At 37.3% G+C, this 246,312-nt stretch overlaps 1 protein-coding gene across 1 annotated transcript; it reads left to right on the plus strand.

Moving 5' to 3' along the window:
- The first annotated feature begins 34,017 nt into the window (after positions 1–34,017).
- Positions 34,018–236,048, plus strand: STAB2 (stabilin 2). The gene is made up of 70 exons (XM_051962503.1): positions 34,018–34,098; positions 84,523–84,656; positions 85,473–85,588; positions 93,197–93,282; positions 95,705–95,774; positions 96,964–97,059; positions 98,680–98,805; positions 99,017–99,213; positions 103,095–103,228; positions 111,303–111,436; positions 113,502–113,584; positions 114,878–115,027; positions 117,886–118,029; positions 119,949–120,005; positions 120,101–120,226; positions 126,781–126,834; positions 127,654–127,734; positions 129,260–129,412; positions 134,271–134,333; positions 135,852–135,947; positions 136,214–136,300; positions 137,171–137,282; positions 139,851–140,031; positions 142,872–142,965; positions 143,366–143,524; positions 146,417–146,512; positions 148,315–148,410; positions 155,060–155,107; positions 155,980–156,116; positions 157,399–157,513; positions 159,033–159,110; positions 160,867–160,965; positions 161,071–161,178; positions 162,479–162,610; positions 163,734–163,862; positions 164,601–164,653; positions 167,821–167,872; positions 168,353–168,481; positions 170,404–170,599; positions 171,673–171,768; positions 174,971–175,016; positions 176,965–177,041; positions 179,767–179,892; positions 181,544–181,617; positions 185,464–185,535; positions 190,357–190,476; positions 192,990–193,037; positions 193,522–193,605; positions 195,291–195,443; positions 197,036–197,176; positions 197,903–197,962; positions 201,400–201,573; positions 203,562–203,651; positions 204,912–205,058; positions 206,816–206,872; positions 208,587–208,713; positions 209,667–209,816; positions 210,804–210,908; positions 212,655–212,762; positions 213,636–213,829; positions 215,366–215,507; positions 215,864–215,997; positions 221,365–221,530; positions 221,730–221,836; positions 224,779–224,898; positions 226,500–226,640; positions 226,976–227,086; positions 228,024–228,152; positions 231,460–231,576; positions 235,300–236,048. The coding sequence occupies exons 1-70, from the start codon at positions 34,018–34,020 to the stop codon at positions 235,345–235,347; spliced, it is 7,746 nt and encodes a 2,581-aa protein (XP_051818463.1). The 3' UTR covers positions 235,348–236,048.
- Positions 236,049–246,312: the final 10,264 nt, after the last annotated feature.

Genomic DNA, 246,312 nt, shown 5'->3' on the forward strand with positions numbered 1-246,312 from the left:
GGACAATATATATTTTTTCATATATTCTCTGTTACCAAGGGAGCTCATGCTTTAGTCATCTTTCTCTGATTTTAATGAAAAAGTCTGGTGAATGGTGAATTGACCACAGAAGGTATTTTCCTGAGAAGCCCACTGAATCCAAGAAGAGACTTGGGCAGGAAAAATGCTTTGTTTCCTTTAGGAAATGTTGTCTCTTCTCTATTATTGGACACTAAGGGCTGCTAGCTTGTCACCTTATCTGTGGCTTAGGGGGTCTAGAAGAGCAGCCCCCTCCAGAGCTGATGCTAATAGAATGTTACCATTGGATTAGCAGGGGCTGCTGGAAGCTTCCTCCGGCTGACAGTCTCACTGAACATGACGGCCCCCATAATGAGTCCCGTTCTCCCTGCCCAAGTTCTTGTGTCTTAAGTACATTCCTTTACACATTGATCCCAGTTGTCCCAGCAATGTCCGGCTGCTATGTCAACTAGGTCAGCTGAATGGGTGTCTATAAGGATATGTGTTGAAAATATTTTTGAGTTCCCATACTTTTGAAAACATCTCGTTAAATAGGCTAAATAGCTCGGTCTTTTCAGGAGGGGAGGGGATGGAAATAAGTTGCCATGGTAACATGCTCCCTAGACAGAGGTCAATGATTTTTTTATTAAAGTATGTTTTTCCCAAACATGTCTCATATTTAGTTTGACTAGCCTTTGAGATAAGATTTATAGAAATTAAATTCAATACTTCTCCCTACCCCCACCCTGTTTGCAGTAGAACTGATATTTTTTAAAGCCATGTGTTCACCCAGCTTCACTGCCAGGGATATGACCATGTCCAAAGGTTATTTTCTTTTGCTATATGAGTTCAAGAACACAAATGAAATTGCTCGAACAGTGGTTATATTTATTATTGAATATCTCTGTGCTTGCTTATATAAATCCTAAAACACCATATAAATGCCAGTTTTATCATTATTGTTGTAATAATGTTGGTTACCGCTTATATTTCTGTTCTCAAAAGCAACTTCAAGTTCTTTATTCAAAGCCCATGAATCTTGACATTTCAGCCAGATGTAGTTAAATCATTTAACTAAATCTTTAAAATTTAAGAAAAAATAGTTTTGTATGTATGTATATATTATATTACATTATTTGTATGTATATACACATATATAATATATAATTATATACATAAATGCATAATATATCTAATACATTAATAATAATAATATTATTATATTAAATCTCTATGTATTAACATTCATATATTCTACTCAATCATATATATGCATGTATAATATTACATGACATTGTTATATAACATAATCCATTATATTTTACATTATTATGTGCTATAAAATAATATATAATATATATGTGCATATCACAGAAAGAAAGTGTGGCAAATTGGATAGAAAGCTGGCCTAAAAGGCAGGAAGAACTGAGTTCAAGTCCCACTTAAGACACTCACTGACTATGGGGCTCTAAGTAAATCATTGGTTCCAGACAAGGTTCTAAGACTAATAGTTGCAGAATAATTTTTGGTCCATATTTGAAAAGGAAATTTATTTGCTGTGAGTTATTATACAAACAAAATTAGAGATTTGAGATGGAGGTGTAGAAACACATTTGTATTACGATTATATGTTTTTAATTCTAAAATAGTATAAAATGTTGTACTACATTGTAATAAAATTCAACTTGTATTACAAATTATATGTAATATATATTAACACTACAGAACAGTCACTGAAAATTTGTCTGCCTGGCCTCAGTTTTCTCTTCCATAAGGTAAGATTAATATTACTTGTTCTGTCTACTCTATGGCTGCAAATAAATCAAACTCAATCCCTTCATTTTACAGTTAAGGGAAACTAAGGTCTCAAAAGGTAAAGTCATTTGCTAAAGGTCACACAAGTAGGAAGTGAAATGGTCAAGTTTGGAACCTGTCTCTTCCAATTCAGTGCAGAACTCTTTTGAATGGATCTATGGTGCCTTAAATTTCCTGGATTTAATGAGTTATAATGATTGGGGTAAATATGTTTGTCCCATAGAGATGACATCCTTGGAGGGGAGTGTGGAGGCTTATTTCCTCCCGATTCTCCTCTCAGGCATGATTTCAGCACTCCATCACCACTGGCATTGGACATCACACAATGCAACTGCTCTTCAGTCATTTCACTTGGGTCTTTCCATCAAGGTAACCATCTCTTGGGTCCTATTTTTTCTCCAGAGGGAGAAAAGACTAATTTCTCAGGGACCAACTATCTTCTCTATCAGCATAACCCATCCTGTAGTTAGATTATCTTCTGAGAAGCCATCACCACTCCACTCTTAAAATCTACTTCTAATTTTGCTCCAGGTGACAGATTCCCTAACTACAGGTCTAGCAGAGAGAAATCATATTCTAATAGAATAATGACTAATAAGAAATGTTGTTAACTAAGAACCAGTCCAAGATTCATCCATTCATCTTCATTCTAGACTTCAAGTGACATGAGAGGCAGAACTTTTGCATAACAAAAGTTGTTCTAATGCAGATATCTCTTCATGTTTTGGGAAATAATTTCTATCAAATGAACACAAAATATAGTAAATTTCAGCTGCCAACATACTTGCCAAAAATATATGACAGTTTAAAAAATAGCACCGTTAAGTCCATGATCCCAATTCCTATCATCTTTGTTACAGTACTGGTTCATTTTGGAGAGCCCATGAGTTCTAAACAAAAACAAAAACAAAAACAAAAAAAAATGAATCCTCTGTCTTGTGATAGTGAACAATAAATACCTCAAGACCAACTCTCTTACTCAACGTCCTTAGGGTTATTTCCATGTCCACCAGAAGCCAAAGGCTTTTCTGTAGATTACAGTACATCTCAGCCTTTGTGTGGCCTTATTCTTCCTCTGTGTTTTCTAGGGTGCACCTTGGCATGTCAAATGCTCCCTTCTCAGTGGAACCATGTCAATTCAGGAAAAGCCATCTTCCATTGAGAAGACAATTGTCTTCTATAGAGCTGAGAAACAAATACCCATGACCTGGGTCACCTTACCCCAGCAGGCTTTTGCTGCGGCTTCCTCTGAGCAAATACAGCAGGGACCAGCAGCAGTGAAGCCTGCCATCCCACACTGAGTCGCTCCAGTCCTGCAGGGCTATTTACCCTTCCTATTAATCTGTCAATGCTCTGGTCAAACAGGCAGAACAATATGGTGCCCGCGTGGTCTGATTGGCCATTGCCAAGGAACCTAGGCAAAATGGAGTAATTGGAACGCCCACAGTACAAAAAAGAGAGAGGGGACAAGTAGGGGGAGGGAAGCAGAGGAGAAAAGAGAAAGAAGGAAGGAAGAAGAGGGGGGAGAGACACAGAATGACACAGAAAGAGACTGAGAAGCACAGACAGAAGAGAAAAAAAAACAGAATTCCATTAAAAGCTGACAGCCATTCCACCATGCTGTTAAATGGCAGTTATCAGGATGGCTCTACTTTCAAAAGTCCTCTATTGGCAGTCTTGTGAGCACCTAGAATCATATATTTAAAACAAGAAAGGATCTTAGAGGTCATCAGAGTCTGACCCCCTCATTTTACAGATAAAAAATCTAAGGCTACAATCACATATTTAAAATTGGGAGGAACTTTAGAAAATGAGAAAATTTCATTATACATGAGGAGACTAAGGTTCGAGTAAGTGAAAGTCACGCAGCCGGTTAGAGGCAGTTCTAGATTTCAAACCTTTGTCTTCTGATTCCAAATTCATCCTTTACATGTACATGTGCTGAATCTAAATCCTAGTCATGTCACCATTCCAAAATTGTGGGATGATATTGGACCAAATGAACTCTTAAGATCTCTCCCAGCTTTAAGCCAATGATTCTACAAACACTTAATGTTAAACAGTGTTAAATCAAGAAATCTCAAAAATAGCTCTAGTTATTAAGATGATACATTCTAATAGTATCTTGAGTGAATAGTCACAGCTTCCACTCAACTGACCTTTTGGTAGTTCCCTCAGGACAACTCTGTGAGACAGATAAAGTAACTGTTACTGCTCCCATTTTACAGAGGGGGGAAACTGAAGTTCAAAGATGTGAAATGACTTCCTGAGATCATATTAGTAACAGATCCTTCAACCCAGCTCTCCTGATTGCAAATTCACTGTTACTTTAATCAGTTCTTCCTGAGAAAATGTGATTCACTTTTTTTTCTTTTTCTCATTGCTATATGACTCATAAAAAAATTGTACAAGTTGTATATCAAAGAAATATCAGATGATAAAAGCAAGTGAAACAGAGTGAGAACAAAGGACAAACAAGGGACAGTTTCCATGTTTGATCAGAAACCAGCCAAACAATGTCACTAAAGCTAGTGGAAAGTCACCAACAGATTAGGAAGAACCTATATGGAGGCTTTACAAAGGAAATACAGCTCTACAATTTGGAACTATACTCAAAAAGTTATCAAATTGTGCATACTCTTTGACCCAGCAGTGTTACTACTGGGTTTATATCCCAAAGAGATCTTAAAGGAGGGAAAGGGACATACACGTGCAAAAATGTTTGTGGCAGCCCTTTTTGCAGTGTCAAGAAACTAGAACCTGAGTGGATGCCCATCAATTGGAGAATGGCTGAATAAGTTATAGTATATGAATGTAATGGAGTATTATTGTTCTGTAAGAAATTGTTGGCAGGATGATTTTAGAGAGTCCTGGAGAGACTTACATGAACTGATGCTAAGTGAAATGAACAGAACCAGGAGATCATTGTGCACGGCAACAGCAAGATTATAGGATGGTCAATTCTGATGGATGTTGCTCTTCTCAACAATGAGATGATTCAAACCAGGTCCACTTGTTCAGTGATAAAGAAAACCATATACACCCAGAGAGAGAGTCCTGTGGGAACTATTTGATAGTAGTAGCCAAGCTACTTCTCCATTATCATTTCCCATCCCTATGCCTTTGCTTTGTCTACTGTCCTCCATGCTTACAATGTCCTTCCTCTTATCTCTCCCTCTAAGAATCCCTAGTCTCCTTTAAGACTCAACTCATGAAGCTTTTCTTGACACACACACATGCCCAACTGCTAATAACTTCTTTGTAAGAAATGTTTCATTTGGACCTCTGCTCTATTCCAATCAGTATTAGTCTGTCTGATGTTTTACTGAAATCATATAAGTAGATAAGTTCTTATAGAAAACCTTTATGGTAGAGCGTCAAAATTTAATGTAATGTTTGCCACTCATTTACTAGATATGAAGTTCATTTGTACTACTATAAGAATGCTAATAAACAGGGCAGCTAGGTGGCTCAGTGGATAGAGCACCAGTCCTGAAGTTAGGAGGACCTGAGTTCAAATGTGACCTCAGACACTTAACACTTCCTAGCTGTGTGATCTAGGCAAGTCATTTAACCCCAATTGCCTCAGGAAAAAAAAAGAATGCTAATAAAGATATTTGCATCATTTTTTTTTTGCTCCAATGTCCAAGACAAGTGGTGTGGTATGGAAAATCCCCAATTTGTTTTTGTTATATCTCTATTATCTCTATCATATATTCTTGCCCAATATGAGAAGGAACCCATCCATCTTATGATCAATTAATCAATGGAGATATTATGTACTTTATCCAACCCATGAGTCCCCTGCAGATATAACTTTTTTTTGGCTGATTCATCATTTTTGGTTCTCAAAATAAAGACCATCAACCAATGGGATTTTGTATTTTTCTTTAGCCTCTCTTGATTGTCCAGATATCAAATTCTATAAAAACAAGTTTTGGAGACCAGAGATATTTCAGCTCATGAGACAGAGATATTTCAGCTCATGAGTTAGAGTTGAGATCTACATTATTAAAAGGAGCCATGAACTCTTTAATAAAGTGCTATTGACTTGAAGTTCTGTCTCTGTGGTTTTTCCTGAATTTCTTCCCAAATACCTTGTCTTTATTCTGTATATATCACATACATGATCTCCTGTGATAGGATAAAAGTTTTTTGAGGGTAGTGATTGGGTATTCTCAACAACTGGCACAGTGCTTGGCACATAGTAAGTTTATAATAAATGCTGTTTGACTGTTGATTTCCAAAATAAGAAAGCATGGCTGAATTTCATTATGACAAGGAAGGGGCAGGAGGTGAGAGGGAATAATACAGAACAATGAAATCCCAATTCAAAGTATAAAAGTCATAACAATTCATTCAGTTACCCAAGCTATTAAAGAGAGATTGTGTCCATAATTTCCATCCTAGGGAATTACTTTGTGTTTCATTTTCTTTAAAAAAATGGATTAAAGGAAAGAAGAAATGTTTGAAAGCTAATAACCCCATGCTTAATGAAAGCTTCTCCTCCATTAAAATCCTCCTCCATTGCCTCATAGGAATGGGAAAATACAGAGTGAAGTAAATGTAGTTAATACTGCTCTCCTCCACTAAAATCCTCCTCCATTGCCTCATAGGGATGGGAAAGTATAGAGGTAAGAGGAATGTGGTACAGTGGAAAGAGCATTTTCCCTACAGTAAGATGACCTGGGTTCAAATCTCATTCTCGATATTTAGTACCTATATGGCTTTGATCAAGTCATACCCTTCCTGGGCCACCATTTCCCCATTTATAAAATGTGAAGTGTTAGACTAGATAACCTTTGAAATTCTTTCTAGCTTTCAATCCATGATCCTTTCATCACCCTGGGCCTAAATCTCATCTCTAAATGAGACAAATGGACTACATAGCATCTGAAGTCCCTTTGAGCTCTCATCTCTGGGCCTCAGTTCCCTTAACTGTAACATGGTGGGGGAATAAGACCAGATGGCTTCTGAGGTGCCTTCCCAGACTAGATTTGAGATGCTATGATCCCTTAACTCTAAATCCAGTGTCATTTAAATTGCATCACAAGAGGAATGAAAGAATTAGTTTTTTCCAGTTGAACTCACTCAGTAGGACTTAAAGTGAGGTTCAATCACAAAGCATCAATATTATCCAAGAAATAAAGAGGCTAAATTAGCATCTGGCTTTGGGGAAACAGGTCAAAGAGAAGATATTCAGAATGCCATGGATCAAAGGCAGCAAATAACTTTAACTGAAGGCTTGGTCCAAGATCACAAGTCAGTCAGGAGAAGATAAGCAGAATTTGGGATCAAAGGCTAGGATTAGTGAGCATCAACAGTCATGGACAAGAGCAATATGTTATGCTCAGTTTAATGGTGTGTGGCCCTAGCCTTTGGATCTAGAGGGCTCAGCACTAGTCAAACCTTCCCATTTAAATGGTTGAGACTAGCTATGATTTCTGGCAGCTACGTGGTACCATGGATAGAGCACTGGACTTGGAATAAATCTAAAGACAAAGCAAATCCTACTTTCTAGCTGTGACATCCTAGGCAAGTCACAATCTCTATCTGCCTCAATTTCCTCATCTATAAAGTGAGGATAATGGTGGCACCTACTTCTTGGTATTGTTATAAGGGTAAAACAAAATAATATTTATAAATTTGTAAAATGCTTTACAATTTTTTTTCTTTTTTAATAGTAGCTTTATATTTCTCAAGATACAAGCAAAGATAGTTTTAACATTCACCCATGCAAAATCTTATGCTCTAAATTTTTCTCTCTCCCTCCCCACCTCCCCCACTCCTAGACAACAAGTAATCCAATATAAGTTAAATATGTGCAATTTTTAAAAACATATTTGCACATTTATCATGTTACACAAGAAAAACCAGATTAAAAAAGGGAAAAAATGAGAGAAAAAAGAAACAAGCAAGAAAACAACAACAACAAAAGTGAAAATATTATGCTGTGATCCATATTCAGTCCCCATAGTCCTGCCTCTGGATGCAGATGGCTCACTCCATCACAAGTGTATTGGAATTGGCCTGAATTACCTCATTGTTGAAAAGAGCCAAGTTCATCACAGTTGATCACCACATAATATTGTGGTTGCTGTGTACAATGTTCTTTTGGTTCTACTTACTTCATCTAGCATCAGTTCATGTAAGTCTCCAGGTTTTTCTGAAATCATCTTGCTCATCATTTCTTATAGAACAATAATATTTTTTATTTATTTATATTTTAAAGAATTTTTTATTATAGCTTTTTATATACAAAACTCATGCATGGGTAATTTTTCAACCTTGACCCTTGCAAAAACTTCTATTTCAACTTTTTCCTCCTTTCCTCCAGCCCCTCCCCTAGATGGCAGGTAATCCCATACATGTTAAATATGTTAAAGTATATGTTAAATACAATATATGCATATATATTTATACAGTTATCTTGTTGTACAAGAAAGATCGGATTTAGAAAGAAGGTAAAAATAACCTGAGAAGAAGATACAAAAATGCAAGCAAACAATAATAGAAAGAGTGGAAATGCTATGTTGTGGTCCATACTCATTTCCCAGTGTTCTTTCTCTGAGTGTAGCCAGTGCTGTTCATTACAGATCAGTTGGAACTGATTTGGATCCTCTCATTGAAGAGAGCCACTTCCATCAGAATTGATCGTCATATAGTATTGTTGAAGTGTATAATGATCTCCTGGTTCTGCTCATTTCACTTAGCTTCAGTTCATATAAGTCTCTCCAAGCTCTCTGTATTCATCCTGTTGGTCATTTCTTATAGAACAATAATATTCCATAGCATTCATGTACCACAATTTATTCAGCCATTCTCCAATTGATGGGTATCCATTCAATTTCTAGTTTCTAGCCACTATGAAAAGGACTGCCACAAACATTTTTGCACATGTGGGTCCCTTTCCCTTCTTTAAGATCTCTTTGGGATACAAGTCCAGTAATAACACTGCTGGATCAAAAGGTATGCACAGTTTAATAACTTCTTGAGTATAGTTCCAAATTGCTCTCCAGAATGGTTGGATCCATTCACAACTCCACCAACAATGCATCAGTGTCCCAGTTTTCCCACATCCTTTCCAATATCCGTCATTATCTTTTCCTGTCATCTTAGCCAATCTGACAGGTGTATATGGTATCTCAGAGTTGTCTTAATTTGCATTTCTCTGATCAACAATGATTTGGAACATATTTTCATATGACTATAAATAGTTTCATTTTCTTCATCAGAAAATTGTCTGTTCATATCCTTTGACCATTTATCAATTGGAGAATGGCTTGATTTCTTATAAACTAGAGTCAATTTTCTAGATATTTTGGAGATGAGGTCTTTATCAGAACCTTTAGCTATAAAAATGTTTTCCCAGTTTATTGTTTCCGTTCTGATCCTGTCCACATTAGTTTTATTTATACAAAAGCTTTTTAACTTAATATAATCAAATTTTTCTATTTTATGATCAATAATGACCTCTAGTTCTTCTTTGGTCACAAATTCCTTCCTCCTCCACAAATCTGAGAGATAAATGATCCTATGTACTTCTAATTTATTTATAATCTCGTTCTTTATGCCTAAATCATGAACCCATTTTGACCTTATCTTGGTGCATGGTGTTAAGTGTAGGTCCATGCCTAATTTCTACCATACTAATTTCCAGTTTTCCCAGCAGTTTTTGTCAAATAATGAATTCTTATCCCAAAAGTTGGGATCTTTGAGTTTGTCAAACACTAGATTGCTAGAGTTATTGACTATTTTATCCTGTGAACCTAATCTATTCCACTGATCAACTAATCTATTTCTTAGCCAATACCAAATGGTTTTGGTGACTGCTGCTTTATAATATAGTTTTAAATCAGGTACAGCTAGGCCACCTTCATTTGATTTTTTTCATTAGTTCCCTTGAAATTCCTGACCTTTTGTTCTTCCACATGAATTTTATTGTTATTTTTTCTAGGTCATTAAAATAGTTTCTTGGGAGTCTGATTTGTATAAGTGCTTTACGAATATTAATACACTATATAATTTTCAGCAACTATCTGTCCTACCCTAATACTTGCAATCTTCCATTACTACTTTGTCACTTGTATTAAACTGCAAAATGGCAAACATTATAGGAGTGAAAATCTACAAGGGAATGAGTTACCTGTGTAGGTTTCCCAACAAGGACTAGAGACAAAATCAGAGAAGGAATTCAAGAATCACAAAAAGTTGGGTCCTCAAAGAGACTCTAGTGCTCCTTAAATTTTTTTGAGCCATGATAACAAAATTGAAATGATCCTATGGCTACTCATTCATGTGGGAAAAATAGGGAGCATTATTCCCCTTGGCCCTGGAGAACAGAACTAGAATCAATAGGTAGAACTTATTATGAATGAGAATTTGAGTTTCTTGGACAAGAACAAGAAACCTTATTAGGTTCCCTAATCTAATCTGTAAGAAAATGGAAACTTCCTATCCTATAGAGTCCCCTATCATCCATACTCCTCTGAAAGCTTTCTGATAGGGAAGAATCCACTATATCCAAAAGAAATTCATTTCAATTTTGGATAGCTTAAATGATATGGATATTTTTTTCCATTACATACAGACTAAATAATGAATGATTGAATAAAACATTTAATAAGCATTTGCTGTGTGCAAAATACTATGCTAAGTGCTGGAGTTACAAACAAAACAAAACAAAAAAGACAGTCCATATCTTTAAGGAGCTCACATTCTAATGGGGGAGTTGATGCATACAAAAGGATCAACTTCAAACTAGATAGAAAAGTTGGCTTTTAGTTCAAATTTTTCCTTACTCTTACTAGCTGTGTGACCTTGGGCAAGTCATTAATCCAGAGAGGAAGAGGGAAAGAGAGAGAGAGAGAGAGAGAGAGAGAGAGAGAGAGAGAGAGAGAGAGAGAGAGAGAGAGAGAGAAGAGGAAGCAGAAAAAGGAGAGGGAGAAGGGTCACAAGATTATATCTCAGAACTAGAAAGAAATTGAGGATCACAGGAGTAAAGTGACTTAGTCAACAGGACTCAAGTAGCAGGTACTATAAACAGCATTTGAACTCTTAAGTACAAAACAGGGTTCCTTCTAATATACTGATTAGATCAGAATATTTTGAAATTCTCTCACAGTTCTAATTCTCTGACCTCATGCTATTATTTTTAAAATCATTTAACACCATTCCCTGAAAGCTCTTTTCAGGGAATAATGAAGTAAGTTGTTTGGGATAGTCAAGAAAATGAAAACTAGACTAGAAGGACAAGAACAAAGGTCAAAATCAATGGAAAAGGCACAAAAAAAATTAGTAGGGAAAAAAGGAAAGATTAGGAAAAGAAGCAAATCTGGCAAAGGGGAATAGGGGAATATAGCTAGCAAGCTACCTGTGAAACCAAAGTGGAAGGAAGTGAGATTTGCTGGAAGAGTGGAAAATAGAAGAATGAGCAATAGAAGAGAAGAAACCAGAGTAAAGTAATCAAGTTTTTAAAAGACCAACCACCATTTTTAAAAATTAATTCGAGATTTTCTAGTTTCATGGATGAATAAGCTAAAATTCTAACTTCACCTCAACCCCTGAGTCTGTGTGTATGTGTCTGTGTATGTGTGTGTTTCTAACTTGTCTTCCCTCTACACTTAGTGGTTTTTTCCTCCCCTCTTTTCCTTGAGGACCAAGCAGGGCCCAGCCAGCACTATCTCATTTAAGGAGCCGATCTAAATGAATACTCCAAATGGGTTAGGGCCCTTTGAGAAACTCATTATTAGACACTAGACGAGGCTAATGCTTCTTTTCTCATTGTAAGTTTGCACAGCGAGGACCTGAAACAAGTTTTAAAAATACAACGGCCCACTATTATAAGCAGCCGGGTACATGCGGCATAACTTCTACACAATGGCTCGGCCCCCTCGCCTTTCTTTGTCCCTCCAAGCTCCCCTTTTGTAACTCACAGGTGTTTGCGGCCGAAAGCCTACCGGGGAAGAGTTTATTGTGAAGAGTTCTTTCTTAGCCACTTGTCCTAAACCTGTTCGGAAAGTGCTACATGCGTTAGACCCAGCTCTCTAAGAAGCAAGGAACAAGCAGCCTTCTGTAAGCTTGGCCCTGCAGCTACGCTATGACATCAGTTTCGACAGCTCTGTGACCCTGTATTGTCTGGGCTGCATTCACAAGTCCTCCTCTCACCCCCCCCACCTCCACTTCTCTCTCTTTCCCTTAAAAGAAGGCATTTTTATCTACTGTAAAATAAAAAGGTTGGGGGGGGGAGAGAAAGAGAAGCTTTTTTTTTTTTTAAAGCACTATGGGGCAGCTATCAGTATATGCAGTTACTGTAGCATGGACTTCCCAAACCACCTGCAAAATCAAATGCAGTTACCATAACCAAATGGGGGTCTTGGAGATCTTTTTTCTCCCCTCCTTTTCCATTTTAAAGAGCTCTCTTGCCATAATACGGCAAGGAGGCCCATGAATTTATGTGACAGCTATGAAGTTAGTATTAAAATCGTGAATAGTGGCTAACAGTTTTTTTGTGCCCTCCCGAGAAGCATCCCACCCCCACCTCCCCATTTGCCACACAACCGTGAATAGGGTAAAGAAGGGCTTAGGCTGGGTGGGGAAAGGGGGAGGCCGCTGGGGAGAGAAAGGGGAAAGGGAGGAGGAGATGAATGAGAGGAGTGTGTGTGTGAATGGGAGGGGGGCAGGGTAGGCAACAGGGAAGAGTGATTTATTTTTGAAATTCCAGGAGAGAAAGACTGAGAGAAGCCCCCTAAAAGATGCTAAAGCAAAGGGGCCACAAGATAAATAATATGTCTGAATACATTTATCCTGCGTCAATGCGAGCTCCAGAAGAGAAGACTGGAAAGGCTGGGGGAGGATAGAGGGGTGGCAAGGGGGCAGGGGGGAGGTGAATCTATTTCTCTGGCCTGGGAGTGATTGAATACTTATTGCCAACAGGGAACAGAGTGGGGTGGGGGGGGAGGTGGGGGCTAGGCCTAGTTGGACATTTATCCCAGCTTTCCCAGTAGAAATAAATCATTTGGCTGGAATAGGGTCGAAGTTTGAAAAGGGGGCCTCCCTCCCCCTGTATCTGGGGAGGGGGCGGTTTATTAACACCAAGATAAGCGTTATTGGAGTCAAGAAAAGTAGATGAGGCTGCCAAAATTCCAGAAGAAATTTGTCAGTCGCCCCCAACATGGACGTCTTCTGGCCCCCCCAAATTGTCTCTGGCTGCAAGAGGGGAAGGCCGAGGTGCCGGCTCGGGGGGAGGGCCGTTCTGAGATCGATCTGGGGGTCTCATTGTCGCAGCCGCGCTCGCCTCCGCGGGGGACCATCTGCTCCCTGTCAATGCATCACCTGCTCGTCTGGCCCGTTGCCCCGGCAACCGGGGGGGGGGGAATTGGAGGGGGAGGGATTAAGGAGCGTGTGTCTCAGTGGGAAGAAGGAGATGGACTGAAGGGCAGGGGGCTTCCCGAGCAGGCAGTCCCCCTTCCAGTGGTCCTAGAAGGAGTTAGAGCATGGAGCCAGAAGGGGAGAGGACCCTGGAGGAGTTGGTAGGCCAGCTAGGAGTGGGATGTGGAAGTTGGGGTGGACGTCCCCCCATCTGCAGTAGCCTCAAGTTTTTCAGTGACTTTTAAGCATCTCTTCTTCATAGCCAATTTATTCGAAATTAAGGTGCAAGACCTCGAGGGGTGGAAAGGGATTGACTCAAACCAGCAGAAGTGGAGCATCAGTCGGACTGGAGAAGAAGCACAGAAAGAACTGGGGACAGTTGGGTGAGGGGGAACTCTAGTACCACGAAGTGGACAGCTCCCTCGTGCCTTAATCCAAGCGCTCCTTAGGGCCACTGAACAGCAGCCAAACTGATTCTAGGCAAATCTTGGGGTCGCAAGGTGAATCAAATGACCTTAAAGTCGAATTTAAAATGCTCCTGATCTGTGCGCTCCACTCAAAAAGTAACAAATCATTTAAAAGCTAACAAGAATCACGGCTTTCCTTTCCATTCTTTTTGGCTGTTTTATCTTCATTACCAAACAATTTGCTTTGCACCATCTGAGCACAGATTTAGATCTGGAAAGAACTTTAGATGCTATTTATTTAGCTCAAGCTTTTCTTTTTTTGCATTTTATATTTCCTTTATAATATATGTGATTTATATTTATATTTTACATACAGGAAAATGGAGAACGGAGACCTAGGAAAACTAAATGACAAAGAGAAGGGACAAGATTCAAACCCAGATCCCTTTCTTTCCACCACCTCACACTGCCTTTCTACACAGTAGATATGGGCTACAGATGAAACTAGGTCCGTGATAGTAAAGGAAACAGTTGTTGAAGAAACTCCCTCAGTCACTGCACATTAGCCATTTCTGTGCAACTCCAGAGAGTTGCCTGGAAAGCACTTATGCTTTCAAAAGGATAAACGAATTAGGTTTTTCTAAATAGTATTTTATTTTTCCAAATATATGCAAAAATAATTTTCAACACTCACTTTTGCAAAACCTTGTGTTCCAAACTTTTTTCTCTCCCCTCCCTTTCCTCTCTCCCCCAAACAGCAAGCAATCCAATATAGACTAAACATGTGCAATCCTTCTAATCATATTAAATATTAAATTAAGTCTCAAAACCCAGACTGAGTGCTTCCCGAAGCTCCTTACTGCAAATTTTTGGGACCCTCTTGAGATCTTGATGTTTTTCAATGTCCAAAGTTCCAGGGACATTTTAAGACTCTGATTCCTGCCACCTACCCAAGTTCTTGAACACTGAGAGAACTAGAGATGGGAGGCAAAGAGAGGGAAAGTTTTGCATTGGAAAATAATATCAACCCTCAACGGACTTAGGAACACCCTTTTGGGCTGGAAAAGAATATAATAAAAACTGATTTTCTGGGTGAAAACTTCAGGGAAGAGGGAAAAAGCATGCTCTCTTGATCTGAATCTTTCATTTAGCATCAGTAACAAATAATGTATCAGTAGTTTTTTGTAGATGTAGACCAAGAGGGCAACAGTCTTCTATATGGCTCTACCCACCATGAGATTTATATCCATGACTCCCATGTAGGCAGCACCAGTGATGAGGAAAATGGGAACAATCTCTCCTTAGATCAAAACTGGGGAATTTGTAGCTAGTTTTCTTTCTGTAGATGGATGGGAATTCCTGTGGGGATCACTCAATGAAAAAGTCCCTTAAGAGTGTATCTAGGGCCCTAGGCTCATCACACTATGAAGCTGGCCCACAATGAAACTGTTCCTAGGCAGATGAGAATCTAGCTTCTTTTAAAGAGCTCCATCATAAGAAAGTTGAAAGTCTTCATCTGAACCATACTCTAAACCCAGTGAGTATAAAATCCTTCTTTGAACCCTTAACTAGCTGTCTTTGGCCTTGATCAAGTCACTTAATCTCTCAGCCTTAGTTTCTTTATCTGTAAAATGGGGATAGTAATAACACCCACCTCACAGAATTGTTTTATATTAAATGAGAGCTCTTCTTATTATCTGATGCCCAATAACTCTCAAATTGTCTTTCCCTTTAACTCTTGGCAGCTTAAGCCTGTTTCTTGTATTCTTCCCCCAAAAGAAAAGGAAAACATAATGGAAAGAGCAGAGAAATGGAGAAAGTCATAGTGCTCTGCAACATAGCCTTTCTTTCTGCAAATTGCCCTTGGCTTTTTCTTCTCTGTATATATCTTCCTAGGATGTCACTCTTTCGTAGGACCAAGGATTTAGAGCTAGAAGAGACCTCAGTGACTTCAAATAAAATTCTCTCATTCTGTAGAGGAGGAGTGTAAGAACTTTCCCACAATTGTTAGAGTGGGAAAAACACTGAATCTTGAGTTTAAAAAAATCTGTTTAAGTTGTCATCCTACTATTTAGAACCTATGTGATATAGGGCAAGCTGCCCCTCTTATTCAGGTAACAGTTTTCTCCTTTATAAATGAGGGACTAAATGACTCTTACAACTCTGAATTTATGATCATCCTGGGATTAGGAATATGTTTAGCATATGGGATTAGGATACAGTTCTGCTACAGGGATGCTGAGGCCAGCAAATTATTCATTTGTAAATATGATGATGAATGAAAATGATTATGATAATCATATGATGATAAATGCTAATCATAATGAGCAAATAATAGCATTGTTATTAGCACATTCTCATTAGCATTTATATAGTGCTTTAAGGTCTGTAAACCTCTTTATAAATATTACTTCATTTTATTCTCACAACAACTTTGGAAGAAAGGGACTATTATTATCCCCATTTTGCAGCTAAGAAACTGAGGCAGCAAGAGGTTAAGTGTCTTGTCCAGGGTCACATAGCTATTAAGTGATTGAGGAAAGATTTGAATTCAGGTCTTCCTAATTTAAGGTCCAGCACAATCTACTGTGTCACTTAGTTTGGCAGTTTCAAACTGCAATAGGCTGGTGTCCATCAGCTGTCAACATCAGTTTGGTGAGCAATTAGCAGCAGAAGCCCAGCAGGCTGCATAAATGGAGGGTTAACTGTCCGAAACAGAATAGATCAAAGCTCTCTTGTGATGACCAGCAATAGGGTTGGGCCCTTGAGTGTTTGGAGCCAAGGGAGATAAAGGAGACCCAACCTCAAAAAAAAAAAAAAAAAAAAAAAAAAAAAACAAGGAGAAATTATGATCATGAGGGGTAATCATCACCACTCCACAACACTTTGAACATCATCATTTAATGTTCCATCACATTTATGATAAATTCCTTGTGTGCACAGCTCTGGCAAAAGCGATTTCACCTCTCCTCTAATTCAGAGAAATGGAAATGATGAAACAGCTACATTTTCTGACTTGAAGGCAACTAAAAATGATGGAATCACTTGGCAATGAATAATGATTCTTACTGACTTGTAAGTTGATTCCTAAAGGAAAAAATAATAAAGAAAAAATTAACATTCAAAATTAAATTAATTCAATATGTATTTATGAGTGGCTGCTATGTGTCAGGCACTATCCCAAGTGCCAGGGACAAAAACAGCTTCTGCTTTCAAGAAGCATCTATTCTAGGATCTTGGATTTAGAATTGGAAAGGACCTCAGACACCATCTAGTCCAATTTCCTCATTTAAAGATGAGGTACAGACAGCAGAATCAAAAGACTTCAAAAATGGTACTTCTGATATCGCTCATGCAGTAAGTACAATGGTATCCATCTCAAACTGAGTCTTGACAAAATGCTGGAGGACCATTTGTCAGATATATCGTCATGTTCAGATGTGAGTCAGATTATCTGATGAGTGAAGTATCTTCCATGTTGCATGGAGTATTGGTGCTATATTCAGAGGACTTTGATTCAGATCACTATCTTTGTGAGCTTGGAGAAGTCACAGTCCTATTAACTGAAACAAGCATCGATGCTGACATGATTTCATTCTGTGAAAGCAATAGTCAAGTGAATGTGTTTCGACTATCATAAGGCTGCCTCTGAACATCTGATTGTGACCAGTTGAAAGCTGATTAAACTCATTTTCCCCCTGCCAGTTGAATGATAAATTTCAAGATATATACAAGTGTTTTATTGCCCTTTTTCTTTTGTTGTGTTTTTAATTCTGTGATTTTTGAGAATGAATATTATTCCAAGGAAACATGCAAAAGTCGTAACTGTGCAAACGTTGAGCGTTTTTAAGAGTCCTCTTCAGGGACTGTTAGAGAGATTGCAATGACTATTGGTGTGGGGAAGTCAAACATTTTGTAGATCAAGCCTGCAAAGATCAACCACATCAAATAGTAGAACATAATAATGAAAAATAGAAAGGAGTGACAGTGATTGACAAACTATTGCACCACATTCCACTTTGTAGTATGTTTATCTAACAAAGGACTCATGCTGTAGCAAAAAGAGTACTGAATTAGCAAGTATAGGAGTCAGCTTTGAATCCCGGAGAAATTGTTTAGCACCTGTGTGATCTTGGACAAGTCTTTTAACTTCTACAAGCCTGGGTTTCACTGTTGTGAAAAAGCCCAAGTAATTCTCAGAAAACAAGCAAAGAGCTTCAGGGGAACTCGAAGAAACTTGTTTTTCATTAAGGTTGTACCAAAATCATTGCCAGAAGTCTAGGTAAACCTGTAAGAACTGGGTGTTGATAACAGACTGTAAAACATTTACTTTTGCTTTCATGGGGCATGGGAAGAGAAGCTGACAACAGAACCTCTAAGGACATATTTGGGACCTCGGGCAACTGGCAACACTTGACCTCTCTAGATCTCAGTTTCCTCACTAGGAAAAATGAGGGGGGTAGAATAGATGACCTCCAAGATCTCCTCCACTTTTGATCCAAAGTAAATATCCACATAGCATCACAGAATCTCAGAAAGACAATGGACTATAGGATACATCTACCACAATGAATACCCCCCAAAAGAATCCTCTCTATAAATACTGAACAAGTGGCCCTCTAGCCTCTGTTTGAAGTCTTCTAGCAAGGGGAAGTCACAGCTTTTTGAGATGACCCATTATACTTTTGTTTCTCTTTTATAATTAGGAAGTTTTCCCTGACATGAAGTTTTAAAAAAATGATTCGGTTGCTTATTTAAGATATTAATTTAAAAAATCATCATCAACGGGACTAGGTTGGTTTAAAGCAATCTCTGTCAGTGCTAGGTTTGGGGCCAGTGAGGCAGGGGGATGAGGGATGGAGAGAAAGACACATCTATGAAAATAACTCCTAGAACTGAGGAAGCAGAGCAGAGAAGGGAAGGAAAAACAACTCACATTATGAGGATATCTGGCATAAAGCCCAAAGTGAAAACTATAAATATTAATCAGACAAGAATCAGTGTCACTTTATTTCAAAAAGCCTTAGCAATTAAAAGGCTGGGTATTGCATGGAGTGTGTTAACACCACTCCCACCAATAATGCAGGCATGCCAGCAATCCCCTGGGTGCCAAGGAGAGACAGTGGGCATAGATACAGACTGTCACAATGGTTGTTGTTGGAAAGTTCACAACACAAAAATGTCACGCATTTGAAATCGGTTCAAATGACGCCTTTATGTAGAAGAACTAAGGAAAATCAAAACTTCTAAATTTTTGTGGATATTTTGAAAGTAACATGAAAGTCAAGTTTCAAGAAAAATGTAAATGTCCTGATTGTTCTTTAGTTATTTCAGTCATACCTGAATCTTTAGGATCCTATTTGGGATTTTTGTGACAAAGACACTGGAGGGATTTGTCATTTCCCTCTCTGATTCATTTGCCAGATGAGGAAACTGAGGCAGACTGGCTGAAGTGACTTACCCATGATCACATGGTTAATAAGTGTCTGAGACCAGATTTGAATTCCTAGCCTGGCACTCTATCCACTATGGCGCCACCTAGCTGCCTAATGTTCTGATTAGGGTCTGTAATTATATAGCCATTATATATCCTATGAGATTGTAAACTCAGTGGACTAAGAAGGAAGTAAAAGCATGATGAAGGGAAAGAATGCAACCCTTGCAATCAATGGGCTCAGGTTTCAATCCTTTTGCTTCTCTCAGTAAATGAGAGGCAGATTGGACTGGATGGTCTCCGTGCTCCCCATGAGCACTCCATCTCTGCTTCTGCCTATATGATCTTAAGCAAGTCACTTCATCTGCCTGCTCCTTAGTGCCCTTATTCATGAAATGAGAGGATTGACCTCTGACATTCCTTCCAGTTCTCCATTTGTACATCCTTGCTCTTAGAACTATGACCTTAAACTTGTTTAAACAACAAATAAACAACTTTATTAAGCTTTTTACATTTTGAGGTTCTTTTATTTAAATAAGAGGGTCAAGGAACTCTATACTGCCAGTTAATTCTATATGTATGATTCTTTCCAATTATCTAATCATTGTATACTGTAAAATTTGAAGAAAAGGCTCAGGTCCCAAAACAGAAGTAATGTGTATATCTGCTTAATAGGAAAAATGTTTCTTGTTGGTTTTCAATGAGATCGGCCAGAATACTTGAATAAATTTGCCCAGTTCAGAATAAAATACCAGGCCTGATTATCTTCCTGAGTTCTAATCTAGCTTCAAACATTTACTAGATATGTCATCCTAGATAAGTCACTTTACCATGTTTGTCTCAGTTTCCTCATCTGGAAAATGAAATCGAGAAGGAAATGTCAAACTATTCTAGTATCTCTATCAAGAAAATCCCAGAGGAGCTCATGAAGAATCAGACATGACTGAAAAATGACTGAATAACAATAACAAAAGCTTGGATATAGTGGGTACTTAATTTATCTTTATTGATTTCTTTATTAAAAGAGAAATCAAGACAAGCAGATGAATATGATTTCACAAATATTGATCATTTATCCTCATTTCTGAGCAATTCAAATTCAGAAGCCCTTACTAAGCAAATGCTAAGCACTGTGGCAGGGGCTGATTCTTTTGTTTCTTTGGGGAGAGCATGGGGAAGGGGGACTAGACATATGATTTCATTGATATAGAGTACTCATAGAATAGAAATTCACTCTACTAAGGCAGATTTCCAACTGCTCTGCAGTGTGCAGTCCTGAAGAGTTGCTTGGGGACATTTAAGAGGATGATTGCCCACAGTCACTGAGGCAATGTATCTCATAAGAAATTGTGTCGAAATCTTCACTTTTCAATCCCTTTATATTCACCCTCATTATACATTACTTCCCTTTCTGCATTCTGCAACCAAACTTCATTTATTTTTTTTCTTGTTGTTTAGATGCTATAATCAATTTCCCATCTTTAAGCCTTTGCATCAGTTACCCTCCATATCTGTGATGCACTTCCTCTTCCTCTCTGTCAGATACAATCTCTCTCTCCCAAGGACCATCTTCCACCTGAAACTTTTCCTGATATAGCTAATGTTTTCCCTCCCTCTAATATTAGTGTATTATTATTGATGTAATTACTATATATCAGACACTATGCTAAGCACTTTTTTAATAATATCTCATTTAATAATAATATTCACAACAACCTTGGGAAGTAGATACTATTATTATCCACATCTTACAGGTGAGAAAACTGAGGCAAACAGATTAAGTGGCTTGCCTTGAGTCACATAGCTAGGAAGTGGCTAAGATTGGATTTATACACAGGACTCCTTGAATCCAAGTCCAGTGATCACTACACTGTATCACCTAGCTGCCCCAGTAGTATTAAACTAACTTGGATTTATTCTCTTTGTATTTATGTGATATATACTTATATAGGACTTGTTTTCTTACCTATTAGAATATAAGCTCCTTGAGAATAAGGTCTGTTATACTTGTATCTCCAATGCCTAGCATATAGTAGGTGCTTAATAACTGATAATCGATCGATTAATTTTTGTGATTGTAAATCTAGATCTATATTCACGCTGTTGTGCCATCTTTCATAGCATGGGGAAAATGAAATATTCCCTGCCCTAGAGTAATTTACTTTCTATTTGGGGATAAGTAAATATGAAATAGATGTAAAATATAAGTAAATTTATTCAAGTATGCACTAACAACTAGAAAAATATGCAGTCATCTTATATGATATAACTTTAAGTGAGCCTTGAAAGAAACTGAGTTTCTAAGAGGAAGAAGTGAAGAGGGAGCATATTTTCAAGCATAAGGGATAACCACAAAGAAAGGAAAGGAGAGAGGGATGGAGGAAGTGGGGAAGAAGGGATGGAAGGAAGGACAAAAGAAAAGAAGGAAGGAAGGAAGGGAGGAAGAGAGGAAAGAAGGAAGGAAGGAAGGAAGGAAGGAAGGAAGGAAGGAAGGAAGGAAGGAAGGAAGGAAGGAAGGAAGGAAGGAAGGAAGGAAGGAGGAAGAAGGAAGAAGGAAGGAAGGAGAAGGAAGGAAGGAAGAAGGAAGGAAGGAAGGAAGAAAGGAAGAAGGAAGGAAGGAAGAAGGAAGGAAGGAAGAAGGAAGGAAGGAAGGAAGAAAGAAGGAAGGAAGGAAGGAAGGAAGGAAGGAAGAAAGAAAGAAGGAAGGAAGGAAGGAAGGAAGGAAGGAAGGGAGGGAGGGAGGGAGGGAAGAGAGAAAGAGTGAAGAACTAACTTATCAAGTACTTTTTATGTGCTTATTGTACTAAACCCTGAAGATACAGATACAAGCAAAAAGAAAACCAATCCCTGTCCTCAAGAAGTTTATATTCTAATAGGGGAAAACAACACACTAAAGGGAATCCAAAAGTTGTGGGGAGAAAAGGAATAAATATACCTAAGCATGAAGACATAGTTTTGAAGTCCTAAGGAAGTCAAAAATACGATTAGAAGTCAGTTTCTTCATGTCCACAAAATGTAGGCTCCAGGAGGAATCACCTTGGTCAGTGGGAAAAGAGCTCCCCATGCAGAGGAATATTCCATGGTGCGTGCTGCCCTATGGAAGGCAAGCTGTTTCAGGGCAAGAGGCCTCAGGCACTGAGGGAAGTCCCAGGCCCATGAGCAGAGGGGGCAAGATGTTGAAATAGGAAGGAAGGCAGGGCCAGGAAGATAATGAAGGAACAGCAAACAGACAACATAGGTGATGGCAGATTCTGCTGTCCTAGATTCATTCCAGTTTGGCTTGAACCATGAATGCCCTTCTGCTCAATGCCATCAAGATGCCATGTGCACCTCAGCCCTTTGTACAGGACACAATAAACCTGAGCAGAGCTTTCTGACTCTGTTCCCTCCCACATACACACAAGAAGACTTTGCATCTCCCAATTTAATCTTGACTTTTAATCTTTCTAAACCCCTAGAGTTCAATGAGCAGAGATTCCAGGTGGAGTTGTTATTCTCCCAATCCTCTCCAAGCTGCCATTTCATTTGGACACAGGGATAAAATTACAGAACCATATGCCCCTATCTTGAGCTTCTTTGCTTTGTTCTTTAGGATCGAGAGAAGCAAGTGCATAAAACTAAAGAAAAGCCAATTTTAGTGCCAAACCAATGATCATATTTCAGTCCATGCTCCAAGAGTCAAAGTTTATTCTTCACTGATTTTCACTAACACACACGCAAATGTACACACATGTACATACACATATACATACACCTCTTTTTTTTCCTTTCTTGTAACCCAACCATAGGAATGGATTTCTGAGTTTCTTCTCCTAAATTTCTCTTTAGAACTAATATTTTAGCATCACAACTAGTCTAGTCTGACAGGCCAGTGAGACCAGCAACAGTATAAAAGTGCCCCAGCCTCAAGGGGACATACATCTCAATCTTTCAAGTTCCAGGCAATTATAGGTTTGGATTCAATGACTTCTAGGTTTCCTTCCATCTCTGGGTTTGTAACCCTATGATACTTTGGGCCTGCTTCATTAAAGTGGTGACTTCAAAGTGAGATCTTCTGACCTAGAATAATACAAGCACATTTGAGAAGTAGCACAGTATAAGAGTTAGAGAGCTGGTCTCAAAACCAAAAGAACCTTGGTCCAACGTCCTCACTCTTTGGATCCTTAGGCAAACGCAGTCTCTCGATGGTCTATTCAATTCCCTAAGATTAAAGTTATAAAGCAGATGCAGACCTTCATTAACAAAGGGAATTTCCTCATCAGGGAAATAATAGATCCAGTTACAATCCCCTATGATAGCTAATAATAATAACTAATATTATTTTGAGAATGCTTTACATATGTCATTGCATATGATCCTCTCAACAACTCTGTGAGGTCAGATCTTTTATTATCACTATTTTACAGATGGAGAAACTGAGGCTGGGAGAAGATAAGTCATAGAACTACAAGAGGAAGTATTTGAGCTCAGACCTTCCTGGCTTCACTCCCCATTTGGTCAATTATCTTACCTAGCAGTCTCATGGAAGCTGCATGGAGTGAACAGCTACAAAGATTTTTCACAAAAGAAGACAATATTCAGCAAAGAGAGGAAAGTATCTAAAATGATACCATAGTCCAAAAGATTCTCTCCCCAAGAAGGTTTGATACTCTCAGGGACTCACAACAGATATTTATTATAAACCCTTAAAGTAATGTCTTTTGTTTTCATGGTGATGATCAGAGGAGTTTGTTTTCCAATAGGAATATGCCCCCCAACTTAACATCCCTATCCCCATTACCATTCTCCCACTCATCCAACCTTCACAACCCAAGTCAAACCTGCCTCTTCCTTTTCATCACCCTCTCCCCACATCCACTCATTGGCCAAGTCTTGGCAATCTTTCCTCCACAGTATCTCTCCTATCTCTCCACCTCTCTCTAATCACATAGAATCTACTTAATTTAGATCATTATTATGTCTTGCCTGGACTACTGAATGCTCTCATAATTGATCTCTTTGCCTCAAGTCTCTTCTTTCTCTAGTCTATCCTTCACTCAAATGCCAAATTAATCTACCTAAAATAGATATCTGAACACATTACTCACCTCCTCAAGAAACTTCTGTATCTTCCTTTGACCTCTAAAATAAAATGCAAATACCTCTGATTGGGGTTTAATGCCATTCACAAGATTGCTCTCATTTATGTTTCCAGACTTCTTGCACACTATTCCCCTTCATGAATTCCATATTCTAGTCAAACTGGTCAGTGTACTTCTCCTGGGCCATGATATTCAGTCTCCCAACTCAGTGCCTTTATAACAGGTTATCTCCCATCCTTACAATACCTTCCATTCTTACCTATACATTTAAGATTTAGTTCAAGTGGGCTACATTCAGCTCAGATGAAATCTCCCCTGCTACTCACTCCCAACAATTCTATCTACCCTCCCTGAATGACTGAATATTTGAATTTACCTATTTATTTCCATGAGGCATTTTCCCAAAAGAATGTAAGCTCCTTGAGGGCAAGCAAGGTTTCATTTTTGTCTCTATATTTCAATCTAGCCCTGTCCCTGGAACATAGTAGCATGTACTAATTGCTTGTTGGATTGAATTAAATCAGGACTTTTCCCCTAAAGATCCTTTTCTTCATGTTGGGAATTCTAAAGTGACAAGAGAAAATTATATGTGAGTCATAGACTTTTCCCAATGGACCTAACCCAGAAATGTCCATCATAGGGTAGATATCTCACACAGGTTGTAAAGAGATTATATACGTTAATAGATATAAACATATAACATGTATATAATCTATGTGATAATATATGAAGCTCTTCAGAGTTTCACAAGCCATAAAGTACTATGTAAATATTAGTTATTACCACTATGGAATAACTCTTTCACCCCATTAACTTGATTGTTTAGCCTAACAATCTGTTCCTTATTTCTCATCTTAAGGGGTTCCACCATCCAAATGACAAGTACCTGGGACAGGGAAGCAGAGTGGACAGGGATGATATACTACATTTCATTATTCTCCCCCCCCCCTTTCAGAAAGAGACACAAGGGAAAAAGCAACTGCCTAACACATATGCGTTATTTTTAAAAAGTTCAAGGCCATCTTGTTCTCTCAAATCAAGGCATTAGATTATTAGTGGAAAATGACATGTGAATGCTTCCTAATTTGCAATAAGCAAAGGACTTGATTTTTTTAACTAAGAACATGTCATTTCAGGTAAATAAAAAGTCTTTGGCATAAATCTAGCTTCAGGGAAGGAAAATGTTTTTGAAAAGCTATCTTGCAGTATAATTAAGTGATAATGAATTCAGGGTCTCACTTGGTATTCCACTACAACACACTGGAGTTGTATCTTAGCTCCCACAGCCAGAGCCTTCCACTGCTCCTGCCCAACATGGGTGAAACTCAGAATTTGGCCTTTGGATAAACACAGCTGCAAGGGAATAGATGGTAAACATTTAGATGATGCTCCAAAACCTGCTATTTCCAAATTTCTTCATTTGAACATCACAGTGCACTACATAGACACTTGCCCTTGATGGAAGAGGGAATGTAGTTCATTAAGAACCAGAGGGCAAACTAATGAAGCAATAGACATGTGGATGACTTGGCTTCTGTTCTCTGATGTTCTATCTGGACATGATTTTGGCACGTTCAGGAAATCTATGATTCAATTTTCCTTAAAAGGTGTGTGTGTGTGTGTGTGTGTGTGTGTGTGTGTGTTTTGAGTGGGTAATGGGTGGATGTGTAAGGTTCATTGCTACTGAGAAAATTGCTCCACGATGGTTCTCTATACATATATTCTGACAATGTTGGGTGCTCTTAGTCAACAGAAATGCTGAAGGATTCAGGGAACCTGAGTTCTAATTATGTCTCTGATGCTTACTCCCTGTGTGACTTTGAGGGAATCAATCAAACTCCTTGAACTTCTATTTCCTCTTCTATAAAAGAAGAGGTATGGACTCAGAGTTGGCCTCTGAGGTCAAGTCTAGCTCTAGATCTAGGTTCCAATTACAATTTATTTGAAGGTAATTAAGTCCTCATGAAGGAGGGTAAAAAGAATGGTATCGCATATCAGAAGTCTTGGATTCAAATCTCAATTTCATCAATACATGGTGACATTGGACAGGTCACTTAATTTTCCTGAATTCTGGTGTTCTCATTTGTAAAATATTTTATCAGTAATGGAATAATCTGTAAATATTAAAATCTAATTTTCTTACTAAGATTTATTGAAATTCCTTATATGTCTCAGAATAATTTGAATGTGATATAAGTGTTAAGGGAAGTGGTGATTTGGGCAGATGAGAGGAATGAAAGAAAAAGTTTGACTGTTTAACCTTGCCTCTCTAGCATTACTCAGTGAAGTTTCAGAATCATTTGTAGAATCCTAATACTTAACAGTCAGGAACATAATTGAAGTTGAAAGCTACTTAATCACCACAATGGAAGGAGCAAGTAGATTTGGGAGAATTTTGATCAAGATGGAAATTAAATAGGGAAAAACGTAGATTAAATGAAGGACTTTTTGTTCTGCTGACTAGGTGTAAGTGTGAATCATATTCACAAAAGAGCATTAAACACTTCTTGTGGAGAATCAGAAGATGACAGCAACAACCCAATGGAGAAGTAACTTACCAGAATTCTCTTAGGAAGAAAAAACTTCCAATTAATATGATGCGATTTTGGTGAATTCAATTCAACAAGCACTTAGTAAACTTTCATTCATTAATTAATTCATTCATTCTTGGTAAGTGCTGGACTTTCCATTCTACTAGAAGAAAATAACATATTAACAGGAAATTAATATATACATGTATTATACATATATATACATGCATATAACAAATGCAAAGTCATTTTTGAGCAGGGGAAAGTACCAACAAATGGAGGGACCAGTAAAAGAAAGGAAAAGTACCTGAGCTAAAATGTAGTGAGAAATCCAAGAGATGAACATAAGAAAATTGGAGTTACATAACTGTATTTTGCTATATAATATCTCAAAATAAAGAATATTCTTTCATTTTTATTAATGTTCTTTTTTTTCTTTAATGTCAATGTCACTTTCTACTCTACTTTGCCCTCCATGCCCCCAAATCTATATTACATCCAATAGAATCCTCTTGTAACACACACATATATTTAATATGTTTATGTTATTTAATCATTATCTATGTGCATTTATACATTTAAGCAAAATAAATAAGCATTCATGTAATTGCTTATATATGTCTCATTCTGTACCTCTAGTCCACCATCTCTCTGATGAAAGGCAAGAGGAATGCTTTTATAATCACTTTTCTGAAGTCAGGATTGATCATTAAATTAATCAGTTTCCAGGTTTTCCCAATATTGTTTTCCTTTACATTATTGTGGAAAAAAAACAATCTTTCCATCATTTCCCAGTATATTTAATTCTTAAAAAAACAAAAAATCTTAATTTGGGTGATCTTTCCCAATGCAGAGTACAGCTTTTGAACCAGAAAACTCATCATTATTTTGATGCTTCATGAGGAGAGGGTGAAACTGGGGGTTGGGGAAAGGAAGAAATCCTCTGGAACAGTTCAAAGAGTCATAGAATCTAAGAGCTAATGGGAACCTTGGAAATAACATAGGTAATTTTTTTAATTGTCCCAAAGTACAAAGATAATATAATTCTGTGAATACTTGTTATATAATTATAACTTAAAAGCATACTCTTAATACTTGTCTTAGATTATAGTTCCTTGTAAGATTTAGTTACAGAGATAGATCTTGGCTCAGTTAAACCCAAAAAAAAAAATTTCCTAACAATTGGAGAGGAAATAGTAACTGATTTTTTTTTTTGGTCTTTTGAGATTTAGATCTATGATTTCATTGGTGGAAAGAATTGCTGGTGTGGAACTTCCCAACATTGCTGGAGATGGGCAGTACCTCTGAAGTTTCTTTTCTTAGGGAGTCATCTGCCTTGCTCAAAGTTACATAGGCAGTGTGTGTCAATGGTAGGATTAAAACTCAGGTCTTTCTGACTTTGCTTTCAAATATATACACACTAAATATCTTATCTATTGCACATTATTCTTCCTTAGGCCACCAAAAAGGCCTTCGTACATTTCCCCAGGATATTGCTCCCTTATTACTCTCCATGTTTCAGCACTGATTCTCCCTAATCCTAGAATATTCTCCCTTCTCTCTTCAACCTCTTCAGAATATCTGGTTTTCTTTCAAAGTTCAATTCAAGTTCCATATTCTACAAGTGACATTCAAGATGCCCCTTCCTAATATCTTTTCCCCTACAATTACCAAAAAATCACTTTCTATCTTGTACAGACTTATAAATGTATGGCTTATCTTATCATATTGTTCCTTAAGGGCTGGGACTATTTCATTTTTGTTAATTAGTTTAAACACATTGATCAACTGACTAGAAGTGTTCAAATAGAAGGATATTATAGATGGGATTTATGCATTTGATAACAGAATTTGAAATAGAAGGTTTCTGAAATTGCCTCCAATTCTGCAGTTCCGTGAGCCCAAATGGCATTCCATGACCTTCCCATGTCAGTGGGACATCATATGTAACTGAGGTTCAACCAGCCTTCTGTCAAACATTTAAGTTTGCAAAACCCATGAAGCCCTGATCTCTAGTAGCATCATTTGCAGCTCCTCAGCTCATCTCTCTCTGAGTCCCTCTCAATATTTACCTAACATTTCTTGGCCTTTTAGTGAGTTCTACAGTGTGTAACTGTCTTTGAACTCTGTGTTTACAAACAGTCCTATCGCTTGATGGATCTGGGAACATTACTTCTGTTAGTTCTGCTTGTTAGCAGTCATTCATCATGAGGCACCCTGACAGGAAGTGACCAGGGGCATTGTGACAGATAACGGGGAGGAAAGAAAGCGCAATGTACTTAGCGAATTACATGTTTCAAATACAGGAAAGTTCTTTGGGGGCCATCACTGTTCCTGCCACTCAGCTGACATTCATTTTGACAATTAACAGCGACAGACTGGGTCTGTTGCCTGGGTTTAAATTATCAATCACCAATGGTATTTTAAAGGGAGAGTTTGCCTGTGATTAGCTGTCTTCAGCAACTAGAATTTGGGACTGGGGCATTGAATGAAAGCAGGCCCATATTTTTCCTGATCCCTACCGTCATGGCACCTTTGAGGAAATATTCCTTTGAAAAGAAAAGGGTTACATCCCTGCTGCCTTCCCCACACACAAAAGGCTTACAGGTCTCTCTGACATGTAAGAAGCCAAGATTATAAGAGTGGAAAGAATAGAAAAACAAACTATTCTCCTTTCCCTGTTATTTACAATTGAGTTGAATACCATAGAAAGAAGAAAAAACTGTTGACAGGAAGAAGAAAAAAGACATAGTGGGGTAGGGAGCAATAAGAAAAAGGGAAGTTAAATAGAAAATAGACAATAGCTGAGAAGTCAGGATTGTACCAAATGTAGCTTTTTTTAAAAGTAGAGTGATTAATCCAAATTCACAGAGCTGTAAAGGAAATTAGAGGTCCAGAGCTTCTTAAACTTTTTTCCACTCATGACCCTTTTTTGCTCGAGAAATTTTTACCTGATCTTGGGTAGAAAGGTACATGAAATAAGTATCCAAATCAAACATCTACTGACATTATATTATAATTTCACAGCACTCACATTCAGTCTCAAACCATAGTTTAAGAAGGTGAGCTCTAGGTGGTATTCATCCTAAGTAATTTACTTCCAAGGACAGCTAGCACTCTCCTAAATCTCCCTATTTCTCTGAAGTGAATAAGTGGTTATGTCGTAATGAATGGTGAGCTCTACAGAAATCTCTAGCTTGCTATGGTAGCCAAACAAGTTAGGGATCCTTAGGAAAATAGCATTATTGTACTCCATCTTTTTCAGAGTACATCAGAAGTTTTAGATATGTGAAGTTTTAGATACCATCTTCTCATGAAGACATCAACAAATTAGAGCAGATCCAGAATGGAAATTCTCAAATAAGGATCTGTTAATGAATGCAGGAATTAGTTGCCTGGAGAAAAGAAGATAGAAGTAATAGGAATAGGGAGCAGAAGTATGATTAAATTGGCAGAAGTAATCCCCAAATGAGGAAATACCTTCTGCCAAGGCAAGCTGGCACTTCTCCACAAATTTTCCTCTCAGAAAGATTTCTGGAACACTGTTAGATTAAGACTTGCCCAGAGTTACACAGTCTTTATATATTAGAAAGACTTGAACTGGGCTTTTCTTATATTCAAGGTAATTTACCATTATCCCTCTTCAAATATTTGAAGGACAGTCAAGTAAAAGAAAGCCTGGCTTTATTCTGCTGGATCCTGCTAAATAGAATCAGGAGCAATATGGGGAAGGTGCAGATTTTGGTCTGATAGGACTTTAGTTTTTAGATCCTGACTTCATTGTCCAATATGTCAGTTATTCATCCTAGAGTTACATCATCTGTCACAGGTCTAGGCTTTTCTCAGAATAAAGTGGATGAATATGAAGAAGTCAGAGAAGTTTTGAGAGATTTGTATGAACTATTACAGAGTACGGGAATCAAAACCAGGTTACTATACACCAGATGTGTCAAATCCACAACCTGGAGGCTGCATTCTAGTCATAATATGCTCAAGTGTGCCCCAAGTCAGAATAATATGTAATTAGGAAATATTTAATAAAATAAAAAGGCAATGTTCAATAAAACTATTTCTGTATAATAATAAGTAAAAATACACTTAATAAAATATTTCTATACAATAATAAAATGTTTAATAAAATACATTGAATGCAATATTTGATAAAATAAAATAATAAAACTATTTCTGTATAATAATAAAGTGAAATACATTTCTATACAATAATAAAATATTGAATAAAATATAGCAACACAATATTTAATAATATAAAACAATAAGACTATTTCTGTATAATAATAAGTAAAAATACACTTAATAAAATATTTCTATACAAGAATAAAATATTTAATAAAATATAACATTTAATACAATATTTGATAAAATAAATAATAAAGCTATTTCTGTATAACAATAAAGTGAAAATACATTTAATAAACTTTCTATACAATAATAAAATAGTTAATAAAATATAACAGTTAATACAACAGTTAATAAAATAAAATAATGAAAATATTTCTGAATAATGATAAAATATTTAATAAAATAAAATAAGTTAATAAAATATTTCCTTATGATAATAAAATATTTAATAAACTTAGAATGTATCATTTAATATAATATTTACTAAAATAAAAATACAAAATTTAGCAGAATATTTACATATATAAAATAATAAAATATTTACTGAATAAAAATACAATGAAACATAGATATTAGTGCATTTTAAAACTAAATCAGAGTTATCCACAGGCTTCCTTATGCATGATTTAGTAGTCCCCATTTCTATTTGAATTTCATATCACCACAATATACAATGAATATAATATGTTAAATGAAAGGAATGAAAACTGACAGCCAAGCTCTGATTAGTTTTAATAACTAATCTCATTCTTGTAGAACAGATGATGAAATATATCTCCCTTTTTTTGGAAGAGTGGTTGGGGATTATCAGAGCTGGATGAAGTATATGCTGCCAAAACCAGTCTTTTCAGTCTTTTTCTCACTAGGTTTTACTTGACTATTTCTCTCTGTTCCAAGAGTAGAAAGCATATCAGGGACTGACTACTAAGTAAAAGCAAAGGCATTTATGGTTTTAAAAATAAGCAACCGAATATAAAAAGGCCACTAGGTGGTGCAAAGGATAGAGCACTGGCCATGGATTCTGGAAGACTTAATCTTCCTCAGTTCAAATCTAGCCTCAGACTCTTACTATATGGGATCCTTGGAAATCACTTCACTCTGTTTGCCTCAGTTTCTTCATCTATAAAAATGGGCTGGAGAAGGACATAACAAGCCACTTCAGTCTTTCTGCCAAGAAAATCACAAATGGGGTCATGGAGAGTTGGACAAGACTGAAATACCAAATAAGAAGTAAAAGTGTTAATCAGCATCAAAATATGTAAATGCTGAAAGAGACCAAAAAGATCCCATCATTGGATCTGTGTAAGTATTAACAAGTTGCTCAACTAAGTTGCACAGTGGTTAGAGCACCAAGCTTGTAGTTAGGATGACTCATCTTCATGAATTCAAATCTGACTCAGACATTTACTAGCTGTGAGACCCTGGGCAAATCACTTCACTCTGCCTCAGTTTCCTCATCTGTAAAATGGGTTGGAAAAGGAAATGGCAAACCACTCTAGTATCTCTGCCAAGAAAACCCCAACTGGGGTCACAAAGAGCCATTCAAAATTGAAAACAGCTGAATGACTGAAAGTCCAATCCCTTTCCAAAAGGTTAGAATATTAGTCATCTCAACCTTTATCAACTAAGAAAAATCAACCAATATTCAAAACTCATGAAAATATATATTTTCCTCTTCCTATCCAAATTTTATAAAATATTAGTATGGAATTTGTTTTTGTGTTTGTTTACTTACTTTGGCTCTAGCCCAGAATATTCCTTAAAATTTATGAGTCCATACAACTGAAAGTGCTCCAAATGAAATATTTGAAATGTAAGTACTATAGTTTACCTAGCCCTATAATAGTCATGGGTGTTTAAGGACTTGTTGCTAACTGGCTTTTTTGGTATTAAAAGGTAGGCCCTTTCTTTTTTTTTTTTTCTTTTTTTAGGGATTTATTTTTTTTATTATAGCTTTTTTTTTTTTACAAGATATATGCATGGGTAATTTTTCAGCATTGACAATTGCAAAATCTTTTGTTCCAATTTTCCCCCTCCTTCTCCCCACCCCCTCCCCCAGATGGCAGGTAGACCAATACTAACTGCTTTTTTGCTAATGAAACTAACCCAGCTGTGCGCCAGCCCTCAGTCAGCCCTGAAGATATCCACTGGCTTGGATAGGCTCCATGACATACAATGCCACGCACTGTAGGAATCATGCTGAACTAATAAAACAGTCTACAGATTAACTTCTGGCAACAGAAAACAGACATAGACAAGGAGGATGGAGGAGGATATTCATAAAATTCAATGCCATCTTAAATATTATATTTATATATATATTTAATATTTTATAATATATTACATATTTTATACATTAAATATTTATAGATGTATTATATAAATATGCCCATAAAAGTCACAGCAGCCCAAACCACTACATTGACTTTCATTATTACAACATGAAATTTCAAGGCATTTGGTATCTATTTAGAGTGTTTGACTATGCTTTTAATGGAATGGGACACACTCTACTCTTCAGCATGCAACTTCCATATTGTAGAAAAGTGAAATTTTTTCTACTTGGCCCTAGAATATAGAACCAGGGTATGGGTAGAGGTGGTAAAGAAGCCAATATAGGCTGGGTGTCAGGAAAAAAAAATGATGACAATTGGAGGTTCCCTAAAGTAGAATAGGCTGCCTGAAGAGATGATGGTTGTTTTGTCCTTGGAGATCATCAAGTAAAGGCTGAATGACTACTTGTCAAGGATATAACATGATATGAATCCTCTTTGTGTATAAGTTAGGCTAGTTAACTACTGAGGTCCCATTCTTAAATTCAGTTTCTTGAGGATAGAAACTATTCTGTATTTCTAAAGAAGGGGAAGAAGAAGAGAAAGAGAGAGAAGAGAAGAAAAAAGAGGAGAAAGAGGAGGAAGACAAAGAGGAGGAGGAGGAGGAAGAAGAGGAGGAGGAAGGAAAGAAAGAAGGGAAAGAGGGAAGAAGGGAGGGAGGCACACAGGTAATAAGTGGCCTTTGACCCATATTCTTTGGGTCTCTTTGACCTAGGTCTCTGACTCCAGAGTTTCCACCTATGTCTGTGTCTTCTGCTGCCTCCACAGAGGAAGAAAAGAAGACAAGAAGGGTAGAGGGAGAATAAACAGGAGATAAAAGCAAGGGAAGAGGAAAAGAAAACAAAGAAAAGAAAAGAGAATGCTAAGAAGAAACTTGACAGAAGATGTTCGGGGAGTTTTCCCGGAGGCATGTCGTTGGAATCCAACCTGTCAGCAGCACATGGAACCCAGTTGACTTATGAAGAGTTTGATGGGAGAGCATGTGGTATTGTATGAAGGAGGCAGAGGGTGGGCAGGCGGCCAATGTCGGGGGGCAGGTCTGCCATCCTTTCACTTTCCCTGGCCTGCCACTGCCTCCCAGCAGGAGCTGACCGAGCCTTTGCAGAGGTTAACTCGCTCAGCAGCCAGCATTTGTGCTGAGTGGGAAAGCCCATGTGCTGAGCCCCAGCTCTCCTTTTGGAGGCCTAGGGAGCGGGGGCGAGAGCAGGGGCAGGGGCAGCTCCTCTCTGCTGCCTTCACATTGGCACGGGGCAAGAACTCAATGTGTGTCTGCTTTCAGAATCCCAAGGATCTGTTTCCAGGCAGTTGCAGGAAATGAGGCCCAAGACATTAAAACCAGGTATTTTCTAAAACAATTCTGCTCATAAGCCTGTGGATGATGGTTAGAAAATAGCATCTTTATCCAGATGCCTTCCCCTGGATCTCAGGGTAGCAGATGATTCTTTGGGGGTGGGGAAGGTCTTGGAATGAAGGGATGTTCGAGGAGTAGCTCGCATGGCCATTGTGAGCCCATCATCTTGCCAATGTTTTCCCATCAGAGCTCTCATTATGAAGTATGTCAATGGAAAAATCTGAACTGTCAGGAAAATGCTAGCCTGGAAAGGGAGGAGGGAACAGGACCAGCCCAGGCTACAGACAAAGCAGGCGTCCAACCCCTACCATCATAAGCAGATACATTTGTCACAACATTTTCCCACATCTCCCAACAAGTCAAAAGGAACTGTTTCAGGAGGGGGTGAGACACAACATTGTCCAGTAGCTTCCCATAAGAAGATAAGATTCCACTAAGTGTGTCCCATTCATGGTGGAAGGTTCTGAATTAGATTGTGGGGGGGAAAGGTGAATTATAGATTTAGAGCTAAGAGGGATCTTGAAGACCATATAGTCTAACTCACTCAGTTTACAGATGAGAAAACAGTCCCTAAGAGCTGGCAAGATCATAATTTAGACTTGGAAGGGACCTCAGAAATCATGTAGTTGAATCCTCTCATTTTACATGTGAAGAAACTGAGGGTCAGAGATGGGAATTGATTTGCTTGAAGCTATCAAAGGATCAGAGAAATAAAGCTGGGAAGGACCACAGGCAAAGTCCATCTACTCCAATACCATTGTTTTAAGATGAGAAAACTGAGACCCAGATAGAGGAAGTAAGTTCACAGATTTAGACCAAGGAAATAACTTAAGTTTACAGATTTAGACAGAGGAAATAAGTTCACAGATTTAAACCAAGGAAATTAGTTTACAAATTTAAACAGAGGAAACATCAAGTTCACACACTTAGAAGAAATAATTTAAATCCACAGATTTAGACAGAGGAAATAACTTAAATTCATAGATTTAGACCAAGGAAATAATTTAAGCTTACAGATTTAGACAGAGGAAGAAATTTAAGTTCACAGATTTACATCAAAGAAATAACTTAAGTTTATAGATTTAGACAGAGGAAATAACTTAAGTTCACAGATTTAGGAAATAAATTTACAGATTTACACAGAGGAAATAACTTAAGTTCATAGATTTAGATAGAGGAAGTAACTTCAGTTCATAAATTTAGACATGGAAAGGGCCTCAGAGGCTATCTCATGAAACTTTCCTCATTTTACAGATCTTCACAGAGCTAGAATGAGCTCTATTCCAACATTCTCATTTTATAAATGCAAAAATTAAGATGTAGTGTTGTCTGCATCTTGACATTATTTTGTATAACTGTGTCTATATTGTGTATTTTTCCTTTTATATGGACATTTTGTATCCTCCCCTTACAGTCTAAACTTCTCATTGTTTGATTTTTGTCTTTGAAACCCCGACACACGGCCATACCGTCAAATGCAAAAACGTGTTTTACATGTATATTAATACACAGAGACACTTGGGCAGAATAGTTTTATAATTGTTTAATCATTTTTTTTAGTTGTGTCCAACTCTGTGATCCCATTTGGGATTATTGTAGAACCCATTTTACAGGTGAGGAAACTGAGGCAGAGTTAAGTGATTTGCTCAGTGTCACACAACTAGTGTCTGTGGCTGGGTTTAAACTCAGGAAGATGAGTCTTCCTGATTCTGGGTTCAGCAACTACCCAGTGCACCAACCACCTGTCTCAAAATAACTTTAATTTAGCATTAAGAATAGTCCATTTACTCTTTAACACTGAGGCTAGAAAGCAACATCAATAAGTTTAGCATTTCTATGATTTGAAGTTCTTGTTTTAATTCCTTGATCACCTCTTATCTAAATAACTATAAAAGCCTTTAATCAGATTCCCAGCTTCCTTTGTTACTTACTAGCTAGATGACCTTGGATGAATCACTGTAAATGTCTTGTCTTCAGTTTCCTTATCTATTGGACTGGTCCTGAAGTCCCTTCTAACTTTAGATTTATGATCCCCAGTCTTTGTCCTCTCTAATCTGTCCTCCACCCAGCTGCCAAAATAATTACCAACAGAAAATTCTGACCATGTCATTCCATTGACCAAAATGATTCACTGGGGTAGAGGAAGGGGGATATATTTGGAAATTAAGATTATATAAACACAAAAGAGTTTAATAAAAATAAGATTTTTTTAAGATTAGAATTTCAGAAAGCATATTCATGAAATAAACAGCTGGCTACAAGGATGGTATCTGATAATAGCATTTAGATTTCTCAACCTTGGGAAACATCTTCCTTGCAGATATCAAACTGATATTACTAAAACATGGATCTCTCCACATCACTCCACATCACTCCACATCATGTAATCAAAAATCTTCACTGGCTCCCTATTGCCCCTAGAATAAAATGCAAGCTCCTTATCTTGACCTTTACAACCTATTAGATTCTGATTCCTATCTACCTTGGTCTATTACAAGAACCTCTCTTACATATATTCTTGTTATTGTTTAATAGTGATCAACCCTTTGTGACCCCATTTGGGTTTTTGTTGGCAAAGATATTGGAACAGTGAGAACCATCTTACATTATATATTTTAAAGAAGAAAAAGAACACTACAGTTTGCCATTTCCTTCTTCAATGGATCCATTTTCAGGTTGAGTGACTTACCCCAGCCCACATTCAAGTAGGATATATCTAAGGCTGAATTTGAATTCAGGTCCTCTTGATCCTAGATCAAGGATTCTATCCACAGGATCTAATACATTTTTTTCCCAGGATGGAGGAGATTTGGAAATCTTTAAAGGCAATGGGAAAGGAATTAGTGAGATAATGAAGATTAGAGATGGAAAGAGGGGGATGATTGGATAGGGCAATGTGATAGAAAAGATAGAAGAGGCATATAAAAGGGGGCTGACATTGGTAAGGGGAAAAAAGATACTTTATTTTTATATATTGTTTAATTTTTCTGGTTATACATGTACATTCATTTTAAATGTATATATATATATATATGTATGTATATACATATATTTATATTTCTTTATGAATCATGTTGGGAGAGAAAAACCAGAACAAAAGAGAAAAACCACAAGAGAAAAAAAACAAAGAAAAAAAAATTAAGTGAATATAGCACATGTTGATTTACAATAAGTATCCATAATTCTCTCTCTGGATGAAGATGGTGTTTTCTATCCAAAATTTATTGGGATTGCCTTAGATCACTGAACCACTAAGAAGAACCATGTCATACAGCTGATCACCACACAGTCTTACTGTTATTGTGTACAATGTATTTCTGGTTCTGCTTTTTTTGGCTCAGCATCATCTCATGTAAATCTGGCCAGGTCTTTCTAAAAGCAGCTTGTTCATCATTTTACTAGAACAATAATGTTCCATTATTTTCATATACCATAACTTATTCTGCCATTCCCCAATTGATGGGCATCTACTCATTTTCTAATTCTTTGCCACCACAAAAAGAAGTTACAAACATTTTTGCACATGTGGGTCCTATTCCCCCCCCCCTTTAAAATTTCCTTGGGATATATTCCTTGGGATCCTGGTGGATCAAAGGGCATGCACCGTTTGCCAGCCTTTTGGGCATAGTGCCAAATTGCTCTCCAGAATGGTTGGATCATTTCACAACTCCACCAGCAATGCATTAGTGTCCCATTTTCCCCACATCCCTTGCAACACCTATCATTATCTTTTTCTGTCATCTTAGCCAATTTGAGAGATGTGAGGTGATACCTCAGAATTGTTTTAATTTGCATTTCTTTAATGAATAATAATCTAGAGCATTTTTTCATATAACTATAGGTGGCTTTAATTTCATCATCTGAAATCATCTGTCATATCCTTTGACCATTTAAAAGATATTTTACTTTCATAGACTAGAGAAAAAAACAAAAAGTGGAGGATAATTTCAAAGCATTTTGAGATGAAGAGAATGGGAGAAAAATTTCCTAGTGGATGGCTTAATTTTTTTCAGTAACTTAATGTAAGATTCTCAGTTCATGGGAAGAGACTTGGGTGTGAAAGGCTTGAATAGAAAAGAGAAGACTTCAAACATCTCTCCTTGTGGCAAGTTGAATAGAGTGTATTCTAGAACAGTAGAAGAGCCCAGCTGAAAATGGATAACATCAATTTCCAGTGGACACAGTTAACATGATGTTGTGACTTTCTTTAGCACTTCCAGGTGATTAAGATTTGAGGGGGCCAACGATGGAAATAATCTGTGCCTAGGGTTTGGTAAGGCATGAACAGTGGTGGGACAGAGGAGGGGGTGGGGTGGTTCAAAAGGGCATTGTGGAATAATTATGGAATTCAATTAGTTAACAATAGTTAACTTGGAAGGAAGGAAAGTGAAGTCAGAATAGACATGATAGCCTCAGAAAGTACAGAGGGGAAGTGCAGAGGACTAGAGGCCATGATGAGAGGTCAGTAGTTTCCCCTCATTGGAACTCTTCAGGTACAAGTTGCCCAGGATATAGCAAGCAAGGTATCTCTGAGATCCCTCCTGCCTCTGAGATTCTTGGGTACAATTCAGTGCAGTGGAGTTCAGCAAGCTTTTATTTATTAACTATCCTGAGGCAGCCATGACGATTAGCCCTGGGTTTACAAAAACAAAAATTACTCTCACTCTTTTGGGGGATATTGGAAACAACATACACACACATAACAACCCATTAAGAAATCAACAAGATCTTATTAAGAACTAATAAATCAATAAGAACTTATTAAGAACTAATTATGAGCTTAGCAATGTGCTAGGTAATGAGCCCCTTACATTCTATTGCAAAGAGAAAAAAAAAAAAACTTGTAACATAAAAATCCATTGATAAATCAATAAGAATTTATTGTGTTCACTATGAGCTGTTCATTGTGTTAGGTGATGAGGATACAAGTTACAAATTAATCAGTCTAACCTCAGGAAGGTTATCTTCTGCTGGAAATGCTAAGTATACAAATAGCAATCCATAGAAAATCGACAAGCATTTTAAAAGTACTTACCTTTATTAAGTACTTACAATGTATTTGCCTGGCTCTATGTTAAGTAATGAGGATACAAAGTTTAAAATGAACCAATCTCTGACCTCAGGAAGTTTACATTCTGATGGATATATTAAGTATACAAATAGCAATCCATGGAAAATCAACAAGCATTTATAAAATACTTACAATGTATTCACATTTATTATGTATTTACTTAGCTGGCTCTATGCTAAGTGATGAGGATACAAAGTTAAAAATGAACCAATCTCTGACCTCAGAGAGTTTACATTCTCTTGGAAACAGCATGGGCACACATAATAATCCATAAACATTTATTAAGTACCTACCCTGAGCCTAGCACGGTGCTAAGTAGCCTCCTGAAAATGTAAAATTAAATTTTAAATAATCCCTAGCATTTTGGGGAAGCTCACATTCTATTGGAACAATTTGATGGCTATTGATTAAGCATATTAGTAAATAAAAGATCATTTAGGAAAGGGGGAATTACTGGTCCCTCTGTGAGGAGCTGAGTTATAAAGTGAGTTTTGAGAAGATAAAAAATTCTGAGAGGCAGGGAGGAGATGGAAAGGGTTAGAATACCCCAGCTATGGGAAAGAGGAAAGTTATATGAGTGCACACAGACAAAAGATATAGAACAGTTTTTCTTTTATTAATCTATCATTGCTTGACAAATACTTGTGATGAAAAAAACAGAAGGACTTGGTAACTAGTCCATTTTGGTAGGAATACATTATACAAAAGGGAGACTCATGGGAAATAAGATGGGAATGGTAGATTGGAAATTGGACCTAGAGAGAGATAATAGATGAATAAGATATTTACCTTTTATCTTGAGATAAATGGTGAACCATTGAAGTTTCTTGACTATTTTCTATATATTGTAATAAGTTACCCACAGAAGGCCTAACTGCCATGTTGGATGGATTTTTAATATTTCACTGATACTAATGTGTCCAACACTCTTATACTTCTGTCTTGCTATATGACTGGTCAATGTCCCTTTTGACCAAACATGGCCTCAATGTTGCTTTTCAGCTAATGATGGTAAAACTGGCAAATTGCTACACATGGCTACTGAGTCAGAATATGAGGAGGCCAGAAAAATGACAGAGAATATTATGGTTGAAAACCACTTAGTGATGTTGTTTTGCCTTTCTTTGCCTTCATCTTTTTTAGTTTTTGCCTTTCTTTTTTTTAATACAAACAAATGCAAATTTTATTTAAAGCTATATTTTAAGTTTAAAGTTACTAAATAAATCACTATGAAAAAATTAAAAAAATAAAATGCAGCATGCCTCAAATCTAGGGAGGATCCTGTCTCCAAGATATGGCCTACCTAAGCAGAAGTGAGCATTATCTATTTTAATAGGCAGTGGGACAAAAATTAATCTACATTTTAAAACAGATGGAAATAAGTTTGTTTAGTGCCCATGGAAGATATGCCTTGGTGGAAGGGAAAGAACTTAATTCAAAGGGATGGCTAGGTGGTGCAGCGGATAGAATGCTGGGCTTTTCATCAGATATACTTATTTTCCTAAGTTTAAATCCAGCACAGACACTCACTCACTATGTGACCCTAGGCAAGTCATTTAACTCTTGCCTATTTCCTCATTTTTAAAATAATCTGGAGAAGGAAATGGCAAACCACTCCAATATCTTTGCCAAGAAAACCCCAAATGGGGTCATGAAGAGTCAAACATGATTGAAATGACCAAATAATAACAAAAAAAAGCATTTTGAAGATTAAAAATGCATTAAGGAGGAGAACAATCTTAGCATTTATGATACAAGCCAATAGATTGCCAAAAAATAAACTGTCACTTGCAAATAATATTTTAAAGAAAACCATGATGTGCTATACTTGTAACTAAGGTATGTTGTCACCAAGGGAGGGACTCATTAGGCTATTAACTTATAGAATGAGACACATGTGGTATCAATAATAGGATACCCTAAGGAAAAACTCTGGATTTGTCCTTGTAATTTATCTCCATGGTGTTTTTCTTTTGATTGCCACATCCACATGACTTAGTAATGCCCCTGGTATTTATCTGATCAACCTTTGTACAATATCTGAATTTTCATTGGTGCTTAAATGCTTTCCACGGCAATTATTATAATATTCCCCTGTGAAAAAAAAAATGGATGGGCCAGTTATTCAAATACAAACCACGTAAGATTTTAATTCTTTCCTATCATATTCACCGGCAGAGGATGTCTTCCTGCTTTGTCATCTTACCAAATATGAAAAAATGGTAGATTTTTCTTGTTATGTATTTTCAAGAAAAAATAAGGATAACGTATTTTTCTTGATCTCTTTAAGTAGAATTCCCTTTTCAATCAATAAATATTTATTAAGTACCTACTATGTGCCTGGCACTATGCTAAATGCTGGGAATTCAAAAAGAGGCAAAAAATAATAATCCCTGCCTTCAAAGAACTTACAATCTCATAAGAGAGATAACATACAAACAAATATCTACAAACAAGCTATGGATAGAGGATAAATAGAAAATAATTAACAGGGGGAAGGCCCTAGAATTAAGAGGAGTTAGGGAAGGCTTCCTTTAAAAGATGAAATTTAAGTTGGGTCTTAAAGGAAGCCAGGGAAGTCCATAGGCAGAAGTGGATGACTGTCCAGATTGCTGATTTCATTCTCCATCAAGGCCTTTCCTATTCTCCCAGTTCTCTGGGTACCAGCAAATCTTTTGCTCCTCCCTCCTATTGAGGTATAGCAGACAAAGCACACGACTTGAATTCTAGAAAAAGGAAATCTTGCCTGAGACAATTGTGTGTGTGTGTGTGTTTTTGTGTGTTTGTGTGTGTGTGTTTGAGAGACAGACAGACAGACAGAGACAGAGAGATAGAGAGAGAGAAGGAGAGACAGACAGACAGACAGACAGACAAGGTTCCTGCCTTGAGGTCCTGGACTTCTGCTTGGTGGTTAGTGACAGTTTTAATTTTTAACCCACGTAGACCCACCACACTGTTGGCACCTTCATGCCAAGAGGATGTACACATACATTTCTTCTCCCTGATCCCATCTTCATATTTAGTTCTAGAAAAAAAAGCGAATAATCAAATAAATACTACCATTTCTGTAAAAAATGTGTCCATTAATTGCCTGTGGTTCCACTCCATCCCTATGATTTTTTTGACCAAAGTATCCATGACTGGCTATCACTTTCTTTCTAGTCTTTTTTAGGACAAGAAGGGATTTTCTCATTTTTTACATTTTTATTGCCATCTTCCAGCACTGTGCCTGGCATATAGTAAGAATTTAATTTTTTTATTCATTCATTACTAGCTATGAAATCAGGGAGATCGCTTAATCTCTCAATCTTAGATTCCTCATCTTTAAAATGGAAAGCTAGAACGAGTTATAGTATATGAATGTAATAGAACTTTTTTTTCTATAAGAAACAATCAGCAGGCTGATTTCAAAAAAGCCTGGAGAGACTTGGATGAGCTGATGCTAAGTAAATTGTGTAGAACCATGAGCACATTGTATGTGGTAACAACAAGACTATGAGATGATCAACTCTGGTGGACTTGGCTTTCCAATAACGAGACAGTTCAGGCCAATTCCAATAGACTTGTGATGGAGAGAGCCATCTGTACCCAGAAAGAGGATGGTGGGTACTGAATGTGGATCACAACATAGTATTTTCACCTTTTTGGTTTTGTTTGCTTGCTTTTTCTTTCTCATTTTTTTTTCTTTTTGATCTGATTTTTCTCATGTAGCATGGAAATATGTTTAGAAGAATTGCACATGTTTAACCTATATTGGATTGCTTGCTCTCTAGGGGAAGGAGATAGAGATGAGGGAGAAAAAATTAGGACACTAGGTTTTGCAAGGATTAATGTTGAAAACTGTCTTTGCATGTGTTTTGAAAATAAAAAAGCTATTATAGAGAAAATTTAAAATAAATTTTAAAAATGAGAAGCTAAAAAAAAAAAATGACTTTAGAATTACCTCACAGGGTTATTGTGAGAATCAAATTTAATGAGGCATATAAATTATCGCACAAACCTTAAAGTACATTATAAATGTTAGTTATTATTTACTAGGACAAGTTAGTAAAGGAGTTCATCTGATGGACAGTATTATTGCATTAACTATACTTGGAACTTTCTACCTTGTCCTTCTGGCTTGTAGAGCTTCTACATGCTTAAGATCTCAGACACATAGGATTTTCTTTTTTTGCTGTCCTGGTGAATAGACAGCGTCCCCTATCATATTAACTTCCTGAGAAACCAAAGGGTCAGCTTCTACAGTACAAGAATTTATGAACCATACCATGTTTCCCCGATAATAAGACCTATCCCAAAAATAAGCCCTCCCCTTACTGTGAAAGATTCCTCTAAAATAAGCCCTCCCCCGAAAATAAGCCCTATTGAGATTGCTACTGTAGTGAAGGTGATCCCCTGCGCTACATGCTACATTACGGTACCCTCTGTATGCACCGTTCCCCTCCCACCCCGTGAAATGTACACCGTGCTCCGAGCTGCATCCAATCAGAGCTGCAGCAGTGAGCGTGTCATCCTGTTCTTCCCCAGTGATTTGCTTGCTGGTGCCATTGAGAGCATTAAAATAAGCCCTCCCCTGAAAATAAGCCCTCTGGTGTTTTTTCTGTCCAAAAAATAATAAGACAGTGTCTTATTATCGGGGAAACACAGTATAGAACATTTGTATATCTTCTCACTTTCCTCTGTATCTATTTATACAAGTAACTAAATATTTCTCCAAAAATCTCATGTTGAGAGAATTCTTGGCCCCCAAGGAGTTAGAGAAGAGAGCCACTGAAGTGTCTTTCAATTTTGAGATTCTGTGATAATAAGAAATGATTATGAAAGTAATGACATTAACAATAGCTGAAATTTGCACTGGAGAAGTACCTTACACAAATCACCTCATTTGGTTCATAAATTCTTGGATTTTGGAAGCTGACCCTTTGGTTCATCAGGAAGCTGAGAAGATAAAAGATATTGTCTGCTCACCAGCAAACAAAAATCCTACGTGTCTGAGGTCTTAAGCATGCAGAAGCTCCAGAAACTAGTAGCTGAAGAGAGAGGAAAAGTAAGGGGAAAAGTTTCACCATCTTCTTCACCCTCTTCTGGATGCTATTCCAGAACAGAATACATTGATTGGAGGGTGAAGAAAATCTTCTGGTTAAATAAAGATTCTTAGAACTTTGGGTTTTGATTATTTGAATTCTATAATTAATGTTGTTGGTTTTTTCTGAGGGGGAGGGGAAGCTTTCTATTCACCTGCCTATCAATAATTGAAAAAGGGTTGTACGGAGATTTGAATGGATAAACAAAGACTAAACAGTTATACTGATTATAAAGTGAGATAACAGAATGATGAATGTCATTTGCTTCATGCCAAAGATGAAAAGAAACATGGGACATTGGCATCTAAATAAGAAACAAGAAGTTGATGTTCAAAACTAATGTGAAGAAAGGATAATATAAAGCAAAACTTCTTAAACGGTGGTTTGAACCCTTATTGGGTCTTGTAACTAAATGTGGAGGAGTTGACAAAATATGATTTATTATCAGTAAATGATTTGTAAAACTATTTATATACCTATATTCGCAGTCATGTAAAAATTGCTTGGGAAAAAAAGGAGTGTGTTTACATGATTGGGAATAAGCTGATTAGGCTTGTTTTGAAATAATGTATTAGGGATTTTCCATAGCAACAATTAACCAAGTCTGGGAAGGGGGAGATAAGTGAGGAAGGGAGAAAAAATATAGAACATAAAATATTTTTTTAAATGTCAAAAACTATCTTTAAATGTGTTAGAAAAAATAAAATACTATTGAGAACAAAAGAAATGTAAAAATAAATAATAAAATGAACATACATAAATACATAAAACAATTAGCCAAGTCCATAAAGAATTTTTTTACTCTGTTCAAATAATAGGCACCTTTAATCAGAAGGAACCACAATGAATATTTCTCTTTTTTCTAATCTGTATCTAAATAAAAACAACATGCTACACAGATGTGAACGTAGCCTCAAAAAAATGATATTTTGTAGGCTACCCTTGAGAGCTGGGTGCCGTGTACTGGTAAAGAGTTGATTTGGAATTGGAGGAAATGGTTTTAAATATTAGTTCTGTTTTTTTTTATTATTATTATTTTAGGCAAGTCACTTGACTTCTCTGAGACCTAGTTTTCACATCTATAAAATGAGGAGAATGGTGACTTTGAGGATCCCTCTCAGCTAGAGATCTCGATTTGTTCAGTCTTAGTGTCTGAATTTCAATGTTCTTTTGTTTCTTCATCCATAAAATTAGAGGGCTGTAGTAGACAACCGCTAAGATAATTTCCAACTCTAAACATTTAATTTCAGGATCCTAAGCCTCATTACCTGAAACATCATCACATCTGACTTCATTTTGCACCTGGCTACTCCCCAAGACTTGATCATCTCCAGACACACAGCATTCTGCAAGGTGAAATCAACTCAGCAACTCACACATCCTCAGTACTCTCAGCCCATGGAGTACCTCCTTCCCTCTGGCTGGAGAAAGAGGTCTCTCTGACCTTCCATCATTTAAAGAAATGCCTGGAGAATTCATTCTACTCATTGTTTCCCATCTGGCTGCTCCCTGGGCTTCATGATCTCCAGAAATTCATTTTACAAGGTGAAATCAACTGGGAAGCTCTCATCAAGTGTGGGTCATTTGTCACCCTGGAAGCAGGATGCCATCATGTCCCAAGCTGGGTAACCTCTCCCTCACTTTTCAGCTCTCTTTATATGCTGTCTCCCTCCATTAAATTGTAAATTCCTTGAAGGCAAGGCCTGTCTTAAGCTTTTCTATGTATCTCCAGTACTGGTGCTTTTTAAAATGATCATTTTTTATTTATTTTGTGAATTATTTCTCAGCTAGGTGGTTCAGTAGATGGAATGCCAGTTCTGGAATCAGGAAGACTTATCTTCCCAAGTTCAAATCTGACCTCAGATACTTACTAGTTGTGTGACCCTGAGCAAGTCACTTAACTGTTTAACTCAGTTTCCTCATCTATAAAATGAGCTGGAGAAAAAAATGGCAAATCTCTCTAGTATCTTTGCCAAGAAAACCCCATATGGGTCACAAGGAATCCAACTGAATGACTAAACAACAGATTTGCAAAGCAATGTGCTAAGTACTGGAAATAAAATAGATAAAAAATATTAAAAGAAATTTTTTAGAAATAGTCCCTGCTGGGGCACTTAGGTGGCATAGAGGATAGAATACTAGCCCTGAAAGCAGGAGGACCTGAGTTCAAATCTGTCCTCAGACACTTAACACATCTTAACTGTGTGACCCTGGGCAAGTCACTTAAACCCAATTGCCTCAGGAAAAAAAAAAGAAAGAAAAAAAAAAGAAAAAAGAAAAAGAAATAAAAATAAAACAAAAATAATTTTAAAATTTCCTCAAGGAAGTCACAATCTAAACAAAAGAAAAATCAAACTACATTTAAGTATGGCTCTATAGGGTCTCCTTAGGGAGGCAAGCAAAGGAGTTGATGAAGTTGGCTTTCATCTAGCACCCAAAGGCAAGGAGAAACATCATTCCTTGGAGCATCCACTCACTTCATATTACATCATCCTGAACAAAAGATCACCTTGAACGTAACCACGGTTTATGAGGACAAAGGACAAGGACAAAGAGGGAAATAAATTAGATCAACATAACTTTCCATATTCATAATATTTAATATAATTGAGGGCATCATGGAGAACAGATGAATTATGTTGGGAATGAGGCTCAGATTTGAAAAACAAAATTATCAAGAAGCTTGTGGATGATTAAGGAGCCTCAAATATATGTGTCATGAATGCTTCATAAGAGTGTCAAGGCACTGAACATGTCATAGTAAAAGGACCAGAATGTACATATCATTTCAGTAAAAGTTGATTATTATAAACTATGGCTGTCAGAGAGCAACTGGTTGCCAGAATTTCTGTCAGTCAAGTGAGCTCTGAACACAATTTCTTACCTATGTCTAGTATAATATGAGCCATAAAAGTTGAGGTCAAATCTCACCTTTAGTGATGACTTCCTGTGTGTTTTGCAATGAATTTCTAAGGCCTTAATTTCCTGATCTGTGAAATGGAGTTTTAAAGTATTTCAGGCACTATTCTAAGCATTGGGGATTCAGAGAGGGATAAGATTTGGAATAAATGATCTCCATAGTCCTTTGTAACTCTAGACTGATGATCCTATGGGGCAAAAACAGAATGAGAATGGTGTCAAGAAGACAGCTCTCCTACTTGCCAGGAAACAGAAGGAACAAGCTTCTGGCTTCATTATCCACTAGAAAGAGGGAGAGACAGACAGAGTGGAAGAGAGAAAAAAGAAAGTGACCTCAGCGTACCTTTGTTTTTAAACCCTGTTTCCTCATCAAGCAAAATCATGAGCTAAGGTCTAGGACTGGTCAGTCTAGACCTGTGTGGCCAAGCGTATTGACACCTGCCTGTTGCTCCTGCCCCTGGGAAAGGCTGAAATAGAAGGATCAGCTGAGCTCAAGAGTTCTGAGCTGTAGTATAGTCAAATGAGTGACCATACTAACTAGCACCAATATAGTGGTCAGCTTCTGGCAGTATGTTGGGAAGCTTCAGGATAGGGGAAGTGAACAAGGCTGTCTGAGGAAGGGAAAATCCAGAAAGGTCAGAAACAGGGGCAGGTTAATGCTTCCATTTTCATCAGCAGGGGGATTGGGTCCAGTGACCTCTAAGGTCCATTCTTGCTCTACTTAATCAAATGATTCTATGATAACCCATTTAATCTCCCTGAGCCTCAGTTTTCCCCTCTGGAAAATGAAAATTTAGTCTAGGTGATCTCTGAGTTCCCTTCCTTCAAATCTATGAGTTTATGGACTTTCTTTAAATGTTCACAGAGACATCTTATATTTACTTCTTCAAAAACCAACCTTTTCCATCTTGAACTTGAACTTTTTTCCTTAATTAGTAACACAATGATGCCTTCCTTATTACTTCCCTAATGATATTTTCAGCTCTTACCAGGTCTCTGCCTATAACTAGGATCATGGTTTAGAGCAGAAGTAGAAAAGGAAAGAGGATCACAATGGAGATTTGGAGATCACATATATTTATAGTCTTGCCTAATATGTGGAAATTAGCTTCTGTCAGTGCTCTGAGCTTGAGAGATCAATCTTTATTTAAGATCTTACTGTGTAGATTTGAAAATTTTAGGGTTCTTTTCCCCCAGCAACAGCCAAAATTATCAATGTTAAAATAAGCTTCTAAGAAACTTTTCCATTAAATGTATAATAAAAGGAATAAAAATATAATAGATAAAACTTATTTTAAAAAATCCATATCACTCTAAAAAGAGCTATGATAAGAAAATATCAGCCCCCAGTTATTTCATTCTGATGCTTTATGGAAGCTTACTAGCATTTGTAGGAAAGACACACTAATATTTACATGCAGTGACATTATGGTATAATAAATAGAAGACTTGCTTTTTTTATTTTGTTTTTGGTTTTTTGAGTGACTAATATTTCTTTTTCTTTTTTTTCTTTTAAAGCTTTTTATTTTCAATATATATGCATAGCTAGTTCTCAAGATTCACCCTTGCAAAATTCTGTGTTCCAAATTTCCCCCTTCTTTGCTCTCCTAGACAGCAAGTAATCCAATTTATGTTAAAACATGTCCAATTCTTCTATACATATTTTTATAATTATTGTGCTGCCCAAGAAAAATCAGATCAAAAAGGAAAGAAAGCAAAAAGAAAAAGAAATCACAAGCAAACAACAAGAAATAAAGTGAAAATATTATGTTGTGATCTGTACTCAGTCCTTTCTCTAGGTACAGGTGGCTTTCTCCATCACAAGTCCATTGGAACTGGCCTGAATCATCTTGCTGTTGAAAAGAGCCACGGCCATCAGAAATGATCATTATATAATCTTGTCGTTGCCGTGTACAAAGTTTTCTTGGTTCTACTCACTTCACTTAGCATTAGTTCATTTAAGGAAGACTTGCTTTCAAATACCACCTCACACTACCTATGTAACTCTAGACAAATCACTTAATCTTGCTAAACCTTCGTTTCCTTATTCCTAAAATGGGAATAACGATAGCATCTACATCAAATAAGATAACATATATAAAGTGCTTTAAAAATCTTAGAATGCTCCATAAAAGCTACTATTGCTAAAGCATCTACCCCAAAGAACTATTTCTCACTAGCTTTTTAAAGTCTCTTTTTTTTTGCATCATGAAAATGATGGAGGTTTTTTACCTGAATTATTTTATTTCCCTTCATTGAGTTTGTAAAGGGAGACAGCAAGCAATAGAATGTGGCAAAAGCCTTGGATTTGAGTGTTTAGGAATCAAGGGACTTTAGAAATTAGTTAAAATAGTTTTCTTATTTTTAATTGGAAAAGAAAGCCCAAGAGATTCTATAACTTACTCAAATCCCTATAAATAGTAAGGAGCTGAGTTGAGAAGTGATGCACTCATTCTCTTACTCAATCTCATTTTCCTTCTTGTGAAATAGGAAAGTAGGATTGACTCAAATGACTTTTGAGGACTCATCTATAATCCTACAAATCCCAATATACTTTCTGATACATAATCAAAAGATTAGGGTTTGAATCTATTTCCTATCTGTGTGACTCTAGACAAGGCACTTTAACCTCTGTGAGACTTAGTTTCCTTCTCAGTAAATACATCAAAATGTTTTGAATTTTGGTGGTTTGGTTTGTGGTTTGTTTTTTTTTCCTTCATATTGCCTGGCAAACCTTTGATTCATCACAGTCAGATTGATATTATTTGACCGATCCATGCACCAGCTGCCATAAAATTTCTATTTATATGAGGAATTTTGAGCACCACTCTTTCTTTCCCTAGGCTATCAGCAGTTGGGAAGTTGGCAGCAAAGTAAAAAAATGAGACAAAATGAGTCCCAAAAATCTCTTTGGCCTTTGAGAGTCCAGCTCGAAATCAAGAGAATAGCTTATGTTTTGCTTCCATCTAGTGGCAAAAATGGTTGAAATAATGAGGAATTCTTTGTATCAATAATTAAGGAAGGAATCCAAGCAGTAGATGGAGAATGTTGGCTTTGGGAATTCAGTTTATTAGTAGATAAGATGAGAACACATTGAGAATGTTCACAATCTCAAGGGTATTAGAAGGAAGAGACCTCAGGGGTCAACTAGTTCAATCACAGCAGTCTCAGGATATAGAAATTGATGCTTTCTGGAGAAGAGATGCCATGTGTAATGGTTTAATCTGCTCCAGTTTGATCACAGATCACAGACTTTGGAACATTTAAAAATCATGTGTTTCAATCCCCTCATTTTACAAATGAGGAAACTAAGGGTTAGAAAGGTCAATTTAAATAGGGGTCCTCAAACTTTTTAAATAGGGGGCCAGTTCACTGTCCCTCAGACTGTTGGAGGCCCAGACTATAGTAAAAACAAAAACTTTGTTTTGTGGGTCTTTAAATAAAGAAACTTCATGGCCCTGGGTGAGGGGGATAAACATCCTCAGCTGTCCCATCTGGCCCACAGGCCTTAGTTTGAGGACCAACAATGGCGAAAGCTGAACACAAATCCTTTCTCTCAAGTCAGTTTCTTTCCATTATGCCCCAATTTTATCAATCAAACTAAATTTGTTGATGTATCAAGTCCCTTTGCCTCTCTAAATAACAGCTTTCTCCTCTATCAAGATTATTTCTAAGATTTATTCTAGCTCAAATGTTTCATAAAATTAGGATCATGAATTTTAATCTGAAATAGGCTTTGAACACCATATCTCATAATACAGTGGTGATAATTGAGATACAGAGAAGTTAAAAAAGAAAATTTCTGACAACCACACTTCAAATCTAAGAGTTCAATCCAAACATGTATTTCCAAATGACAAGCCTATGGATCATGAAATCCAAAACTTATGGAAGAACTAGACCTTCGAAGTATTGAATCTAAGCCATCACTCAGCCAATTAGAAAACAGACCCAAATGGGTTAACTCACTTTTAATATCTACTGTTTTAGGATACTAGGTCTTAACTGGAAAGGACTGGAAAGGACATTTAATCCAACCACCTTATTTTATATATGAGGAAAAATTGAATGATTTAAAAGATCACTTAGATAACAAAGTACAGAATCAAGATTTGGGACATTTAGGGAGACTTAAGTTCTGGAATTTTAAATTTCATGCTTTTTCCATTTTATCGTGTTGCTTCCCCTAAACACGAGTCCACTTCAACACTCCCTCCCCAATCCCAGGAAAAGTCTATCACAAGTTCTGTCTCACAGGAGAGGATTTGAGACTTCTGTAGTTTGTCTGGACTGTTAATAAAATGATAGCTTAACTATTAGCAATTATCTTATTACCTTCTAACTATTTAGAAGGCATCTTATTACCTTCTATTTAGAAAGGAATTGACTACCATAATGCCTGACTCTTTCTCTACTCGTCTCTGGCCACAATGGGTTTCATAAAAGTGGGTCCCAATAAACCAGAACAGAATCAGAAAGAAACTGTCTATTAATAACAGGGACAAAAGATCATAGATCCATAGCTGAAAAGGACCTCAGAGACCAATTAGTCCAATTTATTTTTCACATTTTATTTTGTTATTCCATTGTAACCAGCACCAAAAAAGGCAACATTTCCATATGCAAAGTAGAATACAAAAAAGTAATTTATAAGTAACACTGTTTCTTTTTTATTATAGCTTTTTATTTTCAAAATATATACATGGATAATTTTCGACATTCACCTCTACAAAATCCTTTGTTCTAATTTTTTCCTTCCCTTCCTCCCACCCCTCCCCAAGTTGGCAAGTGATCTAATATATGTTAAACATGTAACACTGTTTCTTAATTAACTGTATTTTTAAATATTAAAACCCACTCAAAAACTTTTCTCTCTAATTACAGATGTTTTATATTTATCTTTCTTTTTTAAATGATTTATCCTTTTCATTACCCCATCTATTGAGTCGATAATAATAATAATGTTGATGATGATGAAGAAAGAGGAGAAGGGGCAAGAGGAAGAGGATAAGGAGGAAGAAGAAGAGAAAGAAAAGAAAGAGAAGGAGCAAGAGAACAACAGCAACAACAACCCTGGATACCTCTGTTTCTCTGTCTCCGTCTCTGTCTCTATCTGTTTCTGTCTCTTTGTCTCTCTCTGTTTCTCTCTGTATCTCTGTTTCTCTCACTGTTTCTCTGTGTCTCTGTCTCTGTCTCTCCTCCTCTCTCCCCCCCCCCCTCTCTTTCTCCCTTTCTCTCTCTGTCTCTCTCTTTCTCTCTCTCCCTGTCTTTCTCTCCCTCTCTGTCTCCCCCTCTCTCTTTCTCCCTTTCTCTCTCCCTTCTTAGATTTAAGAAATCACTAAGTTCAACTCATTCATTTTACAAAGAAGTTTATGGCCAGAAGAATTAAGTGATTTCTCTGGAGTCAGGTATAGCTACTGATTGAGAAAGGATTAGATACTCAGATCTTCCTGACATTAATTCAAATCCTCTATCCTCTTTCAGCTCTAAATCTATGATTGTTTGATTTCATATCATATACATTCCCAGGTTTCTTCATTTTATTAGACCAATGCAAAATAGATATATAATTTATACATATACATATGTATCACATTTACTTATATAGAGACAAAAACCGAAAGAGAGAGAGAGAGAGAGAAGAGAGAGAGAGAGAGAGAGACTATGACACAGACACACAGAGAGACACAGAGAGACAGATAGATGCACACACAGAGAAACAGAGACAGAATGTGTATATGTGTATTTGGCATTTCATAAAGAAAATCAAACTAGGTATTCAGATGCAAATATAAATCCTGATTTAATCCATCAAGTAAGTGATTAAGTGTCACTATGTTTCAACCATTCCAATAGGTACTGAGAATACAAAGACATATGGGAAACAGTTGCAATCTGTATGACCTTGGATAATTCACTTAACTTTTGAGCTTTAGATTGAGCATCTATAAAATGATGACAATGGGGTTTGTTATATCCCAGACTCAGAGGAGTGGAAAATTATACTTAGAACTGGAAGCAACCTCAGGGATCATCTACTCCAACCTCATTAATTATATAGATGAAGGAACTGAGGCCCAGAGAAATTCAGATCCTCTAGGTAAGTATCAAAGGGAAGATTTGACCCCAAGATATCTGCCTTTTGAACTAGGATACTCTCCATTATACCACACTGCCTCTTTCAGCACCTGTGTTTATGACTGACCTCTCTAGATAAGCATGGAATTGTAGGAGGTATATATCTCCTCAGTGGGTCTAAAATTTATTCCTGCTTATTATTCTGTGTATTTCTCCATAATTTCTCGGTTTGGGATCAAAAAAAAAATCTGAGTTCGGATCCCATCTGTAAAGCTTACTATGTGTGAGACCTTGGCCAAATGACTTAATCTTTCTTAATTACCTTGATTTAATTAACTTGGCATGGTATAGACCAGGATTTCTTAAATTTTTTCTACTAGCAACCCCTTTTCGAGAAATTTTTACATGAGCCCTGATATATAGGTATATAAAATGGGTATACAAACCAAACATTTACTGATAAGAAATCATAATTCCACAGTCCCCACATTCAGCTACATAACCCCATATGAGATTGTGGTATACAGTTTAAGAAGCTTTAGTATAATGTATAATGAACTAAGTTTAGAGTCGGGAAAACCTGAATTCAAATTCTGCCTTTCACATAAACTGTGTGATCATGGGAAAGACACTTAATGTTTCTGAGTCTCAATCAGTTCCATAGAATCATAGATCTTGAAGTGACCAGCGGTCATCTCATCTAATTTCTTTCTTTTTACAGATGAAGAAATTGAAGTCCAGGAAGATGAAGTGGAAGTCCAGGAAAACTTGCCCAGACTCATAGGGGTAGAAAATATCAAAAGCAGAATTTGAACCCAGATCCTTTAGGATCTGAACCCAGTTTTCCCTGACTTCCAGGGTGGTCAACTACCACATCCATATGCCAAGCAGCTGACTTGAATAAATCCATAGGAGTTGCCCGACAGAGAAATTAAAATGATTTGCCAAAAGTGCCACAGGTAGTATCAAAAGTGGGATTTGAATCCAAATCTTTTTGACTACTAATCCAATGTTCTATCCAGCATACTGATGGAGAGAATTCCCACACCAGGAGCTCCTCACCTTCACTAAGTCACAAATGCTTTGTGCCTTCAAGTGTCTCCTTCACAAAAATTCCAAAAACAATTACCTTGCTGCTTTGTACAGAGTAGAAAAATGCTTGTTGCATGTTAAATGAATGGATGGATGAATTTGCTGAAAGGGACATTAAGCTGGCCTGGTGATATTATAATAATTATAATAATATTATTAACAATTATAAATATAATATATAATTTATATAATCATATAATAATATTATTAATGATTATAAACATAATATATAATTCTATAATCACATAATATTATTAAATAATTATAATAATATTATTATTATAGCATTAAGCTGACTGATCTCTCATAAGATGCACTACATCCTTACAAAATAGTGGTTAGACCATATATAGATTTCTTTGGAAATGACTGAAGTTCATTGCAAACTCTGAGATTTGCAAATAAAAAAAAAAAGCAGCAACCTCTGAGTGTCAGACTCCAATAGAAACACACATTTATATATATAGATATATATCTGAGCCTGCAGTGCTCACCCATTTATCTTGACGCACCCTTCAAGAAAATGCTGCCCATCTTTGGTTCAAATGGAACACCCCTTTGTAGATAATTTCATCCACTGATATACTCTCTTAAGAACAAGAACAACAAAAAGGAAACGAAGCCAGAGAGGCGATTTTCAGTCTCCTAATATATGGAGAAGACCACCCCTTTCCTAGTTGTCTCACAGCCATCAGTGGGATGCAGCAGGGATGCATTTTATCCAGGGGGATCAACTATCTCTTCCCTCAATCAGCCTGGATGAAAGGTCTGACTCCCTCAACCTGGAGGCATTCCTCTGGAGAGCAGCTGCAGCTATATCTTAACCCTTCCTCTTACCCTATGGAGTTAATTAATTCTACTCATCTTCAAATTTTAAAATGGCAGCCATAACACTCCATTATGGTGAACTCTTCTCTCTTGAAGAAAGTCATCTCTATAAAAACTAAAACCCCCATATCGCCAACTTTCTTAGTGACAATGATAATTATGACTGCCATTTAGATAGTCATAGGCTGAGTCTCAGGTTTACAAGGAAGGAGGTTGTGTGACACAGTGGATAGAGCATGGGGTCAGAGGTTAGAAGAACCATGTTCAAATCTGGCCTCTGATGCTTATTGTTGATATGACCACAGAGAAGTGACTTCACTTCCCTAAAATTCATATTTCTCAAGTATAAAGTGAAAAAATTAGGTCAGATGGCTCCTGAGATCATTTTAGCTCTAGATCCATGATCTTATGATTCCAAGTCACTTCACCTCCTGGAGTCTCAGTATCTGTAAAACAGTTGGAAGGAGGGATTTGACTAGACGAACTTTGAGAACTCTTTCAACTCAAGATCCATGATCCTATGAGATAGGAAAGTTTCATTATCTCTCCATTTTAAAAACTAGGAGATTGAAACTTAAAAGAAAATTTGTTTAAGGTCAGAGGATTTTAGGATCATTGATTTAGAGTTAGAATATCACTAAGCAGATGTATAGAAGACACTAAAAAGTGTCTTCTTTAATCCTCACAACAAATGGTGGGTGCCATTATTATCCCCATTTTATAGATGTGGAAAGTGAGGCAAACAGGGTGAAGGGACTTGCCTAGGGTAAAATATAGCTAATAAGAATCTCAGGCCAGATTTTATCTCAGGTTTTCCTGACTCCAGGCCTGATGCTCTAACCATTGTGCCATCAAGTTTCCCCGAGTTACCTACAGAAAATGGGCCCCATAAAACAATTCATCCATCTGCTTTGTCTGTGGTCATACAGCTAGCAAATATCAGATCTGGACATCAAATCCAGGCCTCCAGATTCCAACTTGTCTTAAGTATTTCATACTGTCATTCATTCATTCAACAAATATCCCTTGAATATCCACATCATTCAACAAACATCCTTAAATATCCACATTAATGATTTAAAGTTGTTAGTGGCTTCAGAGCATATTCATTTATACATGATCTTATTTACTTTTCCCCCCAGTCACAGAAACAACAGTGGTTTGGAAACAAAACTGAGCATCTCATTCCAGTTTTATCATTCATCTCCCAGATCCAAAATGATCAGAAAGGGAGATGGACTGGTAGAAAAGCAAGAGCACATCACATCTCTCTCTAAGCCTCTGCCTCCTCAGGATCATGTAGCCTTTCTGCGTCTCAATATCTTCACCTGTCAAATTCAGGGATATAGTTTTGAGTTATAAGTTCCCTTGCAGTATTCACTCTAGAACCCTTAGATCTTGAAAGCAAGAATAATAGCATTTTTTTGTCTAGGTGCTTCTGCAGAGGTACTTAATAAATGTTTATTGATCAATTGATCTTATAAATAACTTCATAGGAAACAGGCAAGTATTGTACTTATTTTATTTCTAAGGTTTTTTTTAATAAATGTAATAAATATTGACATTTATGAGCATGTTTATTCATTGCCTTTCTCATCCCCTTCTGAATATCTTCCTGGGGTTTTTTTTAATGTATTTTGATATTTCTTGATTATTGTGCTCATTGGAGAAGTGAAGAAACTGAAACTAAATTTATATATTCAAAGCTACACAGTGGAGCAATAAATCTGGGCTCAACACCCTGGTTTTCTGACACATGGCTGGTCTTCCACCTCTTCTTGATGCTTAGATACTTTCACTGCCCAATGGTGGGTTTCCACCAATCTGATAAAGCAGACATCACACAAAGCAAAAACAAGAGGGAAGAGGCCCCCTCAGCTCTTGTGTGAAGTCAATTGTATTTCCCCCTGAAGATAAAGTGGATCTGGAGAACAGAGAAGGGGCAGCTGACAGCCCATGAATCAGAAATGGTGTGTTTGTCTCTGGCTATGCAAAGGAAACGGATGCCATGCCTCCTGACTTTTCAACACAGTAAATGCATAGATTGGAGATGGAGGGAAATAGGAAACAGGAAAGAAAAGAGCTGACCTCAAAATGCAGCATTCCCAGAGGGCCACGAGACAGCCACACTTGGTCAAAGCTGGGTAATTAGGGGATGAATTCAAAGACCCAAATGGGGTCTGTTTTCCCTTGGAAACACACTTTGATCTCTCAAGTCATCATTTGGTTTTTAGCCCCATCATGGAAAAATCATAGCATAGTACTCTGGAAATAGCTTTGGAATGGGGGGATCTGAGTTCAAAATACAACTGTTTCTTCCTACCTATGATATTGTGGAAAAGTCCCTTAATTTGTATGAGCTGTAGTTGACTCCTCTTTAAAATGGGTCAAAATGATTGATTCTGCTGGACATGGCTCTCTTCAGCAATGAGATGGTTCAGGCCAGTTCCAATGGTCTTGTGATAAAAAGAGCTGCTCCCAGAGTGAGGATTGTGGGGACTGAGTGTGGATCACAACATAGTATTTGCACTTTTTATTGTTGTTTGCGTGCATTTTGTTTTCTTTCTATTTTTTTTTCCTTTTTTGATCTGATTTTTCTTGTGCAGCACAATAATTATAGAAATATGTGTAGAAGAATTGCACATGTTTCACATATAGTGGATTACTTGCCATCTAAGGGAGGGGGTGGAGGAGAAATTTAGAACACAAGATTTTGTAAGGGTGAATATTGAAAATTATCCATGTATATATTTTGGAAATAAAAAAAAAGTTTAATAAAAATAAATAAATTATAGTTACAAAAAAAGGGTCAAAAATAGATAGCTAACCAAGTTCCTTTGCACTTCTAAATTTTGTGATGTCCAACATACACCTACATCCCCCCCAGATAAAAATGTTTTGTTGTTCATGTTTTCAGTTGTGTCTAACTTTTCATGATCCCATTTGGGGTTTTCTTAGCAAATATTCTGCAATGGTTTGCCATTTCTTCTTCCAGATTTTTTAAAGATGAGGAAACTGAGGCAAACAGGGTGAAGTGACTTACCCAGGGTCACACAATGAGTGAGTATCTGAAGCCAGATTTGAACTCAGGAAGATGAGTCTAGTACTTAAGGCACTATGTGCCATCTACCTACACCAAAATTCACTGATGGTACCACCTCCATACCCCAATATTCACTTATGTAACCTTGAGCAATCACAGCAGCTGTGTGGCTGCCTCTGGAGTCAAGAAGAGTGTGTTCAAATCCAGTCTCAGATACTTCCTAGCTGTGTGAGGCTGAGTAGTCACTTGCCTCTGTTTGCCTCAGTTTTCTCATCTGTAAGTGAGTTGAAGAAGGAAATGGCAAACCACTCCAGTATTTTTGCCAAGAAAACTCCAAATGGAGTCATGATGAATCAGGCACAACTGAAAGAACTGAAAACAGCAACACTTGAGCCTGTCACTTAACATTATTGTGCCTCAGTTTCCTCATTTATAACACCAAAATAGATGCTGAGCTTTATAATTTTGAATATAAGGCACTCTAAGTACTGAAAAGTCAATATAAATATTAGTCTTTATCATTCCCAATTTCCCAGAAGCGTCATGGATAGAATGCCCTGGAAATCTCAGAGCCTGTTGAAATGTGAACTATTGCAATGGATGAAAAGTGCTCAGCAAAACTTAAAGTGATGTAAAACGCTGGTTATTTTATGGATAGAAGAATTGCACATGTTTAACATCTATCAGATTACTTGCCATCTAGGGAGGGAACGAAATCCTCAGAACACAAGATTTTACAAGGGCGAATGTTAAAAATCATGCATATATAAGTTTTGAAAATAAAAAGCTTTAATTTAAAATGTTGGTTATTTTTTTCATTTAATAATATTTTATTTTTCCAATTGTAAAAAACAGTTTTTAACATTCATTTTTGTAAAATTTTGATTTCCAAAATTTTCTTCTTCTCTTCCTTCCCTCCCCTCTTCTAAAGCCAGCAAGTAATCTGACATAGGTTATACATGTACTTCATGTTAAACATATCCCCATATTAGTCATGTTATGAAAGAAGGAACAGAACAAAAGAGAAAAGCCATGAGAAAGAAAAAAGTGAAAATAGTCTACTTCAATCTGCCTTCAGACTCCATTGTTCTGTGGATGTGGATAGCATTTTCCATCACAAGTGTATTAAAATTATCCTGGATCACAGTATTTCTGATAAATGCTGGTTGTGGTAAAGATTTTTTTTTTCTGAGGCAATTGGGGTTAAGTGACTTGCCCAGGGTCACACAGCTAGGAAGTGTTAAGTGTCTGAGACCAGATTTGAACTCAGATCCTCCTGACTTCAGACTGGTGCTCTATCCACTATTGCTACCTAACTGCTCAGTGATAAAGATTTTGAAAGATGCCCTTAGGTATCTTAGTGTTTTATCACCCAAATAATGATCTCATCTGACAGCATAAACCCTTGAACAGGTAAATAGCACCTCTGCATTTAAATCAATAAGCCAATGCCGCTGCTGCTGCTGCTGCCCACCAGGTACTGCTATAAAAACTCTTAGGAGCAATACCTTAAGCCACAAGAGGGAGATAGTACTCTAGGAAAGCAGGTCCTTTTTCTCCAGAAAATTAAATGGTGAAAGAATGAAAATGAGGAAGAGAAGGCAGGTCTATAGGTTCATAGCCAGGTTGTTGGAAGGGACCTCAGAGCCAATCAAGTCCAATATCCTCAATTTACAGGTGAGGAAACTGAGGCTATGTTGGAGAAGTGACTGACCCAAGATCACATGGCTGGGCAGTGCTGAACCAAAATTTGACTGAGGTTCTGACTCCAGATTTCTTTCCAAGATTTTAAAAACTCTCAAGAGCCAAAAAATTCTATGACGATAGATTAGTGAATAGGTTAGTTTCTCGATTTTGAAGTTTTAACAAATGTTGATTTTTTTATCTTTTTTTTTCATTTTTTATCATCTTTTCTTTATGGGCTCATAATTCCAGAACTAGAAACTCAGAGGTCATCTAGTCCAAGCCCTTTTTGTCACAGAGGAGAAAATTTTGCCTCACATGGATTAAATGGCTTACCCAAGATCAAACAAATGGACAGAATAAAAGGCAAAATTTGACTTCATGTGCTCTGGCTCACAGCTGATGATCCACTATATTATGCTATCTTTTTCCTCATTCTCTCCCCTTTGGGCTCTCTCTTTCCCCAGTCTTACTTTCCTCTTTATTTCTCCCCATTAATTAAGTAGAATTGAAATTTGCTATATTTGTTCTATTTACTAAAACTGTGTTCTCTTTATTTTGAAATTTCACAATTGGAAATTTTCTATTTTAACTAGAACAAAATAAAAGTATAAAGTCTAGGACACCACCACCTTCCCAATCACCCAGATCTACAACTTTGGTGTATCACCCTCTGTTCCTCACTCACTCACCCCGTTCTCGTTGTTCTACCTTCACATCTCTCAGAAACAACTTCTTCCCTCCCTTCACACAGTCACCATTCTGTTTCTGGCTTTAGCACCTCTCTCCTGCATATTAATGTGCTGCTTTCATGTTCTGATAGGTTTCCCTGACTCCAAACTCTGCCCACTCCAAGTCATCTCCCATTCAGCTGCCAAAGAGATTTTTCTAAAGTGAATATCTGACTGTGTCACTCTCCTGTTCAATGAGCTCCACTGGCTCCCTATTACCTCCATGATCAAATTTAAAGTCCTCAGTTTGACATTTGAAACTCTTCACACAATAGCCCTTTCTTGTCTTTTTTGTCTTTTTATTTTGAACTTCTCTCCCATTGTCTTACTTGTATTTCTTCCAATAAAAAACTCCATTTTCCAATTATACACCTTTTCATTTTAAGTTCTTTAGAGGCTGAAATGTTTTATCCCTTTAAGATTGTTTTTAAATAATTGAAGGAAATGCTAAATTTCATTTAGAGATTAATGAAAATAAAGTTGGTATTTTTCTTATTCAAGTTCATAGGCCCCCTGAAATAGTTAACCCTAGATTAATAATTCTGTTTTTAGATAAGAGATCAACACACACACACACACACACACACACACACACACACACTTCACAGAGAGGGGAAAGTGACTTGTACAGTGTCCCACAATTAGGACTGGGATTGAATTCAAGACCAGAGACTCTAAGCAAAGGCCCCTTTTCTCCTGTCTCTCAAAGGACCACAAAGAACTTTCTTTAAAATTCTGTAGAGTAGGTAGGTCATGCAGGGAAAACTGAGAATACTTAGGGTGAATGACAGGTCTAGGGGTACTTACTAAGTAAATCCCATATTTAAACCAAATCCTTTATGTCAGTGATCCTCATAATTTTTTAAAGTCTCTTATCCTATGTTAATTTTTAAAATTTATTTTATTTTTGAATTTACCAAACATCAAATAAAATGGATATTTCAGTATACACAGTAGAACAAAAAATGAGGGTCGTGCATGAAACTACAATTTCCTTTTATGTGTTCTAGCTTGTCTGCCTTGCTTTAGATATTCAAGAAGCATAATCAACATTTAAAGGACCTTAGGGATGATCTCATCCAATTTGTTCATTTAGATGGACACTTTGGTAGAGCAAAGTTGGAGTGGCTAAATTGGTATTGATGTCAAGAAAAAAAGTTCTTCTGAGTGGATGCCCATCAGTGGGAGAATGGCTGAATAAGTTATGGTACATGAATGTCATGGAATATTATTGTTCTATAAGAAACGATCAGCAGAATGATTTCATAGAGGCCTGGGGAGACTTACATGGACTGATGCTGAGTGAAGTGAGTAGAACCAAGAGAATATTGTACATGACAACAAGATTATGCGATGATCAATTCTAATGGATGTGGCTCTTTTCAACAAGGAAGTGATTCAGGCCAGTTCCAATGATCTTGTGATGAAAAGAGCCATCTGCATTCAGAGAAAGAACTGTCGGGACTGAGTGTGGATCACAACATAATATTTTCACTTTTTTCTTGTTATTATTGTTTTCTTACTTTTTTCTTTCATTTTTTCTCTTTTTGACCTGATTTTTCTTGTGCAGCATGATAAATGTGGAAATATGTTGAGAAGAATTGCACGTGTTTAATTTAATATTGCATTACTTGCTGTCTGGGGGGGTGGGAGATGGAGAGAGAGGAAGAAAAATTTGTAACACAAGATTTTGCAAAAGTGAATGCTGAAAACTATCTTTGCATGTGTTTTGAAAAATGAAAAGCTATTATTATTTTAAAAGAAAAAGTTCCTGATAAATAAGACTCTCCAACTACGACATCAACTACCATGGAAGGTAGTACAACTCCTATCCCTAAAGGTTCTCATCTCAGGGGTAATTCCCATTCGGTATCCTGTGATTATGGGCTCAGCTTTCTGGATGAGCTTGTTTAACCCAGCTTGCTCCTTGTGGTTAATGACATTTGTGATACCAACTTTGCAGGGTTATTTTAAGTAGATTGCTGTTGTTTGTCTCATTCTTGCAGAGCACCATGATATGAGGGAGGTGAAGCTATGACATGCAACTGAATGGGATTTGAGTGAGGGACGGCTGGTTTACAAGGTCACCAACCTCACTTTCCCCTCCAAAACCAGTGGGGTCCAGTAAGAAGATATAGATGAAAGAGGAATTAAAATATGGACAAGATATGTAATTTTATTAGTATATAGAACCATCAGATGAGCAAACCCCCTCTACTAATCCAGTTTAGCATCAACTCACTAATATATGGCCCTAGAAAATTAGCAAAAGGTTAAGTAGCTTGGCCAGAGTCATATAAGCAGTCTGTGATGTCAATGTGACTTGATCTCAGGTCTTTTGGTTTCAAGATTTCTCTATACACTATACCCAATTGTGTCTCTGCTATTTAAATACTAAATTATTGTTATTTAAGAGTCAAATTTTCCACAAAACACTGTCCTTACAGGATGAGGAAAGTAATTCTATTTCTATGGGAGATGATATGCTATAAAGGTCAACTTCTGAAAGATTTATTCTTGAGACAAATTGGTGTAGTGATTACAGCAATGGACTTGAAGTAAGGAAGTTTATTTGCTTCAGCTATTTACCAGCTTTGTGGCCCAAGATAAATTATTTAGCTGCTCTGGGACTCAGTTTTCTCAGCTGCAAAATGGGGATAATAACAGAACTCACCCAGAACCAATAATAGAATTATCTCAAAATGGTTATGAGGATCAAATGAGGTTATCTATATGAAGTGCTTTGAAAACTTTAATGTGCTTGATGAATATCATAATTAAGTGAGCTATTATTAATATGATGATGATATTATAAAGAATGAAAGAAAATATAAGTGGCTATCATAGTAGCAAATCTTGAAGGAAGAAAAGTGAGTCACTCTCAGATGATGCTCTCCTGTTTCCATAGATATAAATGTTACCAGAGTAGTTCTAAGAGATTTATATTTTCTCCAGAAAGTCCTTGTTTAAATTTTATATTATCTGGAATGGAAAATATACATTTGCATATTCTATTTTTATTTACATATCCTAATTTGCATAACGTGCAAATTATTCAGGAGCTTGGACCTCAGTTTCTCCTCTGCAAAATTAGAATGATACAAGTCATATTTCCCTGTCAGGGTTATTAGGAAGGTCAAAGAAGACAATGTATATAAATAAGTGTCATTGTTATTGTTCAATAGTGTACAATTCTTTGGCACCCTGTAGCCCATGGCACACCAGGTCCTTCTACCCTCCACTATCTCCCAAAGTCTGTCTAGATCATATTCATTATTTTCATGATTCTATGTATTGATTTTGTTTTCTGTCGTTTCCCTTCACCATTTGCCTTTGATCTTTCCCACTATCCAACGAGTTTCAACTTCTCATTATGTGGCCAAAGTCAGTAAACTTCAGCTTCAATATTTGACCTTCCAGTGAATAACCTGAATTAATTCCTTTAACTACTGACTGAGTTGATCTCCTTGATGTCCAAGGGACTCCCTAAAATCTCCTCCATTGCCAGAATTTGACATTGTTAATTCTGGCCAGTTCAGCAATATGTTGCTATTGGAAAAACCATGCCTTCAACTACACAGACATTTGTTAGCAAGATGATGTCTCTGCTTTTTATTCTCTCTCCAGATTTACCAGAGCTTTTCTTCCAAGGAGCAAATGTCTTAATTTCATAGCTATGGTTGACATCTGTAGTGAACTTTGAGCTCAATAATATAATATTGTGATAAAAATTTGAGTCAATAATATAAAATCTGACATTGGTTCCATTTCTTATGGGACCACTTGTCAGGATCTCCGGATTTTTTTGATGATCAAACCAGCTTTTATTCTCTCCTCTTTCACCCTCATCAAGCAGCTTCTTTCTGCCATCACTTTCTGCCATCAAAATGGGATCTGCATATGTGAGATTGCTTATATTACTTCTGATAATCTTGCTTCTAGCTTTTAATTCATACAGCCTGGCATTTTGCATAACATATTCTGCATATAAGTTAAATAAACGAGATGACAAACCTTGTCATCACTTCTTTTCCAATCTAAAACCAATCAGTTGTTCCATGTTTAATTCTAAATATTACTTCTTAAGGTTCCTTAGAAGACAAGCAAGATGATGTGGTACTTCCTTCTCTTTGAAGACTTGCCATATTTTCTTGTTGTGATTCATACAATCAAAGGCTTTAGTGTCATCAATAAAGCAAAAGTTTTTATAGAACTCCCTTGCTTCCTCCATAATCCAGTGAATGTTGGCAATTTGGTCTCAAGATCCTCTGCCTCTTAGAAAACCATCCTGCTCTTCTGGTACTGCTCTATTTACGTATTGCTGGAGCCTAGCTTGTAGAATCTTAAGCCTAACCTTGCTGCTTGTGAAGTGAGCCCAGTTGTCATTTGGTAATTTGGTCATTCCCTGCCTTTCTTTAGGACTGGGATGTAAACTGATCTTTTCCAATTCAGTGGATACTGTTAAATTTTTCAAATTTGCTGGCGTACTGAGTGCAACACTTTAACGGCATCACCTTTTAGGCTTTTAAATGGCTTGGCTGGAATTCTGTCACTTCCATTAGCTTTATTATTAAGGCTTAACTGTATTGTCCAGGATATCTGGCTCTAGATCAGTAATAACACTGTGCTTTTTGGTGATGTTAAGATTTTTCTTGTAAAATTCTTCTGGATATTCTTTCTATCTCTTTTTGCCACCTTATTAAAAATAATATCTTTAAATGCATTCAGTTAAGACTATTTAGTTAAGTTCTTACCATTTTTGTCTTTTATCATGCCCATTTTTGCATGAAATATTTCCCTGATATCTCTAATTTTCTTGAAGAGATCTCTTATTTTTCTCATTCTGGCATTTTCTTCTATTTCTTTGCACTGATCATTTAAAAAAACCTTATCTCTCTTTGTTATTCTCTAGACTTCTACATTCAGTTAAGTATATCTTTCCCTTTTCCTTTCCCCTTCCTTTTCCTTCTTTCTCAACTATTTGTAAAGTCTCATCAAGCAGCCATTTTACTGTCAATAAATTATTTTGCAGTTCTTCAAGTGCTATAGAAATTTGAGCCATTGATGTTATTATTATCATAATTATAATTGGAACTTGTAATTTCATTAGTATAAGGAACCCCAATAGAAAAACTTCTTTTACCAATAAGAACCCACCAAGTCTGTGCAATTTCTAATTTTAAAGAGGTTCCTGGGATCCTGAAAAGGGAAAAAACTTACCAAGTCAAGTAGTCATTGTGTGTCAGAGATGACTCTAAGAAGCTGACTCTAAGGTCAAGTCTCTAGCTGCTACACCAGTCTGTTTCTCATTTTTGGTATTATTGCGAATATCCTTTCACTACAGTACTAGTCATAGACTTTCAGTCTGACAAGCCACTTTCATTTTTACTGGATCTTAGATTTAAAACTGGGAGGGACCTTAGAAATCACCCCACTCCTTGCCTTATACATGGGGAAACCATATCAATTCAAGCTATTAAAATCATGTCGAGACATTAAAAAGAAGTAAAGAAACAGCAACAGGATACAATTTTGATAGCCCACTATAGTTATTATAGTGAGTCCTTTATCACCTTAACTAGCTACATCAATAGGAAACATAAACCCAAGGAATTAGGTTACATTTCATTATGATAAAGATGATACAGCCCAGAATAGTGAAAACTATAGATAGCTCTGGGGTTGACTGAAAAATTGGGAAGATGAGAGGTGAACTTCCTCCTTTCTTTGCAGAGGTGGGAGACTATGAATTTGGGAGGGAGACTATGAATCATACATATAACAATGGATTCAGAAGACCCAAATTCAAATCCAAACTCAGACACTTGCTAGCTGTGAAACCCTGGATGAAACCCTGGATGTGTCACTAAAAAAATACAAGGAAAATCTCTATTTTCTTCAGTTTCCTCACTTATAAAATGAGGGTAATAATAGCACTTAGTTTTGGGAGTTGTTGTGAAGATAAATATTAGTAAATTAGAAATATTAGTAAAGAGAGTCACAAATTTTAAAGCACTATATAAATGCTAGCTAGTATTATCACTCTCAATTGCTTAATTTTACTGAACTGTTTTTCTTCTCTTTTTTTAATGTGTGTGTGTTATAAGACAAGGGTTCTTAATCTTTCTTCTGTGATTCTTCTGTTGTCAGTCATTCTAGTGAAGTTTCTGGACATTTTACAGAATAATATCTTAAAATATATAAAATAGAATACAATAAGAGTACAAAAGAAATCATATATATTGAAATACAATTATAAAATTAATTTAAGATCATGAGAAAGACCAAAAAAGGCATTTTAAATGATTATTCTCTGGAAGGAATACATTAGGAAGTATCGGTGATATAGAAAACCAAAGATATTAATATAGGCTGATCCTTTCATTTTCGATCTGAAGAAACTGGAATGCAGTATAATGAGGGACTTCAGATGCCAGATAGACTCCATTGAAAGATGAGGAAGGTACAGTAAGTGAAGTGATTTGCCCAATTTCACACAGGTAGTATCAGAAGTAGGATCTGAATCCAAGTCATCTGTCTTCACATGCAGTACTCTTTCCCCTAAAGCAGGTAGTAGATGGAGCTCACTCTCAAAACCTGTTCTCTGGTTCCAAAATCAGGGTTCCTCCTTCCTGCTTCACTCTGCCTGATGTCCAGCATCCCTACTGATTCACTGCTGTGAGAAGTGAAAAAAAAAAAAAAGAAGAAGAGGGGAAGAAAGGAAGCATCATGGAAAGATCTAAACTAAAAAGAAAAGGCAGGGGGAAAGGAAAAAGGAAAACCAATCTAGAGAAGGGATGGCTCCCTGTGCTTGCAAACATCCTCAGATTTGGAACACTGGCTGCTGCCCTGTCTCCACAAATAATAAATGGTCAGTCTTCCTCAATGAAAAACAGAAAGCAACAGGATCTGACCTGTGACCAGGAAGCCCCTTAGCTCTATCAGTTCCCAGCAAACTTTCACTGTATTTTCCCACTGCTGAATCTCAATGTGCTAGAGAAACAATGAAGGGGTACCTAGATGGGACAAACATGGGAAAGTAATTGCTTAATTCCTTTAACAAAGGCTTCTTAATTTGAGATCCATGAACTTTTTGAATATATTTTTTGATAGCTGAATCTCAATCTAGTAGGGTTCCTTTGTAATATCATATTATTTTATTCAACTGTATTTACTTAAAAATAATCCTAAATCATGAGGAGAGTTCATCATGACTGATGTCTATATTTCGCTCTAATTGCTTTCCTTTGTAATCCTAATGTATTTTTCCCTAATCAACTTTTTAAAAATTTCAATAGTATTTTATTTTTCCAATTCATAAAAAGATAATTTTCAACATTCATTTTTGTAAGATGTTGAATTCCAATTTTTTCTCTCTTCCTTAATTCTCCCCTCCCCACGACAACAAGCAATCTGATATAGGTTAAACATGTACAATCATTTTAAATGTATTTCCAAGACCCACCTGTGGAAAAAATACTCGTAGCAGCTTTTCTATGGGAGCAAAAAATTGGAAAATGAGTGGATGCCCACAAACTGGAGAATAGCTGAGAAAAGTATAGTTTGTGGTACATACATATATATGTATCATATATTATATACTATATATATATACTACGTATAGTATATTTACTATACTATATATAGTATATTTTCTGTAAAAAATACTATATTATATATATAGTACATATATAGTATATATAGTATACTACATATAGTGTATACATGTATGTATACATACATATATATATAATATATTTTCTATAAGAAATGATGAACAAACTGATTTCAGAAAAGTCTGGAAAGACTAATATGAACTGATGTTCAGTGAAGGGATCAGAACCAGGAAAACATGACAAAATTTTGACAACAAAGTTGGATGATGATCAACTATGATAGACTTGGTTCTTCTCAGAAAATCGGAAGGCAATTCCAATAAATTTTGGGTGGAAAATGCCATCCACATCCAGAGAGAGAACTGTGGAGACTGAATATAGATTGAAGCATGCTATTTTCACATTTTTTTAGTTTTTTCTTTCTTGTAGTTTTTCCCTTTTGTTGATTTTTCTCTCCCAATATGATATATTTGGAAATATGTAAAAAACAAATGTATTTATATATCCTTAAAAAATTAAATATAACTTCAACAACGATACTGTGTGAAGATGTATTCTGATGGAAGTGGATTTTTTTTTGACAAAGAGACCGAAATCAGTTTCAACTGGTCAATGATGGACAGAAGCAGCTACACCCAAAGAAAGAACACTGGGAAACAAATGTAAACTATTTGCATTTTTGTTTTTCTTCCTAGGTTATTTTTACCTTCTAAATCCAATTCTCCCTGTGCAACAAGAGAACTGTTCGGTTCTGCACACATATATTGTATCTAGGATATACTGCAACCTATTTAACATATATAGGACTGCTTGCCATCTGGGGGAGAGGGTGGAGAGAGGGAGGGGAAAAATCAGAACAGAAGTGAGTGCAAGGGATAATGTTGTAAAAAATTACCCTGGCACGGGTTCTGTCAATAAAAAGTTATTATAAAATTTTAAAAAATTAAATATATCAAAATTTGTAAATAAATTTCCTGTAAAATTATATAAAAACTATAAAAAGAGAGGGCTGAACTACATGATGTCTAGAAGTCTCTTGTAGCTCAGTATCTATGATCATGTGATCCTCCATGACTTGCCTATGTTCCCACAGCTAACCAGTAGCTGAGTCAGGATTTAAAGCTACTTCTTGGGGAAAAAAAAAAAAAAAAAAAAAGACTCCAAGCTAGTTTTGTTCGAGATGTCAGTATGTGAAAGAGATAAGCTAAGATATTGGGTGCTGCCCTTGATAATTTCTAGAGTCTTAATAGAAATAGCTAGCAGATTATTCTAATGTTACGATTAGAAGGAAAAGGAAGAAGAAAAGTATTTTGTATTCTCACCAAGCTATCATGGGTTCCAGGAATTTGATGAAATGAGTAGACAAAATGGATGTCTTGTTGACTTTAATACCAAAGTATTTAAATAGGAAATGTTGATTTATTTTAAAAAATACTTTCTCTGCACAAGACCAAAAATCTAAAGGAGAGAGCTCCAGCCCCACTTATTTCCAATAAGAAAAACTTATTCTATCAACACTGGATAACTAGTGCCTCCAGCTTGACAAGTACTTAGATTTTCCCACTACAAAGAAGTTTTTTTTCCCATTAGAACTATTCCCTTGTCTAGTAAGAAACTCCTCAGAATTTTAGAGAATTTTTCACTATTGTTCTTAAGTGAATCAATCTATTTCTAAATGCCTGATGAATTCTTTTGAGTAATATTCATTCATTCAACAATCACATATTAATGTTCCAGGAATTGAGGATGCAAATACAAAAAAAGAAAAAAAAGAAAAAAGAAAGAGACCTTGTTCTCAAGGCATTTACAGTCTATCACAGGAGATGACTTATATGTATCAATCAATCCATCAACTAACATTTATTAATGTTATGTGCCAGGCACTATGGAAAGCACTGGAAGATACAAATTCAAAAAGGAGCAGAGGCTGCCTGCAAAAAGCTAACATTCACAGGAGAGTCATTACAACTTACATAAAGCAGAGATATCATCTTGTTGACAAAGGTCTTTATGGTCAAAGCTGTTTTTTATAGTAGCAATGTGTGAGTGTGATAGCTGACACTTTTGAACTGTGGTGCTGGAGAAGACTTTTGACAGTCCCTTGGAAATTAAGAAGATCAGATCAGTCAGTACTTAAAGAATTAATTTAGACTATTCACTGGCAGGTCAAAGGCTGAAACTGGAGCTTAAATACTTTGCAACTTAATGAAAAGACAGAATTCATTGGAAAAAAAAAAAAACCCTGATCTTGGGAAAGATTGAAGGCAAACAAAAAGAGCAGTGTCAGAGGAAGAGATGGATAAATTGTGTCATGGAAACAATATGAGCATGGACAGGCTTTGGGATATAGTGGAGGCTAGAAGGACGTGATGTGCCAGGATCCATGGGGTCACAGAATTAGACATGACTGAACAACAACAAATGTAGTTTATATAACTTCTCTTCTTTGACCCTCTTTCTCAACACCCCTGCAGAATTATGGAGAAAAATGACAGCTGATTTTCCCATGATCTCATTCCTTGCTGTTTTCCCCAAAATAATGTTTTAGGCACAGTGGATAGAGCACTAGCCCTAAAGTCAGGAGGACCTGAGTTCAAATATGGTCTCAGACACTTAACACTTTCCTGACTGTGTGACCCTAGGCAAGTCACTTAACCCCAATTGCCTCAGCGAAAGAAAGAAAGAAAGAAAGAAAGAGAGAGAGAGAGAAAGAAAGAAAGAAAGAAAGAAAGAAAGAAAGAAAGAAAGAAAGAAAGAAAGAAAGAAAGAAAGAAAGAAAGAAAGAAAAAAGAAAAGAAAGAAAAAATCATCCTGCCATGTACTCAGGTCAAAGTGTATAAAGACACACTTGACTCATCTAAATCATTTATATCCATGTTTCTCTCTCTCTCCTTTTTTTCATACTCTGAAATTATCACAGCTCTTTTTTATCACTGACATTTATCCATCCATTTGCTTCCTAACTGCTACTTCCCAAAAACCTCAGAGCCCTGAGTTGCAGGGGAAACAGGAGAGGACACCTCTTTGGGACTCAGTTTCCCTGTGAGTAATTACTTTTAATTCAAATCTGTGATTTTATTGGCATAGGAAATCCAATGAGATAATATGCAGATGAACTCCAACTTGTCTTTAACTTTGTCTTTGAGAGAAGTTTGGATAAGCAACTTGACCAAAGTAACACAATCAAGATGAATCAAACCATACTTGAACCCAAAACCAGCTCATTTTGAAGCTAGCTCATCGTCCATTAGCTCACACTGCCTCTCAGCATTTTAAAATGAATAAAACTAGGCTAGGTCATTAATTAAAGACAGCCACCAAACCCTGTTCCTTAGAAGCCTGAGAGCTGTTGTGAAATCACTACAGGAAATGGGTCTTGGGCTGCTCTGACAGCACCCTTGACAGCCTTTTGCCAAAGGACATATATCACAACAAAGCTCTGGGCCCATCTCCAGAAATAATATCAAGAATGATAACAGAAGGTCACATTTCTAAAATTCTCTCAAGTCTACAGTGAGCTTTCCCTATCATCATCCTCTGAGGTCTATTGAAATAATCTTACCCATTCTTCAGAGAATTAGACAGCAAAACTTTTGTGAGGAACTTGTGGACTGTATCTCAATATATGAGTAGATTATTCTTCAGGGTTTAATAACCATTCATTCATTCAAAAAGAATTTAGAATCACAGATTTGGAAATGGAAGGTTCCTCAAGTGTCAAAGAATCCAACACCTTCATATTATAATCAGGGAAATTGAGGCCACAAGAAATAAAGTGAGCTTCCCAGAGTTACATCAGAGAGAATTTGAACCTAGACTTTCCTGATTTCAAGACCTGAATTCAAAACACAATACCATTTTGCCTCAGTATTGTGCTATATTCAGTTATTTTTTTCAGTCATGTTTGACTCATTGTAACCCTATTTGTTTTTTTTTTTTTTACTGGATTTGTGTCATTTCCTTTTCCAGCTCATTTTACAGATGAGAAAACTGAGACAAACAGGGTTAAGTGGCTTGCTCAGGGTCACCCAGCTAGTATCTGAGACCAGATTTGCACTCAGGATGATTGGTCTTTCTGACATCAGGACCTATCCACTGCACTACCTTGCTTCAGAATTAGTAGATATCTATTAAACTAACATTGAATTTAATCAAACTAAATATTTATCCTGAAGTTATAATAAAATTTACTCTTTATTCTCTTGGGTGAGTTATCTGCAAAGCAACTGTGAGGGCAGAGATACAGTAGAACAATATTGACCCACAAATCTAACCAAATCACTCCCCCCTCAAAATTCTTTAATGGGTTCATTTCAACCATAGGATAAAATTCAAAATCTTCAACTCAGTATTTAAAGATTTTTACACACTGGACCCTACCTACCTCTCCATTCTTATTTCCTGTTACTTCCCCTCATGGATGCTGCACTACAATCAAAATGGGCTGTTGACTATTTCCTGTATACAACGTTCCATCTCCCAAGATGGTAACTGGAAGCAAGTGTCTCCCTTTCCCATCTGAAAGGCATTCCCTGCTCATGTTTACTACTATAGAATCCTGAGCTTACTTCAAAGCACAGCTCAGGAGTTAGTTTACTACATAAAGCCATTTTTATCCTAGTTATTAGAATTCAGTCCCTCTTGAAATGAATTCAAATAGACTTTACATGGAGTTTGTATTTGCTTATGTGTGCATTGGGGGTAGAGGGAGAATTAAAAAAAACAACAATGAAAACTCTCTGAGCACCAGATCTGTTTTACTTTTTTGTTTTTATATTCCCCAGTCCCAAGAGAATTAAGTAATCAATGATTGTTGAATCTAATTGAATTGAGTTGGCTTGAGTTGAATTGAATTAGCTGGCACATTAAGGTTCATAAAATGTTTCAGCCACAGCATCCTTTGAGTTAGATAAAGCAAATGTTATCATCATGCAGATGAGGATTTGACAGCACAATTTGGCAGCAGAGAAACAAATGAGTTGAGCGTCAAGCTATCCAAAAACATTAAGTAATATAGGAACCAGGTGACAGTAGTTTCTCCTCCTGTGGAGTTTAATGTCCCAGAGTCTCCCCACTCTGGTGCAAATAAGTTAGTCTTTAAAATGCTGATTTGAGGGTGAGTTTCATGAAACCTGGACACAAAACTCCTAGTTCTGACTCTGGTATCTAGGAAACATCAAAGCTGGATTTTAAATTGAAGTCATTTACCTTGTCATCTCCAATTTTCATTCAATAGCAAAGGCTATGCTTTCAGTTTAAGACCCATCTTCTCAAAAAAACCCTTTCACCATCTATTTTCCAAACTGACTTTTCTGAACTTTCTGAACTTGGGCACATCACTAGTTGGTTTCCTCTTCTATAAAATGGTGGTTCAGTGAGGTGGGAGGGAATGTTGGCTATGGAGATGGAGAAACTGGGTTCAAGTGCTATCTTTTTGACCATGAGCACATCACTGTGCCTCAACTTCCTCATTTGTAAAATGAAGTAATTAGATAAGAAGACCTCTGAGATTCCATGATCCTATCTAAGTGACCTTGGAGAGTTCATTTCCTCTCTCTATCTTTGAGGCTCCACAAGGTGTGCCATTACTTATATTCCCTAAAATCCATAAGATCTCGAACCACAAAGAACTTTAAAGGTCATGGATTTATATCTGTAAGGGGTTGAAAATGAAAAGAGGTTGCATCAGTTAGTATAATTTTAATAAGATCTACAAAGGAAAAGAAAGCCAAGGACACAGAAGCGACAACCAATAGAACCATCCATATAGACAACAAACGGATTTAGAGATGCACAAGAATTTAGAGCATCAGTTTGTGGTACAGTAAAAAAAAAAAAAGAAAGAGAGAAAGAGAGAAAGAAAGAGAAAGAAAGAGAGAAAGAGAGAAAGAGAGAAAGAGAGAAAGAGAGAAAGAGAGAAAGAAAGAAAGAAAGAAAGAAGAAAGAGAAAGAAAGAAGAAAGAAAGAAAAAGAAAGAAAGAAAGAAAGAAAAAAGAAAAAGAAAGAAAAAAGAAAAAGAAAGAAAGAAAAAAGAAAGAAAGAAAGAAAGAAAGAAAGAAAGAAAGAAAAAAGAAGAAAGAAAGAAAGAAAGAAGAAAGAAAGAAAGAAAGAAAGAAAGAAAGAAAGAAAGAAAGAAAGAAAGAAAGAAAGAAAGAAAGAAAGAAAGAAAGAAAACAAAGCTGGATCTAGAGTCAGAGGACTTGATTTAAATTATACATTTGCCTCTTAATACCTGTGTGATTATTGGCAAGTCACCTTCTCTGAGCCTCAGTTTCCATGGCTATAAAATGAAGGGATTGGACTAAATGATCTCCAAGATTCTTTCTAGCTCCGAGTCCATGACATAATGATAACATAACTTTCAATTTCCTTTCCAACTCAAGATCTTATAATCAATCGGCCATCCTCACCTCCCAACAAAATTCAGAGGCTTTGATAGTACTTGATTTCCCATATATTGCCTAGGACAGGGCCTCCCTTTTGGGTACTCACATAAATACTGACAATCTCAAAGTCTGGCCAATTTTATTCCATTTGTATGAACTGGCATGTGGCCCAGGCCTGAGAGAGGGAGATGAGTTATGTGGTTGGCTCTGTGAATCGTGCCAGGGCAAGGGACCATGGAGCAGGTCAGGCAGGGACCCAAAAGGTTGGGGACAATTCTTAAAAGTTGTGGAGGGCACAGGCATGCCTTTTTGTGGCCCTGCCCCTCAGGAAATCCTGTCATTCAGCAGGGTAGTGTGGATCCACCACTGGAATGGTCGTTTTCCCTAAAATCCCGTATTTTGGCTTTTTTCCTGTCTAGGTTTCCCATGTCTGTTTTTTCAGTCCTGAAGTTCTCCACAGGAAGAGAAGGCAACTGACTTAAAGGGACTTAAAAGCAAGTCCTGAACAGAGAAAGAGCTGTATCGGCTAAGGGAAAGCCAATGAAGTGCAGCTGATCTCTGCCTTCCCCCATTTGGTCATTAACAAAATTAAAGAATCCTGGTGAGAGGCTGGAAGGAGCAAATATTTCCTCATCATGAGAAAAAGCCTGAAGTCTTCCTTCCTTCTCGGTTTCATCATACATATTCTATATTCACTGACTGAACCGCTAGAGCAGGTAAGACAAACTTTCTGTCTTTGGGGGTTAATTCCCCTCCCTCCACCTTCTCATCCCTCTTGCCCAGTTTTGTTGTTTATCAGTGTGGGGCATTCACTTGCAGGAAAATCCCTTCTTTTTTGTATATTACGAGTATTGCAATACTTGAAGCATTGAGAGGTTAAGTGATTTGCTTATGGTCACACCACCAGGACATAGTATAATAAAAAGAAGTGAGGGAACTGGGCTTTACACGCAGATCTATCACATAGTCTATCACATTGGATAAATCACTTACATTCTCTCATTTCCTCATTTGTAAAATGGAGATTATAGAAGCAATCACTTTACCCAGTTGTTGTGAGGATCAAATGATATAACATTTGTAGGTGCTTTCCAAAACTTTAAACCAGAAGGTCTTAGCCTTTTTTCCTAATGAACCCACTTGATGAAGCTTATAGAGCAGTTCTCAAAATAATATTTAGAAATGTATAAAATACATAAAATTATAATGAAAACCAGTTATGATGAAGTTCAGTTATCAAAATATTTTTTTGAATCTTCATACACTCAAATTAAGAACCTCTGCTTTATACACTGGGACGCATTTTTTGTCATTTATTTAAGGCTTTTGCTTTCTACTAAGTTCCTAAACATATGCTAAAACTTAGGTCTGGTGAAAGAAATTTATACTCAGACTGGGAATCTCTGTCTTCAAAACTTTTTACTTCTTGTAACTTGGAAATTATAAACATTTTGTATGCCAAAGTCTATTAAAACATTGATCTGACATTTTTATGACTCAATGTAACATCTGATTATGAGTGACTGTTCAGGATGCATTAATGGTCCATTTCCAGGATAGTTATTTATGTTCTCAAGGATATTTTTGAGATCTGTATTTGTAGTACAAGGATTTGTCATTCATTGGAATTTGTTGTAGTTTATATTAGATTTTTATATTTTTAAATAACTTTTAGCTTTTAAAATATTTTAATTATTTCTTAAAGTTAAATTTTAAATTATTTCTAATTTTAATTAAATTGTAAATAAACAAAAATTCACTTTCCTTTCCATCTCTCCTCACCATCTCCTACATACTCACTGGGAAAAAAAAAAGCAAAAAACAACAAAATTCTTGTAACAGGCATGTATAATCAAATAAAATTAATTCCTATATCTGTCATGTCCAAATTTATGTGTTTCATTTTGTACTTTGAAAGCCTATCACCTCTCTATCAAAAGATGAGTCTTCTACTCATTTACAAAAGATTTCACGAATCTGATATGTAATTAAGTAATATGTAATCTATCCAGTACCATCTTCTTAATATTTGGGAGATCTTAACCTCTTTAAATTAATTTTATTTTAATGATCAAATGGTATTTTTTTTAATCACTTCACTGGTGAGAAGAGAGAAAGCTCTTCTAACAAATAAGTAAAACCAAGCAAAACATTCCCATATCAGCAATGACTAGAAATGTGTGCTTCATTACACTTATTAGTCTGCAACTTCTTTGTCAAAAAGTGGATATTATTCTTCATCATTGATCCTCCAGAAGTATGATTTATCATTGAAATAATCAGAATTAAGTTCTTTAAAACTGTTCATTTTTATAATACAGATGACATAGTATGGTGTTGAGTTTTTACAGTCTAAAGTGATATGTTGCACTGTTTCTATCACAATCTGCTTTACTCAAAAAAAAAAAAAAATTGGTCTCCTAAAGAATAATTCTCCCATAAATTAGGTTATCATCATCATCATCATTTTAATTTATCACTTTCTTTTCATCTTTTTAAATGATGTTCATGTAGAAGAAAGGACCCTAAAAATTTTGTGCTGCTATTGATCTTTTATATACAATGTTCTTTGGAATCCCAGATGGTAAAAACAAACAAACAAACAAAATACCAAAAATAAACAAAAACACCTTTTTTCTTTTCTTTTTTCTTTTTTTCTCCCTCGAAATTGAAGCTCATCTTCCGCAGGCTCACCAAAAATATCCTTGCCACACTAGTGGCAGACTGTATAATAAGAATAATATATACCTCATTTTGTTCCCTCATGATTTTATCTTGTTGGTCAGTTCTCTAACTCTCAAAAGCTTTCTGTTCCACGTGGTTTGGAGGTTATAAATTCTCAGCATGCTTATACCTATTAAAAATATTACTCTTAAATACTTATAAATCAATTTCACATCCAGGTGATTGTCAGAAATAGTACCATTTCAGATAATTCTACTGGCCTGGTATAGTTTATTGAAATCTCAAGGAAATTTTGAAGTCTAAACATTCAGTGTGAGAATTATCATTGTCATTAATACCACCACCATTATCATCATTTTATTGCAAATGTTATTAAAAAATTTAAGGTTCTTGGTTCAATCCAGAGCCAGTGGTCTCAGCTGATAATATTCAAAGCTCAGTTTACTATTCAATTATACAGAAGTGTCCAAATTTGGAAATAATGTATGTCAATCAATAGATTAATCAATTCCTATTAAGTTACCTATCAGGCATTGGAAATACAATTTAAAAAAAAAAAAAAAAAACAATCTAACAGTCTCTGCCCTAAAGGAGACTAGGGAAAATAATGCATGAAGATAAATCCAAAATAAATTCCAATTTTGGAGAAGGAAAGAATGTATGGCCAAAGAAAACTAGAGAACATTATGAAATTCAAGATAAATAATTTAGATTACATTAAATTAAAAAGGTTTTGCACAAAATCAATGCAGTCGAGATTAGAAGAGAACAAGAAAACTGGGAAACAATTTTTATAGCCAATGTTTCTGATAAAGGCTTCATCTCTAGAGTATAAAGAGAACTGAGTCAAATTTATAAAAATACAAATCATTCCCTAATTGATAAAGTCAAAGGATAGAAACAGACAATTTTAGAGGAAGAAATTAAAACCATTTATAGCCATATAAAATGCTCTAAATAAAATATATTCAATTAGGTACTCTATAATTGGGGAGAGACCACTATTAGCTGGGTAGATGAGAAAAGGCTTCATATAGTGTAACACCTGCCTAAGCTCAGAAGTGAGAAACTGTAATAAAGTTAGAGAGAGAGTGCTGAATCAGCACTCTCCAAGAATGAAGACAACTTGTGCAAAAACACATGGAACATGGAATGTTTTGCTTGAGAAATAGCAAGTAGGCTGTTGTGGCTGGAATGTAGAGTGTGAAAAAGAGAGTAATGTGTAATAAAGGATGAGCCATTGGAGTTTATTAAATAGGCTTGTGCTTTAGAAATATCACTTTGGCAGCTTTGTGGAGAAAAACTTGGAGAAGAGGAAAGATGAGAAATAAGGAGATCAATTAGGAAACTGTGGCAGGTGCCCAAGCAAAAACTGAAGAGGGTCTGAACTAGAATGAGGGCCATGTGTGTGGAAAGAATTAATGTTTATGCTTCCCTTTCAAGCCTAAGAATTTAGGAATCTATGAATGATAACTTGGCAGGGAACATTTGAAAGTCAGGAAACTATAAGAATTGAATGTTAGAAATTGCTTAATCAGTATGGGAGAGAAAGGGAAGAGTAAATTGTGTTATAATTTGATATGATAATCTAAAGACAAAATGTTTAGAAAAAATAGAATTACTTCAAGATCCCAGAAGTTCCACAGAATGTCAATTCAAATTATTCTGAAGGTTACTACTTTTATTATTATGACTTATACCATTCATTTAGAAAACTTCATATATGGTAGAACTAGAAAGGACCTTTGGGCAGCTAGATGGTGCAGTGGATAGAGCACTGGTCTTAATCGGGAAGTCCTGAGTTTAAATGCAGCCTCCAACATTTAACACTATGTTAAACACAGCTGTGTAATCCTGGGCAAATCACTTATCCCCAATTGCCTTACAAAAAAACAGAAGCAAAAATAATAGAAAGGACCTTCTGCTAAGTGAAATGAGCAGAACCAGGAGATCATTATACACTTTGACAACGATATTGTATGAGGATGTATTCTGATGGAAGTGGATTTCTTTAACAAAGAGACCTAACTCAGTTTCAATTGATAAATGATGGACAGAAGCAGCTACACCCAAAGAAAGAACACTGGGAAACGAATGTGAACTATTTGCATTTTTGTTTTTCTTTCCGGGTTATTTTTACCTTCCAAATCCAATTCTCCCTGTGCAACAAGAGAACTGTTCGGTTCTGCAAACATATATTGTATCTAGGATATACTGCAACATATCTAACATATATAGGACTGCTTGCCATCTAGGGGAGGGGGTGAAGGGAGGGAGGGGAAAAATCGGAACAGAGAGAGTGCAAGGGATAATGTTATAAAAAAATTACCCTGGCATGGATTCTGTCAATATAAAGTTATTATAAAATAAAATAAAATATTAAAAAAAAAAAAAACGAAAGGATCTTCAAACTATAAGATAAAGTGAAATGTGTGGAAGATCTGGGTTTAAATCCCACTTCTGTTCAATGTTAGACAAATTATTTAATCTCTCTGGAGTTATACGATGAGAGGGGTGGACCAGATGGCCTATGGGTACCCTAGATTGCTTCATCTTGGTCACCATATCCCCAGAACTTAGTAGAGTCCAAGCACAGATTGGGCACCTAAGAAGTACTCATTGACTTGAAGTGAGGATAATGGAATAGTAGATGAAGCCCTGGCTTGGGAATAGTTCAAACATTATCTCAGACACATATTAAGTGAGTAATGCTGGACAAGTCAGTTTCTTCATCTCTCAAATGAGGAATTTAGATTCAATGAGATGTCTTCCAGAATCTGAGATACCTTCCAGATTTAAAAAATATGATCCAATTCCTTCTAGATCCATATTTCTGATAATATGAATAAAACATTATTGACCATCTATTACAGGCCCAGAACTTGCTAGATACCATTGGGAGAAAACAACAAAAAAAGAAATAATTCATTCTAGATGGAGGAGATTAGAAAGAGACATGTAAAATGGAAGAGCTAAGCAAGCTGATTCAATAATTCATATGATCATGGAGTTAGGGCTTGAAGGGACTTTAGGCATCTTTGAGTTTATATCCTGATTTTGTGTGTGTGTGTGTGAGGCAATTGAGGTTAAATGACTTGTCCAGAGTCATGAAGCTAGTAAGTGGTAAGTATTATGAGACTGAATTTGAACTCAGATCCTCCTGAATTCAGAATTAGTGCTTTATACCCTGAACCAGCTAGTAGCTCCTACCTCTTGGTTTTACAGATGAGTAACTGAGGGTCAGAGAGAGCAAGTAATGTGTCCAAAATCACACAGTATTATAGATTCCATTTAATAAATGAGAAAATGAGAAGAAGTGAAATAACTTGCTCAGAATCCCATACTTAGTAAACATCTGGAATGATTCCAATACAGATCTTCCTTACTCCAAGTCTAGCATCCTATCTGTTGTATCTCACTATTTCCCCATTATACCAAACATGAGAAAACTCTAAAAACAAATTGAGGAGGGAGGAAGCACTGACAAGGAAACCACTCTTAGAAGTAGAGGTGAAAAGGTGGCCTGTCCAAAATTTCAGAGATGGAAGATGCTAAATTGGAAAAAAAAAAAGGCAAAAAGGGAAAATATAAATAATAGAAATATAGGAAAAAACACAAGAGTTTGATTAAGAGACAAGAAATCTCAAGAGGCAGCCAGGTGACATTGGGGAAAGAGTAAGAGTCAGGACTATGGTGACTATTGCTGGAACTCTTCCAATTATTGACAAAAATAAAATAGTACCTACCTTCAAAGACTTGATTTTTTTAAAAGCCCTTTCTACCTCAAAACTCTGGTGAATCTTTAAACTGGGCTGTACTGATTCAGAGCAGGTGGCACTTGAAGAGAGAGAACTATGGATCTTAGAGACTTATGGGGCAGCAGAGAACTTCTAAAGAAAGAGTCACTTGAGCTGGTTCTTGAAAGATAAATATAGTTTGCATATCTAGCAAAGGAAGAAAAAGAACATAAGTAAGCACCGAGGGAGGAAGGATTGTGAAAGGAAAGAACAAAGAGAAAACCTATTTCTTAGGCATAAGCCTTTCCCTACTTCCCCACCTATGGGTATTCTCCCTCCCCAAATTACCCTTGTATTCATTTTGCATATTTTCCATATCTACTTATTCAGGATATATAGATATAAACATCTAGATATATAATACCTTCCATTAGAATATAAACTCATTAAAGGTAAAGATTACTTCACTTTTGACTTTGTAGCCACAGAGCCTAGCACACAGTAAGTGCTTTACAAATTGATGCTGGGAACAATGCTGAGAAAAGAGATGATTTTAGAAAAACTTGGAAATTTGTCAGAACTGATGAAGAGTAAAGTGGAAAACCAGGAGAGCAATTTATACAGGAACAGCAATTCATTAAAGACTTTAAAATTTTGATGAATTCAGTGACTAACCTTGAGTCCAAAGAACTCTTGATGAACCATGTTATCCACCTCATGACAAAGAGATGATGGGAGTCATATTCAGAATAAGACAGTTTTTGCTATGGTCAGTACAGGAATTTGGTTTGTTTGTCAATATTTATTATAAGGATTTGTTTTTTCTCATTTGGAGAAGAATTGTAGGAGTGAGAGAAAATAAATGTTCATTGAAAACTTAAAAAATTAATGTTAAAGAAAATATGTGTCAGGACAGGGAGTGGTACTGAATTATAGTCAAAGGGTAAGGAGCTGGGACATAGAAAAATGATCTGAACTTCTCTATAGTGTACTTTATAATATGATGTTACTATTCAATAATTTTGTCTGTATATCCCTTGTTTCTCCGATGAGATTACAAACTTTTTGGGGTCAGGAACAATTCTATTTTCTGGTTATCTTAGTGTCTGCCCACACTGCTGGACACACAGTAAATGATAGTAAATACATATGGAACAAACATTGAGCAAACCTTTGGGTGACTATTGGTTGAAGTTTTGTAAGGGATCTTTATTTGTGTATGATTTGTACTGTAGTACTTATGCAGTCCTTTCAAACTCTGGTTCTATGAATCTTGAGAATAGTAGGAAAAAAAAACTCCTGGTTTTGGAGTCAGAGAATCTGGTTTAGAATTTTATCTAATTGTTATTAAATTGTCACTTATTCTCAGTGTGACTAGAGAGAAGTCATTTTTATTTCTCTTTATCTCAGTTTACTCCCATCTGTTTTTAACAACAACAACAAAAAGGTTGCCTGGAAAGTCTTCCACAAACTGAAGCAAAAGTGAAATGTACTGTGTATAAAGTAACAGCAATATTGTGAGATGATCTATTGTGAATGACTTAGTTATTCTCAGCAGTACAAGGATCCAAAACTACTCTGAAGGACTTATGATAAAAAATGCTATCAATACCCAGAGAAAGAACTGATTGTCTTAATACAGATTTTTTTTAATAGTTCAATAAATTTTATTTGTCGGAATACAGATTGAAGCATACGTTTTTCTTTTACTTTATTTTTCTTGAGAGTTTTTTTGAGGGGGAGAGAAAGGGAAATCTGTCTTCTTTCACAATGTGACTTATATGGAAATGCTTTACATAAATTCATTATGTATCTTCTCAATGAGGTAAGGAAGGAAAAGAACCTGGAACTCAAAGTTTTAAAAACACCTGTAAAAATTGTTTTGCTTGTAACTAGGGAAAATAAAAATATTAAATAAAATTTAAAAATTTTAAAGGTTTTAACTTGATCACTTCAAACCACCACTAGGAGGGGTGGATTAGTAGAATTGATTAGATACATAACAAAATAATAATCAAGGCCTATAGCAATCTAATATTTGATAAACCCCCAAACTCCAGCTTCTGGAATAAGAACTCAATATTTAACAAAAATTTTGGGGGAAAATGGAAAATAATGTGTCAGAAACTTAGCATAGACCTACAAATGAGTAGGTGCCCATCAATTTGGGAATGGCTGAATAAATTGTGGTATATGAAGGTAATGGGATATTATTGTTCTATAAAAATGATGAACAAGCTGATTTTAGAAAGGCCTAGAGAGATTTATATGAACTGATGCTGAGAGAAACAAGCAGAACCTGGAATACATTGTACAAAATAATAGCAAGAATATGTGATGATCAACTATAGAAGACTTGATTCTTCTTAGTGGTTCATTGATCCAAGGCAATTCTAGTAGACTTTAGATAGAAAATGCCATCTACATCCAGAAAAAGAACTAAGGAGACTGAATGTAAATCAATACATGCTATGTTCACTTCTTTTTTCTGCTTTTTAAAATCTCTGCCATGGTTTTTCCCTTTTGCTTGATTTGCCTCTCCCAATATGATTCATAAAGCAATGTGTGTTAAAAATGAACAAATAAATAAACAAAAAAGTCCATTCTAACTCTAAAACTATGCATTTAGGAGCCTACCTTGTATCCCCAGATGAAATTTAACTTTTTAAAAATTTTGACTATCATGACATAGAGGATAGAAAACTTGACTCAGCTTCAGTCAAGATCTTGGTTCAAATCTTGCTTCTAGCATATAGTGGTTGTGTCGTAAGGCCCTTCTCCTCTCTGCACCCTCAAAATAATATGCAGTGCTATCTCATATGTCAATAAAAGTATATATCTGAACAATAAAAATAACTCACACCTAGCTTAGTGCCTTGCACATAAGTACTTTTAAAATTCCTTTGGTGTTGAATTGAACTAAATCTAACTGCAACAAATCGAGCTGAAACATTGCTTCCATTTTAAGTAACTTTTTGCAAGTGAGTTCTGTTTCAATAACCCAAAAAAGTCCCCAGAAAAATACTTGCTTCAATGAACATGATTATTAGTCACATATTCATAAAAGATGGCCAAAACATAAATTGAGATTATTTCATAACTTTCCCCAGGCAAATAGATGTGACAAGAAGATTCTGATCACCACCAGGACTGAGTGCCGGTCTTGTAGTCTCAACCTTCACATCAATTGTCCAGAAGGCTACACTAAAGTGACGAATGGCTCCACTGGAGTAAGAGACTGCAGGTAAGTACCATGGACAAGTCCTAGTATAGAAATTGTCTACAATCTAGAGAACTTTAAACTGATATTGACCTTCCACAAGGTAGCATCCTGAAATTTTCCCTTATTCTTCCAATGCCATATCAGGAGGTCTATGTCTCATAAACCTGTTTGTATGAATCTTTTAAACCTTTTGGTGCTTTTCATTCAAATCTCAATAAAAAGAGGTGCATACCAAGATGTCTTTGAAGGTACAACTTGAAGGGTTCAAGTCTCACTTATTACACAAACTGGATTGTGATCCCGAACAAGCCACTTGACCCATATGGTACTTTAATCAATTCTCTGAGACACTGGATTGCAGAGAAGGTGTGAACTTGCTTTGGTAGATGAAATTTCTTTAACTGGGAGTTTCCTACATCAATAACCACACAGGTCAATTTTTTTTTTTCAAAAAAAAAAAAAAAAGAGTTGAACCTTTAAAAAAAATTTAATCCCCTTGCCCTTAATATCTATCACTTTTTCATTTTTCCTTGAGAAGTTTTTGGTTTGTTTCATCTCTAATAGTTAAATAATGAAAATAGAATACAAACTTGAAAATAAAGATTTTTTTGTGTGTCCTTTTATCCCTAGAAGCTAGCACAATCCCTGATACATAGTAGGTACTTAAAAATGCTTGATTTATTAATTCCATAAACAGTCCAACTGGTTCAATGAGTTGTATTCCTTTATTAAACTTTGTTTCTATAGGATTTTCTCTATATGTATCTTTCTAGAAAGCTTCTTAAATTTTCCTAAGATGTGTCTAATTATCTCCTAACTTTTTTCCCTGTCTCCAAGATACTCCTTCCAGGTCAGGGATTATGCTCTGTCTCTTCCTGGATGTCGACATATATGCAGAAAGGAATACCTACAGCCACAATGCTGTCCAGGATTCTGGGGTCCAGACTGCATGGGTAAGTGATCCTTCCTTTACCTCAGATTTATGGACTTAGAAAAATATCTTCCTGGCCTTCCTTCAGTTTTATAGACAGACAAGCTTTGCAATCAGAAAACTGAGAAGACATTCTGAACCTCTTCTGTTCAGTTTATCAGCATGCAGAATAAACTATTGAGGCACATTTAAATTTACAGGAAAAATTTATTTTTCTACATGGCCTAATTGAAGTAAGGGCAGAGCTACATCCAAATCTCCTACCTGGTACTCATTCCCTCTGACCCCTGACCTTTCTGAGCCTATTTCCTCACCTATAAAATGGTCTTCATCATGTCAGCATTGTGAAATTCAAATAAGGTAATGTTTGTAAACTGCTTTTGCAAACGAATCTGATGCAACATGCAATTAAAAAAAAAAAAAAAGCATGTTGGCTATGGAGTCCAGATATCTGAATTCAAATCCTGCCTCTGACCTTTACTTCCTATGTGATCTGAGGCAAGAAACTTAATACTTTTGAGTTTCTACTTCCGCAAACATGAAAAGAAGTACCTTTTAGCTCCGGATCTATGGTCCTATGAACATGTAGCACCACCACCCCCCTTTCTCTGATCTTTTCTCTTTTTTAATAATATTTTATTTTTCCAAATACATGCAAAAATAGTTTTCAATATTCCCCTTTGCACAACCTTGTATTCCAAATTTTTTCTCCCCAAGACAGCAAGCAACCCAATATAAACCAAACATGTACAATTCTTCTAAATATATTTCTATATTCATCATGCTATGCAAGAAAAAATCAGATCAAAAGGGAAAAAAATACAGGAAAGAAAAAAAGCAAACAAACAATGGCAGTAAAAAGGTGAAAATATTATACTTTGATCCACATTCAGTCTCTATAATTCTTTCTCAGGATGTGTGGATAGTTCTTTCTATCACAAGTTTATTGAAATTGCCTTGACTGATCCGTTCTTTTGGCATGATCAAGAAAATGGATATCATAAAAATAAAATGACCTGAAATCAGAAGCTTAAGTGTATTCTGTCTTGTATTATTCTATGTCTCCTGCCAAGCTTGACAAAAGTGAAAAAGTTCTTTGAAAGCTCTCTTAATTCCTTCTAATTATTATTCAACAAGCATGTTTTGAGAGCCTCCTAGATGCATAATAATAATAATAATTAGCATTTATATAATGCTTTAAGATTTGAAATTTTTAAATATTATGTAATTTGATACTCCCTCTAACAATCTTGAGGGGTGTGTGCTGTTATTACCTTCATTTTATAGCTGAGAAAATTGAGGCAAGTTAGGTAAGTCATCCAGGGTCACACAGTTAGTAAAATAATCTGAGGCAGATTTGAACCTAGTGCTTCCTGATTCCAGGTCCCATTCTCTATCCACTGCACTACTTAGCTGACTCCAATAAAATAGTCCCTGACCTTAAGGCACTAATTCTCCGAGAGTAATACAACATGTGCCCAGATCAGCAGCTCAAAGTATATACAAAGTCATTTCCAAAGACACAGATGAGAAAGGGGAAGATTCCACATATGGATTCCAATTCTACCTATACAGTGTTCTGGAAGCAGGAGATGGGGTGCTCTGTACAAAGAGCTGGCTTTAGGCTAGCTACCTGGAATGGGGAGTGTGTGAAAGGGAATAATATAATATAATAATGATATAAATGTAAATAAATAAATTATATCATATTATATATTATAATAGAAATATAATGATAATATTAATAAAAATAAATGTGGGAACCAGATTATCAAAGGCTTTAAAGGCAAGTTTGTATTTTTTAGCTAGAAGTAGTAGACACCAAAGATACCTGGTCAAAGCTACATTTTAGGAATATCATTTTGTCATCTACAGATAGTAAATTGAAACATGGTTTATTAATCTGGAGTACAGATCTTTGTCTGTATTTCAGGCTGTCTATAAACTTAGAAGAGAAATAGCATTTTATTTTCACTTACCTAACAAAAACTTAGCATTTCTTTCTGATGTAAATGGAGGCAATAAACCACAACATAATTAGCAGTAACTGTGACTTTGTCACTGTAGAAATGATACTTGTTTTGGGAGGGGTTTTTGGTTTTTAGTTTTTGGTTTTGGTTTGTTGTTTTGTTTGGTTTGTTTTTGCTAAGGCAGTTAGGCTTAAGTAACTTGCCCAGGGTCACAGAGCCAGGAAGTGTTAAGTGTCTGAGACCAGAATTGAACTCAGGTCTTCCTGATTTCAGGGCTGCTACTCTACCCACTATACCACCTAGCTGCACCTCACATTATACTTGTTACAGTTAGCTCAAAACATAGTTTATGATCATCAACCCTATCTTTACATCTAACTGTCATCAGGTACTTAATAACAAAAGCCAAGAATGTGCTGGAGCCAGCTCATCGTTAGCTTTTCAGGTTAGCATTTCACCTCAGAAATCAATACATGCTATAAATTAAAACTTGATTTGATATTTTTTATCCAGACTTAAGAAAGTGATAGAAAAAAAATTAATGATACAAATTAAACTTAAAGGTGTGTCCAGACATACCCCCTGTCCTGAGCCATCAAACACCTAACTCTAATTCTGTTTCTGACCTTATAGACCAGGGGTCCTCAAACTTTTTAAATAGGGGGCCAGTTCACTATCCCTCAGACTGATGGAGGGCCAGACTAGAGTAAAAACAAAAATTTTGTTTTGTGGGCCTTTAAATAAAGAAACTTCATAGCCCTGGGTGAGGGGGATAATCGCCCTCAGCTGCCACAGCTGGCCCACGGCCATAGTTTGAGGACCCCTGTTATAGACCCTTCAAACACCCATGGGAAACTATTTCAAAATTACTACTATACACACACACACACACACACACACACACACACACACACACACACACACACATATATATGCATATATATATATATATATAATTACTACAAAATTTCAAAATATCATTATTATTAGACTTGCTTCTGTATCCTACATCACTGCAGTCTTATTGTCTACAAACTGTTTCAATATAATTCTATGTATTTTATTTTATGTGTTTTAAAAACATGACTCTGAGGGGTCCATAAGTTTTACCAGATTTTTGAAAGGATCTAGGACAGAAAGAAAGAAAAACATATTTAAGAGCCTCTGAATTAGAGAAACAATTTGCAAGTGAGAAAGCATGTATTACGTGCCAAACTCTGTGCTGGACTCTGGAGAAATAACAAAAAAGAAGCGGTCGCTACTCTTGGTGAGCTTATATTCTTTAGGGTCATAATAACAGATACACATTTCAATGTATACAAAATAGATACAAAGTAAGCAGCCAATTTGAATATTGTTGCAATATTCTAATAAATCTGAAGATCAGAAGAGCAAACAACGTATGGGTGTTTCTGGTTCTTCCCCTCACTTAATTGGGGGGGGGGGGAAGGGGAGAGAAGAGCTAAAGAGAACACCCTTTATCTGCTGTTAGAGAATACGCTGCATTTGCTGGCAAAGCTTCCTTCCTGTGACGTGTGCAGGAAAAAGTGTCTGTCCTCGAATTGCATGGTGATGACAAAGTGAGATTCTGGCTATCACTTTACATTTCCTGAAGAGATAAGGGTTCTGGGAGTGGGGAGGAAGGGAAGGGGAAAGTCATCCTTGAGCTTGCATTGGGAGGAAGTACATTCCTAGGCTCTGTAACCAGAAACTACTCAGAAAAGACTTCTCTTTCTTCTCAGTAAATCAATCACATCTTCACCCAAAATCCCTTTAAGACACTAGACATTCAGCCATTCAGCCAGGGGGGTTCTAATGATTTTTGCCCTTATTCAACTGGTATGGCAAGAGTACCTGATTCTTCTTGGTTCTGCTAGTGTTCATCCTCACTCTGGCTCTCCAGGACAAGTCCATTTGTTCTTTGTTTTTTTGGCCCTGATTGCCTCAGCGTGAATGTCAATAGCAATTATTGCTGTTTTGGCTGGAAAATTTGAGGGCCTTTCCCTCCTGGATTAATTATTTTTTAATTAAGTAAAAAAAAAAAAAAAAAGCCATTCTCTGCCTCATATCTCACTTAGCCTTATTCACTGAATGGGTCAAACTGAGACTGATTAAAGCTCCTAGCTTAAAAATACCAAGTCTCCTATTGTATCCAGGACCATCTCCAATCATCCTGATCTATAGCTAGTGGTTCTAGAGGAGAAAGTGAGGCAGGTGACCTTGCACAGCCCTCTCTCACTCAGATCCAATTCACTTGTACACCATAGCATCACCTCCCTGATGACATGGTCCTCTTTGAGAACCAAGAACAAAAGCAAGAATAAGTATCCATCCTCATTCAGGAATTCAGAAGTAAAATTCTTTCATCTCTTGGATCATATCCCACATGAGCAACCAAGAATTAACTAAGCACTTACTAGCTATTTTAAATAAAATTATTAGATTTAATTAAGTTATAGAAGTGAATGAAGTGGAAGGGTGGGGTTACATGTCCACAGGACTCAGGATCTAGAATTGGAAAGTATCTCCTTTTATAGATGAAGAAGCTTAGGTTCAAAGGCATTAAGTTCCTTGCCAGAAATTATACAGGAAGTAAAGATCAGGGTGTAAATTTGAACTCAGATCTCTGGACTCCATAGACTAGGGAAAATAATGTATGAACCTAAATACAAAATGTATTTAAGGGAGATGCATTGTAATAGGGGAGGGACTATTAACAGCTAAGTAGATGAAGAAAGGTTTTGTATAGGGTAGGTTGACTCGGCTTTGAGGAAAGAGACTCTAATAGGCAATTACGGAGAGAATTGCTTTCTAAGAATAAGAAGGAACTTTAATGTAATCCTTCATTCTTGAAAGGAAGAAATTGGGATCCAAAGAGAAGTGTTGACTTTCTAGATCATCACTTCATAGGATCATAATTCTAGAACTGAAGTCTCTTCCAGAACTCCCAGCTCCCATCTCAGTAATACAAATCTAATCTTTTATTTCACAGACTAAGAAACTGAGGCACAGAGTAAAAGTTATTAACCTAAGGTGGATTTTTGAAAATATTTTGATAAGGGGCCAGCTAGGTGGCACAGTGGATAGTGCATCAGCCCTGAAGTCAGAAGGACCCGAATTCAAATGTGATCTCAGATACTGAACACTTCCTAACTATGTGACCCTGGGCAAGTCACTTAACCCCAATTGCCTCAGCAAAATATATATTGATAACTAGTTCAATATATTTCCTATAAAATTCAATCAAATTCTTTTTTTTTCTTTTGCATTTAAAAATTTTCTGAGAAAGGATCTTTGGTTTCACCACACTGCCAAAGGGTGTCATCACATAAAAAAGTCAAGAGAGGTTAAATAACCTGCTCAGGTTTACACACAAGCAATTAAGTGGCAAAAGCAGAATTTGAATATAGGTCCTCTGTATCTAAAACTACAAATAATTGTCTACCTTTCATCCAAGTTCTTTGAGCAATAGGTAGATAGCAATTTGTCACGTATATTGTAAATGATTTTTTCCCCTCAGGCATGCTTTGCCACTATTTATGTAAGAGCTCAAGCAAATCATTCTGTAGGCCTCAGTTTCCTTGTCTATAAAATGTGGGAGTTGGGGATGGCCCCTGAAGTCTCTTCCAGAACTCCCAGCTCCCATCTCAGTAATACAAATGGGAGGATTGATAAGATGTCTATTGAAGAGCCTTGACTTAGTGTCCCTGGCATTGCCAAGGTCACTGTGCTTGCTTATTTCCCATCAGGATACACGATTCTAACCTGGGATGTAAATAGGAAAACCCAGAAAACATTCCTATTATCTCAAAATCCAACTAGCGCGGTTTCACCCCCAGCTGCTGACAATTAATTGGTATTCTTATTTTTTTAATCTAGATTCCTAGGAGGGTCCTAGTCTCATGCCAAAAGGAAACTCATTATCTTCCTCCCTAAAGCTCTAGAACAATATGCTTCTTTGCTGACTAGCTGATAATGGCTTGACCTCTTCATTGAGAAAAATAGCCAAACAGGAGGCCATGTGGGGTCCTGATGATAACTCGGGGCAAATGGAACCACTGTGACTCAAAATAGCTTTATCAGCTATTTTTAGTACACAATGGCCCCCAGAAATTTGTCATGGGAATGGGGAAGGCTATGTCCAATGATAGCTACAGCAAATGAGAATTCTGAAAATTGCAGCTCTGAACATTTTGTTAAATGAGGGCATGAGGAAAAGAACAGAGGAAATTGCTTTAGCTAGCATGATAGGTATGGCTTTGACTTTTTTTCCAGCTTTGAGGGGTGGAAAAAGTAACTTGAAGCAGTGTGGAAATGAATTTTCAAATGAGTTTTCAAAGATCATTAGACCTTATTCACCACACAAATGTGAAATGCCAATGGAAATTCAACATATATGGATAAATGAATGGGGACACCAAACTTGGAGCCGGGAGGTGCTGGATTCAGATCCCACCTCAAGTTCTGATTGTCTACATGGCCATGGGCAAATCCCTTAACTTCTCTAAACTTCCATTACCTTAACTGTGAAAATGAGAAAGATGATCTCTATGGTTTTAACTAATACCTGTGAAAAAGTTTGGAGGGGATTTGTACATGAGATAAGGGTAAGAGGCTGGAATTAGATGGAGGAACTCTAATATTAGTTTCAGCTCTGTCACTCTTTGAGTCTATCTTCTCTCCTATAATATGCTTCTCTTGAGTAAATTATAATTATTCACTAGCACTTACATGGCACTTTAAGGTTATAAAGTACTCTACTTAAATCTCATTTGATCTTCATAGCAGCTCTGCCAAATAAGTTCTGTTTTCTATATGATATTACTGGGCATAAATCCCATTAAATTTTCTTTTAAGCATTTATATAGCACTTTAAGAATTATAAAATGTTTTATATGTGTCCTCATCTTATTCTCATAACAACCCTGATGGGTAGGTGCACTGGGCTTAGAACCAAGAAGACTGATCATCTTCATGAGTTGAAATCCAGCTTCAGATACTTCCTAGTTACATGACCCTGGGAAAGTCATTTGACCTTGTTTGCCTCAGTTTCCTCATCTGAAAAATTAGTTGGAGAAGGAAGTGGCAAACCACTCCAGTATCTTTGCCAAGAAAACCCCAAATGGAGTCATGTAGAGTTGAGCACAACTGAAACAATACAAGAAGAACAAAAGCTATGTGACAGGTAGTGTGCTAAGTATAAAGGAAAGTAAAAGATAGACCCTGCCCTCCAGAGGCTCAGCTGGCCAGTGATAGAGCTAAAACTGGAAAGAACCACAGGGAGTCATCCCCTGCAACTATATCATCATTCTACAAATTAAGAAACTGAGGCTCTGAGGGTTGCAATGATTTTCCCAATGACATTGTGAATTTCAAAGATGAGATTTGAGACCTAGAGACCAGAGTCAGAAGCCCATTGCATTGGAACACATCTCTTCCTCTTTTGCCTCCGTTCCAGAGATGACAATGCCATATCTTGTGCAAATGAAGAATGATGACATTTGCCTATTGTGCTTCTGTGGTTGGGGACAGATCTAGACATTCCCTTCATCCAGACATCCATCAAAAAATGGATGGTTTCTATGAACATGGCCTTAATTATCATTGTTATTGTTTATTGGTGTTATTTTCAGCCTTGACTTTTCCATTGTTTCCTTCAGAATGTCCTGGAGGAGAGAAGTCCCCTTGCAGTGGCAGAGGGCGTTGTTCTGATGGCATTGAAGGAAATGGAAGTTGCATTTGTTTGGTAAGTTCAAGGATGAATTCTCCAAATTTCACAGTCTAACCTTAGTCACTAGAAATGCCCCATTTCTTAATATTTCAATGACTTTTTACCCCCATCATCATAAACAGCTCTTCAATTCAGTGCAGGTCAGAGAGTCTATCCATCCCCTTATCATCTTAGTTATAATATAATAATCATATGTTACAATAATTATTATATATTATATTACATATAATAAATGTTATATAATAATTATATTATAGTGCTATTTGAGAGTTTTGGAAGAAGTAGATTCAAATCCTGGCTAGGCCACTAACTACCTCTGTGACCTTGCACAAGTCACTCATAAAAAAATTAGATGGGTTCTGAGATCATTGTAGCTCTAGGTCTTTTATTTTATAATTCTATGACCTATAAAATTGCCTCTCCTCTCTGGGCCTCAGTTTCCTATCCTATAAAATGATTTAATTGGATTAAATGAGCTCCAATAGACAAATGGTTGAATAGATGGATGGGTGGATGCATGGATGGATAGATAATTAAATGGACAGATAGATAATTAGATGGACAGATTGACAATTAGATGAATAGATAGACAGACATACAGGATAGATGATAGATGGATGGGTAGTTAGAGGATAGATGAATGGATGGATAGATAGACAGACAGACAAGATAGGTGGATGGATAGACAGACAGACAGGATACCTAGATTGATGAATAGATAAATAGATAAGTAGATAGACAGGTGGACAAACAGACACATGATGGATAGACAGACAGATAGGATAGATGGATGGATAAATAGACAGATAGATGGATTCTAAATTCCATGACTTCTTATTTGAGCTTCACAACAAGCTTGGAAGGTTGTTGTGAACTCCTTGAGAACAAGGACTACCTTTCTTCTTTCATCCTATTCCCAGCACATTATAGTACCTGGAATATAGTAATAATAATTCTTAATTAATAAATATATTAATAATATATTATTAATAAATAAATGTATTAAATACCTATTAATGTGCTAGGCACTAGGAAGCAGCAATATACAATGATGCCCTGTTCTCAGTCTAATTATTTACAAGGCAATACAGTATTAGATAGAACAGTAGACTAGGATTCAGGAAGACCTGGATTCAAATCCCACCTCAGCTGCTTACAAGCTATGTGACCCTAGGTAAATCACTTTATTTCTGTGGCTCCTAGTTCTCAGAGTAAGATGAGGACTCAATGGCTTTCTGGCTTTAAATCTGGATCCTGTGAACGTAATCTCAGACTCTTACTAGTTGTAAGACCTTGCGAAAGTTACACAATTTAGCATTCTCAGTTTGTTTCCTCGTCAGTAAAACAAGGAGTTTGGACCTTATGACTTCTGAGTCCCTCCTAGCTCTAAAGCTATGGTCCTAGATAGCACATAGGGAGGGAGATTAGATCTGTGATTTCCTGGGTAGAGGAAACTCCCTAGTGAGAAATTCCCCCCACCAGTTCTTAGATTCTTGGCCAAGTGTCTAGAACATGGAGACATTGCTTGTTGTTGTCCTTCATTCCTAAAGACAACCATGACATCAGACAAGTGAATTGAGTGAGGGAGGGTTGTGCAAGGTCACTAGGCTGTTTCTCCCCTGGAACCATCTAGGTCCAAAGGCAAGATACAGATCAGGATGACTGGAAATGGCCCTGCATGCAGAAGTAGCCACTCACTCTGTGATTAAGGCTAGAGAAGAAAGAAATGAGGCAAAGAATAGCTTTTTTGATCTAGTTAACAAACAAATAAATCAAAAGGAATCAATCTGGGAGAAGATCCTCATGGTTTCCGGTCAAAAAAACAAATGCTATTTCTGTTTACTCTGAGCCAATTGGAGTCAAAACAAAAACCAATTCAGTTTGGCATAGGACCTTTTCTTGGCCATTCAGAGCCAGAGTGATTTGCTTTTAAGGAATAGCCAACATTAGACAGCCCATGTTCGTCACAGATGGGACTTGAACGCAGGACTCACTCTGATTCCAGTTCCATCTTCTACCCATTCCACCATGTTGGCTCTATGAATATATTATAGATATATTATCTATAATATGTTATATAATAGAATATATTATAGAATATCATGAGGCAAAGGAGGAATCCAGACAAAAGAAAATTTGAGGTAGGAGAGTGAAACTTTCCACTGGGATGGGAGATATTAGAAAAGGCTTCATGGTGGAGGGGTTGACTGAATAGGACTTGAAGAAAGAAAAAATATCATCAACACACTGAGATGGTGATGGAGTTAGTGCAAGATCCTGGAGTCAAGGTGTGCAAATGTACAGAGGTCAAAGATCACTGATTCCCATACCTTTATTCTGTCTAATCAGTGAGAAGACACAGGGTATAGGAAGAGCATATTCAGAGTGCATTATGGGTACTCTTTAGTCTAATGACGTGTTTGGTTCTGTTCCACAGGAAGGATACGGTGGAACAGCTTGTGAAACCTGTGCCGAAGAAAACTTATTTGGACCTAACTGTACTTCAGGTTTGCCCAATCAAACGAAATAATGTCTGCAAAGAACTGCCAATTTTAAGGCATTACATAAATATTAGCTATTGAAGGGATATTTATTTGATAAGGAACATCCTTTAAAAGGATGAATCAAAAAACAAGCCACATCAAGTTTTAGCAAAGAGATATGAGGCAATATTCAAACTCGGGAGTTCCTGACCCAAAGTCTAGCTCTCTATTGAATATATTCTACAGTCTGATTATTTCTCTACCCCAAGAGGGAGCAGTACCTACAATATTTGAGCAGTTAAGTGGTACAATGGATAGAGTACCAACTCTGGAATGAGAACTGCAACCTCAGATACTTATCAACTGTGTGACCCTGGGCAAGCTATTCAATCTTGTGTGCCTCAGTTTTCTCATCTACAAAATGGCTGGAGAAAGAAATGGCAAACCACTCTAGTATCGTTGCCCAAAAAATGAGATCACAGTCAGATATAACTGAAACAATTGAACAATAACAACCACAATGTTTTCTTTACCACCCAAAAAAAGACTAAACGAGAACTGTTGTGAGCAATGTGTCCAAAAATCACAGTCTAATTTGCTAATAAGCAGGGAAGAACAGCCCCAAAAGATTTTTTCTAGTGCTATGTTGTACAAATGACTTAACTTCTATATACTCCTTTCTTTATCTCTTAAGGGATTGGAGTAAATGTCCCTTATACCTCTAGATTAATGATGTTTTGTGTGACCTTGGGCAGTTCACAAGCTACCTGAGCCTCAGCTTATTAAGGAATAGCCTTAATATTCCTTAATAGAAAAGTTTTGGAGTCAAGAATTAGAGAACTGGGGTTCAAATTCTAACAATGATTGTGTGACATTAGGTAAGGATGGGGGGAGTTGGAATAGAAGACGACCTTCTGAATGAAGAAGACCTTCCTTTCGGCTGTAGCCCTTGATCCTTATGATCTCTACTGTGATACTTATTACCTATGTCACTTTGGACAAGTCAGTGATGTTCTTTGTGCCTCAGTTTCCTCATTTGTAAAAGGGGCTGCACCAGATGGCCTCTGAGGCCCCTTTTAGCACAAACTCATGTGCCCTACAAAGGTCCTAGGATAAGAACAGATTCTCTACTTGCTTCACAAGACTGTCTGGTGGGAGGAAAGACACTTGTTGAGAAGGGCCATAGATATGTGACGTTTGCTTCTCTCTTCAGTTTGCAGTTGTGTCCATGGCATGTGCAACAATGGAGTAGACGGGGATGGAGCGTGCTTGTGCTATTCTGCCTATTCAGGCCCCAACTGTGATGAGCGTGAGTATAGACATAACCTCCTTCATGCTTCTGCCAGCTCAAATCCACCGGGGTGTCCAGTGCAGCCAGGAGCTGGGAATAATGGGGGCTGCTTCCAAGGATTAATCATGATCCCTGCTCTAAAAGACCTATAAGCTTTTAGGAACCTTGGGGCAGGTTAGGAATCTTGGGAAGAGAGCTTACCATTGGGATGTAAGAGTTCCTTCTCTAGGTCTCCCCTTTGCAAGGGCAGCTGAGCAAGAAAAGGACCATAAGTTATAGGATCATGGAACCAAAAAGAACCTTCAAGGCTATGTACCCCAGAAGTAGTAGGTAGGGGAAGAGGGCAAAGAATAAACCCCTGGGTCATAAAGACCTTAGTTCAAATCCAGCCTCAGACACTTACTAGCTGTGTGACCTGGGCAAGTTTTAACCTCTGTTTGCCTCATCTGTAAAATGGTATAATAAAATGCCCTACCTTATAAGATGATTAGGAAGATCAAATGAGATAATATTGGTAAAATGATTTGCTCACTCGATCCTAGTAAGAGCTATATAAATGTTATTATTATTAAAAAGCAAAGTGATTCACCCTACATGTGTCATTAGATGAGTGACTTTGTAGAAATCATTTTATTTTTATAGATTTTGGTTTTCCTATAGTAACAACTCACATTTCGATAGGGTTATATAATTTATAAACCGCTTTCCTTGCAACAATTCTGTGGCTAGATATAGTAGTGTTAGTATTATTCCCATTTAACAGAAGAGGAAATCAAGAGGAAATGATTTGTCCATGACCACATACTAAGTGATAGAGATAGGTTCAAAATTCTGATCTTCTGACCATCGAATTTACTGGATGCCCCTTGACCTCTCTTGGCCTCCATTTCTTCAATTGGAAAATGAGGAGTTTGAGCAATGATCTCTGAAGTCCCTTGCAGCTCTACCTCTTAAGTCCTAAGGAGTTGTCTGAGGAATAGAGGTCTTAGTTGTTCTCTTGCATTTTGTTTTCTTACTCATTTACTTCCTTTTTTTGATCTGATTTCTCTTGTGTAGCAAGAGAATTGTATAAATATGTTTATACGTATTGGATTTAACATATATTTTAACATGTTTAACACATACTGGATTGTTTGCCATCTAGGGGAAGAGGTTGGGGGAAGAAGGAGCAAATGTGAAACACAAGGATATGCAAAGGTCAATGTTGAAAAATTATCCATACATGTTTTGAAAATAAAAAACTTTATTTTTTAAAAAAGGGAATAGAGAGGTCTTATCCAGAGAAATAATTATGTAGGATCATAGATGAAGAGGTGGAGGGGACTTTAGAAGCTATCTCATCCAAGTTTTCATTTTATAGATGAAAAACCTGAGGTTAAATGACTTACCTAAAGTCCCACAATCATTGTTAGGATTTGAACCCAATTTCTCAGACTGTTGATCCCCAAATGTTTCTATTATATCCCCTCATAAATTTCAGAGAGAGGCTAGAAATAGCCATATCCATCCCTTATGTACATCTTGGAGGGAATTCTTCAGATAAGGTCTTGCTAGGGGAGATCTGAGGTTGCTTTCTAGTTCTAAATCCCTCATCCTAAGGCCTTTGACCAATCTGTCTTTATTATTCATTTATTTTAGCAATCCCTGATTGTGAAGCTTTGTTATGCCCAGAAAATTCCAGATGTTCTACTTCCAGCATAGATGAGTCCATATTGGAATGCAAATGCGTCCCCAATTACAAAGGAGATGGCCGGCATTGTGAGCGTAAGTGATGCTAAGAGATCCTGTGGAGTTGATGGACATATGACAAGAGGACAGAGATGTATTTTCAGCTTTCCTGGAAAAGCTATTTACCAAGAGACATGACTTATGAATCAATCTACCGATGTTCATCCACCATTCTTCATAATTCATATTTATTGGCTCATATCCGGACCTCATCAATCTGTCATTTGTTTTGTTCTTTCCTGTCAAGCTATCAACCCATGTGAGCAAAAGGTCTGTGACGAGAACGCTCATTGCACTTATCTGGGACCAAATCGGCATCAATGCACCTGCCGAGAAGGTTACAAAGGGGATGGTCGAGTGTGTGTACCTGTTGACCCTTGCCAAGAAGACTTTGGAGGCTGTCCGACTCAGTCCACAGTATGCCAGTATGATGGCCCCGGGCAGGTGAGCAGATGATACACGGAAGGAATGATTGTTTGGACGGGGCTGGCCCCACATGGCAAAATTCTGGGAATGAGGAAAATGTCTATTTATAGACTCATAGAATGTCAAAGCTGGAAAGGATCTCGGATACCAAAATGCCAGTTGCCTCATTTTAGCTATTTATAGTATCATAGATTTAGAGCTAATTTTGTATGTAATGACACAGATCCAGAGATAAAACAATAAATGTCAAAGGTAGATTTCATTTCAGGGTGGAAAATCAGACAAGAATGCATCTTTAATTTTTTTTATTTTAAACTTAAAACTAAACTTTATTCTAAACTTTTTTATTCTAAAACTAAACATTAAGTAAAATGAACATTTTCATACCCAAAGCAGAAGAGCAAAAGAGGAATGTACGAGAGATTACAGATCTCTATTTTGTAAAACCTGATGTTTTGCTTAAGTTTATAATAGATTCACTATGTAACTTTCAAAACGTTCCTGCTTGCCAGAAATTCCTTTTGTTGAGGCTAGGAAGGAGACCCCAAAGTTTGGAGTCACAGACCAGTGTCATAAGGTGTCTTGAAAGAATTTGCAGGATTGAGCACATTTCCTTGTCAAGGGACAAAGTTTATTGTAATTGCAATGCCATTAAAAGTGGGCTAAGTTCCAAAAGAAATGAACAAAGTCCTATGAGAAAGAAGACTCCTTGATCCAGCTTTCTATCATTGATGTGGCCCAGAGGAGTGGTCTCCAGAATTTGATTATCACTGACCAACAGATTATCTATCTGACAGTCAGTGTTGAACTGAGGAATGGTCTCTTCACTATTGTCTCAGGAGTTTGCTCTGTGGGACTGTCCTAAGGCCAGAAACTATCTAACTAAAAAGTGGTCTATTCAGAATCGGACAGATTAGGTATGGGAATTTCCTGAGGCAGACTCAAAAGCCAGAAGATTTAGGATTACTGACTTAACAGAAACCCTCCTAAAATCATGGGACCCCAAAATCATATCACATCACTTTTTAAAAATTTATTTTAATAGTATTTTATTTTCCTAAATACATGCAAAGATAGTTTTCAACATTCACCTTTGCGTAACTTTGTGTTCCAAATTTTTCTCCTTTTCTCCTACCCATCCTCACCCCCAAGATAGCAAGCAATCTGATATAGATTAAACATGTACAATTCTTCTAAATATGTTTCCATATTTGTCATGCTAAGCAAGAAAAATCGTATCAAAAGGGGAAAAAAAAAACCATGAGAAAAAAAAAGGAAAAAACCAAGCAAACAAACAACAATTAAAAAAGGTGAAAATGTTATACTTTGATCCACACACTGTCTCCATTGTTTTCTTTCTAGATGTAGATGGCTATTTCCATACCAAGTCTATTGGAACTGGCCTGAATCACCTTATTGTTGAAAAGAGTCAAGTCCATCAGAGTTGGTCATCGAATAATCTTGTTATTACTGTGAACAATGTTTATTTGATTCTGTTCACTTCCCCTAGTCTCACTTCATGTAAATTTTCCTAGGCTTTTCTGAAATTAGCCTGCTCATCATTTCTTATAAAACAATAATATTCCATTATCCATTTCCCGCAGAAATTCCTTTCATTTTCCTTCTGTTCCCTTTTGTGTATTTAGGGAGGAGGAGAATTTCTTCAGTGAATCTCAGAGATAGATTTGGAACCTAGCTTCCAAATCCCTCACTCATTCCATTGTACCAAGCTCCCTTGCTAATACTAGAAGGCATAACAATATATACAGATGAGGAAGAGAACTTAGGGAGAAGTCCCAAGGAGGAGCAAGCTTCTAAAATCAAATTCATCCCTGCCACAAAATTCATTCTTCATACAGAAGCAAACAATCACTTGATTGCTGAGGGAAACATTTTCTACCTCAGTCTCGCAGAATTTTTCTTTTCCTCAGTCTCGCTCTCTGCTTAACTGGTTGGACTCAAAAGTAAATACCAGGATGAGCAAAGCCAAAAAACTATATCACTAAGCACTAAAAAAACAGGAGCTTTTAAAAACAGAAGCAAAAAAACCAATGGATTTCTATTCTGATGGAGGGGTGGGAAGAAGCCTACCAATAACTCTCCATGAGAGAACTGTCTTTGAGTATTTGGAGAATCATCTTTTCTTTTTCTTTTTAAAATTTTCTTTTTAGTTTATGGAATAAAAAAGCATTTTCATAACACAGTACAATAAAAAAAGATGTTACATGAAATTATAAATATACTATGCACAAGTTACTATTCCTTTTAAATATATAATAAAGTTATCATGCAAATTTCTTTTTTTTCCTTCCCACCCTCATTCCCCAGACTACCCTTAGTCTGCTATTAGACACAAATATGTATATATTTGTAAAATTTTTTCAATACATACTTTTATTTATCTGTTCTTTCTTTGGATGCAAATAGCATCTTTCTTCATATGTTCTTTATAGTTAATTTGAGTATTTATAATAGAAAAAAATAATTTGCTCAAAGTTGTTCTTAAAACAATATTTTTTTCCTTAATAGCTTTCCTCCCTCAACATGCAAAGATAGTTTTAAGGGATCATCTTGAGGAAGAAGGATTAGCTATGTTTGGCTTGGCCCCAAAATGTGGAACAAGTCACAATTAGTGGCAGTTGCAAAGAGCCAAATTTAGGAAAAACAAATAAAAATAGTTGCTCAAGGTAGTACTGGTTGCCTTAGGAAGTAGAGAGTCCTTCCTCTTTGTCTTTCAACAAGGGTTTATAGGATCATTCGTAAAGGGGATTTTATTTTGGACTGAAGCTTTCTTTTTTAGTACAGATTGGTCTAGATAGCTACTGAGGTCCCTCTGAACCCTGAGATTGGAATAGTACTGAACCTGAGATTTCACTGGTATAGAGAACTCCCAGGTGAGGAAATGTCTTTACCAATACAAGTCATTCCCATCTCTTCAATTTAGAGTATTGGAGAGTTGAATAGAACATTGAGGTCAAGTGACTTGCCCAAGGTCACACAACAAATCTTTGTCAGATCTGGGACTTGAACCAGTTCTTCTTACATTTAAGACCAGCCTACCATATATTATTCCATGCTATTTATCTTCCAAGCCTGAAATTAGGTAATTTTGTGATACCTTAGTTTCTTTCATGGTGATAGAGTAATATTAATTTTAAAGTGTTCATTACATTTCTAAAACATGCAAGGCACTGTACTAGGGATTTAAAAGAGACAGACAGACAGACATGTGCAGAGATACACACAGAGGCAGAGGCAGGATAGGCAGGGACAGAGAGAGAGAAAAGGAGGGAGGGAGAGAGAGGGCAGGGAAAAAAGGAGGAAGGGAGGAGAAGGAAAAAGGAAAGGAAGGAAGGAAGAAAAAAGAAAGGAAGGAAGGAAGAAAAAGGAAAGGAAGGAAGGAAGAAAAAGGAAAAGAAGGAAGAAAAAAGAAAGGAAGGAAAGACGAAAATGGAAAGGAAGAAAGGAAGGAAGGAAGGAAGAAAGGAAAGGAAGGAAAGGAAGGAAGAGAAGGAGGGAAGGAAGAAAGAGAGGAAAGAAGGAAGGAACCACTTTTTGCCCTCAGGAAGCTTACATTCATAGGGAGAAATAGTACATATGCACAAAATAACTAATTTTGTGAGAAGGATACCAGCACTTGAGATAATATTTAGAAGGCATTTAGCATGAAGCCTGGCACATAGTAGGTGCTATACAAATGCCAATATTTTTGTAAGATCAAGAAAGTTTCATTACAGACTAAGGGGATTTTAAAATAAACTTTGAAGATAGCTGGAGACTCAGAGGCAGCTAAGAAGAACCAGATAAACCAGGTATGTTCTTTGTGAAAAAGAGACACCCCTCAGTTTCAAATATTTCACCAGATTCTTTTTTTTTTCTCCTACGACTTTCTATTCAAGTCCCATTGTGAATGTAAGGAGCACTACCAGAATTTTGCCCCGGGCCTGGGCTGCAGCATGACGGACCTCTGTGAATCCAGCAATCCATGTCACAAAAATGCCAACTGCACCATGAAGGCGCCTGGCCAGACAGAGTAAGTCTCCATAAAGCTCCCCAGCTTCTTCTTATCAGATCATGGTAATTCTGGAACACACACAGAGAACCCATGATTTCAGGGGTATAAGTAACTCCCAGGTAAGGAACTTCCCTGACACTAATGAAAAATTCAACACTTTTTCTGCAACAGTCTTGGAGATTGTCAGCGTCAATCAGAGGTTCATTAAACTTCTCTTAGGCTCCCTGACCTCAGCACTCCCTCTCTGTCCGGGTCACAGCTCTGCCTCCCATAGGCAAGGAAGAAAAGTCATCAGCATTGTACAAAGCTGATCATGGAACAGAAATTCCTTGAAATCAGAAATTCTATCTCATCAGCTTAAAACAAGAGCATAGATGTACAGGCCAAAGAAATTGAGTGGCTCATCCAAGATCTGAATCAGGATTTGAACCCAGATCTTTCTGAGCTCAGGTGTAGCCCCACATCAATTATATCATGGAGTGTCTCTCAGTCCCTATCTCTCGTGGCTTACTTACATCTCTGTTTCTTTGCATATGTCTCTTGGTCTATCTGTGTATCTTTGTGTATGGCTGCTTGACTATTCCTCTTGGAGTATTACATGTGTGTGTATGTATGTCTCTGTGTGTGTATCTTGGTCTTTGTGTGTCTATGTATGTGTGTTTATCTCTCTCTCTCGTGTGTGTGTGTGTGTGTGTGTGTATATCTCAAGCTGTGTATCTATTTTGGTCTCTGTGTCAGTCTGTTTCTGTGTATGTGTGTCTATCTCTATGTACGTGTGTCTCTCTTGGGTGTATGTCTCAGTCTGTATCTATTTTAGTCTTTGTGTGTCTATCTCTGTGTACATATGTCTCTCTTGTGTGTATCTCAGTCTGTGTCTAATTTGGTCTTTGTGTGTCTATCTCTGTGTATATGTGTCTGTCTCTCTTGGGGTCTGTGTGTGTATCTTGGGCTGTGTATCTATTTTGGTCTCTGTGTCAGTCTCCTTCTATGTATATGTATGTATCTATGTCTCTCTTGGTCTGTGTGTGTGTGTGTCACGTATGTGTGCATCTGTCTCTCTATGTATATGTTTCTTGGTCTGTGTCTGTCTCTTTCCATTTCTCTTGGTCTGTATCTGTGACTCATTTAAAAGGCCCTCAGACTCCACACCACATAGCCTCTCCCTAACCCAGAATCCCTTTTGCTATACAACGGAAAAGTGGCTTTTCTGTCACAGCTGGCAGACTCCCAGTTAAGAAGCCTCTCACTAAAGGAGTCCCCCCCCCCCTTTCGGGAGAGCAGTCATAAGCAGGAAGTTTCCCATTGAATCAAGCCCAACCCCAAAGTGCCTCCATCCGCTGGGCTCCTCTGCTCCCTATCAAGATGAATTCAGTTTAATCCAACAAACATTCATTAAACATTTGTTATATTTATGTCCCATTTCAGAGCACTATGTCTAGACATTGAGGATGCTAAAAAAAAAAAAAAATCCTTCAAAGAGCCTATATTCTAATGAGCGAGGGAGGAAGTCAACATGTTAACACATAAATATACGTGTTATAATTTTAAAAATTCAAGCTTTTATCTCCCTGCAACCAAGGAAAGCAAGTCTAGTCCTTCTGATCATGAAAATACCTCCAACACTTTAGGAAAATTCCTCCCTCCTACCCCTACCCTTCCCCCCATCCCAGCCTTCTCTCCTGGCATTTCTATAGTGTTTTAAAAGTTTCTAGGATCTCCCCTGAGCTTCATAACAAACCTCTGAGACAGACAGATAACCCAAGTATTATGATGTCCATTTGACATCTAAAAAAGAAAGTATCCTGAAGTATCTGACTTCCAACTCTAATGCTCTACTGTATATTTATATTTGTGTCCCCAGTATTTAGCTCATAGTAGGTGTTTAATAAATGCTTGTTGATTAATTGGTATTGCTGTTCTGCTAGCTCTAGAATTAAGGAACCTAAGCTAAAATCTTGGTTCTGCCACATAGCAGCTTTTTTTTTTTTATTTTGATTTGTTAATTTTAAGTGACTTGTCCACAGTCACACAGCTAGGAAATGTTTAAGTGTCTTGGGCTGGATTTGAACGCAGGTCCTTTTGACTCTAGGGCTGGTGTTCTATCCTGTGAGCCATGTAGCTGCCCTATTGCACCACCTGGTGGCTATGTAAGCACCTACGTGACTGGAAAAGTTACAAAATATCCTTGTGCCTCAGATTATCCCAACCTTTACAATCTCCTTCAAGTTTAAATCTATAATTTTATGGTAACAATAACTAATATTGACATATCCCTTATTATATGTCAGGCACTATGCTCAGTACTTTACAATTACCTAATTTGACTTTCATAACAACCCAGGGAGGTAGGTGCTATTATTCCCCTCATTTTACAGATGGGAAAATTGAGGCAGACAAATATTACATTATTTATCCAGTGTCTCAGAGCTAGTTAATATCTGAGTCTGGTTTTGAACTTCCTGTCTCCAGACATAACTGTCTATCTCCTGTAATGCCTGCTGTGCAGTTATGGCCAAATCACTTAATCTTTGAGACTCTCATTTTCCTCATCTGTAAAATCAAGATGGATTGTCCTTTTAAATCTATGAACCAATGACCAAGTAAGCCATTTCACTTGCCACAGCCTCAGTTTCCTTATTTGTTTTAAAAAAAGGGATATTGCTACTGGGATTTTTTACAATTCTAGTTCTTTGATCAATACTTCTTTCATTAGATTCCCTTGTATCATAATTTCAGCTCCTCACCTTTCTAGTCATAGCTGCTGCCTCTTACCCCCAGTGCCTTTTTACCTAATAAATCTGCGGATTAAGTAAATTTACCAGCTAGCCGATCAACAGTAGAATCGTTTACCCTGAGTACTGGGACATTCTGGAATATTGGCTCATGCTGCCCATGTGGGTTCAATGGAATGGCAGGAGGAGGAAGCAGCTGCCACTGAGGAAACATGTGTAAGGGAAGATTACAGGCCTGAACTCTGCAATGTATATAGTTGTTTCCTTATTAGTGAAATATTAGATGTCTGCAGTACAAAACAAGACCAGGGAGAGCATATAAACATCAGTTGGACTTCCTGGAAATAGAGCATGAATGTAAATGCTTACTGTGTGCAAAAAGAAAAAGAGAGACAGAAAGACACACAGAGAGACAGAAAGACACACAGGGACACACATGCACCCACAGAAGTACACACACACAAAGACACAGAGAGACATACAGAGAAACACTCAGAGAGAGACACACCCAGAGAGGCAGACACAGAGACACACACAGATAGAAAGAAAGAAAAAGAAAGAAGATAGGAAGATGGATAGATAGATGGATACATGGTGGATACATGGATAGATGGATAGATGGTGGATACATGGATAGATAATGGATACATGGATAAGTGATGGATACATGGATAGATGGATACATAATGGATACATTGGTAAATGGATATATAATGGATCCATGGATACATCCATAGATGATGGATGAATATTGAAAGGGAAAGCTTTATATGATAGCCCGGTGATCAGAACAACTAGGGCGAATAAAGAATTCAGAGTTAGTCTTCCATTGTCTTCATTGGTTTTTTGCCATACTCCTCTCTGCCCTTGCTTGGTGTCCACTTACTCAGCAATCCCATGATTTCTGCAAGTTTTCAGAATCCCCCACTGCAGTTGTTCTCCTTGGGCAGCCTTCAAGAGTTTGCTTTTCCCCATCCTGCATCATCACAATGTATGTATTACCAACTAATCTGTTCATATCATATTATGCTAACGTGATCATTGATGGTAGTGCATTAAAATATTTCCCCTGTCAGGTAGCATTTTGTATTTTAACAGAAGCTTTCTGGAAATATTGTTTAAATCAAAAGCAAAATTTTAATGGGGGAATGAAGGCAAGATTGAAGGGAAAATGGGCAGCACCATGGTAAACTGGGATAACTAAAACTGTTTTACAATTAGATAGTAATGCTTCACAAAAAAAGATCAGATCTAAATCATTGGTGAAATATTGATTGGTAATGATTAGATTATACCAATGCAATAAAAATGATGATAATCTTTTAATGATTTTTTTTAAATGAAAGAGGTAAAGGGTCACTTATATGGTACATAATTCCAATACATCCAAAAAAAAAAGGCCTGCTTTCACAATGCCTCCCCATGTCACTTGGTGTCCAAGAAATCATTAGAGCTTCAATCATTTAATTAAAGCTTTGATGTTTGTTTAAATATAAACAATTATAAGAGGCTGTCACTAACTCCTTAGTGTTAATAATCTTGAAATCCTCTCCAGAAAACAGATTTTAGTAGGGATGAGAGGATAAAGAATAAAAACCACTGGGAAAAATAAAAAGCCCAGATTAAAGAGAGTAGGGACTCCAAAGATTAACATCACCTTCTTTACAATTTTGCTAAAGGCAAAACAGATAGGAGAGAGATTTAGAGTCTAGGTAGTCATTTTTTTTTATTAACTTCTCAAATGGAAGTGATGACCTTAATAATAAACTTAGATGGTATTATCATTCCCATTTTATAGATAATGAAATTGAGATTTACTGAGGCCTTATTTGCCCACAGCCACGTAGCTATTAAGTGTTGGTACAGTGATTTAAAAAGTCCTTTGCAAATAGAAATTGTTTTATTTTTCCTATTTGTATTCCCAGGGCAGCTAGAACACCAGGCCTGGAATCAGGAAGGCTCATCTTCCTGAGGTCAACTCTGGCCCTAGGCATTTACTAGTTCAATTAATTCTGTTTGCCTTAGTTTCTTCAGCTGTAAATTGAGCTGGAGAAGGACATAGCAAACCACTCAAGTATCTTTGCCAAGAAAACCCCAAATGGGGTCACAAGTAAAAATGATTGAATAACCATAATAATTTGTATCCACAGTACCTAGCATATAGCAGTCACTGTATATGTGCTTTTTGATTGAAGTCTGCCTGATTCCAAATCCAGTGCTTCTCTACTGCCTCTAAGGACTAAGCAGTGAGTAACTTCTAAGAATTTGAGAGTCCTATGCTTCTCAGGTTGCACATTACTGCCATCATCACATTGAGTAGCACAGTAGTTACGATCAATCATTACAAAGGGTCTTTTCACAGATTGTCATAGTTGGACAGGATTTCAGAGATCATCTAGGGCAAGTCTGTACTTGAACAAGTCTCACCTTGACCAAGAGGTCATCCGACCTCTCTTTGAACGATGGGGAAACAACTTGAGCTCTCAGAATGGCCCATTTCATTTGTAGACTGTTCCAGTTGATAGTAAGTTATTCTTTTCATAAAGCCAATGTCTTTCTACTTCCCATCTCCATCTCTATTCCTATTTCTGTCTTAAGGCAAGTGAAATAGGTTTACTCTCAGCCTCATGACAGCCCTCCAAAAACTGGGTCTAACCCTCCTCTGGCCAAAACATCCACCATTTTTTAGCCAACCTTCACATGTCATGGTCATGAGATCATAAAGATACTGCCACAATGACCCTCCTGAATCATCTCATTTAAGACATTCACTTATGGATGAGAGAATTGAGACCATGTAATTTAATCAAGATGACGCAAGTCATCTTGCCAATGGTAAGCCTTGAATGTGACATTTCTGACTATAGCACCAGTGTTTCTGACCCCATCTGAATTGCTTTTTTTTCTTCTATATACTGTTTACTATGCTATTGATGTTCTTTTCTAAAGACACCTTTTCTGATTCTAAGCCTGTTAATTTATGTTCCAGGGATATACTTTTTGTATTGCCCAGGTATATGTCTAAATGACAGAGGAAATCAAGGAATTATAGTATATTAGAACTGAAAGACCTCAGAGGGACCTTACTTATAGATTGGGAAACTAGGCCTAGAAAAATCATTAGGGGCAAAGAGCTGGAATGGATTTCAGAGGCCATCTGCTCTTTGCCAAAAACTAAATTGTAGAGAAGTGCAGAAGTATACAGATAACCATTCTTTGGGGAGATATAAAAAAAAACCACTCAAAACGGACATGGATATTATAGGATAGTCAATGTAATGATGAAAGTATCTCTGAAGCTTTCTAGTCCACTACCCCCTCACTTTACTTTGGGGAAACTGAGATTTATTCAAATTCACACAAGTGGTAAGTTGGAGTATGGCATTTGAATCTAGGTCTTCTGATATCAGAGCTAATTCTCTATCTCATGATCCTGACCAGTGAGGACACTAAGAAAAAGTTTCTAAATAAAACATTTAAAATTATATCATCCAGAAATTACTTGATGCTATGATCTACTTCCCATGGAAGGAAAAAGAAAAAAAAATCCCATAGAACATCATTCAGTTTCTAGGTTCCTCTTTGAGTCAGAGAACACAAGAATGTTAGAGCTAGAAGTAGCTGTATAGATTTTCTAGGCCCATCCGCTCATTTTAGAAATGATAACACTTTTCCTAAATTGTTTGCCATTATTAGATAGCATAAGGAAGAGAAAACTTTTGAAACAAAAGTTATCCTTTGCCCTAGAAAACAAAACTGTCACAAAGATTGGGCAATCGGCTTTTTCCCAGGGCTCTCACACAGGAAGCTGTTTTCTCTGGCTCACTTTCCCTTTGCCTCATGATCCTCCACCAGCCTGTGTCAAGGGTCATGAGCACCATGTGTTTGCCCAGCTCAAGAATCTGTTGTTATAGTACCTGCTTTCTCTATCACTAAGCCCTTCCCCTTTCTCTGCTTCCTTCTGAAGTCAAAAGCATTTATTAAGTGCTTACTGTATTTCAGACTAGGTACTAAGAGGTAAGAATGTAAATACAAGCAGAAATAAATAGTTCCTAAAAGCAAGACAATCCCTACCCTCGGGGACCTTATATTCTAATACAGGGAGAAAATATATATGGATGAGTGCTGCTATCTTTGAGGTTAAGCACTTTGTTTGTTTCATCCTGGCCTTTTCCCCTTTCCTTCCTGTAAGCTGAATTTTCACCATTTTTACTAAGGATTGATGAAACAATTAGGCTCTAACAATTCTCAGTTCTGGTTGACCATAAGCATTTATTAAGTACCTACTATATTCTATGCATTGTGGTTGATGATGTGGACTCATGATATATGATCATAGATTTAGAACTGGAAAGGACTTTAGAGACATCTAATCCAATCCCCTCGTTTTATAGAGAAGGAAACTAAAGCCCAGAAAGATTGTTGCTACTGTTTAGTCATTCCACTCTCATCATGAACCCACTTGGCATTTTCTTGGCAAAGATCCTAGAGATATGAAATAACCAAGATGGGATTGGAACTCAGATCTTCTTTCCTCCAAGTTCACCACCCTTGTGATTACACCATACTGCCTTTTCATGGTCCTAGGAAATATGCCATATAAAGATCAATTAAAGAAATTAAGAATGCTTAGTCTTTTTCTTCTTGTGACTCCTTTTCTCCAAAGAAACTTTTATGTGACCCTATATATAGGTGTATAAAATAACTATATAAATTAAACATTTACTGATAATTAGTCATAAAGAAATTTATTTTAAAAGAATTCTTTGGTATATATATATATAATTTTACCATTTATTAAAGATAAAAGCAAGTTTGCATACTAATGAGATGGCTGTGCTTGTTTATTTTACATAAAGAATTAAATCTTGGCAAAATATATGTAGAGCATTTAGAAACCTTTTTCTGTTGCCAAATTTTTTTCAACCCCCACATTATTGGGTGATCCCATATGGGGTTCGAACTCACAGTTTAAGAAGCTTTGGTTTAGAGAAGAGAAAACTCCAAAGCATGATAGGTATCTTTAGGTATTTTAATGACATCAAATGGCCAAGAGATTAGGCTTGTTGTACTTGGCCCCAGAGGGCAGTACCCTGAGTATGATGTCCAGAGACAGATTTAGATTGAACATCAGGAAAAAAAAAAAAAATCAGATGTCCAAAAGTGGAATGGGCTGGGCTAGAACTATGTAACAGATTTCCTTTCACTATAAGCCTTCAGGAAAAAGCTGGGTAGATAAGCCTTTATCAGAGAAGTCATAAAGGAGATGCCTGGTCACTTGTGGGTTGGACCAGATGAGGTCTGTCTCCCTTCTGCCTCTGAGATTCTATCATTCTCTCCCATCTTCCCTTTCTGCACAGGTGTACTTGCCAGAAAGGTTATGTGGGGGATGGATCCATGTGCTACGGGAACATTATGGAACGGCTGCAAAACCTCAACACGGAACCCAGAGGACAGTGGCAAGGAAAACTTACCTCCTTCATTTCACTCCTGGGTATGCAGTTAAGTATGCATATTCCTCCAGAGAGGTCAACCCATTGAGTTGCACTAGACCCTGGGGAGCCACAAAGTCAGGTTTTAGCCTAGATTCAAGCCAGGTTGAGACAAGAAGAAGAAAAATATGGCAGAAGTAAAAAAAAAAAAAAAATTGTGGCTAGAGAATCACTTATTCTATAATAAAGCGTGAGTTCTGTACCTTTGGGAGGGAAGAAAGCAGGTTCTAAACAAGGTGGCTTTGATGAGCATCTAAAGGAAGGGATCGGGCCACCTGAGAAGGAAGACAATGAAGGCATTAGAGAGTAAATCTATAGAGTATTCTAGGCTTGACATAAATTAGCAGGTTTGGACCATCGATCCTCAATGAAGGGAAGAAGTTACATGCAGTCTGACATAAATTCTTATATGTGGGCAGATAAGAAAGGGCAGGTGGATCCCCTGGAATCTGAAGACAACAAGGTTTATATGAAACCTTCCTAAATATACGATCCTACTACTGGGTATCACGGGCACCATGGTATGGAATAATGACTACTAGAATAGAATATAGACTTGGTTCAAATGCTCTTTCTGATACTGTGTGACCTTGGGCAAATCCCTTATACCCTCTGGTCCTCAGTTTCCCCATCTCTAAAGCAAGGATAATATCTACCTCAAAAGGTTATTGGGAGGGTTAGGTATGTTCTTTGTCAAGCTCTTTACAAACTTTTGAATCTTGTGTAAATGCCAACTTTAAATACGGTCATACCTCAAATCTACCAGTTCCCCAAAATGTTCTCCTGGGAATAAAGCAGATCAAGAAGCCAGTGAAATCAGCTATTTAGCAGACTCACATCAACTTGGTTCGTTGATATTTACTAGTTGTCTTTAAGACTATAAACATAAGAGTGTATCAGACTCTACTTCATTCATGGATGCACTGAGTTATTCCCTAGAGACAGTCAAGGCCACTTTCAAGACCTTTGCTATTCAGAACTCCACAAAATTCCCCTGATGAGGATCACGAGTCATAGCATTAGAGATTTTGAGTTTAAAGGATCCCTTTAATGACTTAAAGGATCCCAAGTTCAATGCCTTTACCTGACAGATGAGGAAACTGAGCCCTCAATTTGTCAGAAAGACCTCAGTTCAAATCCAGTGACAGTTATTTACTAGTTGTGTAACCTTTGTCTGCCTCAATTTCTTCAACTGTAAAATGAAAGAGGCTGGATTTGATGACCTCCAAAATTCCTCTAGCTCAAACTCTATTATCCTATGACCTCCAATAAGGCTTCCAGCTTTAAAAAATCAATGATAATAATAGGGATATCATTCCACATATAGATTGTGTGTATACATATATATGTATATGTTCCACATATAGAGTATAGAAATATAGAACAAGAAGAAACTTCATGGTCAGTTGTACAAGCTTTTATTTAGGTGCCAACTAAGGCATTAGTCTTCCACAGAATCACTCTCCTTAAAGACAGAAACTCTTGTTTTTATCTTCATCTCTCTTTCCTCATGCCTTCTAATACATACATAGTATTTAATAAATGATTGTTGACTGAATGAACTGTACAAATGCAAAAATGGAGAACCAAGACTCACATGAGGCAAATTACTTACCCGAGAAAGTATAGAGAGCAAGTGACGACCAAGATTCAAATCCAACCCATCTAGATCCAAATTCTTTTCCCTTTCTATTGTGCCAATCAGTCACAAACATTTGTTAAGCACCTACTATGTGCCAGGCAGCATGAACTACATTGCCTCCTCTCATGAATTAGCTTGGTATACCAGGATGAGAGAATATCCACAAGTTCCATCATGGCTTTGGCATATTGCTGGAGTTAAGGCTGCCTTTTAAGCTTCTCCTGGAACACAAAGATGATTACTTGTCCTTCTGCACTGGTTTTTCTTTTGGCAGACTTGGCACTCCAGCCAAAATGCCCAAAGAATACTGAGACCCATTATTCCATATGCCGAAACCATCTATCCTCAAGGGAAAAATGATTCATTGATAGTCACCATCATTTTTACATAATGTGTTTTGTCTTATCCCATTTTTCTCTCCCAAGATAAAGCCTATGCTTGGCCTCTCAGCAACCTGGGACCCTTCACTGTACTAGTTCCAACAAACAAGGGGTTAAAAGGAACAAATGTAAGTAGCTGTGGGTGTAAATCTACATGGGAGGGAAGAGAGAGAAAGTCTGGTTAACCAAAGAATACCGTAGCTATCTCCCAAAGTGCTCAGCAGCAGACATCATCATGGTAATGATAATGGGACAATACTGGGTGGTAGTAGTGATAATGGCCATGGTGCTACTGAAGCTGGTTTTGGTGATGGCAAAACCATTCCTTATTCAAGGGCCCATGGGCCATATCTCATTCTGACATTCATTTTGGCCAGAGGGATTTGTGTGATGATTGGTGAGACCTCAATTGAGTTCAAAGTCCTACAGATGTTTATGTGATTTATGTACATAAATGATAAATGGATATAAAATCATAGAATTACAGAGCTCAAGCTGAAAAGGAGCTAAGGGCTCACCTAATCCAACTCTTTCATTAGAGTGATGAAAGAATTAAGACCCAGTGATATAGACTTGGATTGAACAGGGAGGAATGAATAAGAAAACATTCATTAAGCATCCCTGCTTGCCAAGCACTGTGTGATAAGCAATTGGAAATACTAATATAAAATTATGGGCTGTTCTTATCTTCAAGAAACTTACTGATGGAAAAGGCAATGAATATAGGGAATGGTGGCTAAGGACATTGAAGTTTGGGAGTTTACAGGTACAATGAAGGGAGCCAGAATGGCATACCTTTTCGGGAAACAATGACACTGTTGGTTTAATTACAGATTCAGGGAAGAAAAGGAGAGGGGATGGGAGATAAGGGCATCATAAATAGCTGGTAGAGTGGGCTATAAGATATTCACCAATCAAGATAGCAGGGCACTAGAATGGATGCTTCAGAGATGAAAATTCCAAGGAACTATCTCTGTTCAAGTGGTGAGGCAATTGGTGAGATGATGGCCACCAGGAAGTAAAATAATATTGTAAATTGTGAGATCTGGGATGTGAACTCATAAACAAAATGGCTAAATATTCCCACCGGTTGGGGGGGGAGAGGAAAGGAGGAAAACAAACGCCTGCTGAGTGCCAAACACTGTGCAAAGTAGTTTATGAAGCCAGAGCCATTTCTTCCTCCACAGAATTACACATCTTAAAAACAAAACCCCTCATTTTATATTCATCTTTCTCTCTTTCACCATGTCTTCCCTGCTCCCAGTGAAGTGCCTAACATGTACATAGTATTTAATAAATGATTGTTGGCTGAATGAATTGTACAAATACAAATATCCATTGGTATTTCCTGGCTCTGCCCATGTGCAATGTGAAGAGTTTGGCGATCAAAAAAATGGGAAACAGCTCTTTACTTTTCTTAGGTCAAGGAGCTTTTGATGGATAAAGAGAAGGTTCAATACTTTGTGAAACTCCACATCATCGCTGGCCAGGTAGACATGGAAGGGTTGAACGGCACAGACACCTTTTACACCTTGACTGGGAAGTCAGGGGAAATATTCAATGGAGACAAGGTAAGAGAGCTTAGCTTTGTCCTGGATCGTTTTAAGTATCACATTATAACTCAGACTTAAAGTCCTTTATTTTTGTTCATAGGACAAAATACTTAAGTATTTAAGACCTAAAAGGTTTTTTTGGCAGCCATTTCTGTGGTGAAAAGAAAAGGAATGGAAATGTGAGATCCTGACTTCCCAGTGGACTCCCAGAATTGTTTTTTAAATACTTGCATGGGAGACCCAGAGGATCTTGGTGGGGCTGAGGGAACGCATAATGCATCTGATCCACACAGCCTTATGCTTTCTTCAGCAGAAGTTCCTTAAGTAATTAGAGTTAATGGTTGTAATTATGCAAGTAATTATAGATAATGATTGACAATCAAGAACTGGCAGAAGTAAAAGAGGACTTTCTAACCCTAAATCAGATAGAGGCCTGGGAAAAGGATAAAGAGAATAATTCTCAAATAGCTTTCTCTCAATCTACCATTTCACTTCATAATTTGTTTTTTATTTTTAAAAATATTAATTTAAAATGATTCAAAATAAGAAAAAATATAGAAAAAGAAAGACAGAAAAGAAAAAATTTAAAAATAAAACAAAACAAACATTTTCATGTGCCCAGCAGAACAACTGGGAGGATTCAAAATATGTAACAATAAATTTCTATTTCAAGAAAGCATATAACAATAATAAAAGAGATTATATTCATGATTATCCATCGCTTTTTTTTTTGCTTCCTTGTAAGTTATTCTTTTGTTCTCACTTTTTACTTTATTCTTTTTTCCCCTTCATTCCCCCCTCACCTCTCCTAAGCAGGTTACAATTAAGTATGGATATATACGCATACATATGTATACATGTATGTGTGATTATATATGTATATAGAGCATATATCTATATATACACATATCTTCATATATATACGTGCACATTTACAATATGTAGGTATACATCTAAAACAATATTAATGTAACTGACATATAATATAGATTTCTCTCTCACTTTATTTTTTAAGTTTGATTTTGTGTGAAATCAATGATTACTGGCCCGACTTTATCATTTTTTTAAAAAGCAATAATGTTAAAAAAGAAGATTCTTTCATTAATTCTGGCACACAGAATATGTGACTCTGGGCAAGTGACAAACTTTATCAGCCCCAGTTTTCTTATGTATAAAGAATAGATAATAATGGTATCTATTTCATGGGATTGTTGTGAGGATGAAATAATAGAATGCATAGAAGCCTTAAAGTACTTCATAAATATATATTATTATTATTATTATTATTAGTTTTCTCAGTTGAAATAGACATGAGCCCTGGGATAGCCTTCTTACCTCTTTCTTAAGGTCTAGCTCAGCCATATCTAGAATCTAGTTGGGCTACAGGGGGATGAAGGTTTGGGCTGCAACAATTCAGGAAGACTATCCATCATGAGGGAAAGCCTAAGTTGTTACATGGGGGTATTTGAGTGTGTGTGTGTGTGTGTGTGTGTGTGTGTGTGTGTTGCCAAAGACAGCAATCATTCAACTGAGAACAGGAAAGAAAAATTTAAGCATGAAACCTGTTTCCTGGTAGGATGGGTACAAAGCAAGATCAGCATTCCTTTTAAGGAAAAGGAAATAGACTGTGTTTATTTTAGATTGCTGGAGTTTATCTATCCCCTCTTACTTAACCTTCCATTTTTCCTAATGCTTTAAAAAAAAAAAAAAAAAAAGCAAACTAAGACTCCCTCCTTCTTGAAAGGCCATTGTCAGCCCCACTTCTTCTGGCCAGTAATATTTGAAGGAAATTCACTGGAGATTTTTCAGCTGTCATTATTCCCATGAAGATTCATTCTCCCCATCACTTCTAAAATGGGACATTCCTCCCAAATATCTAGGTAAATATAATATTCATATCTTATATTTCTATAATATTCAAAGCCCTTTTATGAAAGCACTAGAAATAAGACTTTGTAAGAATAATTATCTCCATTTCTAGATAAAGAAAGTGAGATTTAGGTAGGCCATGTGACTTTTGTACTTGGACACGTTGATGATCTGTGATATCATCAATATAGACCCTCCTTATGGTGTCTATACGATCACACTGTCACTTACCATCTTGTAATTTTGGGCAAATCATTTGATCTCTTTTGCTTTCAGTTATTCGCCATTAAAATCAGTGTAGAGGTGAAGAGTAGATGGTCTCCAATATCTCTTCCAGCTCTCAATCCTATGATGCATCTACGGCCTTCTTATTCTTATCCTATTTTTATCAATGTCATCCCGCAACTTCTCCCTAGCAAATGATCCAATATATTTGAAGTCTGCCTTCAGATCTTCTATATATTCCATGAATACTGGTGTTATAACTGGGATGCCCAAGTGTTGTCACTTTTCCTCGGCCTCAGTCAGACATACTTGACCCCAAAATAGTGATGTCATTTTATTCCCTTTCAAGAACAAAGAACAACAGCCAACCAATGTGTAACTAACCCATCTCCTTTCCAAATCGTTCATTTTCTTGCAAATATCTTTTTACAGAACATTCTGCATATAAATCATCACTAGTGTTATTGTAGAGTCACAGAGATCCCACGATTCTCACCAAATAACACTACAGAGACAATATTGACAATAAACGATGGATTTTCTTTTCCACTAGGGAGTGATGGAATTGTAGATGTTTTCTGAAATGTGACCCAACCCTATACAATTTTCTTCCTCTGTGGGAGAAAAGATGCCCCATTTATTGGTCAAATGCCCAGCCACCCAAGACCAGAGAGTTAATAAAGAGTAAAATTGAGTCCAGAACACAGGTCCTCTGACTTCTGGTTTAATGTTTTTTTCTATTATACAATGCTTTTTAGCAGCCATTCCTTTCACTTTTTTAGGACAATCAAATTAAGCTCAAACTCAGTGGAGGAAAAAAGAAAGGGAAGATTGTACAAGGGAACATAATTGCCTCCAATGGACTGTTGCACATCATCGATAAGGCCATGGACAAGATGGCACCTGTGTTTGAGAGCAGCTCAGAGGTGAGAAATCTGAGATAAAAATGTTAACCTAGACATTTTGGTGGAAAGAAAAAGTGAAAAGAAAGATACAGTGGTTAAAGTCAAGAACCCTGTGTTCAAATCTTGTCTTGACACTTGGCATGTAACACTGTATGAGTCACTTAACCTCTGCCTCAGTTTCCTCCTTTTTAAAATAAGAAAGATGGACATGGCTGATCTTGAAGATCTCTTCCAGCTCTAAATCTCTGATTCCACGATCCTTTTTTTATTACACTGAAGAGCAACATCTAAACAAAAAGGCACAAAGAAGGAAAGGGTTTATTTTATTGGCTAGAAGTATAATTTCAATGGGTTAGTAAATTCCTAGTGAAGTAACTCCTTCTATCAAAACAAATTGCCAACTGTTCCTCAGTGTTATAGTCTTAGAAAATTGACTGGGAGAGTTAAATGACTTGTAAAAGTCACACTGCCCATCTGTGTCAGAGGCAGGACCTGAACCCAAAACCTCTGACTTCAAAGCTGACTTTCCACTATTAGCACTATGCTCCTCATTTTTACTTCATGCAGTATTGGATTTATCCATGCATTCATTCAACAAATATGGATAATTAATAATAATAATTAATAATTTAATATGCATCTATTGTAGTAATACTCAAAAATAAAGTCTATGGCCTGAAATGACTTACAAATAGCAGGGGGAGATAAAGCATATGAACAGGTAAATACAGTATATGGAAAAACACAATAAGTGCCCCTAAGGGGCCTTAAAGTTTCTTCCTTTCTGAAATCCTTGAATTCTAAAAAATATGAAATAAGGTAAATTAGAGTCCCAAGGCTAAGAAAAATCTCCTAGTTATAAATACCCATGATGTTCCAGTCGCCCTGGAGATCTCTTTGCATTTATTTTGATCTAATCCTCTGCATGACTTCTGATGATTCTTGGAAGACTATAAGTGTCTTGAAGATAAAGATAATTTCATTATGTTCTTATCTCTAAAGCTTAACCTAGTACCTGGTACACAGTAGATATTAAGTCAATGCTTGTTAAATCAAATTCATTCAGTAGATACTGGGTAACCACTAAGATGGAGAAATCTGAGACAATAGATTTAGAATTAATTAGGGATCTTGGAGATTATACAGCCCAAATCTCTCCTTATACAATTGAAAAAAAACGGAATCCCAATAAGGTCAGTGATTTGTTCAAGATTACATGGATAGTAAATGACTTCAGTGGGACTGGAACTATGCCTTAAACCAGCCCTCTTTCAGTGTGTTTTGCAACTGAGTCATGCACAAACCATTAAAATCCTTTCACAAAACTGATTATCATTCACAGTCTCCATAGGAATCTCAGAAGAGACCCAAGTAATTCAAGGGCTACAACTGCTATCAGAATTCAGCTTTCCCAGATGATAATAGTATAAGGACAGCTAGGTCATGTGATGGATAGAGCCCAAGGGCTGGAATCAAGAACTCCTGGGTTTGAATCCAGCCTCAGACATTTACCTAGCTGTGTGACCTTTGGCAAGTCATTTAGCCCCATTTGCCTCAGTTTCCTTTCCTAGAAAATGATCTGGAGAAGGAAATGGCAAACCACTCCAATATATTTGCAATGAAAATTGAACAAAAATGTGATAGTAGGATAAATGGTGAGGTAACAAATAATAATATTCAACAGAGTTGATTTTTGTGGTAATCTCTTCCATTAGCCTAAAAGTTGAGAATTTACCCAACATGTCTTGCACAGGAGGGCCATAGCTGGTCAACATCGACTCAATTAACTCCATCTATAGAATGACCTGGAAGCTATTTCAGCAATATTGAAATATTTCTCTAATCAGATGTTTTATAGCTTTAATGCTTAATAATGCACAACATCTTTTCCTCATTGATTTTTTTGGTAAAATAGTTCTATTTGTCTTTTTTCTCCTAAGCAAACCATAATGGCAATGCTACAGCCAAGATACAGCAGATTCAGATCCCTGTTGGAGGTAGGTTTCTACATATTTTCCATGAAGTCTTGGGGAATGTTTTCAAATGTGTGTTCAGGCTTGATTGTCTATAAGTCTTCCTTTTCCAAATTCAGGTAACAAACGTGGGCCAAGCCTTAGATGAAGATGGTGTTGGTGGACCTTATACCGTCTTTGTTCCAACTGATGAAGCCTTAAACAACATGAAAGATGGCGTTCTGGACTATCTCCTCTCTACAGAGGTATTGGGGTACAATCATAGAACCATACATCCTAACTAATACAGATAGCAAAGTGGTAGAAAGAATAGAATACAAGACTTGGAATCAAGAAGACCTGACTTTAAATCCAACCTCAAACACTTATTTATCTGTGTGATCCTGGTCATGTCACTATATGATGAGATAACTAGTAATAGCAGCATTCAAGACAAAGAACAAGCGATTCAGAATCAGAAGATGGGTTCAAATCCAGCCTTTGTTTATATTACCTTTGTTTATTATATATTATATTTATTATAATTTTATAATATGTTTATTATAATTATATAATAATTATTATATATTAATATATTACCTTTGTTTAGTCACTTCATTTCTCTAGACATCAGTTTCTTCCTCTGTAAAAAGAAAAGGGTTGCACTAGATGGATTCTGAATCACTTCCCATACTAAACCCCTAATCTTCAACTGTTTTGATTTTATTTAACAAACATGGCTATTTTTTTTGATACATACTTTTAAAAAAACAGAAAGAATTTCTCAAATCCATAGTCAAACATGTATTGATATTAGTTTTTCTAGTAAAAAAAAAAAATTCAGTATTTAACTTGGGTAATTTTATTAAAGTAAGAGCATCAGCTCTGAAGCCAGTTGATCCTACTTCTGCTATTTAACTAGTTTCTTGACCTTAGATAAGTCATTTCATTTCTCTAGGCCTCTGTTTCCTTATGTGTAAAAATGAGTGGATTGGTCTAAATGGATCCTGAAGTCCCTCTAGCTCTTTATCTGTGATTTATAATTCTGGCCCTTATTTTCTGTAGTTTAAAGGGAAAAGATTTTGGATATTTACTTCCTTGCATTTCAAGTCACTACCACCAAGGGGCAGGAACGCACTTCCAAGTTTTTGATTAACCTTCCAAATATGTGCTTTTTCTAAAGTAACAGAAGATGGCGCTATGTTGGAGCAACTATAAAAAGCCATAATTTTCTATATTTCAGATGTAAAAATAATTCTTGTTAAAAGATCAACTTAAGCAAAACTTAAGCAAATACTAACTCTACAGATAGTGCTTTAGAGCAAAGTAGTTAAAAAAATAAATTCGTAAAAAATAAGTTGAATAGAAAACAGTCCATTTGGGAGGATCATTCAGTCTTTTCCTAATCTTTTCTTCCTAAGTTCTCTTTTAAAGCCTTAGCTTCCCAATTTATTTTTGGTGTTCAAGCTTCTCTTGTAGGTTTGTTCTTTATATTGGCACCTTTCAGGTCACTCATCCACACCTACCCTCGCATTTAACTAGAGACATGGCTATTACATTTCTATAAAGTGTGAACTCAAGGAATTTTTGTTTAAAACATTTATTGAATATTCCATCATAAGAAGCAATATATAGGTGGCGCAATGGATAGAGCACCAACCGTGAAGTCAGGAGGACCTGAGTTCAAATCTGATCTCAAACACTTAATACTTCCTGGCTGTGTGACCCTGGGCAAGTCACTTATCCCAACTGTCTCAGCGAGAGAAAGAAAGAGAGAAAGAAAAAAGGGAAAAATAAGAAGTAAGGTATTTTCTGTGTCAAGTACAAGTAAGAAACTAAATTTACTAAATACATTTTTTTTAACTTTAAGTATTTTTTCTGATTGCATGTAAAAGCAATTTTTAACATTTGGGTTTGGGTTTTTTTCAAACTTAATTTTTTAAACTAAACTTTACTTCAAAATTCATAAAGAGACAAAAAACACTAAAACATTTTTGAGACTAAAGAGTGCACTTGAGTATATGCTACATGAAAGCCTATGTGCCTATCTTTAATCAATAAACATGTATTGAGCACTTATTATATATATCCAAAATGGAGGATACAAATACTAAGCCAAAAAAGCTCAACCCTCAGTGAGTTTACAAAACTTATCTATAAATATTTAAATGCACATCAAAGATATTTCCAGGCCATGGGGGAGAGAAAGGACAAGATGCTAGCAAATCTCAGGAAGCTACCAAGAAGGGCAAAAAAAAGATCTATCTCCCCACTTGTCTTTCCAATTCTGCCTTTTGATAAGATCTGTTCTCACTGGTCTCCTTCTTTGATTCTTAAAGATTTTAGGATCATTGTGATGGTGATGGTGGTGGTGGTGTTTTGGAAGAGTTGGTTTTGGGTTTGGTTTTGGTTTCTTTGTGGGGTTTTTTGTTTGTTTGTTTGTTTTTTGGTAAGACAATCGGGGTTATGATTTGCCCAGGATCACACAGATAATAAGTGTTGCATGTCATAGGCCAAATTTGAACTCGGAGCCTCCTGACTCCAGGACTAATACTCTATCCACTATACTCTCTAGCTGCTTCAGGATCATTGTTTATAGGAAACAATGATCTCAAAGGGCTTTAATCTATCCTACCCCCTAATCCCATTTTATATATGAGGAAATTAAATCCTGGAGAAAAGTGACTTGTTTGAGACTACACAGCAGCAATAACATTTGAACCAAAGCCTTTTAAATCCAAATCCCCAGCTGTCTCCACTGTACCCGTCTACTCCCCAAAAGAAGACCCCCATCTTCTTTATGCTTGAAATTATAAAACCTCTTTCCTCCATCACCCCTCAAAGAGAAAGAAGTATATTATTGTTTGGGCTTTTTTGTATTCATGAAGGCTTGAATAAGAGAATACAAGCTCCAACAAGCTGAAAAAGCTTTCCTTTGTTGATGGATTGCCTATCTGTCATCTGAGGACCAACCTGGCTAAATTAGGAAAGGCTTGTCACCCTATTAAAGAGGGATAACCACTGCCTTGGTGGAAACATTATCCTAACTCTTAATTCTCTAGATGTGTTTTCTAGGACACGAGGGAAAGGATTCCTTCCTTGATTTTCCCCAGGCCCAAAGATATCTACTTAAAATTTTCACATAATGCTTCCAGACAGAGGTTTTAGCTTTCTCTTAAGCACAGCCCACAAGGATTGATTACATCTCAGTAGTCATATCTAATATGGCCCTGATCCCATCATTATCAGGTTAATATACAAAGTACCTCAAAAGTTTTAGTGTGTAGTAAGATAATACTAGGATTTGGGGGACCCTGTGTACGTGATCACTGACTAGAGGGTTAAGCCTTGAACTTTGCAGACAGAAATAATAGAATATGAGAACAATGTTCTCCTTAATCCACAAATACCTTCCATATACCATGAGAACTGGTAGGTTTTGAGTGGAGCAATTTTGTCCCTGGACCACCATGGAGGAAGCCATTGTCATCACCTCAGAGAGAGTGTACATGTCAGGAAAGTAGCACCAAAAGACACTGGGATAATAACAATACCTGGAAATGTATCCTGTTTGTCTCCATGTCCTGGATAAGCTGAAGTGGAGTTTAATACAGGGTTGAATTCAGTCCTGTGAATGGACGTCTAATGATAGAGACTCTGTGGCTTGGTGGATAGAATGCTGAACGTAGAAGTCAAAAGATCCGAGTTGATTCTGTGATTGAAACTTCCCTTGTTGCCATGGAGGAGGCTCTCCAGCTCTGGGTCTCAGTTTCTTTATCTGTAAAATGGAGTAAATAATATTATTATTACTCATTACGTTTGATATTATGACATAGTAGATAGAGCTGATCTTCCACTTAGGAAGATCTAGGTTCAAGTTAGCCCTTTGACACATACTAACATCTCTCTGATACATACTGGTTACATTTCCCTTAGCTAGTCACTTACATTTTCTGTGTCCCAGGAAGTTCTCCAATCTATAAGTTATAGAGAGCTAACATTGTAGCTAGCTAGATGTAGAGCTAGATCCCAGAAGATCTAGATTCTATTCCTGCTTAGCTATGGGACTCTAAGCAAGTTTCTCCACTTTAAAAGAACCATTCTCTAAGATGATCAATTACAAGAAGGTACTGCTTTCATTGGTGGAAGGAGTTTCCTCTCTGAGATTTTCATTAAACCATTGAAGTCACAAAAACAGCCTCTATCACTCTCTGTCACCTCCCTTTACCATATTGTTGCAGGACTCAAATGAAATCGTGCATGTAGAACATCTCAAATGCTACATGAGTATCAGCTCTTTTTTGGTCTTTTAATTTTATTTTTAATTTATGAAATAAAACAGGTATTTCCATAACATGTTAGAATAAAAAATAAAGATTATACATGAAATTACAAATGTACTATGCACAATTTGCTGTTGCTTTCAAACGTACGACAAAATTATCATGCAAATTTCTTTTTTATTTTGTTCTCTCCCAATCCTACAGATGACTACCATTAGAGATACACACACATACATACAGATATACGTATACATATATGTGTAAAATTACTCTGTACATATTTCTATTTATCAGTTCTTCCTCTGGATGCAGATAGCATCTTCACATGTTCTTTACAGTTGATTGGGCATTTATAATAGACAAAGTAACTTATTTACTAAAAGTTGTTCTTAAAACAATATTGTTGTTTCTATATACAATGTTCTCGTGGTTCTGCTCATTTTGTTCTTTGTTATTTTGTCAAATCTTTCCGTGTCTTTCTAAAATAATTGCAGCTCTTATCTTTTTAATCTCTAACAGAAGAAATATACAAGTAGAGAGGTAATGGACTGTTAAGATGGAAAGAGGCCTCAGCAATCATTTAGACTAGCACTTTTTCACTTTTTTGGTGTTCTGAACTTCTTTGAATGTCAGTCTGGTGAAGTCTATGAGACCCTTCTCAAAATCACATTTCTAAATACATAAAGATATAAAAGAAACCATTTATGTTGAAAACCAGTAATTAGACTATGTTTTAAAAACAAATTCATGGACCCCCAACTTAAAATTCTTGATATAGACTTTTATTTTACAGATAAAGAAACAGAGCCAGGGTCCCATTAGGAATTAGAGGCAAAGCCTTGACTGATTTAGAAGATCAGAGATTTCACTCTAAAAGGAACCTCAAAGGTCATGGAGTTTAATTACCCCCATTTTATGGATGAGGAAACTGAGGTCTAGAGGATTTGGTGATTTGATCAAGGTCACACAACTAACAAAGAGCAAAGGCAAAATTTGAACAAATGTCCCCGAAGCTCTTTCCATTATACTGGGAAGTATCCAGCATTTTGGTCTTAGGAAACATTTACACTCTCAAAAATGATTGAGGGTATTCCCCACCAACGAACTTTGTTTTATATGAAATATATTTGCTGAATATTATCTTGAAAATAGTTTTGACCTCTGAAAAGGTTTTTAGAATATCATATCTTGAGAAATGCTGTTTCTTAAGCCTGAAATGGCTTGAAAATGTCATCAAATACAGCTGTCAGAGAAAAAACTGGATCCTTTTTCTACCCTATAGAGCTTTCTTTCAGCTTGGCTTTGAATGCCATCATGGTGGCCCTCAGAGGAAATTCTGCCTCTATTTTTCTATCACTTTGGTAATAATGGGCAGTGAGGTGCAGGACAGCCTCAGGCTAAAGAGGATTAGAGAGCTATATTCATACTCAGCAGACCACCCAAGAATGAGTTGAGGATTGGTAAGGTTAGTGTTTTTTCATTGACTAGGGAATGTCATAGGTTCGTAGCTATAGAAGCAGAAGGGACTTTGAAAGTAATCTTCTCCAATCTGCTCACTTGATAAAGAAGGAAACTGAGACCCAGAGAAAGTAATACTAAAATTAAGTTGAAGAGGGATTCGAACCAGGTTTCTTTTCTCGACAACATTCATTCATTCAGTGCTGTCCAGAAGAGGATGGGTGTCCAGGAGCCCTGTACTTCCTACCCAACTTCTGCTTACCATTGCCAACACTAAATGGGAGGGTGGGAAAGTTGAGAGGGAGCTTTTCTCCATTCTTCCTAATGATACTTCTGTCTACTGACCCCTTTCAGTAATCTATTGTCATAGAACTTCTTTGTATGGAAGCGAATATTCTCAGTTGTAAACACACCTTGTCATAACCAATGGGTCCATTCCAAATAGATTTGCCTTTTCAAAGAAGAATGTCATAGGCAATGTGGGAATTTACCACCAGAATCACCCAAGCACAATGTATTTAGAATCAAGGACCTGGACTCAATGGTCTTTGCCATTTGTATAACCTTAAGCAAATCAAAGTGTTTGGCAGAATGACCTCTGGGATCCTTCCAGATCTATGATTATATTATATTATATTATCACTGTATTTGGGTTAGGTAGGTAATGCAGTGGATTGAGTGCCAGGCTTGAAGTCAGGAAGACCTTTCTTCCTAAGTTCAAATACAGCCTCAAATACTAGCTATGTGACCCTGGACAAGTCACTTAAGCCTCTTTGTCTCAGTTTTCTCATCTGTAAAATGAGCTGGAGAAGAAAATGGCAAACCATTCCAACATTTTTGTCAAGGAAACTCAATGGGGGCCACAAAGAGTCCAACATAACTAATAAAATCATTTTATCTCTGGTTTTCTTATCCACAAAATGAGGGAATTGAGCTAAAGGTTTTCTGAGATCCTTTCTAGCTCTAGCCTGTGATTCTGTGAAGAAGATACTTCTTTTTCTCTGGGTTGAGGCTCCCAAAAGATCTCCATGTTTTTCATTCTCTCTTGTTTAAATAAGCATTCTATTTCTCCCATATAGGGCTCTCGAAAACTTCTGGAACTTGTCCGATATCATATTGTCCCATTTACTCAGGTGGGTATTCCATCTTCATGCTTGGGAGCAAGAGGAAGGTAGGGGCAAGAAATCTCTAATACTACTAAAATACTGAGAAATTTTCTTTAAGCCTTAAAAAGAGTTGTTTTTTTTAAAAAGCCAGAAATCCTAATTTCTTCTGTTTGAGGAGGGCAGATAGGATGGTGAAAGATCTTAAATTCATGCTATAGCAATGTGACAAATGGAGGATTTGGGAATATTTAACTTAGAGAAGAAGAGTAGAATGATCAGGGATATGATAAATATATTCAAGTATTTGAGGGATTGTCACATGGAATGGGGATTAAGCAGAGAAAAATCCTGAAAGAGAAAAATTTAGGCTTCAGGAAAGCAAAATCTTTATAAGTATTGGAGCTATCTCTAGAGAAGGTGGATTTGTCCTTCTTCACTAGAAGCTTCAAGCTCAGGCAAGAAAATTTGGGGGTTGAGTTTCAAAGGTTTTTCTTTGTGCTAAAATCATTTGGATTGGATAACCTCTAACATCCCTTGCAACTCTAAGGATCTGGATTGCTGGGAAACTATAATTTCAGAATTGGAAGGAATCTCAGAAGCCATCTAATCCAAACTAGTGAATAATAACACTTCCTGAAACTTTCCCATTGCCCTCATGGGAAATATGAAGGCTTGATCAATAGAATCTTCAAGATAACACATCCTCATCCCACCAAAGCCCAGGATCCATTTTTATAGGGGAAAAATTTCAAGAAGATGAAAATGTCCCCTTCTTTCCTTGGAATAGCACCTTGGATAGAATGACTAGTTCTCATTTATGTGTTTATCATGCTTGATTCATTTCAGCTGGAAGTTGCCAACATCATCTCCAAACCCCACATCAGGAGCATGGCCAACCAGATTATCCAGTTTAATACAACCAGCAATGTAAGTGCAAATTTTCTTCTACTGGGACCGGTCCCCATGACTGGTCCATCAGCATCTGTTCACTGGGTTATTCCATGGATGTCTTAGATGTGGTTCTCACCACCCATGCGATTCTCTCTTCCAAACAACTCATCCTCTATACAGCTGTCCAATTGGTTTTCCTAAAGTACAGATCTAACCATGACATTCTCTCTACTCTATAAACTCAAGATCTTATCACTGCTAAAATCATTGTCTCATAGACTTGAAGATAGAAGAGATATATAACCCAATGCCATCATGTTATCAAGAAAATGTATGGAGGCAAAATCATATACCACCACATCTAGTATTGGAGCCCATGCCTTTGCACTCCAAATTCAACACTCCCCCACACAATTTGGGGCTTAAAGCTCTTTGTAACCAGGTTTTTGCTATCAGGGAGCTACATGACAGAGGGAAGCACTGTTCAGGGTTTACAACAAGGAAGGCATAAGATCAAATCCTGCCAAACATGCTTCCTATATGCATGACCCTGGATAGGTCCCTTCAATTCTTTGAGCCTCACTTTTCTGATCTATAAAATAAGTGGGACTGGATTCTGTGGCTTCAAAGGCCCCTCCCAGTTCTAAATCCATGTTTCCATGATCTTTCCAGTCTTTCTTCCACTTGCATATGTTGTTATTTGCATATAATGTTCCCTCTCTTGTTTTTGAGCTCTTGCATTATTGTCATGCTGTTCCCCTTGCTTAGGTTGTTCTCCCTCCTCACCTTCATCTCTTAGCTTACCTGGCCTCCTTCAAAGTCCAACTCAAATGCTACTTTCTACAGGAAGCTTTTCCCTGTCTCTCATTTATCTCCCATTCCAAAATTCTGTCTATTTTAATCTAGGATAATCAGAGGGGAAAGGAAATGCCACATGTTAAGATGTAGACTGACTGTGTGACCCTGGAAAGTCAGTTTGCCAGGGCTCTGGGCCAGATGTGTCCATTGGGAGACATTTAACAAAATAAATAAAATATAATAAAACATAGATAATGTGAGTGTGGGATTCTGTGAGCCAATAAACCGCTAGCAGAGATGTTTACATATGATTTAATGGCTCCCATTTGGATTTGAATGTGACCTCACTGTTGTAGACAATTCTCTAAGACTGTAAATTACAGGGCAGAGGTGGGATCTATATTGGTAGGTATAGGTTAGATGGATGGGTGGTTGGATGAACAGATTGATGAATGGGAAGATGAATTGGTAAATATACAAGTAGAAGAGGGAAAAGGAGAAAGAAAAGGGAAATACAGGAAAGAGAAATTATTCCAAGCATTATTTTTCTTACTAGGGGTTCTCTACTTGACTGAAATTCCATTAAAAAGTCCTTTAAAATGTATTATTATTATATGCTTCCTAATTATGATAGACCTTGCATTGGGAGACTGTTTTTCACAGGAACAATATCAAGAATTGTAGGTCCATGATACAAAATAATTCAAGTAGATCTTATGATCCTAAGAAAACTGATTATGCTCTGTTTTTTTTTCTTTTGCAGGGACAAATCCTGGCCAATGAAGTGGCAATAGAAGAAGTGGAAGTGGCTGCCAAAAATGGCCGAATTTATACCCTCACTGGAGTTCTCATTCCCCCCTCCATCATTCCCATTCTTCCCCATCGGTGTGATGAGACTCAGAGGGACATGAAGCTGGTAAGGTTCATAAGCTCTCAGATTGGCTTGCCCAGGGTTCTGTAACTAAGAAGTACCTAAGATAAATTCAGCTTCAGAGACACAAGAGGATACAAACACCAGTCAGAAGAGGCTATAGGTCATCAAGTCCCAATCTTTTGTTTTATAGGTAAGGAAACTGAGTCTCAGAGAATCCAAGTGACTTTCTAAGACAAAAGAATCAGTAATTGAAGGGGGGCATCCAACCCCAGCTCTTCAGGAAAGCCTGTCTCCCAGACATACTAAACAAGAACCTCTTATTCACAATGTATCAAAGACCAACCAGTGCTACTCAGGAGATAGGGGAAATTACAAAATACTAGATCAGAGGAAGAAAATCAATCAACAAGTATTTTTAAGCACCTATGAAGTACTAGGCACTATACTAAGTGGTAGGGATAAAAAATACAAAGAATGGAGCAGTCCTTGATCCCAAAGAGCTTATATTTTTATAAGGCTGACATGTACAGACATAAATATATTCTCCACAGTCTTTTGATTTTTATTAATATTAGACATTCCCAGTGAAGAAACTCCCTCTTCTGTAATTTATAGTCTTAGCATCCCTCCATTTTGTCCTCTGAAAAATGGGGATAAAAACTGATTTCTCACAGAAAAAATTTTCAGTATTTTTGAAATGCCAAATACTGCTTTTCTCTGAGCTTCTGAACCCTGTTGGGGTCCACTCTGGTTTCCATGGTAACCTTTAGACGCATCCTGTTGAAATCAGAATGTTTTAAAGTTCCACACTGCCATATGGATATTTTTCAGGTTCCCATGGATACCACAAGTCCAAATGTATTGAAGTCACAATATTTTACATCAGTGCCGTGCCTTCTCTTAAGTGCTCTCCAGCTGGTACCTCATGGATTCTCACAACGAAATTGGAATAGTTTCTTCTGGTCTCATAATAGCTCCTATGAAGTTCAGCCAATCCAAGCCCCATTTTGTATCTAATCCACCCCCCTCTTTTTACAGATGGAATTGTCACTGAGTGTTTATTACCCTATATGTTGGCAATGCTACTGGGAGAGTCAGCTTGGTGATATCTATAAAAAAACTGGTGCCCCAAGTCTTCTGACACAACAACCAGATGACCTTGGAAAAGGTTATGTTCCCTCTATAGAAACATCATCTGTTCATCTGTATCTTCAGCTGTTAAAAAGAGGGTGGGGGGATTAAAATTAGGTGATTTCTAAAGTAACTCTAAATCTCTGATCCTCAGAGTTAAGCCACAGCCCCTCTCAGCCTCAGTTTCCTTATCTATAAAAAATAAAGGAGCTGGTAATTACCAAGAACTTTATAACACTGAAGATCACCCCTTGAAAGAATGATTTGTTTCCTGAAGTTGTGAGCTCCCTGTTAGTGGAAGTATCCAAATGTCGTCAATTAGTGATGCTCTAGAAAAAAATTCCTGAATTGCATATGAATGTAAGCTACATGACCTTTGATTCTCTTTCCAACATTAAGAATCTAAGATTCTTTGAAATAGTATCTATAGAATCAAAGATTTAAAGTTGGAAGGGACCTTAGGGTCATCTAGTCCAACCTTTTCATTTTGCTGATAAGAAAACTGAGGCCCAGGAAGGGTAGGTATATGATATGCTCAAGGTCACACAGAAAATGTCATAAGTGAAATTTGAACCCTGAATGGCAATTTATTGCCCTCAGAGGTTGTCTTTTCTACTTTGAAATAGTTCTCGTTCATGAGAACATTTTCCCTCAAATGAAGGCAAAATTCACCTCTGTCCATCCACTGCTATTGTTCTGGCCTCTAGGAGCAAGCAAAAGAAATCCAGCTTCCAAATGACCCGAACATCCATCGTCATTAAAAGCTTACTTTCTGATGGGGTGAGAGAATCAGCTGAGAGGTACCCATAGAAAAACTCTATGAATTTGGAGAAAATTCATAGAGATCGACAAGGTCTCCTGACCTGTTCATTCAAGCAAAGCAAAACATCTCCTCTATTTAAAAAAAATCTTCCCTGACACCAGATGTAATTCTCACCCTGCTGACATTCAGCATGCTTCTCAGAGAAAGAACACCCCTGCCCAGAGCCACATTCCTCCCTAGAATGGTCATAAGTTATAGCCCAAATGTGTAAATACGCCCCGGGCATCTTACCAAGAAGAAGGTCATGGGAGGAAACTCAGCTAACCTGGAACCACAGGGAGGATGCAAAGGCAATTCCCCAGCCCAATACCTGCCTCTCTTACCTTTCCAAATTACTTCCCCTACCTCATCAAAACATAGGAAGGAGCAACTGGAACAGCTGTCTGGCTCATCTAAGTAAGAGTAGACCCATGATCTTATCTGGCATTTTACCAAGGGCTGGACCATTTTGGGATTAGAGAAAAGCTTCCTAAAAGGATGGAAAAGTTGGGAAATGGATATTAATTAATTAAAGAAAAATAATGCTCCAAAAACAGAAAAAGATGTATTAAGCAAATCACATGGGAATTGGGAAGAAGGCTAGATGGAAGTGGTCATTAACTATAGGTGGATGGATAGCATCCTATCCACAAAGGGTATGTGTGTGTGTATATATATAAAATCTCATTTTGTGTTTATTTTTTTTTTGTGTGTGTGTGTGTGTGTAAATGTATATATATAAAATCTCATTTTATGCTCATTTTAATGTTCATTTTTCAACCCTGGGATACAAGTGTTATTATTATCTTCATTTCACCAATAAGGAAATTAAAGCAGACAGAGATTAAGTGACTTGCTCAGGTTTACGGAGCTAGAAAACATCTCAGGACCTATATCAATCAAAAAACATTGTCTACTATATGCTGGGCACTGTGCTAAGCTCTGGGAATGTGAAAAGAGACAAAAGGCAACATCTGCCCTCAAGAAACTTATAATCTAATGAGGGAGACCACACACACACACACACACACACACACACACAGCAAGTTATACAGGATAAAGAGGAAATAATTAAAAGAGGGAAGGCACTGGAAGGAAGCAGCATTGGGGAGGGCTTCTTGTAATAGGTGGGATTTTAATCGATACTTAAAGGTACCCAGAAAGATCAGTAGCTGAGCAGGAAAAAGTGCATTCCAGGCATATAGGAGACAGTCAGAGAAAATATTCAAAGGTGGGGTGTCTTGGATCCAGGAGGGCTTGGATCCTTGGATCAAAGATTGTGTGTAAGGGAATAGGGTATAAGAAACCTAAAAAGGTAGGAGGGCTCTGAGTTATGGATACAGCTTATGGAGATAAAATATTGTATAAAAAACTGAAGTTACACAAAGAAAGTCGGAAGCCCCAGAAAATTGAGAACTAAAGCTGAAATCTTTGGAGAATTGAGAACTAAAGCTGAAATCTTTGGAGAATTGAGAACTAAAGCTGAAATCTCTGGGTCTTTTGGGAAGGATCCTGGATCTAGCATCAAAGGATCTGAGTTCAAATGCTCATTCTTTCTTCTACTTCATACTCACATGATGTTAACAAGCCATTTTACCTTTCATGAGCCTTGGACTCCCTTTCTAGATCACAATCCCTATGAGTTCAAATTCTGACTCTGATGCTGACTGTCTGGGTGACCACGGACAGAACACTTGCCCTGTGTCCTAACACAGGTAACAATTCACCACCAACAGGACTGGAAATCCAAGAATAGAGGAATAATCTGGGAGTTATTGATGTGGTACAGTGGAAACATGACTGGATTCTGCAACAAAGATTTGAGTTCAAACAGACTCTGACACCATCTTTGTGACCTTGGGCCAATTATTTACCTCTCTGGCCTGGGATTTTTCACTATAAAATAAGGCTACTGAAACCCTAAGTTTCCTTCCAGCAGAAGTTTATAGGAGTTATGAGCTTATGAATCTCCTCTTCTACTAAGAATCCTTGTCATTCGTTGTTGATGATTTAGGAAGATGTTAATGAGTCTTTTAAAAGCTTAAATATTTTCTGGAAAAGGTACAGAGAGAAAGCCTGGGAAACATGCCCAGGGCTGGCGGAAGACTGGGAACAATTTGTTGGTTTTTTTTTTTTTAACAACACATCTGATTATTGTGTTACATTCTAAAAACTATATTTTTGGAAGATATTAATAAACTGAATGGTGTCCAGATAAAGGCAACCAAGGTGGTGAAAAGAGTTTGAAATCATGGTGGAGAAGAATCTACTGGAGGAGGAGGATATAGAAGGAAAAAGAGGGCCAGAGAACTTAGGTTAAATCCTTAAAGTGTCACTTACTACCTATGACTGCAATTCACTTGTCACAGTCTCTGAGCCTCAGTTTTCTCATCTGTAAAATGGATGGTTGGGCTAGATGACCTCTAATATCCCTGTTAAATGTTGGATACTATAAATTGAAGATGTTTGTTAATACTGGAGAAGAGAAGACTTGGGGAACATTTGAGTCTTTGAGTATTTGAAATGGAAGAGGGATTAGACTTCCTCTGTTTATCACCCAAAAGCTAGAGCTCAGAGCAGTGACAGGAAATTGTAGGAAGACAAACAGGGGAAAATTCTGCAATCAGAGCTGTCCCAAAGGGAAGTAGGTTGTCTTGAGAGGTGGTGAGTTCCCTATCTTTGGAAGTCTTTCAGTAGAAGCTGGATGGCACATGGATTGGGTTTGATGTGTCACATTTCTTGCTCGGAGGCTAATAAGATCCCTCCTACCTCAGAGATTCTACTAGAGAGAGTAGAAATGAATGGGCTAAAGGCTTACTTTCCCATTAGATCCCTCTTTTCCAGACCGTGGTTGACCTTTTTTTTTTTTTTTTTTTTTTGGGGGGGGGGGGTTCACGTAAGCCAGTAAATCATATCCGATACCTTCCACAAAGGTCTCAATTCGAATTGTCCTTGTTCTCATTTCAGGGCACATGTGTGAGCTGCTCCCTGGTATATTGGAGTGTCTGTCCTGCCAACTCAGAGCCATTGGTGAGTGGGAATGTTTCATGAGATTACATATAAAGTCTGGAAACATAGATGGGTTTTCACACCTTTTTCTGCTGCCTTTATTTTTTGTTTGATTGTTTTCTCACTTAAAACAAGTACCTACTCTAACTGGAATTCTGTAAGAATAACTCTTACCCTATTTTTTCCCTTATTTTAAAATTTGCTCATTTGAAAAAGGGCAGTTAGCATGGGATAGGAGATAGGGGAAGATCTTAGATTGAGGACAACCTGAGTTCAAATTCTACACCTGATCTGTTCTGGCTGGGTGACTCCGGATGAATCATTTGATCTCTTAGCACCTCAGGCAATTGCCTTGTAAGTCTGTAAATTACAAAGTGTGGACTGATCAATAAATAATAATAAAAATAGTATTTCTATACACTTTAAGCTTTGCAAAATGCTTCCCAAAAATTATTTCATTTAATCTTGGCAACAATCTTGGGATGTAGGTGCTTTTATTATCTTGATTTTGCAGAAGGAGGTTTCTCCCCAGATCACATCAGTTATAGTAAGTCATATGGTCAGTGTTTGAACCAAAGTCATCTGACTGGGTGTTTCCCCTGTGCCCCAAACTCTAGATGTGGAACTCGCTGTGACCTATTTAGTTTTCTGGCCAAAGAAGAGCAGATAAAATTTGCTACAGAGAGAATGATATACACGTGAACCTTCTCACATAGGAAAAAGATTGGGGCCAGGGAGCCAAATTTTCATCTCCTTTCATGAAAGATAAGAAAAGGGATTTCATGATGTTGGGGCAATGGCAGATCAACCCCTGATCTCCCACTATTGTTTTCTAAAGCCGCTGAGGGCACTGACAGTTTAAATTACTCTTCTAATGTCACACAGTTCCTCATGTGTCAAAGTTAGGATTTGAACCTATCTGTTCCTAACCTTAGGGCTAGTTCTCTATCCAAGGATTCCTACACACGGTTAGATACTAATAGGAGAGAATGGGGGAGGAGGGAAGAAAGAGAGGGAGAGAGAGAGGAGGGAGAAAAGGGAGAGAGAGAGAAAAGGAGAAAGAAGGGAAGAAGAAAAAGGTAGAGAAAAAAGAGAGAAGAAAGGGAGAGAACTAGTTCTTCAATACAAAAAAAAAAATTGTATTTTTTTTTTTTTTTGCTAAGGCAATTGGGGTTAAGTGACTTGCCCAGGGTCACACAGCTAGAATGTGTTAAATATCTGAGTCCAGATTTGAAAGATTACATTCTTAATGAAATCCTTTTATAAAGCAAGGAATGGCCTTCTAACCTTTTCAGAAATAATATCATAAATAAATTCAGGGGATTTGGGGGGGAGGTGAAGTTCAATCAATTTTTTCAATTAATATGCATATATTTCCTCTCCCTCCCACTTGTCCCCTTTCATTTGAAAAAGAAAAAACAAAACAAAAGCTTGTTGACTTGCTTATTACCTCATAACCCAGATAATGTCAGGAGATTTTCTTTGCTTTACCTCCATATTTTAATGTGGACATCCTTTCTCTCCTCGTTCTCCTTTTAGAGTCTTTTTACATCCAACTGTGTCTATGGTCGCAGGGTAGGGAGTGAGAAATTTCCTACCAAGGGTTGTGCCAGATACTGTAACTCTACTGTAAAGGTAAGGCATGGGGTTGATGGGTTTGTTCCAGCCAGCCCTGAGGTTTCTTTCCTCCAAATCTCACTTTGCTCTCCTTTCCACCTCCTTACTTGCCAAAGGATAATGACATTACTGAGCCTTGAGAAAATTATCTTGTGAAAGAAAGAAGGTGGATCATGAGGGCATCTTCTCATTTATAATTGACTCATCTCATCTTTGAACAAGAAAATAAAGAGTTGAGTTTTTCATTCTAGACTGAAAAATAAAAACACAATTGTGTTTCTCAGATACCCAAGTGCTGCAAAGGCTTCTATGGCCCAGACTGTAACCAGTGTCCAGGAGGTTTTTCCAATCCGTGCTCTGGAAATGGACAGGTGACAAGAGGAGGGGAGGGAAGGAAAGGAAGGGGAAGAAGTAGAGACGGAGGGAGGCAATGGGAAAGGGAAACAGATCTATGGTTTTTGTAGATGTGTACTTCTTTTATGTCAGAGAATCTCCACTCCAAACCATCATATGGACTATTTGTGTCCAACTTGTGGTAGAGTCTTCCGAGTTCATATTGGTCTGATCGGTCACAGTTGGACACACTGTACTTCAACTCCAACATATGATATCATTTTGGTCCTCTTCAAGAACTAAGCACAACAACCAACTTAACTCTTCCACCAAGGAGAGAGTTTCTTTCTTGCTATCCAAATAAATTTTAAGTGTTAAAAGAAAAAAAGGGAAAGAAATGCAAGTCCAAAGGTAAATTTTGGATAGAATGCAAGAATGGAAGACAAGAAGATCTGAATTCAAATCCAGCTTCTGACATTTAGTTGTATAGCCTTGAGGGGAAAAAATCACTTGATGTCTGTGAGCCTCATTTTCTCATTTATAAAATTAGAGAGTCAAAGCCAGTGGATTGCAAGTTCTCTTCCAGCTCTAAATGGAAGGTCCCCCCCATGACCTGCCTAGGCTTCCTATGACCCAAAGCAATTTATAACTTCTAAGTTCTCCTTATGCAACCCTGAATATTTCCCCCCTGACCTTGTAGAATCCTAGATCCCAATTTGAGAAATACTCAACAAGGAATGACTTCCTCCCTCTTAAGATCCAGTATCATATCAGTCTAGAAATAGCATCCCATGGTCTGACCAGGTGACACAGAGAGATAGACAAAGCTAAGGCAAGAAGTCAAGCTTTCTAAATGAATATTTACCCAAGTCACATAGACGCACTCAAAAAGTTTGTTCTTGTTGTAGTGTGTTGATGGGTTCAGTGGCAACGGGACTTGCATTTGTGATGATGGATTCCAAGGTTCTCGCTGTCAGTTCTGTTCTGATGCTGGAAAATACGGACCCCGGTGTGAAAAAAGTAAGTCATCCTTAACCTCAGGGACCACTTTCTTACCTAACAAGACTTGATTGATCCATTGCTATTTATGGCCTCAATAAAGACATATTTGGGTGGAGCATCACCATTGTCCAAAAATCTTTATTAATGTACCTTTAACTAGGGGGCTTGCAATGTTGAGTAGACTTAAGTTCCGAGTCCTACCTCAAATAATTACAGTTAAATAATCCTAGTAAAATCATTTAAATACAATAAAATTGAAATCTAAGCCCTCTAGCTTCAATTCTAGTTTCTTTTCCCCTACTGTGTGATCCTGAGCAAGTCACTTAACTGCTTTCTGCCTCAGTTTCCCCACCTGTAAAATTTATCTACATCTGTATCTGTAAAATAATAGCATCTTCCTCCCAGGGTTGTTGTGTTTTGCAAACCAAGATATGCAAATATCATCTTCATCATCAGCTCATTTTATAGGTTATCCAATAAAGACATTTACTTCACATAGTTGCTAGAAGGCTTAAATAAGATTATGGATATAAACAGTTTCAAAAACCTTAAAGCCTTTATAAATATCAGCACTCATTTGGAATATTTGTAGATACATAGTTGTTTGCCTCTTGTCTCCTCCATTAGAATATAAGTTTCCTGAGGGCAGGAATCATGATTTTTGCTTTTCTTTATATATTTAGCACTGAACACCATACCTGGCACAAAGTAAATGTTTTTAGTAAATGTTTGTGACTCCTGGATAACTTTAGGAAAGTCACTTTGCCTTTCTGTAGCTCTCTGTTATCTTTTACGTAAAATGTAAATATAAACGTAAAATGTAAAATTCTGTAAAATGAAAGAGCAGCTAGGGGGCACCAGAAGGGATAGAGTGGTAGCTTGGAGTGAGAAAAACCTCAGCTCAAATTTGACCTCAGACACTTTGAATCTAAATCCTTTTCAATAAGCTTTTACTTTTTCAAAAAATTGTAAACTCTTCTTTAAAAATTCAAACATGGGATTTGGCTCCTCCCACTGGATGACACCTTTTTCCCCTCACAATAGTCTCAAAACGTGGAATGCAGTCCCTCTTCATTTCCACCACTCCGTACCCTGATCCCTTTAAGAGTTAGCTTAAGTGCCACCTCCTATTAGAAGAATTCCCTGATTTCTCCAGTCACGTATCCTCCCACCCAAAATTTATTTTGTTTCTCTTTCTGTTCACTTGTATTTATATATAGTTTTCTCCTAACTTGTCAAAGGTAAGAATTGGTTTGTTTATTTTTTTCCCAGTCTTTGTATTCACATCACCTAACCCCAGTCAAAAGAGATTAGATTTGTTCAACTTGTCCTCAGAGGGCAAAAGAATTTTTTTAAGTGAAAGTTATAAATAGATAAATTTAAGCTTCTTGTTAGAAAAAAGTTCCTAAAACAATAAGAATTGGCTCAAAGTGGATTGCTGCTAGGTAAGAAGGGAGGTTCCTTTTTACTTGCAGTCATCTGAAAGTTGGATGACTATTCATTGAGTCTGTTGCAGATTCTTTTTCAGATTCATGATAGATTAAGTGATCACTGAGATCCCTTAAACTCTGAAACTTCTAGGATCTAGTCTAACTATCTCATCTTATAGTTGAGGAAACTGAGGCAGAGATATCTGACCAAAGTTACCCAGCTAAGATCAGAGCTGATATTCAAAATCCTATCCTGTCCTCTGGTTTCTAGATCAAAACCCTTTCCATTATATATCCCAAAGTGCTTCTTATCCTTCTGGGACTCTTTCAGAGGATCAGATGTCTACCACCCACTCCACTCCTACCCCCCAGAAAATTAGTTATACATCCAACTTTTCCCCATGTGTGGCAGGAAATTATGCCATGTACTAAATAGTGAATAAAATATAGAAAACTGTGCTGGGAATTTCTGGTAACACATGCCTCTTCCTTTTGACAGAAAGGCAAACAGTGTGAGGGTGAACAATGTGTGCTTTAAAAAAAAAAAAAGTAGGTGTATGTTTTCAGACATGGCCAATATATAGATTTGTTTTGCTTGGACTGTGGACAGGTTAAGTAATCTGTAATCTTGATGAGATTATTGTTTCCAGGAAAAGCACAATTAGCCACATGTAATAGGTTAGAAGGGGGGAAAAGAAGTATCATGGGAAATCAACAATGTTTTAAAACAGAAAAGAACATTTAAAAAACTTTCTTTTAAGAGAGATGCTGGAATGGCTACAAAATAAGGTCTTCAATTCTGTTGGTGAAACTTAACCTATTGATGTTGTAAGTTTGGAGGGGGGGTTTAAAATAGCAACTATAACTGATTTTATGAGAGAAAGGAGGGAGAAAAAGGAAGGTAGGATATAAGTATTCGCTACCTCACCAGAGTAGGATACCAATCTCTTCTGTGATCTTTACCTACTTTTGAATAAACCTGTATTATACCAATTAACAAAAAGGGGAGAAAAAAAATCATCCTAGGCTATCTTCATGGCTCACTCAGTCCAGTGGGTAGGTTGTGCCAAAAAATGGAGTAGCTGTCTCCTAGGACATTGGACTCAGAGTTTAGAATGTCGCCCCAAAAATGAGCCCCCAATTTTTTGTCTTATAGAATGTTTGTGTGTTCATGGGAAATGTGATAATCAAATAGACAGTGATGGGGCCTGCCTTCCTGGAACCTGTAAGGATGGATCAGCTGGAAAGTTCTGTGATAAGCAGACCACAGCATGTGGCCCTTATGTCCAATTCTGTCATATCCATGCAAATTGTGAATACAGCAACAGATTTGCCAGGTAAGATATCTATCTTTTAACAATCAGGTGTGGACCTATCACCTAAGGAACTTCTTATAGAGTTCAAAACTGGAAGAGATCTTAGAAGTCATCTGAGTAACCTGAGACCCACTGAAGAAAGATGATTTGCCCTTAAAAATGAATTAAACAACCCCATAAAGAAAAGGTGATTTGTTTTCCATCATCACAAAGTTTTTAATAATTGAGATAGCTAAGTAAATAGAATTCTGGACAAATTGAGTTCAAATCCTGCCTTAGATAGTTCCTAGGTATGTGACCCTGAGTAAGGCATGATGTACCCAATATAATATCATCTGCAAATAGGAGTTTTAGGGCACTCTCTCCTATAGCAAATTCCTCTTTCACTTGGACTCTTGTGCTAAATAACTTCCACAACAGGAATTACAATAGCCAACTTAAACTTGCTTAGAGAGCCAGTTGTTAAATTTATACCTTAGTAATCAACAAATGCTACAAGGCCGATTTGAATCATTGTTTTGTTAGTTATCTAAATTTAAGAAAGTGATGGATAAAATGTTAATAATGTGGATTAAACTTAAAAGTGTTTCCTGCCTACCTTTTTTTAAGAAAGTTGGTTGTTAAACATTTGGCAGCAAACCTTCTCAGTTATTACAACTCAAAATGAGTCTTGCAGGATTCTGACACATACCCAAATTTCCAATTAAAGGAAAAGCTTTAGGGGATGTTTTACTCTAATAAAAAAAATGCTTTTTTTTTTAAATCACCAACAACACAAATGTGAGGGGGTTCTGAATTCTTTATATTTTAATTAATTAATGCCTTTTAATTTCTTTCATTTATAATTTAGATTTAATTTCTACTTTTTAATTAGATGAGTGATTATAAAACTTTACTTTCTAATCTATCTTTTCTCTACCTTAAAACCTCCCTTCATCAAGAATGTCTTCAGTGTATATATATATATATATGATTCTCATAAAGATTTTACAGAGATGAGAAAACAGGTATGTGGGTTGGTAGTTATTTATATTTTCTTGATCATCCTTTTTTGCTGAGGATGTGGAGGGAAGTGATAATGACTTAGACTCATTTCAAGTCTTTGGCATCCTCCTTTCCCTCAGATATATTAAGAATTGATGCTCAGTGCTCTCAGAATTGCATCACCTCCAACACTAATACCAATAGGTTCTCTCTACTTGGCCCAATCCATTTGATCTTCCCATCCTTCTCCTTTCTTTCATATCCAATTCTCATGTAGTACTTTTCTGCCTATGATATAACAGTCCAAATGGAAAGGATTTGTCCTCCTTGATAATGAAAAGAGCATGTTGCTTTTTCTTCTTTCTTTCTTTCTATATTTTTTTTACAAATCTTTTTCATTTTTTGTTTGTTATCTTCTTTATGTTTTCATCATTAAACATCCTCAGAATGATTCTGGATGGTTGATTCTTTTTTTTTTTTTACACATCTTTTCCATTTTTTATGTTTGTTATTCTCTTTATGTTTTCATCATTAAACATCCTCAGAATGATTTTGAATGGTTGGATCTTTGACCAAATATTTTTATTTTTTTCTCACTAATTTTTGTGGGTTGCAATTTTCCACTATCTTTGCCTGTGAGATTTTACAAATGAGAATATTCTTAACTTGAATTGCCATCAATACCATCTTTTAAAGAACAAAAAAAAATGAAGGTTCTTCAGCTGCCTCTCCAACTTTCTAACTTTTTCAGAAACTTGTCAATTTTCTATAATCATTAAACATTAGTGAAACATTGTTCACAACAATAAGCTTATATGATGATCAACTGTGATGGACTTGTCTCTTTTTAACAATGAGGTGATTCGGGCCAATTCCAATAGACTTGTGATGGAAAGAGTCATCTGCATCCAGAGAGAGGTCTCTGGGCACTGAATATGGATCTCAACATAGTATTTTCACTTTTTTTGTTGTTTGCTTGCTTTTTTTTCTTTCTCTTTTTTTCCCTTTTGATCTGATTTTTCTTGTGCAGCATGATAAATGTGGAAATAATTTAGAAGAATTGTACATGTTTAATCTATATTGGATTACTTGATGTCTAGGGGAAGGGAGTAGGAGAAAGGGAGGGAGAAAAATTCAAAACAGAAGGTTTTGCAAGAATGAATGTTGGGAAGTATCTTTGCATGTATTTCTTTTTTTTTTTTGCATGTATTTCAAAAATAAAAATAAAAAGCTATTAAAAAATAATAAAACAAATTCTGAGTGGGGGAAAAAAAGACTTATTGAGCAAACTGGAACTTGGCTGAATGGGTTACCATCCCCTTCCTTTTTAGTATGAAATTTATTAAATATGCTTCCTTGAGAGAATTCCTCTTATGAGTGTCCAGTTCAAGGAAGGTAATAGTCCCATTAAACCCTGCTTTGGTCAAACTATCCCAGGAGCCCTTCTGACTATTGCATTTTAAGAAGAATAGCTACAAATTAAATTATGTACAAAGGCAGATTAGCAGAATGACAAAGATCTAGGAACTATGTCATGTGAAAATTAGAAATAGGAGTGTTTGAGATTTTTAAAGAGATGACAGGAAAATATGATAATTGGTCATTTGTATATTTCAAGAGTTACTATATTAGAATGAAAGCAGATCTTGATCACTTGGAGGAGGAGAGAGAAAAAAGTTCAATTCATTATAAGTAAAAACATTGATAGAAATATCCCAAAATGCAACAAAATACTTCCAAAGAAGGTATTTCTCATTGTTGGAGATGGATAGCCCATATTGTGAGGGAGAGATCTCCTAGCTGGGTGGGAGGTTGGATCATGTGATTGCCAAGGACTCTCCTCTAACTCCATAACTGAGCACAATCCTGTTTTTCAGCTGTGTCTGCAAACAAGGATACCAAGGTGATGGGACCATTTGTACAGAAGTAGACCCATGCGCAGGAAACATCCCAGGAGGCTGCAGCAGCAATGTGAGAATTTGGCTTTATCTCACATAAGGGATAGAAGTTGTAGGGGGTAGAAAAAAGAAGAAGCAATGTTGGATCTCCCATTCTTCAGTTTGTTTTTTGTTTGTCTGTTTGTTTTGAGCCATATGAATATGTTGATAAAGAGGAAATATTGCAGAGTGGATATAGTCTAGCTTTAGAACCAGGAAGACTTTAAAGAAAGTCCTTCCCATGAGATTTATTGTCTGAATGACCCTGGGGAGTCGTTTAATAACTCCCTAGGAAATGTCTGGCTCTAAGCTCCCAATTTATATTTCCTTACCTAGAATTCCCTTCTACCAGTGAAATCGTGGATTCTGTACCTATTCCTATGACCACGCCAAAGCTTCTAGTGCCTTTTGTTTTGTTTTGTTCAATTCCATAGGCAGAATGTATTAAAACCGGTGCAGGAACTCACATGTGTGTCTGCCAACCTGGATGGACCGGAGATGGAAGAGATTGCACAGCAATTAATAACTGCTTGCTACCCAACTTTGGAGGTTGCCATGACAATGCAACCTGCTTGTATGTAGGTCCTGGCCAGGTAAGCGATGGGTCAGGTGTCAGACAAGAAGCAGACTTAGAGATGGTACCATTTTCTAAAATAGGATTGAATATGTTTTAGGTGTGGATCATTAGGTAGTGCAGCAGATAGAACGACAGTCCTGGAGTTAGAAAGAATCATCTTCCTGAGTTCAAATCCGGCCTCAGATACTTCCTAATTGTGTGATCCTGGGGATAAGCCTACTTGCCTCAGTTTCCTCCTCTGTAAAGTGAGCTGGAGAAGAAAATGGCAAACCACTCCAGTGTCTTTGCCAGGAAATCCCAAAAAGGGTCATGAAAACTTTAGCATGACTGAAAGAATTCAACAAATGTGCTTTAGCATAGAGCTTGGGGAGATGCAATAGCAGCAGTTAGCAGAAGTATGGCATAATGGTTACGGTGCTGGATTTGGAGTCAGGAAATTTGGTTTCAAATCCCACTTCAGATGCTTACTAGCTGTGTAATCCTCAGACAGTCACTTCATTACTCAAAGTCTCAGTTTCCTCACTTATAAAATGAACAGGTTGGACAATCTGACCTCCAAACTCTCTTTCCACTTCAAATATAATATCCTGTATTATTTTTCTCTCACTTACTTTAAACAAGTCCTTTCTCCTTTATGCGCCTTACATACATACATACACACCTATATACATAGGGGGATACCCCATTTATAAAGTAAATGCATCAGTTGATCAATAAGCAATTATTAAGTACCTACTATATGCCTGGCACTAGACATACAAAAACAAAAAAATAAAAGCCCCTATTCCCAGAGAACTTACTTGCTTCTTCATTTTTCTTTCTGCTCTTCCTACCCAACCACCCTTATTTCTTTACTCATTCCAATTAGACTCATCCATGACATCCCATTTCTGAGCTTGTCTAGAAAACTGATTGATAGCACCTAATAGAGATCATGGGATGAAGTCACATGTCTATTTTTGTAATATCTTATTTATTAAGTTTCTAGATTTTTTTCCCCAGAGTCAAAATAATTTTAACAATATTTCCTATTCTTTCAGATACAAGAGTTCTCTTAAATTTCAATGTACTTGGAGATGCTGAAAAATTGCCTTTCTTTTCCTAGACCTACTTAATTTGGGTTCTTAGAGCTTTTATTTTGCCCTTGACTTTAATCAGAATGTAGAGCAATTAGAGCAGCACAGTGGCAGTTAGGTGATATATTCAATAGACTACTAGAATTCAGAGAATGTGAATTCAAATCCTGCCTCAGCTAGGTGATGGAGTGGATAGAACACTGGGCTTGAAATTGGGAAGACTCATCTTCCTGGGAGTTCAAATCCTATCTCACACACTTACTAGCTCTGCGACTCTGGGCAAGTCACTTAACCCTGTTTGCCTGAGTTCCTCATCTGTAAAATAAACTGGAAAAGGAAACTACAAAGTAAACTCACCAAGAGTAGGACAACTTTGAATGAAAAGCTCAACAACAGTTCAGACCTTAGTAACTGTGTGACCCTAAGGCTTAATTTTCCCTTAACTTTATTTCTTAACTGTAAAATGGGAATAACGAAAGTACCTCTCCCACGGAGTTGTTAATGATCAAATATTAGCTATGTGACCCTGACAAGTCATAGAAACCCTTCTTAATTTCAATTTCCTTATCTGTAAAACAGGAATAATGATAACATCTCCCTTACAGTATAGTTTAGAGGATCTGAGTTAATATGTAAAATGCTTTGTAAATCTTTAAGCACTACATAGGTACTAGTTGCTATTATTATCAATAAGGCAGGGTAATAGGAACTATGCCCCAGGGCATACTGACAGTATTTAGAAATCCTTCTGCTGGACAGAAACATAATTTAGCATCTATTTAGCATGAATAATTAATTAAAATGGGAAGCTCCCAGATGGTGGGCAGAAGTGAGCTCCCCTAATCCCACAAGCTTATGCAGGGATTCTGGGAATGACAGTTTCCCATAGTGGGCGACATCCCCTCTCCCTCCAGTTGGGAGCACAATGCTGACCCTCCCCCCCCTTGCCATGTACAGAAAAATTCCTAGTGATGGAGTAGAATACCATTTAGACTGAGTTTCAATAGATGGAAATTCAAGTCCTAAATGCTGCTTATGCAAGAATAAGAAGATCATTTCATTACTCCAAATCTTTTTTTTTTTTTTCATTTTAAACCATGGGGACCCAAATCCTAAAGACTCCAGTTACAGAGTGCTCTCCCTCCTCCTCTCCTCCTCTTAGTCTCCCTGGCTTCCTTCAAGATTCAGCCAAGATCCTACCTTCTGCAGGAACCCTTTTCCCAACACACCTCCCCTCTGAGGTTTCCTTCCCTTTTCACTATATAAAACATGTATCTTAGATTTGATATATAGCATTGCATGTGTTACATACATAGTCATTTGCATAGAATGTGAGCTCTACAAGAGATGTAACCATATTTTGTTTTGTTTTTACCTCTACTTGTATCCCCAGAGTTTAGCCTGGCACGTAATAACCATTTGATAGATTCTTCTTGACTGATTGTTAAGAATACTGAGTAGGGAGGAGGGAAGACCTGTAATGGAATCCTAATTCTGACACTTGTTTTCTGTATGACCTTGGAAAAGTCATTGAACTTTTCTGAGCCTCAGATTTACCATCTATAAAATGGGCATAATAAAATCTTCAGTCTCCGTTCCTCGGGTTTGTTTTAAGGTTTAAATGAGGCAAGGCAGGTAAGGGACTTTGAAAAGCCACAAGCACTATGTGATTGTCAAGTAGTAGTATTCTATGCATCGACAAAGGTGACACCATTGATGATACCACATGTAATAGTGAGGATGAGATTGTGAACTTCTTATTGTGCCTTTTAAAAGTCTGAAGAAACTAATTGTTTAAGTAACTACTCTTGTGCCCTATTCTGGAACTGCAGCACAACTGTGAGTGTAAAAAAGGATTCCGAGGCAATGGGATTGACTGTGAACCAGTAATGTCGTGCTTGGAACAAACAAGGAAATGTCATCCCCTGGTGAGTAACTTTTATTGGGGAGGAACAGTAAGTTAGCAAGTGGAAAATACAGGGCTTGGAATCTAATCTTGTCTCTGCCCTTTACCAAATGTGTGACCCCAGCAAGTCCTTTTTCTGTTCTGGGCCTGAGTTTTTGAGCCATAGTCATTTATGCCTCAGTTTCCTCATGATGATAAATAAGGCTAATAATATCTATAGTACCTAACTCACAAGATTGCTATGAGGATCAAATGAGTTAATAGAAATGAAGTGCTTTCAGTGATTCAACAAATAATTATTAAGCACTTAATGGATGAGATTCTGGGAATATAAAAATAAATAATGATAGCAATTTCTGACTACATTCTACTGGACTCAATCAAGCAATTAACAAGCATTTATTAAATGCCCAATATGTGTCAGGTTTTGATGGCACAAATACCAAAAATAAAATAGCCCCTCCTTTTAAGGATCTTTGAGGAATAAGAATATACATAGAAATATACCAGATTTTGCCTCAGTTTTCTAATCTGTCAAATGAGCTGAAGAAGGAAATGGCAAACTACTCTAGTATCTTTGCCAAGAAAACCCAAAAAAGAGTCATTCACAGCTAAACAATTTACGCATGAAATACAAAATAATTAAGTAAAAGTCACTGGCAGTGGGGAGAAGGAGTAAACTAGCAGTTTGATGGGAAATCTGGAAATATTTCATATAAAAGAGTTAATTGAACTGAATTGTGAAAGAATGAAAGGAATTTTCTGAGGTAGTGATAAAGAAGGGCCCGGCACTCTAGGCATGTAGCATGGCTTAGGAAAATCCTAGAGATTAGAAATGCCCCTTATGTATGAAAAACAGAAGGCCAATTTGCCAAACTTTGGAAAGATAGGATCACGATAGGTTAGAACAAAATTGCAAGAGCTTTAAAATCCAAATACACAGGGGCAGCTAGGTGGCACAGTGGATAGATCACCAGCCCTGAAGTCAGAAGGACCTGAGTTCAAATGTGACCTCAGACACTTAATACTTCCTAGCTGTCTGACCCTGAACAAGCCACTTAACCCCAATTGCCTCAGCAAATAATAATAATAATAAAATAAAATAAAATCCAAAAACAAGGATGGTGTTTGATCACAGAGGGAATGAATGGCTAGAGCTTTTTGTGAAAAAGCTTCCAACTTCCAACTTGAAATTCTATGATCAGATCCTTCCCTCTGGGTCTTAATATCTGTGTGGGAATGTGGTGCACTATGCAATTCCCTCAGACTTATCTGTAGGCAGGTGGTATTGCAGTAGATAGAGTCCTGGATCTTGAGTTAAGAAGACTTATCTTCCTCAGTTCAAATCTGGCCATAGACACTTAGTTGTATAACTACAGACTCTTACTACTTTTATGACCCTGAACAAGTCACTCGTTTGCCTCAGTTTCCTTATCTGTATAATGAGCTGACAAAAGAAATGGCAAACCATTTCTTTGCCAAGAAAACCCCAAATAGAGTCACAAAGAGTCAAACATAATTGAAAATGACTAAACGGCAATTAAAAAAAAAATATATATATATATATATACATATATATATGTGTGTGTGTATATATATATATATATATAAAACATTTATCATCCACTGTGTATATCTTGTACATATCTTTGTCTCTATTAGAATGTAAATTTCTTGTTTTTGCTTTTCCTTTATATTGAATAGTATCAGGCACATCATAAGTACTTTGTCAATGCTTATTCATTGTTTAGAGATGACCAGATGGATCTGACACTAGATTCAGCTAGTGAAGGAAAATCATTTCCCTCACCTTTCTTTTCTCAGGCGACCTGCCAGCCCACTTCCTCTGGCCTCTGGAGCTGTGTTTGCCAGGACGGTTATGAAGGAGATGGCCTGATATGTTATGGAAATGTAGCTATGGTAAGTAATCCAAATGAACCCTGTTTTTAAAAGAAAGAGAGAGGGAGAGAAATAAGATCAAATCTTGTAAAGAAATTTTACCAGAAACCATGAGATCTTTTCATCATAAATTTTCCAAGGAGTCATGAACCCAAGACAATAGTGCCTTGTCCTAATGCATGAATGACATTGAGACTTTCAGTTTGACAGTAAGAAAGCCAACAGAGTCTGCCATGAACAAAGGTGAAGATGTTCTATTTTGGTCCAAACTCATCCCTTTATATAAAAAAAAAAAAGTATAAAAAGCATCTTATTTAAAATGGGCTGGCAGATGGGGAGTTCCAGGATGTAAGAAAAAACAATTAACAAAAATAAATTCTGGAGTCAAGAACAGGAGGATGTCATCCACAAATTGCATGATAGGAGAAGATGGGCTGGTCAAACAGAATGACAAATGGACAACCCAAGCATGTTGTTGATGCCCTCTTGAGATCAGAGGTAATCTGGGAATCTTCCCTCATTTTGGGTGGATTCTCTGAGAAGAACGTATGGGAAAGCATGGACAAGAGTGAGCACAGGATGGGGGGTATGGCTGGGTTGTGGTTTACATTTCTGGAGGCAGCTCTGAAATAGATGAGAGCTAAGAACCATCTGTTTGTTGGAGAGGTAAAACCATTTGCATTATAAGTATAATTGGGGCAAGTCCTTCCCTAGGCTGAGTGCTAAAGATTCTAGTGTTGAGTCCTTAGCACATCAGAGGGGGGACTCTTTCAGAAAGAGGAGAGGAAGTGCCCTGACCTGGATGTCAATAATCCCGAGAGCCATTTTCTTTTGGTGGACATAATTTTCTTTATTTGATATTGAGCACAATACTCAGTGACTAATACAGCCCCTGGTACGTGACAAAAACTTTAATGAACGTTTGCCAACTGATCTATAAATATGCAGATTGAAGCTAGGATTACAGGAGCTCTCCTGTATTTGAGAGAAATAGATTTCTGAGATCTCATCCACTTCTAGATCCACGAATCTGTGATCCTAAAATTGAATTATGCACCAAAGCACTTAACTCTCGCCTTTCAAATATGGCAATAATCTGGTATCCATATTTGGCTAATATACCATATAAACTATTTAAATCCTATAGCTGATTCTTCTTTATTGTCTCTGGATCTTTATCAGTGTTTTCTTTCTGCACTGAAGGACCTTTGACTTAGACTATTTTCTTCTCTCTCCCTCTCCTTCCCCCTCTTTTTCTCCCTCCCTCTTTTTCCCCTCCTTCTTCCCTTCCTCTCCTTCTCTCCTTCCTTTTCCCTCCCCCTCTCCCTCACTTCAGGACTGGTGCTCTATCCACTTTGCCACCTAGCTGCCCCTATTTTCTTTTTTTTAATTTAATTTCTTTTTTTTTTTTTTTTTTGAGGCAACTGGGGATGAGTGATTTGCCCAAAGTCACATAGCTAGTAAGAGTCTAAGGCTGGATTTGAATTCAGGTCCTCCTGAGTCCAGAATCAGTACTCTATCAATTATACCACTTAGCTGCCTCCTTTTGGCTTTATTTCTATGAGACATTGGATCATTGAATAAACTTTAGAAAAGACTATATAGATCAATCTATTCTACCTTCCTCACTTTATAAATGAGCAAACTGAAACCTAGAAAGATGATTTTTCCCAAGGTCATTAGGATAATTTGTAACAGAGCTAGGATTTGAATTCAGGTCTTCCAAGTTCAAATTTACTCTTATTTCTGCTATAGTGAAAAGCTCCTCCAGATTGGCATAGCAAAAATCAATCAACAAACATATCCTTTTTAGAATTTAATTCAATTTAATTTTAATACACATTTCTTTATAAATCATGTTGGAAGAGAAAAATCAGAACAAAAGGGAAAAACCACATGAGAAAAAAAATTTAAAAGAAGTGAACATAGAATGTGTTGATTTACATTCAATCTCCATAATTCTTTTTTTACAAACATTCATTAATCACATACATAACTATATATATATACATGCATACATTACATTACATTATATTTACATTCAAACTCCATAATTTTTGGATTCAGATGACATTTTCTGTCCAAAGTCTGTTGGAATTGCCCTGGGTCACTGAACCACTGAGAAGAACCAAGGCTGTTGTAGTTCTTGCTGTTATTGTATACAATGTGTTCCCGGTTCTGCTTGTTTCACTCAGCATCAGTTCATGTAAATCTTTCCAAGTCTTTCTAAAATCAGTTCAACAACCATATCTTAAATGTCATACACTGTTCTAGGATCTGAGAATGCAAAGACTGGTTCCTGTCTTCACAGAGCTTATATTCTGTCACAAAAACCATGTATAGATATTTAAGCATATTCTCCCCCAAAAAAAATACAAAATGATAAGAAATATAATTAAGAAAAATTTGATAATTTTGATAAAAATAATATAATAATGATAATGAAAAATTTTTTAATAGAAAGTGTTTGAACTTTGAAATTTTGAAGGAAACTTGGGATTTGGTGAAATAGAATACCTGACTGAGAACCTCAGGACTTGGATTCAAGTCTTAGATCTGTATGTCATAGTATAATTCACTTAATGTCGCTGATCTTTGATTTCTTCATCTACCAAATCATTCAACCAGTCCACAAGCATTTAGTAAGTGCTTACTGTATGCCAAATACTTGGGAACAAAGAGAAAAAGTAAAAAGAGTCCCCCCTTCAAATAGGTTATGCTCTTTTTAAAAATAGATTTTATTTAGATCTTTTATCTTCCCATCACCTAGGTTCCCCCCCGTATCTCTTCCCTGTTCTTTCCTAAAGATTCACACCTGATAATGAAGAATTTATTTTTAAAGAAAAGGAAAAGAAATTCAACAAAATCAAGCAATTTATTTTAAAAAATAATATTTTTAGGCAACAAATTCCCCACATTCACTAATGTTTAGGGAGAGAAGTATTTTCTCCTGTCTCTTCTTTGGGGCTTATTTATTCTTTCTGATGTTGCAACATTCATTTTTTATTGTTTTGTGGTGATAGTTTTTTCCCATTTATATTGCTGTCATATCTGTTGTATTCCTGGCTCTAATTCCTCCACTCAGCATCAGTTCATACAAGTTCTCTTCTACTTCTCTGTATCCATCATACCGATCATTTCTTACAACACAAGACTCTGCTATATTCACATAACCATGTTTAGCCAATCCCCCCAAAGATGGCCACCTATATAGTTTGTTTCCAGTTCTTTGAGGGTTTTATGTTCAAATGAGAGACATGTACGTAAATCAGCACATACAAGATACATGCAAAACAATTGGAAAATAGCATCAGGGAGGAAGGCACCAGCAGGTGAAAGAACCAGAAAACATATTTTGCAGAAGATGACATTTGAACTGAGTCTTGAAGGAAGCCCAGGCTTCTAAGAGCAAAGGTTAGAATTGATGACCTCTAAGGGTTATGAAAGATCCAAAATTTTATTATTCTTATCTTTTCAAATGCATCAAACTGTGAGTTTCCCATGGTGGGTTCAGATGAATATTCATGCATTTCAAAGAACTCCTCTGGAGCTACCATAGATACCAGCCTCTAAAGTCTCTCTCTCCTTTCACATCCCCTTGACAACATTCTTTCTCTGCATTATCCCCAGCCTATTATCATAATGGGACTACTTTTCTAGATGAGCTGGCTTTAAGGTGGATTCAATGCAGAATCAATTCAGCTTTACCAAATCCTATAATTGCGCCTCACTGCAGAATACAAACAAGTCAGGTTTATCACGTGTGACCTTTACATTCATGCCATATTCCTCAAAAGAATGCCCTCCAATTTGGAACAAGCTATTGGAAGAATCAACTGGGCTGTTAACTACCTAGGCAATCAATCAGAGAATATCAGACAAGCTTAAAAGCCAGTACTTGAAATAATTGGGAAATTACTCGTGCTATAGAGAAATCTGCCCCAGTAGAATTTTTTAATTTTTTTAAAATTTAATTAGTTTTTAATTTAATTAATTTTAATTAAAACTTTTTGTTTTTAAAACATATAGATGGATAATTTTTTAACATAGATCCTTGCATAGCCTTGTGTTCCAAATTTTTCCCTCTTTCTCCCCACCCCCTTCCCTAGATGGCAAGTAAACCAATATATATTATACATGTTAAAATACATGTTAAATACAATATATGTAAACATATTTATACGATTATCTTGCTCACAAGAAAAATCAGATCAAAAAGGAAAGAAAATGAGTAAGAAAATGAAATGTAAGCCAACAACAACAAAAAACAGTAGCATTTTAAGAAGAAAGTTGGTGTTCTCCCATACTGCAGAGAGGTCAAATCCTTTCTATACTTAAAAAAAAAAAAAAAAGTCCTCACTCATGCCTGCAACCTAGTTCTTGTTTCCTGTCTAAACTGATGGAAATCTTCATATCCCACCAAGTCCATTTTGGTCTTGCTTCCTCCATTTTTATTATATTCATAATATCCACAAATATGACCAGTGACCCAGAGAATCCCAGACTCAACTTCCATCTTCATTTTTTCTTGAGTTTTTTTTTTTGACATTGGATAGTTCTGTTCGACACAAAATTCTCTCTCAACTCGGCTTCTCGGATGGATATGCTGCTATCCCAATTTTTCACCTACCTCACTGACTCTTCCTCCTCTGCTTTTCCTGACTCCATTCACACACCTTATGTGAATGTGGGTATTCCCCAAAGGAAATCCTCAGTTTTCTGTTTTCTCCTACTATATGTTCCTTTGAAAATCTCATCTACTTCAAAGGCTTAATTATCCCCTTATGAATCCCAAATGAATCCCAACTATGAGTACTGTATATTCAGCCTTAACTTCCTAGATTTCAGTCAGTGAACAAATATTTATTAAATGGCTACTTCATTCAAGTACATTTAGACACTGAGGATAAGAGAAAGAATGAGATAATTCCAACCCTCAAGTTGCTTATATTCTCTAAGGGAAACATCTTGTATACATGTAAATAAAAACAATATATGTAAATAAAAGACAACTTCAAAGGGAAAAAAGGAAGAGAATATGCATTTATATAATGACTACTAGGTTCTGAGCATTGTCCTAGCAACTTAGAAACATTATCTCATTTAATTGGAGAATAGATGGCTATGTTGAATAGAAAGATGATCTCAGCTTGTTGCAAAGACTGCTTTTGAGAAATACTGATTGAGTGACTTTGCAAGTCATTTCCCTAAGTGACCCAGAAAACTCTCTAACCATCTAAGGTGCAAAATGGTTGTTGATATGCTTAAGTGGAGGATATTTCTTATCTCCATAAATCAGGAGTGGAGCAATCTTTCATCTTCAACTCAACAAATCAAAAGTGAAAGATATTATCTTCCTTTGCAACCGATTCCTTTTTTTGATGTGCCTTTTTTGTTCATGATTTCCTTCCTTTTGGAAAGAGTCCTGTAATTGAATCCTTAGGGCAGGTGGGTGATACACTAGAAAGAGCTCGGGGCTGGAGTCAGGAAGACTCCAAATTCAAAACCAGCCACAGACTCTATCTGTGGTACCCTGGGCAAGTAATTTAACCCTGTTTGCCTCGATTTACTCATCTGAAAAATGAACTGAAGAAGAAAATGGCAAACTACTTCAGTATCTCTGACAAGAAAACCCCAAATGGGGCCACAAGGAGTTGAACATAACTGAAACAACTAAACAACAGCAAGAACTGAGATGTAGGGACAGAAATAGATACTTCCACTTGAAACACACAACATTCTGGGTACAGTATGAAATTACAAGAGGTCTAGAATTTTTTAAATAACGTTCTTTATTAATAATTTTTTGCACCTGTGTTTTCATCAGCAAAGGGAGTCCTTGGTGAAGAACTTCCTCTGCCAACACAAATCAGCATCAATTAATATCATTTCATATTAAATACAGAATAAATTGCATTTTTAGCTATTTGATATATTAATGCAATGTAAGTAATATATTTATCAAGTTTTATTTATTTTATTGTTTTAGGTAAGTTTATATTTGCTATATTTTATTACTTGTATTTATAATAATTTTTTATTTATTATTTTTTACTCTTAAAGATCTTATCCTCTAAGGGAAAATTTTGACAAAGCAATACATAAATAACTTTAATGCACATCAAAACATGATTAATATAAGAGCAAAGGTTAAATAAAATGCTATCAGAATTCAAGGAGAAAGGGAAATCTTACTTGTACTGGGAGGAGTAAGATGGGGTGAATGAGAAAAGAGAATAGTAGGAGGCAGTTGACTCAGAAAAGGAAGTAGCACCTGAGTTGCGTGTTGGAGCTGTTTCAGTGACTTTGCTCATGGAATTATTTTTTCACCAGTCTTTGGAATAATAAAGCCTGCCAAGAGTTAAGATAATGAGAAAATCTGGCAAAGTGCAAATTGTCTAATAGCTAATGAACTCATTAATGTCTCCATCAGAGAGACTGGCAGGCATAAGCTCAGAGGCTAGAAAGTTGAAAATGTGCTAAACTATATACTGTGATGATGCTTCTAATTGGTCTTTCTCTTATGTGTTCTCTCTCTTCTTCTTTCTTTTTCTTCCCCTCTCCTTTCCCCCACCCTTTTTGCCTCCCTTTCTTTCCCCTTTCTCCCTCCCTCTTTCCCTCTCCCTCTTTCTCATTCTCTCCCACTCTTGTTCATATTCACATGAATAAGGAACTGTCCCTTCTGTCAGAAGCCTCCATATTTAACCAATGGGTAAATGTAAGTATGTTTATTTGAATGTTAAAGTCATTGAATCACACATACAGGCTTGGGGAAATTAAATGACTTTAGTGAAAATGGATGGGGATTTCATGATTGAGCCCTGGAGGGTTAACTATGTTTCAATGTCTATGTCCCTTTCCTCCCTGTGGTGAAGGCCTAGGGAGAAGGGTGCCAACTAATATGAAGTAAAGACTCTGCCTTTGGCCTTCAAGACTCAAGTCTATAACTCTCAGAATTAAATTCAATTATTCAAGCATTTTTAAGCACCTACTATGTACCAGACACTGTCACTGACACACTAAAGTTACAAAAAAAAAAAAAGGAATAAAAATATTCCTCGCCCTCAAGGAATTTATATTCTAAAAAGGGAGACTGGGAAGCAAAAGGAAAATGTGGAGATAAGAAAAGGTCTCCTGCAAGGGGCAGCACTTGAATTAATCCTAGAAGGTTGTAAGAGGAAGAGATGAGGAGAAAATGTCTTCACATAGACACTCTACACCAATAAAATCATTATAGTGCTTCATCCCAACCCATCCAGCCAAACAAAATGTGCCAGGAACTCTCCTAGGTGCTAGGGGCACAAAACAAACAAAATCCTTTTTACATTCTTATATAAGATTCCCGAGTTAGATTTTTAGAGCCCTTCTCAGAAAAATAAAATTTAGGGCTCATTAACTACTCTGAATGATCCTCATTTCCATGCCAACCACAACCCAATGGACCACCCAACCCCAAGATTCCCCAGAGAATAGAACCTTCAGGATTCAAGATGTATAACCCCTCCCAGGTCCCAAACCACATTGTTAGCACTGCTAGCAGCCTCCATTTCATGATGTGGAACCTTCCCTCTTGCTCTGACTGTGATTTAGGAGGCCTCTTCACAAGCGATGCTCGCAAGTGCCTCCAACCTTACAGTCCTGGTGCCTTCCCAACAAGCCATCAAAAATATGGACCAAGATGAGAAGACCTTTTGGTTGTCAAAAAGCAACATTCCAACCCTCATCAAGTAAGTACAGCTCATGTTTAGTTCCAGACTAAAAGTTATCCATCGATTGTTGACTATGAGTGGATCTTGAAGGCTGAATACATTAAAGCCCCATGGCATTTTTCTGAAGGGCTTCTACAAGACATTCTTTGAACCTGGGGCCTCCTTAATTTGGACAGGCCTTCCAATAATTATTGAAGGCAATAATTGGAAGCACTGTTCTTGGATCAGGCAAGTCTAGATTTAAATTCCTACCTTTGAAGCTAGGATGACTTTGGGTGAGTCATTTAACTTCATGGTCTCAGTTTCCTTATCTGTAAAATGAATTCTAGATGGCTTTTAAGGTCCTTATTAAGTTTAAATCTGTGGTTTTACAACTATAAGAGATCATAGCCCATTCATACTTTCTCATCCTCTACAGTCCGGAGTCAGAGCACATCAATTAAGTCTCACCTCTGACATCTACTCCTTGTATAACTTTGGACAAGTCACTTACTCTCCTCAGTTTTCTTATCTTAAAATGGAAGGGGTCTTTGAATTTTCTTCTAGCTCTAAATCTATGATCCTATAACTTCCTCAGAGCCTCAGTTTATTCACCTATGAAATGTGAGTACTGAACTAGATGACTTCAAAGATCTTTTCCATCTCTAAATCTATAATTATGTGACTTTCTGTGGCTTTCAATACTCCTTCTATCTTTAGAACCATAATTCCATGGCCAGTGTCCATGTCCTCCTAAACATCCTCTCTAGAAGACCCATTCAATGGGTAGATGAACCTTCCTTTAGCATATCTCCCTTCTGTTTGACATAATATCCCATGATATGCTAATGGAACACAAGGGATATCCATTAGTTCTCACCTCATGACCAGCCCATATTCTCTTCTGGTCTCATATCCCTTTTAATATTTTTTCCAATTACATTATAAAGGTAGTTTTCTATATTCATTTTAGTAAGATTTATAGTTCCAAATTTTTTTCTCTCTCCCCCATCCCCAAGACAGCAAGCGATTCAATATAGGTTATACATGTACAATCATGTTAAGTGTATTTCCATATTAATCTTGTGAAACAACAATCAGAATAAAAGGGGAAAATCATAAGAAAGAAAAAAAAATTTAAAAAACAAAAATAGTCTGCTTTGCTCTTCATTCTTTCTCTTGATATGGATGGCATTTTCCAACATGTCTTTTGGAACCCACATCTCTCAAGAGCATCCATTATACCCTTTCTCCTGCACAAAGTATTGTTTAAAATGCTATTGTTGTCTTTAGACCTCACCCTTGTGACCTTTGGTTTTAGGTATCATTCCCTGGTGGGCACCTACAGAACCTCAGACCTCCAGGTCCTGTCTTCTTCAGACATGCTTGCAACATCTTTGCAAGGAAATTTTCTTCATTTAGCTAAAATGAATGGGGTAAGAATGTTTCAAAAATAGCTTTCATTTCCCTATATCTCCCTGCATGTATTATGTATGTGCCTATTGTCTCCTCCATTAAAATTTGAATCTTTTGAAGGGAGGAATTGTCTCCACTTTTTCTTTGTATTCTCAGAGCTTAGCAGGGTACATGAGTGTCTGGCACAAATTGCTTAATAAATGTTTTGTGATCAATTGCCTATTACAAATCATAGGATCATAGATCTGAACTGAAATAGACTTTTAGAGATATCTAGTCTTTTATCTTACAGATAAGGAAACTGAGGCTTGGAGAATTAAATGACTCTGCTATCCTCAGCAAGCTACATCTACAGAATGAAGTTTTTTTATTTTTCCCATTAATAAGTTTTTCTGTGTTTGTGTCATGAGATACGGAATTCCCTTATCAGAATACTTCTTTTACCAGTCAAATGGAACACTCCTCTGGATCTGAAGTCTTAAGACAGTTGCCTGAAGTGGTCAAGACTTATCCAAAGTCACTTAACTATTATGTATCAGAGGCAAGATTTGACCTTGACATTTTCCAGACCTTAAGTCTGAAGGTCAAGTGTGTACTCTGTTATGGGTAACATATTTTTAGAGGGAGTTTCCACATTGGAAAAATTAAAAATGCTTCAGGTCATAGGTCCATAGATGAAACCTAAATGGACTTAAATGAAGATCATACAGTCCAATATATCATTTTACAGATGAGGAAACTGAGGGCCTGAGAGATTAAGTGATTAAGGTCACATATGTATTAAGTGACAGCTGGGATTCCACATTCAAACTTCTATTATTCTCATTGAAAACTTCTTGGAGGGAACAGCTAAGTGGAGCAATGGTTAGAGCACCAGCTCTGAAGTCAAACCTGACTTTGAATCCACACTTCCTAGCTGTGTGACCCTGGGCAAATCACTTAACCCCAATTGTCCCAGCAAAAAAAAAAAAAAGAAAAAGAAAAGGGAAACTTCTGGGACAAGGTGATGATAACTAAACAACAAAAGAGAGAAGTCACAGTTAAAGAAAATATTCTATTACTGACAAGACCTTTTTTTTTTTTAATTTAGTATCTGTACAAAACCATAGGATGATACTTTAATGATATTTCTTAACTAAATGGCATAGTAAAACAAATGACAATTAAAATTTTACCAATGAAAATAGATGGACAAGACCATTTTTTAACCTGGCATAGATGCTGTATTCTGTATGCCTTTGGACCAATAATTCTATCTCTCTTGACCTGAGTTTCCTATTTCTGTTAAATGGCTGGGGCAAGTTGGTGGGGAGACTTGATGACTTCCGAGTTCCTGGAAAATCCTATGACGCTTCCATCACTCTTTGCCTTTCTTTCAGAAAGACATGGGCAGGATTGTGGATAAGTTGAACTTCATGCTAAACCTGAAAACCCTTCTATTGGCTATAATCCCCCCCCTTTCCCCACCAGCAGCCATATCACTCCAAACTCAAAGAATTTGTCTCCCCCCAGCTCTCTGTACTGGTCTTGTTTTTATAGAATATCACCATCGAAGGAGCTAACATCGTGGACAGCGACAAGGCAGCCACAAACGGCATCATCCATGTCATCGACAAGGTATTGAGTTGCAACTCTTTAATGAAGACAGATTTGGTCCTTTATCTCTTCCTCATGTTTCTCCTGAGCAGAATCTCCCAGGGGAGTCATGAATCTTTACAAGTCTAGAGCTTTGAAACTATCTAATCCAACCCCTCTTATTTTAGAAAGACTGAGAGGGAAGTGACTTACACAGCCAGTTAGGCAAGGTCACACAGAGAGTAAGTAACAGCCTCAGTATTTGAGTTTGATTTAAACTGAAAGCAGGATCTACAGGACATTACGGCTGGGAGATAGAATGTAGGGAGGGGGGAAGACATTGGGGAGAACCTAATTAGCTGTCTTCATATTAACTATAATTAGACACCTGATACGGTGCTCGCTGATCTCTTTTGTCTTGAGATTACAGAAAAAGTCATCTATTGTCAACTTAAGAAATAGAAACTATTATTCAGAATTCTTGAGGCATTCTATTTATTACACAGATGAGATCGTGAGCCATTGTAACAGACTGCCACTGAGCTTCCTAACATTTTTAAGCAGGTGACTCATCGTTGCCAGAATCCATGCTGAGTCTAGGCCTGAATATATTGCAAAACCATATTACTTATATTAGAATTTTCCCTTTCTGATTCAGTCTTTAAAAAACAGATGCTCTGATCCTATAACCACTGATTTTCACAGCCTCCATATTATCAATCACAAAATCTCAAAGTCTCAGAGGCCATCCAGTATCTCTAGGAACTTATATAAGTCATTTCATTTCCCTGGGCTTCAATTTCCTCTTCTATAAAAGGAAAGGGGTATAGAACTAGGGTTCCTCAGTGGTCCCTTCCAGTTCTAAATACATATTTCTCTTGAAAAAGAGATCAATAAATCCACAAGTATTTATTAAGCACCAACTACATACCACACATCATACTGGTTCCTAATGGTACAAAGACAGTAAATGAATCAATCCTACTCATAAGGAGCTTACAATAAGTACTCCTCTAAGCAAAATTAATATAAAGAAAACAAATACAAATAAATAACAAGTGAGCCATTCCATATAGTTTGAGAGTGAGTTATGAATAGTCAAGATAATCCAAAAAGGCATTTAGAGCAGAGCTTCTTAGTCTTGGTAGATATTTTGGAGGCATCTCTGAACTTGAATGGGAAAAAAAGAAAATTACATCTTTATTTTCAAATTCAAGCCTCATTTTCCACATCTGTAAAAACATCTGGATAAATGGAACTTCATGATAATGAAACTTAGCTCAAAAAGAAATTTAGCTTTTCCTTCAATTGTTTAAAAGCATGATGCTGAGGAGTCCATGAGCTTCACCAGACTGCCAGAAGGACACAACCATTGGACTAGAAGAATAAGGGGCCATTTAATAACAAAGTCCATAGTGGATTAGTTTTTGTTTCCATAGTATAAAAGGCTCTCAAACAACAGTAACAAAATGTCAATTCAATGGTCTATTTTCCAAGACTGTAGAGTGATCAACATTGGAATGTGTTTTGTGGAAGAAAATGTGTAATTTCCTCTAGGTTAGGATGCTTTTTGACTGAGGCAGAAGGTTGCAAGGTGTGTTCTAGGCTTACAACTCTAAGAGCATGAGTGATATGGTCCAGATCATGTGACTAAGAGTAGTTGTACAAACTAGAAAGCTAACAGAATCTCACTACTGCTACTCTGGCTATTGAAGTGGTATTGAAATTGGTATGCCCTATCAGCAGGCTAAGTTGCATATTATTCAGATTAAAAACATTTTTGGGATTTTCCTTCTAGGTCCTGTTACCCCAAAGAAGTATGAGTGCTTCATTACCCAACCTTCTCAACCGACTGGATCAGATGCCTGACTATTCCATCTTCCGGGGCTACATCATTGCAAGTATTCATGTTGTCTTGGGGACTGGATCATTTTATTTCTAATAATAAAATAATAATCATAATAAAATCACTTATGTTCTTTTTTTTCCTCCCTCATCCTAGCAATATAATCTAGCTGCCGCAATTGAAGCTGCTGATACCTATACAGTATTTGCCCCAAATAATGAAGCCATTGAGAATTTTATCAGAGAAAAAAGGATTGCCACGCTAGTACGTATTAGAAATATGCTCCATGGCTGTGAATTCTATCACTTAGAATGTTTATTTGTGTCCAGGAATCGAGGGTCACAAATTTAGTTCCTAACCTTCCCTTGCTATTCTATCTAGTTCAATCCCATCATTTTAAAATTAAAAAAATAAACAAAAACCATCATTTTCAAAATCATTTTAAAATTTTAAAACTGAGGACTCAAAAAGGTTAAGCTACTGGCCTGAATTTACACAAGTCCTAAGTAACCAAACTAGGACCTCTAACTTCAAAACTGGCCCTTCCTCCACTGTCCCTGTGAGCTAATTTTTGTGTCTAGGTATGAATGACCTTTTCCTTTTGCTCAAAGCTCACATGCTTTGTACATGCCTGCCTCTATATCATGTAGTAGGGCATTGGGTACTACATTTTGAGTCAAGAAGATCTGCATTCAAATCCCACCTCTGACACTAGTCATGTGACTTCAGGCAAGTAATCTAACTTTTCTGGGTCTCAGTTTTCTCATCTGTAAAATGAAAAGAGTAAAGTCTCTGAAGTCCCTCTCAGTTTCTCACCAATGAGTCTATTACTAGCTCTAATTGTCCTGTCTTCCATGCCTTCCATCTTTTCTACCTGTCTGAATTCTGCCCATTCTTCAAGGCTCACCACAATTCCCACCTTATGACATCTCCCCAATAAATCTGGCCCATAGAGATCTCTCTCCCTCTGAAATTTTGGGGGATTGTTATCTACATCAGTTCTATTCATCTGTCTATTATGAGCTTCATTTTGTTGTGTTTATATGTCTCCTCTATGCTACATAGCATCCTTGCACTGTTGCTATGCAATCATCTCAAAACCATTCACTTATAATTTAGCTCTTCAGTTTTGCCATATTATTAGGATACATTTTTTCTTTCTCCATCTCTTTGTACCAGACGATATTAGTCAGATCTCCAAAAACAAGCCAATCTGCACTCTGATCGGTCCATTATTTCAATTCAGATTTATCTCATCAGAATGGACATTTTTAGAGGGTAAAAGCCAGAGTTTCCTATGTCTTTGGGTCCACCCAAGAAAGCCTGTCTAGAAGAAAGCCTGACACTTAACCATCAATCAACATGCATTTATAAATCATCCACAATTGGTTATATGAGTACAAAGAAATGAAATAATCCTTATTTAGCAGGAAACTTCATTGTAATAAGAGGAACAATAAAGTGTAAAAATATATGCAGCATAGAGCAAATAATGCAATGTTTTTAAGCACAATGTGGGCCATACCTGCTGAGGGGCTGATGAATCAAAATTGTATATTGTCAGGAAGAGAACATACTTCGGTATCATGTCATTCTAGAAGAGAAACTCCTGAAGAATGATCTACACAATGGCATGCATCGGGAGACCATGCTGGGATTTTCATACCTCATTGGATTCTTCCTCCAAAATGGTCAGGTGAGTAGCATCCTTTTATCTCAAGGCTTCCATTATCAATCATTAATCCAACTTACTGACTTATAGATCCTATAGGCAATGCCCATTTTTCCAGGCCAAGGTATCACATTACGGGAAGAATATCAAAAAATAAGAACATGTCTAAAGGAGGATGACTAGAGTGAAGGATCTGGGGACAAGAGTATTCAGTGACCATATAAAGTAACTAGGAGTGTTTGTTTAAAAAGGAGACTTAGGATATGATAGCCATCTTCAAGGATTGAAAGAACCATCATGAGATAAAGTCATCAAGTCTTTTTTCTTGAAACTAGGTAGTACAAATGGGTAGAGGTTACAGATATGAAGATGTAGGTTTGGTGTAAGAAAAATTTTCTTAATAATTAGAACTATCCCAAAGTGAACTGACAATGTGATGGAGTACAGTTGACCAGATATGAGAGGTATAATGGGGATAGGAGCAACAAGATTTGGCAAGTGATTAGATATATACAGTGAATCAAGGCTGACACTCAGGTCATCAACCGTGGAGAGTTCAAAACAAAAGTTCAAAACACCAGTGGGCTTATGAGAAAGGATAATGTAACAAGACTTGGCGGACAAATCATAATCTATTTATATTTGCTTAGTCTGTGTAACTCCCTCTGGACCACTCAAAATGAAAAGAGATTGGCTCTTACTAAACTGTCAATTACCCTGGAACAAAAATCCATTTTCCCACAGCCATTTGTATCAGCAAAGAAATTATCTTGGGAATTGGGGTGGGTAGAATTGTTCTGAGCAGCTGCTCTTGGTACCCAGGTGGGGATTATTTATAATTACCTTGAGCTGTTGCCCAGCTCACAAGAGGGAAGGATGGGAGCTTATATACTAAAGACAGAAGACAAAATAAGGAAGTCTTAAGAGACTATGATTATGATGGAAACAAGTCCTACAGTTAGTTATTGCAATGAGAGAAAGGTGCAGCCATCTTCCCATTCCCCAATTGGTTGGTCACAAATTTGAGGATCCCACAGTCTACTGGCAGCCATTCCAACCAACATTTTAGAGATTCCTGGTTTAGAATGATCCAGATATCGACCTCCAGGCAAATAACAAAATATCCATTTGATCTTCTTTCTCACAGATCTATGTAAATGAGGCCCCAATCAACTATACCAATGTAGCTACTGATAAAGGTGTAATCCATGGTTTGGGGAAAGTCCTAGAAATCCAGAAGAACAGATGTGATAGCAACTACACTACCATTTTACGAGTAAGTGGTTCCCAATTTACAGATGATGCTGTTAGTCCCAAAAAATGAAAAATAAAGGGTTAGGAATAAGGATGTGGGGTACAAGGGAAAACATTGCTATTTATCTTTCACAAAAAGTTGGTGCTACCGTGAATAAAGAATTGTACATGGAATCAGCACTTTCAGTCATGTCTGATTTTTCATGACCTCATTTGAGGATTTTTCTGGCAAAGATACCAGAAAAGTTTGCCATTTCCTTCTCCAATTCACTTTACAGATGAGAAAACTGAGGCAAATAAGGTTAAGAGTTGTCCAAGTCACACAGCTAATGTCTGAGGCTGGAATTCAGTGGGGAGAAGGAGTAGAATGAGGAAGTGTTAATGAAAATTAGGTGAAGTGGTGATTTAGTGCTGGAAACATACCCACTGGGAAGGTAGAATATAACCCATCTTCCCACTCTGATGGGTTGATTACAATATCCCTTTGGGTTATTTTATAACTCTCTAGTGACCTCTCCCTAAACTGTTCTTCATTTTGAAGACCACTGGACAAGATGACAGCTTGAGTCTCTTTGAGTCAGTTTGAACCTGTCTATGAGCTAAGACACTTTCTACAGGGTTATAGGTTGTAGGATGATAAGATCCGAGAAAGTCATAGATAAAGGGGGCCTCAGAGGCTTTCTCTCTACTTCAATGTCCTCATTTTTCACAAGAAGCAATAATTCTGAAATGTTTCTTTTGCTTTCTGTTTCTTACAAAGGGAAAGTGTGAATACTGTTTTCTAAAGACCTGCCCTCTGGAACTAAACCTGTGGTAAGTATTTTCTAGACTGATGGAGTTGTTTTGTGTGGGATTGATAATGATGTGTTCAAACACAAGGAAGAACCAGGTCAGGAGAGTAGAACGGGAGAACAAGGCACAAACAGGCAATGAGTGAATTTTTGCCTGCTACCTCTCAGGAATATAGCTGGAAACAATATAATCATTCTCTAGAAACATTGAAATCATTCACCTTTATTCAATACCTGGATTTACATGCTTCTTCTAAAACCTGCCTTCCCAAACTGATGATGTGTCCTTTTTTTAAAATATATTTTATTTATTTCATTAACTATTTCCCAATTACATAAGGAAATTCTGTTAACATTTTTTTTAATTTTGAGTTCCAAATCCTCTCCCTCAGAGTAGCTAAGTCTTTAACAGTTGAGTATCCTTAAAATTTTGCTCTTACTGCATACAGTGTTCTCTTGGCTCTATTTATTTCACTTTGCCTCACTTCATATAAGTCTTCTCAAATTTTTCCCAGGTTCTAATATAGCACAACAGTATTCCATCACAATCACAATCCATATCATAACTTGTTAACTGCTCCACAATTTATGGGCATCTCCCTAATTTCCAATTTATTGCCAACACATAAAGAGCTGTTATAAATATTTTATGCCAATAAGTCTTTTTCCTTTTAAAAAAAAGTATTTTTGGAATACAGACTTAGTAGTAGTATTGCTAAGTTAAAGGGTATGCAGTTTTATATCCCTTGGGACATAGTTCTAAATTGTTCTCCAGAATGGTTGAACTAGTTCACTACTTCACCAACACTGCATTATTTTTTCCATAATCCTCCAACTTTATAATCTTCTTTTTCTGTTATATTAGCCAATCTGATAGGTATAAGATGGCATCTCAGTTGTTTTCATTTTCATTCTCTAATGAATCAAGAATTAGAGCATTTTTTTTCATGTGGTTATTGATAGTTTTAATTTCTTCTTCTGCAAATTGCCTGTTCATATCCTTTGACCATTTATCAAATGGGGAAGGATTTATGTTTTTATGAATTTGGCTCATTTACTTATATATTTGAGAAATGAGGCCTTTCTCAAAGAAACGAATAAAATTCTCTTCCCAGTTTCCTGTTTTCCTTTTAATGTTGGTTGCATTAGTTTAGTTGTGCAAAAAAGTCTTAATTCCATGTACTATTCACTTTACTTTTTATGATCTCTCTATCTCTTGTTTGGTCATTAACTCTTCCTTTATGTATAGATCTGACAGGTAAAATATTATATATTCCTCTAATTTATTAATGATATCATTCTTTATGTCTAAATCATTTATCCATTTTTGACCTTATCTTGTGATATGTTGGTCTATGCCTAATTTCTCCCCAATTACATTTCAGTTTTCCTGAAAATTTTTGTCAAATAATAAATTCTTACCCCCAAAGCTTGGATCTTTCAGTTTATTAAAAGCCAGGTTCCTGTGGTCATTTGCTGCTGGGTACTGTGTACCTAATCTATTCCACTGATCTGCCACTCTGTTTCTTAGCCAGATCTAAATTGTTCTGGTAATTATTGCTGTGATACAGTTTGAAATCTGCTTTCCTTTGTATTTTTTTTCATTTATTCTTTTGATATTCTTGATCTTTTATTCTTCTAGATCAATTTCATTATTATTTTTTGAATTCCAAAAAAATAATTCTTTGGTAGTTTGACTGCAATGGCACAGTATAAATAAATTATCTTATGCAGAAGTATCATTTTATTATATTGACTCAGCTTACCCATGAGCAATTAATATTTCTCCAATTGTTTAGAATTATCTTTATTTGTATGAAGAATGTTTTGTAATTGTGTTGATCCAATACCTGGGTTTATCATGACATATAGCCTCCCAAATATTTTTTATTGTCTTCAGTTATTTTTAAAGGAAATTCCCCTTCTATCTCTTCCTCTTAGTTTTGTTGGCAGTATGTAGAAATGCTACTGATTTATGGGGCTTATTTTATATCATGTAATTTTACTAAAGTACTTAATTGATTCAAACTAGTTTTTAGGTGATTCTCTAGAGTTATCTAATACCATTATGTCATCTGCAAAGAGTGACACTTTTGCTTTCTCACTACCTGTGTGCATTTCTCCAATTTCTTTTTCTTGTCTTATTGCTATTGCTAGCATTTCTAATATATTATTGAATAATGGTAGTCATAATGGTTCAATGATTAAATTAAAGTAAACTGGGTTACAAAGTTCTAAATGAAATTACCAATAAAATGGATCTTTCATCTCCCCAGCTAAAGGATCATGAGGTGAAGTGTATTAGTTTTCATATTGTTTTTAGAAAGTACAAGAGAATAAAGAACAGGAAGTATTGCATATGGAAAACAATATGAATGGTTACAAATTCTGAATTGTTATAGATTATAGAAAACAACATGATTGGATAGAAAGCTGTTAGTAACAACAACTCCTGCTTCCCTCTGTTACTATGGAAAGCCCATTTGTGGTAACTGCTTTCATGACTAGTTAATGACACAGCTATAACAGATTAGACTTTCTTGAAGAACAGCCTGTATTGTAAAGACTTCCTGGCATCTTTCTGCATCTTGCAAGACTAGTTGGTGAGATAACAGATCTTCCTTAATTGTACATATGCACTAAGATGTGTAATAATAATTATTTGAATTAAGATGATTTGGGGAAAAATTTTGAGAGGAAAGCTGAACTTCTGAATTTAGAAACATGGCTTAGCTTACAGAGTAGAATAATTACAGAATGGAATCAAATATAAAATATCAAAACAATATTTTCTTAATGGACATTCTTGATTTACTCCTGATTTTAGTGGAAAGTGTTCAAGTTTACTGCCATTACAAATAATTCTTGCTCTTGTTTTCATATAGATACTACTCATTATTTTAAGAAAGGCCCCATTGATTGTTATGCTTTCTAGTATTTCTAATAGGAATGAATGTTGTATTTTTATTTTTTGTGCATCTATTGATATACTCGTATGATTTTTTCTGCTGTTTTGTCATTGATATTGTCAATTGTGCTTATAATTTTCCTGAATCAACCCTGTATTCTTGGTATAAGTTCCACTTGGTCATGGCATATTGCTAGAATCTCCTTGCTAGTATTTTATTTAAGATTTTTGAATTGATATTCATTAAGGAAATTTTTGTATATTTTTCTTGCACTGTTTAGGCTCTCCCTGGGTTATATATCAGCACAATATGTGTTTCATGAAAAAAATTTTGTAGGACTCTACCTCTTTTATTCAAATAGTTTGTACTAATTGTTCCGGAAATGTTTGGTTGAGTTTACTTGTAAATCTATCTGGTCCTGGGATTTTTTCTTAGGATACTCTTTGATGGCTTGTTTGATTTTTTTTTCCTAAAGAATGGGGTTATTTAAGTTAAGTTGAAGCTAAATGGATGGGTTAAGATTGTGGTGGCAGGGCAGATTGTAAGATGCAAGGGAATGAGGGGAATGGATGGAAGGAATGTATATGTCCATTCCAGGGTCAGCTAAATTAGATAATGGGTTACCTGAGTTTGCTCTCATTTGCTGCCTATCTCAGCTCCAGGGCTGAGTTTCAAAACTGGGAGGATGAACTCTTCCAATTCTAGCCAACAGCAATAATTCTGACTCTACAGTTGGCTTTGGACATGAGGACGAGACTGTGTCCCAATACATATTTGTCACTAGCACTAAGCAGTAATGTTTATGAATCCAGCTAAAGAAGAATGTAAATGTCCCTATTTCACAGGAAGGAGAGACAAAGAAATGTATCTATGTGACTTTCTTCATGGGAAAGAGATCTTTGCATATAGGATGCCAGACAAAATGTGTCAAAACAGTGATTGTGAGTATCACCACTCCCCCATAATAGTTTTCATCCATTCATTACATTCTATGTACCTACCTGCCATTGTGTCTTCCTTTGATGTTACAAAGACCAAAAAAAAAAAAAAAAAACTTTGCCCTCAAAGAACTTTTATTCTAATAGAAAAATACAACATGTACATAGGATACATTACTTTTCAACTTGATCCTTGAAAAAATAAGGTAGTAATTATTATCTTCACTTGACAGAAGTAGAAACTCAAGTACAGACAGGATGAACTCAGAGACTAATTGACTCAAACACATGGCTAGCTGAGACAAGAAAAAATTCATAGGTTTAGAATACAAAGGGACCTTAGAGTCAATCCAATCCAACCCTATGGTTTTACAGATTAGGAAAACTGAGGCTTCCAATGGGTCAGTTTTTCCAAACAGATGATGTTTCAGGACCAGGATTTGAACCTAGCATTTCTTAATCCAAATATGACATTTATGCCATTGAGCCGCATTGCCTCATCTATTTTTTTCAAAATCCAAATCATTGTTTCTTGGCCATAGGATCTGTGGAGAAATGTCTCAAACTAGAATTTCCCAAGATTCTATCACTTTGGTCTATTTGACTGAAAGTCAACTCATCGGGAAGCAAAGCTAGAAGCTAAGAAGTTTATTTAGCACCAGGTGATGGACAGTTGCCAGATAGATAGAAATGCCAAGGAACAAATGGAGATACACACATATGTAGAGTTTACACAGCCTCAGAGTGACATTCCCGGAGGCAAAAGGAGTCCTTCAGATGAAACTACTTTTCTTTAGATGTTGAGTTATAGGAACAGATTATCAGATGATTTGAGGGAGAGTGTGTAAACCTTGGAGTCTTGGGAATTGCCAAAGATCAGATTTGTTGAATAGATAATGAATTTCTCTGAGGTTGATCTTATCAGAATATCCTGAAGGGCTGAAAATCTCCAATAAAGTGGAAGCCTCCTTCAAAATAAAGTCAGCAAGCCCAGGTCTCATCCTGTTTTAAATAAAATACATACCATGCAAACACACACACAAATATAATGTATATCATGCATGCATTCATATAGATAGATAAATATATTTCCCCCAAAACTCATAGTCTACCTCCTTCACAAGGTAAATATATCCTATTACTATTTCTTCACTTTCCACCTTAAGCTGGGCAATTTGTGGCCTATGGGATTGATATTAAAAAAACTTTACTTTTTCTCCCCTTCTGAATTTCCTTCTTTTTTAATTCTATTTTTTATTCTTTCTTTTTTTTCCTGTTGTTTCCTTTCCTTCTTCTGTATTCCTGACTCTCCCATTTTTTTACATTTTCTTTTTTTTTTTTTTTTGAGAAGCATAGACTTTTTTTTTTTTTAATCTATCTGGCTTAGACAGAAAATACACCAACCACTCATAGGACCAATCCCAAAACTAATGGGCACAGAAGCTTTGTCTTCCTTCACGTCTCTGACTTGGGCCAATTTTCCCCTTCTTATATTTTTGGGTAAGCCCCACTCTGAGCAGTTTCCCATATTCATTCTAGATTTAGTTTGGACTCCATATTGGCTTTAGCCTTTCTAAATCTGAAGAGCTCAGGTGTTCCACCAGCCTTAGCTTCCCCAGCAGCAGGAATTCCAGGCCCATGCCATCATACCAATCAGGTTCTTAGATTTCAAGCGGATTTAGAGATCACTTAGTCCAACTCCCCTCACCTTGAAGTTAAGGAACTGAAGCCTTGGGAGCTTAGCAACTTATTCAATGTCACATGAGTACCACAAAATCACACAGACACCCCTCACCCAAACTCTGAGACAAAGGACAAAACTAACAGACTTTAAGAAAGGAAAGTCCCCATCACTACAAAATCCTAATTTTAGACCAAGAAAAAGGAGCCCAGAATGAGACTCATCCCAATCTTCTCCATTTCAGACCAGAGAATGTTGTGCAGGCTTCTTCGGGCCTCAGTGCCAGCTCTGTCCTGGCAAAGCTGGGAATGCCTGCTTTGGGAATGGCATCTGCCTAGATGGAGTGAATGGCACTGGCGTGTGTGAATGTGAGGGAGGATTCAGTGGAACGGCCTGCGAGACTTGTATGGAGGGCATGTATGGTTCCAATTGTGACCAAGGTGAGGAGGGCATGGGGACTTTCTCTCCCTTCTATAAAATATTAGGCAACCTCAAAAATGATCTGCCCTTGAATTGCCTTCGATCGCCTGACAAGTCATCAGCCAAGATTAAGTCAGCATCATTTCCCTAAATGTCTCTATCTCAAAACAACAGGGAGACAAAGTCTTCTTGGGCTGTCGTAATTTTTATCCAGATGACGATAAAAATCCACATCACAGGTTCTTTTGTGTATGGCCCGTGTTTTTTCAGGCTTTTTCCTTAAATTAAATGCCAGTAAACTTACCAGGCACCTTCACATACATACCAACTTGCTGTTAAATACTAATTCTCCCCCTGACCATATTCCCTAAGAATCACTCACATTTTTATAACAAAAGACAGTATAATTGATAAAGGAATGGCCAGAAAACCAAAGGTGTGTATAGTTACCTATCCATGCACCTGCCTGTACAACCAAATCATTTAACTTCTGAGACCTCCAAATTCTGTTAAATGGAGAGAATGTGCTTACCTACCTTGGTGGAAAGAATTTCCTCATCTGGAAGTTGCCTATAGTAATTAAATCATGGATCAAATCCACATCCCCGTTTATATGATAAGTGATATTTCCATCATCCTTTAAAGTTTGCAAATCTTTTTATGTCTATTTTGCCAATTGTTCAGTCTTTTCCATTGTGTCCCTCTTCTGAAGCCATCTGGAGTTTTCTTGGCAAAGATACTGGAGTGATTTGCCATTTCCTTGTCCAGTTCATTTTACAGATGGGGAAACTAAATTAAGTGATTTACCCAAATCACAAAGCTGGTGAATATTGCTAGATTTGAACTCAGGCCTTTGTAGACTGTTCCATTGGAGTCGATTCTGCCATGTTTTCAGTCTAATTTTCTCTCTGGATCTAAATATTAGCTGCAGGCTTGATGTTCTCTGCTTACCTGTGATTCTCATACATGGTCAAATAATTCAGGAAAATCACATCGAGGTTTGGCTATAATTGACAATAATGTACAACGCACATATGGCTGGCCAGAACTCAGAAGATGGCATTTCACTTACTTTTTTCCTTTTTTTATTTAGTATGCAGTTGTGTCCATGGACAATGCAGTCAGGGGCCCAATGGTGATGGGTCCTGTGAATGTGACGTTGGCTGGAGAGGCGTGAAATGTGATACTGGTGAGTCAATTTTAAGTCTTTGAACAAGAACAATAACAATCATTCTCATCAAGGGTAATTTAAAATATGCAAATTATATAATTTAACATATGTTGTAATTTTATCATATAATGAATATAATAGAACCATTATTATTATATAACACAATGGTTATCATAAAAAGTATATATCACATAGTGAGTATTATAATTATATAATATAATTTTTGTTAACACACAATAATTATAATAATTCCATGTTATGGTTAAATAATTATATAATTTTCATTAAAATTATATAACACAACAGTTATAAAAATTGTGTATAACAAAATGACTGCCAGAATTATATGATACAATGGTTATCATAATTCTATATAATGGTTAATATAATTCTCATTAAAATTTTGTGACATAATAGTTATAAAAATGATATATAACATAATGATTACTATAAATATATAATACAATGATTGTACTAATTCTATAGAATGGTTAATGTAATTCTCATTTAAATTATATAATATAATAGCTATTATAATAATTATATATAATATGATTGTTAGTATATAGAACAATAGTATGATGATTCTATATAATGAATAACATAATACATTATATAATTATACTTAAATTATATGGCACATAGTTGTTATCCTCATGTATAATAATATAATGATCATTATAAATATAAAATATAATAGTAATATAATGGCTCATTATTACTAATAATGACAATTGATCTGTGATCTCATTAATATAAAGAATTCAGTATAAAGCAAACTCCTGCTAGGAGATATTTGCAGCTTGTTCAAATCCAGCCTCTGATATTTCCTATCAAGGCACTTAACCTTGTTTGCCTCAGTTTCCTCATATGTAAAATGAGAAGGAATGGAGAAGGAAATGGCAAACCACTCTGGCATCTTTGCAAAGAAAACCCCAAATGGAGTCATGAGGAGTTGGACACAACTAAAAAGTGACTGAACAACAGCTTATGAATAACATCTCACAGATAAAGAAAGGGAAGCTCAGAAATATTCAGTGACTTGCCCAATATCAGACAAGATAATGGTGGACTTAGAAATAGACGCTAGGACAGATTCTCCTAGTTTGTTTGTTTTTTTCTGAATTTCTTCTAGGTTCTCCTTTTTCTCCCAATTTTTAATTTTTTGTTTACATCAAAAATGATGTTTATACACATTTAGTGTTAAAGATTTTTTTCTTTTTCCTCATTTCATAGTATTTTATTTTTCAAGTAACTTGTAAAGATAGTTTTCAACATTCATTTTCATAAGATTTTGAATTCCGAAGTTTTCTCCCATCTCCCAGTAGGAACCAAAGTTCCTACTGAGCAATGGATAGTTTATTTACAGATGTATCCTTCACTTATTAAGGATGAGATGAAGAATCAAGACACTAATAAAAACAACAAAAACCTCCTAAAGAGATGAATATAGAATTTGAATTCTCATTTGAATTCTGTTGGTTGGAGTGGGTTGCTGGTCATGGCACTACGAACAATTAAAAACCAACTGTCTATACTACAAGAGTGAGTTAAAACCATGAGCTGCCACATGCATTATCTCATTTTGGCCTTACCCTTTGAGATGAGTACAACAATTGGGGTGGATAAACCCCATTTGATAAATAAAGAAAGGGGGCCATAGAGCAAACCAGTAATTTTCCAAAGATCACACAGCCAATCAAAGAGAGATTTCTTATCTCTGTGCTTTTTACCACAAAATAAGTTCTCTTGAACACTAGGAGCACAACTTCTATTTGCAAGTAAGGAAACTAGAAGCAGCAAAAAATGATAATTGATATTTATATTTTATGTTTATATAGAATATATTAAAATATAACATTTATTTAAAACTTACATTATTTCATTTAATGCTCACAACCTGATGAGATAAGCAATACAAATTGTATCACCTCCATTTTAAAGATGAAGAAATTGAGACTCAAATGAAGTGATTTACACATAGCCACATATAATAAATTTCAGAGCCATGATTAGAACTCATATCTTCCTCATTCCAAGTTGGGTGATTCATCCACTTAGTCATCTTCTCTCTTACAATTTGACATTTAGTTCCAAAAAAGTGTCAAGAGTCAAGAAAAGAAGGAGACTGAAGATCATGATTTTCTGGATTTTGTTGAGTTGTCCATTCAATATGAGATGGTGTAGAGAGTAGAAGAAGCACTGAGTTTGGTATCAAACGACCTGATTGAAATCCCATTTCCTACTTAGTCATTTAGCTTTTATAGATCTCTCAATTTCCTTAGCTTTAGGAGATATACTAAATGGCCCCTGAGATTCCTATCAGCTGAGATTCTATGAAGTTCAAAGAAGGGAAAGAAAGGATTTTTGAAGAGCTGGTTTCCTTCCCTAGAAACTGAAAAGATCAGACTAGTTCTCCTCCAAAGTCTCTTCAAACACTAAATCTAGACTAGCTCATTAAGAAAGCCTGAAATGGACCAGGGAAGTCAGTTGCAGACTACTAGAGTCTAGACCACTCTAGTGGTTCTCAAACTTTTGTTCTCAATATCTTTATCCTATTAAAAATGATTGAGGATCTGTCCAAAGAGTTTTTGTTTATGTGGGTTATTGTTATACATATTGATCACATTAAAAATAAAAACTAACTATGAATTTGTAGACTCTCTGAAAGGATTTCAGAGATTCCCAGGCTGCTCTGGACCATACTTTGAGAACCACTGGTCTAGAGGCAAGAGAATCTTCCAAAGATGAGAGAAGAAAATCCAGGGAGCTCAAAGAGAATTTTGACTGGGTCCCAGAAAGATCTACGTTGTTCACATAGACATGCATTGATGAACCATCTCAATGTTCAAGAGAAACCCAGATCATAGGGTGAGACAGAACCTCAGAAGCCAACTAACCCAGTACTTTCATCTTACAGAAGAGGAAACCAGTGCTCAGGAAGGTTAAGTGATGTTGGATCAGTCACAAGATTATAGACAGCAAGTTAGAAGGGACCCAAAAGGCCATAAAGTCTAAATTTTTCATTTTACAGATGAGGAAACTGAAGGGCATAGAAGCAAAGTTGTCTATGCATTCTATTGACTTGGGAAGACTCAGTCCTGAGCTATATAATAATCAATTAAATTTTACTGGACATGAAAGGGACTATAGTCTTCAATAGTTTTCAGTCTTCCCAGAGGCCCCAGTGGGAGAATTAATTTATTCCCTTTTTTTTCAGAGATCAAGAAAGATGACTGTAATAACACTTGCCATACTAGTGCAAAGTAAGTATCTACCCTGATTTCTTTCTGAGAATATCTTTCTGAGTGGGGAAATTATCTCTTTCAAGGGGTCGCCTCTATTGTTCTAGGGAATTTATATAGGACTGAGGACATAAATGTGATTGAACTGGATTTAATCACACTTGCTGGAGACAGAATGAGACCCTTTCCCCCAGTGCCATAATCCTAACTGCATTATAGTTACTGAACACTAGCCTGGCCTAGGGTGTGCTCCTAAAATTTGTGGTGATGCTAAAATTAGGACAGTCTAGAATTAGGCCATAAGCAACTCCTCCTATTCCCTTCAGGAAGCTGCTCTCTGGATTTATGGGATTCAGAGCTTGGAAGGAACCAGAGAAATCCACTTGTCCAACTCCATCATTTTATAGATGAGGAAACTGATTTCCAGAGTCATTCAGGCAGGAAATAGGATCCTAGATCAAGCACTGGATGGGACCCCAGAGTCCCTTTAGTCTCACCCCATCATCGTTATGATGAGTAACCAGAAATGCAGAGCATGAAATACTTGCCCAGGTTTTAGAAACTGGTTTGGGGTTCAGACCCAGATTTTCTGCCTCTACTCCAATGGCACCTCTATTTGGGGCATTTACGGGCAATATGAGATTTTGTCCTAGTTAAATCCAAATGACCCAGAAAACTTACCTAAAATAGAAAGTACCACAGCACACCCTCCTAAGGAGCTTATTTTGTACCAATTCTGTGAAAGCAAGAAGTGGAGTGAGGCAGAGAGAGGGGAAGGAGGAAGAGAAAGAGGAAAAGAAGGGAAGAAAGAAAGGGAAAGAAAGGGAGAAGAGAGGACGAAGAGAGAGGAGAAAGAGAAAGGAGAAAGACTTCTATGTCCTGAATTATGGAAGGTTCATTTTGCATTTTCTTGAAATCATTGGATCACAGAGTTAGAGCTAGAAGGGATCTCAGGGGCTACATCTAGTCCAAATTCTTCATTTTAAAGAGCAGGAAACTGAAACTCAGAAAAAAGGTTGTGTGACTTGCCCAAAGTTAAACAGGCTGTAAGAAGTGAAATCATTGACTCTGGCAGGTTTTCATGGAGTTTCTTCCTGGGCATAGCCGTATGAGATAGCATGGGGCAGGGGTGGAAGAGTATTGAACTTAGAATCTGAAGAGTTAGGTTCAAGTCTCACTTTTGTCACTGTGGGTAAGTCACTTACCCACTCTATGCATTGGTTTTCTTTTCTGTAAAATGAAAATGTGACTCTAAGGCTATAATCCTGTGAGTTCAAGAGAACTGAGAATGAACCTTCCAAAATTCAGGGTATAGAATAGAAGTGTTTCTGGGATTCTCTTTCCTTCTCCTTCTCACTTACTCTAGCTCCTTATCCTTCCTTCCCCTTTCCTTCTTTCTTCCTCCTTCTCCTTCAATTCCTTTTCCTTTCCTTCACCTTCTCCTTTCTCTCTCTTTCCCTTCCCTCTTTCTCTTTTTGTCTGTTTCTATCTCTCTCAGGATGTGGATGTGTCAGTCTGCCTCTGTTTGTCTGTCTGTCTCTCTCTCTCTCTCTCTTTCCCCACCCATCCTTTTCTCCTCTAAGTTCCCTTTTACCCTTAGATCTATGATCCAATGAGCCCTGTCTGTGTCTCCATATCCTCATCTATAAAATGTGGGGTTATACTCAAAATGTCCCTTTCAACTCTGACTCCCACTCCACCTGACCATGGGCTAAATAACATTGTCTTAACTAGTGTAAGAGCCCCCCACTCTTGAGACATTTCCCCTGTGTTAAACATAGAAGAATATGGCCAGTAGCCCTCCACTCGTGTATGAGTTACCAATGCCGTGACTGTTGTAAGGTTTGATTTTGGGGTTTTTGTCTTTGTTTGCCCAGGACTCAATGCAACACTGGCTCAGAGTAGGTGCTTAACAAAAGCTCATTGTGGTTTTTCTGATCATGAAACTTTCCTCTCTTTTGTTTCTTAGCTGCCTCCTCAATTCCAGTGGTACAGCTTACTGCAAATGTGCTGCTGGCTTTCAAGGCAACGGGACAGTCTGCACAGGCAAGTGGATGTTATTTCTGGCCTTTTTAAAGTAGCCTGGCTATGAAGCCTTGAATCTCTTTGGTACAAATGACTAATGGGGATTTCTGGGGACTTCAGTGATTGAGGACCATGAATTCACAAGATCAGACACTTAGAGCTAAAAAAAAAAAAAAAGACCTTAAAGATAATCTAGTTCAGCCTTCTTATTTGAGATAGATGAGAAATTGAGCCTCAGAAATGCTAAGCAAGTCACTGACAACAAGTGTCTGAAATGAGATTTGAACCCAGGCTTTCTAGAGGCGCAAGACAACACAGTGAGTAGTGCACTGAACCCAGAGTCAGGAAGATCTTCAGATACTTACTAATTGTGTGATTTTGGACAAGTCACTTAACCTTTACTTATCTCAGTTTCTTCATCTGTTAAATGAGAATAATAGTAGCATACCCCTCCTAGGGTTGTGAGAATCAAATGACATAATACTTGTACTTAGCACAATGTCTATAGTAGCATATAGTAGGTGCCCATATTTTTTTTACCATCTGTTATTATTTATAAAGCACTTTGCACAGTGCCTGCAAAAATGCATATACAGTATACATATATACAGTACCTGAATATGTATTATATACATGTTAGTTATTATTATTTTATCAGCTATTATTACTTGTAAAACATTTAACACAGCGCCTAGTACATAGTAGATGCTATATAAATGTTAGCTGTGATTATTATTATTTTATCAGCTATTATTACTTGTAAAGCACTTAGCATAGTACCTGGTACATAATAGGTATTATATAAATATTAGAAATTATTTTTACTAGCTGTTATTATTTGTAAAACACTTAGAACAGTGTCTGGCACATAGTAGGTACTATATAAATGTTAGTTATTTTTTATTACCTATCATTATTTCTAAAGCATTGAGCATAGGATCTGGGACATAGTAAGTGCTACAAAAACATTAGCTGTTATTATTATTATTATTTTATCAGATGTTATTACAGGTAAAGCACTTAGCACAGTGCCTGGTACATAGTAGGTACTATTTAAATTTTAGTTATTATTTGTAAAGCACATTTTAGGAATGGTCCTATGACATTGTTGACTCTATTGCCCTTGTGGGTCACTAAAACCCACTTTATTCAGTTCTCTGAAGCAACATAAAATAAATCCATTTCCTTTTCCACATGACAGATAATTCTTAACACTAGGGGTAGAGAAACCCTCAAAGATGAATCTGCAAGCAGGAAATATTTTGTTCCAATCAGAGATGGAATTGAAGGCCTAGACCGTGTCTATTTTGATTTTTGGCTGAGAGGTTGACAAACTAGTGACCTATATGGGATCAAATTCCATTAATCAGACTATCCCTTTAGTCAGAATCTTTTCTTCAAGTCAAAAAATGTTTATTAAGCACTTGCTGCATGCAAACCACTGGGCTACGTACCAGGGCTACAAAGATCGAGATGACATAACCCATGTTTTCAAGGACTTCCAAGGAAGAAAATAGGACACATACATAAATATGACACAGAGAGAGGAATGCAATACAGGGAGAAGTCCAAGGGACAAGAGTCATTGTTCAATTAATAAGGGAGAAGGAGGAAGAGAAAAGTGTCAGAGAAACCCCAAGAAAGAAGAGACAATTGAGTTGTGTCTTAGAGGGGAAAAGAAACCCCAAACACCTTTCCTCCATGCTTAGTCCCTGGAAATTACTTTACATCTAATTATTCACTGCCTATTTAGTAATATTACTGCATATCAATAACAATATAACTGATATATTAACTACTTTATATTTAACTATTTATCCCATGTATTAATAATATAATTAATATATTAACAACTTTATATTTATTTACCCCATATATTAGTATCACTATTAATAATAATATAATTACTATATTAATTACTTTATATTTAATTTGCTCTGTATGAGTAATTTTCTTCTAGTGGAATATAAACTCTCTGCTCAAATTATAAACTTAGGGACAGCTAAATGACACAGTAGATAGAGCATAGATCTTGGAGTCAGGAGGATGTGAGTTCAAATCTAGCCTCAGACACTGACACTTGAAACTTACTAGCTTTATGGCCCTTGACAAGTCACTTAATCTCATTGCCTTGCAAGGAAGGAAAGAGGAAGGGAAGGGAGGGAAGGAAGGAAGGAAGGAAGGAAGGAAGGAAGGAAGGAAGGAAGGAAGGAAGGAAGGAAGGAAGGAAGGAAGGAAGGAAGGAAGGAAGGAAGGAAGGAAGGAAGGAAGGAAGGAAGGAAGGAAGGAAATTATAAACTTAAATAGAAAAGCAAGTTTTACATAATAGAGATTCATAGTTCCACCTAGTACCTGAAATAGTAGGAAAATGCTTATTTATTTTCAGTGTTTGTTCAGGTCAGATTAAAAATAAAGGAAAGTAGTATATCCAATGACCATGACAGTGTAAATGGAAAGAACAGTAAGCTCCCAAATAATCCGAACTGAATGCTAAAAAGTTATAAAGAATAAACTTTAAATGGAAATAAGCATAATAAGATAACTCTTCTTGTTTCCCTTCTACCATCAGGTAGGAAGTAAAAAGATATGGTTTCAAATCTTGACCACAACTACATTCTATCTCTGGGACTTTGGGCAAGACACTACTTCTGGGCTCAGTTTCCCCCTCTATAAAATGAGGGGGCCGGACTAAATTATCTCCAAAGTGACTTCCACCTCTCAAGCTATAATTTATTTCTTTCTATAGCAATTGATGCTTGTGAAACCAGCAATGGCGGTTGCTCCACCAAAGCCGACTGCAGGAGGACCACACCAGGAAAGCGAGTGTGTGTTTGCAAAGCAGGATACACTGGAGATGGCATTGTATGCCTAGGTATGTACAAAGCTATAACTAGGGTGGAGAAACTGGAGCTTGTCTCTGGGCATCTAAATTTAAGGGGGGCAGCATGAGTACTCTTTTGGCAGCATAAAAGCAGTAGAGCTTAGAAACTAATCAATAAGAATAATTAGTTAAAATAGGAAGCAGTCAGATGATGGCTTTCCTCCTGTATCATTAATGCCCCAAGGAAGTTTCTCCCAATTCTAGCTCTTTCTCTTCCTAATTCCCAATGAATTACTTCCCAATGTCATTCTCATGGTTTTCCATGGTACCCACTCATAAGAGTAAGTATTCAATGTCTCTTATTCCTTCTTCCAATAGGTTGTTTTTTGTTTGTTTGTTTGTTGGGGAGGTGGGAAATGAGGGTTTTGGAGTCTCACCACATCTTTGATTTTTTTTAAAAGTTAATTTCCAAGGGCTTTCTTCGTTATGCTCATTGTTCCAGGTGTTAAATTTCCTAGGAATAACTCTGGATAGGTACTCTCAGAAGCTCAACTCTTCTCCCCTATCCCAGGATTTATTTCATTGCTAAAGACCAAGAGAGCACAAATATGGCAGCTGGCATCAACCCAAGTATGACAAAGGACTTCAAGGGCTAAGTAACAATAATGTATGTGAGTTTACAGGCAGGCAGTTGTAGGTGTGATCGCAAAAATTACTTTGGAAGGAGCTGTTTTAAAAAAAAGTTTAATAGAGGAAGTAGAAGAGATAGAGGAAATAAATAGAAGGGAGAAATAGAGAAGATAGAGGAGATGATAGAGGAAATAGAATAGATGATAGAGGAGATGATAGAAGAGATGATAGAGGAGACGATAGAGGAGACACGGGGAGGGGGTCTGGGCAGAGGTACATAGTAAAAAGGACAACCTTAAATAATGTTTGCTTTAAATTTCTTGGGCATTTTGTCACTGGATATGACCAAAATAACCATGGGAAGTTTTTTTTTGTCTAGATAGATAGAGGAGATGATAAAAGAGATAGAAGAGATGATAGAGGAAATTAAAAAATAGAATAGATGATAGAGGAGATAAAAGAGATGATAGAAGAAATGATAGATAGAAGAGATGATAGAGGAAATAGAATAGATAATAGAGGAGGATATGAGAGATGATTGATAGAAGAGATAGAGGAGACAGAAGACAGAAAAAGACACAAGAGAAAGATAAAGGAGATAGATATAAAGAATGGTCGGATTAAGAAGCACATAGAAGGGAATAATTGATAAGACTATAGAAAAGCAGGAAGAAAGGACATTGTAAAGAGCTTTAAATGCCAATGTTACTTCTAAAGTTAATAGCCAGTATGGTTTCCACCCTGCCACACACACTTTATTCCAGCCTGATTTAAAGCATAGAAACTGAAACATACCAGAAATCTCTCTTTTGGGAACAATAGGAGTTAAATGACTTACTCAGAATCACACAGCTAAGTAAGTATATGAAGTCCTATTTTATCTCAGGTCCTCCAGACTTAGGGCACTAACAAGTAATCACTGAATTTCCCTTTCCTAACTGTTCTTTGACAAAGAAAGTTAAACCCATTATACTTTCAACCTTTGTCACAGTCTTGGCAAACCCAGATCTCCTAGGACCCCTCCCCTGGAAAGGGAGTTTATCTGACTCATTATGGTCTTTATGTTTCAAAGAAATCAACCCCTGTTTGGAAAACAATGGTGGCTGTGACCGAAATGCAGAATGTACCCAGATTGGTCCCAACCAGGTAAGCTGTGTTTCTATTCTCTACCCTCCTCACTGTTCTAGACTTCTAATGGTAGATTCAACATTAGCTTCTTTGAAAGGAGGAAGAGATGTCACAGAATACACCATTGGAACTAATGGGTCAGAGCTGAGGGTCTACTCAAAACTGCATACCTAGCTAAGGAAGGTGGATCCATAAAACCTCCTCTGATGCTCCTTATGTGTCCTCTGCAAAAAATTCAACCTGTCTGAATGACAATACCTTGCTAAAAGACATCCAGTCTCCTTAACCTGGATGAACAGATATCCTGTCTTCTTCCTTATCTCTTTTACAATTTACTACTTCGTTGGTTGTTAGCCTGCTAGCTAACCCCAAATTTTCAATATAAAAACTCTCCCCAAACTATTTCTAGTTGCCAGACTCTTTCAGAGTTTGGGTCATCTGCTGTGATGTGAATAAATCTTTTGTGACCATAAGATAACCTCTTTAAAGTCTTTCAAACTATGAATCATGACTTTCAAACACTTCGGTATCAGGCAATGATCCCATGGCACCAGCTCTGCAGTCAGAAGACTCAGCCTTTGATGTTTACTACTTATGTGAGGGACCAATCACTTAATCTCCTAGACTCAGTATCCTCATTTGTAAGAAAAGGAGGTGGTGAGCAATGTAATAATCAATCACAGAAGTTCTAGGGTGAATGATACTTCATATCTCTTCGGCAGCAAGATAATGGAAAGGGAAATAGAAGGAAATATTTTCAATTTTTCTGTGTGAGTTTATTTATTGTACTGGACTTTTTTTGAGAAGAAGATGGAGCTAAAGTAATCCTTTTAAAAAGGAAAAAATAAAAATCATAAAAATCCATAGAAACAATGTTAGAATAATTGTGTTAAATTTGAATTTTTTTCAAAGTTTAACAAGTCATCCATTGAGGAGATTCCCAGTTTCATAGGCAGTCCCTATGAAACTTTTTCCTCATCTTTTTCAAAGAGGGAAATATTCACATTTATTAATTTTAATTTTATAGTTAGAAGAATGTTTTGGTTTTTTTTTTTTTTAAGGAAGGCAATGGAGGCAGCTAAGTAGCCCAGTGGATAGAGGGGAGTCAAGAGGACCCAATTTCAAACCCAGCCTCAAACATTTAACATTTATTAGCTGTGCAACCCCCTGAGCAAGCCACTTAACCCCAATTGTCTCACCAAAAAAAAAAAAAAAATGAAGACATATGACTGGATGGTCTCCAAGGTCCTTTCCAGCTCTAGTTCTCAGAGCTTATGAGCAGGAGTAGGATAAAGACAGAATACAAACCCAGAGAAGGTACTTTGAAGAACATGGTTCAGGACTTGATGAATATTCTTCCAGGGAAAAGGGAAAAGTCACTAGCAGCTGATTAGACAGATTCAGCTATTGCTAACAGCCTGTTAGCTCTATTTCTTCAGAGTCTTCCTCAATCAATAAGCTTTTATTAGTCAACAACAATTGAGTAATTACTTATCTTTGTAATAATAATAATCCTTACATAGCATCTAGTATATGTCAGATACTATACTAAGCACTTTTTAAAAATATCATCTTTGCTTCTCACAACACTGGCAAGTAAGTATTATTTTTATCTCCATTTTACAGATGAGGAAATTGGGTAAACAAAAGGTTAAGAGACTTGCCCAGAGTTGCACAGTTAGTAAATGTCCGAGGCTGGATTTAAACTCAGGGCTTCCTGACTAGTTTCTAGACTAGTGATAGATATTATGCTAAGTGCCATGATTACAAATATAATCTCTGCTCTCAAAGTACTTACATGCTAAGGCATGGAGGGAGAGGAAGGAGAGTGAAGACAACCCAGGAAAAAAAAGGCTGAAAAGTAAAGGAGATTATCCATGGAGACATGATGGAGAAATCTGGATTACAGACTAGTGAGAGAGGTCCATCAGCCTGATGGACCATATTCAAGGCAATGTGTTATAATATCCTATAATATGGTACATTATATGATACATTATGGGAACACAAAGACAAAACTGAATGACTCTCCTCAAAGACCTCTATTCTCACCTGTGGAGGAGGAAGTATAGCTATTATTATTCCCATTTTCCAGTGAAAGTCCCATCTAGATGGAGTCCCATCTAGAACTTCATTAGAAGATGGTTAACTGATCTCTAAAGATTTCCCTCCAGGGCTGGGAGGAAACCCATTCCACTTTTAAATTACTTGAATTGTTAAGAAGTTTATTTTCTTATATGAAGCCCAGACCTATCTCTATAAAAATGGTACTTGTTATTTCTAGTCTGCTAGAACTATTTGTCTTTCTAATCTATTCTTTGGGTTCATAGTTCTTCCACTATTCTGATACCCTCCTCTGAACATTCTCCAGCCTGTTAGTGTCCTTAAAATGTGAAGTCTAGAACATAATACTCTAGTGCATGGTCGCCTATAGCAGAGCAGAAATCTAATCCTAAATCTGGTAGCTCTTTATGTAGCTTGAATTTGCTTTTTTTAAGATATCATGTCACACCATATTTACTTATACTGATCTTGGAAACTATTTAAGTCCCCAGATCTCCTCCAATAAACTTTGGCTTAGTCATGCCCATCCAATCCTTGTGCAGTTTAAAAAAAAGAAAAGAAAAGAAAAGTTAAATTTGTCTCTTTATATTTCTTAGAAATGACTGGATCAGGAATTTCATTAGCATAGCACACTCCCAAAGAGAAAAATTTCTCTCCCAATGCAGATTGGTACCTGTTCTTCAAATGATATTCAGAGTTATCTGGGGCATTGAAAAGCTAGAAGATTGTCGAGAATCATATAGCCCCTACTTCTCAGAGGGACTCCTGGAACTCAAATCTTTCCTATTCAAGTCCAACATTCTATCTAGTATGAGATGCTTTTTTATATTTCTCTATATTGAATTTCAGGACCTTAGATTTCTTTTGTAATTCTAACCTTTTGAAATCATTTTGGATCCTCTGTTATCAATTATGTTGGCTAATATGTCCCATCTATGTCTTCACTCAAGTGAATAATAAGGATGCTGAGCACTATAGGTCCAAGAATAAATCCCTAAGTTGCTACATTACAAACCTCCCTCCAGACCATATTGATGACTTGGTGACTTACTGGACCTGATTGTTTAACTGGTTCAGAGTCCAACTACTTATACTGACATCTAGATCCCACCTTTCCATTTTTCACAAATGAGGTTTTGTCAGCTAGATGCCTTGTTAAACTCTATTTAAACTATATCTACAATATCCATCCAATAGCACTGCCAAAAGCAGAAATAATATGATCATTAGTTTCCTTTTTAAAATGAGACCAGAACTAAAATATTCTATACCTAGGTGACACAATAGATTCAGAATTAGGAAGACAAGCTTAAATCCAGACTTTAGGATACTAACAAGTAATCACTGAATTTCCCTTCCCTAATTGTTCTTTGCCTACTTTCCAGGATGGCTGTGAGAATCAAATGAGAAAATATTTTTAAAGTGCTTTGCAAAACATTAAGTACTATGTAAATGCTAGTGGTTATTATTGTTTCATTTCCAATGCTCTACTACCCTATTATGGTTACTTGATATAACTTCAAAGATGGAACAAAGGTCCTTTTGTCCCACATCCAGCTTGATGATGTCTGAAATTTCACCATTAGAGATTCATTACTTTTCGTTGAGATTTAAATTGCAGATTCCCTTAGAGGGAATTCTATTACAGAGAGTCAGTCATATGTACCTAGTGTAAATGAGTTTATTATAGCCTTGATTAAGGTCAAGGCTAATGATAGAGAAGTTGTTTATTGTTATACCATTAAAAAAAATGACCTGAGATCTGATTAAAAATGCCATTTGCCTTTTTCTTCCTGGTAGGCTGCCTGTAACTGTTTACGAGGATATACAGGAGATGGTAAAACATGCGCATTCATCAATATCTGCTTAACAGTGAGTATGGTTTTTTGATAAATTTTTTTAAATAAGTTTTTCATTTCATTATTTATAACATTTATTTCTTTTAAATTAAATTAAATGTATTGATTTAATTTATCAATTAATTTAATTTATTTATTTATTTAATTTAGATTTAAATCCAAGTTCTCTTCCTCCTTCCTACATCCTTTGTACCCACTGAGAAGGCAAACAATATATCTATCATCTTTCCATACAGAAATGCAAAGTTTAACTTTATTGAGATCCTTATGATTACTTTTCTGTGTTTACCATTTTTTTCTCTTTGTTTGAATGGCAGATTCTCTGTTCAGCTATGATCTTTTCATCAGGAATGTTTGAAAACCTTCTGTTCCATTTCCCCCCTGATTATTCAGTTTTCCTGGGTAAATTATTCTTGGTGGTAACCCTAGCTCTTTTGCCTTCTGAAATATCATATTCCAAGCTCTCCACTCCTTTAATGTAAAAGCTGCTAAATCTTGTATGATACTTATTATAGCTCCACAATATTTGAATTGTTTCTTTTTGGCTCTTGAAGTATTTTCTCTTTGAGGAACTCTGGAATTTGGCTATAATATACTTGGGAGTTTTCATTAGGAATCTCTTCTCTGAGGTGATCAGTGGAGAGTTTCAATCTCTATTTTGCCTTCAGTATCTAAGATGTTGGGGCAATTTTCCTTGATGATTTCTTGAACTATATCTCCTTCTTTGATCATAGCTTCCAGGTTGTCCAATTTTTAAAAATTATCCTCCCTTGATCTATTTTCCAGATCATTTGTTTTTCCAATGAGATATTTCAGTTTTCTATTTTTTTCATTTCATTCTTTTGACTTTGTTTTAATGATGAATTGTTTGTTATTATTTTCTTGTAAGGTTTTTTGACATGCCATGGAATAATTGGCTCCCTTTTGCCCATCTCTAATTTTTAAGAAATTTTTTTTGTAAGATTTTGTATCTCATTTTCCATTTGGAAAGTGCTGCTTTTTAAGGAATTCTTTTCTTCTTTGAATTTTCATACCTACTTTTCTATTGCATCCATTCTATTTTTTAAATGTTATTTTCCTCAATATTCTTTTGGCCTCTTTTACCAAGCTTTTAACTCTCTTTTCATAATTTTCTTCCAATATTCTCATTTTCTTTTCCAATTTTATCTCTATTACTCTTATCTTTTTCTTTAATTCTTTTAGGAATCCTTGTTGGGCTTGGGTTTAATTATCATTTTTCTTCTTTGATGTTTGTAGTTGTTTTTACATTGATGGCTTCTTCTGAGTTTGTGTCTTGGTCTTTCCTGCCACCATAGTAGTTTTTTAATAATCGATTTTTTTGTTGTTGCTGCAACTCATTTTTCCAGCCTATTTTTTGACTTTGAACTGTATGCTAAAATTGGGTTCTGTTCACCTGGGGGTTTTCCAAGCTTCATGCTATTGTTTTCAGTACTAGTTTGGGGGTCTTCAGGGTTTTGGTATTTCCAAGGTGGTATAATCCTGGAAGAGATATGGTCATTGCTCTCCTGTTCAGTGCTCTGGTCTTTATTCAAGAAGGTCCCCTGCTGTCCTGAAGCTATAAGTACTAGCATTTATTTTGGCCTTGAAACTATGACCAAGACCCTGCCCCTCGTGACTTACTTCCAACAGTCCTCTTTCCCTGCAGCTGTGACCCATAAGTGTATGGGCAATAGAGTTGCCAATCAATTCCAACTGTACTCAGAGCCAACAAAGGCTCTTTCAGATTAGTTGTCTTGACCCCCTTATTATCTCTGAACTAAAAGTCCCTGAAATTGCTGAAGCTGCTACTGCTACTGCACTATTTGGGCACTCCAGATATGCTTCCACACTGATGTCATAAATTTTCTGCTGACCACCAAAATTTTCTTAACATGGAAAATTGTCTGGAATTGCACATTATACATGCTTATAGACAAATAATTAATTGTGTGCCCCAACTGCCTCTTATCCAAAGAGACAAGGTCAAGGCCATTATTTTTCTGGGACAGTCCCCAGAGTTCCCCTGAGTCATTCGCAAAGCTGTGCACAAGAAGCAAACATCTCTCCCAAATGCTCAGGATATTCATTTCTATAAATACTTCCCATCCTTTTTATTTATAGTTCTGAACACCTGAAATCCTCAGGGCCTTTGGAAATCATTTAGCCCAGAATTCCTATCACTGGAGCCCTTTCTTGGGGAGAGGAACTACATTGTTCTCCTCTGTTGACCTGGAAACTTCCCTTTCTCAGAATGATCTTGGGCACTTGTCATTCTGCAGGGACAAAGCAAAACAATGAGAGAGGGCCAGAGATCCTGGCACTAGGCCCATGGTTTTATCCTAACAGTTCTTGGCTCATTTCAGCACTCATCATGCTGGTTTTCAGGAGCAGATTGTCTTCTTGCCTCTTGTAATGAATAACCTTTCTTAGCAATCACGACTCACATTTTAAAAACATCTCAGGGTGTACAAAATACTTTCTTTCTAATGGTCCTGGTGAACACAGTGACTCTGCAGTCAGAGGAGCTGGCTTTGAATCTTTTGAATCCTTCTTCTGACACTTATTACTTATGACTTTGGATCAGTCACTTTACAAGCCTCAGTTTCCTCATCTGTATAATGAAGGATTTGGAACAGGTGCCCTCTGAGGTCCCCTCCGGAATCAGAATTCAGATCTCATTCTTCCTTTTAACATGCATATATTAAGTTACAAAGATAAATACGAATTGGTCTCTTCTTTCAAAGTGCTTACCATTTAACTGGGATAATAGGACGTGTATATGGGGAAATAGAAGGTGAATTTTTTTAAATGAAAAGAGTGTAAGAGAGGCACAAAGTGTGATGAGCTCAGATAAAGGAAGAAATCCAAAGGCAAATCTCTCAACCTCAGTTTCCTCTTCTGTAAAATGACAAGGTTGGACTAGGTGACATCTAAGATCTCGCCCAAGTCTAAATCTGTAATTCTATGATCATATATATCATATATACATATGTTATATGTGTGTGTTATATATACATAAATATCACATATATGATATACATATAGATAGATATATTATAGGACTAATCCATAATCCTATGATCACATATCTATATATAATATCACATACATCTATAAATGAACCAACAAATGAGTGAATGAAGGACTTTGCTCCCCATAGTCCTAGAGAAAACAATGACTCTAGAGTCAGAATATCTCAGAATAAATGAATGATTTAGTATAGGTCTTCATAAATAACTTACCTCTTCTTTCTCTGACTAACCCTACTGATTATGCTATATTCCATACTCTCTTATCCTTTATAAACTTTATTCATTTTAGTCATCAATGATGCAAAGCATCCAGTGCTGAGAAAAAGCATGGACATAGAATCATAAAGAGCCTCAATTCAAATTCCATTTTACAACACTAGGGAAAACAGTTAGCATTTCTAAGTTTCAGTTTTCTCATTTATAAAATGGGCATATTGCTACTAATAGGGCCTATCTCCCAATTCTGATATGAGACTCAATTGATTAAAAAAAAATTGTTTTGATAAAAAAGCATTTTGTAAACTTGAGAGATTTATACTATTTTCTCCAAGACCTGGGGTTTTGTTAGTGTCATTAGAATCCTCACTCACTTAGTCCCATACAATGGGTACCCAATAAATCCCACAGATTTCTAATCATGATGCTAACTTCCTCTAAAGCTGCTGTTTCATTGACTCTGGTGCTCTTCCCCATAGGTGGTTCAGCGTCAGGATGGGGAATGGAAATGAACTAGAAACTATCCTGCTCATGAAATTATCAATATTGAATAGGAAGGGGTCCAGGGGACATCTACTCAAACCCCACCTCATTTCCCCAGATGAAGAAACTAAGACACATAGAGATAAAGTGACTTATCCAAAGTCACACAAGGAAAAAAGATATAAATATAAATACATAAATATTTGTTTGTTTATATTATATATATATTTGTTTTATATATATATATATATATATATATTATATATATATATATATATATATATATATATATATATATATATATATATATATATATATATATATATATATATATATATAAAATCGGTTGAAGCAATTAAGGTTAAGTGACTTGCCCAGGGTCACACAGCTAGGAAGTATTAAGTGTTTGAGATCACATTAGAACTCAGGTCCTCCTGATGTCAAGGCTGGTGCTCTATCTACCTGCTATAGGTGCACTTAGCTGCACCTATATATAATATATCTTTTAAAAAAAAAAAAGAATAAAAGGCCTTTATCTTCAAAACCTGTGTTATTTCTACTATGCAAGGCTGTTTATGTTAAGAGCAAGATGATGGTATAAAATAATAATAATAATAATGTTATGTTATCATAATGTATTCATACTTTATACTCTTTATGTGATATAATACAAATATATATTATGAGCTATAATATAACAGTTAATATGCTAATCAATTCAGCAGCCCTTGACATGCCCATGTGGGACTAGAAATGTGTCATGGTGAGCCTGCCAACTTGTAAATCAAGCAGGATGAACGCACCTGCTGCCTACCAGCCCAAATAGATTGCAATCCATCAATCAGTCCATCAATAAGCATTTTAAAGTTTTTGCTATGTTCTAAGCATGCTGTTTTGCTCAGGGAATATGAGTACAAAGAATGAAACAACCCCTACTTACAAAAAGCTTCTAAAGAAAAGTCACAACATGAACAAGAACAGAGCCCCATCTTTTCAGGTTTTCCAAATGAATTTAAAATTAAGTGATCATCTGGACTTGTATTGCAAGTATATCTGAAACAAGCAAACTAACTGAATTACTCTTCCATTGGCAATCTCACTAGAGAAATGGTGGCTGCAGTGAATTGGCTATCTGTAATCAAACTGGCGTAGACGAAAGGACTTGTACCTGCAAACCAGGTTACGAAGGGGATGGATTCACCTGCCGGGGACCCATCTATCTGGTAAGTCATTGCCCATTTCTTAGGAAACAGGCACGTTCGTAAAGGCAAGTCTTACCAATTTTTTCTCTAGGTCTTTACAAATAAATAAGTGAATGAATAGCTAAAGAGATAGACAAGCTGATTAGAGCATTGTTTATTAAATCTAATTTATATCCCACCCAACCCTACTTAATATTATCGTGCATAATAACAACATATCTCTGGTAATTGATGCCATGAAAAGACCACTATAGTTGAAATAATAGAAAGGGTAACTAAGTCTTCAAGAACAGAGCCAAGTGAGAGGTAACTAAGACAAGGGAGCATTTAAACAGCCAAGCCTGGACAGAAACTAAGCAAAGAGGAAAAATCAGAGTTTTGGGAGAGCAGAGAGCTAAGAGCTAGAAAAGAGGGGCATGGGGATAAATCTATAGCTACCAGCGATGGAAGGCTGAACTGATAGAACAGGTAGTTAGTTAGGGACCAAACTGGAAAAGCAAGGACTATGCTAGGATCATCTCCAGAAACTGATCTAAAGAGATTATAGCAACACTCAAAATATTAGAATGGAGAAAAGTTATATAGTAATGTCATGTAAATGGAACCCATCAAGACAATGTGTAGGGGGTAGCTAGGTGGCTGTGGATTAGAGAACCAGTCCTGGAGTTAGGAAGACCTGAGTTCAAATCCAGCCTCAGATATCTGATGGTAATCACTGGGTAAGTCACTTAATTCTGTTTGCCTCACCAAAAAAAAAAAAAAAAAACGTATAACAAACCATGATTCCAAAGGACTGATGATGAAGTATGCTACTCACCCCCCTGACAAAAAGGGGTGGAATCAAGACACAGAATGAAACACTTATTTCAGAGCATGGCCAATGTGGGAATTTGTTTTGTTTGACTGTGTATATTTCTCTTTCCACTCAATAATTTCATTTTTTTTCTAATTACACATAAAAATAGTTTTCAGCATTCACTTTTCTCTGATTTTAAGTTCCAAATTTTTCTCCCTTCTCAAGACAGCAAGCAATCTGATATAGAATATACACATACAATCATGTTAAACATACCACATTAGTCATGTTGTGAAACAACAATTACACACTACATACACACACTGAAAATAGTATGTTTCAGTATGAAATCAGACTCCATAATTCTTTCTCTAGAGATGGATAGCATTTTCCATCCTAGTCCCTTGCAATTTTCTTGGATCATTGTATTGTTGAGAAGAGCTAAGTCTATCATACTGATAACACACAATGTTGCTGTTACTCTGTGTAATGTTTTCTTGGTTCTGCTCACTTTACCCAGTATCAATTCACTGAAGTCTTTCAAGGATTTTCTGAAATCAGCCTGCTCATCATTTCCTATAATGCAATAGTATTCGTTATATTCATATACTGCAACTCATTCAGTCATTCCCCAATTGCTGGGCATCCCTTCAGTTTCCAATTTTTGCCACTAAAAAGAGGGCTGCCATAAAAATTGCTGTACATGTGGGTCCTTTTCCATTTTTTATGATCTCTCTGGGATACACATCTAGTAATAATATTGCTAGATCAATAGGTATGCACAATTGGATTCACCTTTGGACATAGTTCCAAACTGCTTTCCAGAATGGTTAGATCAGTTCACAACTCTACCAATGATGCATTAGTGTTCCAGTTTTCCCTCCTCTTTGCCAATATTATTCATTTTTCTTTTCTGTCACATTAGCCAATCTGAGAGATATGAGTTATTTTAATTTGTACTTCTCTAAGCAGCATTCATTCATTCAGAGCATTTTTTTCATATGATTGTAAATAGCTTTGATTTCTTCATCTGAAAACTGATAGTTCATATCCTTTATTTATTAAATTGGAAATGACTTGTATTCTTATAAATTTGATAGTCCTGTTTGAGAAATGAGACCTCTATCAGAATTATGTATATATATATTTTTTTTTTAATTGCTGAGGTAATAGGGATTAAATGACTTAGAGGCCCAGGGTCACACACACAGCTAGGAAGTGTCTGGAAGTCTAGGATCATATTTGAACTCAGGTCCTCCTGACTTCAGGATTGGTGCTCTATCCACTATAGCACCTAGCTGCCCCAAAATTATGTATATTTCTTAAAAGGAGGTAAAAAATCTCCTTTTTTTAAAAAATTGGGGTGAATGGTAGAAATGTGGGGGAGGGTAGAAAAATTAATACTTCTTAATCCAAAATGGTAAAATAAAATAAAAGCCACATAAAAAGACAAAATTAAAGAGGCATGTCTGACAGCTTCCTATAGGAAGTCGCTTCTTCCGATCTCAACCCCATCCCTACTTGGAACACTTGCTATATTCCAATCAAAGGATTTGGGATTTGAATAAGGAGTTTCTTGATCAGATGTGGATCAGATCAGCTAGACTCCGGGGAGTGCTAAGATGTTGTGAATTGTGGATAACAGGGTTTGCTTGGTCCCTTCCTCCAACGACATGCTATTCTTGTGTCCATACCGAAGACAATAGACACATTACATTATTCCATTTTGTGATTACAGGAACTTCCCAAAAATACTGATACCATCCCCTACTTCTTTCATCTTCAGGTAAGGAAATCTCAGCCTATATGTGGCCATCTGACCACAGGCTAGAGCCATCCAGGCTGTCATGAATCTCTTGCTTCTATAGATCAGAAAATACCTCAAAAGCTATCTAGATGGTGATGGTGATGGTGATGGTGGTGATGGTGATGGTGGTGGTGGTGGTGATGGTGATGGTGATGGTGATGGTGATGGTGATGGTGATGGTAATGATGGTGATGGTAGTGATGGTGATGGTGATGGTGGTGATGGTGGTGCTGATGATGGTGATGTGATGGTGGTGATTGATGGTGGTGATGGTGATGATGGTGATGATGGTGATGGTGATGATGGTGAGGATGGTGATGGTGATGATGGTGATGGTGGTGATGGTGATAGTGGTGGTGATGATAGTGGTGATGGTGATGGTGATGGGTGATGGTGATGGTAATGATGGTGATATTGGTGGTGGTGGTGATGATGATGGTGATTTTCTTCTTCATTTTGCCAGGAAAATGCCATTCGAGACCTGATGGGCCCAGGTCCCTTTACTGTCTTTGTGCCTTGGAAGGAAGCTTTAGAGAATACATCCCAAGTAAGAAAAGCACTCTGGGGGCAGTCTAAAATGTGGAGTAGTTCATACTCTTTGATCCCCAACAAATGAAGTGGGGCATAAAAAGCCATAAGGAAGTGCATTTGGAAGGAAAAACTTAGGGCTGTCCAACAGCAAAGTCAATTGTGTTGGGAAATAATGCTCACTATTACTTGAAGTGTGCATGCAGGTACTGGCTGACATTTTGAAAAGTGAAACAAAATGAAATATTTGACTGCCAAAATCCCTTACAATTCTAAGATGAAGAGGCAATGTAGTTTAGTTGGCAGTCAAGGGTCCTAAATCCCAGCAGTGACTCTTACTGGCTGGCAGACAAGAACAGATCACTTCCCCTCCATCAGCCTCAGTTTGCTGACTTGTAAAAAGGGGGTGGTAATACTTCCGCACCAACCTCACCAGTTTGCTATGAGGGAAAGTGCTTTGTGAACCTTGAATCACAGATTTGGAGCTGGAAGGGACCTACCTCAGAGATCTTCTAGTCCAATCCCCTCACTTGACGAGTGAAATAAATGTTACTTAGATAGGAACATAAGAACTAGTGTTGTATAGTAGATAGGATACTGAACTTCAAGACAGGAAGATTTGAGTTAAAAAACCTGTCTCAGACTCTTTACTAGCTGGATGATTCTGTGCAAGTTATTCAACCTCTCCGGGCCTCAGTTTTTTCATTTGTAAAATGGAATTGGGTTCACTGGTTTCCAAAGTTTCTTTAATCTCTAGATCTGTGATCCCAGGATCCTAGGTTATGCTTTGCCAAGTAATAGATACATTGAATTATATTTATTATTATCTTTTTTCATCTTTCAAAGTTAGATAATAATAATTATTATTATATTTTGTCTTAAAAATAGTATTAGATCCTTGCTTCCCATTCTAGCTCATTTTGCATTTGTGGAGGGGTACTAAGGAGAAAAAGGGAAGAATACAAGAAAGTAGAGGAGAATAAGTGAGTGTGTGATAGATTTCAATATTGGCAGCTTAGCAAGGTAGGTTCAAGGAGTACTAGCCCCTCTGGTGTGAGAGCTTACCAAACCCTTTTCAGGGCTGCTCATCCACCTTTGATGTTCATCTTTCATCTACCTGTCACCTGTGGCTCCAAAGAACATAGCATGCAGCATATTCACAACCCAGTAACAACCATTTTGGCAAGTGAGCTAAACTAGGTTGAGGGTTATTAATAGGTCTCAAACCCATACATGAGTTAGGGGAATGTCTACCCCAAGCATCAGTCATCTTCACTTTTGTCTTGCCATTGGACTTCAATAACTTACAAACAGAGGGGGAAGCCGATGACTTTGTACAATTTTGCTTTAAGAACAATTCTCACATAAAGCAAGACATCACCCCTATGATGTCACTGGTCCCCTTCAAAAATGAAGGAAAAATAACATTGGTTGCTAGGTGACACCATGAATGGAGTACTGGATTTGAAGTGGGGAAGATCTGAGGGCAAACTCTACCATAGGTACTTATTTGCTTGTAGTCCTAAGCAGGTCACTTCACTGCCGCCATTTTTCTTCATGGTAAAATGGAGATAATAGCCAATAACAGCCTCCTAAGGTTGTTGTAAGGATCAAATGTGATTTCAGTTGTAAAGCACTTCCCAAACCTTAACGACAGAAATAAAAGCTAACCGTCATCGGGGCTGCTGTTGTTATCATTCTCAGACCCAGGTTAAGGAGTGGATCACCCAGGGCGTCATGCCGCAGGTCCTTCGATACCATGTAGTTGCCTGCCAAAAGTTGCTCTTGGAAAACCTAAAACTGATTCCAAGTATGACTTCACTCCAAGGGGAAACCATCCATATCAATGTGTCCCAGGTAAGAGAAGCTGCCTCCTACAGCCCCCTGGGAGGGTCTTACTCCTTTCAAACTGCTCTTATCCCCTTTTTTCACTGGCTTATGGATGGGATGGAGCTTCAGGTCTCTTATGTAACTCAACTCATGCTCAATCTAGACTGGATTCATGTATGGCCATAGAGAATAGATATCTTAGAGAGCTGATCATTAATAAACAACTATTATTTTGGGTTTTTTAAATTACACTATAGGTTTGCTTTTCTGCAAATGAAAATTGCCTTATTTAGTTCATTTTCTTATTAAAACAATAAATAATTATTTAATAAGAAATAATTAAAATAATAGCTAACAAGACTTTGAATGACTAAAAAGGAAGGCAACATCATATAATCTGTAGACCTGAAATCAAGAAGCCTTAGGTTTGAGCCCTGCCTTACTAGGTTTTGACCCTGTGTTTCAGTTTCTTCATCTACAAAAATGTACAGTTGGACTCGATGGTTCCCAAGTTCCCTTCTAGCATATGATCTCTCATTGATCTCTTGATTTTTTCCCAGAGCTATAATTAGTTAATATATCAGCTATAACTGCTCCAGGCAAACAGCACTGAAGGAGCTCAGTAGGACAGAGTTGGGCCAGAGAGGCACTCACCTAGAATCAAAGAACTACCAAGAGTTTCCTATTTCCATAAATAATTCTAGATTTCTAGGTGTTAGGTTCAATGTTTCTGTGCTACGGAAAGACGGAGCGTAGATAGCACTCTCAATTTCAGAGTCTTGGTCACACTGACTGTAGTTTTGTCTCTGTTTTGCCCAACCTCTGTTGCCTGATTCCCTAGGCAGGAGTCCTCAAATTTTTTAAGTAGGGGGCCAGTTCACTGTCCCTCAGACTGTTGTTAGAGGGCCGGTAAAAACAAAAACTTTGTTTTGTGGGCCTTTAAATAAAGAAACTTCATAACCCTGGGGGAGGGGGATAAACGTCCTCAGCTGCTGCATCTGGCCCGTGGGCCATAGTTTGAGGACCCCTGAAGTGGATAGAGCATTTGAATGAAGAGTCCAGAAGACCTTAATCCAAATCCTTTTTTAGACACTCTTTAGCAGTACAATCCATCGCATCTCATTTAAACTCTCTCAGCTCAAAAAATTTCTATATTTTTAAACTGGAGCTAACAATAGCATTTCACAGAGATATTATAGAGTTCAAATGAGATAATATACACATAAACAATGCCGAGTTTAAAATATTATGTAATTGTTTGCTATAATAATACCTATCATTGCTATTATTAAATCAGAGCTTGACTGGAAAGCAGATGAGTTTGAATTCTTCTAGTATTTACTAATTTTGTAACAATGAACAAGTCATTTAAATTCTCAGCTTCAGTTTACTTATCTATAAAATGGGAGTGGTAATACCTATTGTAAACCAACTGTCTTATGGATTTTGGGGTAGAAACTCAAATATAAGTAAATTACTATTCCAATTTTAAAGTCCTACTACTACTCTTATCATCCTTATTAGTAGTAATATTATTTGTTGTGGCTCATGAGTAGGTTCAACATACCCAGTTGTTGATTTGGATTTGGTTATTAAATTTGTTTTTTTATTTATTTCAGGATACAGTTTATGTAAATGGCAATGCTAAGATAGTGTCCAGCGATATCATCTGTAGCAACGGAGTGATCCACATCATAGACCAAATACTGGTGCCAAAAAAATTGCAAGAAATACGCAAAGATGCCTCTGGGAATAATGTAGTGAGTAAAAATTTGAAATGTGGACCAAGGTGGCACCTTGGATAGAATATCAGACCTAGAGTCAAGAAAAATCATTGTCCTCAGTTCAAATCTGACCTCGGACACTTACTGGCTGTGTGACATTAGATAAGTCATTTAACCCTGTTTGCCTCAGTTTCCTCATCTGTGAAATGAGTTGGAGAAGGAAATGGCAAACCAGTGCAGTATCTTTGCTAAGAAAACCCCAAACGGGATCATAAGGATTCAGAAACATCTGAACAACAGCAGCCTGAAACCTAGAGATCCGATTAAATTCAATTAAGAATGTTTCTAATCCAAAGAGGGAAGTATTTTATTATTAAACTCAGCTCAATAAACATTTATTAATCATCCAGTAAATGCCAGCAACTGTGCTAGACACTTGGAATACAATAAGACAAAAAACAATTTGCTCTCTCAGGAGCTTACTTTCCACTAAGAAGGGGAGGGGTGACTTTCATGCAGATTCTTTCATTTATTCAACAAGCATTTATGAAACATTTGCACTTTACTAAGCATATTATTATTATATGTTAAGCATATATTATATTTTATATTTATATCCTCAGAGCACACCAGAGGTCACCCATTAGGTGTTTAATAAGTCTTTGTTGACTATCAAATTGAGTTTTAGAACCTCAAATAACCATCAAATAATTTAATTCTTGGACAAATGAGAAAAAACATAAAATATTTGTTTCTTTGTAGGATAATCTCATCTCAGTGGCAGTTCACCAGGGGTACGTGAAGTTCACCAACATGCTCCAGGTAAGAACTGAGGACAGAAAAGGAGACCTAAATGCTTAAAGATGTTTTTTTTTCAGGATTGCTCTATTTTTCCAAGCCTGTGTGGAGAAAGGCAGACATTCTGGAAGACAAACTCATATTGTCTCAATTGCTTACTACTCGAGAGATCCCTGACAAGTATTTAAACCTGCTGGTTCTTCAGTTTCCCTCATCTCTCAAATGAAAGAATTTGGGCTAAATGATCCCTGAGTCTTCATCCAACACTGAATTCATAAAATTGACCATAAATTTAGCAAAACTCCATAGTTTCTTGAGGTTCTATGTATAGTGAAGGGATCAGGGTAGGAAGGGACCTCCATTATCATCTGAAACATGAATCCGTTACTTACCGATAGCACTTCTAATCATCTAGCTTCTAGTTTAAGATTCCAGTGATAGAAAGCTTACTATCACATGAGGCAGATCATTTTATTCTAGATAAGTTTATTTTGGGGGAAATTGTTTCCTCATATTGAAAGGAAATCTACCTCCTTGTAACTTACCACCATCATCCATCATGCTGGTTCGCTCTTCTCATGGTCAGAACTCTCATTCCTTTTCTTCATGGCAATCTTTAAAGAGTTAAAGACATTCATCAAATCCTTTTACCCTTCTTCTTGAGACTGAAGATTCTATTCCCTTTTTCTGATTCTTGTATGGAATGGTACCATTCTGATACCAACCATCCTGGCTAGCATCTTGTGAGCAATAATCTAGTTTGTTTGGAATCCTATGTCTAGAAATCATCTAGTTCAACTCCTTTGTCCAACAGATGGTCCCAGGGAGGGAAAGTGATCACAGGGTCACAGATTTAGACTGGACCTCAGAGGTCATCTTGTCCAACCTCCTTATTCTACAGATGGGGGAAACTGAGGCTTAGGTAGTGACTTGTCTAAAGGAACACAGGGAGCAAGTATTAAAGGTGAAAATTGAACCCAGGGCTTCTGATTCCGAAGTCAGTTCTCCTTCCGTTGTACTCTGCTACTTGGTGTGCTCTTTTTTTAATTTTTAAAAGTTTTATTTAAAGTTTTAAATCCAAAATTTTTCCCTCCTTCCCTCTCTCTCCTTCATGAGATGGTAAGCAGTAAGATATAGGCTATAAATGTGCAATTATTTAAAACATTTCCATATTAGTGATTTTGTACAAGAAGACTCAAATAAAAGAAAAAATGAAAAGAAAATGAAAAATGGCATGCATCAGTCTGTATTCAAACAATATTTGTTCTTCCTTTGAAAGTGGATAATGTACTTAATCATTGGTCCTTTGGCGTTGTCTTCGATCATTGTATTGCTGAGAATAGTTAAGTCATTCACAGGTCTTCGTTAAACAATATTGCTGTGAGTGTATACAACATTTTGCTGGTTCTGTTCTCTTCACTATCTATCAATTGATGTAAGTCTTTCCAGGTTTTTCTGAAATCATCCTGCAAGGTCATTTCTTAAAATGAAATAATATTCCATTTACAATCACAAACTCATGGCTTGTTTAAACATTGTCAAATTGATGGGCATCCCTTCAATTTCCAATTTTTAGCCACTGTGAAAAAAGAGTTTTAAGAAACATTTTTGTACAAATAGGTCCTTTTCCCTTGTGGGGGAATGTCTTTAGGATATAGAAGTAGCTGTGTTATTGCTGGATCAGAGTATCGTGGTTTTATAGCCCTTTGGACATAGTTCCAATTTGCTTTCCAGAAGGCATTAGGGTCCCAGTTTTCCCACAATCTCTCCAACATCCAACATTTTCCTTTTTTGTCATATTACTCAATAGGTGTGAGATGATATCTCAGAATTGTTTTAATTTGCATTTCTTTAATCAATAGTCATTTGAAGCATTTTTTCACATGATGATATTTTGGTTTCTTTGAAAACTGCTTGTTCAAATCAATTGGGAAATGATTTATTTTTACAAAGGGAATTTAGTTTTCTCTATATTTGAGAAATGAGGCCTTTCCTCCAGTTTTCTGCTTTTCTTATAATTTTGTTTGTGCAAAACTTTTTATTTTATATAATCAAAATTATATACATTTTGTTATATTTTCTATATTTTCTTTGATCCTGAATTCTTCCTTTATCCATAAATCTGACAAATTAACTATTTCATGCTCTCTTAATTTGACTTCATCATGGTATATGGTGTGAGATGTTGGTCTATACCTGGTTTCTGCCATATTATTTCCCAATTTTTTAACAGTTTTGTGAAATAATGAGGGTTTTTTTTCCAAAAGCTTAGAACTTTGAGTTTACCATATACTAGATTACTATAGTCATTTGCTACAATATATGTTGTACCTCATCTATTCCACTGATTCATCACTCTGTTTCTTAGCTAGTTTCAGATTGTTTTGGTAATTATCACTTTCTGGTACAGTCTGAGATCCAGTATGGCTAGATTACCACCTTTTGTAATTTTGTTTTCATTGATTCTCTTGATAGCCTTGAACTTTTGTTCTTTCAACTGAATTTTGTTACTAATTTTTCTAGTTCTATAATTTTTGATACTTTGATTAGTATGAAACTGAATAAATAGATTGATTTAGATAGAATTGTCATTTTTATCATATTGGTTCAGCCTACCCATGAATAATTTCTATTTTTTCCAATTGTTTAGATCTGATTTTGTGGGAGAAATATTTTACAGTTGTGTTTATAGAGTTCTTCAGTTTATCTTGGCAGGTAGACTCCCAAGTATTTTATTATATCCTCTTTTTTAAAAGAGTTCTTAAATATTGTATTGATTTTTTTCAACAACACTTTTCACTTTGTATTGACACACACCATTCGGAGCACAACCATCAAAATCTTCCTTCATAGTATTTAAATAAAACAAATGAAAACATTGGCCATGTCTCATTCAGCACCTATAATCTACTACTTCTCTGCTAAGAGGAGGGAGATGTGTTTCCCCAAGAATTCATCAAAGTAAAGTTTTCACTGCACTAATCAAAGTTCTAAAGTCCTTTGCTGGCATTTTCCTTGACCTTATTGTGGTCATTATGTGAATCATCTTTCTCACTCTGCATCAGGTCATTCAAGGCTTCCTGAATGCTTCCCATTAGTGATTACTTCCCATTTAAATGCTTCACGCACTCTTGTTGACAATCAACGGTGGGCATCTCCTTTGTTTATGCTCTTTGATACCATAAGACTTGCTGCTACAGATAGTTTTGCATATTGGGGAGGGGGCTTTCCTTCTGTCTTGATTTCCTTTGTGGTTCATGCCCAAATGAATTTAAGACAGTGTAGACTGGGGAGAACACGATCTGAGCAACATCACAAATTGGCCTATAGGGTCCCAAGCAAACCTCTAAAAGTTGTGAAGAAAGAGGGTGCTGAGATTTCATCCAGGCTCTGAACCATTTCTTCCTTCCTCACTTTGCTTTGTGGCTGGATTTCTAAAGCTGATTTACTGTGTGTTCCAGGATACTGGTTTGTTAAGTTTTATCAACGACCCCGTCCACAAACCGGTAACCCTGTTCTGGCCCACGGACGAAGCTCTGAAAGCTCTTCCTCAGGAACAACAAGATTTCCTCTTTGGCAAAGACAAGGATAAACTAAAGCAATACCTCAAGTTCCATATCATCAGAGATTCCAAGGTAAAATCTCCAAGGGCCCCACTCTTGGAAATACTCAGGAGTATTTCCAAGGATCAATATTTCTCTGGTCTTGAAGTAAGACCATCCATATTCATAAACAAAATTGGTGTTTTCTGGGATATAGAAGTGATCTACCCGGTCATTTCTTAGCATTCTCTCCATCTTTGAATTCCTTTATCTGCTTATCTGTGTACCAACTCTATTCCAATCCTACTTCTGTAGAATATCACATCCTGGAGGGCAAAGAAGTTCCTCCTCTGAGATTCCCTTAGCCTATATATGTCTTGGATTTGCATGTTGTATTCCCCATTAGAAATAAGGGCAGACTGCATTTTTTTATTTCCTTCACAGACTAACTGTACAATATTTCAGAGTCCAATTCTTTTTGTACAGCAAAATAACAATTTGGACATGTATACTTATTTTGTATTTAATTTATCCTCTAATATATTTAACATGTATTGGTCATCCTGCCATCTAGGGGAGGGGGTGGGAGGAAGGAGGGGAAAAATTGGAACAAAAGGTTTGGCGATTGTCAATGCTGTAAAATTACCCATGCATATATCTTGTAAATAAGAAGCTATTAAAATTTTTTTAAAAATAAGGACAGAGACTGATTTTTCCCTTTTTTGTAACCCCAACACTTAGCACAGGATCTGGTATATGAGGTTTGAAGAAATGCTTATTGATGTATTGAAGTCAAGTGAAGTCTCATTTTTTTAATCTTTTTTTTTTTTTTTGGGTGAGGCAGTTAGGGTTAAATGACTTGCCCAGAGTCACGCAGCTAATAAGTATTAATGAATTTGAATTCAGGTCTTCCTGACTCCAGAGTCGGTGAGCTATCCGTTGTACCATTTAGCTGTCCCAAAGTTTCGGGTTTTTTTGCATATTCAAAGTAGAATGTAAAAATATGATCAGTTGCAGAGAATAATACTAGCTAATATGTGTCTAGCACTTTAACATTTACAAAGTAGATTATCTGATATTATTTCAAATAATAATAGCACTTTTATAGTATGGCTATATGTTACATATGTGTATGTGTATGGGACTGTGTTGTGTAGCAATTTAAGCACTTTAGAATGATTATCTCATTTGATCAGTCATGGGAGGGAGGTATTATTATCATCCCCATTCTACAGATGAGGAAACTGAGGCAAACAGAGGTTAAGTAACCAGAGTCACATAACTAGTGAATGTCTGAAGCTGGATTTGAACTGGATTTGGGTCATCCTGACTCCCGTTCTGATGCCCCATGCACTGTGGTACACCATAATTGCGCAAGATCACAAGGCTAGTAAGGATAGGAGGCAAGATTTGAATTCAGGTTTTCCTGACTCCAAATTCTATCTACTGTGCTACAAAATCACCTCAAAAAAAAAAAAAATACGAACAGTACTTGGGGAGTTCCAAGATGACAAAAGTCACTTCCAGCAAGAAGGTTGGAGGAGGCAGTTATGAACTGATTCTTGAAGAAGCCCTAGAATTTCCCCAAGGCAGAGATGTGGAAAAGATATTCTCACAGGAAGAGGAAATGAACAAAATTACTGCGATTCTACTGACAATTTCATCCATTATCAATCAGTCTATCAACAAGCATTAATTAAGTGCCTGATGTTTGCTGGAAGCTCAAAGATAAAAAGAAAACATCCTGTAGAACCACATGGCTAGATGAGCCATCACCTTGATCACCTTACTTTCCCATGGTTTTTGTTCTAAACCCATCCTGAAAGTTGAATCTCTGTCCTAATTTTCCAATATCGTTATCCTTCCTCTTAACATCCAGCATCTTACTGAAAGTGTTAATTTTGGGGAAAGTTTTGGGAAAGGGAGCCCAAGAACATGGTGTGTTTGCCAAGTATCCTAGAGTTCTTCAGGACACTAGGTGTTAATTAATGCTATATTAATTAATTAATGATGCTATATTAGTGGTAATTAATAAATTAATTTATATTAACTAATTGATAGAAATTGTTTCTCTCTCCCAGATCTTGGCAGTGGATTTGCCCAGTGTTGCATCCCGGAAGACATTACAAGGTTCTGAACTCAATGTGAAATGTGGTGATGGGAACAACATTGTAAGTATTCTCCAGAAGGACTGGGATGATGGAAACAGGTCTATGGGGTCATAGGAACATGGATTTCAAGCTGCAAGGAACCTCAAATGTCATCAACAACAACCCCATCGTTTTATAATTAATTTAAGTGAGATCCAAAGAGATAAATTCGTTTGCCTAAAATTACATGGTTTGTTGTTGCTGTTTGGTCATTTCAGTCATATCCAACTCTTCCTGAGCCATGTAAAGTTTTCTTGGCAGAGATATTAGAGGAGTTGGCTATTTCCTGCTCCAGCTCATTTTACAAGTGAGGAAACTAAGGCAAACAGGGTTAAGTGGCTTGCTCAGCAGTCACTCAGCTAGTAAGTATCTGAAGTCACATTTGAACTCAGAAAAATGAGTCTTCCTGACTCCAGGCCCAGCGATTTAGCTTCCCTACATGTCACATTGGTATGATATGGATCTTGTGATTCAAAATCGAGCCTTTTTTTCACTGAACTTCTTCAAATTCACGAAATAAAAGATTGTGTCAGTATGGCTACTATGTCCATGTTACTATTATTCTATTATTGTCATTTGGCAATTATTGTCCATTATGATTTATTATCAATAAGAATAATATAACCAGTGTTTCTATAACTCTTTAATATTTTTCCAATATTATCCCATTTGAGTCTCACACCCATCCTGAGAAATAGATGCTATAATTATCCCCATTTTACAATTAGTTTGGGGGATTTGCTCCAGGTCATATAGCTATTGAGTGTCTGAGGCAGAATTTGAACTCAAATCTTTCTAATATCACAATTTAATCATACCTTATTAAACAGTGTCCATTGGCCCAGAATGTCATCACTTCACAGTCAGCCTTCTGGTGCTGAAAAGATGGAATGAGTAGACACTGCAATGAACCCTAGAATTAAGAGTCCAGTCAAAAAGATCCAAGTTCAAATATCACCTGAGATACTACCAAGCTGTATAACCTGAGCAAATCACTCAGAGTTTCTGTTTCCTGATATATTAAATAAGGAAGCAGAATCTGATCACCTCCCTGATCCCTTTCAACTCAAGGGTTATCTTGATGGGACCTGCCAGATCATGGGCTCTGCTGCCATAGCTTTGAAACATCCAAGGTCACCTCCTTCACAATAAAGCATCAAGAAGGACGTTAGTGGAAGCTGGTCGAGTTGCTCCACTAGTTGCCATAGCCTGGGATGGAGATGAAGTCTTGGGAGGGCTTGCGGACTGACTCACTGGCATTCTCCCCTTTCTCTCTCTCAGGGTGACCTCTTTCTGAATGATCAGAAGTGCCGGATTGTCCAGCGGCAGCTTGAGTTTGATAGCGGCATCGCGTATGGGATTGATTGTATGCTGATTAACCCCAGCTTCGGGGGCCGCTGTGACAGTTTCGTTACCTTCAATGTCTCGGTCAGTCCTAAAATTGTCCTGCCCCATCCCTGTTGTTTGGCTGCTTCTAGATAATGACTGTGGCCTGTGGCCTATGATCTGCCCAGTGGCTAATGTAAAAGCCCTTTGGGTTGGTCATTGGGTTGGTCAATCTACTCAGACATGGGCCTGGAAGAGTCTGGGAGTTGGTGGTGATTTAATGGTGATCAATCAACAAGGAGTTTATTGAGCACTTACTATGGCCAAATACTGGACTAAAACCTAGGGATTTTCTTTTAAAAGTTCTTGCCCTCGTGGAGCTTATGTTCTTATGGATGAACCAAAATTACTTCAACCAATTAACAAGAATTTATCTGGTTTCTACTTGGGATACAAAGGAAAAGCAAAAACAAATCCTTATCCTCAAGGAGCTTCCATCCTAATGGAAAAAGTGACAAGATGCCTTTTAGGGAAAATGTTCCCATTATGCCCAAAAGGAGAAGGTTGTTACAAATGGGATGACTGAGAAAAGTCTCCTGTAGAAAGTGACATTTGAGCTGAAACATAAAACTAGGGATTCTAGGAAGGAGGTGTAAGGAGGGATGGCATTTCAGGCATGGGGATGGTCAGGGCAAAAGTATGTGGTAGTATGTCATGTTCAAGGAATAGAAAGTGGGCCAGTGTGGCTGAATATTAGAGTGGATGGAGGGGACTGATATAGAAGACTGCTTCTGGTGCACACTGATAGTGTGTATCACTGATCTAGATCCCAGGATTAAAGACTACACATATAGAGCCTCAGGACCATAGCCTACTGATCTGAGAGGAGACAGGAGGAGGAGGAGAACTTTAGCTTAGCAATCATCGCTACATGTGAAGTGTTCATCTTCAATAGAACTAGAAAGCTGAAAAGAACAATCAATCAACAAACATTTAAGTCCTAACTATGTGCCAGGCACTGTGCTAAGTGCTGGGGAAGGTGGGGAGAGAAAGGGAGAGAGAAAGTGAGAGAGAGACAAAGAGTGAGGGAGAGAGAGCACAAGAGAAAGAGGGGGGGAGGGAGAGAGGGAGGGAGGAAAGTGGGAGGGAGAGAGAGAGGGAGGAAGGTAGGGAGAGAGAAAAAAACAGAGAGACAGACAGACACAGAAAGATACAGAGAGAAAAACAGAGACACAGAGAGAAATACAAAAGGGGAGAGAGACAGACAAAGAAACAGAAACAAAGAGAGAGACAGAGAGATATAGAAGGGGAGAGAGATAGAGAAACAAAAACAGATAAAGAGAGAGACAGAGAGATAAAGAAGGGGAGAGAGACAGACACAGGGAGACAGAGAAAGGGAGAAACAGAAAAAGCAAAAGGAACAAAACAAGGAAATAGCCCATACCCTCAAGGAATTTCCTTTCTAATGGGAGAGACATGAACAAGAGAAGGTGTTGAAAAATAGCAAGTAGGTGAACTGAGGCCACATCCATAAGAGTGAAAATTAAAGCATCCAAAAGTGAAAGGAAGGCGCAATTAGAGAGTGTAACGTCTCACTGTATTAGTTCTCTCTGGCTTCTGGCCGGGGAACGGTAAATATGTGAGATCATCTTTTTATAAAAAGGCATTTTGGTCTCTCAGTAAACCACCTTTTACCATTTTCTCCATGAAAATGGTAAATTTCTTGTGTCTTTTAATTCCTTCTCTAACACTACCCCATAATAGAGGTTCTTGATCAGATCACTAAAGTATTAATCATAGAAATGTCCCATGTTTTCTAACATGACTTTTAAAAATAAATGTCTTTTTGTCTGTGTCAGGGGGAGTGTGGGAGCTGCTACAACATTCCTCGCTGCCCAACATGGAGTAAGCCAAAGGTAATTGTCAAAATGCTACGGTTCAGTCTTTTTTTTCCTCTATAGAATTTTATTTTTCCAAATCCAAGTAAAGATAATTTTCAACATTTGTGTAAGACTTCATGTTCTCCCCACCTCCCAAGATAGCAAGCCATTTAATACAGGTTATATATATACAACATTTTTAAACATATTCCTATGAAAGAGAGACGGGGAGGGTGGGGGGAGAGAGAGAGACAGAGACAGAGAGAGACAGAGAGAAACAGAGAGAGAGAGAGAGAGAATAAATGAAACAGAGAGCAGGGGATAAGGGGAGGGAAAGAAAGAAGAGAGATGGAGGAAGGGAGGGAAGGAAGGAGGAAAGAGACAGAGAGAGATAGCAGCCCAGCAGATGGGGATGCCAGGGAGCCAATCAGCATAGCAGAGAAGATGGCTCTTTTCAGGCAGCAGATACAATGACGGGCAATTCCATCTCACCAGCCTGGACAAGCACTGCTTGCAGGGTTTCTAATGAGGAAACTAGCAGCAGGGGGGCTGTTAGTGATTTTGAAGCTGACCTGTCATCATCTCATAACGTGCATATGAGAGAGGAAGTGACAGAGAGAAAAAGAGAGGTGGGGGGGAGGGAGAGAGAAAGAAAGGAAGGGAGGGAGGAAGGGAGAGGAGGAAATGTTGAGCATAAATAAGATCATAAATGTGGTGCTAAGACCACTCAGCTCATCAGCTTCAAACCACTTAAGAAAACTGAGAACCAGGTGGTTGAAGTGTCTTGCCTATGGTTACACTGGTAGTGTAAGAGGCAAGATTTGAACCTGGAACCTCAGGCTCCAGAACCAATGACATATCTATGATGTTGTGGGAAATCTGGGTTTCCCATCCTTGTGTGAATATTCTTTGCTCCTCTTCAATTATATTGTAGGGAGATAGGGAGTCTCATCATGCTTCATTGGATATTGGAAGAAGGAGACTTTTATGTCTGCATTCATCTTGGGAAACTGTCACCCAGCAGATTCTGTTAATCATGTTCACCTGGGATGGAGAAGTAATCAATTAGCGTCAGATAGAAGGGGAGGGAATGAAACAAGTATTTATTTATGTGTCAGGTATAAAACTACGTGCTCCTCAAATATTATCTCACTCCTCACAACAACTCTATGACATAGATGCTATTTTTATCTTTATTGGATAGATGAGGAAACTGAGGCAGGCATTAAGTCCAGAGCAACAAAAAATTCATATTTGAACTCAGGTCTTCCTGACTATGAAAAAAAAATAACATTTCAGACCCAGCTATCTGAAACACTCTGACCGTGTCACATCACCTGCCAAATTAAAACTTTGAGCGAATGCACACTTGGTCTCATGTGGAATAATTAATATTTAGATCAGTGTTCAGGCAAATGAATGTGTGGGGATGAGAGAGAAAAAATAATAATCCCACCAACCTGCCAACCCACCCACCCCTCTCTAAAATTACCAGACAAGGGAGTTAATAGGGCAGCCAAATACACCAAAACTCAGATTTCCAAAGGGAGGGAAGCAATCTTCACCTGGGGCAAGGTGAGAGGGAGCTAGTACACGTTCACTTAGGGATCATTGCCGACCAGAAAGTTGTAACAGAGATAGAAATTGAGGAACCTCGGGTATGTGTTGTTCCATTCACTTTACTGATGAACGGTCTTATCTGGTTTTCTTCCTTCTCTTCTGCCTGCTGTGGGGCTCGGAAACTCTTCAGGGAGTGAAGCAGAAGTGTTTTTACCACCTGCCATTCAGGAGGAACCTGGAAGGCTGCCAGCAGAAGTGTACGATGGTTATGAGGCTGCCTAAGTGCTGTAAGGGCTACTTTGGGAGGGACTGTCAAGGTGAGACCCTGCTCTGTGTGTGTGTGTGTGTGTGTGTGTGTGTGTGTGTGTGTGTGTGTGTCCTGCTAGTTTGCAAGATTTTGGAAAGCAAGAGTTGGTCTCCCTTTATCTCTTCAAGCCTTTAACATAACTCTCAAGTAATGGAAACTTAATAAATATTTGAACTGAATTGAACTATTGAAAAGCTAGAATAGAGCCCAAAGTATTGCCAATTCCTGTTGACCAAGAGGTTAATCATTCAATTGTTATTACCAATGGCAAAGTAAAAAGATGATAAATGTAGCCATTGCTGTGTGATCATTAAGGAAACTGAGTCACCAGGGACCCTTGCTGGAAGCTCACACATGGTACCAACCAAGACTAGGCAGGGATTCTTAGCCTAGGGTCTGCAACTTGAAACTTTTAAAATATTTTGATTACTGTATTTCAATATAATTGATTTCCTTCACAATCCTATATATTTCATTTTATGTACTTAAAAGCATTATTTTGAAAAAGAAGGAAATGAGCATTTATTGAACATCTACTGCATACCAAGCACTGTATGAAGCCCTTGACAAATATCTCATGTTGATCCTCACCATATTCTTGCAAGATATGTACTGTTGTTATCCCCATTTTACAGCTGAAGAAACTGAGGCAGAGAGAAGTAAAGTGACCTGCCCAGAATCACACAGCTAATAAATGATGCCTTCATGACTCCATTCCCAATACTACGGTATCATTAAAATTTCTCCTATGTTTTTATAAGCTTCACTGGAGTTCCAAAGGAGTTCATGATCCACAAGGTTAAAAAGCCCTAAGCTAGGCAGATTGGGGGATCTCTGACCTCCCTATTGGGTCCACTGCCCTTTCTGGCTAACATCTGTCTAATTCCAAAGAAATTTTTAGCTGCCCACTTCACAAACATTTTATGTTTTCCAGATGATTCACCTGTGTTCCATCTCTTTCAGCTTGTCCCGGAGGATCCACGACCCCATGTAATAACCGGGGTGTCTGCATTGATGAATATTTTGGGGGTGGAGAGTGCAAATGCAATACTGGGTTCAATGGAACGGCATGTGAACTGTGTTGGCCTGGAAGATATGGACCAGACTGTAAATGTAAGTGGTGAGCCGACTGTTCCTCTTTACCCCTTCCCCAGAGTCATGATGCTCCAGTGTCCTAGACCAAACACTCCCCTGTTGAAGATGAGATCTTTATCTGTTATTATCTTAGGTCATTTCCCCAGAACTTAGCACAGTGCCCAACATCTAGTAGGTGATTAATAAATGCTTATTGGCTTGATGCTTTTCTAAGTATCAGATAATTAATAAATCCTTATTGGTTTGATGTTCCTCTAAAGTAGCAGATAATTAATAAATGCTTATTGGCTTGATGTTCCTCTAAAGTAGCAGGTAATTAATAAATGCTTATTGGTTCATTGTTCCTTTAAAACAGCAGGTAATCAATAAATGCTTGTTCTTCTAAAGTAGCAGGTGATTAATAAATGCTTATTGGTTCAATGTTCCTCTAATGTAGTAAGTGATTAATAAATGCTTATTGGTTCGATGTTCCTCTAAAGTAGTAAGTGGTTAATAAATGCTTATTGGCTCAATGCTCCTCTAATGTAGTAAGTGATTAATGAATGCTTGAAATTCATCTGAAGCTGTGGTGGTATGTAAAGTTATTTACACAATGGACTCCTATCTAAAGAGCATTGTAAATTGATGTTCTGGGCTGATCAAAAAAGTGAGCCTCAGTTTACTCATATATAAAATGTTGGGCACTGAACTAGAGAAAAGAAAACATGAAATAATGGGAAGAATGCTGAACTTAGGGTCAGAGAAGTGAAATTTAAATTTCAGCTCAGTCATTCACCAATATAAGCCTGGATAAGTCAAGTCCTCCTAGATCTCTATTATATTCTGTCTGTATTTTGTTTGAATACTCTTATTTACATGTTGTCTTCCCCATTAGACTATGGGCTTCTTGTGGGCAGGAACTGGTTTATTTGCTTTTCTTTGTACTCCAGCATGTAAGTAGGTACTAAATACATTTGTTGTTGATCATTATTCATTTATTTGTATGTTTATTTGTTCATTTTGCAGCCTGTGAATGCTCAGAACATGGGACGTGTGATGACAGCATCACTGGCTCTGGAAATTGCTTCTGTGAAACAGGCTGGACCGGTCGATTCTGTGACACTCAACTAGGTCTGTCCCTAAATAATGCAATCTAATGCCGAGTGCGAGAAGCTACTTTACTATGGCTCAATTACCGAGGGAGACTCACTGAGCTAAGAGGAAGAGGGGAAGGTGTTGGAAACCTTCCTGTACCTGAAAATATGAAAAATGGCATTTGGACCTAAAGGAGGTTTGCCTCTTTTCGTGATAGCAGAGAACTTCTCAGAATCATATTTTTAAATGCATATAACAATATGCATAGAATTATAAAAGAAATTAATTACATGAAGACAGTTTTTTTGTTTTTTTTAATTTTTTTATTTTTTTTAAAGTTTGTAGATCTCGAGTTAAGAACCTCTGACTAGCCCAAACCCCCTTATTTTAAAGATGAGAAGGCAAGTAGAATTAAGTGACTTATCCAAGATGCACAGATTACAATCATCAGAGGTAGAATTGGAATCCAGATCCTCTAACTCCAGAGCCAATGATTTCTTTCTTTATATACTATAGATTTAATATTAAACCAATCAAAATATCTTTCCATTTCCTTATCAACTGAAAAAATCAAAACAAAAATAATAAAATATTGGGGGAAAAAACAAAAAAAAAATGGGAAAGAAGTGGGCAAGAATATCAAGGACTTTTTTTGTAGAGGAGGAAAGAGATGAGCTGGGGATAAGGAATCTTCCTGGCCCCTCCCAGCTTTAGAACATCATAAAGTTAACTTTCATTCAAAACCATCTGGTATAGATAAGAGAGAGAAAGAAGCATAAAGAAAGAGATTCCAGAAATAAAACACTTTCATGTTCCTCAGATCACAATCCTGTACCTGCCCAGATGATAATAATAATAATAATAACAACAACAATAATAATTAACATTTGTGTAGCTCTTACTGTGTTCCAGATACTGTGCTAAGCACTTTACAAGTATCTTATTTGATTTTTGGAACTGGGAGGAAAGTGCTGTAAGATTTTTACATTGTACAGATGAGGAAACCGAGGCAATAGAAGTGAAGTGTCGCACAGTGTCTGAGGCCATATTTGAATCCTGATTTTCCAAACTCCAGACCCAACATTCTATCCATTTAACCACCTACTGCCCCAGATATAGCATTGGCTTTGAAAATATATGCAGATGCTCTTTTGTGGGGGGCAAAGAATTGAAAAATGAGTAGATACCCATCATTTGGGGAATGGCTGAATAAGTTAGGGCATATGAAAGTAATGGAATATTACTGTTCTATAAAAATTTTGAACAAGCTGATTTTAGAAAAGCCTGGAAAGATTTACATGAACTGATGCTAAAAAGGAAGCAAGCAGAACCAGGAAAATATTGTATATAGCAACGACAAGATTGTGTGATGATCGACTCTGATAGACTTGGTTCCTCTCAGCAATTCAGTGATCCCAGGCAATTCCAATAAATTTTGGATGGAAAACACCATCCACATCCAAAGAGAGAACTATGAAGTTGACTATGGATCAACACATACTATTTTCATCTTTTTCCTTTCTTCTGTTTTTTTTCTTATGGTTTTTCCCTTTTGTTCTGATTTTTTTCTCCCAACATGACTCATAGAGAAATATATAAAAAATGAATATATATGTATAACCAAAAAAGATATAGAAGTGCTTTGTAAACATGTAAGCATGGAGGTTTAAAAAACAAGAAAATATATGCGTGTCCAATATCTCACAATCAACAGCAATTTGTTTAATAATAAATAATAATATATTGTATTAATAATAATAAATAAATCAACTTTATTTACAGTTTTGGCTCCCGTGTGCACGCCTCCATGTTCTAAGTACGCTACCTGTAAAGAGAACAACTCGTGCGAGTGTAACCTGCATTATGAAGGGGACGGGATAACATGTACAGGTAAGTTTCTCTACTGCGTCTGTTTAATATCTGTAGCTTGATAGAAGATGGAATAATGTGGCCAACAACTGCCATTCCTTGAGACCTGAGGAAAACTATGAGTCAATGGGTTATATGTCCTATTCCTAGCCATTTACCCCCTTCCAGAAGTCAAGGATAGAAAACAAAATTTACTTCAAAATTATATTATAGATTTAAAGCTGAAAAGGACCTTAAAAGTTAATTGGTCCAACTTTTTGACTTAACAAATGAGAAAACCAAGGTACATGGAGGCCATGATTTGTTCAAGATCATGTGGCTTTAAAACTAGAAGGAGGAAGCTACAGAAGCCCCCAAGTGATGTGTCCAAGCTCACATAGATGGCCTTCCTTGCCTTTTCCGTTTCCCAAAGAAAGTTTGAGGAAGGGGAAAACTTTTCGGGCTGGTTCTTGATATCCATCTGAGATAGTTGAGATATCCTAGGAGGCTCACCAAGAACCTGTTGTTATTATTGGCTGTCAATTGTGGGCCTTATTATCTCCTCTGAGATTCTCTCTCATCAGCTGTAGCACTCAGCCCAGTGCTTCACATACACTAGCAGTGGGATCCATCTTCATTGGATAAAATTGTATAAATGGGGTCAGAAAGAATGAGGAATATCTGATGGTTTTCTCTAAGAATTTCACAATTGCATATTCATGGCCAGCTCTGAAATACTAGGAATTTCTTCCCCAAAGTAGAATTCCCAATGGAAATGGAAACGACAAGAGAAATAATTCAAGGATAAATTCTGGGGATTGTCCACTGTTGGAGCTAGACTGGGTCATCCCTCTCCTCTCCTCTGTTCTCCTGGCACAAAGTCCAGCTTATCTGATTGGGTCCTTGATCTTACAGTTGTGGATTACTGCAAGCAGAACAATGGCGGCTGCTCAAAGGTTGCCAAGTGTTCCCAGGTGGACACGGCAGTGTCCTGCAGCTGCCAAAAAGGCTACAAGGGGGACGGGCACATCTGTACCGCTGTGGACCCCTGTGCGGATGGGCTGAATGGAGGGTGTCACGAACATGCAATTTGTACCATGACGGGTCCGGTGAGTTTCCTGTCCCTATTCTAGGTTGTTTTATGCTCAGAACAGATACTGTCAAAAGAATCTACTCGTTTTATTGGGGTAGAGGGCAGAGGGGAGAAGGCAGATCCCAAACTGTGAGTTAATTAATGGAAGGAACTCCTGGTTCCTCCCTTCAATGCAGATGAAAACTCCTCTACAATTTATAACTGAGAAGATGTGACTTGCCTGCTATCACAGAAGGGGTCAGAGGGAGGATTTGAACTGGATTTTACTAGGTCCTTCTGCTCTGAACTACTCTCCCTCTCCGTCTCCTTCTCCCTCGCTCTCACCTATATTCAAAGAATGGTACACATTAGTTTTCTTTACTACAAAATGAGAGATTTCAGCTCCAAATCTGTGATCTACTAATCTTGGCAGCTTTTCCACTATATGAATTTATCTCTGAAACTGTTTTTATCCCTACATTCCAATCCATTAATCAAGCAAGACTTTTGTTCTCTTCTGACCTCAGTTTCCTCGTTTGATAAAAGACGAACTTGGATTTTATGATTCCAGGGACTTTTCCCAACTCTCTCACATCCTATGATTATAGATAATAGATATGTGGGTGGAGAGATGGATGGATGGGTTGATAAATGGATGCATGGAGAGGTGGATAAATGGATTGATAAATAAATGGATAGGTAGAGAGATTACCTCCTATCTGCTTGGCACTCTACTAAGCACTGGAGATACAAAAGCCAAGACAGTCCTTGCCTTCTAATGGGGAAGATAACACATAAAAGGAGACTGAAGGGGAAAGCACGCATGAAATCACATGGTTTTGAAATGGTAGCCAGAAGTTCCAACAAGACGAAGGGAAACATGGGCAATCAGAGCCTAATATGTTCCAGGGCCAAAGTACAAGGTCTCCACGAGAAGAAGTTAGGAAGGGAATTAAGATGGCCAGAAAGTGGCCTGGAGACTTGGTTTGGGATAAGAATATAAAAGTTCAGGTCCTCCATGAATTCAAGCAAAGTGAAATGTACCATATCCAAAGTAATAGTGATGTTCTGGGATGACCAGCTGTCAATCATTTTGCTATTCTTGGTGGTATAATAATCCACGACTACTCCGAAGAACTTACAATGAAAACTCCCATCACACCCAGAAAAGGAACTGGTTATATCTGAATATAGATTGAAGTATTCTCTTTCTCTCTCTAGCTCTCTTTCTTTTTTTTTTTTGATTTAATTTTTCTTGAGGGTTTTTATTTTTATTAGGGTGGGAGATCTGTTTTTTTTTTCACTACTTGACTTTTATGGAAATGGTTTGTATAACTTCACAAATGATTTCTTAATCATGGGTGGGGATAAGGGAGAGAACCCAGAACTCTAAATTTTAAAAAACAAATGTAAAAGAAAATTTGTTTTGAATGTACTGGGGGAAATAGTAAATAAATAATTTGTAAAAGAATGTAAAAGATTCCCTATACATGCTGTCCTGGGATTGCAGGGGAAAGGCGTAAGAGGAAAACAAGTGTTGTTTTCATGGTTGTATTTTTTGGTTCCTCAACAGGGCAAGCACAGATGCGAATGCAAAAGCCACTATGTGGGTGATGGATTGGACTGCGTGGTGGAACAGCTCCCCATCGACCGATGCTTACAAGACAATGGGCAGTGCCATGCGGATGCCAACTGTGCAGACCTCCACTTCCAGGGTCAGTGTTCTAGGGGCCTGTAGGGCAAGAAATAAGCAACTATGGACACAAAACTCTTAGATGAAGGATCCAGAAAGATGTCACCAGAGTCTGGTATCCGAGCAAAACAGCTTGAAATGCCTTCAAATCAACAAATTTAATTGTTATGGTGTGAGGGGAGAAGGTAATGACCTTAAGATAACTGCTCCATTAGAAGGAGACAGAGACTTTAGGATACTGAGAGGGGAGCACATGGAATCAGGACAGGAAGGAACCCACTTAGGATTACAGGTAACCAGCATTAGTGAGATGGGAGGGCGACCTCCCATTTGGTTAATTTGTCTCTCAGTACATGTGTTTTATTTTATCTCCTTCAGATGCAACTATTGGCGTCTTTCACCTACGCTCTCCCCAAGGCCAGTACAAGCTGACCTTTGATGAAGCCAGAGAAATGTGCGCTAAGGAAGAAGCAACCATAGCCACCTACATTGAGCTCTCCTACGCCCAGAAGGTTAGTCGAGCGGCCTGGAAATGCGGCTCGTTCATGTTCGATCTGGGTATGAGGGACCAAAGTAGAAGATGAGGGGAACTCTGTAGCTAGGAAAGTCCACAGTGTCATAAGGAAGGACACAAGGCATAATAAAGATTGAAAATTCATATAACTTAACAAATTTACTCCCTCTTAAGCTTTCTCAGTACAGTGTTATTCAGTCATTTTTCAGTCATGTCCAACTCTTCAAGACCCCATTTGGAGGTTTTCTGGACAAAGATACTGGAAGGTTTGCCATTTCCTTCTCTAGCTCATTTTACAGATGAGGAAACTGAGGCCAACAGATTTAAGTGACTTATCCAGGGTCTAGCTAGCAAGCGTCTAAGGCCGGATTTGAACTCAGGGCTTCCTGACTCTATCCACTGGGTAACCCAGCTACCGTAGGACTGTACCCAGTCAAGAAAGAAGTAGGATTCCTTTCTTCATAACTTTAGCCACATTACCAAGTTTTTAAAAGTAGATTGTAAGGCTGATATTTCAAGTCTAAAGGTGACAAAAAAAATGGAGCAATTCACACTAATGTGAAAAGAACTTCTAGGAGACCCTTTTCTAAAAGCAAGTTCTTAAAGGAAATAAAGAGAATTGCAATATTCCAGAAGGCTTTTTTGGTCCACAAATCCCTTTTAACAACAACAAAAAGTGTGATGAACCCCTAAATTCAATGTTTACCAAGATGCCATCCAAAAGCAAATACTTATTTTATTTTGAATCTCTGCAATTTGCTGTTATCTGTACCACTATACTCTTCTTATAGAATACAGGCTGTATAACAAGTTTATTCACTGGATAGTTAATACTTACACTGTAGGAGGAAGCTGTGACATTGTAGAGGCCATCTCAGAGCTGGAAAGAATTGGGTTCAAGTTTCCCTTTAACTTATACAATTTTATGACCCTAGGAGAATGACTTAACCACTCAGTGTCCTGAATAACTCCCAGGGACTATTAGTTTCAGGAAAGTGATATGCTTGGTGGATGGGACTCCTTCATTAGAAGCTCTCTATATCAATGAGAGAACAAGTCTGGTCTTAACACACACACACAAAAAAATAAAATACATGCTGGGCACATTACTAGGGTCTGGAGACACAAAGCCCCGCTCTCATCTCAAAAAATGGTCCTTGCTCTTGCTATCTCCCAGAAAGCACTTTATGCTTGACATTTCATTGTTTTATAGTTGATTTAAACTAAATTCCTCCTTGCCCAAGGTGCCTCGGACACGGCTCAAATTCGCACTTAAAATTTAGTTCAGTTGCTAAAATTAGGCCTCGATCTGATCTTTCTGGGTAATATCAGGAGAGGAAAAAAAAACACATCATTTGCCAAGGACCATTAACTAATCAACCTAGAGAGATAAACAGATGTCAGTGACATCGCCATTCATAACTAGGGCACTTTAAGTAAACATGAATCGGCCAAGGTATAAACTTTACCCAAGGTCACAGGGCAGTGGAAAAAGCTGCCAGGGTTTCTAGTCTCGGTTTTATAATTTACTCCTTGAATAACCTTGAGCAGGTCACTTAAGGGAAGTCACCAAGTCATCTGGTCTCCCTCTTTAAACTGAGGGAACTGGATGAGATGGGTTCTAAAGTACCTCCCAGTTCTTGGTCCAATGAATAAGAGTCAACAGCACCAAGGAGAGGATGCTATTGAGGACAAAATCCCTATGGTTTGTTTATCTTACTACCAATGAGTTATGGAAGGAAGAATAAACAAGAAAATGTCATAGGCTTAAAAACTTTTGGAAGCTCTCCTAGCCCTCACCTTTAATTTTATTTCAACTTGTCATAATGGAACAAAAAATAGTCATTGTTGCTTCCATCCGCTAACCTTCAATGGAAGAACCCGCTAGGGAATGAACTGTGTGACCTCTCATTCTCTATTTCTGAATGTTTTAGTTCTTTTGATCTTGTCTTTGGCCATAGATCTTGCTGGGTGGCCCCTTGGTATACAGTCTAGGTAAGCATGACCTTGGTGAAATTCATCTTCTACTTAGAGTAGACCTATGTCATAAAAAAGTGATGTATTCCTTGATAGTCTCAGAGTGTCTATGGACTCACTTCTCAGAATAATTTATAAAGGCTTAAAAATACAGGATTATAAGGAAAACTAATGTTGTTGAAATAGTTATCTAAATATTTTTGTAAAAATTCTCAGTCCTCCCTTTTTCTCTCTCTCTCTCTCTCTCTCTCTCTCTCTCTCTCTCTCTCTCTTTCTTCTCTGTGTCCTTTCTCTCTCCCCCCCTTTTCTCACTCCCCTCCTCCCTTTTTCTCTCTTTCCTGACAAAATATAAGCTATCTGTGGGGAGGGACTATTTAATTTTTGTCCTTATGTCCTTAGACCCTAGCACAACTTACAGCATACGGTAGGTGCTTAAGTAGTTTTATTAATTGAATTAAGGCCATTCTAAAGGAGGAAGAATATATCATCATTAGTGCTCACCTGTACTTACGGGTAGACTATTCAAACCTTCCATGAGCTGGAATCCAATTTAACAGTGAGTCACCTTTGGGACCTCATTTATCCATCTCAACATGAATACCACCGTGACCAGGGACATACATATATACGGGGCATAAAAGATTGAAACAAGATAGTCCTGGTCCTCAAGCAGCTTACATTTTACTAGAGAAAATTGATCATGTACAGAAATGTCCATAATACAAAGAAACTTGGAAAGAAAAGGAGCATTTTTAACTCAGCAGAAAGGAAGGATACTTCATGGAATAGGCTGTATTCAGGCTGAGCCTTGGAAGGAAAAAAAAAAAAAAAAGATTCTGAGAGGTAGCAGTTAGGAGGGAAAATCAGTCAGGGATAATTTATTACATTGTCCTCAAGAAAGCGACGGCAGTCTGTGATGTCCCACCAAATTCCAACTCCTCTTGAAAACAAGTAATAGAAGTACTTCTCTCCAGTACCGGTTCTTTCCTGAGGATGAGGATTGTGGGTCTGGATATAAAATCAGAATTGTATAGTTTGTTTTCAGTTTTGCAGAACTTCTTTGTTTGCTCTTTGGAAGAGGATGAGGGGATGGATACAGTAAGCAGTGAAAGTGGTGGGAAAAAAATAGAAAACGTAAAATTGATTTTTTTTAAAAGAAGAAGAAAGCAATTAGACTAATAGCATGAGCTAAATAGTGCCAGGCTAGGATCAGAAGTAGAATGTGGCCTATACCCTGAGGTAGAGAAGAAAGGAATGGGCTGGCTATACTCAGTTCCTGCTAATTTCTGCTTTCTCTCTTTTCATCTTTCTCTCTCCTTTCCCCCCTCCTTCCTTTCTCCTTCTCAATCTCTGTCTCCCTTTCTTTCCCTCCCTCCTTTCACTGCAGGCTATGGAACAAAAAAAAGTGCTGTCTCAGCACAGAAATTGGCAGGACACTTTTGAACATTAAAAAAAACTATGAAATTTATGCCAGCCAGCAGCTTTCCATCTTAGCTTATCCTTGGCACTGACAGGACAGTTTCATGCCTGCTGTTTTTAAAGCTCTAAAAGGCACTTTCTAGAAATGCAGTTAATGGCTTTCTACCTGCTGGGAGCGTATGATTTTCCATTCAGCCCCATGTGCTCCAGCAAAAATTAGCTTTGGGGGCAGAGGGGTGCCACGCTTATGTTAGGGCATTGGAAACACGAGGGCACGGAGACAGCAGGGCTTGATGAGCCAGCCAATAACCTCGGACAAAACTCCCTTCTGTTTCCTCACTAATCATGAGTGACATAATCCACTCCAGAATTTCCTCTTTACCAGAAAATATTTCCCTCACATGAAATCCCATAGGATCATGATTTTAGAGAAGGCCCGTGGATATTCCCCACACACCCCTCATTGTGCAGATGTGAAAGCACAAGTGACTTGTCCCAGTGAAGGAGACAGGGATGGGGTCTGGCTCATTGGGGGGTAGAGGGGAGTCCTCAGCAAGAGCTGAGGAGATTGAATGACTTGTCAAGATCACACAGGCCGTATGCGGCAAACACGGCTTGAAGCTGGGGCTCTCCAAGCCAGCTCTTCTCATTCTGGCCCCAAAGTCCTATGAGCAAGTAAGAAGAACAGAACTAAGATTTGCTTTTAATTTTAGTTTTTAAAAAATGAATGTTAAATAAAAGAAAAAAATTCTCTCCTCCTGTCCCTTCCCCAGCCATTGAGAATTCAAGTAATATAATATTAATGATATATGTCAAGTCATGCAAAACATATTTCCATAGTAGCCAGGCTGCTAATAATAATAATTTTTAAAAAAAGATGCTTTAGTCCACACTCTCTCTGTGGCTCTGTCTCTCTCCCTCCATTTTTCATCTTGTGTCCTTTGTAATTATCTTGGATCATCAGATTGAGCAGCTGATCATCACAAAAGCAGAATTCTCATCTAGGTCTTCTGCCTCCCAAGCCAGCATTCATTCTATTGAACCACGTAAGAGATATAAGCATACCTAACTATAGTACTAGTTGGGGAAATAGCACTAATAAATATTAATACATATATTATATAAGATATAACATCTTATATAATATATAGCACTAATACTATATAGCAAGCAGAACTTGTGTGCCCAGAGTGAAGTTCTACTTTAAAGACAAATTGAGTGATTTTCCTTTTTATTTCTTTCCTTTCTTTTCCTTTCCTCCCTTCTTTTCCTTCCTTTTCATTTTCTTTGTTCTTGTCTTTTTTGTGTCTCTCCTTGCCCTGGTTAGAAGGGCATCAGTCCCGGTGGAGATCAGCACAGAAGCCTCAGCCACCTCCCCCTCCTCTAGTGGCCTCCCACTCTTGGGGGGCCCCCGTATCTTTGCAGGCACCTCCTCGGCCGAGCCCGCTGCAGCTCCGAGCTCTGTGCTCCGGGGTTCTGTCGGCCTCCCTCCAGGAGCAGGGAACATGGGCAAGCTGCCAGGCCAAGTCGGGCATCTCAAAGTCCGTGCTTAGGACCCGTTCTCACCGTGTTAGCTGGTGTCCAAAAGCTCAGTGAAGCACGGCCGTGGCTGCGCCCTTGTGCCCTGGTGGGAAGATGCCAGAGGGATGAGCCAACGAGCAAACTGCACTCTGCACAAGAGAGCTTTGCTACCTACTATTCTAATCTGGACAATGTGGACTGCAAATAACACTGGCTGTCCTCAAAGACCCCAAAGATCTGGCAGCCAGAAACGGAACTAAATCACCTCTAAGTTCCTTGAGAACCAGAAGTTTGATTCTTCGTATCCCCAGCTTAAAGCTGGGTATACAGTAGGCATTTAATCAATGCTTGTTAATCCACTAATTTGATTGGGAGATTATAGGAGGAAAGCAAGTCACTCCATTTGAACTCCACCTCTGACCGCGGCTGGGTCTCCACTTTTTTGCAGGCCCAGTATCACCTCTGTTCGGCCGGCTGGCTCAGTGATGGGAGGGTGGCCTATCCAACCGCTTACTCCTCTCAGAACTGTGGCTCGGGCTTCGTCGGCATCGTGGACTACGGGCCGAGGCCCAACAAGAGCGAAAAGTGGGATGTCTTCTGCTACCGAGTGAAGGGTAAGAACTCTGGTCCAGTCCTCGGTGTGGGACCCAAACACCGCTGAGCCATTCCCAAGCCGTTCTCCCAGAAAGATCAAGGAGGCCTCGGCCATCCTGCCCTCAGGAAGGGCTGGTAGCGGCACACTTTCATGCCCTGGGAAGGGGGTACCTCAGCTTCCCAGATACTCATTGGGAACTCTGTACTTGTAACCTCCAGATGTGAACTGTACATGCAAGGTGGGCTACGTAGGAGACGGCTTCGCTTGCAGTGGCAACCTCCTGCAGGTTCTCATGTCCTTCCCCTCGCTGGCCAACTTCCTATCGGTAAGTATGAGCAGTGGCAAGCGTTGGCTCCTTTCCTTGGTGCCACGGTGGGGACTGTTTGATGGCAACTTGGGTATAATGGAAAGAAGACTAGGCTTGGAAATAGAAAGCCCAGGGCTTGATCATTTCATAAGTGGGACACCTTGCACAGAGCACACTATGATACAGTCGAAAGAACTCTGGGCTACTTTTAAGTATTCCCCTTGACCAGGGGTCCTCAAACTACGCCCGCGGGCCAGATGCGGCAGCTGAGGATATTTATCCCCCTCCCCCAGGGCTATGAAGTTTCTTTACTTAAAGGCCCACAAAACAAAGTTTTTGTTTTTACTATAGTCCGGCCCTCCAACAGTCTGAGGGACAGTGAACTGGCCCCCTATTTAAAAAGTTTGAGGACCCCTGCTGACTATTCCCCAATGCCTGGAACTCCATCCTTCCTCATCCTCACCTTCTAGTGTCTCTGGCTTCCTTTAATTCTCAGCTAAAAACCCATCTTCTTTTTTATTTGGAGGTCCGATATTTTATCTCCTGCAATTTCTACATCCTAGTCCATCAAAATATACTTTCCTATTTTGTCTCATTTTCGCTCCTTAAATTTTAATATTGCTTTCTCAACCCATCTGTTTTGTGGATTGTCAAATTATTCTGAAAGTGTGCTTTCTCTCCTGTTCCCTCCTTCTTTATTCAGTATGATTTCTCCTCTTCCTTCTTCTCTTCCTCCTCCTTCTTTTACAAACCCAACTTCTGAAAGATTCTTTTTCTGTTCTCCTTTATCTTTGTATCTTATTTCTATTGATCACCTCCAGTTTATCCTAAGTATATCTTGTTGGTAGTTGTTTGCATATTGATTTCCTGTTAGATTAGGAGCTCCCTTAAGATCAGAGATGTGTTTTTTGCCTAATCACAATGCTTGGCATAGACTAGGTGCTTAATAGATGTTTGCTGGTTAACTGATTATAATCACTATAATCCTGTGGTGGAGCTATGGCCTGATCACTGATACTGAGCATACCTATCGACATGTATCCTTGGATTTTTTTTATTTGTTTGAGGGTTTTTTGGGGGGGAAAGCAATTAAGATTAAGTGACTTGACTAAGGTCACACAGCCAGTAAGTGTCTGAGGCAGAATTTGAATTCTATTCACTATTCTGTTCACTCTATTTGGGTTCCTTGGGTTCCCAAGGTGCAAATTATACTGAAATTCCGCAAGATCGGATTCAGTCTTGTATAGTGTCTGCCCCTTGCCTCTAACAGTTTAAATGCTTTTTTTTTCCTTTTAAATAACTTTTTATTGACAGAACTCATGCCAGAGTAATTTTTTTTACAACATTATCCCTTGCACTCACTTCTGTTCCAATTTTTCCCCTCCCTCCCTCCACTCCTTCCCCCAGATGGCAAGCAATCCTGTACATGTTAAAAAGGTTACAGTATCAGGATAAATGCTTAATAAATAATGGCTTATTGTTGACTGAAGTGTGGGCTTCTGAGCACCCCCAACTTCTATTTCAGGGAGAAATTGGGGGTGGGGGCACAGGGTGACTTAGGGCAGGGGACTTCATAGCAGTATTGAGACAGGAGAAGACCCAGGCCACAGGAAACAGGCAGAGATCCAGGAACAAGGTAAGAGTTAAACCAAAAAGCCCGGAATCAGGAGATTGTCCAGAGACTGATAGGGGCCTTCTACCTGCTTTGCACAATTTAAATCGCTACATAAATGCCAATTATCATCATCATTATTATTAGAGGCAGCTAAATGATTCATTGAATAGAACACCAGGCCTAAAGTAAGTAAAACTTGAATTAAAATCTGTCCTCAAACATGTAGTAGCTGTGTGACTGGGCAAGTATTTTAACCCTGATTTACCTCAGTTTCCTCATCTTTAGAATGGGGATAACTACACCCAGGTTTATTAGGCAGGATCAAATGAAATTACTGCAAAGCACTTAATGTGCTGCCTGGTACACAGTAAGCACTCTAGAAATGTTAGTTATCATCATTATTAGTATTATTACTTCTGTACTTTAAGAAATCTGTGATTTCAGCAGTGTGGTCCCCCTTCCTTTCCAGTGCTTTCCTTACAACCCGATGAGGTAAGTGGGTCCTTATTCCCATTTTAAAGATGAGAAAACTGAGACTTAATGAGCTTATATGATTTTCTGAGGATTATAAGATCATAAATTTAGAAGCTGGAAAGGATCATCTAACCCAATTCTCTTCCCCATTTGATAGATGAGAAAACTGGCCCAAAGGTAGCTTGATTTGCTCAAGATTATAAAGAAAGTAAATGTCAAAAGCAGGATTTGAACTCGGGTCTCCTCCCTCCAATTTATTATGCTGCCTTGCATAGATGGCACGGTGGACAGAATGCTGGATTCCCCAGAGATTCTACTACCAGGCAAATATTTCCCAGAGGTCACTGGGGAAAAAAAAGTCCTTATAGCCACCAAAATATTTATAGCAGCATTTTTTTTAATAACAAAGAACTAGAAACAAAGTAGGTGCCTATCAGCAAGGAAATAGTTGAACATTGTAGTACATTAATAAAGAGGACTTTGCTTTGCTGTAAGAAAGAGCTAATGCGATGGGTGCAGAGGAGCATGTAAAGATTTATATGATCTGATGCTGACTGAAAAAGAGAAAGACGGTCTATCAATCCCACCGCCTGCACTCATTAGCTGTGTGACAAAAAACAAACCTCTCTGAGTCCTTAGCACCTCTCTAAGATTTTAAAAGTCTTTCCCTTAAAGGGAAAAATCACTGTGTCTAAAGTTCAGATCTGCTGTCAGATCTGGAGTCCATCATATCACACTGCTTTCCACCCAAGGTAGTAGGATGGCTGATCTCAAAGATTGCCAGGTGAATATTCTTGGCCTTCTACATTTCTCAAGCTCCCTTGGTCCAGAGGCATTTTGGCCAATCCCAGTTTTTCCATCTCTTTCCCAGGAAGTTCTGATATATTCCAATAGCTCGTCCAAAGGCAAGGCCTTCCTGAAGCACTTGACTGACCTGTCAACCCATGGTACTCTCTTTGTGCCAAATAATGATGGACTCTGGGAAAACAAGGTGAGTTCCTAGCATTTTTTTTTCACCCAAGTCATTCTGTTGCTTTAACCCTGTGAGATGTCTCACATATAAGAAACATGAGAAAACATCTAATAATTATAATAGGAGAGGGTAATAGAATCGTAGACTTATAAATGTTGATCGATCAACCAACTGATTATGCACTAAAAGAGACTTCATAGACCATCTAGTCAAATTCCCTAATTTTACAAATGAGGAAACTGAGGGCAAGGGATGGATGATAGGTTTATCATAAATTTAGGGTTAAATAGGATATCAGAGATCATTAAGCCCAAAGGTTTTTATTCTGGGATCCATGAAGTTAGCCGAGGAAAACTTAGCATCTGTATTTTCACTAATCTTTAAGTGAAATTTAGCACTTCCTTCAATTATTTAAAAAAGTTATTCTTAGAAGTCTGCAGGCTCCGCCAAACTTCTTGGGGCCAAGGACACAAAAATAAGGACCTCTAATCTACTTCAGTCTCCTCACTTTATAAATTTATGGATGATCCTATCATGCTATCCCTATATTACATTGATGGACTCTGGGAAAACAAGGTAAGTTCTTAGTATCTTTTCACTTGAGTCACCATATTCTATGGTTTGAACCCTGGGCTACTAACCTAACATTCATTCTAATAATAGGAAAGGATCATAGATTTAGAAATATCCAAAGTCAGACAAGGATTAAGTGTCAAAGATAAGATTTGAACCTAGGCCCTAAAACTCTAAAGCCAGTGTTCTTTCATGCTTCACTTATAATGACTTCAAAAAAAACTTCACCTATTCTTAGAGTTGCCATAAAGAAAAGAACACCATAGCTCAGGGAATTTCCCCTTTTCCCCGCCTCTGCCCAGTTCTTAAAGTAGTGTTACATGGCCAAAAAGGAGCCAAAGTGATTTGGTTGCTCTTTTCCCCAACTGCTAGTGGAAAGATGTCTCTGCTGCCGAGTCTTCTTGGTTTCCTTAATGATGTGTAAATAAATCTTCCCTTATAATAGTTTGATCCACACTGATTTGGTTTACCTACAGAATTTGTTAGATTTAGTTCATTTCTTTAGGGAATGTATAGGATTATGGTTCTTTTTAACTCAGCTCAAATTTTCTAGCATTGAAGAAAGTATGGAATTATGGGTCTATACCCTCTTTAAGTTTTACAAGATGGCAATATGTAAAATAGTTATTTCTCTGTAATTTTGCTCTATTAGAGACTTAATCACAGTTCAGGTATTCTGGGACCTAAAACTATATTTGAGTATAATAATAAAACCTAGGTTTTACCTTTACAATTTCCTGCATTATGAAGCATGTGTACATATAACATATGTTTGGATATAAAAACACGTACATTTATATGTCATAAATATATTTACTATACACATGTATTATACAAATTATACATAAGTATGTGTTTTCTATATGTATATAAATTTTATATCAGTTATTTACTACATGAACTCAGAGGAGATATTTCTTCCTTTAAGAAAATCACAACCAGTGGTCAAAAGTAGGGCACTTTATTAGGCTTTATCAACCTCCCTTTAAGAAGAGAAAATTATACCTGTTATTGATGCCATTCTTGTGTCCCAACTTGTTTTTTAGACACTTTCTGGAAGAGACATCGAGCACCATCTCTCCAATGCCAGTACTTTATTTTATGAAGATATGACCAACGGTACCACTCTATGGACTCGGCTAGGAGGCCAGCTGCTGATTACGTATGGGCAAGACCCACTTCACACAGTAAGAAAAAAAAAAAATGAGTTTATATGTTTTATGGTATATAATGTCCTTTTTATAGATACTGTCTAAGGAAGATCATCCGAGTGTCATTATTCCCATTTCATGGAGGAACAAACAGACTCAGGCTAAATAACTTAAGTCAATCCACACGCATTTATTAAATATTTTTGATGTTCTTGACACCATTCCAGGAACTGGAAATACAAATATAAAAGGGGAAGTCCTACCCTCAAGAAGTTTACAGTCTACCTTGCCCCAAATAGTGATATTTATAACGAACTCATTTGAGGAGAAAAACTTAAGGCCAACAGATATTTCTCTTCCCCTTTTCTTAGAATGAAACCAGATTTGTTGATGGACAAGCCATCCTCCAATGGGATATTTTTGCTTCCAATGGAATAATCCACGTAATTTCAGGGCCTTTGAAAGCACCTCCTGCACCAGTTGTAAGTATTGTTTTTTCCCTTGCTATGAGATGAATTCTCTGTAAATCTACTCTTCTTCTAAAGTCATTTCCACCCTATTCTTTTGCTCTGAAAGGACCAATCATCTTTGAAAAGAACTAGGTTTGAAGGGCAGCTAAGTGTTATGGTGGATAAAGCGCTGACCCTGGAATCAGGTCTTCCTGATCTGGCCTCAGACATTTCTAGTGTGTGACTTTAGACAAGTCATTTCACTGTTTGTCTCAATTTACTCATCTGTAAAATAAATTGGAGAAGGAAATGGCAAATTACGCCAGTATCTTAGCCAAGAGAACGCCAAATGGGATCACAAAGAGTCAAACATGACTTGAACAATATCATGCTGTGGAGGGATGGTATGAATCTCATTCCCTTTAGGGATCTAGTATTGCATTTTCCTTAGAGGCAGCATGATATCATGGATAGAATTCTGGGCCTGGAATCAGGAAAACTGAATTCAAATCCTGCCTTTGACCAAAGATACTTATTAACTGTGCGCTCTATCCACTGGGTCACTAAGATGAGATGCCCTTTCCACAACTGGAGAAAAAAATGGAAAACCACAACTGAAACTGGCCCGATATCACTAAGATCCCATAGGCCACAGAGTTCTAGAATGGGGGATGATAGCCCCCAATTCATACAATTCTTCAAAAAAATAGCATTTGATTTACTCCTAATTGCATGTAAAAATAACTTTTAACATTTTTTGAGTTCCAAATTCTCTCCCTTCCCTCTCCCTGAGACTGTAAGGTGGATAGTATTTTTCATCACGTCCTTCACAATTGTCTTGGATCACTGTATTGCCGAGAGTAGCTAAAGTTATTCACAGTTGATCGTTTGTTGTTAATACATACAGTGCCCTTCTGGTTCTGCTCATTTCACTTCGCATCAGTTCACACGACACCCCTTTTATGCTCAGGTTTCTGCTCATGCTGGTTTGGGAGCAGGCGTATTCTTCACCATCATATTGATCATCGGGGCCATCGCGTTAGCTGGATATTCTTACTTCAGGATCAATCGGAGAACAATCGGCTTCCAGCATTTTGAGGTAAGAAAGTATGAAATGGGCTGGGGAAGTTCACTGTGGCTGCCTTAAGACCTGAAGCTTGGCTCGTGTCTCTATTAACTGTTGCCGTTACCTTGGGGATAGTGATGGAGACCAAGTTTGCTCCATGTACCGGTCAAGAGTAGGGGGAATGTTGAAGGTTTGTTGTCTCTTATTTATGGTACTTTGGCCCCTGATAAGTACACAGTGATGCTCATAAACCACAGTGATACTCATAAAACTCATAAACATAAACCACATCCTGAGACAAGACTTCAAGTGCTTTGTTGTCCACACCTGTAAAATGAGGCCATTGGTCCCTGAACAATATTGACACTGTGAGCACAATGAAAGCATTGAGCGCTGACCCTCGGTCATGTCCTTGCTGTTAAAACACTGGCATCAGAACCTGATTTCACCGAGCTGAAACATTGATCTAATGGAAGCGCCGATATTGTCTAGTGCCCAAGTCCCCTTAGGATAGTCCACAGTCAAGCTTAACCCTTTGGAAGGTGTAGACAAAGTTGCCATCAAGGCTGCCTCCTTCTATTCAAATGAATTCTCAAGGGTGGAACAGAGTAGAACTCAATCAGAGAGAGGTGGTTGCTGAACTAATCAGGGACACTCTAGGGAGTTAAAATCCACACTACTCTGGCAAGCTAATTAACTTCTCTGTACCTCTGTGATGAAGGCTTGGGCCAGAGGTAGAGTCTCTTTTGTTCCCTAGGATCTAATGAAATCCCTGGCCACATATTTTCTCAGTTGTTCCCATTCTATAATCCACCACACACACACAAAATTGCCCATTATCTGAGTTCTAAAAATACCTTATTTAGTTTCCAAATTGGAAAGCATCACTTTAATAAGAGTTCCTTTCAGCATCCAGGGAAGGCATTGAATATATTCACAGAACAATTGTCTATTTTAAACAAGTCATTTTAGCTCCATAATGAAGTTTCCATTTAAAAAAAAAAAAAAAAAAAGGACAATAATATCTGAACTTGATCTCAATGACCTGAGAATTGGACACGTACCAACTATACCCCAACACAACTTAGCCAGTTAGCATGGGTCCGGTTATACCACTCCAGAGGCAGAGAAGGAACATTCCCCAGATGATGGTCTCTTTGTAAATAAAATAAATATTGGAATATTTACCTCAAATTCAGCTTCCCAACAATTCTTATTCCAGAGAGCTCACTTGGCTCCAACCCTTACCAGCTTATCTCCAAGGAAAGTGGCCCCTAAAACAACACCTTTTTGCTGTATCTCCCCCTGATTCATCAGTGTTAACGAGTCAAGATTCTTTTACCTCCTGAGGGCCTGCCCAGCAGTTGTCATTCCGTTTTCAAGATAAGAGTGTCTAGTTTCAGGCCAATTCCAAAGATCTTCTGATGAAGAGAACCATCTACACCCAGAGAAAGGACTGTGGGAACTGAGTGTGGATCACAACATAGTATTTTCACTTCTTTTGTAGTTGGTTGCTTGAATTTTATTTTCTTTCTCATTTTTTTTCTTTTGATGCAATTTTTTTTGTGCAGCAAGATAATAGTATAAATGAGTATGCTTATATTGGGATTCACATATACTTTTACCATGTTTAACATATGTTGGATCACTTGCTATCTAAGGGAGGGAGTTGGGGAAGGGGGGAAATTGGAACACAAGGTTTTGCACAGATCAATGCCATTGTTTTATTATCCTTGTCCATGTTTTGAAAACAAAAAGCTTCAAAATTTATATAGCGTCTAAAAGTCAGTGGCCAAATCGGGGGCCTGACTCAGCGAGTAACTCACCATGGACAGAAGGCCTTGATGAGGAAGCCAAGTCAGCTTTCCCCTGTTTTTTCCTTGTTGAACAAACTGGCAAGGGATCAATATTTAACTGTTTGTTGATTGACCAACCATGATAATTACCTCAAAGGTTTCATATGCAATTGCGTGTTCTCTCAGAAGGAAATAGAGTATAGTCAAAAGAACAAGAGTAGAGACATTGAATTGAAATGAACCCCAGCTACATGATCTGGATATGGAAGCTGTTATGGATCACCTGAGTGATGGAGATGACTTTTTTTTTTTTTCTGGGGCCCTGCTACAGCTGGTCCTATTACCCTACTGCCCACCACTAGTTAGCTTTCTATCTCACCATCTCCTTTCCCTCCAGGGCACAACCATTTTCCCCATTAGGGATATGCCAAGAGTTGGAAGTTCAGAGTTCCTGCTGTGGTTTCTACAAACTTTGCAGTGAATGGAAAAGAAAATTGGTTTTCGGGGTAGCTAGGTGGTGCAGTGGATAGAGCACCTGAAGTCAGAAGGGACCAGAGTTCAAATCTGCCTTCAGACACTTAACACTTCCTAGCTTGTGATCCTGGACAAGTCACTTAAACCCAATTGCCTCAACAAAAAGAAAAAAGAAAAAAAGAAAGAAAAAGAAAAGAAAATTGGTTTCCGGGGCAGCTAGGTGGTACAGTGGATAGAGCACCTGAAGTCAGAAGGGACCAGAGTTCAAATCTGGCCTCAGACACTTAACACTCCCTAGCTTGTGATCCTGGACAAGTCACTTAAATCCAATTGCCTCAACTAAAAGAAAAAAGAAAAGAAAATTGGTTTCCATGGTGTTCCCACAATTTTCACAAATCTGAATCCACTGAGCTCATTTCTAGCAACCATTTTCCTCACAACCAAACTTTTAAAAATCCAGACTGGTGACAGCAAATGGAATCAGGGCCTAACTCCTGACTCCCTTTTTTCTCGAGTTTTTCACAGGACTGAAACGAGGCCAGGGTAACCAGAGCTTTGCCTCAGGGTACTTTAGAGGGTGGCCAAAACTTATACCACAGGAAGCTCCATCCAACCTGTTCCTCCCTCAGGTGTCAGTGATTCCAGGTCCTTATCTCCCCATCTCATACTGATTTCAGGATCACCCAGGGACAGACAGTTGATCTGAGAGTATTTTGAGTAAATTGGCTGAAGGCACCATTTCATCTCAGTACTCCAGGATAATTAGAAGATAAAAATTAGTAGTTTTTACTCTATTCAGTCTGCCTTTGATGTCCTGGTTCCTAGAGCTTCAGAGCAGCAGTAAGCATCCAGAAATGAGAAAATCTGCATATTAAAAAGCTCACCACTTGGGCAGTTACTGACCCTTTCATCTCTCCTTTTGTTCCTCACTTTAATTAGGGATCAGGGAAAGGGATGTGGCAGAAGGGACACCCAACTGGCCTGCTTTGGTGATGATCCCAAAGATCCCAATCCCCGCCTCCCTAATGATCCTGGCCTTAACTGTGTACGCTCATGTGTGTTCCCTGCAGCCAGAAGAGGATATAGATGTCACAGCCCTTGGCAAACAGCCATCCTCGAATATTTCCAACCCCATGTACGAGAGCACAACCACGCAGCCTCCAGAACCCGACTATGACCCTTTTTCGGTGAGTTGGCACTTTCCGGGGTACCTGGCACAAGCCAAGCTACCCAATAGCCTTTGGTGGAATCTGAAAGCTAAGCAGTTCACAAGAGACTGCTCATTCCCCCCCTTGCCTGGGGCAGCAATTAGAGCTCTCCAACAACAACCTCACACATGGTCTCTCATTAGGTCAGCAAAGCATTCAGCCTGCCAGGGGTAATGGGAAAGAGTGACAAGATGCTGTGACTCAGGAACTGCGTGATTGAGCTGGCTGCCAGATAAGAGGGCATGGGCCATCTCTCATGTTACTGTGTGACCTTGAGGACTCTGTTTTGGGCCAGAGTTAGAGGAAAATAGCGGGGGAGAGGTTAAAATAGAGAGCTCCCAGACTAGGGAATCTCCTCTGCCAAAGGCACCTGATCTGCCACTTAGAGAGTGACCCCGATCCCTGCCAGCTGAAATAACCTACCCAAGCTTAGCCAGAGAGTATGGGGTCAAAAGCAAGATTTGAAACCTAGGCCTTTCTCAATACAAAGCTCCTTATACCTTCATATTTTCATATTTTTAGAGCTGAAAAAGGACCTCAAAGATATTCTAGTCAAACCTACCAGTCATTTTACAGACAAGGAAACTGAGGCTCAAAATATTTCAGTGAAACTGCCTACAGTCACATAGAGCCTGAAACTACAACATCAGGCTCCAAATCCAACATACTTTCTTTGATTTCAAATTGTTTTTCAATTACTAGGCTTGTATTTTCTCTCATCCCATATTGAGAAAGAAAAACAAAACCTTGTGACCCATTTGGAAAATCTCTGGTTCTTTCCAGCTCTAACTTTCATTGAGGAGATCAAATGAGGCAATGGAGAAAACGCACCGAAATTTCAACTAGTATTCTATGCTTCTGCTTCATTTCAATTACTTAGATATTGATGGTTTGGGGGCAACTACTTGGTGTAGTGGATAGAGCCCTAAAGTCAGGAGGACCTGAGTTCAAATCTGATCTTAGATACTTCCTGTCTGTGTGACCCTGAGCAAGTCACTTAACTTCAATTGCCTCAGGGGAAAAAAAAATTGATGGTTGAAATTATCCTATATAGAATTAGCATCTTTGAACACCGGAGATAATTAGAAATATCTTAAGTTTATAGTTTCAGAGCTGGGTGGATAAATGGATAGAGAAATCAGGACCACCTGAGTTCAAATGTGACTTCAGATACTTGACTCTGGGCAAGTCAGTTAACCCCCACTGCAGAGAAAGAGAGGAAGCAGAGCAAGTAGGGGGCAAGTGAAGGGACAAATGCCCCAGAGGGATCCAGGAAGATAGTGACAGGGAAAAGCTCATCAGATTTAGCAGTTAAATTACTGGTAATTATAGAATACTGAAATTAGAAGTCAGATTACAAAGGATTAAAAAAAAGCAATAAGGGGGTAAAAAAGACTTCAGAGCACGAGTCCAGTTGTAATTTCAGAGGGCTGACAATGAAGGCTACCACGGCCTTCTGTGAGAGAGACGGCAGCCTGGAAATGCAGAACAAGGTGCCCATTGAAAGTCATGGCCAATAAGCTAGCATGTTTCACGTGACTACTTCATGGAGACTTAGTAATTTATTTGTAACTTAATAACCTGGTTATTACAAGAAAGCATTCTGTGGAGGTTTGAGTAGTCCATTGGATAGATACAGTGTTATAAAAATAGCACTCATAAATCTTTTTTTTTTTTTTTTTTAAATGAAAGGAGAGCTACCAACTAGGGGCCAAAAGAGAAAGGAGCCCTTGAAGATAATCAGATTTTACATCATGGGCCATGTGAATTCACTTGGGAGTTGATCCTAAAAGAGCAAACTTTCATGATGTTCTATATTTTGGGAAAATCTCCAAACGTGATCTAAATCTAGCTCGTCCTTTATTATTGTTCGGTCTTTTCATTTGTGTATGACTCGGTGACTCCATTTGGGATTTTCTTAGCAGAGATACCGGAGTGGTTCGCCATTTCCTTCTCCAGTTCATTTTACAAATGAGGAAACTGAGGCAATCAGGGTGAAGTGATTTACCCAAGTCACACAGCTAGTTCTTGCCTGGGTTTCCTCAAATGTGGGTTATAGGAAACTACGCTCCCTTGAAATTAAAAGACCAAAGACATGAATTTCTTGTCACCTTTTGTGCTGGCACAGAGCTAAGTCAGAAAGCACCAGGGATTCGCAGGAAGCCATTTACAAATAGAGAAATAGTCCCAAAATGGAGATATTTAAAAGTTTCCAGATGCACCCCAGGTGATGAAATTTCACAGCTATTAAAAAAGAACCAGAGCCAAGAAGCAGATCTCCTGCAGAGATGACGCTCACTCACTGCTTCTAAAGGCCCAAACACAAAATGGAACGCGTGGTACCTTAGAATATACGAGCTCCATTTCAAAGATACTAAATAAATCTGAACCTCACATGTCCAAAGGGACTTTTTCCTATTAAGTTACTTATAATATTTCCTGCTGTGAAAAAAAAGAAGTCGAAAAAAGACCGGAGAGATGAAGGTAGAACAATGAAATGCTAAACATCAGAGCTGGGAGAGGTCTTGGGATATTCAAGCTAGTGAGGACCTAACAGTACTGATCCTAGAATCCCCAATCAGGTAGGGTTTCATTTTATAAGAGAACATTAGCAGCAGGAGGGACTGGAGAACAGACAGTGTTACAGCTGGAAAGGACCTATTAGAATATAGGAATATAGACTGTGAGAGGTAGGAAGAACTTTGGGGCTCATCTTTTCTAACCCATTCATTTTATAGATTAGGAAAATAATGCCTAAAAGGGTAAAATCACTTGGCTTGAGCTCACCAGCTAATTAATGGCAGAATAAAAACATGAAAACCAGGTTTCCTAACATCCTTTCTCCCTGCCTCTCTAAGAAACTGATTTATCTTTAAAAGCCTTTGCTAATTTTAATAGCTGGGGCAGCTAGATGGCACAATGGATAGAGCACTGACCCTTAAATTAGGAGTTCAAATTCAGTCTCAGACACTTAACTAGCTGGATGACCCTGAACAAATCCCTTAATCCCAATTCCCTGCAAAAATAATAATAGGTAATGTATACAGCAGTCTAAGATTGGATCTTTACCACCACCCCATGAGGTTGTTATCAATTGTACCCATTTCACAGATGAGGAAAAAGGTATATGACTTGCCCAGAATTATACAACTGGTGAGTATGTAAGGCAGGGATTCTAATTCGGGTCTGACTCCAAATCCAACACTCGTACTCCTTGTACCAACTATCTGCCTCGGTTTACCTTAAGATACAAATCCGTCCCCCCAACCTTGCAAAGTGTGTTTAATCATCTTCAGATAGAGAATTATAATTCCTGCTCTTTAAAATGGCTTCCAAACTGCAGGAGAGAGCGTGTTAATCTTTTTTAGACAATAAAAGTTAGGGGGTGGGATAAAAGAAATCCATTATGACTGGAATATAAGCTTTGTTGACTGCAGCTTTGTACCCGTGTCATCTCTTACCTTGGGTAATGTGGCATTTCAGCTCATCCCCCTGGGACTGGTAATGGATTCTCAGCCCAAGATACACTTTTCATAAATTATAGTCAAATGTGAACAAACATATTCCTATGTGGGGGAGGAGGATGTTTCCATCTTAGAATTATAGCTGGCAAAAGAAGGGAGGAGGAGGAGGAGAGTTTGTCATTGGAGGGAAATGAAAGCCTGGTGGGCTGATTTATTCAGTAACAAATCTCTCTTACAGGAATCTGATGAACAGCAGCTTGTGACTAGTGGTACCCAAGACCTTTAAGATGACCTGGAGCTGCGGGGCCTACAGAGCAGCCCTCAACCAGTCGATGGGAACTGTGAATACTTAGGGCCAGCCAAGTTTCGGGAATGATGAAATAGAAGTCACTCCAATGTCATACCTCATTACTTTTGTTCTGGGGCTTTTTTGTTTTTATCTGGAGGGGGAGAAGGCAGAGAAACGGGCGTTTCCTCCTGTGCTCCATTTCAGCCCAATGGAAGACAAACCATTTCCCTGAATTCAACATCGCCTGGAATAATAAGAGCTAACATTAATATAGCTCTTTAATGTTTCCAAAGTCCTTCATACAATTATCCCATTTTTGTCCTCAAAATGACCCTGGGAGTTAGGTGCTATTATCATCCTCATTTTACAAATGAGGAAACTGAGTCAGACAGAGGTTAAGTGGCTTACCCAGAGTCACACAGCTAGTGAGCGTCTGAGGCCATATTTGAATTCAGGTCTTCCTCCAAAGATGAGCTCAAACCTCCCTACGTTGCCCTCCCCCTTCAAGTTTTGCTAGACCATTCTGTCTGGATCTCTCATTCGCTCCTTGCTCATTTTTATATTTATCCGTGTACATGCAGTATTTCTTCTCTCCTTGCCCCAACTAGAATGGAAGCTCCTTGAGGGCAGGAATTGTAATTTTTTTTTAATTTGCACATAGTATGCACTTAATAAATGTTTTTGAATGAAATGCAAACAGAGAAGGAAAAAAAAAAAAAAAAAGGATTTCTGCTCCTTACGCATTATCTGTTTGGCTGAAAAACTTCAGTGAGTGACCTTGGTGAGGAAATAAGAAACCTATCACCCAACTGAAAGTCAGAATCAAACAAAGCATCCTTATTTCAGATTGAGCCATTGTATAAAGTCTCTAATATACATTTTAATTATATTGGAACAAACCTGTGATCTCCCTGATGAGGGGATACTCTCTACCAAAGCAGGCTGGCACTTCTCTGCAATTTTGAGCGTTAAGGGAGCAATCTGGGGAATTGAAAGGTTGATTGTTACCCAGAATCACACGGGCCAGAATATGTCAGAAATGGGACTTGACTTGGATTCAGATTTTGCTGACCACAATGCCCGATTCCTACGGACTGCACAATGTTGATTTTCATTATTAGAACCTGGGAGTAGGATGGATTCCTCTCTGGGATGACAAATCAACCCGAACTCACACGCCAGCTTGGTACGTGGCTACATTTCAATCTCTCAGAGTTCAGGGGGTTACTCTGGTGGGGGCACGTTAACTCCTACGACTCACCACTGTAGCTCTTGAGAATTGGTATGCTTCCCACTTACAGGAAATCAGTCACCATGACAGCATCAAGTACATTACACAGAAATAATAATAATGCTCAACAGAAGGTAAAAGCAGAAATTATCACAGCAGCCCATCCCTAAACCTGAGTCACACTTGTCTGTGGGGAAGACAAGAGAGATCACATTTATAAAAAACCTAGCAGCAAGTACATGAGTGTGGAAACTCATATAGCTAAGGGTAATTCACAGCTCTGAACTACAGGTCTCGATGTCCTTGGTCCCCCTCAGGAACAATCTACACCACACAAAACTGACTCTTTGCTAGATGGTCTCCTGTTCTCAAGTTGTTCTCAAGTTGATGAAAAAGTGTCAGGTTCTTACGGCACACAGCCATCTTTAACAGGGCACTAGGGAAAAAAATTTTGTTATACTATTTCAATGACAAACAATTCTCTTAAGCTGAAAAACTGCCAGTTGTGCAGATAGGAGGTGATTCTACTTTGTCCAATCAATTCAAGCCTCTTCTCAAAGCAAATCACAGCTTCTTAAAAGAAAGATTTTTACCTTTCTTTCTCTCCCTCTCAAAACAACAACAAAACAAAACAAAACAAAAAAAGGTATCAGAAGATAACACAGGTAATCTCTAAGAGTTTTTCCCTCTCTCACATTGTAAATGAACTAGAAAACATTTAGCTCTTCACCACAAAATGGAATCCAGCTATCTTTCAATCAAGGGCCAATGCAGATGCTCTATCATTTATCAGAAAAAGTATCTCTCTTTGAATCAACAAATTCTCTGCAAATTAGCCGATAGATCAGCTATCTCAATGGGAAGCTCTCAGTTCTTATGACTCCGACTGTGCTCAGTTTATTCTCCTGTTATTTCTATTTTTTATCTCTGAATTCCTCTCCCTTCCATCATCCCGACTCACAACCTATTAGTGATCAATGACTTATCTTTATTTTAGGTAAAACACAAGAAATCTACCTTTCTAGCAGTATGTGAATCCAACCGTCTCCAGTTATTTGATTATAATTATAATTCCCTATGGCCACACTTACCTTGATCATTGCTTTAACTTCAAACAGGACTTCTCAGGACACTTATTTATCTGAAGCCCTTAGTACAGTTCCTGTCACATAGACATTTAATAGTTTTTTTTTTTTTTGAGTGCTTGAAACACAGGTCTCTATTTGGTCCTCAGGACAGTCTGTCTTTCCTCATTTTTTTTAATCTGAAAAACCATCCACAAGTTGATTTTTATCATTTATCCTTGGATATATTCTTTCCCCATCTATTTCAATAAACAAAATGATTAAATGTGAGTGAAGGCAGAACCAGGACATTTTAAAATTTTTTCCACTTGTGATTTCTTTTCCTCCAGGAAATTCCTCCTTAATAGTAATATAGAGATATTAAATAGATATCCAAAATAGATTTTTTTACTAATAATTCAATTCAAACATTTACTGATTAATAAATCATAATTTTGAAATCTGCACATTCAATGACATGACCTCATATGGGATTGCGACCTACAGTTTAAGAAGATTCACCTTATACTATAAAAAAAAAATTAGTTTTACTCTTTTCAAGTCTTCACCTTAACTAGTCCTTTCCCCTGCCAGTCTTTGTAGGAGTTTCTAGCTCAATGTGTTTTAATGAATCCTCCCATATAAAGAAATCATTTGTAACACTTCTTAAAACCAGTCCATCCTCTGAATGAGCTTAAATTTTTCCCCTTATTTCTGCTACTGTATTAGTTTGTTTTGAAAACCCTTCCTTAAGCGTGCAAAGGAAAACTTTCATGACAGCCCTCGTTCCATGATCAAGATTTGTCATAGAAGAGAGTTCATATTCATCAGACTTTTCGGTATAAGAATTTGTCAGGAGGTCCAAACCAAATGTATGCTTTTTCCTCCCTATGCTATCTTATCACCCAACAAACACACCATCCACAGTAAGCTTCCACTGGAGCATCATTTGTGTAAAGGTGAGGAATAGGGGAAGAAGGAAAACAGCTGGACTTACCTTCCATGTTGATATTTCTCTGGTATCCATAGCACCCAGAACCAAGATCTATTACTTTGAAGCAGAGACGCATTTTTAATCTTGTGATCTTCATTTTCAGATCTTTTTTTCTTACAGAGTTTCTCCAGTTTCCTCTTTTTTGTGCGTGAAAATTTGTTCCAACACTAAATGCTATAACTAACTGCTGTTTGTTGACTAGCTCTTCAAAAGTCACCTGAGATAGATCCATATTTTGGAAGGCCATGCAAAGTTCTGAGCACTCCACTTTAAGAAGGCCATTGACAAACTGGTAAGTGCCCAGGATTAGGAAACCATGGAACAAAACATTTAGGAATCAAAAGAATAAGGAGAGGGGCAGTTAGGTGGAGCAGTGGATAGAGCATCAGCCCTGAAGTCAGGAGGACCTGAGTTCAGGTCTGGCCTCAGACACGTAACACATCCTAGCTGTGTGACCCTGGGCAAGTCACTTAACCCCAGGGGGATAGAGGGGAAGGAGGGAGAGGGGGAGGGGGGAAGTAAAGGGGAAAGGAGAGAGGGGGGAGGCAATTGATAATCCTGATTGCTCACAAACAAAAGGAAAAGAAAGGAAAAAAGAGAGGAGGGATGGAAGAAGGAGGGAGAGTGAGAGAAAGGAAGGAAGAAAGGGAAGTAGGAAAGGAAGGCGGAATGGGAAAGAGAAAGGGAAGAAAAGAGAGAGAGACAGAAAGGAAAAAAGACAGGAAGGCAGGGAAGGAAGGGAGAGGGAAGGGAGAAAGAGAGACAGACAGACAGATAGAGACAGAGAGACAGAGACAGAAAGACAGAGACAACAGAACAAAAGAATGAAAGAAACTTTTTAATATTCTAAGCACTGGGGATAAAAATACAAAACAAAGTAAGATATTGCTTTCAAAGGACTGGGCATTCAAATAAGGGGAAACAAGACATATTGAAAATAGTGGCCAAGAAAAGGAATTCTGATTTTAAAAGTTTTCAGAAAAGGGAACAGAGCCATAAGGGAGTGCAGTTAAGCACCCTTCCCATTAGCCATGAGGTTTTGTTGTAACCAGATTATGCTTCAAGAGTTGGAATCGAATTTAAAAAGGCAGATACACACCCATCAGCTAAGGCAGTTGGCCCAAAGACAGCTGGGGATGACATAAAGACTGAGCTGGGCTGGCAGTGATACAGGCCCACAAGAGTCATCAACCAATCAGGGCAGCAGGAGCCCAGGGCAGGTATCCCAAGTCTACAAGGATCAGATTCTCCAGGGTGATTCAGCTGGGACAGGAGACATCTGGAAGTCATAGGAAAAGCAAGCAGGACTAATTAACGGCAACAATGCAATATCGGTGTAATTATGGTTTCCAGGCTAGAAAGAAAAGGGGCGTAGGGAATAGCGCACTGTGGCTGAGCAGATGGTAGAGGCTAAGGTGAGATGTGAAGCATAACTGGGGACTGCTAGCTAGAGAGAGCAGGCAGATCTTCGTGGCTTCTGAGGACCCTTCCAACGATGGGATTCTATAACCCAACAGTCATTTGGGTGATATAGAGAATTTAAAAAGGAAGGTGACTCATTGTGTCCAAAGAGGAATTCAAATCCAGATCTTTCTCATCAAAGTCCAATGTTTTACTTACTAATCCATTACACAGAACCATCTCTCTAGTCCAATGCCTACATTTTTATAGGCGAGTCCCCAGCAAGTCCCCATCTTTGAACCCAAGTCTTCAGACTCCAAACACAGAGCCTATTCCTGCACCCCACACAGTTGACTTCTTTCCATAAGCCCAACAGAAGACAAGAGTGAACGTCAATGGAATGAATATCACCCAAGCTTTTATTCTGCAGGAAGTTCATTTATTACATAGCACACAAATCATTTTTTTTCTTAAACCAACACTCAATAAATTTACATTGACCTAATTTCACATTGTATCTGGTATCACATTGGCCAATCTTATCATTTAACTGAAAATCAGAATCAGCTTTCCAGGTCCAATGTTGAGTTTTCAGTGATATACAGAAGCGAACTAGAAAATGAACCAGTCAGTGAATCTAATGCAAGTGTACAAAATATTACATAGTGTTCTAGAAACATGAAATCTACCATCTATCAAGGAGAAATTATAAATACTTCCCAATTCAGTCCCCAGGACAGTCACTTGCAGAACATCATTCTGTTTTCTAGATCCAGGAAATAGATTTACGATCGATTTATTAGGCTTCTTTTGTCAAGCTTTTGCCACCTGACAATAACTCCAACCAGAATAACTCCCATATACTCAATATACAATAATCGATAATAAATAATTCCAATCAAAATGGGCGACCGGAGCTCTGGTGCAATACAAATCTTGCATTTTTTCAACATTGTAGAAGTAACAAAAACCTAGAACTACATTAGCACTAAAAATAAGTCCTCTCACCCATCCTAATGTTCCCAAAGCTCTGAATCCCCCATCCCCCTCAAACTAGGATCTTAATTTCAAGATGTTTGCGATATGGGCTTCCTGTTGCCCACGGGCAAAAATTCATAGTTTGGGCCATTGTTCCAAGGGAAACTTTTCAGAACTTAACTTTGATTTTCACATGCTAGTGACATCAAGATTGCACCAACCAGGACCTACTGCTACAGAGAACAGATCAGGGAAGATAGGATAACACTAAGTGTGAATGGCAGCTTGTATAATGGACATGCTTCCTTTCTCTAGTAAGAAGTCAACCGGTAACAGGATCCTTATCATCCAAGGCCACATTTGGAACTTCTTCTAGCATGAAGGGACTCATCTTATTCCTAAGTATGGAAGAAAGCAACCCCAAATTCAGCTCCTGATTAGGGAACACGAACTGTTGTGATTTAGGAGCTGTTCTCAGGATCTAATTTCCTAGGGTCTTGGTAGATGGTGGGATGGAGGGAGAGAAGTGTTTTCCATGTTAAGGCCATTCAATCCATCCAAAGCTAAGTTAGTTACAAACAGCAATGGGACACAGTTGTTGCTACTGAAGAAATACTAGGGGAAAAAAATTGCATTTTTTTTTAGCTAACAACACAGGCAGAAATGTGCCAGAATAAATAACATCACATATCCTGAAATAGGTTACATATCCCTGATTGCCATCAATAATAAACTTTAGTAAATTACAGCAGATAAAACCTGGTCATATCTTTTCCCCAGATTCTCTTCCTCAAAAGGGAGGCACAAGGAGGATAAGGAAATTGAGGGCCTGGCTAATAATCAGCCAAGAAAGACCTAGCCGTCTAGTCCCTCCCTGCCAGCCCCAGGCTCTTCCCAGGTTGTCACCTATCACTTCAAGATAAAACAACCTCCCCAAAGGACAAAAGAAAACAGGAAAGCAGGAGTTCAAATCTACAAATTACATGCCATCATCATCTCTATCATCTTGTTTTTAGGAATTTTTTTTTGTTTTTACATCACCCATATTTCTAATTCTCTCTCTTTCCTAATAATCCTTGTCACTATACCATCCTTTATAAGAGAAATTAGAAAAGAAGGAAAAAAATCAGCTCAGCAAAATGAACCAATCTCTCAATCATAGGTTGACAATATACGGACTATTCCACGCTCACACACACCCACCTCCGCAAAGAGGGACAGTAGGTATATTTTGTTTAAAATCTGGTTTCTTGTATAAAAGCAGTTTTTTAAAAATAGATACATTTTCCATCTTACCTTTAAAGGCTAAACTTTTGGGGGCTTATATAGACTATATTTTGATTGTGAATTTCCCTTCATGCAACAACAAAGAATTCAAGATTAAATACAGGGATTCATTAACTAAGCAAACCATTTTAAAAATCACTCCTCTCCTGCTGTTACAGTTGTTAATTTAGGAGATATAGTTGTTTTCAATATTCCAAAATGACTTTCTCAATATACTAAATTGGGGACTAGAAACATGGTAAATTTGGGCAGGGACCTGGAAGGCTGGGCAGGGATCTAGAAGGCCAGCCAGGGACGTGTGTGTGTGTGTGTGTGTGTGTGTGTGTGTGTGTGTGTGTGTGTGTGTTTGAGGCAATTGGGGTAAATGGCTTGCCCAGGGTCACACAACTAGAAGTATTTGAGGCTAGATTTGAATTCGGGAAGGTGAGTCTTTCTGACTCTAAAGCCTCCTTTATGTGCTATGGAGTCCCCAAATTGCCCAGAAATCTTACAGACCATCTAACTCAACCCATTCATCCTGGACATCAGAAAACTGAGGAATGGAGAGTTTATGTGATTTGTCGAGGGTCATACAACACATGGGAATAACCCCAAGTCCTTCTGCTTCCAAGTCCAGTGCCCTAACGACTATACCATGTTGCCTCCATAGAGTCACATGATTAATTTAACATTAGAAAATCCTGCTCTCTGTAGTGCTTCAGCCACATATGTAAGAAGAGAAGGTCTCAAAATCTGAGGTGGACAGTCATTCGTGGGATAGGGCACAATTTTCGAATACAAAGGCCTCACCCTAGCTCTGAGCAGGCCAGAGAACAAAGAACAAAGTCCACATTTCAGGGGTCAAAAATCCCACTTGGGATCTCAGTAATGGCGGGGCCAAGTGTGGCTTCCAGGAAAGAGAGAAGACATCCATAAGCTTACAAATCTCAACACCCTAGATAAGGAGAACAATGTGTGTACATTTAGGGAAGAGCATGTACACTGGGCTAGAGGGTTTTGGTTGCACTAAGTTTGAGTACTAAGTACTAACATCAGTCAGTCAATCAAAGGACATTTATTAAGCACCTACTATGTGCCAATCACTGTATTAAGCACTGGGAAGACAAAGGCAAACAACAGTCCCTAAGTCCAGAAGTTCACATAGGTCAAACAACCTAGTTCCATTTCTTCATTTTTTAGATATAGAAACTGAGACCTCATCAGGTTATGTGACTACCCCAAAGTCGCACAGGGAAGAACTGAACTCAAGTCCTCTTGTTCTAATCAGCATTCTTCTGATTGAACTATGAAGCCTCTTAGGTTTTCTGTGACCAATGATATCAAATCATAGGATCCCAGACCTAGAACTGAAAAAGAACTGAAAAGGAATAGAAACGTCAACTAGTCCAATCCCTCATTCTTCACATGAGGAAAAAAAAAACCAACCAGAGAAGGTAAGGAACTACTCCAAGATAACATAAGTACTAAATGACATCAGAGGGATTTGAATCCATAGCCTCTGTCGGAATACAGCACCCATTCCAATGAACCAATCTGCTTTTCAAAAATGCACTGCAGCTGTCTCAAACTGCCTTGGGAAACTGATGGTTAAATTCTCAGTGTCACCTATAACACCTCAGAAATCAGCAATGGCCACAAATCAGGGACTGAATTTATTATTTTATTGATTATCTAGACTTGGAGGAAATGGAGATGATGTTAACAAGGCTGATTAAACTTTAAATTGTGTCATGCATCCATTTTCTTTCTCCTGGAGAGTTGGTTGTTAAATATTTATCAGCATAACTCTAGCTAAGGGTATCATCTTTGAAATAAATACAAGACAACTCATGGAAATGAGCTATTCTAAAAGGAAGGGAAGAAAAATTACCTTTTCTTACTTAGAAGAGATCTCTCTCCACCACCACCCTCACTCGTCTCTCTGGCCAATCCCATTTCCTACTTCCAAACCACTCTCCATCCTCCCACAAGTTAGACCGTGTCTCCAAGGAAACAGCATTTAGAAGAACATTCTCATCACCTAGACTTAACTGAAATATCCCCTGAGAATAGGAAGTGCTCGAGAAATGTTTGTCAAGTTAATTGTTTTGGTTCTGAAGTAGTTGCCATTTACCTATTTGCTAAGAAGACATTCTAAGTCTGTGATCTGTGAAGTGTCCCTTTCAGAGGACAGCATTGGACAAATTTTCAGCAATTTCATGCACATTTGTGAAACTATGTTATAAAGAATTTGTTGCAACTATAATAACAAAAAATAGTCATGATAACTTGTATATGTTCCTTCAAAATCTACAAAGCATGCTACATATATTATCTCATTTTTCCTCACAACAATCCTGCGAAATGATTAAATGCCATTGTCATACCCATTTTATAAAAGAAGAAACTGACACAGAGGTCAAGTTACTTGTTCAAGGTCATACAGCCAGCTAATGTCTGAGGAAGGGCTTAAACACAAATCCTCTGAACGCCAAATCCACTTATCTATAATACTGCACAGCAATAACACTGTATTTTCTATGATCTTTGGCCACGTGTCCATCATTCTTTTGGAGAAAGAGAATGACTGTCTACCATTTACATTGCAGGCAGGGAGAATGGAACTGAGCTATTGAAAAGTAGTTCAGCTTTTTAAATTTCTTTCACCCAATCACCAAATATTTATTAAGCACTTGTTCTATGCCAGGCAGTTTTAGGTGCTAGATATAGATACAAAATTATCAAATAATCCCTAGTCGAGAGGAAATTCTAAAACTAGAGATTCTGAAACTGGGATGAACTTTTTTAATGTTAATAATTATATGCCAATATAATTACTTTTATAGTCTTCTGCATTTTATTTCGTACATTTAAAAATATTATTCGAGAAGTGCTCGAGAGGTTTCATCAGAATCCATGGCATAAAGTCAGGAACCCCTGAATTCCATACCCTAACCCTGCACCCCTCAACCAACAAAACAAGAGTCATCTAAACTCTCAAATCACTCACTAAGGAAATACACAAATAGACCCCAAAGGAAGAGTATGAGATGATGAGGGATCGATATCTCCTTCTTTCCCCCTAGTCTGTCCCATAATGTTAATTCATTCTAGCCTATTATGTCCCCAGTCTTGGGGACTAACATTAGGTTTGTTAACTATGCGCTCATTTTAATAAGATGTATTACAACAAAACCAAGGGGAGCAGAGAGAATCATTTAAATTTGTTGCAAAAAGATTCTACCTATGCTTTCATCCCACGTTCAGTGGCGAACCACCACACTGATATTTCATAAGTTTTAATAGCTGTTGGATAATTCCTGCTGATTGTTTCCTGATATTCTCACACTCCTGCCCTCTTATTTTGCACATGAATCTATAACCTTTCTTATATGAGACTCACAACCCGGCTCCAGCCCCAAATTCTCCTTGGCAGCCTGGGATTCTTGTTTGTCCAAGATAATTCTCGCTCTGCCTTTGTTGGAGAAGATGGGGAGAGAGATAATTGGATTCAACAGGTGTAGACTCTCATAACTCCATCATCCTCTTGGTCTACCCCCGGTAAGGATGAGATATAGATACAATGAATAAGGATGAGAGAGGGTGAGAAAGTTAGCCACCTTCTCCATCCTTCTGTCTCAGTAGGAAGAGGACTTCACTTTGTGAAGTGTTAGGGATTCCCAGGATGCAGGAAATGTCCAAACTGGATGAGAAGTACTAAAATTAGTCTCAAAATCAAAGCTTTAAGCTTTTAACCTGGTGCTCCAGTATGAGCATGGAATTTGACTAAATTATAAATACAATTATAACAATAGCTGGCATTCATATGGTATATATTAAAATTTACAAAGCACTTTATGTAAGATGGGGTGTCCTAAAAGTCTTAGCATGGTTTTAGCTCTTGAAAACTTTGGGGACACTGTATGAGCCCTACAACAGTTCTGTTAGGTAGGAACTATAAGGATTCAGAAAGGGCTTTGTGATTTCGCTGGTTTAGCAAACTCCCATTATTAATACAGCTGATGCCT

Source organism: Antechinus flavipes, chromosome 5, assembly GCF_016432865.1.
Source record: "Antechinus flavipes isolate AdamAnt ecotype Samford, QLD, Australia chromosome 5, AdamAnt_v2, whole genome shotgun sequence".
NCBI classification, from domain to species: Eukaryota; Metazoa; Chordata; class Mammalia; order Dasyuromorphia; family Dasyuridae; genus Antechinus; species Antechinus flavipes.

Excerpts from the sequence above, each read along its gene's own strand:
- STAB2 (XM_051962503.1), top strand. The coding sequence starts at position 34,018 with ATGTCGTTGGAATCCAACCTGTCAGCAGCACATGGAACCCAGTTGACT. Across the intron at positions 136,301-137,170 it reads CGTGCTCTGGAAATGGACAG|TGTGTTGATGGGTTCAGTGG; the intron begins GTGACAAGAGGA and ends TTCTTGTTGTAG. Across the intron at positions 140,032-142,871 it reads TACAGCAACAGATTTGCCAG|CTGTGTCTGCAAACAAGGAT; the intron begins GTAAGATATCTA and ends CCTGTTTTTCAG.